General features: G+C 44.3%; 6 protein-coding genes and 1 long non-coding RNA gene across 13 annotated transcripts; 4 read left to right on the forward strand and 3 right to left on the reverse strand.

Moving 5' to 3' along the window:
* Nucleotides 1–28,390: 28,390 nt before the first annotated feature.
* On the forward strand, nucleotides 28,391–171,044 carry ptk2ab (protein tyrosine kinase 2ab). Its single transcript, XM_065027571.1, has 32 exons — nucleotides 28,391–28,615; nucleotides 41,571–41,779; nucleotides 49,566–49,732; nucleotides 65,074–65,161; nucleotides 69,951–70,030; nucleotides 70,165–70,227; nucleotides 72,514–72,568; nucleotides 94,219–94,367; nucleotides 95,011–95,083; nucleotides 95,349–95,456; nucleotides 96,218–96,335; nucleotides 98,836–98,878; nucleotides 104,298–104,359; nucleotides 110,153–110,209; nucleotides 120,985–121,005; nucleotides 130,726–130,823; nucleotides 131,026–131,110; nucleotides 133,280–133,380; nucleotides 136,856–136,971; nucleotides 137,076–137,176; nucleotides 137,580–137,669; nucleotides 137,780–137,984; nucleotides 148,096–148,207; nucleotides 154,390–154,476; nucleotides 156,082–156,219; nucleotides 156,701–156,832; nucleotides 160,512–160,574; nucleotides 162,071–162,110; nucleotides 163,589–163,692; nucleotides 168,864–169,019; nucleotides 169,839–169,919; nucleotides 170,145–171,044. Exons 1-32 carry the CDS (start codon nucleotides 28,540–28,542, stop codon nucleotides 170,361–170,363), a joined length of 3,297 nt encoding a protein of 1,098 aa, XP_064883643.1. The 5' UTR covers nucleotides 28,391–28,539; the 3' UTR covers nucleotides 170,364–171,044.
* LOC115121855 (cytochrome P450 2F3-like) lies at nucleotides 77,113–85,817 on the reverse strand. 5 transcript variants are annotated; one of them, XM_065027567.1, is made up of 3 exons: nucleotides 85,599–85,815; nucleotides 82,590–82,714; nucleotides 77,113–80,691 (listed from the first exon to the last, which is right to left on the reverse strand). In XM_065027567.1, the coding sequence occupies exons 2-3, from the start codon at nucleotides 82,623–82,625 to the stop codon at nucleotides 79,204–79,206; spliced, it is 1,524 nt and encodes a 507-aa protein (XP_064883639.1). In that variant the 5' UTR covers nucleotides 82,626–82,714; nucleotides 85,599–85,815; the 3' UTR covers nucleotides 77,113–79,203. The 5 variants fall into 5 exon arrangements, with proteins under 5 accessions (XP_064883639.1, XP_064883641.1, XP_064883640.1 ...); XM_065027569.1 differs by lacking the exon at nucleotides 82,590–82,714 and having other exon boundaries at nucleotides 85,724–85,817; XM_065027568.1 differs by lacking the exon at nucleotides 82,590–82,714 and having other exon boundaries at nucleotides 85,688–85,814.
* A 9,577-nt stretch (nucleotides 171,045–180,621) lies between the features above and the next one.
* Nucleotides 180,622–182,997, reverse strand: LOC115120648 (uncharacterized). Its single transcript, XR_010465725.1, has 3 exons — nucleotides 182,888–182,997; nucleotides 182,123–182,239; nucleotides 180,622–181,239 (listed from the first exon to the last, which is right to left on the reverse strand). It is a non-coding gene; the product is annotated as an uncharacterized LOC115120648 (long non-coding RNA).
* A 14,353-nt stretch (nucleotides 182,998–197,350) lies between these two features.
* On the reverse strand, nucleotides 197,351–204,454 carry LOC115127945 (lipid scramblase CLPTM1L-like). 2 transcript variants are annotated; one of them, XM_065027573.1, is made up of 17 exons: nucleotides 204,030–204,454; nucleotides 203,738–203,829; nucleotides 203,345–203,525; nucleotides 203,078–203,217; nucleotides 202,819–202,918; nucleotides 202,581–202,698; nucleotides 202,387–202,481; nucleotides 202,207–202,291; nucleotides 201,703–201,806; nucleotides 201,489–201,554; nucleotides 201,251–201,301; nucleotides 201,072–201,154; nucleotides 200,934–200,968; nucleotides 200,312–200,367; nucleotides 200,158–200,202; nucleotides 199,787–199,902; nucleotides 197,351–199,495 (listed from the first exon to the last, which is right to left on the reverse strand). In XM_065027573.1, exons 1-17 carry the CDS (start codon nucleotides 204,231–204,233, stop codon nucleotides 199,417–199,419), a joined length of 1,650 nt encoding a protein of 549 aa, XP_064883645.1. In that variant the 5' UTR covers nucleotides 204,234–204,454; the 3' UTR covers nucleotides 197,351–199,416. The 2 variants fall into 2 exon arrangements, with proteins under 2 accessions (XP_064883645.1, XP_064883644.1); XM_065027572.1 differs by having other exon boundaries at nucleotides 202,819–202,897; nucleotides 204,030–204,374.
* Nucleotides 204,455–204,701: 247 nt separating this feature from the next.
* mrs2 (magnesium transporter MRS2) lies at nucleotides 204,702–211,749 on the forward strand. 2 transcript variants are annotated; one of them, XM_029657562.2, is made up of 11 exons: nucleotides 204,702–205,638; nucleotides 206,783–206,847; nucleotides 207,147–207,183; nucleotides 207,368–207,480; nucleotides 207,705–207,881; nucleotides 208,522–208,652; nucleotides 209,109–209,225; nucleotides 209,582–209,734; nucleotides 210,670–210,787; nucleotides 211,029–211,142; nucleotides 211,331–211,749. In XM_029657562.2, the coding sequence occupies exons 1-11, from the start codon at nucleotides 205,449–205,451 to the stop codon at nucleotides 211,400–211,402; spliced, it is 1,287 nt and encodes a 428-aa protein (XP_029513422.2). In that variant the 5' UTR covers nucleotides 204,702–205,448; the 3' UTR covers nucleotides 211,403–211,749. The 2 variants fall into 2 exon arrangements, with proteins under 2 accessions (XP_029513422.2, XP_029513423.1); XM_029657563.2 differs by lacking the exon at nucleotides 206,783–206,847 and having other exon boundaries at nucleotides 205,587–205,638.
* A 5,141-nt stretch (nucleotides 211,750–216,890) lies between these two features.
* Nucleotides 216,891–232,028, forward strand: LOC135575155 (syndecan-2-like). The gene is made up of 5 exons (XM_065027575.1): nucleotides 216,891–217,378; nucleotides 227,238–227,340; nucleotides 227,920–228,086; nucleotides 228,256–228,415; nucleotides 229,292–232,028. Exons 1-5 carry the CDS (start codon nucleotides 217,319–217,321, stop codon nucleotides 229,453–229,455), a joined length of 654 nt encoding a protein of 217 aa, XP_064883647.1. The 5' UTR covers nucleotides 216,891–217,318; the 3' UTR covers nucleotides 229,456–232,028.
* A 407-nt stretch (nucleotides 232,029–232,435) lies between these two features.
* Nucleotides 232,436–275,266, forward strand: LOC115120271 (carboxypeptidase Q-like). The gene is given in 9 exon segments (XM_065027576.1): nucleotides 232,436–232,544; nucleotides 233,067–233,505; nucleotides 234,291–234,498; nucleotides 234,746–234,953; nucleotides 266,802–266,913; nucleotides 268,933–269,024; nucleotides 271,172–271,220; nucleotides 271,223–271,372; nucleotides 274,698–275,266. Coding segments are annotated over 8 exon segments (1,419 nt in total). The 5' UTR covers nucleotides 232,436–232,544; the 3' UTR covers nucleotides 274,859–275,266.
* The last annotated feature ends 13,092 nt before the right edge of the window (nucleotides 275,267–288,358 follow it).

The following is a 288,358-nucleotide window of genomic DNA, read 5'->3' on the forward strand; positions in this document are numbered from 1 at the left end:
GTTACACCAGCCTAATCTTGGGAGTTGATAGGCTTGAAGTCATAAACAGCGCAATGCTTGACGCACAACGAAGAGCTGCTGGCAAAACGCCTGAAAGTGCTGTTTGAATGAATGCTTCTGCCTACCACCGCTCAGTCAGATACTTAGATACTTGTATGCTCAGTCAGATTTTATGCAACGTAGGACACATCTAGTAATATCATCAACCATGTGTAGTTAACTAGTGATTATAATTGATTGTTTTTTTATAATTTTATTTTACCTTTATTTTACTAGGCAAGTCAGTTAAGAACAAATTCTTATTTTCAATGACGGCCTAGGAACAGTGGGTTAACTGCCTGTTCAGGGGCAGAACGACAGATTTGTACCTTGTCAGCTCGGAGATTCGAACTTGCAACCTTTCGGTTACTAGTCCAACGCTCTAACCACTAGGCTACCCTGCCGCCCCACTTTAAGTTTAATGCTAGCTAGCAACTTACCTTGGTTTACTGCATTCGCGTAACAGGCAGTCTCCTTGTGGAGTGCAACGAGAGAGAGGCAGGTCGTTATTGCGTTGGACTAGTTAACTGTAAGGTTGCAAGTTTGATCCCCCGAGCTGACAAGGTGAAAATCTGTCGTTCTGCCCCTGAACAAGGCAGTTAACCCACCGTTCCTAGGCCGTCATTGAAAATAAGAATGTGTTCTTAACTGACTTGCCTAGTTAAATAAAGGTATAAAATATATATATATATATTTTTTTTTTTTTATCGGCAAATCGGCGCCCAAAATACCGATTTCCGATTGCTATGAAAACTTGAAATCAGCCCTAATTAATCGGCCATTCCGATTAATCGGTCGACCTCTAGTATGTATTTACATTACACAGATCCAGATTGATAATATTTATATGAAGGAACAGCCAAACTTGCAATCTCAGTTTGCCTCGGGGAACCTCAGGTCTTCAAATGCTCAACTTATCTATGTGGATTCATCGATGGAATTTGCATTAACCTGACTTGTCATGTTATTGTGTAAAAACCCACATTGACACTTTTGCCATATTTTCCATCTGTTTGTAGTTAATTCTCTGTCTCTCTCTCACTGTATTGTGATGATAGGCCCTCAGTGGGGAAAAGAGGCCTACTGAGCTTGCTGAACATGAACATGCATACCTTTTTCATTTATTATTGAACCTTTATTTAACAAGTCAGTTAAGAAGAAATTCTTATTCACAATGGCGGCCTACCCCGGCCAAACCCTAACCTGGGACGACACTGGGCCAACTGTGCACCACCCTATGGGACTCCCAATGACAGCCTACCCCGGCCAAACCCTAACCTGGGACAACACTGGGCCAACTGTGCACCACCCTATGGGACTCCCAATGACAGCCTACCCCGGCCAAACCCTAACCTGGACAACACTGGGCCAACTGTGCACCACCCTATGGGACTCCCAATGACGGCCTACCCCGGCCCAACCCTAACCTGGACAACACTGGGCCAACTGTGCACCACCCTATGGGACTCCCAATGACGGCCTACCCCGGCCCAACCCTAACCTGGACAACACTGGGCCAACTGTGCACCACCCTATGGGACTCCCAATGACAGCCTACCCCGGCCAAACCCTAACCTGGACAACACTGGGCCAACTGTGCACCACCCTATGGGACTCCCAATGACGGCCTACCCCGGCCCAACCCTAACCTGGACAACACTGGGCCAACTGTGCACCACCCTATGGGACTCCCAATGACAGCCTACCCCGGCCAAACCCTAACCTGGGACAACACTGGGCCAACTGTGCACCACCCTATGGGACTCCCAATGACCCTACCCCAGCCCAACCCTAACCTGGACAACACTGGGCCAACTGTGCACCACCCTATGGGACTCACAATGACAGCCTACCCGGCCCAACCCTAACCTGGGACAACACTGGGCCAACTGTGCACCACCGTATGGGACTCCCAATGACCCTACCCCGGGACAACACTGGGCCAACTGTGCACCACCCTATGGGACTCCCAATGACTACCCCGGCCCAACCCAAACCTGGACAACACTGGGCCAACTGTGCACCACCCTATGGGACTCCCAATGACGGCCTACCCCGGCCCAACCCTAACCTGGGACAAGACTGGGCCAACTGTGCACCACCCTATGGGACTCCCAATGACGGCCTACCCCGGCCCAACCCTAACCTGGACAACACTGGGCCAACTGTGCACCACCCTATGGGACTCCCAATGACGGCCTACCCCAGCCAAACCCTAACCTGGGACAACACTGGGCCAACTGTGCACCACCCTATGGGACTCCCAATGACGGCCTACCCCGGCCCAACCCTAACCTGGGACAAGACTGGGCCAACTGTGCACCACCCTATGGGACTCCCAATGACGGCCTACCCCGGCCAAACCCTAACTTGGGACAACACTGGGCCAACTGTGCACCACCCTATGGGACTCCCAATCACGGCCGGTTGTGGTACAGCCTGGAATCGAACCAGGGCCTGTAGTGACACCTCTCACTCTGAGATGCAGTGCCTCAGAGCGCTGCACCACTCGGGATACCTACTGTACTCTACCTGACTTTCCACAATTCATTATGGATCCCTTCTTCAATATTAACCTTGGCAGGGTACACTGAGCAAAGCCTATCCAATACCTTGTCAAATCTTGTTGTTTTAACATAGGTTTGGAGATCTGCTGTGTAAATCAGCCAGCAGCGATTCAATGACGAATGGATGGGGAGTTGAATTGTGTCTTCTGGGGGGAAAGAAATGGCTGGAAAGCCCATCAACAGTGATTTAATCGAAACAGTTATGTAAACGTGAATGTGTGTATTGAGACAACAAGGCTGTCAGGTGTAAATCATTATAATACAAGTAAGGCAAGATATGGAAGCAAAAACGTTTTAGACTGTCAGTTAGTCTTTACTAACAATATAGAACCATCAGTCAATAGTGTTCTTCTCAAGAAGAACGGTGGTCTGTAGTTAAAGAACTACAGGGAATGGCCATAGACGTATTAGTCCAATGGAAAGTGCTTGTGGGAATGACTTTCACTAAACTGCAGTCTTAGAAAAACGGGTTCTACCTGGAAACAAAAAGGGTTCTTCAAATGGTTCTCCTACGGCGACAGCCGAAGAACCCTTTAAGGTGTGTATTGCAAATAGAAGTAGTCAAATAGGCTCTAACCCTCAGTGATTTATGGTGCAGCTCTCACAAGTCTACAACACACCTTAGGCTTGAATAGTGAACGTCTCCCCCTCTCTTTCGATGTGATATGGTCTTTTGTTTGAGATGGTCTCTCGAAACAGCTTTTAAAAATGAGATGATACCAATGGGATAACCGAAGTCTGGAGCTTTTACACAATTTGACAAATGAGGAAGCTCTGGCCTCCCAGGAATTCAGCGTTGAGACCACAGCATACTGTCACACCCAGCTCTTATCAAGTCCCTACTGGGATGTGAAGACCAGATGACCCAACTCAATTCCTCTGAGCCCACAGCATACTGTCACACCCAGCTCTTATCAAGTCCCTACTGGGATGTGAAGACCAGATGACCCAACTCAATTCCTCTGAGACCACAGCATACTGTCACACCCAGCTCTTATCAAGTCCCTACTGGGATGTGAAGACCAGATGACCCAACTCAATTCCTCTGAGACCACAGCATACTGTCACACCCAGCTCTTATCAAGTCCCTACTGGGATGTGAAGACCAGATGACCCAACTCAATTCCTCTGAGCCCACAGCTTGTGTTAAAATGCTTTCTTCCTCCTTTTAGTATGTGTTGCATACCGTCACCAAGTTATTTAGGTTCACCAGCAGCACACACTCACTGGGCACAGCTTGTGTTACAATGCTTTCTTCCTCCTTTTAGTATGTGTTGCATACCGCCACCAAGTTATTTAGGTTCACCAGCAGCACACACTCACTGGGCACAGCTTGTGTTACAATGCTTTCTTCCTCCTTTTAGTATGTGTTGCATACCGTCACCAAGTTATTTAGGTTCACACACACTCACTGGGCACAGCTTGTGTTACAATGCTTTCTTCCTCCTTTTAGTATGTGTTGCATACCGCCACCAAGTTATTTAGGTTGGACAGCAGCACACACTCACTGGGCACAGCTTGTGTTACAATGCTTTCTTCCTCCTTTTAGTATGTGTTGCATACCGTCACCAAGTTATTTAGGTTGGACAGCAGCACACACTCACTGGGCACAGCTTGTGTTACAATGCTTTCTTCCTCCTTTTAGTATGTGTTGCATACCGCCACCAAGTTATTTAGGTTCACCAGCAGCACACACTCACTGGGCACAGCTTGTTTAGGTTCACAATGCTTTCTTCCCTCCTTTTAGTATGTGTTGCATACCGCCACCAAGTTATTTAGGTTGGACAGCAGCACACACTCACTGGGCACAGCTTGTGTTACAATGCTTTCTTCCTCCTTTTAGTATGTGTTGCATACCACCACCAAGTTATTTAGGTTGGACAGCAGCACACACTCACTGGGCACAGCTTGTGTTACAATGCTTTCTTCCTCCTTTTAGTATGTGTTGCATACCGTCACCAAGTTATTTAGGTTCACCAGCAGCACACACTCACTGGGCACAGCTTTGGTTGACTTGTTAACTAATGGGTGAATTCAACAGAAAATGTCCTCGTGCCATTAAATTCATTGGTTCAAAGTTGGGTGAAAAAAAAAAAAATTGCCTTATGTTGATGAATTCAAATTCAATCCGTTTTACACATTGATTCAACATCACCTTAAATTATTGGGTTGGAATGACGTGGAAACGACGTTGATTCAACCAGTTTTTGCCCAGTGGTCCATGATCTCTGTGGGAAGTAGAACTAGCTACCATAATCCATGACAGAATTACATTAGAAAATACAGTATTGCAATTGGGCCTGCATTGCAGATGGCTTGTTATAGCAAACTCATCCTAAACCGATATGTTGCCAGAGACATATTTGATTATGTGATTAGCAAGAGAAATTATGTAAATTGCAACACTGACTCAATTGCATTTTTTAAATGTTCTCCTAGAAAAATAACCTGAGGTTGAACTGATCGTCAAGTGATCGTCAAGGAGGCTGCTGTCATCTCTCTCCTTGAATTGATTATTTTTCATTTCCTGTTCATTTATAGAATGCAAACAACTAGTGAGGGTTATTCAGTGAGACTAAAATATTTCTACAACTGGTAGATAGAAATGTATTGAATAAAACTAACATGATAGCCAATTCTACCTGACTGATAATCATGTCTGTTCTAAGCTATACATTTCTATCTGACCATTCTGTTCAGAGAATGCTGAAGTGATGTTCTGCTTGACAGGATCTAGATCTCTTACTGTAGTCATGTCTGACAGTCTGAGGCTGGAGGAGATTGAGTGTATTTTTCACATCACTGTAGTTTATACAGCTTATCTTCAGGGCCCAGTTCAAAAAATAAATATCTATCTGGATTTCACCTTATCGGACAGGATTAAATGCATAGACATTTTATGAATAGAGAGGACGAATCATTGACTTGAATGGAAACTCCCATTCTATTCATTCTATTTCTATTAATTGAGTCCTATCCGATAGCCGACATACAGATAGATCACTTTAAAAAGAAACTGGTCCCAGGCCAACATGATTACTCTGCTAGAGCAGCTGTTAAATGATTACCACTATAGAATGATTTACCTTGTTTTCATTTACATTAGGTTGAGTTGTCAACTAATGTGAAATCAACCAAAAAAGTCACCCTGTCATTGTATTTAACAGTTAGGTAACAGAAATACTAAATTCCCTTACGTAGATGACTTTTTGCAAATCCATTCAGTTTTCCACGTTGATTCAAATCGTCACATTTAAGTTTTTCGTTGAAATGACGTGGAAACAACGCTGATTCAACCAGTTTTTGCCCAGTGGGATGGTTCCAATTGTTCTGTCCTGTTTTTGTGTTGGCTAGGGATGTTTCATATACTGTGAAATGTAGCCTGATTGTGTTGAAACCTACAGAGGGTTACTATTAGTGCTCTCTTGTCAGTAATACCATTTGAATTTGAATAGTACAGGCTAGGGGAATTGGGAATTCAGCAGTACTGTACAGTTTGAGTCAGACTGTGATTGGTGACCATCCCCTCCCCTGTGCCTCTCCTTGGGAGGATCAGTGTTGTCTAGGTGAGTAAATGAATGGTGTGACAGAGCCCTAGCATTGTGCTGAGTCAGATTGTGATTGGTGACCATCCCCTCCCCTGTGCCTCTCCTTGGGAGGATCAGTGTTGTCTAGGTGAGTAAATGAATGGTGTGACAGAGCCCTAGCATTGTGCTGAGTCAGACTGTGATTGGTGACCATCCCCTCCCCTGTGCCTCTCCTTGGGAGGATCAGTGTTGTCTAGGTGTGTAAATGAATGGTGTGACAGAGCCCTAGCATTGTGCTGAGTCAGACTGTGATTGGTGACCATCCCCTCCCCTGTGCCTCTCCTTGGGAGGATCAGTGTTGTCTAGGTGTGTAAATGAATGGTGTGACAGAGCCCTAGCATTGTGCTGAGTCAGACTGTGATTGGTGACCATCCCTCCCCTGTGCCTCTCCTTGGGAGGATCAGTGTTGTCTAGGTGAGTAAATGAATGGTGTGACAGAGCCCTAGCATTGTGCTGAGTCAGACTGTGATTGGTGACCATCCCCTCCCCTGTGCCTCTCCTTGGGAGGATCAGTGTTGTCTAGGTGAGTAAATGAATGGTGTGACAGAGCCCTAGCATTGTGCTGAGTCAGACTGTGATTGGTGACCATCCCCTCCCCTGTGCCTCTCCTTGGGAGGATCAGTGTTGTCTAGGTGAGTAAATGAATGGTGTGACAGAGCCCTAGCATTGTGCTGAGTCAGACTGTGATTGGTGACCATCCCTCCCCTGTGCCTCTCCTTGGGAGGATCAGTGTTGTCTAGGTGAGTAAATGAATGGTGTGACAGAGCCCTAGCATTGTGCTGAGTCAGATTGTGATTGGTGACCATCCCCTCCCCTGTGCCTCTCCTTGGGAGGATCAGTGTTGTCTAGGTGTGTAAATGAATGGTGTGACAGAGCCCTAGCATTGTGCTGAGTCAGACTGTGATTGGTGACCATCCCCTCCCCTGTGCCTCTCCTTGGGAGGATCAGTGTTGTCTAGGTGAGTAAATGAATGGTGTGACAGAGCCCTAGCATTGTGCTGAGTCAGACTGTGATTGGTGACCATCCCCTCCCCTGTGCCTCTCCTTGGGAGGATCAGTGTTGTCTAGGTGTGTAAATGAATGGTGTGACAGAGCCCTAGCATTGTGCTGAGTCAGACTGTGATTGGTGACCATCCCCTCCCCTGTGCCTCTCCTTGGGAGGATCAGTGTTGTCTAGGTGTGTAAATGAATGGTGTGACAGAGCCCTAGCATTGTGCTGAGTCAGATTGTGATTGGTGACCATCCCCTCCCCTGTGCCTCTCCTTGGGAGGATCAGTGTTGTCTAGGTGAGTAAATGAATGGTGTGACAGAGCCCTAGCATTGTGCTGAGTCAGATTGTGATTGGTGACCATCCCCTCCCCTGTGCCTCTCCTTGGGAGGATCAGTGTTGTCTAGGTGTGTAAATGAATGGTGTGACAGAGCCCTAGCATTGTGCTGAGTCAGACTGTGATTGGTGACCATCCCCTCCCCTGTGCCTCTCCTTGGGAGGATCAGTGTTGTCTAGGTGAGTAAATGAATGGTGTGACAGAGCCCTAGCATTGTGCTGAGTCAGACTGTGATTGGTGACCATCCCCTCCCCTGTGCCTCTCCTTGGGAGGATCAGTGTTGTCTAGGTGTGTAAATGAATGGTGTGACAGAGCCCTAGCATTGTGCTGAGTCAGACTGTGATTGGTGACCATCCCCTCCCCTGTGCCTCTCCTTGGGAGGATCAGTGTTGTCTAGGTGTGTAAATGAATGGTGTGACAGAGCCTAGCATTGTGCTGAGTCAGACTGTGATTGGTGACCATCCCCTCCCCTGTGCCTCTCCTTGGGAGGATCAGTGTTGTCTAGGTGTGTAAATGAATGGTGTGACAGAGCCCTAGCATTGTGCTGAGTCAGACTGTGATTGGTGACCTGAGTCAGACCCATCCCCTCCCCTGTGCCTCTCCTTGGGAGGATCAGTGTTGTCTAGGTGTGTAAATGAATGGTGTGACAGAGCCCTAGCATTGTGCTGAGTCAGACTGTGATTGGTGACCATCCCCCCCTGTGCCTCTCCTTGGGAGGATCAGTGTTGTCTAGGTGAGTAAATGAATGGTGTGACAGAGCCCTAGCATTGTGCTGAGTCAGACTGTGATTGGTGACCATCCCCTCCCCTGTGCCTCTCCTTGGGAGGATCAGTGTTGTCTAGGTGAGTAAATGAATGGTGTGACAGAGCCCTAGCATTGTGCTGAGTCAGACTGTGCTGAGTCAGACTGTGATTGGTGACCATCCCCTCCCCTGTGCCTCTCCTTGGGAGGATCAGTGTTGTCTAGGTGTGTAAATGAATGGTGTGACAGAGCCCTAGCATTGTGCTGAGTCAGACTGTGATTGGTGACCATCCCCTCCCCTGTGCCTCTCCTTGGGAGGATCAGTGTTGTCTAGGTGAGTAAATGAATGGTGTGACAGAGCCCTAGCATTGTGCTGAGTCAGACTGTGATTGGTGACCATCCCCTCCCCTGTGCCTCTCCTTGGGAGGATCAGTGTTGTCTAGGTGAGTAAATGAATGGTGTGACAGAGCCCTAGCATTGTGCTGAGTCAGACTGTGATTGGTGACCATCCCCTCCCCTGTGCCTCTCCTTGGGAGGATCAGTGTTGTCTAGGTGAGTAAATGAATGGTGTGACAGAGCCCTAGCATTGTGCTGAGTCAGACTGTGATTGGTGACCATCCCCTCCCCTGTGCCTCTCCTTGGGAGGATCAGTGTTGTCTAGGTGAGTAAATGAATGGTGTGACAGAGCCCTAGCATTGTGCTGAGTCAGACTGTGATTGGTGACCATCCCCTCCCCTGTGCCTCTCCTTGGGAGGATCAGTGTTGTCTAGGTGAGTAAATGAATGGTGTGACAGAGCCCTAGCATTGTGCTGAGTCAGACTGTGATTGGTGACCATCCCTCCCCTGTGCCTCTCCTTGGGAGGATCAGTGTTGTCTAGGTGAGTAAATGAATGGTGTGACAGAGCCCTGCATTGTGCTGAGTCAGACTGTGATTGGTGTGGGACAATGTTGCCAATGGTAACAGAGCCAGCATTGTGCTGAGTCAGATTGTGATTGGTGACCATCCCCTCCCCTGTGCCTCTCCTTGGGAGGATCAGTGTTGTAGTCTCAGGTGTGTAAATGAATGGTGTGACAGAGCCCTAGCATTGTGCTGAGTCAGACTGTGATTGGTGACCATCCCCTCCCCTGTGCCTCTCCTTGGGAGGATCAGTGTTGTCTAGGTGAGTAAATGAATGGTGTGACAGAGCCCTAGCATTGTGCTGAGTCAGACGTAGGCCATGTAATGTCCTATAGGACTATCCACATACACACAGCCACACATACAGTCATCTGTTTTGCAAGCTGCTGTCTCAGTAAGTCCAGTACACATCACCACTGAACAATCACCCAGATCAATCAAACAAGCCAGATCTGTTGCAGTGCATCAATCCAGTCTGCTCTAGGGGAATCAGGAGGAGTGTTGTAGTCAGTCAGCCAGGTCTGCTCTAGGAGAATCAGGAGGAGTGTTGTAGTCAGTCAGCCAGGTCTGCTCTAGGGGAATCAGGAGGAGTGTTGTAGTCAGTCAGCCAGGTCTGCTCTCAGGGGAATCAGGAGGAGTGTTGTAGTCAGTCAGCCAGGTCTGCTCTAGGGGAATCAGGAGGAGTGTTGTAGTCAGTCAGCCAGGTCTGCTCTAGGGGAATCAGGAGGAGTGTTGTAGTCAGTCAGCCAGGTCTGCTCTAGGGGAATCAGGAGGAGTGTTGTAGTCAGTCAGCCAGGTCTGCTCTAGGGGAATCAGGAGGAGTGTTGTAGTCAGTCAGCCAGGTCTGCTGCAGTACATCAATCCAGTCTGCTCTAGGGGAATCAGGAGGAGTGTTGTAGTCAGTCAGCCAGGTCTGCTCTAGGGGAATCAGGAGGAGTGTTGTAGTCAGTCAGCCAGGTCTGCTCTAGGGGAATCAGGAGGAGTGTTGTCTGCTCTAGGGGAATCAGTCAGCCAGGTCTGCTCTGGGGAATCAGGAGGAGTTGTAGTCAGTCAATCCAGTCTGCTCTAGGGGAATCAGGAGGAGTGTTGTAGTCAGTCAGCCAGGTCTGCTCTAGGGGAATCAGGAGTAGTGTTGTAGTCAGTCAGCCAGGTCTGCTCTAGGGGAATCAGGAGGAGTGTTGTAGTCAGTCAGCCAGGTCTGCTCTAGGGGAATCAGGAGGAGTGTTGTAGTCAGTCAGCCAGGTCTGCTGCAGTACATCAATCCAGTCTGCTCTAGGGGAATCAGGAGTAGTTGTAGTCAGTCAGCCAGGTCTGCTGCAGTACATCAATCCAGTCTGCTCTAGGGGAATCAGGAGTAGTGTTGTAGTCAGTCAGCCAGGTCTGCTCTAGGGGAATCAGGAGGAGTGTTGTAGTCAGTCAGCCAGGTCTGCTCTAGGGGAATCATGGAGGAGTGTTGTAGTCAGTCAGCCAGGTCTGCTCTAGGGGGGAATCAGGAGGAGTGTTGTAGTCAGTCAGCCAGGTCTGCTGCAGTAGTCTGCTCTATCAATAGTGTTGTAGTCAGTCAGTCTGCTCTAGGGGAATCAGGAGGAGTGTTGTAGTCAGTCAGCCAGGTCTGCTCTAGGGGAATCAGGAGGAGTGTTGTAGTCAGTCAGCCAGGTCTGCTCTAGGGGAATCAGGAGGAGTGTTGTAGTCAGCCAGATCTGCTGCAGTGCATCAATCCAGTCTGCTCTAGGGGAATCAGGAGGAGTGTTGTAGTCAGTCAGCCAGATCTGCTCTAGGGGAATCAGGAGGAGTGTTGTAGTCAGTCAGCCAGGTCTGCTCTAGGGGAATCAGGAGGAGTGTTGTAGTCAGTCAGCCAGGTCTGCTCTAGGGGAATCAGGAGGAGTGTTGTAGTCAGTCAGCCAGATCTGCTCTAGGGGAATCAGGAGGAGTGTTGTAGTCAGTCAGCCAGATCTGCTCTAGGGGAATCAGGAGGAGTGTTGTAGTCAGTCAGCCAGATCTGCTCTAGGGGAATCAGGAGGAGTGTTGTAGTCGGTCAGTAATGACAGTTGACTCCCTCCATTTAAAAGGCTGTGTTTGTCTTCACACACACACACACACACACTAGGGTGCTGTGTTTGTCTTCCACACACACACACACACACACACACACACACTAGGGTGCTGTGTTTGTCTTCCACACACACACACACACACACACTAGGGTGCTGTGTTTGTCTTCCACACACACACACACACTAGGGTGCTGTGTTTGTCTTCCACACACACACACACACACTAGGGTGCTGTGTTTGTCTTCCACACACACACTAGGGTGCTGTGTTTGTCTTCCACACACACACACACACACACACACACTAGGGTGCTGTGTTTGTCTTCCACACACACACATACACACACACTAGGGTGCTGTGTTTGTCTTCCACACACACACACACACACACACACTAGGGTGCTGTGTTTGTCTTCCACACACACACACACACACACACACTAGGGTGCTGTGTTTGGAGTCTGACCCGTTCGTTCCCTCCTCTCTACACCATTCACTTTAACACCATCCTGCAGGCAGCTTGAGGGGTGATGAGAGAGAAAAGGTCCAGTTCCCAGGACCACAAATACAAATTCCATATAGACACCGTTGCCCTTGAGCAGTGGTTCCCAAACGTTTTATTGTCCCGTACCCCTTCAAACATTCAACCTCCAGCTGTACCCCCTCTAGCACCAGGGTCAGCTGTACCCCCTCTAGCACCAGGGTCAGCACACTCTCAAATTATGTTTTTTTGCCACCATTGTAAGCCTGCCACACACAAACTATACGATACATTTATTAAACATAAGAATGAGTGTGAGTTTTTGTCACAACCCGGCTCGTGGGAAGTGACAAAGAGCTCTTATGGGACCAGGGCACAAATAAGTTTTTGTCTTATCCAGAGCACAACACTTATGACATCAGTGGAACAGCCACTTTACAATAGTGCATCTAGGTCTTTTAAGGGGGGAGGGAGAAAGGATTACTTTATCCTATGAGACCAGGGCACAAATAATTGATAATCATCATCATCAATTATTTTGCTCTTTATTTAACCATCTTACATATAAAACCTTATTTGTTCTTCAAAATTGTGAATAACTCACCACAGGTTAATGAGAAAGGTGTGCTTGAAAGGATGCACTTTAACTCTGCAATGTTGGGTTGTATTGGAGAGAGTCTCAGTCTTCAATCATTTTCCACACACAGTCTGTGCCTGTATTTAGTTTTCATGCTAGTGAGGGCCGAGAATCCACTCTCACATAGGTACGTGGTTGCAAAGGGCATCGGTGTCTTAACAGTGTGATTTGGATATTCAGGATACTCTGAGTGCAGCCCAATCCAGAAATCTGGCAGTGGCTTCTGATTAAATTCATTTTCACAGAACTGCTTGTTGCAATTTCGATGAGGCTCTCTTGTTCAGATATGGTAAGTGGACTGGAGGCAGGGCATGAAAGGGATAACGAATCCAGTGGTTTGTATCATCCGTTTCGGGAAAGTACCTGCGTAATTGCACACCCAACTCAATCTGGTGCTTCCCTATATCACATTTGACATTGTCTGTAGCTTGAGTTAATTTGCACAGAATAAATCATACAATGATGGAAAGACCTGTGTGTTGTCCTTGTTAATGCAGACAGAGAAGAGCTCCAACTTCTTCATCATAGCTTCAGGAGAGTCCCTGTAATCCTAGATTCAGATCATTTAGCCTAGAAAAAACATCCCCCAGATAGGCCAGTGTTTTGAGAAACTCATCATCATGCAAGTGGTCAGACAAGTGAAAACTATGTCAGTAAAGAAAACTTTAAGCTCGTCTCTCAATTTTAAAAAAACTTGTCAATACTTTGCCCCTTGATAACCAGCACACTTCTGTATGTTGTAAAAGCGTTACATGGTCACTAGAGGTTGACCGATAAATCGGAATGGACGATTAATTAAGGCCGTTTTCATAACAATCGGAAATTGGTATTTTTGGACACCGATTTTTTTTTTTACACCTTATTTTCAATGACGGCCGGTGGGTTAACTGCCTGTTCAGGGGCAGAACCACAGATTAGTACCATGTCAGCTCGGGGAATCAATCTTGCAACCTTACAGTTAACTAGTCCAACGCTCTAACCACCCGCCTCTCATTGCACTCCACGAGGAGACTGCCTGTTACACGAATGCTGTAAGCCAAGGTAAGTTGCTAGCTAGCATTGAATTTATCTTATAAAAAACAATCAATCAATCAATCATAATCACTAGTTAACTGCACGTGGTTGATGATATTACTAGTTTATCTAGTGTGTCTTGCGTTGCATATAATCGATGCGGTGAGTATCATTGCTCCAATGTGTACCTAACCATAAACATCAATGCCTTTCTTAAAATCAATACACAGAAGTATATATTTTTAAACCTGCATATTTAGCTAAAAGAAATCCAGGTTAGCAGGCAATATTAACCAGGTGAAATTGTGTCACTTCTCTTGCGTTCATTGCACGCAGAGTCAGTGTATATGCAAAAGTTTGGGCCTCCTAATTTGCCAACATTTTACTTAATTATGACATAACATTGAAGGTTGTGCAATGTAACAGCAACATTTAGACTTAGGGTTGCCACTACAGAACGGTTCCATATTTCACTGAAAGAATAAACGTCTTGTTTTCGAGATGATAGTTTCCGGATTCGACCATATTCATGACCCAAGGCTCGCATTTCTGTGTGTTATTATGTTATAACTACGTCTATGATTTGATAGAGCAGTCTGAATGAGCGATGGTAGGCAGCAGCAGGCTCGTAATCATTCATTCAAACAGCACTTTCTTGTGTTTTGCCAGCAGCTCTGCTGTTTATGACTTCAAGCCTATCAACTCCCGAGATTAGGCTGGTGTAACGATGTGAAATGGCTAGCTAGTTAGCGGGGTGCGCGCTAATAGCGTTTCAAACGTCACTCCCTCTGAGACTTGGAGTAGTTGTTCCCCTTGCTCTGCAAGGGCTGCGGCTTTTGTGGCGCAATGGGTAACGCTGCTTCGAGGGTTCCTGGTTCGAGCCCAGGTAGGAGCAATACTGTTACACTGGCAATACTAAAGTGCCTATAAGAACATCCAATAGTCAAAGGTTAATGAAATACAAATGGTATAGAGAGAAATAGTCCTATAATTCCTATAATAACTACAACCTAAAACTTCTTACCTGGCAATATTGAAGACTCATGTTAAAAGGAACCACCAGCTTTCATATGTTCTCATGTTCTGAGCAAGGAACTTAAACGTTAGCTTTCATACATGGCACATATTGCACTTTTACTTTCTTCTCCAACACTTTGTTTTTGCATTATTTGAACCAAATTGAACATGTTTCATTATTTATTTGAGGCTAAATTTATTTTATTGATGTATTATATATTATATGTATTATTATAAGTTAAAATAAGTGTTCATTCAGGTTTGTTGTAATTGTCATTATTACAAATAAAACCAAAAAAATCAGCTGATTAATTGGTATCTAATTTTTTTGGTCCTCCAATAATCGGTATCGGTATTGGCGTTGAAAAATCATAATCGGTCGACCTCTAATGGTCACTGTCCATATCAATGCATACTGCAGAAAATAAACGAGAGTTCAGGGGCCTTTCTTTAACAAAGTGAACCATTTTCACTGTAGTGTCCAAAACGTCTTTCAAGCTGTCAGGCATTCCCTTGGTAGCAAGAGCCTCTCGTGGATGCTGCAGTGTGCCCAGGTGGCGTTGGGAGCAACTGCTTACACGCATTACCACTCCACTATGTCTCCCTGTCATGGCTTTTGCGCCATCAGTACAGATACCAACATGAGCAGCAGCCATGTTTGGCTACATACGTACCGTTAGTGGAATCCCCATGAGAGAGTAACGGTTCATGTGATTGCATGTTAATTATTTGACAAGGCTACCTGTATTTGACATTGTGTTGTTATTTCGCTGAACACTAGATGGTTTAATTTTATTATTGGCAGTGAAACCAGGTTACTCAGGCGAGAGAAAAACCTCACCCAGATGTATATCCCCGTTGGAAAATATTAATGTACTGTTTGGAAATGTGAAGAAATAAAAATAATAGAATGTGAATCAAAAATAAATAAATGTGAATCACATTTTTATTTGGCATACCCCCGACGGCATTGCGAGGACCCCTGGGGTTTGGGAATACCTGCCCTAGAGCACACACAACTATAGACCCCTCAGCCTGAACGTCAGCTCCACAGGTAACTTCCACAAAGCTGTGAACGATCTATGCCATCAAAAGGAACATAAAATTCGACAGACCAATTAGGATCTGGCAAAAAATATTTGATTCAGTTATAGAACCCATTGCCCTTTTTGGTTGTGAGGTCTGGGGTCCGCTCATCAACCAAGAATTCACAAAATGGGACAAACACCAAATTGAGACTCTGCATATAGAATTCTGCAAAAATATCCTCCGTGTACAACGTAAAACACCAAATAATGCATGCAGAGCAGAATTAGGCCGAATTAGGCCTAATTATCAAAATCCAGAAAAGAGCCATTAAATTCCACAACCACCTAAAAGAACCTCTTGGTTTTTGAGATATTTTCATCATTGCAGCATCAAGAGTTTTGTCCTTGTAGCCTCGCATTTTGAATTTCTGTCATTTTTATTTGAGCTTTGCTGTCAAAATCTGTCTGGTGGCCACAGATTCATTTACCCACACAGCTGGCTATATAGTAGACCATTCTTGAGGGGAAGGGGATGCATACTATCAACGTAGCAGGGTATTGCGGTGTGTGGGCTTTGTGTTTAAGTCTGTGTGTAATGCATCATTCTCTTTGATGATCCATAAGTTTATTATTTTTCTCTCAGCAGTCTGCATGGTGAATTTGAGGTATTCAGAGCTCTCGTTTAGTAAAGTTTGGAATTAATTTAGTTCCTGCTGACTTCCTTCCCAGAGCACAAAAACATCATCTGTGTATCTCTTCCATAGGAGGATTTTAGAAAGTTGGGGGTGGGTCTCTGTTTTGTAAAGGAGTGCTTCCTCAAATTGTCCCACATACAGGTTTGCATAGTTGGGGAAAAAGGGGGAGGCCATGGCTTCCCCTCTGAATTTGAAGGAAAACGTCTGACTCAAAGACAAAGTAGTTATTGAATAATACCAGTTCAGTAAATTGTAAAATGCAATCATTGGATGGAGCAAGGGTAGTCTGTCTGCTGAAGGAAATGCTGCAGCGCCTGCAAGCCTCCAGTGTGTGGGATGTTAGTTTACAAGCTAACCATATGTCTGCTACAGTGGGAAAAGATAGAGCCATGACAAAACAAGGAAATAAAACTGCTGAAAGCCGATAAGGCTTCCTATTTAAAAATAAGATTGAGAACAAGCTATGAAAGGTTGCTGGATCGAATCCCCGAGCTGACAAGGTAAAAATCTGTCGTTCTTCCCCTGAACAAGGCAGTTAACCCACTGTTCCTTGGTAGGCCGTCATTGTAGATAAGAATTTGTTCTTAACTGACTTGCCTAGTTAAATAAAGATTTTTAAAAAGAAGGAAGGAAGGAAGGAAGGAAGGAAAAATACTGGATTATGGTGCAGGTACAGCCATCCAGCGAAAAAATAAATATTACGATATTGTCCAAATGATACGTTATGATATATTGTCAAAAATAATATCCCGATATGTGACTATCGATTTTTTTCTTCTTCTCCCCAGCAAAAAGTAGTGCACTATGTAGGGAATAGGGTGTCATTTGGGACAGAGCCTCTGTTGACTAGCCACCGTCATATTCATATGAACACGTCTAAAGAAAACCTTTATTGACCATTCATTCTCTAATGCAAACAAAACAGTGGCCTTTCATAGTCACATCCATATTACAAGAGGAATTGATAGAACCATTTATTTTGATCAGTGAGGGGGAATATACAATCACTGTACCATATAATTGCTCACTTCTCTCAGTTTCTGGCTTAGTTTCCTAGGTCATGACTACGTCCATGTCATTTGAAGCCCTGGCGCTAAACATGAAAACATTTTCAAAAACAACTGAATTGACTTATTTCCATTTGAAGTCTTACATCATGAATCCCTTATTCATTCACTGCTGTTTTCTCAGATCATCTCTATATCATCTCCTCCTCTGTGCTTTCTGCTGAGACAGGTTTAGTCAGGAATAGTGAGCATTATGATTAACTGATGAGCTTAGCTGCTCCTGGCTCCTCACTGATAGCAGGACCTCTGTCTGCCTGTCTGTCTGTCTGCCAGTCGGTCAGTGGAGGCTGCTGATGGGAGGACAGCTCGTAATAATGGCCAGAACGGAGTAAATGGAATGGCATCAAACACATCCATATGTTTGATGTATTTGATACCATTCCACTCATTCCTCTCCTCTCCAGCCATTACCACGAGCCTGTCCTCCCCAATTAAGGTGCCACCAACCTCCTGTGCTGTCTGTCTGTCTCTATCTGTCTGTCTTTTCATCTGTCTAATAATGTAGCCAGCCCTTCAGTATCCCACCCTAATAAGCCAGTGAAATTCTGATGTGGTATCTAGTAGAGGTCGACCGATCGACCGATTTCAATGCCGATACCGATCATCGGAGGACCAAAAAAGCCCATACCAATTAATCGGCCGATTTAAAAATATATATTTATTTGTAATAATGACAATTACAACAATACTGAATGAACACTTATTTTAACTTAATACATCAATAAAATCAATTTTGCCTCAAATAAATAATGAAACATGTTGAATTTGGTTTAAATAATGCAAAAACAAAGTGTTGGAGAAGAAAGTAAAAGTGCAATATGTGCTATGTAAAAAATATAACGTTTAAGTTCCTTGCTCGGAACATGGGAACATATGAAAGTGGTTGGTTCCTTTTAACATGAGTTCAATATTCCCAGGTAAGAAGTTTTAGGTTGTAGTTATTATAGGAATTATAGGACTATTTCTCTCTATACCATTTGCATTTCATTAACCTTTGACTATTGGATGTTCTTATAGGCACTTTACTATGGCCAGTGTAACAGTATAGCTTCCGTCCCACTCCTCGCTCCTCCCTGGGCTCGAACCAGGAACACATCGACAACAGCCACCCTTGAAGCAGCGTTACCCATGCAAAGCAAGGGAAACAACCACTCCAAGGCTCAGAGCGAGTGACGCTTGAAACGCTATTAGTGCACGCTAACTAGCTAGCCATTTCACTTCGGTTACACCAGCCTCATCTCGGGAGTTGATAGGCTTGAAGTCATAAACAGCGCAATGCTTGACGCACAACGAAGAGCTGCTGGCAAAACGCCCGAAAGTGCTGTTTGAATGAATGTTTACGCGCCTGCTTCTGCCTACCACCGCTCAGTCAGATACTTAGATGCTTGTATGCTTGTATGCTCAGTCAGATTATATGCAACGCAGGACACGCTAGATAATATCTAGTAATATCATCAACCATGTGTAGTTAACTAGTGATTATGATTGATTGATAGTTTTTTATAAGATAAGTTTAACTAGCTAGCAACTTACCTTGCCTTACTGCATTCGTGTAACAGGCAGTCTCCTTGTGGAGTGCAACGAGAGAGAGGCAGGCCGTTATTGCGTTGGACTAGTTAACTGTAAGGTTGCAAGAATGGTTCCCCCGAGCTGACAAGGTGAAAATCTGTTGTTCTGCCCCTGAACGAGGCAGTTAACCCACTGATCCTAGGCCATCATTGAAAATAAAAGAATGTGTTCTTAACTGACTTGCCTAGTTAAATAAAGATTAAATAAAGGTGTAAAAAAAAATACAGTCCAAAAATACAGATTTCCAATTGTTATGAAAACTTGAAATCGGACGTAATTAATCGGCCATTCCGATTAATTGGTCGACCTCTAGTATCTAGGATCTTTAGGATCTTATCAAAGTCCTGCCATCATCTGCTGTCCGTCTGAACGTGCCTCGGACTTTAATGACCGCAGGAGGATGTCATCTGAGTGCCAAAGACCACCATATTCCCCTTTTTAGTGCTCTACATTTGACTTGGGCCCATTGGGCTCTGGTGAGAAGTAGTGCACTATGTAGGGAATATGTTGTCATTTGGGATGTAGGCGTGATCTCCACTGGAGGACAAGGTTAGGTGGTGACTGACTGCAGACAGGCAGACAGGGAGCACTGTGCTGAATCAAAAACTCTGTGTGTGGACAAAATAGCCCAGACTGCTTAATGCTTATTAAATTAGGACTAATCAATTGTAAAGTCATCAGAAACAGAAGCACATCCTCCTCCCTGTGTCAAGATTGGGTGCGTTCCATCCAGGATTAATCCTCTTTCTTTCTTCCTTTCTACCACTTTCACCACCATCTCTCCAAATCAATTCATGAGTCACCAGCCTGCTACCATCATGCTGGCCTTTAAGAAATGTCCAGTACCATCAATGTATAATGTTACCACTTGAGATGACAGTCACCGTTACATCACCTGAAACCACAAAGGTTCTGTGCAAGCAGGCCAAGACCCCAGTGCCTTTGGCAGTGCAGTCTAACAGCCTCTGGGCTGTGCTGAAAAGATGACCTCTAGGGGGCTGTATCTGCACAGGTGCTGCTGGCTACTGGCTTCTGGCTGGCCTCCACAGTCAGCTCATGTAAATACCCTGAGTAATGCCATCCTAACATACTTCTCTCTCTCTCTGTTTCCCTTGCAGATATTTCCAGGATATCATCATACTACGCTGGTATGTACCGGGGGATTTTGCCCTGGCAGTAAAGATTCTGTCATTTAAAGTTATTAGTGCTATGTGTATTTTACCCTGGCAGTAAAGATTCTGTCATTTAAAGTTATTAGTGCTATGTGTATTTTACCCTGGCAGTAAAGATTCTGTCATTTAAAGTTATTAGTGCTATGTGTATTTTACCCTGGCAGTAAAGATTCTGTCATTTAAAGTTATTAGTGATATGTGTATTTTACCCTGGCAGTAAAGATTCTGTCATTTAAAGTTATTAGTGCTATGTGTATTTTACCCTGGCAGTAAAGATTCTGTCATTTAAAGTTATTTTACCCTGCTATGTGTTTAAAGTTTTACCCTGGCAGTAAAGATTCTGTCATTTAAAGTTATTAGTGCTATGTGTATTTTACCCTGGCAGTAAAGATTCTGTCATTTAAAGTTATTAGTGCTATGTGTAAGTTACCCTGGTTGAAGATTCTGTCATTTAAAGTTATTAGTGTAGTTATTTTACCCTGGCAGTAAAGATTCTGGATTAGTGCTAATTTTACTGCAGTAAAGATTCTGTCATTTAAAGTTATTAGTGATATGTGCATTTTACCCTGGCAGTAAAGATTCTGTATTTAAAGTTATTAGTGCTATGTGTTGTTCCCTAGTAAAGATTCTGTCATTTAAAGCTATTCTATGTGTTCCCTATAAGTGCATGGTTTCTGCTATGTGTGAAGTGCATGTTGTTCCCTATACAAACTGCACCTATTGCTACATGTTGTTCCCTATACAGCCAGATATTCTACATGTTGTTCCCTATACAGTACATACAGCTATTCTACATGTTGTTCCCTATACAATACATACAGCTATTCTACATGTTGTTCCCTATACAGTACATACAGCTATTCTACATGTTGTTCCCTATACAATACATACAGCTATTCTACATGTTGTTCCCTATACAGTACATACAGCTATTCTTCCCTATACTATATTCTACATGTTGTTCCCTATACAGTACATACAGCTATTCTACATGTTGTTCCCTATACAGTACATACAGCTATTCTACATGTTGTTCCCTATACAGCTATTCCACATGTTGTTCCCTATACAGCTATTCCACATGTTGTTCCCTATACAGTACATACAGCTATTCTACATGTTGTTCCCTATACAGTACATACAGCTATTCTACATGTTGTTCCCTATACAGTACATACAGCTATTCCACATGTTGTTCCCTATACAGTACATACAGCTATTCTACATGTTGTTCCCTATACAGTACATACAGCTATTCTACATGTTGTTCCCTATACAATACATACAGCTATTCTACATGTTGTTCCCTATACAGTACATACAGCTATTCTACATGTTGTTCCCTATACAGTACATACAGCTATTCTACATGTTGTTCCCTATACAGTACATACAGCTATTCTACATGTTGTTCCCTATACAGTACATACAGCTATGTGACTCTGTTAGCTTCCTGGAGGGGGCCCATGGCTGAAGCTAAAGGCATGATGGGGCTGTCTTCATCTCCTGCAATCTCCTGCAATCAGCATTTCTCTCTGATTCTTCATCAATATTTAATTGTTTGAACAACATGTACTGGAGAAAATGATCTATTGGAAAATATCAGTATTAGTTGCAGTAAACATCTCTGCAAAGGAATGAAGGAATGAAAATCTCTTCCAGTTTGATAGCTATTTAATTTCTCCCCAGACTTACAGTTTTGACTTAAATCGGCTTGAAAATCTATGGCAAGACCTCAACATGGCTGGCTAGCACAGCCTGTTCTCATAGTTTCACTTCGGAATTGCCGTAATTGGATGAACGTAAATTTTTGACCCATTCGTTCTGTGTGTTTACAGAGTAATTCTGTGTGTTTACAGGGTAATTCTGTGTGTTTACAGGGTAATTCTGTGTGTTTACAGGGTAATTCTGTGTGTTTACAGGGTTAATTCTGTGTGTTTACAGGGTTAATTCTGTGTGTTTACAGGGTTAATTATGTGTGTTTACAGGGTAATTCTGTGTGTTTACAGGGTAATTATGTGTGTTTACAGGGTTAATTCTGTGTGTTTACAGGGTTAATTCTGTGTGTTTACAGGGTTAATTATGTGTGTTTACAGGGTAATTCTGTGTGTTTACAGGGTAATTCTGTGTGTTTACAGGGTTAATTCTGTGTTGTTACAGAGTTATTTTCGCGTGTTTACAGGGTTTAAACAGAAACAACTCAAAGGGTAAATGTGCCTTTTTCATTCAGTATCATCAAGTACTCTCCCTGCTTGTGAGTTCGTTGTGAACTGCCGTGGCGCAGGGGTCTAAGCAGTGTGCTCTGGCTCAGAGCCTTGTGAGTTCGTTGTGAACTGCCGTGGCGCAGGGGTCTAAGCAGTGTGCTCTGGCTCAGGGCCTTGTGAGTTCGTTGTGAACTGCCGTGGTGCAGGGGTCTAAGCAGTGTGCTCTGGCTCAGGGCCTTGTGAGTTCGTTGTGAACTGCTGTGGTGCAGGGGTCTAAGCAGTGTGCTCTGGCTCAGGGCCTTGTGAGTTCGTTGTGAACTGCCGTGGCGCAGGGGTCTAAGCAGTGTGCTCTGGCTCAGATCCTTGTGAGTTCATTGTGAACTGCCGTGGCGCAGGGGTCTAAGCAGTGTGCTCTGGCTCAGGGCCTTGTGAGTTCGTTGTGAACTGCCGTGGTGCAGGGGTCTAAGCAGTGTGCTCTGGCTCAGGGCCTTGTGAGTTCGTTGTGAACTGCCGTGGTGCAGGGGTCTAAGCAGTGTGCTCTGGCTCAGAGCCTTGTGAGTTCGTTGTGAACTGCCGTGGCGCAGGGGTCTAAGCAGTGTGCTCTGGCTCAGGGCCTTGTGAGTTCGTTGTGAACTGCCGTGGCGCAGGGGTCTAAGCAGTGTGCTCTGGCTCAGGGCCTTGTGAGTTCGTTGTGAACTGCCGTGGCGCAGGGGTCTAAGCAGTGTGCTCTGGCTCAGATCCTTGTGAGTTCATTGTGAACTGCCGTGGCGCAGGGGTCTAAGCAGTGTGCTCTGGCTCAGGGCCTTGTGAGTTCGTTGTGAACTGCCGTGGTGCAGGGGTCTAAGCAGTGTGCTCTGGCTCAGGGCCTTGTGAGTTCGTTGTGAACTGCCGTGGCGCAGGGGTCTAAGCAGTGTGCTCTGGCTCAGATCCTTGTGAGTTCGTTGTGAACTGCCGTGGCGCAGGGGTCTAAGCAGTGTGCTCTGGCTCAGGGCCTTGTGAGTTCGTTGTGAACTGCCGTGGTGCAGGGGTCTAAGCAGTGTGCTCTGGCTCAGGGCCTTGTGAGTTCGTTGTGAACTGCCGTGGCGCAGGGGTCTAAGCAGTGTGCTCTGGCTCAGAGCCTTGTGAGTTCGTTGTGAACTGCCGTGGCGCAGGGGTCTAAGCAGTGTGCTCTGGCTCATGGCCTTGTGAGTTCGTTGTGAACTGCCGTGGCGCAGGGGTCTAAGCAGTGTGCTCTGGCTCAGGGCCTTGTGAGTTCGTTGTGAACTGCCGTGGCGCAGGGGTCTAAGCAGTGTGCTCTGGCTCAGGGCCTTGTGAGTTCGTTGTGCCATTGTGTTATTTCTAATTGTTATTTATTTATTTATGTAGCTCCAACAAAGGCACATATCCACATCCTCAGGACCTTTTCACATGTCCCAAATCGAAGGCTCTTTCTTGTGACCAGCCTGGTCCAGCGATGATCAACAACCAACTTGACAGAGCTTGAAGAATATTAACAATAATAATGTAATGTGTAAATATTGTACAGTCCAGGTGTGCAAAGCTCTTAGAGGATTACCCAGGAAAACTCACAGCTGTAATCGCTGCCAAAGGTGAATCTGGTCGATATTGACTCAAGGGTGTGAATAGGATTTTCACTTTGTCATTATGGAGTATTGTGTGTAGATGGGTGAGAGGAAATCGATTGAATCCATTTTGAATTCAGGCTGCGACACAACAAAATGTTGAATAAGTGAAGGGGTATGAATACTTTCTGAAGGCACTGTATGTATGTATGGAGCTGGAGCCCATTATTTTAGACATAATGGGGTTTCTAACCTGATACCTAGGGCTCGGAGGCAGCCATGTTCCCTGTGCGAGTGTGTTGCGACAGACTATCAGCTGAAACATCTCTAAATTCTCTCTGTACTCACAGGGTTAGGACAGAGCTGGCTGTGAGGACAGACAGGTTAAGTGGTTAGTTGTGTACAGTTAAATAACATCCAGCTGATTGCTTGTGTTGATCCATAGTCAGTCAGCAGTATTGGAGAGTCGTGGCCTGGCCAAGACTGGATAACTGCACCAAAAGCCGGTATCATCTGACAGACTGACGTCCTCTTGAATGAGGTGCAGTATAAACAGAGTATGAATCATCTGGCATTAGTTATACAGTACATACCAACACTTTTACCAGGGTTTAGATTAGAGGTCCACCGCTTAGGATTTTTCAATGCCGATACCGATTATTGGAGGACCCCAAAAAAAAATCCAATACCGATTAATCGGCCGATTTTTAAAAATGTATTATTTGTTTGTAATAATGACATTTACAACAATACTGAATGAACACTTATTTTAACTTAATATAATACATCAATAAAATCAATTTAGCCTCAAATAAATAATGAAACATGTTCAATTTGGTTTAAATAATGCAAAAAGTGCAATTTGTGCCATGTAAGAAAGCTAACGTTTAAGTTCCTTGCTCAGAACATGAGAACATATGAAAGCTGGTGGTTCCTTTTAACATGAGTCTTCAATATTGCCAGGTAAGAAGTTTTAGGTTGTAGTTATTATAGGAATTATAGGACTATTTCTCTCTATACCATTTGTATTTCATTAACCTTTGACTATTGGATGTTCTTATAGGCACTTTAGTATTGCCAGTGTAACAGTATAGCTTCCGTCCCTCTCCTCGCTCCTACCTGGGCTCGAACCAGGAACACATCGACAACAGCCACCCTTGAAGCAGCGTTACCCATGCAGAGCAAGGGAACAACCACTCCAAGTCTCAGAGTGAGTGACGTTTGAAACGCTATTAGCGTGCACCCCGCTAACTAGCTAGCCATTTCACATTGGTTATACCAGCCTAATCTCGGGAGTTGATAGGCTTGAAGTCATAAACAGTGCAGAAGCACATCGAAGAGCTGCTGGAAAAATGCACGAAAGTGCTGTTTGAATGAATGCTCACGAGCCTGCTGGTGCCTACCACCGCTCAGTCAGACTGCTCTATCAAATCATAGACTTAGTTATAACATAATAACACACAGAAATAAGAAATATCATCTCGAAAACAACTATCATCTCGAAAACAAGACGTTTATTCTTTCTTTATCTAACGGATGGCTTCCATAAGTCTAAATATTCCTGTTACATTGCACAACCGTCAATGTAATGTCATAATTACGTACAATTCTGGCAAATTAGGCAGCCTACTCTGTTGCATATTCACTGACTCTGCGTGCAATGAATGTAAGAGAAGTGACACAATTTCACCTGGTTAATATTGCCTGCTAACCTGGATTTCTTTTAGCTAAATATGCAGGTTTAAAAATATATACTTGTGTGTATTGATTTTAAGAAGATTGATGTTTATGGTTAGGTACACATTGGAGCAATGATACTCACCGCATCGATTATATGCAACGCAGGACACACTAGATAAACTAGTAATATCATCAACCATGTGTAGTTAACTAGTGATTATGATTGATTGATTGTTTTTTATAAGATAAGTTTAATGCTAGCTAGCAACTTACCTTGGCTTAATGCATTCGCGTAACAGGCAGTCTCCTCATGGAGTGCAATGAGAGGCAGGTGGTTAGGGCATTGGACTAGTTAACTGTAAGGTTGCAAGATTGAATCCCCGAGCTGACACGGTACAAATCTGTTGTTCTGCCCCTGAACAAGCAGTTAACCCACTGTTAACCCACCTAGGCCGTCATTGAAATTAAGAATGTGTTGTTAACTGACTTGCCTAGTAAAATAAAGATTAAATAAAGGTGTAAAGGTGTAAAAAAAAAAATCTGCCAAATCGGTATCCAAAAATACAGATTTGCAGTGCTGCAGCACCTTGGCATTGCTTGGCTCAGTGTGATTTAGTGGAAGGTTTTAGTTTGTGGAGAGCTAGGCTAGATCTGGCTGTGATAAATCACTGCTTGGTTACATAATGAACGCTGTTCATGGCAGGTGCAATCTACTCTCTTTGTTTCAGCTACAGGCCCAGAAAAACATGTTGCAAAACACACACACACACACACACACACACACACACACACACACACACACACACACACACACACACACACTCACTTCTGAATGTTTAAAGGGACCATAGAACTGCCTGTGTGTGATGTGTGTAATGAGTAGAGTGAGATTTGTCTCTTGATTGGGTTTGTTGTTTTCATGTCGGGGTGATTCACAGCCACAATTAATATTGTTATTTGTTCTTCTTTAGTTTTACAGACATCTTGAATAATTGTCATGGTAATTGCAGCAATTAAAACATTTTGTTGGTCTCACACTATGTCCCAAATTCCCTATATAGTGCACTACTTTTGACCAGAGCCCTATGGGCACTGATCTAAAGTAGTGTACTATAAAGGGACTAGGGTGCCTTTTTGGATGAAGCCTTAAAGTGTGTTAATGCGCTCGCTGAAAATGAGGAATTGATGTAGCACCCCTTGAGAGGAATTGATCATACATATTCAATTTATACTGGGTGCATGTGGAAAAATACTCCTCTTTGAAAGGATGTATAGACAGAAGGCCTATACTGTGAAAGAACCCAATGACAACCAGATCCCTCTCCTCTCTCTATAGTGAATAATGTAGGTCTGTGCTGGATTATGAGAACTATAGAACAGCACCATCCTGTAGAGCTGTTGAGGTAGTCAGTGGGTACAAGACAGGCTGTCTGTCTGTTCACAGAGCTTCAATTGAGTGGACTGACTAAACACATCAAACTATCGCTTTCTGGGTCAATCATCTGTCAAACTCATTCCCCACGTGTCAGGGGGTTTTCACTCCCCCGTTGTACATGATTGATGAACTAAGGAAGATCACTGATTAGTAAGAAACTCTCCTCACCTGGTTGTCTAGGAGATGCTAGGCCCTCCATGGAATGAATTTGACCCACCCGGCTGATTTAAATAATCAAAGCTTGATGATACCATTGTGTTTTGCAGCAGGTTTAGAAATGCTTGTGTATGTAATAGTCGGGAGGAAGAAGGGATGAAATGAGAGAGGAGGAGAGGAAGAAGGGAGGAAAGGAGAGAGGAGGAGAGGAAGAAGGGAGGAAAGGAGAGAGGGAGGAGAGGAAGAAGGGAGGAAAGGAGAGAGGGAGGAGAGGAAGAAGGGAGGAAAGGAGAGAGGAGGAGAGAAAGAAGGGAGGAAAGGAGAGAGGAGGAGTGGAAGAAGGGAGGAAAGGAGAGAGGGAGGAGAGGAAGAAGGGAGGAAAGGAGAGAGGAGGAGAGGAAGAAGGGAGGGAATGAGAGAGGGAGGGACATGTTTTGATTGATAGCCAGAGGCATAGGGGCAGACCTTGTTGTAACGAGGAGAAAGAGGAGGAGGAAGAAGAGATATGGTTTGCTAATGAACTGAACGCTAGTCATGACCCTGGATGTAAGAGCCGCTGTCCATTTTGTAAACAGGAGAAGAGCTGTGTAGTTCCCTAAATGAGGTTCCCTCTCTCTCCTCCCTTCCTCCCACCCTGCCTCCCGCCTCCCTCACTTTCTCCCTACCTCTACCTCTCTCTCTCTCTCTCTGAGTCACACACAAACCCAGCTCACACTCCCTCCTGACACAGCCGACTCGGCAGCAGGGTTTAACAGCAGCAGCAGCAGCAGCAGCAGCAGCAGCAGCTTGTCCTGGATTACAAGGCTGTCACATCGGAGTAGACAGACGGTTGTAGTGCTGAACTAACTGAAGGATTGTTTTGGTTTTTTGCCTCCTCTGTGTCTTCTACTACACTGTTTTCCAAGTCAGCTGCCTCCCGGGCTTGATTAATTTACAAGGCTGTGCAGAGGCACGCAGAGGGATTTATTTAGAGGCTGGAAGCCAACGCTGAGGGGATCTGAAGAGGAATCGGAAGATAAGGAGCTGACAACACAGACCTGTCCCATATTGATCTTCTGTTTCTCTCTCTCTCTCTCTCTCTCTCTCTCTCTCTCTCTCTCTCTCTCTCTCTCTCTCTCTCTCTCTCTCTCTCTGTCTCTCTCTCTGTCTCTCTCTCTCTCTCTGTCTCTCTCTCTCTCTCTCTCTCTTTCTCTGTCTCTGTCTCTGTCTCTCTCTCTCTCTCTCTATCTCTATTTCTGTGTCTCTCTCACTCCCTCTTGGAGTGACACCAAACACCTCTGACCCGGAAACAGCCTGTCTGTCAGGCAAGGTGGATGTTAGGATTAAAACCTCTTGAGGATTTCACTGAGTTGCTCCCTTGACGTCTTCTCCTCCTCACCCCACAGTTCTCTCCCCTGAGGCAGGGCTGTGTGAACGGGTCCGAGGGGGGCAGCGTTAGGGGCTGTGAGGAGCGGAGAGGGGCTGTGCCGGGGTCCTCAGGGGCAGAGGAAGAAGCAGCAGCCTGTCCTGGCCTCTATGCGGTTGTGGAAGGGGACAGGGTCAGGGAGCCTGGGGCTGGTTCAGGCTGCAGGGTCTTGTGGTGGGATAGAAAGGCAGGCGCTGCTGCAGCCATCATGGAGAGGAGTGGCTGCATCCCCCTATGCTGGGCCCGGGGCGCCTGTGTTTATGCTCAACACCCTCCACTCCCAAGTATGTACTGTGTACACACAGCAGATATGTTATGCACACTAGGTGCTTCTAAGTAGAGCCTTTTACCAGTGTTCATCTCAGTGTTCTTTAGAGGTCTTTCTGTTGATGATGGCTGTGTTTGGATGTGTGATGAATATGAATGTGATTTAAGGCTACACTGACTGAATGCTAATTCCCAGAACTCTGCTATAGTTAGACATGATTGTGATTTGCCATGCCCTGCTTTATGCAGGTATTATTGCTGCCTCTGCTACTATATCATGCCAAGACGTCAGGTGCGCTGAATGGCAATGCCCCAATGTGTACAGTAGCACTGTACCGTAGGTTGCCATAGAGACAAAGGTATTCTTCTGTCATCTGATCACCACAACAAACCAAGCCATGGTGGATATTAAGTTATCCGTGGCTGTGAAAGTAATCAGTACAGCATCTAACACAGGGTTTCCCAACTCCAGTCCTCATTTTTATTGTAGCCCTGGACAAGCACACCTGATTCAACTAATCATCAGGCCCTAAAGGAGTTGAATGAGGTATGTTTGTCCCGGGTTACAACAGAAATGTGTGCTGGTGGGGGTACTGGAGAACCGGAGCTGGGAAACGCTGACTACTGCTGAGCACTGACTTACAGGAGGACTGCTGTCTGTCTGTCCCCTGAACATATTACGGAGAAGAGGGGTGAATTCCCATGAGTCTTGAACTGATTAAGTGTCGGGCAGGGCTGTGATTAGTGTTATTGTGAGGAGAGGGGATAGCTGTTGAATAACTAGGCCAGGTAGAGTGAGAAGTGCCCAGGAACTGCACAGCAGTAGCAGCAGAACTAGTAGTAGTAGAAACAGATTCAGAACTAGTAGCAGTAGAAACAGAACTAGTAGCAGTAGAACAGAACTAGTAGTAGTAGAAACATAACTATCAGCAGTAGAAACAGAACTAGTAGAAACAGAACTAGTAATAGTAGAAACGGAACTAGTAGTAGTAGAAACGCAACTAGTAGTAGTAGAAACGGAACTAGTAGTAGTAGAAACAGAACTAGTAATAGTAGAAACGGAACTAGTAGTAGTAGAACGGAACTAGTAGTAGTAGAACAGAACTAGTAGTAGTAGAACGGAACTAGTAGTAGTAAAACAGAACTAGTAGTAGTAGAAACGGAACTAGTAGTAGTAGAAACGGAACTAGTAGTAGTAGAAACAGAACTAGTAGTAGTAGAAACGGAACTAGTAGTAGTAGAAACAGAACTAGTAATAGTAGAAACGGAACTAGTAGTAGTAGAAACAGAACTAGTAGTAGGAGAAACAGAACTAGTAGTAGGAGAAACGGAACTTGTAGTAGTAGAAATGGAACTAGTAGTAGTAGAAACAGAACTAGTATTAGTAGAAACAGAACTAGTAGTAGTAGAAACAGAACTAGTAGTAGTATAGTAGAAACAGAACTATCAGCAGTAGAAACAGAACTAGTAATACTAGAAACTGAACTAGTAGTGGTAGAAACAGAACTAGTAGTAGTGGTAGAAACATAACTATCAGCAGGAGAAACATAACTAGTAGTAGTAGAAACGGAACCAGTAGTAGTAGAAACGGAACTAGTAGTAGTAGAAACAGAACCAGTAGTAGTAGAAACATAACTATCAGCAGGAGAAACAGAACTAGTAGTAGTAGAAACGGAACCAGTAGTAGTAGAAACAGAACTATCAGCAGTAGAAACAGAACTAGTAATAGTAGAAACGGAACTAGTAGTAGTAGAAACAGAACCAGTAGTAGTAGAAACATAACTATCAGCAGGAGAAACAGAACTAGTAGTAGTAGAAATGGAAGTAGTAGTAGTAGAAACGGAACTAGTAGTGGTAGAAACAGAACTAGTAGTAGTAGAAACATAACTAGTAGTAGTAGAAACAGAACTATCAGCAGTAGAAACAGAACTAGTAGCAGTAGAAACAGATTCAGAACTAGCAGCAGTAGAAACAGAAACAGAACTAGTAGAAACAGAAACAGATCTAGTAGCAGTAGAAACAGAATCAGAACTAGTAGCAGTAGAAACATAACTAGTAGAAACAGAAACAGAACTAGTAGCAGTAGATATAGAACTAGTAGCAGTAGAAACAGAACTAGCAGCAGTAGCAGTAGAAACATAACTAGTAGAAACAGAAACAGAACTAGTAGCAGTAGATATAGAACTAGTAGCAGTAGAAACAGAACTAGCAGCAGTAGACACAGAACTAGTAGCAGTAGATATAGAACTATAGTAGCAGTAGAAACAGAACTAGCAGAAACAGAAACAGATCTAGTAGCAGTAGAAACAGAATCAGAACTAGTAGCAGTAGAAACAGAACTAGTAGAAACAGAAACAGAACTAGTAGCAGTAGAAACAGAACTAGCAGCAGTAGAAAGGGAACCTGCAGCAGAAACAGAAGAAGCATCAGCAGAAACAGAACCAGCAGCAGAAACAGAAACAGCAGCGGTGGCAGCTGCTTTACTCTCTCCCTGGATACCAGTATCTATCATGAGTCCTGGTGCTTTACTCTCTCCCTGGATACCAGTATCTATCATGAGTCCTGGTGCTTTACTCTCTACCTGGATACCAGTATCTATCATGAGTCCTGGTGCTTTACTCTCTCCCTGGATACCAGTATCTATCATGAGTCCTGGTGCTTTACTCTCTCCCTGGATACCAGTATCTATCATGAGTCCTGGTGCTTTACTCTCTCCCTGGATACCAGTATCTATCATGAGTCCTGGTGCTTTACTCTTTCCCTGGATACCAGTATCTATCATGAGTCCTGGTGCTTTACTCTCTCCCTGGATACCAGTATCTATCATGAGTCCTGGTGCTTTAGAAAAGCCAGAACAGAATAACACTGGGGACGTCTTCCCTTCTGTCTTCATCTATTTAGAGGCTCTAGGTATCCTTCTAACTGCATCCTCCAGGGTTAGTGTAAACGCAGCATATATTAAACCCAGGCAAAGCCTTGATGTAGTTTTTTGGGGGGGCTGGATAGTTCTGTGTGAGCTGGTACAGTAGGCAGAGGATGAGAGGAAAGGAAGCTTTAATCCAGGGAGGAAGTAGCTCCAGCAGTAGCAGGTCGTAATGAGAATGTAGGAGTGTAGAGCAGAGCCGTGGGACTGAGGGAGAGAGTCAGTGGGAATCCGCTTCAGTCCCCACAGGCTATAGGATAGATACTGGATGCGTTCTAATTGTAACCCTATTCCCTATAGAGTGCAGTACTTTTGACCAGGGCTCATAGGTGCAGTATGTAGGGAATAGGGTGCTGTTTGGGACGTGACCATACAGGCTGCAGAGGCAGCAGGTGTTGTACCCTGAGCACTAACTCCACAGTAAAGGATGGTGATGGTGAAGGTATGGTGCTCCATGTACTGGACATGATGTGATCAGTTCTACTGTAGAAGGAGGGCTTTTGTTTGAGCCCTTGGTTCATGGTAATGCCGTTGGGGCCAAATGGATCAAATCACATTTTGTACTGTGACTCACTTGTCCACACACACACACACACACACACACACACACACACACACACACACACACACACCCCCCCCCACCTCACCCCACCCCCAATCAGTCACACTGATCTGTGGTATTTTGTTAACATTTCTTGATGAAAGCAAGAGATTTCAAAGCCATTAAAAGATAAGGCTTAGTTTTCAGCTGGAGGAATGTTGTGGTCAATGAAACATGTGAGATGCAACAGCATTAAAGGACACTGTCACATTCTGACCTTAGTTCCTTTTTATGTCTTTGTGTTCGGTTGTTCAGGGTGTGAGTTGGGGTGGATAGTCTATGTTCTTTTTATATTTCTATGTGTTGTAAACTGACCACCATCATTCCTGTTCCCAAGAACTCTTAGGCTTCACGCCACAATGACTACCGCCCTGTAGCACTTACTTCTTTAATAATGAAGTGCATTGAGAGGAAGGTTATGGCCCACATTAACTCCATCTTTCCAGACACCCAGACCCACTCCCAATTTACATACCGCCACAACAGATCCATACACGACGAAGTGCATAAAGTTCCCTCTGCGCTCACAACAAGCAACCTCTGACAAAAGTCCCTCTACTTCTATTCAAGGTGGAAATGATGAATCAGACACCTTATCGATATCAACAGCTCACAGTCCTCCTAGAATCAGAAGTTTTTTTGACTCAATGGAGGAACATGGTCAGAGAAATGCTGATGAATGTCTTGTTCGAGCTGTATGCAACTGGTTCACCTCTGATGCTCACAGACAATGTGTATTGGAAGAGATTTCTGAATGTTCTCTGCCCAGCATACACCCCTCCAACCAGACATGCTTTATCTACTTATTTTCTCGATGCAGAGTTAAAGTGAAGGTCAAGCAAATCATAGAGAAAGCTGACTGTATTGCAATCATCTCTGATGGGTGGTCAAATGTTCATGGGCAAGAAATAATTAACTACATCATCTCCACCCCTCAACCAGTATTCTACAAGAGCACAGACACACCGGCCTCTACATTGCAGATGAGCTGAAGGCAGAAGAGAGCCAAGGAAATGGTTAGGTATGTGAAGGGTCATCAAGTTATAGCAGCAATCTACCTCACCAAGCAAAATGAGAAGAGTAAGTGCACCACATTGAAGCTGCCCAGCAGCACCCGTTGGGGTGGTGTTGTCATCATGTTTGATAGTTTCCTGGAGGGGAAGGAGTCTCTCCAAGAAATGGCCATATCTCAGTCTGCCGATATGGACAGCCCCATCAAGAGGATCCCCCGGGATTTTGGGAGAGAGTGGTAAGCAGCGTGAAACTCCTGAAACCTATAGCAGTAGCCATTGCACGGATTGAGGGAGACAATGCCATCCTGTCTCATGTTCAGACTCTGCTTGCAGATGTAAGAGAAGAAATACGTACTGCCCTGCTCACTTCACTGTTGCTCCAAGCAGAGGAAACTGCAGTTCTGAAATACATAAAGCGTGAAGACTTCTGCCTGAAGCCCATACACACTACAGCGTACACGTTGGACCCCAAGTATGTTGGCAAGAGCATCCTGTCTGGTGCAGAGATCAACAAGACCTATGGTGTCATCACTACTGTGTCTCGCCACCTTGGCCTGGATGAGGGCAAGGTTCTTGGCAGTCTGGCGAAGTACACTTCCAAGCAAGGGCTTTAGGATGGAGATGCAATATGGCAGTCGTGCCAACATATCTCATCACCCACCTGGTGGAAGGGACTATGTGGATCTGAGACTCTTTCCCCTGTTGCCTCCATCATCCTCCAAATCCCACCAACATCAGCCATCTCAGAGCGCATCTGGTTCTTGGTAGGGAACACACACACCAAAGCACACAACATGGGCCCTCCCTGGAGATAGCCTGGCCTAGCTGCTGAATGGGCCCTCCCTGGAGATAGCCTGGCCTAGCTGCTGAATGGGCCCTCCCTGGAGATAGCCTGGCCTAGCTGCTGAACGGGCACTCCCTGGAGATAGCCTGGCCTAGCTGCTGAACGGGCACTCCCTGGAGATAGCCTGGCCTAGCTGCTGAATGGGCCCTCCCTGGAGATAGCCTGGCCTAGCTGCTGAACGGGCACTCCCTGGAGATAGCCTGGCCTAGCTGCTGAATGGGCACTCCCTGGAGATAGCCTGGCCTAGCTGCTGAATGGGCCCTCCCTGGAGGCCTACTCCCTGGAGATAGCCTGGCCTAGCTGCTGAATGGGCACTCCCTGCTGAACGGGCACTCCCTGGAGATAGCCTGGCCTAGCTGCTGAATGGGCCCTCCCTGGAGATAGCCTGGCCTAGCTGCTGAACGGGCACTCCCTGGAGATAGCCTGGCCTAGCTGCTGAATGGGCCCTCTGTGAGTTGGGAAAAAGGCCATGTTTTTCTTCACCGCAGCGAAACAGTGGAACAGAAATGTATGGTTGCTCAGTAGTGCTGATGAAGTGCTGTTTGACTTTCATTGGAATTGACACGTGTTGTTATAGCAGCGTTGCTCTGGCCAATGTGGGCTCAGACTACTGTCAATAACTAACCTAGAGAGAAGACTGCAGTCCCACAGTCAATCCCTCTGAGCCACGAGACACTGTTACACAATCTCTTTAGGATGAGACTACAGTACAACTAGAGTAATGAGGTCAATACTCTCACGGGCTAGACAGACAGTGGGCTACTCTATTGATTATATTATCTAATCTTATATACCAAGCTTTGTCCATACTACAAGGAAATGAAGAATTCATTTGATAACTAAACATCCCACGACAATGAACTGATGTCAACATCGAATAAACAAGTATTTTGATTGATGTTGGATTGAATTGAAATAACGAGGAAACAACGTTGTCATGTTTAACCCTGAGGGATAACAACTCTTATTATCTTATTATCCTATTAGCAGCCTGTTTTTATCAGGCTGATATTATTCATGGGATAACCCAGAGTGAGTTGTATCAAGTTCATGTACACTAATTGAGACATACATGTCAGTCTTACAATCAGATGGGTGTTATTTGGGTCTGTGGGGACAACATTACATCTCTGTCCTCTCCTGTATCACCCCTGTTAATCATCTCTCTCATCTCCTAGTCTACTGGCCCTCCAGCCTCTCAGTCACTGCAAGGGATGTGTGTGTCCGTCTGTGTCCTATAATGATTAGCCTAACCTGGTAACAGGTCTTTCAGAAACTATAGTAGGGGAATTGGCTGAGGCAGTCAGTAGACATACATGCTAGAAAGTTCCTGATAATGTTGCCAAAAGGTTGATTTAGTAGGTCTATTTAAGGGCTGTTAAGCCTTAAAGATGTTTGACATGAAGTCATTTGTCATTCTTCCATACAGTAGGTTCACTCAAGGAGCTTTGTCAGTATGATGAGGCATTTTGTCAAGTCGGCTGATCTCATAAACGTTTCCCGGCAGGTATAACTTTGTCTTCTATGAAAGGATTCTTGGTTTTGTGTGTGTGTGTGTGTGTGTGTGTGTGTGTGTGTGTGTGTGTGTGTGTGTGTGAGAGTGTATCTCAGTTAGAGGTGACTGTGGGTCAATCCATAACTAGCAGAGTCAGCAGATAGGCTAGGCTATACTTCCCCCTCATCACTGTCCTTGTGCCTGCTCTGCTGCCTGGCTGACTACTGACTGACTGACTACTGACTGACTTTCTGCTGACTGACTGGCTGACTACTAACTGACTACTGACTGACTGACTACTGACTGACTGGCTGACTACTGACTGACTGGCTGACTGCTGACTGACTGGCTGACTACTGACTGACTGGCGGACTACTGACTGACTAACTGACTGACTGACTGACTACTGACTGACTGGCTGACTACTGACTGACTACTGGCTGACTGACTACTGGCTGACTACTGACTGACTGACTACTGATGGACGACTGACTGACTACTGACTGACTGACTGGCTGGCTACTACCTGGCTGACTACTGACGGACAACTGACTGACTGACTACTGACTGACTGACTACTGACTGGCTGACTACTGACTGACTGGCTGAGGACTGACTGACTGACTACTGACTGACTGACTGACTACTGACGGACAACTGACTGACTGACTATTGGCTGACTGACTGACTACTGACTGACGACTGACTGGCTGACTACTGACTGGCTGACTACTGAGTGACTGGCTGACTCCTGACTGACTGGCTGACTACTGACTGACTGACTGACTACTGACTGACTGGCTGACTACTGACTGGCTGACTACTGACTGGCTGACTGACTGGCTGACTGGCTGACTGACTGACTGGCTGACTACTGACTGGCTGACTACTGACTGGCTGACTACTGACACACTGACTACTACATTTTGTAATGGTTAGGTTGATACGAATGAATGCACTGATATGTGTGTGGACTCACGTGGCTTTTTGTCATCTTGGGAAAAAATTACTTTACATCGAAGTTGTGCCTGTTGTCATAGAGATGGATAGAGGAGTCATCATGGATATAACCCGTTTTAGCATTGTCGTTGAGGGCTTCCACCATTTTAAAGTAGTCAACTGGGTGGGGATTCCTATGAGTTGGGAGAAATCAGCCAATGAAAAATAAGAAAATGTACTACTTTAAAATGGAGATAGTATGGGCAGCACCATTGAGGCTGTCACAGACATTTGAATGGCACAGATACAAAGATGAGTCCTCTATCGATCTCTATGCCCTATTGTTCACATGTGTATCTTCCATCTAAATGATCCTACCTGATCTGGTCTTTGATCTGTCTTTGAGGACATGTATTTCCATTGTTAGAAAAAAAAAACATCTTTATATATATATATTAATAAATAAAAATTCCATTGTTAGAGCGGTCGCTTGACTATCTTGTCAGTATAATTGACAATCTTTCCTCACATTCACAAAAGGTTTGTGTGTTGTTGCCCTACTGTCCTCCTATCAACCATGTTGTTGTCCTCCCAGGCCGGCCCTCCTATCCTCCTATCAACCATGTTGTTGTCCTCCCAGGCCGGCCCTCCTATCCTCCTATCAACCATGTTGTTGTCTTCCCAGACCGGCCCTCCTATCCTCCTATCAACCATGTTGTTGTCTTCCCAGACCGGCCCTACTATCCTCCTATCAACCATGTTGACTCCTCCCAGGCCGGCCCTCCTGTCATCCAATCCACCATGTTGGCTGGGCTCCCACTAAGCACGCCTTGTTTACTCAACTCTGTCTGTCACCAAGCCAATCACAGCCTGCCTCTCTCTTCCTGTGGAACTGAACTCCATTCTGTCTTGCCTGGGTAACAGCAGCCACGGTGGAGTTAGGCTAGGCTAGCAGCCTGACTGTGTTCACAGCATTCACATTATTCACAGGACTGTGTTGTGTTGTGGAGCGGGAGGACTCTGTTGTGAATATAGACAGGCTTCTGGGCTTGCCTCGCCTTCCCCTCAGCTCAGGAAGTGAGAGGAGCTATGTTGTGTTGCAGAGAGGACTCTGGCCTCGCCTTCCCCTCAGCTCAGGAAGAGAGAGGAGCTATGTTGTGTTGCAGAGAGGACTCTGGCCTCGCCCCCCTCAGTTCAGTCCAGGAAGAGCTCTACCATGAAACAGCAGTGACATGTTGATCACAGCACAGGCTTCTCCTCTTCTCAGCCAGGAAGAGCTCTGTGCCGTGTGAGGAGACAGGAGTGATGACTCACTGTGGCTCCTGAGCGGACAGGACGCATTGTGATAACCAGGATGTGACGTGACTGGACAGGAAAGACGTGAATGTGTTGTTCACTTTGTATGTGTGTGTATGGGAGAGAGAGAGCGAGAGAGAGAGAGAGGAATGTGTGGGTAAGAAGAAGTGTGTTTGTGCCTGGAAGAAACCAAGAAGAAATCCCATGGATCTGTCGATTCTCTACTGTGTAACCTAGTGGACATACTCTACTGTGTAACCTAGTGGACATACTCTACTGTGTAACCTAGTGGACATATTCTACTGGGTAACCTCGTGGACATACTCTACTGTGTAACCTCGTGGACATACTCTACTGTGTAACCTCATGGACATACTCTACTGTGTAACCTCGTGGACATACTCTACTGGATAACCTCGTGGACATACTCTACTGGGTAACCTCGTGGACATACTCTACTGTGTAACCTCATGGACATACTCTACTGGATAACCTCGTGGACATACTCTACTGGGTAACCTCGTGGACATACTCTACTGTGTAACCTCGTGGACATACTCTACTGTGTAACCTCGTGGACATACTCTACTGGATAACCTCGTGGACATACTCTACTGGGTAACCTAGTGGACATATTCTACTAACTGGGTAACCTACTGTGTAACCTCGTGGACATATTCTACTGGGTAACCTAGTGGACATATTCTACTGGGTAACCTCGTGGACATATTCTACTGTGTAACCTCGTGGACATACTCTACTGTGTAACCTCGTGGACATACTCTACTGTGTAACCTCGTGGACATACTCTACTGGGTAACCTAGTGGACATATTCTACTGGGTAACCTAGTGGACATATTCTACTGGGTAACCTCGTGGACATATTCTACTGGGTAACCTAGTGGACATATTCTACTGGGTAACCTCGTGGACATATTCTACTGTGTAACCTCGTGGACATATTCTACTGGATAACCTCGTGGACATACTCTACTGGGTAACCTAGTGGACATATTCTACTGGGTAACCTAGTGGACATATTCTACTGGGTAACCTAGTGGACATATTCTACTGGGTAACCTCGTGGACATATTCTACTGTGTAACCTCGTGGACATTTTCTACTGGGTAACCTCGTGGACATATTCTACTGTGTAACCTCGTGGACATACTCTACTGGGTAACCTTGTGGACATACTTTACTGTGTAACCTCGTGGACATACTCTACTGTGTAACCTCGTGGACATACTCTACTGGGTAACCTAGTGGACATATTCTACTGGGTAACCTAGTGTGCTGTTGCTATAGCACTAATGTTGTCACTACGGAACTCTACAGTGGAGTGTACCTGCTGGCCCTTCATCAGTAAAGGTAGGAGGAGTGACTGATTGGACTGTTGTTGCTGTGCTGGTGTTAGATCAGAATAGTAGTGTTTCAATTGAGTTTGACAGGAGTTTATTAAAGAACAACTCTGAAAGGAAGTTGTCCAGTCGTGGGCTCAAATGGACCAGTTGTGTCTGTACTGATCTCCATTGCTTCAATGTTGTCTGACTGATTGTCAAGAGTTAGGATATTTACCTCTGTCTTCATACCTCTGTCTTCATACATGTGGTTCGATGGTACTTTCTGGGTTACCAGAAAGTACCATCGAAGAGGTCGCCATCTGAGAATGTGTGTGTTTTTGGTGTTAAGGGCAGGTTTTCCTGTGGTGCTCTATTCTAGTGATGTTACCAACAGCAGATACAGTCAGGAAGGCTGAGGAATGTCACTGAGCTGCTCTGGGTCAGTCTTTCCAAAACTAGAAAAGCCATGTTTTAACAAGCACAGCGGTACTGTCTTGGCTGTACCTATTACCATACACAGACACACACACACACACACACACACACACACACACACACACACACACACACACACACACACACACACCCACACCCCAGACACACACAGACACACACACACACACCCCAAAGTTCACCCCTGACCGTTTCTACCACAATCCAAACAGCTTATGTATAATGGCCCCAGTTTGTGGTTCGTGAGGATGGTTGTTGTAATGGCAGTGCTTCTGACAGTGCTGCTCCCTGCTCACTTTCCAAAGCCACCCAGCTGTCTGGCCAGCCTACTGTAGCAAGCACAGCTCAGACCACTTCAACCTGCAGACCTCACTGTTATCTGTCAGGCTGGCCAGCCTACTGTAGCAAGCCCAGCTCAGTCCACTTCAACCTGCAGACCTCACTGTTATCTGTCAGGCTGGCCAGCCTACTGTAGCAAGCACAGCTCAGTCCACTTCAACCTGCAGACCACACTGTTATCTGTCAGGCTGGCCAGCCTACTGTAGCAAGCACAGCTCAGTCCACTTCAACCTGCAGACCTCACTGTTATCTGTCAGGCTGGCCAGCCTACTGTAGCAAGCACAGCTCAGTCCACTTCAACCTGCAGACCTCACTGTTATCTGTCAGGCTGGCCAGCCTACTGTAGCAAGCACAGCTCAGACCACTTCAACCTGCAGACCTCACTGTTATCTGTCAGGCTGGCCAGCCTACTGTAGCAAGCACAGCTCAGACACTGTTATCTGTCAGGCTGGCCAGCCTACTGTAGCAAGCCAGCTCAGACCACTTCAACCTGCAGACCTCACTGTTATCTGTCAGGCTGGCCAGCCTACTGTAGCAAGCCCAGCTCAGTCCATTTCAACCTGCAGACCTCACTGTTATCTGTCAGGCTGGCCAGCCTACTGTAGCAAGCACAGCTCAGACCACTTCAACCTGCAGACCTCACTGTTATCTGTCAGGCTGGCCAGCCTACTGTAGCAAGCCCAGCTCAGTCCACTTCAACCTGCAGACCTCACTGTTATCTGTCAGGCTGGCCAGCCTACTGCAAGCCCAGCTCAGTCCACTTCAACCTGCAGACCTCACTGTTATCTGTCAGGCTGGCCAGCCTACTGTAGCAAGCCCAGCTCAGTCCACTTCAGACCTCAACCAGGCTGCAGACCTCAGTCCACTTCAACCTGCAGACCTCACTGTTATCTGTCAGGCTGGCCAGCCTACTGTAGCAAGCCCAGCTCAGTCCACTTCAACCTGCAGACCTCACTGTTATCTGTCAGGCTGGCCAGCCTACTGTCAGGCTGGCTCAGTCCTTCAACCTGCAGACCTCACTGTTAAGGCTGGCCAGCTCAGTCCACTTCAACCTGCAGACCTCACTGTTATCTGTCAGGCTGGCCAGCCTACTGTAGCAAGCCCAGCTCAGTCCACTTCAACCTGCAGACCTCACTGTTATCTGTCAGGCTGGCCAGCCTACTGTAGCAAGCCCAGCTCAGTCCACTTCAACCTGCAGACCTCACTGTTATCTGTCAGGCTGGCCAGCCTACTGTAGCAAGCCCAGCTCAGTCCACTTCAACCTGCAGACCTCACTGTTATCTGTCAGTCTGTCCAGTCGTCCGTTTGTCTGTTCTATTCTCTCCAGTCCACTTTTGTTACTGATTACAGATGAAGTTATAATGGTGAGAAAGTTACACAGTCGTCTAGTGGGAATTCACCTGAAGCCTCCTCTCTCTCTCCACCTCCTCTATCTCCTCTCTCTCTCTCTCTCTCTCTCTCTCTCTACCTCCTCTATCTCTCTCCCTCTCTCTCTCTCTACCTCCTCTACCTCCTCTCTCTCTCTCTCTCTCTCTCTCTCACTCTCTACGTCCTCTCTCTCTCTCTCTCTCTTTGCATCCCTCCTCTCTCTCTCTTTCTCTCTCTACTTCCCCTATCTCTCGCTCTCTCTCTCTCTACCTCTCCCTCCCCTATCTCTCTCTTTGCATCCCTCCTCTCTCTCTCTCTCTCTCTCTCTTTCTCTCCCCTCTGTCTCTCTACCTTCAGAATATGACAGACAGCTAGCCCCCACCAAAGGAAGCATGGCGTCAGCGTACCTGGACCCCAACCTGAACCACCATGCTGGGTTGGGCGGTGGGGTGTCGAAGCCGGGGACCATGGACCGCGTGCTCAAGATCCACCACTACTTGGAGAGCAACAGTGAACCATCCACCTGGGCCAGCCACATCCGCCACGGAGACGCCACTGACATCAGGGTGAGCTGAGCAGCTGATTGGGTAAACACAGTTTACCACAGTTACAGCAACTATGCTTCTTTAGGTTACTGTCTGTATAGTCTCTCCCTATCATTCGTACAGTAGGGACACATACTGTCCATACAGACAGACAGTTATCTATCAACTCTACCAACTAGACAGACAGACAGACAATTACCTATCAACTCTACCAACTAGACAGACAGACAGACAATTACCTATCAACTCTACCAACTAGACAGACAGACAATTACCTATCAACTCTACCAACTAGACAGACAGACAGACAATTACCTATCAACTCTACCTACTAGACAGATAGACAGACAGTTACTTATCAACTCTACCTACTAGACAGACAGACAGTTACCTATCAAATCTACCAACTAGACAGACAGACAGACAGACAATTACCTATCAACTCTACCAACTAGACAGACAGACAGACAATTACCTATCAACTCTACCTACTAGACAGACAGACCGTTACCTATCAACTCTACCTACTAGACAGACAGACAGTTACCTATCAACTCTATCTACTAGACAGACAGACAGCCAGACAGTTACCTATCAACTCTACCTACTAGACAGACAGACCGTTACCTATCAACTCTACCTACTAGACAGACAGACAGACAGACAGACAGACAGACAGACAGACAGACAGACAGACAGACAGACAGACAGACAGACAGACAGTTACCTATCAACTCTACCTACTAGACAGACAGACAGTTACCTATCTACTTTACCTACTAGACAGACAGACAGTTACCTATCAACTCTACCTACTAGACAGACAGACAGTTACCTATCTACTTTACCTACTAGACAGACAGACAGTTACCTATCAACTCTACCTACTAGACAGACAGACAGACAGTTACCTATCAACTCTACCTACTAGACAGACAGACAGACAGTTACCTATCAACTACCTACTAACTCTACTACTAGACAGACTTACCTATCAGACAGACAGACAGACAGTTACCTATCTACTTTACCTACTAGACAGACAGACAGTTACCTATCTACTTTACCTACTAGACAGACAGACAGTTACCTATCAACTCTACCAACTAGACAGACAGTTACCTATCTACTTTACCTACTAGACAGACAGACAGACAGACAGACAGACAGACAGACAGTTACCTATCAACTCTACCTACTAGACAGACAGACAGACAGTTACCTATCAACTCTACCTACTAGACAGACAGACAGTTACCTATCAACTCTACCTACTACCTACTATCAACTCTACCTACTAGACAGACAGAGTTACCTATCTACTTTACCTACTAGACAGACAGACAGTTACCTATCAACTCTACCAACTAGACAGACAGTTACCTATCTACTTTACCTACTAGACAGACAGACAGACAGACAGACAGACAGTTACCTATCAACTCTACCTACTAGACAGACAGACAGACAGCCAGTTACCTATCAACTCTACCTACTAGACAGACAGACAGACAGTTACCTATCTACTCTACCTACTAGACAGACAGACAGACAGTTACCTATCAACTCTACCTACTAGACAGACAGACAGACAGTTACCTATCTACTTTACCTACTAGACAGACAGACAGTTACCTATCAACTCTACCTACTAGACAGACAGACAGACAGTTACCTATCTACTTTACCTACTAGACAGACAGACAGACAGTTACCTATCTACTTTACCTACTAGACAGACAGACAGTTACCTATCAACTCTACCAACTAGACAGACAGTTACCTATCAACTCTACCAACTAGACAGACAGACAGACAGTTACCTATCTACTTTACCTACTAGACAGACAGACAGACAGTTACCTATCAACTCTACCTACTAGACAGACAGACAGTTACCTATCTACTTTACCTACTAGACAGACAGACAGACAGTTACCTATCAACTCTACCAACTAGACAGACAGTTACCTATCTACTCTACCTACTAGACAGACAGACAGACAGTTACCTATCTACTTTACCTACTAGACAGACAGACAGACAGTTACCTATCTACTTTACCTACTAGACAGACAGACAGACAGTTACCTATCTACTTTACCTACTAGACAGACAGACAGTTACCTATCAACTCTACCAACTAGATAGACAGTTACCTATCTACTTTACCTACTAGACAGACAGACAGACAGTTTACCTATCAACTCTACCTTACTAGACAGACAGACAGACAGTTACCTATCAACTCTACCTACTAGACAGACAGCCAGTTACCTATCTACTCTACCTACTAGACAGACAGACAGACAGACAGACAGACAGACAGACAGACAGACAGACAGACAGACAGACAGACAGACAGACAGACAGACAGACAGACAGACAGACAGTTACCTATCAACTCTACCTACTAGACAGACAGACAGTTACCTATCAACACCCTGAGTGTCCCAAATGGCTCCCTGTTCCCTATACAGCCCTATAGTCGCTGGTCGAAAGAAGTGCACTATTGCTGCTTTTCAACTTTAACATCAGTGTTACACTAGTTCTGCCCCTGAACAGGCAGTTAACCCACTGTTCCTAGGCCGTCATTGAAAATAAGAATTTGTTCTTAACTGACTTGCCTAGTTAAATAAAGGTCAAATAAAAAAATACACCCTAATGGTATACTAGGGAAATTGTGTTTCCATAGCTAGGGCTGACATTGAGGACTTGTGAGAAGGTGCTTTGTGAGAAGGTGTTAAAGTCCACAGTTTGCCAATGTTATGTAAATGCCAGCTGAAAAGTACCAGTGGCCTGGCTTTGGCCCCAGGTGAGAGCAAGTCCACCGGAGCCATGGCCCAGTGGGACACGGGTGCCGGCCTGCTTAAGGCTTCCAAATGGTTCCCAGCAAAAACAGTTAGGAAGAGTTAGTGAATATATTATGATGCCATTTTGTGACGTTTAGTTCGTTTTGGATTTCGATAAGGGTTTACCCGGCTGTTCAGGCACATATCTTTCTTGAGGCAGGCCGAAGTCAGTAGCTGAAGTCTAGGCCCCTTTGTTGGTGATTGGTCAACAGTAGACATTGTTCAATAAAGACTTTGTTGGTGATTGGTCAACAGTAGACATTGCTCAATAAAGACTTTGTTGGTGATTGGTCAACAGTAGACATTGTTCAATAAAGACTTTGTTGGTTATTGTTTATTTCACTTTATATATTCACTTTATATATAATCTACCTCACTTGCTTTGGCAATGTTAACACATGTTTCCCATGCCAATAAAGCCCTTGAATTGAATTGAATTGAAATTGAATTGATTGGTCAACATTAGGCATTGTTCAATAAAGACTTTGTTGTCATTCAATGAGAGACGACCTGCTTTCATGCAATTTTTTCAATTGAAAAATACTGCACCAAACGTCTTAGTTAGATGTAAAATTGCTCAACCAAGATCTCCTCCGCATAAACATCCAAATGAATGACAGATTTCTTGAGTTATCTTACATTAATTCTGACTATTTTGCTGAAGATTACTCTGGCTACGGCTTCTCTAAATGGACAAACAGTACTATTGTGTCTTTTTTCTAGTTTTTCAAGCAAAGTTTTTTTAAGGGAGTATGCGAGGACACTCATTCAGTTCGCCTAGACGACTTCAGGCTAGCCACCAGCTGAACTGAGGCATGCTAGCGCCTTTAGATGGAAACAGAGCATTTTGGGCCTTTTTGCTAAAACACTGTATGGAAATGTGTCATATGTAGACAGTCATTTGGGACTTGAGCGTCTCACTGTAGAATTCCCCCTGTCACCTGGGCGATGTTCCTTCCTTGAGCGTCTCACTGTAGAACTCCCCCGATCACCTGGGCGATGTTTCTTCCTTGAGCGTCTCACTGTAGAACTCCCCCTGTCACCTGGGCGATGTTCCTTCCTTGAGCGTCTCACTGTAGAACTCCCCCGATCACCTGGGCGATGTTCCTTCCTTGAGCGTCTCACTGTAGAACTCCCCCTGTCACCTGGGCGATGTTCCTTCCTTGAGCGTCTCACTGTAGAACTCTCCCGATCACCTGGGCGATGTTCCTTCCTTGAGCGTCTCACTGTAGAACTCCCCCTGTCACCTGGGCGTTGTTCCTTCCTTGAGCGTCTCACTGTAGAACTCCCCCGATCACCTGGGCGATGTTCCTTCCTTGAGCGTCTCACTGTAGAACTCCCCCTGTCACCTGGGCGTTGTTCCTTCCTTGAGCGTCTCACTGTAGAACTCCCCCGATCACCTGGGCGATGTTCCTTCCTTGAGCGTCTCACTGTAGAACTCCCCCTGTCACCTGGGCGTTGTTCCTTCCTTGAGCGTCTCACTGTAGAACTCCCCCGATCACCTGGGCGATGTTCCTTCCTTGAGCGTCTCACTGTAGAACTCCCCCTGTCACCTGGGCGTTGTTCCTTCCTTGAGCGTCTCACTGTAGAACTCCCCCTGTCACCTGGGCGATGTTCCTTCCTTGAGCGTCTCACTGTAGAACTCCCCCTGTCACCTGGGCGATGTTCCTTCCTTGAGCGTCTCACTGTAGAACTCCCCCTGTCACCTGGGCGTTGTTCCTTCCTTGAGCGTCTCACTGTAGAACTCCCCCGATCACCTGGGCGATGTTCCTTCCTTGAGCGTCTCACTGTAGAACTCCCCCTGTCACCTGGGTGATGTTCCTTCCTTGAGCGTCTCACTGTAGAACTCCCCCGATCACCTGGGCGATGTTCCTTCCTTGAGCGTCTCACTGTAGAACTCCCCCTGTCACCTGGGCGATGTTCCTTCCTTGAGCGTCTCACTGTAGAACTCCCCCGATCACCTGGGCGATGTTCCTTCCTTGAGCGTCTCACTGTAGAACTCCCCCTGTCACCTGGGCGATGTTTCTTCCTTGAGCGTCTCACTGTAGAACTCCCCCTGTCACCTGGGCGATGTTCCTTCCTTGAGCGTCTCACTGTAGAACTCCCCCTGTCACCTGGGCGATGTTCCTTCCTTGAGCGTCTCACTGTAGAACTCCCCCTGTCACCTGGGTGATGTTCCTTCCTTGAGCGTCTCACTGTAGAACTCCCCCTGTCACCTGGGCGATGTTCCTTCCTTGAGCGTCTCACTATAGAACTCCACCTGTCACCTGGGCGATGTTCATTTAACATTTACATTTGAGGCATTTAGCAGACGCTCTTATCCAGAGCGACTTCCAGGAGCAATTCGGGTTAAGTGCCTTGCTAAAGGGCACATCGGCAGATGTTTCAACCAGCCGGCCCAGGGATTCGAACCAGCAACCTTTTGGTTACTGGCCCAATGCTCTTAACCGCTAGGCTACCTGCCGTTCAGTAGGTCACACTGTGGCTACAATGTTTTGTAACAGAAAATGAAAACAAGTTTTCTTATTAGACAAATTCACTTAGTACCTCGGACTACATCACAATTTTAAAGTGTTTCAAAACGTTTTCTCCCTACTGGACACAATCCGGGTATTTATGAGGTTGACATTTCTACATTTAGTGTCTTCCATCCCCGTTAGGTTTAATAATGACTTCTATTCAGATGAAACAAGACTAAGAGAGTTTAGGAGGTGAAAAGAATAGCTAGTTAAACAGGTGATTAAACAGGTGTTTCTTGGAAAAGATTCCAAAAGGCTTTGCTACCACATCTCTTCTGTTAGGTGTCTGGCTCTGGAATGGCAAAGCGCTTCATTTCAAAGTAGACTGCTTCTAATTTATGCTTCAATGGCCTCTAACTTCAATACCTGAAGTAGTGATGCCAGATGATGTTGAGGGATGTGATGGAACATGTCATCCCTGAAAGAGATGGGGAGGTCGTCTCGTTAATCATTTTAACCAAGCAGGGGTGTCACTTCTCAGATTGTGTCATAAGCCCCATAGTGGCATTTCAATGATGGATTATTTAACCCGCCCCACTCCCCTTCCCTTGCTTCTGCACACAATGGCAATCTCTTCCTGGAAGAGAGAGAGGATGATCTATCATTCAGTGTAACTCTGCCAAGCTGTTCTTTCTATTCTATCTACTGTTATAGATAGATGGTTCCCCTGGAGTCCTCATGTCACCCCTGGACTACAGGGATGGATGGGTGAATAGATGGTTCTCCTGGACTACAGGGATGGATGGGTGAATAGATGGTTCTCCTGGACTACAGGGATGGATGGGTGAATAGATGGTTCTCCTGGACTACAGGGATGGATGGGTGAATAGATGGTTCTCCTGGACTACAGGGATGGATGGGTGAATAGATGGTTCTCCTGGACTACAGGGATGGATGGGTGAATAGATGTCACCCCTGGACTACAGGGATGGATGGGTGAATTGATGGTTCTCCTGGACTACAGGGATGGATGGGTGAATAGATGGTTCTCCTGGACTACAGGGATGGATGGGTGAATAGATGGTTCTCCTGGACTACAGTGATGGATGGGTGAAAAGATGGTTCCCCTGGAGTCCTCATGTCACCCCTGGACTACAAGGATGGGTGAATAGATGGTTCTCCTGGACTACAGGGATGGATGGGTGAATAGATGGTTCTCCTGGACAACAGGGATGGATGGGTGAATAGATGGTTCTCCTGGACAACAGGGATGGATGGGTGAATAGATGGTTCTCCTGGACTACAGGGATGGATGGGTGAATAGATGGTTCTCCTGGACTACAGGCATGGATGGGTGAATAGATGGTTCTCCTGGACAACAGGGATGGATGGGTGAATAGATGGTTCTCCTGGACAACAGGGATGGATGGGTGAATAGATGGTTCTCCTGGACTACAGGGATGGATGGGTGAATAGATGGTTCTCCTGGATGACAGGGATGGATGGGTGAATAGATGGTTCTCCTGGACTACAGGCATGAATGGGTGAATAGATGGTTCTCCTGGACTACAGGGATGGATGGGTGAATAGATGGTTCTCCTGGACTATAGGCATGGATGGGTGAATAGATGGTTCTCCTGGACTACAGGGATGGATGGGTGAATAGATGGTTCTCCTGGACTACAGGGATGGATGGGTGAATAGATGGTTCTCCTGGACGACAGGGATGGATGGGTGAATAGATGGTTCTCCTGGACGACAGGGATGGATGGGTGAATAGATGGTTATCCTGGACTACAGGGATGGATGGGTGAATAGATGGTTCTCCTGGACTACAGGCATGGATGGGTGAATAGATGGTTCTCCTGGACAACAGGGATGGATGGGTGAATAGATGGTTCTCCTGGACTACAGGGATGGATGGGTGAATAGATGGTTCTCCTGGACTACAGTGATGGATGGGTGAATAGATGGTTCCCCTGGAGTCCTCAAGTCACCCCTGGACTACAAGGATGGGTGAATAGATGGTTCTCCTGGACTACAGGGATGGATGGGTGAATAGATGGTTCTCCTGGACTACAGGGATGGATGGGTGAATAGATGGTTCTCCTGGACTACAGGGATGGATGGGTCAAGGAAGGCCCTCCCCACTGCTGTCTGTCACACTACCAATATGTCACTATGACTACTATTCATTTATCTATATCTCCTGCCCTCTGAATTACAAACTACAATCTGTAGGACAGTTCATTACTGTCAATTACTGTCAATCAAACTCTTCGTCCGCAAAGGGAATAGGGTGCCATTTGGAACACAGCCATACTGATCTTTTAGGGATTATGACTGACGTGTTGTTGATTTGAATCTCATCTCTGAGTGATTCCTCCTCTAACCTCAGTGTGTATACTGTCTACACGTCTGTCCATTGACATTGACTGAAATTAATTTCAGAGTGACTCTTTATAAGTGTGTGTCTACACGTGTGTCCCCTGACAGGGTATCATCCAGAAGATAGCAGACATCCACAAGGTGAAGTGTGTTTCCTGTCTGGGCCTGCGTCTCAGCCACCTGCGCTCAGGGAACATCCACTGGCTGCACCCCGACATGGGGGTGTCCCGCGTCAGAGAGAGGTACGAGCTGCTCCACCCTCAGGACGAGTGGAGGTAAGAACTAGGACAGAGACATACTGTATGAAGCTATATTTACACTGCTGATCCCTGGTCCCAGTTCTGTCCGTGTGTGCTGTTTGACCAACTCCTATTGTCATTGTTGCTTTGGCAAGACAGCACAAACTGATCTGGGAGCAGGCTACATAGACACGTTGAAATACTGTATAAAGCCATATCTACACTGCTCTGTCACCTTAAAAGCCTTGACGCTGCCGCCTTTATGCATATTGGCTCCATGTAATTCTGCTTTAATATAAATATTCAAACACTTCCTATGAATACCATCCTCATAATGCATTATAAGCACATGTACAGCACCTTATGAGCTTTGCATAACTTCATTCATAACTCAATTATGTGAGTAAGACATCCGGGCTACAGCCTTGCCACTTGAAACGCTTGACCGTGATTAAACTGTCTAACTAGTGCTCACTAGCTAAAATGGCAGATTTCCTAGGCCTGTCTTTTGGAAGAGAAAATATTGGAACCAATTTGGTTGTTTTAATGGATTCAGGCCAGTGGCAAAGCCAAGGGGCTAAAGTATGTCACGGATAGAAGTGACCTTGTTACCAGGGAGATGTGTGCAGTCTATGTCATTGCAAGGCGCTTGGTTATTTCATCAATGTAGTAAGGGGATGAAATCAGGACTTTATGTGCCTTGTATTTTCAAATGTAAACCCACTGATGGGGGAATTGGGAAGAGTTGCAACGGAACCGAAAATCAATTGTTGCCATCCTGTTAGTTGGGCCGAGTGGCCTTGAATTTCCTTCCAATCTGCCTGCATAAATCATGGTTCCTCAGAAGCAGGCTGAAAACCCTTCATATGGCGTTCCAGTGTAATTAGGCCTCTATAGGCTGAGATACATGTTTCCTCCTGTCTCATCACTGTTATTGGAAGGGAAATTAGACTACAATGATTCACTGACAGTCAACTGAGAGTGTTGAGGAGGAGAGTAATTAGAGAGGACTGAACTATCTGTTGATGTGATCTCAGTGTTTGATGTTGGAGCCTAATGCTGATAGATTCCCTTCTACTCCTGACTGAGTGAAGATATGGAGAGAGAAATGCCATATCAGAGATAGCAGAGTCTAGACAGCTTTTATTTGGGTGATATTTCAGACTGTACTCCCCCTCACCTCTGCTTCCTTCATGGCCAGACAGGGCAGTGTGTTGACATGTTTGGGAGGTAAAGGACGTGTTTTGGGACTTTATCCAGCCTTCCTCTCTAACAGACACTACTGTTCTCTGGGCAGGTTGCTTCTCACTCACCTTATTATAACTTTGTGTCTGTGTGTGCTTGTGTGTGTGCTTGTGTGTGTGCTTGCGTGCATGTGCGCATGCCTCTCTTCAATTCTGAAATGTGTCCAGCTGGAAGAATACATTTGAATAATGTAGCAGGCCTTGATAGATGTTCCCAAAGAACAAAAACATGACAGCAGGCGTTTCATGACTCAGTTTAAACCCTGGCCACCTGTCCTTCTCAGAATTCTATATGAATCCCAACTGTGCTGCTCACAAATCAAGATGGAACGTAACTGTTCTGTGAATGTTCTAAGAATACTCAATGATACAATACGTTCTACCTCGCGGAACAACCTGTTCTGTTCCTAAGCAGCATTGTATTTGCATAGGACGGTAGGAGCTACCATTGAACACAGTGAGATAATGCTTTATACTGTAGACCACAACCACCACAGCAGAGCTCATTCTGTCTGTCCCCACCTCATCTCAGTCAGGCATCAGTGCAGAAGTAATAGAGCTAAATAATACAGAGGAAATGAATTGACTGTGTGCTGTTGTTAGTGGTTCTCTGCTGAAGTTAGCTCAGGGGATACTCAGTGACTGTGTGTTGTTAGTGGTTCTCTGCTGAAGTTAGCTCAGGGGATACTCAGTGACTGTGCTGTTGTTAGTGGTTCTCTGCTGAAGTTAGCTCAGGGGATACTCAGTGACTGTGTGCTGTTGTTAGTGGTTCTCTGCTGAAGTTAGCTCAGGGGATACTCAGTGACTGTGTGCTGTTGTTAGTGGTTCTCTGCTGAAGTTAGCTCAGGGGATACTCAGTGTCTGTGTGTTGTTAGTGGTTCTCTGCTGAAGTTAGCTCAGGGGATACTCAGTGACTGTGTGCTGTTGTTAGTGGTTCTCTGCTGAAGTTAGCTCAGGGGATACTCAGTGACTGTGTGCTGTTGTTAGTGGTTCTCTGCTGAAGTTAGCTCAGGGGATACTCAGTGACTGTGTGTTGTTAGTGGTTCTCTGCTGAAGTTAGCTCAGGGGATACTCAGTGACTGTGTGCTGTTGTTAGTGGTTCTCTGCTGAAGTTAGCTCAGGGGATACTCAGTGACTGTGTGTTGTTAGTGGTTCTCTGCTGAAGTTAGCTCAGGGGATACTCAGTGACTGTGTGTTGTTAGTGGTTCTCTGCTGAAGTTAGCTCAGGGGATACTCAGTGACTGTGTGCTGTTGTTAGTGGTTCTCTGCTGAAGTTAGCTCAGGGGATACTCAGTGACTGTGTGTTGTTAGTGGTTCTCTGCTGAAGTTAGCTCAGGGGATACTCAGTGACTGTGTGCTGTTGTTAGTGGTTCTCTGCTGAAGTTAGCTCAGGGGATACTCAGTGACTGTGTGCTGTTGTTAGTGGTTCTCTGCTGAAGTTAGCTCAGGGGATACTCAGTGACTGTGTGCTGTTGTTAGTGGTTCTCTGCTGAAGTGACTAGCTCAGGGGGGATACTCAGTGACTGTGTGCTGTTGTTAGTGGTTCTCTGCTGAAGTTAGCTCAGGGGATAGTGGTTCTCAGTGACTGTGTGTGTGTTGTTAGTGGTTCTCTGCTGAAGTTAGCTCAGGGGATACTCAGTGACTGTGTGCTGTTGTTAGTGGTTCTCTGCTGAAGTTAGCTCAGGGGATACTCAGTGACTGTGTGCTGTTGTTAGTGGTTCTCTGCTGAAGTTAGCTCAGGGGATACTCAGTGACTGTGTGTTGTTAGTGGTTCTCTGCTGAAGTTAGCTCAGGGGATACTCAGTGACTGTGTGCTGTTGTTAGTGGTTCTCTGCTGAAGTTAGCTCAGGGGATACTCAGTGACTGTGTGCTGTTGTTAGTGGTTCTCTGCTGGGGATACTCAGTTAGCTCAGGGGATACTCAGTGACTGTGTGCTGTTGTTAGTGGTTCTCTGCTGAAGTTAGCTCAGGGGATACTCAGTGACTGTGTGCTGTTGTTAGTGGTTCTCTGCTGAAGTTAGCTCAGGGGATACTCAGTGACTGTGTGCTGTTGTTAGTGGTTCTCTGCTGAAGTTAGCTCAGGGGATACTCAGTGACTGTGTGCTGTTGTTAGTGGTTCTCTGCTGAAGTTAGCTCAGGGTTCTCTGCTGATACTCAGTGACTGTGTGCTGTTGTTAGTGGTTCTCTGCTGAAGTTAGCTCAGGGGATACTCAGTGACTGTGTGCTGTTGTTAGTGGTTCTCTGCTGAAGTTAGCTCAGGGGATACTCAGTGACTGTGTGTTGTTAGTGGTTCTCTGCTGAAGTTAGCTCAGGGGATACTCAGTGACTGTGTGTTGTTGTTAGTGGTTCTCTGCTGAAGTTAGCTCAGGGGATACTCAGTGACTGTGTGCTGTTGTTAGTGGTTCTCTGCTGAAGTTAGCTCAGGGGATACTCAGTGACTGTGTGCTGTTGTTAGTGGTTCTCTGCTGAAGTTAGCTCAGGGGATACTCAGTGACTGTGCTGTTGTTAGTGGTTCTCTGCTGAAGTTAGCTCAGGGGATACTCAGTGACTGTGTGCTGTTGTTAGTGGTTCTCTGCTGAAGTTAGCTCAGGGGATACTCAGTGACTGTGTGCTGTTGTTAGTGACTGTGTGCTGTTGTTAGTGGTTCTCTGCTGAAGTTAGCTCAGGGGATACTCAGTGACTGTGTGCTGTTGTTAGTGGTTCTCTGCTGAAGTTAGCTCAGGGGATACTCAGTGACTGTGTGTTGTTAGTGGTTCTCTGCTGAAGTTAGCTCAGGTTCTCTGGAAGTTATACTCAGTGACTGTGACTGTGCTGTTGTTAGTGGTTCTCTGCTGAAGTTAGCTCAGGGGATACTCAGTGACTGTGTGTGTTGTTAGTGGTTCTCTGCTGAAGTTAGCTCAGGGGATACTCAGTGACTGTGTGCTGTTGTTAGTGGTTCTCTGCTGAAGTTAGCTCAGGGGATACTCAGTGACTGTGTTAGTTGCTGTTAGTGGTTCTCTGCTGAAGTTAGCTCAGGGGATACTCAGTGACTGTGTGTGTTGTTAGTGGTTCTCTGCTGAAGTTAGCTCAGGGGATACTCAGTGACTGTGTGCTGTTGTTAGTGGTTCTCTGCTGAAGTTAGCTCAGGGGATACTCAGTGACTGTGTGCTGTTGTTAGTGGTTCTCTTCTCTGCTGAAGTTAGCTCAGGGGATACTCAGTGACTGTGTGCTGTTGTTAGTGGTTCTCTGCTGAAGTTAGCTCAGGGGATACTCAGTGACTGTGTGTTGTTAGTGGTTCTCTGCTGAAGTTAGCTCAGGGGATACTCAGTGACTGTGTGCTGTTGTTAGTGGTTCTCTGCTGAAGTTAGCTCAGGGGATACTCAGTGACTGTGTGCTGTTGTTAGTGGTTCTCTGCTGAAGTTAGCTCAGGGGATACTCAGTGACTGTGTGCTGTTGTTAGTGGTTCTCTGCTGAAGTTAGCTCAGGGGATACTCAGTGACTGTGTGTTGTTAGTGGTTCTCTGCTGAAGTTAGCTCAGGGGATACTCAGTGACTGTGTGCTGTTGTTAGTGGTTCTCTGCTGAAGTTAGCTCAGGGGATACTCAGTGACTGTGTGCTGTTGTTAGTGGTTCTCTGCTGAAGTTAGCTCAGGGGATACTCAGTGACTGTGTGCTGTTGTTAGTGGTTCTCTGCTGAAGTTAGCTCAGGGGATACTCAGTGACTGTGTGTTGTTAGTGGTTCTCTGCTGAAGTTAGCTCAGGGGATACTCAGTGACTGTGTGCTGTTGTTAGTGGTTCTCTGCTGAAGTTAGCTCAGGGGATACTCAGTGACTGTGTGCTGTTGTTAGTGGTTCTCTGCTGAAGTTAGCTCAGGGGATACTCAGTGACTGTGTGCTGTTGTTAGTGGTTCTCTGCTGAAGTTAGCTCAGGGGATACTCAGTGACTGTGTGCTGTTGTTAGTGGTTCTCTGCTGAAGTTAGCTCAGGGGATACTCAGTGACTGTGTGCTGTTGTTAGTGGTTCTCTGCTGAAGTTAGCTCAGGGGATACTCAGTGACTGTGTGTGTTGTTAGTGGTTCTCTGCTGAAGTTAGCTCAGGGGGGATACTCAGTGACTGTGTGCTGTTGTTAGTGGTTCTCTGCTGAAGTTAGCTCAGGGGATACTACCAGTGACTGTGTGCTGTTAGTTAGTGGTTCTCTGCTGTGTGTTGTTAGCTCAGGGGATACTCAGTGACTGTGTGCTGTTGTTAGTGGTTCTCTGCTGAAGTTAGCTCAGGGGATACTCAGTGACTGTGTGCTGTTGTTAGTGGTTCTCTGCTGAAGTTAGCTCAGGGGATACTCAGTGACTGTGTGCTGTTGTTAGTGGTTCTCTGCTGAAGTTAGCTCAGGGGATACTCAGTGACTGTGTGCTGTTGTTAGTGGTTCTCTGCTGAAGTTAGCTCAGGGGATACTCAGTGACTGTGTGCTGTTGTTAGTGGTTCTCTGCTGAAGTTAGCTCAGGGGATACTCAGTGACTGTGACTGTGTGCTGTTGTTAGTGGTTCTCTGCTGAAGTTAGCTCAGGGGTTGTTATACTCAGTGACTGTGTGCTGTTGTTAGTGGTTCTCTGCTGAAGTTAGCTCAGGGGATACTCAGTGACTGTGTGTGTGTTGTTGTTAGTGGTTCTCTGCTGAAGTTAGCTCAGGGGATACTCAGTGACTGTGTGCTGTTGTTAGTGGTTCTCTGCTGAAGTTAGCTCAGGGGATACTCAGTGACTGTGTGCTGTTGTTAGTGGTTCTCTGCTGAAGTTAGCTCAGGGGATACTCAGTGACTGTGTGCTGTTGTTAGTGGTTCTCTGCTGAAGTTAGCTCAGGGGATACTCAGTGACTGTGTGCTGTTGTTAGTGGTTCTCTGCTGAAGTTAGCTCAGGGGATACTCAGTGACTGTGTGCTGTTGTTAGTGGTTCTCTGCTGAAGTTAGCTCAGGGGATACTCAGTGACTGTGTGCTGTTGTTAGTGGTTCTCTGCTGAAGTTAGCTCAGGGGATACTCAGTGACTGTGTGCTGTTGTTAGTGGTTCTCTGCTGAAGTTAGCTCAGGGGATACTCAGTGACTGTGTGCTGTTGTTAGTGGTTCTCTGCTGAAGTTAGCTCAGGGGATACTCAGTGACTGTGTGCTGTTGTTAGTGGTTCTCTGCTGAAGTTAGCTCAGGGGATACTCAGTGACTGTGTGCTGTTGTTAGTGGTTCTCTGCTGAAGTTAGCTCAGGGGATACTCAGTGACTGTGTGCTGTTGTTAGTGGTTCTCTGCTGAAGTTAGCTCAGGGGATACTCAGTGACTGTGTGTGTTGTTAGTGGTTCTCTGCTGAAGTTAGCTCAGGGGATACTCAGTGACTGTGTGTTGTGGTTCTCTGCTGAAGTTAGTGGTTCTCTGTGTGCTGAAGTTAGCTCAGGGGATACTCAGTGACTGTGTGCTGTTGTTAGTGGTTCTCTGCTGAAGTTAGCTCAGGGGATACTCAGTGACTGTGTGCTGTTGTTAGTGGTTCTCTGCTGAAGTTAGCTCAGGGGATACTCAGTGACTGTGTGCTGTTGTTAGTGGTTCTCTGCTGAAGTTAGCTCAGGGGATACTCAGTGACTGTGTGCTGTTGTTAGTGGTTCTCTGCTGAAGTTAGCTCAGGGGATACTCAGTGACTGTGTGCTGTTGTTAGTGGTTCTCTGTTGTTAGTGGTGACTGTGTGCTGTTGTTAGTGGTTCTCTGCTGAAGTTAGCTCAGGGGATACTCAGTGACTGTGTGCTGTTGTTAGTGGTTCTCTGCTGAAGTTAGCTCAGGGGATACTCAGTGACTGTGTGCTGTTGTTAGTGGTTCTCTGCTGAAGTTAGCTCAGGGGATACTCAGTGACTGTGTGCTGTTGTTAGTGGTTCTCTGCTGAAGTTAGCTCAGGGGATACTCAGTGACTGTGTGCTGTACTGTTAGTGGTTCTCTGCTGAAGTTAGCTCAGGGGATACTCAGTGACTGTGTGCTGTTGTTAGTGGTTCTCTGCTGAAGTTAGCTCAGGGGATACTCAGTGACTGTGTGTTGTTAGTGGTTCTCTGCTGAAGTTAGCTCAGGGGATACTCAGTGACTGTGTGCTGTTGTTAGTGGTTCTCTGCTGAAGTTAGCTCAGGGGATACTCAGTGACTGTGTGCTGTTGTTAGTGGTTCTCTGCTGAAGTTAGCTCAGGGGATACTCAGTGACTGTGTGCTGTTGTTAGTGGTTCTCTGCTGAAGTTTCTCTGCTGAAGTTAGCTCAGGGGATACTCAGTGACTGTGTGCTGTTGTTAGTGGTTCTCTGCTGAAGTTAGCTCAGGGGATACTCAGTGACTGTGTGCTGTTGTTAGTGGTTCTCTGCTGAAGTTAGCTCAGGGGATACTCAGTGACTGTGTGCTGTTGTTAGTGGTTCTCTGCTGAAGTTAGCTCAGGGGATACTCAGTGACTGTGTGCTGTTGTTAGTGGTTCTCTGCTGAAGTTAGCTCAGGGGATACTCAGTGACTGTGTTAGCTCAGGGGATACTGTTGTTAGTGGTTCTCTGCTGAAGTTAGCTCAGGGGATACTCAGTGACTGTGTGTGTGTTAGTGGTTCTCTGCTGAAGTTAGCTCAGGGGGATACTCAGTGACTGTGTGCTGTTGTTAGTGGTTCTCTGCTGAAGTTAGCTCAGGGGATACTCAGTGACTGTGTGTGTGTTAGTGGTTCTCTGCTGAAGTTAGCTCAGGGGATACTCAGTGACTGTGTGCTGTTGTTAGTGGTTCTCTGCTGAAGTTAGCTCAGGGGATACTCAGTGACTGTGTGCTGTTGTTAGTGGTTCTCTGCTGAAGTTAGCTCAGGGGATACTCAGTGACTGTGTGCTGTTGTTAGTGGTTCTCTGCTGAAGTTAGCTCAGGGGGGATACTCAGTGACTGTGTGCTGTTGTTAGTGGTTCTCTGCTGAAGTTAGCTCAGGGGATACTCAGTGACTGTGTGACTGTTGTTAGTGGTTCTCTGCTGAAGTTAGCTCAGGGGATACTCAGTGACTGTGTGCTGTTGTTAGTGGTTCTCTGCTGAAGTTAGCTCAGGGGATACTCAGTGACTGTGTGCTGTTGTTAGTGGTTCTCTGCTGAAGTTAGCTCAGGGGATACTCAGTGACTGTGTGCTGTTGTTAGTGGTTCTCTGCTGAAGTTAGCTCAGGGGATACTCAGTGACTGTGTGCTGTTGTTAGTGGTTCTCTGCTGAAGTTAGCTCAGGGGATACTCAGTGACTGTGTGTGACTGTGTGACTGTTGTTAGTGGTTCTCTGCTGAAGTTAGCTCAGGGATACTCAGTGACTGTGACTGTGTGCTGTTGTTAGTGGTTCTCTGCTGAAGTTAGCTCAGGGGATACTCAGTGACTGTGTGCTGTTGTTAGTGGTTCTCTGCTGAAGTTAGCTCAGGGGATACTCAGTGACTGTGTGCTGTTGTTAGTGGTTCTCTGCTGAAGTTAGCTCAGGGGATACTCAGTGACTGTGTGCTGTTGTTAGTGGTTCTCTGCTGAAGTTAGCTCAGGGGATACTCAGTGACTGTGTGCTGTTGTTAGTGGTTCTCTGCTGAAGTTAGCTCAGGGGATACTCAGTGACTGTGTGCTGTTGTTAGTGGTTCTCTGCTGAAGTTAGCTCAGGGGATACTCAGTGACTGTGTGACTGTTGTTAGTGGTTCTCTGCTGAAGTTAGCTCAGGGGATACTCAGTGACTGTGTGCTGTTGTTAGTGGTTCTCTGCTGAAGTTAGCTCAGGGGATACTCAGTGACTGTGTGCTGTTGTTAGTGGTTCTCTGCTGAAGTTAGCTCAGGGGATACTCAGTGGTTCTCTGCTGAAGTTAGCTCAGGGGATACTCAGTGACTGTGTGCTGTTGTTAGTGGTTCTCTGCTGAAGTTAGCTCAGGGGATACTCAGTGACTGTGTGCTGTTGTTAGTGGTTCTCTGCTGAAGTTAGCTCAGGGGATACTCAGTGACTGTGTGCTGTTGTTAGTGGTTCTCTGCTGAAGTTAGCTCAGGGGATACTCAGTGACTGTGTGCTGTTGTTAGTGGTTCTCTGCTGAAGTTAGCTCAGGGGATACTCAGTGACTGTGTGTTGTTAGTGGTTCTCTGCTGAAGTTAGCTCAGGGGATACTCAGTGACTGTGTGCTGTTGTTAGTGGTTCTCTGCTGAAGTTAGCTCAGGGGATACTCAGTGACTGTGTGCTGTTGTTAGTGGTTCTCTGCTGAAGTTAGCTCAGGGGATACTCAGTGACTGTGTGCTGTTGTTAGTGGTTCTCTGCTGAAGTTAGCTCAGGGGATACTCAGTGACTGTGTGCTGTTGTTAGTGGTTCTCTGCTGAAGTTAGCTCAGGGGATACTCAGTGACTGTGTGCTGTTGTTAGTGGTTCTCTGCTGAAGTTAGCTCAGGGGATACTCAGTGACTGTGTGCTGTTGTTAGTGGTTCTCTGCTGAAGTTAGCTCAGGGGATACTCAGTGACTGTGTGCTGTTGTTAGTGGTTCTCTGCTGAAGTTAGCTCAGGGGATACTCAGTGACTGTGTGCTGTTGTTAGTGGTTCTCTGCTGAAGTTAGCTCAGGGGATACTCAGTGACTGTGTGCTGTTGTTAGTGGTTCTCTGCTGAAGTTAGCTCAGGGGATACTCAGTGACTGTGTGCTGTTGTTAGTGGTTCTCTGCTGAAGTTAGCTCAGGGGATACTCAGTGACTGTGTGCTGTTGTTAGTGGTTCTCTGCTGAAGTTAGCTCAGGGGATACTCAGTGACTGTGTGCTGTTGTTAGTGGTTCTCTGCTGAAGTTAGCTCAGGGGATACTCAGTGACTGTGTGCTGTTGTTAGTGGTTCTCTGCTGAAGTTAGCTCAGGGGATACTCAGTGACTGTGTGCTGTTGTTAGTGGTTCTCTGCTGAAGTTAGCTCAGGGGATACTCAGTGACTGTGTGTTGTTAGTGGTTCTCTGCTGAAGTTAGCTCAGGGGATACTCAGTGACTGTGTGCTGTTGTTAGTGGTTCTCTGCTGAAGTTAGCTCAGGGGATACTCAGTGACTGTGTGCTGTTGTGGTTCTCTGCTGAGTGGTTCTCTGACTGTGTGCTGTTGTTAGTGGTTCTCTGCTGAAGCTCAGGGGATACTCAGTGACTGTGTGCTGTTGTTAGTGGTTCTCTGCTGAAGTTAGCTCAGGGGATACTCAGTGACTGTGTGCTGTTGTTAGTGGTTCTCTGCTGAAGTTAGCTCAGGGGATACTCAGTGACTGTGTGTGTTGTTAGTGGTTCTCTGCTGAAGTTAGCTCAGGGGATACTCAGTGACTGTGTGCTGTTGTTAGTGGTTCTCTGCTGAAGTTAGCTCAGGGGATACTCAGTGACTGTGTGTTGTTGTTAGTGGTTCTCTGCTGAAGTTAGCTCAGGGGATACTCAGTGACTGTGTGCTGTTGTTACTGTGGTTCTCTGCTGAAGTTAGCTCAGGGATACTCAGTGACTGTGTGCTGTTGTTAGTGGTTCTCTGCTGAAGTTAGCTCAGGGGATACTCAGTGACTGTGTGCTGTTGTTAGTGGTTCTCTGCTGAAGTTAGCTCAGGGGATACTCAGTGACTGTGTGCTGTTGTTAGTGGTTCTCTGCTGAAGTTAGCTCAGGGGATACTCAGTGACTGTGTGCTGTTGTTAGTGGTTCTCTGCTGAAGTTAGCTCAGGGGATACTCAGTGACTGTGTGCTGTTGTTAGTGGTTCTCTGCTGAAGTTAGCTCAGGGGATACTCAGTGACTGTGTGTTGTTGTTAGTGGTTCTGTTGTTAGTGGTTCTCTGCTGAAGTTAGCTCAGGGGATACTCAGTGACTGTGTGTGTTGTTAGTGGTTCTCTGCTGAAGTTAGCTCAGGGGATACTCAGTGACTGTGTGCTGTTGTTAGTGGTTCTCTGCTGAAGTTAGCTCAGGGGATACTCAGTGACTGTGTGCTGTTGTTAGTGGTTCTCTGCTGAAGTTAGCTCAGGGGATACTCAGTGACTGTGTGCTGTTGTTAGTGGTTCTCTGCTGAAGTTAGCTCAGGGGATACTCAGTGACTGTGTGCTGTTGTTAGTGGTTCTCTGCTGAAGTTAGCTCAGGGGATACTCAGTGACTGTGTGCTGTTGTTAGTGGTTCTCTGCTGAAGTTAGCTCAGGGGATACTCAGTGACTGTGTGTTGTTAGTGGTTCTCTGCTGAAGTTAGCTCAGGGGATACTCAGTGACTGTGTGCTTGTTAGTGGTTCTCTGCTGAAGTTAGCTCAGGGGATACTCAGTGACTGTGTGCTGTTGTTAGTGGTTCTCTGCTGAAGTTAGCTCAGGGGATACTCAGTGACTGTGTGCTGTTGTTAGTGGTTCTCTGCTGAAGTTAGCTCAGGGGATACTCAGTGACTGTGTGCTGTTGTTAGTGGTTATCTGCTGAAGTTAGCTCAGGGGATACTCAGTGACTGTGTGCTGTTGTTAGTTGTTCTCTGCTGAAGTTAGCTCAGGGGATACTCAATGACTGTGTGTTGTTGTTAGTGGTGCTCTGCTGAAGTTAGCTCAGGGGATACTCAGTGACTGTGCTGTTGTTAGTGGTTCTCTGCTGAAGTTAGCTCAGGGGATACTCAGTGACTGTGTGTTGTTAGTGGTTCTCTGCTGAAGTTAGCTCAGGGGATACTCAGTGACTGTGTGCTGTTGTTAGTGGTTCTCTGCTGAAGTTAGCTCAGGGGATACTCAGTGACTGTGTGCTGTTGTTAGTGGTTCTCTGCTGAAGTTAGCTCAGGGGATACTCAGTGACTGTGTGCTGTTGTTAGTGGTTCTCTGCTGAAGTTAGCTCAGGGTTCTCTGATACTCAGTGACTGTGTGCTGTTGTTAGTGGTTCTCTGCTGAAGTTAGCTGATAGTGGTTCTCTCAGTGACTGTGTGCTGTTGTTAGTGGTGACTCTGGTTCTCTGCTGAAGTTAGCTCAGGGGATACTCAGTGACTGTGTGTTGTTAGTGGTTCTCTGCTGAAGTTAGCTCAGGGGATACTCAGTGACTGTGTGCTGTTGTTAGTGGTTCTCTGCTGAAGTTAGCTCAGGGGATACTCAGTGACTGTGTGCTGTTGTTAGTGGTTCTCTGCTGAAGTTAGCTCAGGGGATACTCAGTGACTGTGTGCTGTTGTTAGTGGTTCTCAGGGGATCTGCTGAGTTAGCTCAGGGGATACTCAGTGACTGTGTGCTGTTGTTAGTGGTTCTCTGCTGAAGTTAGCTCAGGGGATACTCAGTGACTGTGTGCTGTTGTTAGTGGTTCTCTGCTGAAGTTAGCTCAGGGGATACTCAGTGACTGTGTGCTGTTGTTAGTGGTTCTCTGCTGAAGTTAGCTCAGGGGATACTCAGTGACTGTGACTGTGTGCTTGTTAGTGGTTCTCTGCTGAAGTTAGCTCAGGGGATACTCAGTGACTGTGTGCTGTTAGTGGTTCTCTGCTGAAGTTAGCTCAGGGGATACTCAGTGACTGTGCTGTTGTTAGTGGTTCTCTGCTGAAGTTAGCTCAGGGGATACTCAGTGACTGTGTGCTGTTGTTAGTGGTTCTCTGCTGAAGTTAGCTCAGGGGATACTCAGTGACTGTGTGTTGTTAGTGGTTCTCTGCTGAAGTTAGCTCAGGGGATACTCAGTGACTGTGTGCTGTTGTTAGTGGTTCTCTGCTGAAGTTAGCTCAGGGGATACTCAGTGACTGTGTGCTGTTGTTAGTGGTTCTCTGCTGAAGTTAGCTCAGGGGATACTCAGTGACTGTGTGCTGTTGTTAGTGGTTCTCTGCTGATCTGGGATACTGTGACTGTGTGCTGTTGTTAGTGGTTCTCTGCTGAGTTAGCTCAGGGGATACTCAGTGACTGTGTGCTGTTGTTAGTTGTTCTCTGCTGAAGTTAGCTCAGGGGATACTCAATGACTGTGTGTTGTTGTTAGTGGTGCTCTGCTGAAGTTAGCTCAGGGGATACTCAGTGACTGTGCTGTTGTTAGTGGTTCTCTGCTGAAGTTAGCTCAGGGGATACTCAGTGACTGTGTGCTGTTGTTAGTGGTTCTCTGCTGAAGTTAGCTCAGGGGATACTCAGTGACTGTGTGCTGTTGTTAGTGGTTATCTGCTGAAGTTAGCTCAGGGGATACTCAGTGACTGTGTGCTGTTGTTAGTTGTTCTCTGCTGAAGTTAGCTCAGGGGATACTCAATGACTGTGTGTTGTTGTTAGTGGTGCTCTGCTGAAGTTAGCTCAGGGGATACTCAGTGACTGTGCTGTTGTTAGTGGTTCTCTGCTGAAGTTAGCTCAGGGGATACTCAGTGACTGTGTGCTGTTGTTAGTGGTTCTCTGCTGAAGTTAGCTCAGGGGATACTCAGTGACTGTGTGTTGTTAGTGGTGCTCTGCTGAAGTTAGCTCAGGGGATACTCAGTGACTGTGTGTTGTTAGTGGTTCTCTGCTGAAGTTAGCTCAGGGGATACTCAGTGACTGTGTGTTGTTAGTGGTTCTCTGCTGAAGTTAGCTCAGGGGATACTCAGTGACTGTGTGTTGTTAGTGGTTCTCTGCTGAAGTTAGCTCAGGGGATACTCAGTGACTGTGTGCTGTTGTTAGTGGTTCTCTGCTGAAGTTAGCTCAGGGGATACTCAGTGACTGTGTGTTGTTAGTGGTTCTCTGCTGAAGTTAGCTCAGGGGATACTCAGTGACTGTGTGCTGTTGTTAGTGGTTCTCTGCTGAAGTTAGCTCAGGGGATACTCAGTGACTGCTGCTCATTCATTATGAAATAGTCTCTTTATTCAGCCTTAAATTCCTTCTGGCGATAGAATAAGCCCTGTATCGTCAGTAATAGCAAAAATAAAACACCATTCAGATGCTGTAGTTTAAGACAGGAAGTAGACCTATTGCAGTGTCCATTTGTTAAATTGCTGTTGTTTAGAGCCTTTCAATGCCTGCGAGCCTTTCAATGCCTGCATCCCAAATGGTTCCATGTTCCCTTTAAAGTGCACTACTTTTGACCAGGGCCTGTAGGGTCTATATAGGAAATAGGGTGACCATTTGGGACGCATCCAGTGTCAGAGCACATGCTATGTGTCTCATTAGCCTTGCATTCCTCACCAGGCTGTACAAGGCCGTTGAAAGGAAGAATGGATAATGGATGGATATCTGTGTGTGTGTGTGGGGGGGGTTTGACCTCGTCTCAATGCTTTCATGCCATGGAGCCTGTTACTGCTTGTCTTTCTGTGTCTCCGTTGTTGAGCTGGTGAATGGTACGTAGGTTGCACAATGAAAGCAAGCGATTGATACATTAGGAGAAAATGGTCCTAATTTACCTTATTGTCAAAGGGAAATTTATCTTGAACATTGGTTCTCGCAGTCGTATCAATAGCATGTTCATCGAAGAAACATTCTAGAACACTGGTTCAATGGAAGTGTTGACAGACCAGCAGACACTCTAAAATACTCATTCAATACCCATGACACTGTCCTCAAGCCATTCGTACAGACATCAAATGAATGACTTGCCTTTTACACACAGAATCACAATGTACTGAGTCATGTACCTTTCACTGGCTGCTGTTCTATTATCTCCCTCTGGTGTAGATCACAGCTGAGTAGAAAACACCAGAACTACAAAGACCATCTGATATGACAGGGCCAGGAAAGGTTTTCTCTAGTCAGAGACTTTGTAATTAGAAGGAACAGGCTTAGAACAGAGTTTGAACAAGCAGCTATTTCAAGCAGTTCAGTAGTTTATTTCACCTTGTAGGTTGATCAGAAGGCTGTGGCTGGATGTTATATTTATTCCAGGAATGATCATTGAGGTTTCTCCCTGCCAAAGGTAATGATGATGACGTCTCGATGATGTCTATGCCTATATAGGGCACTACTTTTGACCAGGGCCCATAAGGTTCTGGTCAAACGTAGTGCACTATGTAGGTAATAGGGTGCCATTTGGGACACAGACTCAGTCTCACTGATCTCTTTGATAAGTTCCATATGAAAGGATCCTCTGGGAAAGTACAGAATAATGACAACGTGCTGACTTGTACCATACAGCTTCCACATTCACAGCGCTGTATAATAACACACAGAGGTTGTTAGATATCAAAACAGCATTCTGTCTGTCCTAACTCTTCTGTATCAATGTGTTCCTTTGGAACCTTGTTTCTGAGTTGTCCTTCGTCCTCGTTAGCATCGAGCTAACCATATGGCATTTCTTTCTCCACAGGTATGAGCTACGGATACGCTACTTGCCAAAAGGATTCTTGAACCATTTTTCAGAAGATAAACCTACACTGAACTACTTCTACCATCAGGTGAGGAAAGAAACCATATTCAGATTGAGTTGGGACTGTCAGGTGAGGACAGAAACCATATTCAGATTGAGTTATGACTGTCAGGTGAGGACGGAAACCATATTCAGATTGAGTTGGGACTGTCAGGTGAGGACAGAAACTATATTCAGATTGAGTTGGGACTGTCAGGTGAGGAAAGAAACCATATTCAGATTGAGTTATGACTGTCAGGTGAGGAAAGAAACCATATTCAGATTGAGTTATGACTGTCAGGTGAGGAAAGAAACCATATTCAGATTGAGTTGGGACTGTCAGGTGTGGACAGAAACTATATTCAGATTGAGTTGGGACTGTCAGGTGAGGACAGAAACCATATTCAGATTGAGTTGGGACTGTCAGGTGTGGACAGAAACTATATTCAGATTGAGTTATGACTGTCAGGTGAGGACAGAAACCATATTCAGATTGAGTTATGACTGTCAGGTGAGGACAGAAACCATATTTAGATTGAGTTATGACTGTCAGGTGAGGACAGAAACCATATTCAGATTGAGTTATGACTGTCAGGTGTGGACAGAAACCATTCAGTGTTCTTCCCTCTCTGTTTATCAGAGAAATACACTGTTGTGTATAGAATTTTGTGATTTTTTTCACAACAGGTAATGTGTGACAACGTCAGCTGGCTATACTTCAAATGGCTGCAGGCTATATAAACTCTGTTAAATAGCTTCTGGTGACATTGAAACGGCCCTGCTGGGGTGGTACAGTGTGACTGAGAGTGTGTTATATAGCTGTCTGGGCTGCTCGCCAGAGATTCTTACAGAATAAACCCACCAGAAAGTCCAACAGCTGAAAGCTGTCTGTGGCTACAGTCTGGTAGCATCTCCTGCTGGGTGATACGAACGGCAGCCATCTCCTGCTGGGTGATACGAACGGCAGCCATCACCTGCTGAGTGATACGAACGGCAGCCATCCCCTACTGGGTGATACGAACGGCAGCCATCCCCTGCTGAGTGATACGAACGGCAGCCATCACCTGCTGGGTGATACGAACGGCAGCCATCCCCTGCTGAGTGATACGAACGGCAGCCATCACCTACTGGGTGATACGAACGGCAGCCATCCCCTGCTGGGTGATACGAACGGCAGCCATCACCTACTGGGTGATACGAACGGCAGCCATCCCCTGCTGGGTGATACGAACGGCAGCCATCCCCTGCTGAGTGATACGAACGGCAGCCATCACCTGCTGGGTGATACGAACGGCAGCCATCCCCTGCTGAGTGATACGAACGGCAGCCATCACCTACTGGGTGATACGAACGGCAGCCATCCCCTGCTGGGTGATACGAACGGCAGCCATCACCTGCTGAGTGATACGAACGGCAGCCATCCCCTACTGAGTGATACGAATGGCAGCCATCACCTGCTGGGTGATACGAACGGCAGCCATCACCTACTGAGTGATACGAACGGCAGCCATCACCTGCTGGGTGATACGAACGGCAGCCATCCCCTACTGAGTGATACGAACGGCAGCCATCACCTGCTGAGTGATACGAACGGCAGCCATCACCTGCTGAGTGATACGAACGGCAGCCATCACCTGCTGGGTGATACGAACGGCAGCCATCCCCTACTGAGTGATACGAACGGCAGCCATCACCTGCTGGGTGATACGAACGGCAGCCATCCCCTACTGAGTGATACGAACGGCAGCCATCACCTGCTGGGTGATACGAACGGCAGCCATCCCCTGCTGGGTGATACGAACGGCAGCCATCCCCTGCTGAGTGATACGAACGGCAGCCATCACCTGCTGAGTGATACGAACGGCAGCCATCACCTGCTGAGTGATACGAACGGCAGCCATCCCCTGCTGGGTGATACGAACGGCAGCCATCACCTGCTGGGTGATACGAACGGCAGCCATCCCCTGCTGGGTGATACGAACGGCAGCCATCCCCTGCTGAGTGATACGAACGGCAGCCATCACCTGCTGAGTGATACGAACGGCAGCCATCACCTGCTGAGTGATACGAACGGCAGCCATCCCCTGCTGGGTGATACGAACGGCAGCCATCACCTACTGGGTGATACGAACGGCAGCCATCACCTGCTGGGTGATACGAACGGCAGCCATCACCTACTGAGTGATACGAACGGCAGCCATCACCTACTGAGTGATACGAACGGCAGCCATCACCTACTGAGTGATACGAACGGCAGCCATCACCTGCTGGGTGATACGAACGGCAGCCATCACCTGCTGGGTGATACGAACGGCAGCCATCACCTGCTGAGTGATACGAACGGCAGCCATCACCTGCTGAGTGATACGAACGGCAGCCATCACCTGCTGAGTGATACGAACGGCAGCCATCACCTACTGAGTGATACGAACGGCAGCCATCACCTGCTGAGTGATACGAACGGCAGCCATCACCTGCTGAGTGATACGAACGGCAGCCATCACCTGCTGAGTGATACGAACGGCAGCCATCACCTACTGAGTGATACGAACGGCAGCCATCACCTGCTGGGTGATACGAACGGCAGCCATCACCTACTGAGTGATACGAACGGCAGCCATCACCTGCTGAGTGATACGAACGGCAGCCATCACCTACTGAGTGATACGAACGGCAGCCATCACCTACTGAGTGATACGAACGGCAGCCATCACCTGCTGGGTGATACGAACGGCAGCCATCCCCTGCTGGGTGATACGAACGGCAGCCATCACCTGCTGGGTGATACGAACGGCAGCCATCACCTGCTGGGTGAAACGAACGGCAGCCATCACCTACTGAGTGATACGAACGGCAGCCATCACCTGCTGGGTGATACGAACGGCAGCCATCACCTGCTGAGTGATACGAACGGCAGCCATCACCTGCTGGGTGATACGAACGGCAGCCATCACCTGCTGGGTGATACGAACGGCAGCCATCACCTGCTGGGTGATACGAACGGCAGCCATCCCCTACTGGGTGATACGAACGGCAGCCATCCCCTGCTGGGTGATACGAACGGCAGCCATCACCTGCTGGGTGATACGAATGGCAGCCATCACCTGCTGGGTGATACGAACGGCAGCCATCACCTGCTGGGTGATACGAACGGCAGCCATCACCTGCTGGGTGATACGAACGGCAGCCATCCCCTACTGGGTGATACGAACGGCAGCCATCCCCTGCTGGGTGATACGAACGGCAGCCATCCCCTGCTGGGTGATACGAACGGCAGCCATCACCTGCTGGGTGATACGAACGGCAGCCATCACCTGCTGGGTGAAACGAACGGCAGCCATCACCTACTGAGTGATACGAACGGCAGCCATCACCTGCTGGGTGATACGAACGGCAGCCATCACCTGCTGAGTGATACGAACGGCAGCCATCATCTACTGGGTGATACGAACGGCAGCCATCACCTGCTGGGTGATACGAACGGCAGCCATCCCCTGCTGGGTGATACAAACGGCAGTGATTCAACATATAGAACCACCTAGAAATGAATAGACATTGATGGCTGATGTTCTGGTCAGAGGTGACAGGACGGCCACCTGCTGCTGTTAAATACAAGCTTTGGTGTTTTCTCTCTTAGAGATCTGAGGTAGCCTCAAGTCTCGTGGCTCATTAACGTCCATGTGAGCTGGACCCATCAGCTGCAGCTCAGTCAGACTAACTCATTAATAATATAATCATATAATATATGCCATTTAGGAGACGATTTTATCCAAGCGACTTACGCATGGCTGGTCCAGGGAATCGAACCCGCTATCCTGGCATTGCTTTACCAGCTGAGCATCTGATGACAACCACAAGTAACTGAGGACCTCTTTCCATCTACCTGTTCCTGTCTTAAAATAAATTCACAATGCTCTCTACACTACCTGTCACTACTTTAGTAGTTCTCTTTGTCATAGAGAATGACTGTGATGATGTTTCTCAGGTCAAGAGTGACTACATGTTGTCATGGAGAATGACTGTGATGATGTTTCTCAGGTCAAGAGTGACTACATGGAGAATGACTGTGATGATGTTTCTCAGGTCAAGAGTGACTACATGTTGTCATGGAGAATGACTGTGATGATGTTTCTCAGTTCAATAGTGACTACATGTTGTCATGGAGAATGACTGTGATGATGTTTCTCAGGTCAAGCGTGACTACATGGAGAATGACTGTGAGGATGTTTCTCAGGTCAAGAGTGACTACATGTTGTCATGGAGAATGACTGTGATAATGTTTCTCAGGTCAAGAGTGACTACATGGAGAATGACTGTGATGATGTTTCTCAGGTCAAGAGTGACTACATGAAGAATGACTGTGATGATGTTTCTCAGGTCAAGAGTGACTACATGTTGTCATGGAGAATGACTGTGATGATGTTTCTCAGGTCAAGAGTGACTACATGTTGTCATGGAGAATGACTGTGATGATGTTTCTCAGTTCAAGAGTGACTACATGTTGTCATGGAGAATGACTGTGATGATGTTTCTCAGGTCAAGAGTGACTACATGTTGTCATGGAGAATGACTGTGATGATGTTTCTCAGGTCAAGAGTGACTACATGTTGTCATGGAGAATGACTGTGATGATGTTTCTCAGTTCAAGAGTGACTACATGTTGTCATGGAGAATGACTGTGATAATGTTTCTCAGGTCAAGAGTGACTACATGGAGAATGACTGTGATGATGTTTCTCAGGTCAAGAGTGACTACATGAAGAATGACTGTGATGATGTTTCTCAGGTCAAGAGTGACTACATGTTGTCATGGAGAATGACTGTGATAATGTTTCTCAGGTCAAGAGTGACTACATGTTGGAGGTAGCTGATCGAGTCGACCAAGACATTGCACTTAAATTGGGCTGCCTTGAAATCAGGTGAGTTCTATTTCAAATACTTGATATTTGATATCTTATAAACTGTGAATTCATGTACTCGTCCAATATTCCATAATTAGATATACATTTTGACAACTCACAAATAGTTTATTATCTTTTGTTTTCTGTTACAGGAGATTTTTTAGGGAAATGCGAGGAAATGCCCTGGATAAGAAATCAAATTATGAATTACTAGAGTAAGTGATTATTTTACTTAAGTGCAGTCAAAAACCAGATTTTACTTGTGTTTTATATATATATTTCCACACTATGAGGTAGGAATAATACTGTTGAGTTGTGAAAATGATGATAATTCCCTTTTAGTGTAAGAGCTGTTTGAAAAGACTGCCTGCAATATCAGCCTGTTTTGGTGGGATGGAGTTTTGGCCTGCCTGGTGACATCACCAGGTGGTAAATTAGTTAATAGACCAATAAGAAAGAGAGTTCCAAACCTCTCTGCCCATAACTGCTTGTTTTCAGATTCCCCCTCCACACCCAGACCACTCCAAGACAGTCCTAGCAAAATTCTTGCTTGAGAAATTGCTTTTTGCTAAGAAGATATTTTTGTTTATTTTTTACAATTTTAGTTGAAAACAATTCCAGTACTTAATTGTTACATAGAAATGATTTATATTGAGATTTAAAAAAATGTCTGCATTGGACTTTTAGAAATGATGTATTTCTGTATTAACAACATACACGTAATTATCTTAACACTATCTATGAACAGAGATCCTACAATTCACCTCTATGAGCCTGTGCTGTGCTGAGCCTTTGATCGTGTGTGTCCTCTCTCCTGGCTAGACGTATGTAGGCCAGTGTAAATTGACTGCCTTCCTCGTGAACCTCTCACTCTGGACACTTCGCAAATGGCACCCTATTCCCTAATAGGGTACTACTTTTCACCAGGACCCTATAAAGGGAATAGGGTGTGATTTTAGACACATCCTTGGTTAAACTGACAGACATTACCGGGCAGCCACCTTCCCTGAGTGTGAAAGGCTTTGGCAATGTAAACATATGTTTCACATGCCAATAAAGCCCATTGAATTGAAAGGGCTATAAAATAGTGGGGGTCCTGTTCACACTATCACAGTGCCATCACTGGGGTGTGGGGACATTATAATGACGCTGTAGAAGGTGATGAGAATGAAGATAAATGATTCTAACACTATAAATAGATCAGACACATTTCAACAGAGACTACCGTGCCATTGGGGACGCAGCCTATATCAGGAGCTAGTTTTATTTCCTCATTGGAGCACGGTGGTGGTGGAGGCGAAAGGCCGTTGGTGACTTTATGTTCCTCATTGGAGCACGGTGGTGGAGGAGGCGAAAGGCCGTTGGTGACTTTATGTTCCTCATTGGAGCACGGTGGTGGTGGTGGCGAAAGGCCGTTGGTGACTTTATGTTCCTCATTGGAGCACGGTGGTGGAGGAGGCGAAAGGCCGTTGGTGACTTTATGTTCCTCATTGGAGCACGGTGGTGGTGGAGGCGAAAGGCCGTTGGTGACTTTATGTTCCTCATTGGAGCACGGTGGTGGAGGAGGCGAAAGGCCGTTGGTGACTTTATGTTCCTCATTGGAGCACGGTGGTGGTGGTGGCGAAAGGCCGTTGGTGACTTTATGTTCCTCATTGGAGCACGGTGGTGGAGGAGGAGGCGAAAGGCCGTTGGTGACTTTATGTTCCTCATTGGAGCACGGTGGTGGAGGAGGTGAAAGGCCGTTGGTGACTTTATGTTCCTCATTGGAGCACGGTGGTGGAGGAGGTGAAAGGCCGTTGGTGACTTTATGTTCCTCATTGGAGCACGGTGGTGGAGGAGGTGAAAGGCCGCTGGTGACTTTATGTTCCCAGAGCAAATGATTTGTTTGTTCTGGACATATTTGCGTTAGTATGTATTTTCTGACCGACTGTGTGTTGCAGAGCCAGAACAACAACACTCCACCACACAGGGATATTAGAAAGCCAAACTGCCTGGGTGAATGGTGATGTTATATATATAGGCCAGACTGTGTACTTGGCCTATACAGAGAGAGACCGCTGGCTGGATCTTAACCAAATGATAGGGCTATGGAGGGGTGGGGAGTGTGTGGCGTTGACTACACAGTAGCTAGCTATGGAAATGGCCTCAGTCCTGTTGCCATCTACCAGCTGACAGGTGCTCTATCTGGAGCCAACTGAAAACAGAGTCGTTCTTTAAGAGGGAATTATGCTGTTTTAAAGACAATCTCTTTTTAAATAACTCTCCATTTAAAAATAATAATTTTAGAAGTAGTGTTTTCACATGCCAGGCTTGATACAGAGTCAGTGACAATGAAAATGTTAAAAATATGTTTTTGATTTGATTAAAATTCTTTAAAAACACTACTCTGGTTATAGATTAATTCAATTTCACCTGCTGCTGACCTCGTTTTGGTGACATGAGCACACATTCTTGTTGATCAATGCTGTAATGCAGTACTCTTTCTGCTCTGTCCTCTGCAGAAAAGATGTGGGTTTACGAAGATTCTTCCCCAAGAGTTTGCTGGGCTCTGTGAAGGTAAGAAGACCTTCTTTGCTCTCTTTCCCCATCCTGGGGGTTCTAACATAGGCCTCTGACAGGGAGATGCCATTGTTCAGATTGAAACAGTGTCATCACCTGGCTGGCTGGCTGCTCCTCATAGTCTTACCCCAGAGAATAGGTGTCCCAGTTCTGCACAAACCTCACAGGCCTGTTGGAAACCGTTCCGGTGGAATGGTCAGGCTCTCTCTTCATCCTTCATCCTCTCTCTTTCTGTGTCTGCCCTTACAGGGCTCCAGACTGTGACCATTTACTCACATTTTGCGACCCTTTGACTTAGCTGTATGAGTTAAATGTATTTCTAGTCACACTGGTGCAATCTGCACATTCTACCCGGTCACCTCAATCAAAACGTATTTAGATTTTATGCAAATAAAACCATGAATTTGTCAAACAGTAAAGTGCATTATCCTCATGACTCCTATAATAAAAGTGTTGTCCCTGCCACTGTGCCCGGCTGCTGGCATGAGCAAGCCTCTCACACTCTCTCTCCCCCCTTGTACACTGCCAAAAATGCCTGCCTCTCCCTCCCACGGATGCTTGCTTCCAGCACACCAAACCCCAACCCCTGTCACTCAAGCAGGCAGCACAGTTCTTCCAAAGAGAGTGGAAATAAAAAGGCCTAGAAACTGCTTCTCCATTAGAATCCCAGATCATCCTTGTAGGTGATGTCGTGGCGACATTATCTAGCTTAGCTCATGTGCAGAAACATGTCATCGGGTCTAATTGTCGTGTCGATCTTCGCATGTGCAGGTCATCAAATCAAAGGCAATTCTTAGATATACAGTTGTTTTTTATGAAAATGAAAACATATCAGTTTGTCAAATTAGGTTTTGCCTTTAGAGTTCGAGAAAACCCCAAACTGTGATGTTGGGCCTCTGGGTTTAGAAACTCTGTGTTTCCTCGCTGTTTACATTCTCTCAGCATGCAATCAATGCATGCACTCAACAGATGCTTCCAAAACAAGAAGGATACCGCTTTCCACGTTGCTTCTTGATATGAATCCATGTGTTTTCTGTTCTGTTCTTGCTCTCTGCAAAGCACTAGTCAGTTAGTCTTAGGAAGCTGGCATATGCCTAAATTAATGCTAATTGCTAACTAAACGCCATTTAGCTCATGTACTGAGCTAGGGCAGAGCAAATAGGATCTCTAATACAGATTGCTACTAGCCAGCAGTGGTGGTGCTGTAAGTCAGGGTGTTGTTTGTCCAACGGTATGAATTAGAGAGCCTATATTCTTTATATCTTTGTCTAAATATAACATCATATATCAAATGTATGTCTGTTACAGTATGTTGGATGACTGTCATTCATATTCCATTCAACCAGCTCAATGTAACATTGCTAGGTTTAGGCAACTTACTACATGGGTAGTATCAACCTATCCTATGAATGAAGGTGGTCATTTCCTTTTATGCCCTCACGACATGTGTCGGTATTACCCTAATGACCATCAGGTCCTAGTGGTCTGGTCCTCAGGGCTCTACTGTCCCTCCATCAGGTCCTAATGGTCTGGTACTCAGGGCTCTACTGTCCCTCCATCAGGTCCTAATGGCCTGGTACTCAGGGCTCTATTATCCCTCCATCAGGTCCTAATGGCCTGGTACTCAGGGCTCTATTATCCCTCCAACAGGTCCTAATGACCTGATACTCAGGGATCTATTATCCCTCCATCAGGTCCTAATGGCCTGGTACTCAGGGCTCTATTATCCCTCCATCAGGTCCTAATGACCTGGTACTCAGGGATCTATTATCCCTCCATCAGGTCCTAATGGCCTGGTACTCAGGGCTCTATTATCCCTCCATCAGGTCCTAATGACCTGGTACTCAGGGATCTATTATCCCTCCATCAGGTCCTAATGGCCTGGTATTCAGGGATCTATTATCCCTCCATCAGGTCCTAATGACCTGGTACTCAGGGCTCTATTATCCCTCCATCAGGTCCTAATGGCCTGGTACTCAGGGATCTATTGTCCCTCCATCAGGTACTAATGGCCTGGTACTCAGGGCTCTATTATCCCTCCATCAGGTCCTAATGACATGTCAATGACATGTCACCTGCAAAAGCAGGTTGAAACTGAGTGTAAATCATCGTCGTCGTGGATGTTATTTCATATCCTATTGCAACAAAATGTACATTTGGGATTTGTGATGATTAATTCAGAACACCCATATGCTTATTAGAGTTTATGCATATGCATAGATATTATTAATATGTACAATCTGAATCTGAGGTTTATAGCCCAAACCTGGAAAAAAACCTGAATTAAAATGATGATTGTGCTGTTATACAATATATAGCCTACCACATATTACAAATGGCAGAAAAACATAAAACAAACTGATTTAAGATCTTTGGTATTAATGGGCTCTTCTATACTCCAAAATGAAAAACATTAGAGTAATGGCCTTTGAGTGTGGACTGTATCATTATGCATACTGTATGTACTGGTTACATTATGCATACTGTATGTACTGGTTACATTATGCATACTGTATGTACTGGTTACATTATGCATACTGTATGTACTGGTTACATTATGCATACTGTATGTACTGGTTACATTATGCATACTGTATGTACTGGTTACATTATGCATACTGTATGTACTGGTTACATTATGCATACTGTATGTACTGGTTACATTATGCATACTGTATGTACTGGTTACATTATGCATACTGTATGTACTGGTTACCTTATGCTACACTCCAACATTTCTATCCATGAGTCTGGTAGAGAACACATAAGCCTTAAGTGATGCTGTTGGTTCATTGATTGTGCAGGGCGGCTTACAACTAGTTTACGATTATAGTGCATTTTTGTATGATTTGGAATAGCCTAATAATAGTGATTTTATTTGTGTTTTTTCCTAATTAATTGGGTGACATTACCTTTAGCTATACAGAATATCTCACCACCGTGCGTTTCCATCTCCTTCTCTCTCTCCTTCATTCCTTTCTCAAGCGTGCAGAGGGGCTGTCAACAATTTAGTGAAATATGTTTAGTTGCGAAAACATGTTACTATCAATGTTCCTGAAGAGTTTTCACTAGATTTCCAAATGTAAGCACTGGGTAGCTGCAGGAACAGGGTTAGAGAGGCCATGGCATACAGAGTTTGGGCAGAATATCACATGAAGCACAGCTCTGCTATAAAACCCAAGTAGGTTTTCCGGCATCATTGAAAGACTGAACGTTGCGAGTGCACAGCCTCCATTCACTATTGGAGTGCATATGGATTACATGTATTATTCCCCTGTTCCTGTTCCTGCCCATTTGATAATGGGACATTCTAAATCTAAACTAATTTGACATCTCAGTAAAGACAAGTTTCAATTGAGAATCGTCTGCTGGGTGGAAATATGATGACTTGATGAGAGAACAGCCTGAGGTAAGGAATGGAGCACAAGCTTAATTTTTTTGACTTTCTCAGATCATCAATAGCCTATATTCGATACATGTAGCCAATATATGTTTTGATTTCTAAGACATTCTAAGGTTTGTACCATTCACAGCTAAAGTTGCCAAGTAACTCTAAATCTAATGAATAGGACCTGTTTCAAATGATCACTTTTACACTCAACATAGCCACTTCATATGCACACTCACTCCAGAATGGGAAAAATATCCTTTCTATTTTATTCAGCTAAGTTAAATTCTATTCTTCTAACTATTAAATCATATATACAATAATGGCATGGGACTTCTAAGCATATCTAGTCAGTTAAATGAACAAGCCTACAGCCTATGGCAGGGAGCATAGCCACATAACATACAGAAGAGCAACTCAGATTCTGTTCTTCTGGGATACTTTTTACTCAGATCATAATGTTTTTTTGACCTGACTAAAATAAATAATGGATTTATTGTGATGGTGTATAATAAATTGATTTATTAGACTTTTTAAATTCGGATGTTCCGAAGGCACACATCAACTTGTTTATGTTAATGATCTGTCAACTACCGTGAGACCGGCAGTCTTTTGCATGACAATAACCGTCTGACAACATTTCATGACCGCCACAGCACTAGGCACAGCACTAGGCACAGCACTAGGCACAGCACTAGGCACAGCACTAGGCACAGCACTAGGCACAGCACTAGGCACAGCACTAGGCACAGCACTAGGCACAGCACTAGGCACAGCACTAGGCACAGCACTAGGCAAGACAACATATTGAAGTGCCTTTGAACGGGGTATGATGACAGGTGTCCGGCGTATTGGTTCGTGTAAAGAACTGCAAAGCTGCTGGGTTTTTCACGCTCAGCAGTTCCCCGTGTGTATCAAGAATGGTCCACCACTCAAAGGACATCCAGAAGTTTTGATACGTATACTGCATCTCTACCTGAATATACATGATCTAAGTGATTGATCATTGGTGTTTAGCAGTCATAAAAGATTGCCTTATTTACTTTAAAGAACTACTAAAATAGTGATTTTGTCAGACAGCATAGGCAGCAGCTCTATACAGATGAAATGATGAATTGTAATGAATGAATAAAGTCATCAAATGAAACAAATGTAATATACACAACAACTGAAGTATTTTATTAAAGTAAAGTACTGTGAATCCATGATGGTTAATAAGTGATCAGCAGTAATGAGCAGTCACTACCATCATGGGACTTTTATTCATTGTTTTATAATGTGTTACAGCATTCAACCCGCATACTACATTTAATGTTAAAACATTGTTTTACCGTGATTTTAAAAAAAATTATGAAACCGAACTGACCTCAAAAAGCACTAATCGCTCAGCACTATTTTGTTTCACCTTTATTTAACCAGGTAAACATACAGTCAATAATACAGTAGAAACATAAGTCTATATACGATGTGAGCAAATGAGGTGAGATGAGGGAGGTAAAGGCAAAAAAAAGGCCATGATGGCGAAGTAAATACAATATAGCAAGTAAAACACTGGAATGGTTGATTTGCAGTGGAAGAATGTTCCGAAGTAGAAATAATCAAATCAAATCAAATTGTATCAAATGTTATTTTTATAGCCCTTCTTACATCAGCTGATATCTCAAAGTGCTGTACAGAAACCCAGCCTAAAACCCCAAACAGCAAGCAATGCAGGTGTAGAAGCACGGGCTGCATAGGAGCAAAATAAATAAATACAGTAGGGGAAGAGGTAGTTGTTTGGGCAACATTATAGATGGGCTATGTACAGGTGCTGTAATCTGTGAGCTGCTCTGACAGCTGGTGCTTAAAGCTAGTGAGGGAGATAAGTGTTTCCAGTTTCTGAGATTTTTGTAGTTCGTTCCAGTCATTGGCAGCAGAGAACTGGAAGGAGAAGCGGCCAAAGGAAGAATTGGTTTTGGGGGTGACCAGAGAGATATACCTGCTGGAGCCCGTGCTACAGGTGGGTGCTGCTAAGGTGACCAGCGAGCTTAGATAAGGGGGGACTTTACCTAGCAGGGTCTTGTAGATGACCTGGAGCCAGTGGGTTAGGCGACGAGTATAAAGCGAGGGCCAGCCAACGAGCATACAGGTCGCAGTGGTGGGTAGTATATGGGGCTTTGGTGAGAAAACGGATGGCCCTGTGATAGACTGCATCCAATTTATTGAGTAGGGTATTGGAGGCTATTTTGTAAATGACATCGCCAAAGTCGAGGATCGGTAGGATGGTCAGTTTTGCGAGGGTATGTTTGGCAGCATGAGTGAAGGATGCTTTGTTACGAAATAGGAAGCCAATTCTAGATTTAACTTTGGATTGGAGATGTTTGATGTCGCTAGTCCAGTCGTGAAGGCCCGGTGGGCTCCGCGTCGGCAGTAAAACCGGTCCGGATAGGAGTGGCTGATGGAGCCCAGGAGTGGCTGATGGAACTCTTTAGCTGGCTAGCTCCGGAATAATTTATGTTTGCTCTGGGACTGACATAGGCAATAGTCACTCGGATAGCAGCTAGCTAGCTGCAAGATCCAGGTGTAAATGTCCAGAGCTTGTGGTAGAAATCTGGGGATATGGAGAGAAAATAGGTCCGGTATGCTCTGGTCTGAGTTGCGTTGTACAAAACTGGCGATAACTTTTCAGGCTAAAGGATAGCTGATGACCACCAACCGTGGTTAGCTGAATATTAACGTTAGCCAGTAAACTGACGCTTCTTTGTGGATTTCAGATTTGAGGTGAATAATACTTTTTTTTTTTTACTTGGTGGGTTGCAGGAGAGTGTTTTGAAGTTGAGATTTTTACAGAAAAAAATATATATAAAGATATGCGAAGAAAAGATGAAAATATAAATGTATAAATGTAAATATATATATACACGGGACACGACAAGACGAGGACAAAGAGGACTTCACTCTCAGGACCCTGAGTTTCTCCTGATCCACCTATACTGACCAGAAAAATCTCCAATCATTCGTTGTTAAAGAGCACACATCACAAAGTATCACATTGTCATGAAAAACAAAACAAAAAACAGACACCCGTCCCTCAGTGGAGGCTGCTGAGGGGAGAACGGCTCATAATAATAATGGCTGGAACAAGCGTATGAAATGGCATCAGACATATGGGAACCAACCTCCTGTGCTGTCCCTACCTCCCTCATCTCTACTCCTCCTCCTCCTGAGTACTCCTCCTGTAGTTCGGCTGTAATTCCCCTCCTGGTCAGCGGGGTGTAGCGATGAGCTGGTAGTGACGCGGCACATTAGTGAAACTGCTGAACTCTGGGCTGAGGTCAATGCTGTCAGGTCCTCCAGGGCAGGAGAAGGAGAAACGCTGCAGCAGAGACACCAGGAACAGAAAGATCTCCATACGAGCCAGAGACTCTCCCACACAGGCACGCTTACCTGCAGAGAAAACCAAGAAGGCTGGGTTCTTCTGGAAGTTTCCGTTCTGATCAAGGAAGTGATTGGGATTGAAGGTTGTGGGCGTGGCCCAGTGGTCCTGGTCTCTCAGAACAGAGTGCAGCATTGGAAGGATCACGGTGCCCTGAGGGATAGTGTACCCTCTGAATGAGATATTCTTGGTGGCATAGTGCGGGAGGTTCAATGGGGCGATGTCCAGGAAGCGCTGCACCTCGTGGATGACGGCTTCTGTGAAGGGGAGGGACTTCCTGTCCTCCATCCGAGGGACGCGCTGTCGGCCAATCACTGTGTCGATCTCCTGCTGAACGTGCTCCTGAATGTCGGGGTATTTGAGGAGCAGCATGAAGGCGTATCTGAGAGTGGTGCTGGTGGTCTCTGTTCCTGCAAGGAAGAGGTCCAACACTGTGGACACCAGGTTATCGTAATGGAACTCAGAGGAGGACACATCCTTCTCCTGGTTGAGTCTGGTGAGGAAGCAGTCTGTGAAGTCTCTTGGGTTGCTCGGGTCAATGGTCTCCTGGTGCTCGTGGATCTTTTTCATCACAAAGCCTCTCAACTCATCCATCTGGCCGAACACGACTTGCTGCCGACCAGGCAGGTGTTCCATCAGCCAGGGGAAGATGTTGTACAGCTGTCCACAGGGGCTGCTTCCAAAGCGCAGTACAGCTGAGAGGATGTTGAGCAAGTGCAGGAAGTTGTCATCGTCATAGCCGAAGCGCTGGCCGAACACCAGGGAGCAGATGACGTTGGACACGGTGCTACTCAGGAATGGATGAGGATCGAAGGGTACGGCTTTAGTGGCGTCCAGACTGTCTATGAGGTGTTGGCTCTCCTCCTGTACCCACTCCTCCATCCTCTTACGGCCCATCCCAAAGTCTCTTAGCGTGGTGAGGGTGAAACGACGCAGCTGGCGCCAACGCTCCCCATTACTGATGGCCAGGCCGTATCCCCTGGTAACAAGGACCAGGAAGGGGACAGGAGCTCGTCCTGTGAAATCCTCAGCCTGGTCCACCAGAGCCTCCTTGACTGCCCTGTACCCCACCAGCACCACAGCTCGCTGGGGCCCAAGATACACTGTCATCACTGGCCCATACACACCACTCCACTTGGTGAGGGTCTTGAAGGGGGCCTGTTTGTCAATCTGATGCAGGTTGCCTAGCAGCGGCAGGGCGCAGGGTCCTGGGGGTAGATGGACATGTCTCTGTCTCCTCAGCCTGAACAACCACAGTAGAAGCAACAACACCAGGCCTCCCAACACCACGCTACTACACATCTCCATTGTTCCAGCCTGCAAAACAAACAACAACGTCTCTTGTTAATGTTCTTCTTCTTATGTAGTACTATATTGCATCACTCCAATATTGTATCCTTCCGCGCGGCAGGATGCATTCAGAGTGAGAATTTTCTGATTAGTCCTCTGTACCTGGTTATGTTGCGGCTGCCCCCCCCCCTTAAATAGCTGCAGCAGCACTACTTCCACCTCTTCTCTTTCTCTGCACATTCCTGAGACGATTTGCTAGGTAAGAGCTGTATCTTAGTGTATAGGCCAGACGTATACCCACAGTTATTCAATAGCTTGGAACAGCTAGCTAGCCTCTCCATCTGGGTGCTCTTTTGTCCCCCTCCAACCCCCATCCTCTTTTCCCTTAGAAACTCACATACAGCTCTATTACACTGCCGGTGTTACACAGAGAGAAACTACCATGTCCAGTATGGTGTTTCGCTGTGAGAAAGGCAAGGTGTCTCTGTCCACAGGCAGCGGCCTGCATCTCAGAAGGCGGAGCCCAGCAGTCAATCTGAAACACACACTGCCAATGCTGCCGTCCCATGCAGAGACATTAAACACTGACACCTCCTTTTATACTGTTTTCACACTGTGTATTTATTCACTGGACTTTTGACATGTTATCATTCTAATATAATTACTACTGTACATTGCATTTTATGTTAGTGTTTATACACACCGCATATTTATATACTGGACTCTTGACATAGCTAATATAAAGTATTTACTAGGGGTGTAACGGTTCGCTAAACACACGGTCCAGTACGTATTGTGATTTTGGCATCACGGTTCAGTTTTGGGTATTATACAGAGGAAGAATGAAATTCCAACCGGTACTGTAGTTATTTTTAGCAGTTAATAAAAGTTTTAAAAGCATCCTATTTTTGGCCCAAGTCCAGTTTCTGTGACATCATTCACAATGTTCCTGGCATTGTCTTTCGTTACAGGGATTGTTATGTTGGGCCTCAAGTAGAGGTCTACAAGGTTGGACCCATTCTGAAATGACCTTGGGCTTTCCCACCCGGCCAAATATGCATAAATACATTTTTCAATGTAGACAAGAGACCAGTTCCGAAAGGACCCGAGGACGACCAGTTCCGTATAGACGTGGTCGGATCAGAGTGAGGGAAGCAGCAGAAAAGTCCATTTGTAAGCTACTTTATTCACCAGAGCTGATACAGCGTGAGGGAGAGCAGGCGGAGGAGGGGCCTGGTGGTGAGTGTACTGTGAGCACTTGAAACAGGAGCAAGAAGGAGGGAGGGAGAGGCAGTAACCAGCCGAACTGACCAACTTCTAGCTTGTCATAGCTAGGTTGTTTATCATCCAATATGATTACGTAGTACCTGTCTTGACTGCATCAAACCTTGAGAAGCTAGTTGGCTAAGATAGCTAGCTAAGTTAGCTAGCCAGATAGCTAGGCTAATTGAGTCTTCATGTGCTTTCTCCCTGTCCTACAGCATTTTTCTGCTCATCCTCATCCTCATCAGTTCTGGTGCCTATGTCTCAGGGTCTTCTGGTGTTGAAGCCCTGGTTGACTGAATATTTCTGAATGGGTTCAGATGAAAGGAGTGTCCCTCCCTCCTAACCCCTCATTCTGGACAAGGGTTCCGTCTGAGTGACGTGTGAACCGGCCATTACAGTTGTCCACATACACTTCTCACACTGTCACTGGTTAACTAGGGGCTTCCCCCAGCGTGCTGTGCTCGGCTGGGGCAATGGACACTTCATTTCACAGATGCAACCAATGCAAAATGTTTTATCGGCTTTCGTTTCCTAGAGTGAGAGAGTTCTGGGCCAGGGCCTACCTGAACAGACTCTCATGTTGTTACTGCAGCATTTCGGCTGGCCGGCAGGCCTTTGCCTTTTGCTGTGGTGGTGCGTTCTTTTGGAGGAGTTACTACCTCATGGGCCCTGCTCAGAGTTCCCCTCTTGGACATTTGCGCCTCGGCCAGTTGGGTGCTGTCTAGCACATGTTGACCCCATCTATGTGGTCAGGAGGGCTGTTCATGGTGTTGTATCTGCTTCCCTGGAAAGGGGTGGAGGGACACAGCAACCGTGACTGATCTGAGCTCAGTCCGGACTGGACTTTGCTCTTTGTCTGGCCAAAGACTAGTTCACTGATAAACCTGGTACTGTGATACCATATTGGAGTGATCCAATATAGTGCTGCATAACAAAGGCTACGTACAGTATGTAACCATGGTCATGGGAGGCATTGGAGTGATCCAATATAGTGCTACATAACAAAGGCTACGTACAGTATGTAACCATGGTCATGGGAGGTATTGGAGTGATCCAATATAGTGCTGCATAACAAAGGCTACGTACAGTATGTAACCATGGTCATGGGAGGTATTGGAGTGATCCAATATAGTGCTGCATAACAAAGGCTACGTACAGTATGTAACCATGGTCATGGGAGGTATTGGAGTGATCCAATATAGTGCTACATAACAAAGGCTACGTACAGTATGTAACCATGGTCATGGGAGGTATTGGAGTGATCCAATATAGTGCCGCATAACAAAGGCTACGTACAGTATGTAACCATGGTCATGGGAGGTATTGGAGTGATCCAATATAGTGCCGCATAACAAAGGCTACGTACAGTATGTAACCATGGTCATGGGAGGTATTGGAGTGATCCAATATAGTGCTGCATAACAAAGGCTACGTACAGTATGTAACCATGGTCATGGGAGGTATTGGAGTGATCCAATATAGTGCTGCATAACAAAGGCTACGTACAGTATGTAACCATGGTCATGGGAGGTATTGGAGTGATCCAATATAGTGCTGCATAACAAAGGCTACGTACAGTATGTAACCATGGTCATGGGAGGTATTGGAGTGATCAATATAGTGCTACATAACAAAGGCTACGTACAGTATGTAACCATGGTCATGGGAGGTATTGGAGTGATCCAATATAGTGCTGCATAACAAAGGCTACGTACAGTATGTAACCATGGTCATGGGAGGTATTGGAGTGATCCAATATAGTGCTGCATAACAAAGGCTACGTACAGTATGTAACCATGGTCATGGGAGGTATTGGAGTGATCCAATATAGTGCTGCATAACAAAGGCTACGTACAGTATGTAACCATGGTCATGGGAGGTATTGGAGTGATCCAATATAGTGCTACATAACAAAGGCTACGTACAGTATGTAACCATGGTCATGGGAGGTATTGGAGTGATCCAATATAGTGCTACATAACAAAGGCTACGTACAGTATGTAACCATGGTCATGGGAGGTATTGGAGTGATCCAATATAGTGCTGCATAACAAAGGCTACGTACAGTATGTAACCATGGTCATGGGAGGTATTGGAGTGATCCAATATAGTGCTGCATAACAAAGGCTACGTACAGTATGTAACCATGGTCATGGGAGGTATTGGAGTGATCCAATATAGTGCTACATAACAAAGGCTACGTACAGTATGTAACCATGGTCATGGGAGGTATTGGATGACTCCAATATAGTGCTGCATAACAAAGGCTACGTACAGTATGTAACCATGGTCATGGGAGGTATTGGAGTGATCCAATATAGTGCTGCATAACAAAGGCTACGTACAGTATGTAACCATGGTCATGGGAGGTATTGGAGTGATCCAATATAGTGCTGCATAACAAAGGCTACGTACAGTATGTAACCATGGTCATGGGAGGTATTGGAGTGATCCAATATAGTGCTGCATAACAAAGGCTACATACAGTATGTAACCATGGTCATGGGAGGTATTGGAGTGATCCAATATAGTGCTGCATAACAAAGGCTACGTACAGTATGTAACCATGGTCATGGGAGGTATTGGATGACTCCAATATAGTGCTGCATAACAAAGGCTACGTACAGTATGTAACCATGGTCATGGGAGGTATTGGAGTGATCCAATATAGTGCTGCATAACAAAGGCTACGTACAGTATGTAACCATGGTCATGGGAGGTATTGGAGTGATCCAATATAGTGCTGCATAACAAAGGCTACGTACAGTATGTAACCATGGTCATGGGAGGTATTGGAGTGATCCAATCCTTTTTGTCGGTGATCTACTGCGTCTCGAATAAGGACACGAGGTGGAAGTGGTGCGACTGCAGCTATTTAAGGGGGGCAGCCGCAGTACCATGGTTGTGGTCAATCCTACAAATTCAATTCTAATTCAATTCTCTCTCCCTGTAAATTACATTTAATTCAATTCAATTCAATATTCAGGTCAGTTTTTTAATTTGGAGATAATTAAATTCCTCAAAATTCCAGTGTTTGGTCAATTCCAAGAATTGAATTCCCAATTCAATATTATCCACAACAATTCCACAAATTCAAATTTAATTCCCTCATGCTTTCAAGCTCATCATGTCACTGTTCATACAGCCTACAGTAGCTATACTGGAAATATAGGAATACATTCTTAGAAAAAAGGTGCTATCTAGAACCTAAAAGGGGTCTCCGGTTGTCCCCATAGGAGAACCCTGTGAAGAACCATTTTTGGTTCCAGGTAGAACCCTGTTGGGTTCCATGTAGAACCCTTTTCCCAGGGTTCTACATGGAACCCAAAATAGTTATACCTGTAACCAAAAAGGGTTATCCTACAGGGACAGCCAAAGAACCCCTTTGGAACCATTTTTTCTAAGAGCGTAGATTATTAAATACAAATCCCACAGAACATTTTGATACTATGTGCATTAATTTCATTAACTGGGAAATGTAAAATATTAAATTCCAAAGATCAAATGTTTTTTAAATTATAATTCACTTCCAATTTTAAAAAAAATCCAAACGGTCTAATTTCAATTCAAGTCAAATTCCATAACTGAAAAAAAGTTCTCCACTTCAGGAGTGAATTCAAGAATTGAAATGGAATTTCTAATTAATCGGAATTGATTCCTGGACTAACCTGAAACTCCTTACTCGGAATGTGTCCTGCGGCACGGAAGGATACCATATTGGAGTGAGCCAATAGCTCACAGAACCGTGTTTACATACTTAATCTTCGTGGTTGTTGTTTCTTCTTTAACCCACCTATCTATCTTTAGTGTTTTCCTTCTCTCTGTGTTGCTCTCTGTCTCTGTTGCCTGCCTGACTGTGTGTGTGTGTGTGATGCAGATGTTTGCAGAGATAAGGGTGTGTGTTGGAACTTACTGTACTGGAACAGAAGTGAACAACAGATGATGTGATTGGCTGCTGAGTCGTGCTGACATACTTTACACAGATTGCACCTTCACCCCAATCCCTTCCTGCTTTTTAGAATCTGAGGCCAACATTAACAAAGCAGATGACAGTGCAGAAATCACCAGGAGTGGAAAGGACTAATATCTAATACTTTGTCTGTCTCGGTTTTAAAACTTTTATTTGTATTTTTTATTAAACACATTTCCCCCAGGAAATGTTTACTGTTTTAAACATAATTTCCTGCAATTCTGCGTATTTTGACATGACAATAGGCCTATGACCAGGGTGGAGAACAGGTCAGATGTATTCAGGACGACTTCCTTACTGGACAGTGAGGTCCAGAAGTATTTGGACATGACTATAGGCCTATGACCAGGGTGGAGAACAGGTCAGATGTATTCAGGACGACTTCCTTACTGGACAGTGAGGTCCAGAAGTATTTTGACATGACTATAGGCCTATGACCAGGGTGGAGAACAGGTCAGATGTATTCAGGACGACTTCCTTACTGGACAGTGAGGTCCAGAAGTATTTGGACATGACTATAGGCCTATGACCAGGGTGGAGAACAGGTCAGATGTATTCAGGACGACTTCCTTACTGGACAGTGAGGTCCAGAAGTATTTGGACATGACTATAGGCCTATGACCAGGGTGGAGAACAGGTCAGATGTATTCAGGACGACTTCCTTACTGGACAGTGAGGTCCAGAAGTATTTTGACATGACTATAGGCCTATGACCAGGGTGGAGAACAGGTCAGATGTATTCAGGACGACTTACAGATTAAAAATATTTTTCAAGTATTTGTCCACAACGCACTGAGTAAAGTATTTGGACATGACTATAGGCCTATGACCAGGGTGGAGAACAGGTCAGATGTATTCAGGATGACTTCCTTACTGGACAGTGAGGTCCAGAAGTATTTGGACATGACTATAGGCCTATGACCAGGGTGGAGAACAGGTCAGATGTATTCAGGACGACTTCCTTACTGAACAGTGAGGTCCAGAAGTATTTGGACATGACTATAGGCCTATGACCAGGGTGGAGAACAGGTCAGATGTATTCAGGACGACTTCCTTACTGGACAGTGAGGTCCAGAAGTATTTGGACATGACTATAGGCCTATGACCAGGGTGGAGAACAGGTCAGATGTATTCAGGACGACTTCCTTACTGGACAGTGAGGTCCAGAAGTATTTGGACATGACTATAGGCCTATGACCAGGGTGGAGAACAGGTCAGATGTATTCAGGACGACTTCCTTACTGGACAGTGAGGTCCAGAAGTATTTGGACATGACTATAGGCCTATGACCAGGGTGGAGAACAGGTCAGATGTATTCAGGACGACTTCCTTACTGGACAGTGAGGTCCAGAAGTATTTGGACATGACTATAGGCCTATGACCAGGGTGGAGAACAGGTCAGATGTATTCAGGACGACTTCCTTACTGGACAGTGAGGTCCAGAAGTATTTGGACATGACTATAGGCCTATGACCAGGGTGGAGAACAGGTCAGATGTATTCAGGACGACTTCCTTACTGGACAGTGAGGTCCAGAAGTATTTTGACATGACTATAGGCCTATGACCAGGGTGGAGAACAGGTCAGATGTATTCAGGACGACTTCCTTACTGGACAGTGAGGTCCAGAAGTATTTGGACATGACTATAGGCCTATGACCAGGGTGGAGAACAGGTCAGATGTATTCAGGACGACTTCCTTACTGGACAGTGAGGTCCAGAAGTATTTGGACATGACTATAGGCCTATGACCAGGGTGGAGAACAGGTCAGATGTATTCAGGACGACTTCCTTACTGGACAGTGAGGTCCAGAAGTATTTTGACATGACTATAGGCCTATGACCAGGGTGGAGAACAGGTCAGATGTATTCAGGACGACTTCCTTACTGGACAGTGAGGTCCAGAAGTATTTTGACATGACTATAGGCCTATGACCAGGGTGGAGAACAGGTCAGATGTATTCAGGACGACTTACAGATTAAAAATATTTTTCAAGTGGTCCACAGTGAGTAAAGTATTTGGACATGACTATAGGCCTATGACCAGGGTGGAGAACAGGTCAGATGTATTCAGGATGACTTCCTTACTGGACAGTGAGGTCCAGAAGTATTTGGACATGACTATAGGCCTATGACCAGGGTGGAGAACAGGTCAGATGTATTCAGGACGACTTCCTTACTGAACAGTGAGGTCCAGAAGTATTTGGACATGACTATAGGCCTATGACCAGGGTGGAGAACAGGTCAGATGTATTCAGGACGACTTCCTTACTGGACAGTGAGGTCCAGAAGTATTTGGACATGACTATAGGCCTATGACCAGGGTGGAGAACAGGTCAGATGTATTCAGGACGACTTCCTTACTGGACAGTGAGGTCCAGAAGTATTTGGACATGACTATAGGCCTATGACCAGGGTGGAGAACAGGTCAGATGTATTCAGGACGACTTCCTTACTGGACAGTGAGGTCCAGAAGTATTTGGACATGACTATAGGCCTATGACCAGGGTGGAGAACAGGTCAGATGTATTCAGGACGACTTCCTTACTGGACAGTGAGGTCCAGAAGTATTTGGACATGACTATAGGCCTATGACCAGGGTGGAGAACAGGTCAGATGTATTCAGGACGACTTCCTTACTGGAAGGAAAGATTGGTTTAGATTGGTTAGTTAGTCATGAGCAACCTAAACTTGACCAATCATGGAGAAATACAGGTCATGATTGAATGAGTTGGGGTGAGCTGTCCTCCCCCAGTGCTATAATTTGGTTAGTTAGTTGTTATAAGGGTTAGTTTAATGAACATGGGGTGAGCTGTGGCCTCCCCCAGTGCTGGAGAACAGGTTATGTTTTGAGTTGGGGTGAGCTGTATGCTTCCTGCTACTGGTTACAGTTGTTAGGGGTTAGTTTAATGAGTTTGAGCTGTACATGAGTGCTATAATTTGGTTATTAGTTGTTATAGTGGAGTTAGGTCAGATGTATTCAGGGCTATACTTGGTCCCCAGTGAGGTCCAGTGCTATAATTTTTGGTTATGTTGTTATAGACCAGGTTAGTTTAATGAGTTCAGATGAGCTGTGTGCCTCCCCCAGTGCTATACTGGTTAGTTGTTAGGTTAGAAGTTATTTAATGAGTTATAGGGGGACATGACTATAGGCCTTATGACCAGGTTGGAGAACAGGTCAGATGTATTCAGGTTAGTTAGTTGTTTACTGGTTAGTGAGTTGGGAAGCTGTTTCCCCCAGTGCATGACTTGGTTAGTTAGTTGTTATAGCAGGGTTAGTTTAATGAGTTGTCAGATGTATTCCCCAGTGCTATAATTTGTTTAGTTAGTTGTTATAGTGGGTTAGTTTAATGAGTTGGGGTGAGCTGTAGCCTATGACCAGGGTGGAGAATTTGGTCAGATGTATTCAGGTTAGTTTAATGAGTGGGGTGAGTGAGGTCCCCAGTGCTATAATTTGGAGTTATTGTTACTAGTTTAATGGCCTATGAGCCAGGGTGGTGAAATTTGGTCAGATGTTATTCAGGACGGGTTCCTTTAATGAGTTGGTGAGCTGTCCTCCCCAGTGCTATAATTTGGTTAGTTATTGTTATAGGCCTTAGTTTAATGAGTTGGGGTGAGCTGGTCCCCAGTGCTATAATTTGGTTAGTTAGTTGTTATTACTGGTTAGTTTAGTGAGCTGTCCAGAAGTGCTATAATTGGACATTGTTATAGGCCTTTAATGAGTTGGGTGGAGAACAGGTCAGTGAGTGTATTCAGGACGTTGGGGTGACTTCCCCAGTGCTATAATTTGGAGTTGTTATAGCAGGTTAGTTTAATGAGTTGGGGTGAGCCAGAATAATTTGTTTTAGGTTACATGAGTTGGGGTGAGGCCTCCCCAGTGCTATAATTTGGTTAGTTAGTTGTTATAGCGGGTTAGTTTAATGAGTTGGGGTGAGCTGTGTGCCTCCCCAGTGCTATAATTTGGTTAGTTAGTTGTTATAGGGGTTAGTTTAATGAGTTGGGGTGAGCTGTATGCCTCCCCCAGTGCTATAATTTGGTTAGTTAGTTGTTATAGGTTTAATGAGTTGAGGTCCAGTGCTATAATTTGGTTAGTTAGTTGGGGGTTAGTGAGTTGGGGGCCTATCCCCAGTGCTATAATTTGGTTAGTTAGTTGTTATTCAGGGTTAGTTTAATGAGTTGGGGTGAGCTGTGTGCCTCCCCCAGTGCTATAATTTGGTTATGTTAGTTGTTATGACCGGGTTAGTTTAAGGTGAGTTTCAGTGAGCTGTGTGCCTCCCCAGTGCTATAATTTGAGTTAGGTTAGTTAGTTTAATGAGTTGGGGTGAGCTGTAGGCCTCCCCCAGTGCTATAATTTGGTTAGTTAGTTGTTATAGGGGTTAGTTTAATGAGTTGGGGTGACTGTTGAGGTCCAGAGTTGGGGTGAGCTATAATTTGGTTTTAGTATTTGGGGTGAGCTGTAGGCCTCCCCCAGTGCTATAATTTGGGTTAGTTGTTATAGGGGTTAGTTTAATGAGTTGGGGTGAGCTGTGAGCCTCCCCCAGTGCTATAATTTGGTTAGTTAGTTGTTATAGCGGGTTAGTTTAATGAGTTGGGAACAGGTCAGTGCTATAATTTGGTTAGTTAGTTGTTATAGCGGGTTAGTTTAATGAGTTGGGGTGACTGTAGGCCTCCCCCAGTGCTATAATTTGGTTAGTTAGTTGTTATAGCGGGTTTAGAGTTGTAGCTGTCAGTGCTATAATTTGGTTAGTTAGTTGTTATAGCGGGTTAGTTTAATGAGTGGGGTGAGCTGTGAGGTCCCCAGTGCTATAATTTGGTTAGTTAGTTGTTATGACCGGGTTAGTTTAATGAGTTGGGGTGAGCTGTGTGCCTCCCCCAGTGCTATAATTTGGTTAGTTAGTTGTTATAGCGGGTTAGTTTTGGTGCATGACTATTAGGCCTTAGTTTAATGAGTTGGGGGTGGAGAACAGGTCAGATGTATTCAGGTTAGTTAATGTTGTTACTGGACAGTGAGGTCCAGTTGTTAAGAGTTGAGGGGGTGAGCTGTGTGCCTCCCCCAGTGCTATAATTTGACCAGTTGGTGGAGAACAGGTTAGTTTATGTATTCAGGAGCTGTACTTCCCCAGTGCTATAATGGGTTAGTTAGTTGTTATAGTCGGGTTAGTTTAATGAGTTGGGGTGAGCTGTAGGCCTCCCCCAGTGCTATAATTTGGTTAGTTAGTTGTTATAGCGGGTTAGTTTAATGAGTTGGGGTGAGCTGTGTGCCTCCCCAGTGCTATAATTTGTTAGTTAGTTGTTATAGAAGGTTAGTTTGGAGTTGGGGTGAGCTGTAGGCCTCCCCCAGTGCTATAATTTGGTTAGTTAGTTGTTAGAACAGGTTAGTTTAATGAGTTGGGGTGAGCTGTGTGCCTCCCCCAGTGCTATAATGGTTAGTTAGTTGTTATAGTCCAGGTTAAATGAGTTGGGGTTTGGTGACTATTTGTTAGTTAGTTGTTATAGCGGGTTAGTTTAATGAGTTGGGGTGAGCTGGTCAGTGCTATAATTTGGTTAGTTAGTTGTTATAGCGGGTTAGTTTAATGAGTTGGGGTGAGCTGTGGCCTCCCCCAGTGCTATAATTTGGTTAGTTAGTTGTTATAGCGGGTTATAATGAGTTGGGGTGACCAGGGTCCCCAGTGAGAATTTGGTCAGTTAGTTATTCAGTTTAATGAGTTGGCTATAGTGAGTTGTTATAGCCAGTTTAATGAGTTTGGGGTGACATGACTATAGGCCTATGACCAGGGTGGAGAACAGGTCAGATGTATTCAGGATTCCTTACTGGATTAGTGAGGTTAGTTTAATGAGTTGGGGTGAGCTGTAGGCCTCCCCAGTGCTGGGTTAGTTAGTTGTTATAGCGGGTTAGTTTAATGAGTGAGGTCCAGAAGTAGTTTGGGGGTGACTGACCCCCAGTGCTATAATTTGACCAGTTAGTTGTTATAACGGGTTAGTTTAATGAGTTGGGGTGAGCTGTCCTCCCCCAGTGCTATAATTTGGTTAGTTAGTTGTTATAGATTAGTTTAATGAGTTAGGGTGAGCTGTGTGCCTCCCCAGTGCTATAATTTGGTTAGTTAGTTGTTATAGCAATCATGGTGAGCTTAGTTGTTAATGATTGGGTTAGTTTAATGAGTTGGGGTGAGCTGTGTGCCTCCCCCAGTGCTATAATTTGGTTAGTTAGTTGTTATAGCGGGTTAGTTTAATGAGTTGGGGTGAGCTGTGTGCCTCCCCAGTGCTATAATTTGGTTAGTTAGTTGTTATAGCGGGTTAGTTTAATGAGTTGGGGTGAGCTGTGTGCCTCCCCAGTGCTATAATTTGGTTAGTTAGTTGTTATAGCGGGTTAGTTTAATGAGTTGGGGTGAGCTGTGTGCCTCCCCCAGTGCTATAATTTGGTTAGTTAGTTGTTATAGCGGGTTAGTTTAATGAGTTGGGGTGAGCTGTGTGCCTCCCCCAGTGCTATAATTTGGTTAGTTAGTTGTTATAGCGGGTTAGTTTAATGAGTTGGGGTGAGCTGTATGCCTCCCCCAGTGCTATAATTTGGTTAGTTAGTTGTTATAGCGGGTTAGTTTAATGAGTTGGGGTGAGCTGTATGCCTCCCCAGGGCTATAATTTGGTTAGTTAGTTGTTATAGCGGGTTAGTTTAATGAGTTGGGGTGAGCTGTATGCCTCCCCCAGTGCTATAATTTGGTTAGTTAGTTGTTATAGCGGGTTAGTTTAATGAGTTGGGGTGAGCTGTGTGCCTCCCCCAGTGCTATAATTTGGTTAGTTAGTTGTTATAGCGGGTTAGTTTAATGAGTTGGGGTGAGCTGTATGCCTCCCCCAGTGCTATAATTTGGTTAGTTAGTTGTTATAGCGGGTTAGTTTAATGAGTTGGGGTGAGCTGTATGCCTCCCCAGTGCTATAATTTGGTTAGTTAGTTGTTATAGCGGGTTAGTTTAATGAGTTGGGGTGAGCTGTATGCCTCCCCAGTGCTATAATTTGGTTAGTTAGTTGTTATAGCGGGTTAGTTTAATGAGTTGGGGTGAGCTGTATGCCTCCCCAGTGCTATAATTTGGTTAGTTAGTTGTTATAGCGGGTTAGTTTAATGAGTTGGGGTGAGCTGTATGCCTCCCCCAGTGCTATAATTTGGTTAGTTAGTTTAATGAGTTGGGGTGAGCTGTATGCCTCCCCCAGTGCTATAATTTGGTTAGTTAGTTGTTATAGCGGGTTAGTTTAATGAGTTGGGGTGAGCTGTATGCCTCCCCCAGTGCTATAATTTGGTTAGTTAGTTGTTATAGCGGGTTAGTTTAATGAGTTGGGGTGAGCTGTATGCCTCCCCCAGTGCTATAATTTGGTTAGTTAGTTGTTATAGCGGGTTAGTTTAATGAGTTGGGGTGAGCTGTATGCCCCAGTGCTATAATTTGGTTGGTAGAATACATTTCTATTCTGATTTCAGATTTAAATAGCAGAGAAGTAGACTAAATTTTTTGTACGTTTTTGGGAAAGAGTTCAATTCTGAAAACTGATGTTTATATTAACAGTTTTGCACTTTTCATGTAGCCTCATTTGGGCCAGCTAATAGCCTTTCCACCGATCACTCAACATTATGGACTAAACGTTCAAATCCTGTTGCTGCAGGATTATTTAGCTTCCGCAATACTGGTCAAATTCCGATCCTACATCTGTATGTGTAAGACACAGCAACTGAGAATAACTGGTATCAGGCTTTGATTTATGAAACATCATGAATGACACCGAGACGCAACTGAAAATGGATGGTTCACTCAGTAGGCTTTGTACACTAATGAGCAGACTGACAGAGATGGATTTGTTGTGTAGAGATGTGCACAGGAGAGCACTCATACAGGATCCCAGAAACCATCATGTGACTAATTACCTTGATTTTTGTTTTCCATTTAGGCGGTTCATAATTGATGCTCCTCCAAGTTAATATTTGCATAATTAGAACATCTTGTTTTTGCAGAGACAGATAGAGTTTCTGCTTTCACAGAATGCAGATGATCTTATTGTCATGACTCATTATTGGGCTGTGGTGTCAGAGGCTCCTGGTGTGGATGTGTCTATGAGTCATCTGATGGGATGCTGAGGAAGGACTCTTCAAAGGAATAATAATGCTCAGAGTTGACTTTGTGTTGAGAGTTTTGATAATCACTATTTGTAGGTGTAGCCTTATAATTGATAAGGATGTTCAATTTTTCCTACCCTCAGTCTTTATTTGTTGTTAGTAACTTTCTTTTTACCAAGACATGTAGGAGTCCTTACCCTTTGTATCTCTCTCTCTCCACTCTCCAAGGCTAAACCACTAAGGAAACTCATCCAGCAGACCTTCAAACAATTTGCCAACCTAAACGATGAACAGAGCATTCACAAGTTCTTTGAGATCCTGTCTCCCATTTACAGATTTGACAAGGAATGTTTTAAATGTGCCCTTGGGGTAAGTAGGCTAGTGATAGACGCTTCACTATCCCACTGTGATAACGGTTGGCTGTCCCCAGGGAAACCCTGGCTGGCAGGGTTCCAGACAGGAAGAGCTCAGCTCAGTAGCCTTCATGACGTGTTTCACAGTGACACCTGCTGGGCATATCAAACACTGTTGCTTCTTTCATCTGTCTGTCTGTCTGTCTGTCTGTCTGTCTGTCTGTCTGTCTGTCTGTCTGTCTGTCTGTCTGTCTGTCTGTCCTGTCTGTCTGTCTGTCCTGCCTGTCTGTCTGTCTGTCTGTCTGTCCTGCCTCTGTCTGCCTGTCTGTCTGTCTGTCTGTCTGTCTGCCTGTCTGTCTGTCTGTCTGTCTGTCCTGCTGTCTGTCTGTCTGTCCTGCCTCTGTCTGTCTGTGTCTGTCTGTCTGTCTGTCTGTCTGTCTGTGCCTCTGTCTGTCCTGTCTGTCTGTCCTGTCCTGCCTGTCTGTCTGTCTGTCTGTCTGTCCTGCCTCTGTCTGTCTGTCTGTCTGTCTGTCTGTCTGTCTGTCTGTCCTGCCTCTGTCTGTCTGTCTGTCTGTCTGTCTGTCTGTCTGTCTGTCTGTCTGTCTGTCTGTCTGTCTGTCTGTCTGTCTGTCTGTCTGTCTGTATTCTATCTCTGTATTCTAGTCAGTTGGATTATCTCTGTGGAGCTTGCCATTGGACCTGAGGAGGGCATCAGCTACCTGACAGACAAAGGCTCAACTGTGAGTTACTGCTGAGTTATCAAGCCTTTCCTTTATTCACATTCTTCTGTACATTTACATTTACATTTAAGTCATTTATTTATCAGAGCACTTCAAATTCTTCACCTTAAGACATCCAGTGGAACATTTTGTGCACTGTAATTTTGACAATTTTTCCTACCCAATTCAGGTCTTATTCAGTCGTTCAGTGACGTTCAGGCTAGCCAGGAAGATGATAACCACCATGGATGTTTCATTCTGTGCTTTCTGTTCTGTCTGTGTTCAGCCGACACATCTGGCCAACTTCACCCAGGTACAGACCATCCAGTACTCCAGCACGGAGGACAAGGTGCGCCAGGGGATGCTGCTGCTCAATGTGGCTGGAGCCCCTGAGGTACCGTGTGTGTGTGTGTGTGTGTGTGTGTGTGTGTGTGTGTGTGTGTGTGTGTGTGTGTGTGTGTGTGTGTGTGTGTGTGTGTGTGTGTGTGTGTGAACATGTATGAATTCAGTAACATGCCCTGCAGTGGCCTCAGTGAAGTTATTTCCCGCACTGTGGCTGGTTGACAGATGAGGAACTCTGAGCAGTAAACACTTGATTGACCACTAAGGGATTCTCCACCCCTGATACTAGCAAAACATACGCCTCCCTGCATGGGTTCTTCGATGGACTGTGTGTGTGTGTTCGTCCTCTCACTTCTCTCCTTTGATGTGCTGTGCTTTGTCCTAAATGGAGGTCTCAGCTGGAGGAGGAAGCCCTGCTGATGAAGCCTCTTTGTTGTCTGACTGTCTAACTGTGTTAGTCTGACTGTCTGTCTTTCTGACTGTCTGTGTCTGTCTGTCTGTATTTCTGACTGACTGACTGACTGACTGACTGTCTGTCTGACTGTCTGTCTGTCTGTCTGTCTGTCTGTCTGTCTGTCTGTCTGTCTGTCTGACTGTATTTCTGACTGTCTGTCTGACTGTCTCTCTGTCTGACTGTCTCTCTGTCTGACTGTCTGTGACTGTCTGTCTGTGACTGTCTGACTGTCTCTCTGACCGTCTCTCTGTCTGACTGTGTCTGTTTGACTGTCTGTCTGTCTGTGACTGTCTCTCTGTCTGTCTGACTGTCTGTCTGACTGTGTCTGTTTGACTGTCTGTGTATCTGTGTGTCTGCAGCCTCTGACGGTGACCACAGCGTCTCTGAACACGGCAGAGAACATGGCGGACCTGATAGATGGATACTGTCGCCTGGTCAACGGAGTCTCCCAGTCCTTCATCGTCCGCGTTCAAAAGGGTACGCTAACACTGCTGCTGACACCTTTACACTGAGTGGAGGGGTTTTACACACACCCACAATAACAACAGGATCTGGATAATAACAAGGTCGACACAGAGAAAGAGGGAACGTCTGAAAAACAGTGAGCAGACATTCCCCTTTTCCTCTATGTAGTGGAAGTTCAGACTGACATGCTGCTGTGTTGTGTACTGTGGACAATAGACATGACTGTGTTAGAGCAGTGGTGGAAAGAGCTCCAGACTCCACTGCACTGAGGCTGGATTGTAGGGTCACAGATTGATACATGTAATAGGATTTATTTGACCTTTACTTATACAGGTGTGTCCATGAAGAACACATTGTTATTTACATTGACCTGTCAAACACATCAATACACATCAATTACAAGATACACATCTATATTCACATCAATGACCAAATACACATCTATATACACACCAATTACACCATACACATCTATATACACATCAATTACAAGATACACGTCTATATTCACATCAATTACCAAATACACATCTATATACACACCAATTACACAATACACATCTATATACACATCAATTACCAAATACACATCTATATACACACCAATTACACAATACACATCTATATACACATCAATTACACAATACACATCTATATACACACCAATTACACAATACACATCTATATACACATCAATTACCAAATACACATCTATATACACACCAATTACACAATACACATCTATATACACACCAATTACACCATACACATCTATATACACATCAATTACACGATACACGTCTATATTCACATCAATTACCAAATACACATCTATATACACACCAATTACACAATACACATCTATATACACATCAATTACCAAATACACATCTATATACACACCAATTACACAATACACATCTATATACACATCAATTACCAAATACACATCTATATACATATCAATTACACAATGCACATCTATATATACACATCAATTACACAATACACATCTATATACACACCAATTACACAATACACATCTATATACACATCAATTACCAAATACACATCTATATACACATCAATTACACAATGCACATCTATATATACACATCAATTACACAATACACATCTATATTCACATCAATTACCAAATACACATCTATATTCACATCAATTACACATCTATATATACACACAATTACCAAATTATACATCAATTACACAATGCACATCTATATACACACAATGACAAATACACACATACACATCTATATACACATCAATTACAAGATACATCTATATTCACATCAATGACCAAATACACATCTATATACACACCAATTACACCATACACATCTATATATTCACATCAATTACCAAATACACATCTATATACACATCAATTACACAATGCATATACACATCAATCTACACATCTATATACACATCAATTACACAATACACATCTATATACACACACAATCAATTACACATACACATCTATATACACATCAATTACACAATACACATCTATATACTATATACACATCAATTACCAAATACACATCTATATTACACAATACACATCTATATACACATCAATTACCAAATACACATCTATATACACATCAATTACACAATGCACATCTATATTCACATCAATATTCACATCAACCAAATACACATCTATATTCACATCAATTACACAATGCACATCTGTATTCACATCAATTACACAATGCACATCTATATACACATCAATTACACAATGCACATCTATATACACATCAATTACACAATGCACATCTATATATACACATCAATTACACAATACACATCTATATTCACATCAATTACCAAATACACATCTATATTCACATCAATTACACAATGCACATCTATATTCACATCAATTACACAATGCACATCTATATTCACATCAATTACACAATGCACATCTATATTCACATCAATTACACAATGCACATCTATATTCACATCAATTACCAAATACACATCTATATTCACATCAATTACACAATGCACATCTATATTCACATCAATTACACAATGCACATCTATATTCACATCAATTACACCATGCACATCTATATACACATCCATTACACCATGCACGTCTATATTCACATCAATTACATGATACACGAAAAGCAAACCCAAAAGGTAAAATATAATCATATGAAACATATCCATTCGTCAGTAAGTGAGCCCACATTCATCCACGACTTCACATGTTTTGTAACTGATTTTCATTTCAGATTATAGGTGTGGTAATAATGTTGTAATTGACATCATGTTTTTCCAGTAAGACTCTTCTCTGCTTTAGGCTCATAAATGAAAGAATGTTACATATTTGATGTCTCATATTATGAAATTATATTAATAATGATGAATGTGTGACTGTGGGCATTAGAATGGATCCTGTTGATGGACTGTAACTGTACTGCTAACCCGACATCTAACTCCCTTTAACAATCACCAACAGAGGGAGAGAGAGCGCTACCTTCCATCCCAAAGTCCACCCCGAAGTAAGTACATGTCTCTCTCTATCCTCTATCTCTCCCTCCTCTATATCTCTCTCTCTATCCTCTATCTCTCTCTCCGCTATATCTCTCTCTCCTCTATATCTCTCTCTCCTATCTCTTCTCTCATTCTCCTATCTCTTCTCTCTTTCTCCTCTATCTTCTATCTCTTCTCTCTCTATCCTCTATCTCTCTCTCCTCTATCTCTCTCTCCTATCTCTTCTATCTCTTCTCTCTCTATCCTCTATATCTCTCTCTCCTATCTCTTCTCTCTTTCTCTCTATCTCTTCTATCTCTTCTCTTCTCTCTCCTATCTCTTCTCTCTCTATCCTCTATATATATCTCTCCTATCTCTTCTCTCTTTCTCCTCTCTCTTCTATTTCTTCTCTCTCTATCCTCTATCTCTCTCTCCTCTATATCCCTCTCTCCTATCTCTTATCTCTCTATCCTCTCTCTCTCCTATATCTCTCTCTCCTATCTCTTCTCTCTTTCTCATATCTCTTCTCTCTTTCTCCTATCTCTTCTATCTCTTCTCTCTCTCTATCTCTTCTATCTCTTCTCTCTCTCCTATCTCTTCTCTCTCTATCCTCTATCTCTCTCTCCTCTATATCTCTCTCTCCTATCTCTTCTTTCTCTTCTCTCTCTATCCTCTATCTATCTCTCTCATATCTCTTCTATCTTTTATCTCTCTATCCTCTATATATATCTCTCCTATCTCTTCTCTCTTTCTCCTATCTCTTCTATTTCTTCTCTCTCTATCCTCAATCTCTCTCTCCTCTATATCTCTCTCTTTCTCCTATCTCTTCTATCTCTTCTCTCTCTCTCCTCTCTCTCCTCTCTCTATATATCTCGGCTCTCAATTCAATTCAATTCAAGGGGCTGTATTGGCATGGGAAACGTGTTAACATTGTCAAAGCAAGTGAGGTAGATAATATACAAAAGTGAAATAAACAATAAAAATGAACAGTAAACATTACACATACAGAAGTTTCAAAATAATAAAGACATTACAAATTTCATATTATATATATATACAGTGTTGTAACAATGTACAAATGGTTAAAGTACACAGGGGAAAATAAATAAGCATAAATATGGGTTATATTTACAATGGTGTTTGTTCTTCACTGGTTGACCTTTTCTTGTGGCAACAGGTCACAAATCTTGCTGCTGTGATGGCACACTGTGGGATTTCACCCAGTAGATATGAGAGTTTATCAAAATTGGATTTGTTTTTGAATTCTTTGTGGATCTGTGTAATCTGAGGGAAATATGTGTCTCTAATATGGTCATACATTGGGCAGGAGGTTAGGAAGTGCAGCTCAAGTTTGGGTCAGTCACAGTGGTCAGGTATTCTGCCACTGTGTACTCTCTCTGTAGGGCCAAATAGCATTCTAGTTTGCTCTGTTTTTTTGTTAATTCTTTCCAATGTGTCAAGTAATTATCTTTTTGTTTTCTCATGATTTGGTTGGGTCTAATTGTGCTGCTGTCCTGGGGGTCTGTGGGGTGTGTTTGTGTTTGTGAACAGAGCCCCAGGACCAGCTTGCTTAGGGGACTCTTCTCCAGGTTCATCTCTCTGTAGGTGATGGCTTTGTTATGGAAGGTTTGGGAATCGCTTCCTTTTAGGTGGTTGTAGAATTTAAAGGCTCTCCTCTGGATTTTGATCATTAGTGGGTATCGGCCTAATTCTGCTCTGCATGCATTATTTGGTGTTCTACGTTGTACACAGAGGATATTTTTGCAGAATTCTGCATGCAGAGTCTAAATTTGGTGTTTGTCCCATTTTGTGAAGTCTTGGTTGGTGAGCGGACCCCAGACCTCACAACCATAAAGGGCAATGGGCTCTATGACTGATTCAAGTGTTTTTAGCCAGATTCTAATTGGTATGTTGAATTTTATGTTTTTTATGTCCCTCTATCTCTCCTCTCTATCTCTCCTCTCTATATCTCCTCTCTCTATCTACAGTGCCTTGCGAAAGTATTCGGCCCCCTTGAACTTTGCGACCTTTTGCCACATTTCAGGCTTCAAACATAAAGATATAAAACTGCATTTTTTTGTGAAGAATCAACAACAAGTGGGACACAATCATGAAGTGGAACGACATTTATTTGATATTTCAAACATTTTTAACAAATCAAAAACTGAAAAATTGGGCGTGCAAAATTATTCAGCCCCCTTAAGTTAATACTTTGTAGCGCCACCTTTTGCTGCGATTACAGCTGTAAGTCGCTTGGGGTATGTCTCTATCAGTTTTGCACATCGAGAGACTGACATTTTTTCCCATTCCTCCTTGCAAAACAGCTCGAGCTCAGTGAGGTTGGATGGAGAGCATTTGTGAACAGCAGTTTTCAGTTCTTTCCACAGATTCTCGATTGGATTCAGGTCTGGACTTTGACTTGGCCATTCTAACACCTGGATGTGTTTATTTTTGAACCATTCCATTGTAGATTTTGCTTTATGTTTTGGACCATTGTCTTGTTGGAAGACAAATCTCCGTCCCAGTCTCAGGTCTTTTGCAGACTCCATCAGGTTTTCTTCCAGAATGGTCCTGTATTTGGCTCCATCCATCTTCCCATCAATTTTAACCATCTTCCCTGTCCCTGCTGAAGAAAAGCAGGCCCAAACCATGATGCTGCCACCACCATGTTTGACAGTGGGGATGGTGTGTTCAGGGTGATGAGCTGTGTTGCTTTTACGCCAAACATAACGTTTTGCATTGTTGCCAAAAAGTTCAATTTTGGTTTCATCTGACCAGAGCACCTTCTTCCTCATGTTTGGTGTGTCTCCCAGGTGGCTTGTGGCAAACTTTAAACGACACTTTTTATGGATATCTTTAAGAAATGGCTTTCTTCTTGCCACTCTTCCATAAAGGCCAGATTTGTGCAATATACGACTGATTGTTGTCCTATGGACAGAGTCTCCCACCTCAGCTGTAGATCTCTGCAGTTCATTCAGAGTGATCATGGGCCTCTTGGCTGCATCTCTGATCAGTCTTCTCCTTGTATGAGCTGAAAGTTTAGAGGGACAGCCAGGTCTTGGTAGATTTGCAGTGGTCTGATACTCCTTCCATTTCAATATTATCGCTTGCACAGTGCTCTTTGGGATGTTTAAAGCTTGGGAAATCTTTTTGTATCCAAATCCGGCTTTAAACTTCTTCACAACAGTATCTCGGACCTGCCTGGTGTGTTCCTTGTTCTTCATGATGCTCTCTGCGCTTTTAACGGACCTCTGAGACTATCACAGTGCAGGTGCATTTATACGGAGACTTGATTACACACAGGTGGATTGTATTTATCATCATTAGTCATTTAGGTCAACATTGGATCATTCAGAGATCCTCACTGAATTTCTGGAGAGAGTTTGATGCACTGAAAGTAAAGGGGCTGAATAATTTTGCACGCCCAATTTTTCAGTTTTTGATTTGTTAAAAATGTTTGAAATATCCAATAAATGTCGTTCCACTTCATGATTGTGTCCCACTTGTTGTTGATTCTTCACAAAAAAATACAGTTTTATATCTTTATGTTTGAAGCCTGAAATGTGGCAAAAGGTCGCAATGTTCAAGGGGGCCGAATACTTTCGCAAGGCACTCTATCTCTGCTCTCTCTATCTCTCTTCTCTCTATATCTCCTCTCTATATCTCCTCTCTCTATCTCTCCTCTCTCTATCTCTCCTCTCTATCTCTCATCTCTATATCTCCTCTCTCTATCTCTCCTCTCTATCTCTCCTCTCTATATCTCTCCTCTCTATATCTCCTCTCTATATCTCCTCTCTCTATCTCTCCTCGCTATCTCTCCTCGCTATATCTCTCTCTATCTCTCCTCTCTATCTCTCCTCTCTCTATCTCTCCTCTCTATCTCTCCTCTCTATATCTCCTCTCTCTATATCTCCTCTCTCTATCTCTCCTCTCTATCTCTCATCTCTATATCTCCTCTCTCTATCTCTCCTCTATATGTCCTCTCTATATCTCCTCTCTCTATCTCTCCTCGCTATATCTCCTCTCTCTATCTCTCCTCTCTATCTCTCCTCTCTATCTCTCCTCTCTCTATCTCTCCTCTCTATTTCCTCTCTCTATCTCTCATCTCTCTATCTCTCCTCTCTATCTCTCCTCTCTATATCTCCTCTCTCTATCTCTCCTTTCTATCTCTCCTTTCTATCTCTCCTCTCTATATCTCTCCTCTCTATCTCTCCTCTCTATCTCTCCTCTCTCTATATCTCCTCTCTATCTCTCCTCTCTATTTCTCTCCTCTCTATATCTCCTCTCTCTATCTCTCCTCTCTTTCTCTCCTCTCTATATCTCTCCTCTCTATCTCCTCTCTCTATCTCTCCTCTCTATCTCTCCTCTCTATCTCTCCTCTCTCTATCTCTCCTCTCTATCTCTCCTCTCTATCTCCTCTCTCTATCTCTCCTCTCTCTATCTCTCCTCTCTATCTCTCCTCTCTATATCTCCTCGCTCTATCTCTCCTTTCTATCTCTCCTTTCTATCTCTCCTTTCTATATCTCTCCTCTCTATCTCTCCTCTCTCTATTTCTCCTCTCTATATCTCCCCTCTCTATATCTCTCCTCTCTCTATCTCTCCTCTCTCTATCTCTCCTTTCTATCTTTCCTCTCTATATCTCCGCTCTCTATCTCTCCTCTCTCTATCTCTCCTCTCTATATCTCCTCTCTCTATCTCCTCTCTCTATATCTATCCTCTCTATATCTCTCTCTCTATCTCCTCTCTCTATATCTATCCTCTCTATCTCTCCTCTCTATATCTCCTCTCTCTATATCTCTCCTCTCTCTATCTCTCCTCTCTCTATCTCTCCTCTCTATCTCTCCTCTCTCTCTTTCTCTCCTCTATATCTCTCCTCTCTATCTCTCCTCTCTCTATCTCTCCTCTATATCTCTCCTCTCTATCTCTCCTCTCTCTCTTTCTCTCTCCTCTCTCTATCTCTCCTCTATATCTCTCCTCTCTATCTCTCCTCTCTCTATCTCTCCTCTCTATCTCTCCTCTCATCTCTCCTCTCTCTCTTTCTCTCTCTCATCTGGAAAGTTTCTTCCAGGCAGCATATCATGTTTCAGTCAGGTGCTCTGAAAACCAACACAAGCCTTGCTCCCCTCCTACCGCTTCTTTTTGGCAGAATCATGAGGAATTTCTCTGACCCTGTTTTGAGCCCCGCCCCTCTGACCCCCCAACCCTTTAACCATATCCTATTGGAAGTACTGATGGGCCTACTTATCGGGATCCCCCAGCAGCACCCCTGCCAAACATGCCCTGCCAGTGAATGGAATGGTCTTGGAACTGTCTGTAACAGAGCCCAGTCATAGTGCCACAGTGTGGACAGGCCAGTCTGTCTTTCTGTTCTGTTGTCTGGTGACTGGAGAAACCATCCTTTCACAGGGAAATGTACAGCACTCATCTGTTCAAACCTGTATTCCACAGAGTCTCCAACCATGAGAAGCGTCTGGATGGGGGGGTCCGGACAAGGGTTGCATGTGTCTCAGGTAGGACCTTCTCACACTCTCTTTTCACGTCTCCTGGGTTTGGGGTCGGAAGAGGTTTGGGGTCGGAAGAGGTTTGGGGTCGGAAGAGGTTTGGGGTCGGAAGAGGTTTGGGGTCGGAAGAGGTTTGGGGTCAGATGAGGTTTGGGGTCAGAGGAGGTTTGGTATTGTACTGGGACTGTGAAGCTGTTGATACGTTGTCTTGTTGGGCTTTGCCATGGTAACAAAACAGTTTTCCACACAGAAGCCTTTACTGAAATGAGTATCTTCCATGTTAACTATCCCATAATTGACTGGTTTATTAGTGCATGCAGTGGTGACAGACAGGATGCAGAGATGTCAGTAGAATACTTGTGATGATTGACAGTCCATCAGTCAGCTAGATGTCTGACATGTACTTTGATATGAGCACTCTGATGCTCCGGTGGAGCTGAACACATAGTATCAGTAGAATAGTGAAAGTACATATGGCTCCCTCTTCCTACACAATGTTCACCACATCCTAGAGGGCTGTTGAAGCACCATACAAGCTACATTACAGGTTATAGTCTTCTGGTCCCATCTGGCAATGCCTAGGTTGAGTCCCAAATGGGACCCTATCCCCTTTATAGGGCACTATTTTTTTTACCAGGTTCCATAGGGATCCGGTGATGTGGTTTGTTTGTGATCTAGCTGATATATTGGTGCAGTCTGGCCTAGATTTAGGTTCACATTCTTGGGGGGTTTAATTTATTGGCACCTGTAAAACATCACTATGAATCAACCATCAGTCTGTTATCAGACGGCTCTGTAAAACATCACTATGAATCAACCATCAGTCTGTTATCAGACGGCTCTGTAAAACATCACTATGAATCAACCATCAGTCTGTTATCAGACGGCTCTGTAAAACATCACTATGAATCAACCATCAGTCTGTTATCAGACGGCTCTGTAAAACATCACTATGAATCAACCATCAGTCTGTTATCAGACGGCTCTGTAAACATCACTATGAATCAACCATCAGTCTGTTAGTCAGACGGCTCAGACGGCTCTGTAGAACATCACTATGAATCAACCATCAGTCTGTTATCAGACGGCTCTGTAAAACATCACTATGAATCAACCATCAGTCTGTTATCAGACGGCTCTGTAAAACATCACTATGAATCAACCATCAGTCTGTTATCAGACGGCTCTGTAAAACATCACTATGAATCAACCATCAGTCTGTTATCAGACGGCTCTGTAAAACATCACTATGAATCAACCATCAGTCTGTTATCAGACGGCTCTGTAGAACATCACTATGAATCAACCATCAGTCTGTTATCAGACGGCTCTGTAAAACATCACTATGAATCAACCATCAGTCTGTTATCAGACGGCTCTGTAAAACATCACTATGAATCAACCATCAGTCTGTTATCAGACGGCTCTGTAAAACATCACTATGAATCAACCATCAGTCTGTTATCAGACGGCTCTGTAAAACATCACTATGAATCAACCATCAGTCTGTTATCAGACGGCTCTGTAAAACATCACTATGAATCAACCATCAGTCTGTTATCAGACGGCTCTGTAGAACATCACTATGAATCAACCATCAGTCTGTTATCAGACGGCTCTGTAAAACATCACTATGAATCAACCATCAGTCTGTTATCAGACGGCTCTGTAAAACATCACTATGAATCAACCATCAGTCTGTTATCAGACGGCTCTGTAGAACATCACTATGAATCAACCATCAGTCTGTTATCAGACGGCTCTGTAAAACATCACTATGAATCAACCATCAGTCTGTTATCAGACGGCTCTGTAGAACATCACTATGAATCAACCATCAGTCTGTTATCAGACGGCTCTGTAAAACATCACTATGAATCAACCATCAGTCTGTTATCAGACGGCTCTGTAAAACATCACTATGAATCAACCATCAGTCTGTTATCAGACGGCTCTGTAAAACATCACTATGAATCAACCATCAGTCTGTTATCAGACGGCTCTGTAGAACATCACTATGAATCAACCATCAGTCTGTTATCAGACGGCTCTGTCTGTTATCAGACGGCTCTGTAAAACATCACTATGAATCAACCATCAGTCTGTTATCAGACGGCTCTGTAAAACATCACTATGAATCAACCATCAGTCTGTTATCAGACGGCTCTGTAAAACATCACTATGAATCAACCATCAGTCTGTTATCAGACGGCTCTGTAAAACATCACTATGAATCAACCATCAGTCTGTTATCAGACGGCTCTGTAAAACATCACTATGAATCAACCATCAGTCTGTTATCAGACGGCTCTGTAAAACATCACTATGAATCAACCATCAGTCTGTTATCAGACGGCTCTGTAAAACATCACTATGAATCAACCATCAGTCTGTTATCAGACATCACTATGAATCAACCATCAGGACCAGACCAGGCCAATGGCACAAATTACACCCAAGGTTACATTTCACCAGACACACACACAGGCCTGTCTGGCTCTGGTAATACATCCTCACCCCACAGCACCTCATCTATCAACTTAACACTGTGTCAGTGGGCACAGGCCTGTGTGTGTGTGTGGACGTGTTTAACTATTTAGCTAATAGTAAACAAACAAACATTTGAACAACTGGGGGCATATTGTCAGTCTCCACAAGGTCAAATGCTATTTCTAGGAAGTTTAGGGTTAAGATTAAACTTAGTGTTAGAATTAGTTTAATGGTTAGGAGCTAGGGTTAAGGTTAGGGTAGGGTACGGATTATTATAATATATATCTTTTTTAAACCTTTATTTAACTAGGCAAGACAGTTAAGAACAAATTCTTATTTACAATGACGCCCTATCGGGGGAACAGTGGCCTTGTTCAGGGGCAGAACGACAGATTTTTACCTTGTCAGTCAGGGGATTCGATCCAGCAACCTTTTGGGTTCTAGTCCAATGCTCTAACCACTAGGCTTCCTGCCACCCCAGGGGTTAGGGTTAGCGGTTAGGGAAAATAGCATTTTGAATGGTACTGAATTGTGTGTCCCCACAAGGTTACTGTAGCTGTGCAAGACTGTGTGTGTGTGTGTGTGTCTGTGTGTGTGTGTCCTCTCCTTCCTATCTCTCCAGTTTAAATGTCACAGAGCTCTTCCCCAGTCTCTGGCCCACATCACAGTAGAATGTTAATGACTACTGGGTGAGTGTCAGATAAAGAGCTGATTGAGAGGGTGGATGGAGCAGGGTGGAGCAGGCGACAGACAGGCTTGTGTGCATATGGTCCCATTGACACAGCACACTCAGAACGAATAGAGGGATGCTTGTGTGCATATGGTCCCATTGACACAGCACACTCAGAACGAATAGAGGGATGCTTGTGTGCATATGGTCCCATTGACACAGCACACTCAGAACGAATAGAGGGATGCTTGTGTGCATATGGTCCCATTGACACAGCACACTCAGAACGAATAGAGGGATGCTTGTGTGCATATGGTCCCATTGACACAGCACACTCAGAACGAATAGAGGGATGCTTGTGTGCATATGGTCCCATTGACACAGCACACTCAGAACGAATAGAGGGATGCTTGTGTGAAACTCCAGTCCCCCCATATGATCATGATGGTACTGGGGAGAAGTCTTGTTGTGGCACCCTATTCCCTATATAATGGCACCCTATTCCCTATGTAGTGCACTACTTTGGACCCTGGTTGAAAGTAGTGCACTACATAGGGAATAAGGTTCTGAAGACCCTTGCTAGATATGCTCAGGCATCACTGTAGTTGAATGTATTGTCATGTTGTATAACTCTCTTATTCTCTGTCATTACCTTGTCATTATAACACGATCAGGTTGTGCAAGGTTCCGTTGATATAGTTCTGATGCAGAATGTTTAGATGAATGTTGGCACCGTGTCTTAGAAGTGTTTGTTTTCCTCTCTTCTCTGAGTGGTCATGGACTTTGTATGATCCTGATAGAATGAAATCTCTCTGCAGACTTTGTATGATTCTGATAGAATGAAATCTCTCTACAGACTTTGTATGATCCTGATAGAATGAAATCTCTCTGCAGACTTTGTATGATCCTGATAGAATGAAATCTCTCTACAGACTTTGTATGATCCTGATAGAATGAAATCTCTCTGCAGACTTTGTATTGTCATGTCCTGATAGAATGAAATCTCTCTGCAGACTTTGTATGATATAGAATGAAATCTCTCTCAGGTTTGTGCAAGGTCTCCTGATATAGTTCTGATGCAGACTTTTAGATGATGAATGAAATCTCTGATAGAAGTGAAATCTCTTCTCTGAGTGGTCATGGACTTTGTATGATCCTGATAGAATGAAATCTCTCTGCAGACTTTGTATGATCCTGATAGAATGAAATCTCTCTACAGACTTTGTATGATCCTGATAGAATGAAATCTCTCTGCAGACTTTGTATGATCCTGATAGAATGAAATCTCTCTGCAGAGGATGAAACAAAATATTTCAGCTCAGCACAAATACTGCACCAGGACTTCCATTCCAATGTTGTTCAACTAACTGAGATGCTCTCTGAAGTTACATTTAGAAGTTACACTTCCCCTAACCCTTTTGTTTGTGTGTGTGTGTGTGTGTGTGTGTGTGTGTGTGTGTGTGTGTGTGTGTGTGTGTGTGTGTGTGTGTGTGTGTGTGTGTGTGACCTACTTACAGTGAGGTGTCTCTTTGACCTGTGTATGTTACTCACTTGGCAGCCTCTTACTATCAACACCATTATCAACGTCTGGGGGAATCCCCTGAGAGGTAGTAAGAAGTGGCTGCAACTTGGTGTTGACCTTTAAACTCGTTATTTTGCTGTCAACTTTCTCTAAGAGGACCAGTAAACATGCCCTAATCTGTGTTTTTTGTCTCTCTCTGTCTCTCTCTCTCTCTCTCTCTCTCTCTCTCTCTCTCTCTCTCTCTCTCTCTCTCTCTCTCTCTCTCTCTCGTGCATGCTACCTACGTGGATTTGCACATTTCCTCAGTTCCTTATGTGTTATTAAACACAGGGCTTCTACAATGATCTGTGGTGTCCTCGTTATGGATAGAAGGGGTCATATTATTCTGTCTGTCCATTTGGGTTCTACACTTTTCAGAGTGCTCTGATTTTCCTACGTTCTCTAGTCATTTTCGAGTAACCCTTATCTCAACTATTTTTTTCCTTCATTAATAATGACACACTATCATAGAATTTCACAGCTTTTTAACACTAGTCCTGAATCAAATCAAATCATTTGACTTATCAGCAGCTTGTTTTCTTTATCTCAGGCTGCACAAAGCAGTACTGTCTCAACATTCCTCTGTGTGTTATATTTTCCTGGAAACTTCTGCTTCTTCCTTAAAATCACAGCAGTCAGGATAGACAGGCTCACCCAATGACTCTGGAGTTACCCGTGACTCAATCTGGTTTTCCTGAAGAAGCTTCTCTGGGGGGGAAAACTCCTCCTCATCCCTCCTCCCCTCACTCAAATACCACTGCTGCTATTGGAGCACAGCTCAGACATGAGGAACATGGTGGGAGAACGCACAGGGAGGCACATCACAGAGCTGGGCTGTTTGTCATATGTGTGGAGGGGGGGGGTTGTTAACAACTTTGAAATGGTGGGTTTTTGGTAAAGGTACTTTATTGTACTAGAGGTAAGTTAAGTACAAGTCTAGACGTAGTTAGATTAACGCCTAGCCTAACTCCTGTCTGTCATGTTGGGCTATCCTGCTTAGAGTCAGAATGCTGCTGTTCATTATCCTCACCTCTCTCTATCTCTCCCTCTCTCACTGTGTGTCGCTCTCTTTTTCCCCCAGAGACAGACGACTATGCGGAGATCATAGATGATGAGGATACCTACACCATGCCCTCCAGTGAGTACCGTAGCATCTGTCACACAGGGAGTAAGTAAGGGATCATGTGCTGAGGAGGATGAGGGAGGCAGCGACAGACAGCGGTACTGGGTTTTAGAGTGTCTCAGTGGTGAGCTGCAGACCAGATGTTCTCTCCAGACCCCGTGGGCCTTTGATCCTGGCCTCTAGTGTACAGCTTTAACCCAGTTTGGAGAAGTGTGCCCCACTTTCTGATTGGCTGTTACCACATTCTGCCTTCCTGGGGTCATTGAGACTGGAGTTCTCTGAAAGCACCAAAGCTACACAAAGCTACAGAGGTCAAGTTGGTGTTAGGCGTCTTTCAGTTCTTCATTTTTTATTTTCAGAGTTCAGATTTTTGCTACTACATTTGTAGCCGTTTTATTTAGATTGTTCTTCACTTAACTAGTATTCAAGAGGCAATAATGTTTCTCAATGATTTTATGTACATCTTTAATGTAACTATTACTGTTGATAGAGAGTAGTTTACAAAAAGCTAGAATCATATTTACAGGGGGAATAACCAACACAGAGTGCATGAGGTGGATCTGTCGATCACTATTAGTAGAATGAGTTGGCTGTGACTGTGTCTTCTGCTGCTCAAACCGTTTCCTCTCAACATTTCATTTTTCATGACGTATCTGTCCTTTGTCTTACACTCTTAGAGAAAAAAAGGTGTTACAGTTGAAGTGGGAAGTTTACATACACTTAGGTTGGAGTCATTAAAACTAGTTTACATACACTTAGGTTGGAGTCATTAAAACTAGTTTACATACACTTAGGCTGGAGTCATTAAAACTAGTTTACATACACTTAGGTTGGAGTCATTAAAACTAGTTTACATACACTTAGGTTGGAGTCATTAAAACTAGTTTACATACACTTATGTTGGAGTCATTAAAACTAGTTTACATACACTTAGGTTGGAGTCATTAAAACTAGTTTACATACACTTATGTTGGAGTCATTAAAACTAGTTTACATACACTTATGTTGGAGTCATTAAAACTAGTTTACATACACTTAGGTTGAGTCATTAAAACTAGTTTACATACACTTAGGTTGGAGTCATTAAAACTAGTTTACATACACTTAGGTTGGAGTCATTAAAACTAGTTTACATACACTTAGGTTGGAGTCATTAAAACTAGTTTACATACACTTAGGTTGGAGTCATTAAAACTAGTTTACATACACTTAGGTTGGAGTCATTAAAACTAGTTTACATACACTTAGGTTGGAGTCATTAAAACTAGTTTACATACACTTAGGTTGGAGTCATTAAAACTAGTTTACATACACTTAGGTTGGAGTCATTAAAACTAGTTTACATACACTTAGGTTGGAGTCATTAAAACTAGTTTACATACACTTAGGTTGGAGTCATTAAAACTAGTTTACATACACTTATGTTGGAGTCATTAAAACTAGTTTACATACACTTAGGTTGGAGTCATTAAAACTAGTTTACATACACTTATGTTGGAGTCATTAAAACTAGTTTACATACACTTATGTTGGAGTCATTAAAACTAGTTTACATACACTTAGGTTGGAGTCATTAAAACTAGTTTACATACACTTAGGTTGGAGTCATTAAAACTAGTTTACATACACTTAGGTTGGTCATTAAAACTAGTTTACATACACTTAGGTTAGAGTCATTAAAACTAGTTTACATACACTTGTGTTGGAGTCATTAAAACTAGTTTACATACACTTAGGTTGGAGTCATTAAAACTAGTTTACATACACTTAGGTTGAGTCATTAAAACTAGTTTACATACACTTAGGTTGGAGTCATTAAAACTAGTTTACATACACTTAGGTTAGAGTCATTAAAACTAGTTTACATACACTTAGGTTAGAGTCATTAAAACTAGTTTACATACACTTATGTTGGAGTCATTAAAACTAGTTTACATACACTTAGGTTGGAGTCATTAAAACTAGTTTACATACACTTATGTTGGAGTCATTAAAACTAGTTTACATACACTTATGTTGAGTCATTAAAACTAGTTTACATACACTTAGGTTGAGTCATTAAAACTAGTTTACATACACTTATGTTGGAGTCATTAAAACTAGTTTACATACACTTAGGTTGGAGTCATTAAAACTAGTTTACATACACTTAGGTTGGAGTCATTAAAACTAGTTTACATACACTTAGGTTGGAGTCATTAAAACTAGTTTACATACACTTAGGTTGGAGTCATTAAAACTAGTTTACATACACTTAGGTTGGAGTCATTAAAACTAGTTTACATACACTTAGGTTGGAGTCATTAAAACTAGTTTACATACACTTAGGTTGGAGTCATTAAAACTAGTTTACATACACTTAGGTTGGAGTCATTAAAACTAGTTTACATACACTTAGGTTGGAGTCATTAAAACTAGTTTACATACACTTATGTTGGAGTCATTAAAACTAGTTTACATACACTTAGGTTGGAGTCATTAAAACTAGTTTACATACACTTATGTTGGAGTCATTAAAACTAGTTTACATACACTTATGTTGGAGTCATTAAAACTAGTTTACATACACTTAGGTTGGAGTCATTAAAACTAGTTTACATACACTTAGGTTGGAGTCATTAAAACTAGTTTACATACACTTAGGTTGGAGTCATTAAAACTAGTTTACATACACTTAGGTTAGAGTCATTAAAACTAGTTTACATACACTTATGTTGGAGTCATTAAAACTAGTTTACATACACTTATGTTGGAGTCATTAAAACTAGTTTACATACACTTAGGTTGGAGTCATTAAAACTAGTTTACATACACTTAGGTTGGAGTCATTAAAACTAGTTTACATACACTTAGGTTAGAGTCATTAAAACTAGTTTACATACACTTAGGTTAGAGTCATTAAAACTAGTTTACATACACTTATGTTGGAGTCATTAAAACTAGTTTACATACACTTAGGTTGGAGTCATTAAAACTAGTTTACATACACTTAGGTTGGAGTCTTTAAAACTAGTTTACATACACTTAGGTTGGAGTCATTAAAACTAGTTTACATACACTTAGGTTGGAGTCTTTAAAACTAGTTTACATACACTTAGGTTGGAGTCATTAAAACTAGTTTACATACACTTAGGTTGGAGTCATTAAAACTAGTTTACATACACTTAGGTTAGAGTCATTAAAACTAGTTTACATACACTTAGGTTGAAGTCATTAAAACTAGTTTACATACACTTAGGTTGGAGTCTTTAAAACTAGTTTACATACACTTAGGTTGGAGTCTTTAAAACTAGTTTACATACACTTAGGTTGGAGTCATTAAAACTAGTTTACATACACTTAGGTTGGAGTCATTAAAACTAGTTTACATACACTTAGGTTGGAGTCATTAAAACTAGTTTACATACACTTAGGTTGGAGTCATTAAAACTTGTTTACATACACTTAGGTTGGAGTCATTAAAACTAGTTTACATACACTTAGGTTGGAGTCATTAAAACTAGTTTACATACACTTAGGTTGGAGTCATTAAAACTAGTTTACATACACTTAGGTTAGAGTCATTAAAACTAGTTTACATACACTTATGTTGGAGTCATTAAAACTAGTTTACATACACTTAGGTTGGAGTCATTAAAACTAGTTTACATACACTTAGGTTGGAGTCATTAAAACTAGTTTACATACACTTAGGTTGGAGTCATTAAAACTAGTTTACATACACTTAGGTTGGAGTCTTTAAAATTAGTTTACATACACTTAGGTTTGAGTCATTAAAACTAGTTTACATACACTTAGGTTGGAGTCATTAAAACTAGTTTACATACACTTAGGTTGGAGTCATTAAAACTAGTTTACATACACTTAGGTTGGAGTCAAAAACTAGTTTACATACACTATGTTGGGTCATTAAAACTAGTTTACATACACTTAGGTTGGAGTCATTAAAACTAGTTTACATACACTTTTGGAGTCATTAAAACTAGTTTACATACACTTAGGTTGGAGTCATTAAAACTAGTTTACATACACTTCAGTTGTCATTAAAACTAGTTTACATCACTTAGGTTGGAGTCATTAAAACTAGTTTACATACACTTAGGTTGAGTCATTAAAACTAGTTTACATACACTTAGGTTGGAGTCATTAAAACTGTTTACATACACTTTTGGAGTCATTAAAAGTTTACATACACTTAGGTTGGAGTCATTAAAACTAGTTTACATACACTTAGGTTGGAGTCATTAAAACTAGTTTACATACACTTATGTTGAGTCATTAAAACTAGTTTACATACACTTAGGTTGGAGTCATTAAAACTAGTTTACATACACTTATGTTGGAGTCATTAAAACTAGTTTACATACACTTATGTTGGTCATTAAAACTAGTTTACATACACTTAGGTTGAGTCATTAAAACTAGTTTACAACACTTAGGTTGGAGTCATTAAAACTAGTTTACATACACTTAGGTTGGAGTCATTAAAACTTTTACAAACTGGTTGAGTCATTAAAACTAGTTTACATACACTTATGTTGGAGTCATTAAAACTAGTTTACATACACTTATGTTGGAGTCATTAAAACTAGTTTACATACACTTAGGTTGGAGTCATTAAAACTAGTTTACATACACTTAGGTTGGAGTCATTAAAACTAGTTTACATACACTTAGGTTAGAGTCATTAAAACTGTTTACATACACTTAGGTTAGAGTCATTAAAACTAGTTTACATACACTTATGTTGGAGTCATTAAAACTAGTTTACATACACTTAGGTTGGAGTCATTAAAACTAGTTTACATACACTATGTTGGAGTCATTAAAACTAGTTTACATACACTTATGTTGGAGTCATTAAAACTAGTTTACATACACTTAGGTTGGAGTCATTAAAACTAGTTTACATACAATGTTGGAGTCATTAAAACTAGTTTACATACAGGTTGGAGTCATTAAAACTAGTTTACATACACTTAGGTTGGAGTCATTAAAACTAGTTTACATACACTTAGGTTGAGTCATTAAAACTAGTTTACATACACTTAGGTTGGAGTCATTAAAACTAGTTTACATACACTTAGGTTGGAGTCATTAAAACTAGTTTACATACACTTAGGTTGGAGTCAAAAACTAGTTTACATACACTGGTTGAGTCATTAAAACTAGTTTACATACACTTAGGTTGGAGTCATTAAAACTAGTTACATACACTTAGGTTGGAGTCATTAAAACTAGTTTACATACACTTATGTTGGAGTCATTAAAACTAGTTTACATACACTTAGGTTGGAGTCATTAAAACTAGTTTACATACACTTATGTTGGAGTCATTAAAACTAGTTTACATACACTTATGTTGGAGTCATTAAAACTAGTTTACATACACTTAGGTTGGAGTCATTAAAACTAGTTTACATACACTTAGGTTGGAGTCATTAAAACTAGTTTACATACACTTAGGTTGGAGTCATTAAAACTAGTTTACATACACTTAGGTTAAGTCATTAAAACTAGTTTACATACACTTATGTTGGAGTCATTAAAACTAGTTTACATACACTTATGTTGGAGTCATTAAAACTAGTTTACATACACTTAGGTTGGAGTCATTAAAACTAGTTTACATACACTTAGGTTGAGTCATTAAAACTAGTTTACATACACTTAGGTTAGAGTCATTAAAACTAGTTTACATACACTTAGGTTAAGTCATTAAAACTAGTTTACATACACTTATGTTGGAGTCATTAAAACTAGTTTACATACACTTAGGTTGGAGTCATTAAAACTAGTTTACATACACTTAGGTTGGAGTCTTTAAAACTAGTTTACATACACTTAGGTTGGAGTCATTAAAACTAGTTTACATACACTTAGGTTGGAGTCTTTAAAACTAGTTTACATACACTTAGGTTGGAGTCATTAAAACTAGTTTACATACACTTAGGTTGGAGTCATTAAAACTAGTTTACATACACTTAGGTTAGAGTCATTAAAACTAGTTTACATACACTTAGGTTGAAGTCATTAAAACTAGTTTACATACACTTAGGTTGGAGTCTTTAAAACTAGTTTACATACACTTAGGTTGGAGTCTTTAAAACTAGTTTACATACACTTAGGTTGGAGTCATTAAAACTAGTTTACATACACTTAGGTTGAGTCATTAAAACTAGTTTACATACACTTAGGTTGGAGTCATTAAAACTAGTTTACATACACTTAGGTTGGAGTCATTAAAACTTGTTTACATACACTTAGGTTGGAGTCATTAAAACTAGTTTACATACACTTAGGTTGAGTCATTAAAACTAGTTTACATACACTTAGGTTGGAGTCATTAAAACTAGTTTACATACACTTAGGTTAGAGTCATTAAAACTAGTTTACATACACTTATGTTGGAGTCATTAAAACTAGTTTACATACACTTAGGTTGGAGTCATTAAAACTAGTTTACATACACTTAGGTTGGAGTCATTAAAACTAGTTTACATACACTTAGGTTGGAGTCATTAAAACTAGTTTACATACACTTAGGTTGAGTCATTAAAATTAGTTTACATACACTTAGGTTTGAGTCATTAAAACTAGTTTACATACACTTAGGTTGGAGTCATTAAAACTAGTTTACATACACTTAGGTTGGAGTCATTAAAACTAGTTTACATAGGTTGGACTTAAAACTAGTTTACATACACTTATGTTGAGTCATTAAAACTAGTTTACATACACTTAGGTTGGAGTCATTAAAACTAGTTTACATACACTTAGGTTGGAGTCATTAAAACTAGTTTACATACACTTAGGTTGGAGTCATTAAAACTAGTTTACATACACTTAGGTTGGAGTCATTAAAACTAGTTTACATACACTTAGGTTGGAGTCATTAAAACTAGTTTACATACACTTAGGTTGGAGTCATTAAAACTAGTTTACATACACTTAGGTTGAGTCATTAAAACTAGTTTACATACACTTAGGTTGGAGTCATTAAAACTAGTTTACATACATTAGGTTGGAGTCATTAAAACTAGTTTACATACACTTAGGTTGGAGTCATTAAAACTAGTTTACATACACTTATGTTGGAGTCATTAAAACTAGTTTACATACACTTAGGTTGGAGTCATTAAAACTAGTTTACATACACTTATGTTGGAGTCATTAAAACTAGTTTACATACACTTAGGTTGGAGTCATTAAAACTAGTTTACATACACTTAGGTTGAGTCATTAAAAACTAGTCATTAAAACTAGTTTACATACACTTAGGTTGGAGTCATTAAAACTAGTTTACATACACTTAGGTTGAGTCATTAAAACTAGTTTACATACACTTATGTTGGAGTCATTAAAACTAGTTTACATACACTTAGGTTGGAGTCATTAAAACTAGTTTACATACACTTAGGTTGGAGTCATTAAAACTAGTTTACATACACTTAGGTTGGAGTCATTAAAACTAGTTTACATACACTTAGGTTAGAGTCATTAAAACTAGTTTACATACACTTAGGTTAGAGTCATTAAAACTAGTTTACATACACTTATGTTGGAGTCATTAAAACTAGTTTACATACACTTAGGTTGGAGTCATTAAAACTAGTTTACATACACTTAGGTTGGAGTCATTAAAACTAGTTTACATACACTTAGGTTGGAGTCATTAAAACTAGTTTACATACACTTAGGTTGGAGTCTTTAAAACTAGTTTACATACACTTAAAACTAGGTTGGAGTCATTAAAACTAGTTTACATACACTTAGGTTGGAGTCATTAAAACTAGTTTACATACACTTAGGTTAGAGTCATTAAAACTAGTTTACATACACTTAGGTTGAAGTCATTAAAACTAGTTTACATACACTTAGGTTGGAGTCTTTAAAACTAGTTTACATACACTTAGGTTGGAGTCTTTAAAACTAGTTTACATACACTTAGGTTGGAGTCATTAAAACTAGTTTACATACACTTAGGTTGGAGTCATTAAAACTAGTTTACATACACTTAGGTTGGAGTCATTAAAACTAGTTTACATACACTTAGGTTGGAGTCATTAAAACTTGTTTACATACACTTAGGTTGGAGTCATTAAAACTAGTTTACATACACTTAGGTTGGAGTCATTAAAACTAGTTTACATACACTTAGGTTGAGTCATTAAAACTAGTTTACATACACTTAGGTTAGAGTCATTAAAACTAGTTTACATTTACATATGTTGAGTCATTAAAACTAGTTTACATTTAGGTTGGAGTCATTAAAACTAGTTTACATACACTTAGGTTGGAGTCATTAAAACTAGTTTACATACACTTAGGTTGGAGTCATTAAAACTAGTTTACATACACTTAGGTTGGAGTCATTAAAACTAGTTTACATACACTTAGGTTTGAGTCATTAAAACTAGTTTACATACACTTAGGTTGGAGTCATTAAAACTAGTTTACATACACTTAGGTTGGAGTCATTAAAACTAGTTTACATACACTTAGGTTGGAGTCATTAAAACTCGTTTTTCAACCACTTGTTTACAAACTATAGTTTTGTCAAGTCGGTTAGGACATCTACTTTGTGCATGTCATTTTTCCAACAATTGTTTACAGACAGATTATTTCACTTATAATTCACTGTATCACAATTCCAGTGGGTCAGAAGTTTACATACACGAAGTTGACTGCCCTTAAACAGCTTGAAAAATTCCAGACAATGAAGTTCTGGCTTTAGAAGCTTCTGATAGGCTAATTGACATCATTTGAGTCAATTGGAGGTGTACCTGTGTATGTATTTCAAGGTCTACCTTCAAACTCAGTGCCTCTTTGCTTGACATCATGGGAAAATCAAAAGAAATCAGCCAAGACCTCAGAAAAACAATTGTAGACCTCCACAAGTCTGGTTCATCCTTGGGAGTAATTTCCAAATGCCTGAAGGTACCACGTTCATCTGTACAAACAATAGTACACAGGTATAAACACCATGGGACCACATACAGCTCAGGAAGGAGACACGTTCTGTCTCTTAGAGATGAATGTACTTCGGTGTGAAAAGTGCTAATCAATCCCAGAACAACAGTAAAGGACCGTGTGAAGATGCTGGAGGAAACTATCTACAGTGGGGCAAAAAAAGTATTTAGTCAGCCACCAATTGTGCAAGTTCTCCCGCTTAAAAAGGTAACGAGTGGAGGACAGAGGAGCCTCTTAAAGAAGAAGTTACAGGTCTGTGAGAGCCAGATATCTTGCTTGTTTGTAGGTGACCAAATACTTATTTTCCACCATAATTTGCAAATAAATTCATAAAAAATCCTACAATGTGATTTTCTGGATTTTTTTTCTCATTTTGTCTGTCATAGTTGAAGTGTACCTATTATGAAAATTACAGGCCTCTCTCATCTTTTTAAGTGGGATAAAGATCGTACTTTTTGGAGTAATGTCCTCTGTTCTGATGAAACAAAAATACAACTGTTTGGCCATAATGACCATCGTTATGTTTGGAGGAAAAAGGGGGAGGCTTGCAAGCTGAAGAACACCATCCCAACCGTGAAGCACGGGGGTGGCAGCATCATGTTGTAGGGATGTCTTTGCTGCAGGAGGGACTGGTGCACTTCACAAAATAGATGGCAACATGAGGAAGGAACATAATGTGGATATATTGAAGCAACATCTCAAGACATCAGTTAAATTAAAGCTTGGTCGCAAATGGGTCTTCCAAATGGACAATGACCCGAAGCATACTTCCAAAGTTGTGGCAAAATGGCGTAAGGACAACAAAGTCAAGGTATTGGAGTGGCCATCACAAAGCCCTGACCTCAATCCTATAGAACATTTGTGGGCATAACTGAAAAAGCGTGTGCGAGCAAGTATGCCTACCAACCTGACTCAGTTACACCAGCTCTGTCAGGAGGAATGGGCCAAAATTCACCCAATTTATTGTGGGAAGCTTGTGGAAGGCTACCCAAAACGTTTGACCCAAGTTAAACAATTTAAAGGTAATGCTACCAAATACTAATTGAGTGTATGTAAACTTCTGAACCACTGTGAATGTGATGAAAGAAATATAAACTGAAATGAATCATTCTCTCTACTATTATTCTGACATTTCACATCCTTAAATGTGATGATCCTAACTGACCTAAGGCGGAATTTTAACTCGGATTAAATGTCATGAATTTTTACAAACTGAGTTTAAATGTGTTTGGCTAAGGTGTATGTAAACTTCCGACTTCAACTGTATGTAGAACCTAAAATGGTTCTTCGGCTTTCCCCGTAGGAAAACCATAGGAAAACCCTTTGAATAACCCTAGGTTCTACCTGGAACCCCAAAAGGTGTTCTGCCTGGAACCTAAAAGGGTTCTCCTATGGGGATAGCTGAAGAACCCTTTTGGAAATCTTTTTTTCTAAGATTGTCCTCCACACGACTCCATAGTTACTTTATATCATAACAGTGGAGAAGTATTTAACATAGCCTGAAACGCTAGCTGTTTATATTATGTGTACACATGCACACACACACACACACAGCCAGCCAGCCACAGAGGCTGCTGACAAATGGCAATGTAGTCCAAGGGTATTAATCTCCCTGCAGTTCGTTTGCACTGACTGTCTTCTACATGCAACAAATGTCACTCCCCTTTGCCAGAAAAGCACTCTTACTTAGTTATGTGTTTCTCCAAACCAGGGAAGAGGGAGGGACCTTTCGTACAGTTTAAACCATTTTAAAAGTATGTTCCTCCAATGTTGATGTACCCTCTAAAAGATTTCTCCTCACATGAACTGCCCAGCAGAATACTATGGACTAGAGGAAGGTAATGGTTTGCGTCTCAGCCCTGTACTTGAGGATTGCCTTTTGGTTGTATTGTGGTTGTCAGACCAGGGTCAACCATATATGTTAAATACTTTCAAATACTTGAGCTACACTTGATTTAGTGTGCAATTGAACCAATGGAGTGGTCGCACAAGGCCAATCAATATCCATGCTACATCAGGTATCTGGAGGTATTTACCATTTGACCCAGGTCTACCTCTGGTTTGACTTGTGTGATTGTGTTTCTGTCATTTTCTTTCATTTTGCCAAACTAGCAGTAGATGTAGTGTTTTGATTGATGTATTGATTGTTGGTGAATAGACACTGTCCAGCCCAGAGAAAGATGAATAGTGCAGCCAGGCTGTCCTATTGACCCGTTATGGATGGAAGGGACCACAGCCACTAGTCAGACACAGTACTACTGCAGCAGGGCCACTCACTGGCCCTCCAGAATATGTGCAAAGTTAAGAAGAAAACAAAGATCATTTGACACCATCATACTGTTTAACAATGTTTTACATTTCAAGGGTAAAATGTGATTATGGCTTGGCATGTCTGGTGAAACTTTTTGCATGGTGATTTCATATTGACAATATGATTGTATTCATTCAACAAATCAGCCATTGCATGCAAATCCATGGACAGCCTTGGCAGTCCTGATTTGAATGGAATTGCATGATTCCATGCTGTACTGTGATCTTCAGTGATCAGCTAAAACCAGATTGATTTCACAATCAATCAGACGTTCACAATCAGTCAGTGTGTCTAACGCTCTGTAGTACCCAGCCAGGGACTATGAGATTATACAGTCAGTGTGTCTAATGCTCTGTAGTACCCAGCCAGGGACTATGAGATTATACAGTCAGTGTGTCTAATGCTGTGTGTTGTATCCAGCCAGGGACTATGAGATTATACAGTCAGTGTGTCTAATGCTGTGTGTTGTATCCAGCCAGGGACTATGAGATTATACAGTCAGTGTGTCTAATGCTGTGTGTTGTATCCAGCCAGGGACTATGAGATTATACAGTCAGTGTGTCTAATGCTCTGTAGTACCCAGCCAGGGACTATGAGATTATACAGTCAGTGTGTCTAATGCTGTGTGTTGTACCCAGCCAGGGACTATGAGATTATACAGTCAGTGTGTCTAATGCTGTGTGTTGTACCCAGCCAGGGACTATGAGATTATACAGTCAGTGTGTCTAATGCTCTGTAGTACCCAGCCAGGGACTATGAGATTATACAGTCAGTGTGTCTAATGCTGTGTGTTGTACCCAGCCAGGGACTATGAGATTATACAGTCAGTGTGTCTAATGCTCTGTAGTACCCAGCCAGGGACTATGAGATTATACAGTCAGTGTGTCTAATGCTGTGTGTTGTACCCAGCCAGGGACTATGAGATTATACAGTCAGTGTGTCTAATGCTGTGTGTTGAACCCAGCCAGGGACTATGAAATTATACAGTCAGTGTGTCTAATGCTGTGTGTTGAACCCAGCCAGGGACTATGAAATTATACAGTCAGTGTGTCTAATGCTGTGTGTTGTACCCAGCCAGGGACTATGAGATTATACAGTCAGTGTGTCTAATGCTCTGTAGTACCCAGCCAGGGACTATGAGATTATACAGTCAGTGTGTCTAACGCTCTGTAGTACCCAGCCAGGGACTATGAGATTATACAGTCAGTGTGTCTAATGCTGTGTGTTGAACCCAGCCAGGGACTATGAGATTATACAGTCAGTGTGTCTAATGCTGTGTGTTGTACCCAGCCAGGGACTATGAGATTATACAGTCAGTGTGTCTAATGCTCTGTGTTGTACCCAGCCAGGGACTATGAGATTATACAGTCAGTGTGTCTAATGCTGTGTGTTGTACCCAGCCATGGGACTATGAGATTATACAGTCAGTGTGTCTAATGCTCTGTAGTACCCAGCCAGGGACTATGAGATTATACAGTCAGTGTGTCTAATGCTGTGTGTTGTACCCAGCCAGGGACTATGAGATTATACAGTCAGTGTGTCTAATGCTCTGTAGTACCCAGCCAGGGACTATGAGATTATACAGTCAGTGTGTCTAATGCTGTGTGTTGTACCCAGCCAGGGACTATGAGATTATACAGTCAGTGTGTCTAATGCTGTGTGTTGTACCCAGCCAGGGACTATGAGATTATACAGTCAGTGTGTCTAATGCTGTGTGTTGTACCCAGCCAGGAACTATGAGATTATACAGTCAGTGTGTCTAATGCTGTGTGTTGTACCCAGCCAGGGACTATGAGATTATACAGTCAGTGTGTCTAATGCTGTGTTGTACCCAGCCAGGGACTATGAGATTATACAGTCAGTGTGTCTAATGCTGTGTTGTACCCAGCCAGGGACTATGAGATTATACAGTCAGTGTGTCTAATGCTCTGTAGTACCCAGCCAGGGACTATGAGATTATACAGTCAGTGTGTCTAACGCTGTGTTGTACCCAGCCAGGGACTATGAGATTATACAGTCAGTGTGTCTAACGCTCTTTAGTACCCAGCCAGGGACTATGAGATTATACAGTCAGTGTGTCTAATGCTGTGTGTAGTACCCAGCCAGGGACTATGAGATTATACAGTCAGTGTGTCTAATGCTGTGTGTTGTACCCAGCCAGGGACTATGAGATTATACAGTCAGTGTGTCTAATGCTGTGTGTTGTACCCAGCCAGGGACTATGAGATTATACAGTCAGTGTGTCTAATGCTGTGTGTTGTACCCAGCCAGGGACTATGAGATTATACAGTCAGTGTGTCTAATGCTCTGTAGTACCCAGCCAGGGACTATGAGATTATACAGTCAGTGTGTCTAATGCTGTGTGTTGTACCCAGCCAGGGACTATGAGATTATACAGTCAGTGTGTCTAATGCTGTGTGTTGTACCCAGCCAGGGACTATGAGATTATACAGTCAGTGTGTCTAATGCTGTGTTGTACCCAGCCAGGGACTATGAGATTATACAGTCAGTGTGTCTAATGCTGTGTTGTACCCAGCTAGGGACTATGAGATTATACAGTCAGTGTGTCTAATGCTGTGTGTTGTACCCAGCCAGGGACTATGAGATTATACAGTCAGTGTGTCTAATGCTGTGTGTTGTACCCAGCCAGGGACTATGAGATTATACAGTCAGTGTGTCTAATGCTGTGTGTTGTATCCAGCCAGGGACTATGAGATTATACAGTCAGTGTGTCTAATGCTGTGTTGTACCCAGCCAGGGACTATGAGATTATAAAGTCAGTGTGTCTAATGCTGTGTTGTACCCAGCCAGGGACTATGAGATTATACAGTCAGTGTGTCTAATGCTGTGTTGTACCCAGCCAGGGACTATGAGATTATACAGTCAGTGTGTCTAATGCTGTGTTGTACCCAGCCAGGGACTATGAGATTATACAGTCAGTGTGTCTAATGCTGTGTGTTGTACCCAGCCAGGGACTATGAGATTATACAGTCAGTGTGTCTAATGCTGTGTGTTGTACCCAGCCAGGGACTATGAGATTATACAGTCAGTGTGTCTAATGCTGTGTTGTACCCAGCCAGGGACTATGAGATTATACAGTCAGTGTGTCTAATGCTGTGTGTAGTACCCAGCCAGGGACTATGAGATTATACAGTCAGTGTGTCTAATGCTGTGTGTTGTACCCAGCCAGGGACTATGAGATTATACAGTCAGTGTGTCTAATGCTGTGTGTTGTACCCAGCCAGGGACTATGAGATTATACAGTCAGTGTGTCTAATGCTGTGTGCTGTACCCAGCCAGGGACTATGAGATTATACAGTCAGTGTGTCTAATGCTGTGTGTAGTACCCAGCCAGGGACTATGAGATTATACAGTCAGTGTGTCTAATGCTGTGTGTTGTACCCAGCCAGGAACTATGAGATTATACAGTCAGTGTGTCTAATGCTCTGTAGTACCCAGCCAGGGACTATGAGATTATACAGTCAGTGTGTCTAATGCTGTGTTGTACCCAGCCAGGGACTATGAGATTATACAGTCAGTGTGTCTAATGCTGTGTGTTGTACCCAGCCAGGGACTATGAGATTATACAGTCAGTGTGTCTAATGCTGTGTGTGTACCCAGCCAGGGACTATGAGATTATACAGTCAGTGTGTCTAATGCTGTGTTGTACCCAGCCAGGGACTATGAGATTATACAGTCAGTGTGTCTAATGCTGTGTGTTGTACCCAGCCAGGGACTATGAGATTATACAGTCAGTGTGTCTAATGCTGTGTGTTGTACCCAGCCAGGAACTATGAGATTATACAGTCAGTGTGTCTAATGCTGTGTGTTGTACCCAGCCAGGGACTATGAGATTATACAGTCAGTGTGTCTAATGCTGTGTTGTACCCAGCCAGGGACTATGAGATTATACAGTCAGTGTGTCTAATGCTGTGTGTAGTACCCAGCCAGGGACTATGAGATTATACAGTCAGTGTGTCTAATGCTGTGTGTTGTACCCAGCCAGGGACTATGAGATTATACAGTCAGTGTGTCTAATGCTGTGTGTTGTACCCAGCCAGGGACTATGAGATTATACAGTCAGTGTGTCTAATGCTGTGTTGTACCCAGCCAGGGACTATGAGATTATACAGTCAGTGTGTCTAATGCTGTGTTGTACCCAGCCAGGGACTATGAGATTATACAGTCAGTGTGTCTAATGCTGTGTTGTACCCAGCCAGTGACTATGAGATTATACAGTCAGTGTGTCTAATGCTCTGTAGTACCCAGCCAGGGACTATGAGATTATACAGTCAGTGTGTCTAACGCTGTGTTGTACCCAGCCAGGGACTATGAGATTATACAGTCAGTGTGTCTAATGCTGTTTGTGTACCCAGCCAGGGACTATGAGATTATACAGTCAGTGTGTCTAATGCTGTGTGTTGTACCCAGCCAGGGACTATGAGATTATACAGTCAGTGTGTCTAACGCTCTGTAGTACCCAGCCAGGGACTATGAGATTATACAGTCAGTGTGTCTAATGCTGTGTGTTGTACCCAGCCAGGGACTATGAGATTATACAGTCAGTGTGTCTAACGCTCTGTAGTACCCAGCCAGGGACTATGAGATTATACAGTCAGTGTGTCTAACGCTCTGTAGTACCCAGCCAGGGACTATGAGATTATACAGTCAGTGTGTCTAATGCTGTGTGTTGTACCCAGCCAGGGACTATGAGATTATACAGTCAGTGTGTCTAATGCTGTGTGTTGTACCCAGCCAGGGACTATGAGATTATACAGTCAGTGTGTCTAATGCTGTGTGTTGTACCCAGCCAGGGACTATGAGATTATACAGTCAGTGTGTCTAATGCTGTGTGTTGTACCCAGCCAGGGACTATGAGATTATACAGTCAGTGTGTCTAATGCTGTGTGTTGTACCCAGCCAGGGACTATGAGATTATACAGTCAGTGTGTCTAATGCTGTGTGTTGTACCCAGCCAGGGACTATGAGATTATACAGTCAGTGTGTCTAATGCTGTGTGTTGTACCCAGCCAGGGACTATGAGATTATACAGTCAGTGTGTCTAATGCTGTGTTGTACCCAGCCAGGGACTATGAGATTATACAGTCAGTGTGTCTAATGCTGTGTTGTACCCAGCCAGGGACTATGAGATTATACAGTCAGTGTGTCTAATGCTGTGTGTTGTACCCAGCCAGGGACTATGAGATTATACAGTCAGTGTGTCTAATGCTGTGTGTTGTACCCAGCCAGGGACTATGAGATTATACAGTCAGTGTGTCTAATGCTGTGTGTTGTATCCAGCCAGGGACTATGAGATTATACAGTCAGTGTGTCTAATGCTGTGTTGTACCCAGCCAGGGACTATGAGATTATAAAGTCAGTGTGTCTAATGCTGTGTTTATACCCAGCCAGGGACTATGAGATTATACAGTCAGTGTGTCTAATGCTGTGTTGTACCCAGCCAGGGACTATGAGATTATACAGTCAGTGTGTCTAATGCTGTGTTGTACCCAGCCAGGGACTATGAGATTATACAGTCAGTGTGTCTAATGCTGTGTGTTGTACCCAGCCAGGGACTATGAGATTATACAGTCAGTGTGTCTAATGCTGTGTGTTGTACCCAGCCAGGGACTATGAGATTATACAGTCAGTGTGTCTAATGCTGTGTTGTACCCAGCCAGGGACTATGAGATTATACAGTCAGTGTGTCTAATGCTGTGTGTAGTACCCAGCCAGGGACTATGAGATTATACAGTCAGTGTGTCTAATGCTGTGTGTTGTACCCAGCCAGGGACTATGAGATTATACAGTCAGTGTGTCTAATGCTGTGTGTTGTACCCAGCCAGGGACTATGAGATTATACAGTCAGTGTGTCTAATGCTCTGTAGTACCCAGCCAGGGACTATGAGATTATACAGTCAGTGTGTCTAATGCTGTGTTGTACCCAGCCAGGGACTATGAGATTATACAGTCAGTGTGTCTAATGCTGTGTGTTGTACCCAGCCAGGGACTATGAGATTATACAGTCAGTGTGTCTAATGCTGTGTGTTGTACCCAGCCAGGGACTATGAGATTATACAGTCAGTGTGTCTAATGCTGTGTGTTGTACCCAGCCAGGGACTATGAGATTATACAGTCAGTGTGTCTAATGCTGTGTTGTACCCAGCCAGGGACTATGAGATTATACAGTCAGTGTGCCTAATGCTGTGTGTTGTATCCAGCCAGGGACTATGAGATTATACAGTCAGTGCGTCTAATGCTCTGTAGTACCCAGCCAGGGACTATGAGATTATACAGTCAGTGTGTCTAATGCTGTGTTGTACCCAGCCAGGGACTATGAGATTATAAAGTCAGTGTGTCTAACGCTCTGTAGTACCCAGCCAGGGACTATGAGATTATACAGTCAGTGTGTCTAATGCTGTGTGTTGTACCCAGCCAGGGACTATGAGATTATACAGTCAGTGTGTCTAATGCTGTGTGTTGTACCCAGCCAGGGACTATGAGATTATACAGTCAGTGTGTCTAATGCTCTGTAGTACCCAGCCAGGGACTATGAGATTATACAGTCAGTGTGTCTAATGCTCTGTAGTACCCAGCCAGGGACTATGAGATTATACAGTCAGTGTGTCTAATGCTGTGTGTTGTACTCAGCCAGGGACTATGAGATTATACAGTCAGTGTGTCTAATGCTGTTTGTTGTACCCAGCCAGGGACTATGAGATTATACAGTCAGTGTGTCTAATGCTGTGTGTTGTACCCAGCCAGGGACTATGAGATTATACAGTCAGTGTGTCTAATGCTGTGTGTTGTATCCAGCCAGGGACTATGAGATTATACAGTCAGTGTGTCTAACGCTCTGTAGTACCCAGCCAGGGACTATGAGATTATACAGTCAGTGTGTCTAACGCTCTGTAGTACCCAGCCAGGGACTATGAGATTATACAGTCAGTGTGTCTAATGCTGTGTGTTGTACCCAGCCAGGGACTATGAGATTATACAGTCAGTGTGTCTAATGCTCTGTAGTACCCAGCCAGGGACTATGAGATTATACAGTCAGTGTGTCTAATGCTGTGTGTTGTACCCAGCCAGGGACTATGAGATTATACAGTCAGTGTGTCTAATGCTCTGTAGTACCCAGCCAGGGACTATGAGATTATACAGTCAGTGTGTCTAATGCTCTGTAGTACCCAGCCAGGGACTATGAGATTATACAGACAGTGTGTCTAATGCTGTGTTGTACCCAGCCAGGGACTATGAGATTATACAGTCAGTGTGTCTAACGCTGTGTTGTACCCAGCCAGGGACTATGAGATTATACAGTCAGTGTGTCTAACGCTCTGTAGTACCCAGCCAGGGACTATGAGATTATACAGTCAGTGTGTCTAATGCTCTGTAGTACCCAGCCAGGGACTATGAGATTATACAGTCAGTGTGTCTAATGCTGTGTGTTGTACCCAGCCAGGGACTATGAGATTATACAGTCAGTGTGTCTAATGCTGTGTTGTACCCAGCCAGGGACTATGAGATTATAAAGTCAGTGTGTCTAATGCTGTGTTGTACCCAGCCAGGGACTATGAGATTATACAGTCAGTGTGTCTAATGCTGTGTTGTACCCAGCCAGGGACTATGAGATTATACAGTCAGTGTGTCTAATGCTGTGTTGTACCCAGCCAGGGACTATGAGATTATACAGTCAGTGTGTCTAATGCTGTGTGTTGTACCCAGCCAGGGACTATGAGATTATACAGTCAGTGTGTCTAACGCTCTGTAGTACCCAGCCAGGGACTATGAGATTATACAGTCAGTGTGTCTAATGCTGTGTGTTGTACCCAGCCAGGGACTATGAGATTATACAGTCAGTGTGTCTAACGCTCTGTAGTACCCAGCCAGGGACTATGAGATTATACAGTCAGTGTGTCTAACGCTCTGTAGTACCCAGCCAGGGACTCTGAGATTATACAGTCAGTGTGTCTAATGCTCTGTAGTACCCAGCCAGGGACTATGAGATTATACAGTCAGTGTGTCTAATGCTGTGTTGTACCCAGCCAGGGACTATGAGATTATACAGTCAGTGTGTCTAATGCTGTGTGTTGTACCCAGCCAGGGACTATGAGATTATACAGTCAGTGTGTCTAATGCTGTGTGTTGTACCCAGCCAGGGACTATGAGATTATACAGTCAGTGTGTCTAATGCTGTGTGTTGTATCCAGCCAGGGACTATGAGATTATACAGTCAGTGTGTCTAATGCTGTGTGTTGTACCCAGCCAGGGACTATGAGATTATACAGTCAGTGTGTCTAATGCTGTGTGTTGTACCCAGCCAGGGACTATGAGATTATACAGTCAGTGTGTCTAATGCTGTGTGTTGTACCCAGCCAGGGACTATGAGATTATACAGTCAGTGTGTCTAATGCTGTGTGTTGTACCCAGCCAGGGACTCTGAGATTATACAGTCAGTGTGTCTAATGCTCTGTAGTACCCAGCCAGGGACTATGAGATTATACAGTCAGTGTGTCTAATGCTGTGTGTTGTACCCAGCCAGGGACTATGAGATTATACAGTCAGTGTGTCTAATGCTGTGTGTTGTACCCAGCCAGGGACTATGAGATTATACAGTCAGTGTGTCTAATGCTGTGTGTTGTACCCAGCCAGGGACTATGAGATTATACAGTCAGTGTGTCTAATGCTGTGTGTTGTATCCAGCCAGGGACTATGAGATTATACAGTCAGTGTGTCTAATGCTGTGTGTTGTACCCAGCCAGGGACTATGAGATTATACAGTCAGTGTGTCTAATGCTGTGTGTTGTACCCAGCCAGGGACTATGAGATTATACAGTCAGTGTGTCTAATGCTGTGTGTTGTACCCAGCCAGGGACTCTGAGATTATACAGTCAGTGTGTCTAATGCTCTGTAGTACCCAGCCAGGGACTATGAGATTATACAGTCAGTGTGTCTAATGCTGTGTGTTGTACCCAGCCAGGGACTATGAGATTATACAGTCAGTGTGTCTAATGCTGTGTGTTGTACCCAGCCAGGGACTCTGAGATTATACAGTCAGTGTGTCTAATGCTCTGTAGTACCCAGCCAGGGACTATGAGATTATACAGTCAGTGTGTCTAATGCTCTGTAGTACCCAGCCAGGGACTATGAGATTATACAGTCAGTGTGTCTAATGCTGTGTGTTGTACCCAGCCAGGGACTATGAGATTTTACAGTCAGTGTGTCTAATGCTGTGTGTTGTATCCAGCCAGGGACTATGAGATTCAGAGACAGAGGATTGAGCTGGGTCGCTGTATCGGAGAGGGACAGTTCGGGGACGTCCACCAGGGAGTCTACATGAGCCCGGTAGGCCTAGTCTGTGTCCCAAATGGCTCCCTATTCCCTATTTAGCCGACTGCTTTTGACCAGAGCCCTATGGGCCCTGTTCTAAATAAATGCTCTACATAGGGAATAGGGAGCCTACACATTTGTGGAAAAACAAGACACAATCCTCTTAGACTTGACTTATTTAAATAACCATTTTCTGATGTTTTATTTCTCTCTGTAGGAAAACCCTGCTCTGTCTGTGGCCATCAAGACGTGTAAGAACTGCACCTCTGATAGTGTCAGGGAGAAGTTCTTACAAGAAGCTCGTAAGTAACACACCTCCTCCTGTCGTCCTTCTTGATCACAGCACATACGACCTCTTGCTCTTCATACATCAGTTGTGTGTATACTACTGAGGGTTGAACACATGACCTTTTAGTTTGCGTCTAGGGTGCATTCTCAGCATAGCAATCTCAGACAGATATTTCTACCTTTTTAGGGCTACCACATGCAGAGATTTAGTATGCAGCCCAAATGGCACCCTATTTCCTATACAGTGCACTTTATAGGGATTAGGGTGCCATTTGTGACGCAACCTTAGTGTAGCAGTGGGTTTTTGAACAGCAGAAGACTGGTCTTCATCTCCAGTGGGTTTTTGAACAGCAGAAGACTGGTCTTCATCTCCAGTGGGTTTTTGAACAGCAGAAGACTGGTCTTCAGCTCCAGTGGGTTTTTGAACAGCAGAAGACTGGTCTTCAGCTCCAGTGGGTTTTTAAACAGCAGAAGACTGGTCTTCAGCTCCAGTGGGTTTTTGAATAGCAGAAGACTGGTCTTCAGCTCCAGTGGGTTTTTGAACAGCAGAAGACTGGTCTTCATCTCCAGTGGGTTTTTGAACAGCAGAAGACTGGTCTTCAGCTCCAGTGGGTTTTTGAACAGCAGAAGACTGGTCTTCAGCTCCAGTGGGTTTTTGAACAGCAGACTGGTCTTCATCTCCAGTGGGTTTTTGAACAGCAGAAGACTGGTCTTCAGCTCCAGTGGGTTTTTGAACAGCAGAAGTCTGGTCTTCATCTCCAGTGGGTTTTTGAACAGCAGAAGACTGGTCTTCAGCTCCAGTGGGTTTTTGAACAGCAGAAGACTGGTCTTCAGCTCCAGTGGGTTTTTGAACAGCAGAAGACTGGTCTTCAGCTCCAGTGGGTTTTTGAACAGCAGAAGACTGGTCTTCATCTCCAGTGGTTCTGACAGAGAGAGGCTCCTTTATCCAGATGAAATGCCCAGACAAGGTGGGACTGAGCTAAACCCCATGTATGAAAACACAGCAGGAATGTGTGGAGGCTGCAGGGGGACTGGGGAGGACAGAACACCGCTTTAGAGAGGGATGGGTTTTAAGAAAGTGGGTTTACACTAGTACAGTCCTGCTGATTTCCCACGTGCAATACACACCCCTTCCCCTTGCTGAAGTCTGAGACACACACCCCTTCCCTTGCTGAAGTCTGAGACACACACCCCTTCCCTTCCCCTTGCTGAAGTCTGAGACACACACCCCTTCCCTTCCCCTTGCTGAAGTCTGAGACACACACCCCTTCCCTTCCCCTTGCTGAAGTCTGAGACACACACCCCTTCCCCTTGCTGAAGTCTGAGACACACACCCCTTCCCTTCCCCTTGCTGAAGTCTGAGACACACACACACATGCGTGCATGCCCACACACACTCTCTCTCTCTAACACTACACACATGGACGCACACACACAGAGAGACAAAATCCAAACACACACACACACACACACACACACTGCTCTAAAACACATCAAATAGCACATCACCATTGTAAACTATCTCCCCTCCTCCTCCTCTCCTGTCCTCTCCTCCCCTCCCCTCCTGTCCCCTCCTCTCCTCCCCTGCTGTCCCCTCCTCTCCTCTAACCCCAGTCTCTCCTCCCCTCCTCTCTCCCTTCCTCTCTCCCCTCCTCCCTTCTCCTCTCTTCCTCTCCTGTCCCCTCCTCTCCTGTCCCCTCCTCCCCTCCTCTCCTCCCCTCCTGTCCCCTCCTCTCCTCTAACCCCAGCCTCTCCTCCCCTCCTCTCTCCCTTCCTCTCTCCCCTCCTCCCTTCTCCTGTCCCCTCCTCTCCTCCCCTCCTCTCCACACGGGGTGCTCAGCAGGAGCAGGGTTGATGACATGTTATCTGAGTAAAAACAAAGATGGCGGTTTGAGTCTAAGTCATCCTAAAATAGCCCACTGTAAACATGGGCCTGCTTCCTTCATAACAGCCTTGATATTTATTATCAACATGAATAATAATCCACTATATAATCAGTCTTACTTTTCCACTCTACCTTTTCGCCCTACATACAGTAACCTGATTCTATAAACCGTAGCCTAGCTAATCCCTGGTCTATTCAATTACAGTGAATAGTGTGTGTGTGTGTGTGTGTGTGTGTGTGTGTGTGTGTGTGTGTGTGTGTGTGTGTGTGTGTGTGTGTGTGTGTTGTCCCCATGCAGTGACCATGCGTCAGTTTGACCACCCCCACATAGTGAAGCTGATTGGAGTGATCACAGAAAACCCCGTGTGGATCATCATGGAGCTGTGTACACTGGGAGAGGTACAGAACACACACACAATACAGTGCTTTAATACAGGAATCAGTTTAACAGTGATGACCTCAGGCTCTGTAACAGTAACCTATGGATCATGCTGAAGAGGACTGTAATCTGAGTTTTTAGATTGTTTTCACCCATTTAGTCTTGGATGGTACTTCTACCTTTCACATGGTTTCAGCTGTTAGGGATGGCCATCTAGTGGTGGATAGAGGCATCACTTTCAAGGTTCAATCTCAAGGTTTAAACAGTACACTGTAGAAGGCAGTCGATGTTATATGTGATCAGGGTCAGATGAAGAAATCATAGGCCCCAGGCTTTGTTTTTTCTATAGCCCTTCCTTCCCGGTACACCATCATTTTCTGTAAACAAATCCATGAACAAAGATGCAATTGGAAGCGTGTTACATTTACTGTTGAAGAAAGAGGCCCTAAAGCCAGAATAACATTTGGCATGTGACATAGCCTACAGTTGAGCAGAGAAGTTTTTAGAATTTCCACACATGAGGATAAAAAAAAACACATTTCATGCATTCTATGTAATTTGCATGACAGAAGATATTAGCACAATATTTTTTAATACCACACAAATGACTGAAATCAGTGTCTACTCTGACTGACAAACTGAGATCAATCTGGTCTGGAATTGACAACAAACAATAGCCCAGGCCAATGAAGCGACACACATTATCAGGGGGTAATATATATACAGTATATATATCACAGTAGGCTACTAAATGTAATGTCCAGTGGCACACTGACTCCCCTAATGATGAAGATGAAGCCATAGGCTATTGTCGTGTCTTTACTATCATTAAATTGAAGACTTAGTTTTATCAAAGATTCTCTGTAATTAGTATTACACGATTAAACTGATTAATCGTGTAACTGTAATTAACTAGGAAGTCGGGGCACCAAGGAAATGATTCAGATTACAAAGTTATAATTTCCTAATATAACTTTTCAGATATTTTATATCTGATCAATTAGTCTTCAAATTAATTAATGATTTACTTTACCTCACGTTCGTCTCATTCCAAATGTCGTAAATTGTTGGTTATCTGCACAAACCCAGTCTTCACTATGAGTCATCCATACATCAATTGTCTTAAATCATTTATTTACTAACTAAGTCATTCACAGAAATGAATAAACAAACAAACAAGAAATGATAGGGGAATGTTCCCTAGTGGGCTAAACCGGCATGGCGGCTTGGTGTACAAAAGGGAAGTGGGGGTTGACTGAGAAGACAACGTACAGTTGATAATTATAACAATTGAAATGCTAATACTTTGCACATGAACACTCACTCATTCGGGAACAACTTCAATCAATACATATATTTATGCCCAGTGTGTCGTCTGGATCTCTGCTGAAAAGTTAGTTTCTGTTGGAGAATTTCCACCTCTCTTTCTCTCTCTGTCGTGGGTAGTTCAGAGTGACATTCATTCATTTTGTTATAGAATGGATGTTTCGGCGGTTGTCGTTCTTTGCGTTCAATGATACCGAATTCCTAGCTGCAGACTAGTAATTAATATCAAAGACTTGTTCTTATTCTGTCGGTATCGACATTCTAAGAGTTTAACCACGTGGTATGGTTAAAAGATTCAGAAATCGTCTCAACCTTTGTCCTCTCGTAATGGAGAAAAACATGGTCTGTTGAGGAATTCTCAAGGTTGGGGTTTATTTCGAAATTGCAGAAAAGGGCCTGTTCCAGGATGCCCGACCCTAACTGGGCTCATGGGCGGTCCTCTGATTTAGTTAAACTCAAAAGGGAATTGGAGTTTCCTTCATTAAACAGTCCAAAATCACATTACACAATTTTACAAACATTATCATCCTCACTCATTCATTTTATACAGCAATTAGATGTAAACCTCATATCTGAGGCTATTATATAAACAGCGTTATGGTAATGTGGGCACACCACCTCCCATGAGCTTCCCCAAGTTGTAACAAACGGACCAGTTCGTAGCTGGATTCTTCACCGATCTTTTATACCTTCTCCGGAACATGTCATTTGTTTGGACCTCAAGTTCTGAGGTGGAAGAAATTCCTTTGTTCTCTGTGAAAATTCACTCTGTCTCTATACTGTGTGGCCATAAGGCAGGATCTTCCTGGAATTTACGACCTCTCTGACCACATCAGCCTAGTTGTAGGAGGCAGGGAGAGGGGGATGGGGGTTGTTGTACCCAAAGAGGGCAACGTCATGACACTACCCAAGGTGATGGCCAATGTGCTCGTCGTGGCAATAGCCTGTCTCAAGAAAAACAGTGCTGCTGTCATTTGTTGAGAAATGTGTTTCCATTGGTTCTATAGACAGATTAGTCTTATTTTTTCAGCAGTAGGCATTTGCTTTCCAAAATGATTGTATTTTGAAAACTGTAAAAGGCAAACTGACATCCGCAACCAACCATAGAAATATAATCCATAGATGTCAGTTCCCTGGCACCCATTGCTAGTGTACCCATTAGGGCTCCCGAGTGGTGCAGCGGTATAAGGCCCTGCATCTCAGTGCTTGAGGCGTCACTACAGACACCCTGATTCGATTCCAGGCTGTATCACAACCGGCTGTGATTGGGAGTCGGGCCTCCGGAAAGTGGAGAACAACACTTATGCAGTTCTACTATGCAATGTCTTTAAAAATAGCCCTGTTAGAATGGATTACCTACACATACTGACCGCTTCATGTTATAGACAGAAGCGTGCTACATGGCAGACCAGTCTGAACTCATCTCTCGGCATGTCCAGCCCACTCATTATCTCAGCCAATCATGGCTAGTAAGAAGGTTGCTGCCTTTTTCTGTGGCTAAACTAACTAGGCTTGTAATTTAACCTTTTTTTCGTATTTACAGATGGTATACAAGTTTGTTATTAAGGCACATGAAAGTTCACATGTTCCAGGAGGCATTTCTGCCAAAAAACACATTTTTATAAAAAAAAAAATGTTTTTACTCTCCTGTGTAGTAGCGATGCGCGACATGCGCCTAGTTTCCTGAAATTGTGCTCTCTGGTGTATTTTGAACATTGAGAGCGGGCTCCTGTGGTTGGATAAAAAAATATTATAATAATACAAAAAAATGTTTTGTCCCAGCCCCTGACTTACACAATTGACCAGTCACATTGATTTATTATGCAGTTTGTATTTTTATTGTGTTAAATTCATTAGTTACCCAATCAAGGCAGGGCCCCCAGTTACCCACATGGCACCCCCTACCTCCTCTCCTCCCCCCATCTGATGATTAGCAGAACGGCATCAGGCTGTCTACACTCAAAATATATACTACATATTTATAAATACTGTATATATCTCCTGTATTATTATTATACATTTTTAAATGTCTTTTTTCCTCTCTTGGGCCCCCAACGGGCCTGTGCCCAGGGGCTTCAGCCCCAGGAAGCTCCTGCATTAAACCATCCCTGTATGTAATGTACAGGCTAAAGTGAGTATTATCTTTTGTTTTCTCTTCCATCTTTACAGCTACGCTCCTTCCTGCAAGTGAGAAAATACAACCTCGACTTGGCATCATTGATTCTCTATGCTTTCCAGCTAAGCACAGCACTTTCCTACCTGGAGAGCAAGCGGTTTGTACATAGGTAAGCCCTCACCCCAACCTAGCCTTATTAATATGGCTTTGGTGTGTTTCCTGTAAACACACTACTCTTCTCTTCTCCATTGTAACCATGTCTGCGTCTTGAAGGGATATAGCTGCCAGGAACGTGCTGGTATCCTCAGTGGACTGTGTTAAACTGGGAGACTTTGGCTTGTCTCGATACATGGAGGACAGCTCCTATTACAAAGGTAGGAGTTTCACCTGTTCTGGAGACTAACTGTCCACAGTCAGCATGCCAGAGGAGATCACTTTCTGCTGTTTATGTCATTAGTAAGTCATTCATTAGGCTCCTCACTCTTTAAGCAGACAGCTGTGGCTGTTATCATTCATGGACATTATAAACATGGAAATATCTGTTGCACGTATCCATGGGGCGAGTGAAAGAAACTCAACAGCTCTTTTCATCAGCGTATGACTCTGTGAGACTGCTATTGTGAACCACTCATCTAACTATGGCTTAGGGAAGTCCTGTGGGAGGGGAAGTGTTTGTCTTGTTACTTGTTGCATTGTTCATGTGTAACTGTCTAATCAATCACAATAAAAACACTTGATCAGAAACAATGAAAGTCCTGTTTTCACCTCTCCTCCCAGCCTCCAAAGGGAAACTGCCTATCAAATGGATGGCACCTGAGTCTATTAACTTCAGACGCTTTACCTCAGCCAGTGACGTCTGGATGTTTGGTGAGTATGGGAATTTCATACAGTGCTCTAAAACTTGTAAGTTCAAGGCTGTATGTTATTAGCTGATAAATTAGGGTTTAAATATAAATATATGTTTCTCTGTACTCCAGGTGTGTGTATGTGGGAGATCCTCATCTACGGAGTCAAACCCTTCCAGGGGGTGAAGAACAACGATGTCATCGGGCGGATAGAGAACGGAGAGCGTCTGGCCATGCCCCACAACTGCCCCCCTACCCTGTACAGCCTGATGACCAAGTGCTGGGCCTACGACCCTAGCAAGAGACCCTGCTTCACAGAGCTCAAAGCCCAGCTCAGGTATGGCCGTCTATCTGCATGTACATTGCTGTAGTACATGGTGCGTTATCATACCTTGAAGACTATCTCCTACAACTACAATGCCATAAGATCTGAACTGAGGTACATTGACTGTGGAGGAACAATAATGCATATCTATCAGGGTTGGAGTTCATTCCATTGTATTAATTGAGTCAGTTCAGGAAGTGAACTGAAATTCCAATTCCAAAAGTTTCTCATAGAGAGTGTGGGGGGGTCGGGGGATTGTCTAATAATTCTAATAATTTGTACACTGCAAATTGACCACAACTAAGCCCAACAAGAGGTTGTATTTAAAAATAACAATAATTCCATACCTTTATTGTGTTGAAACACGATCACGTCTATTTTTTATTTGTGAGACTACTTGGAAACAGATTTCCTGAATTAAATAGATAGCGAAAATATATTTTTAAACAGGCCACCTGTTGCCGACCCCATCTAGATAGATTTTCATTCTTGGTCACTAGATGGCACCAAAGCATCCACACATTTCAATCGTTGAAGGTGGAATTGACTGGCTTGTTTGAAGTAGATATACTGTATTACATGCCCAGTTCTCTGGCTGACACTTGGCTCCATGGTGTTTTGGGTGCTGTGATTCAGTTGAGATCAGTCACACCTCTGGCTGACACTTAGCTTCATGGTGTTTTGGGTGCTGTTATTCAGTTGAGGTCAGTCACACCTCTGGCTGACACTTGGCTTCATGGTGTTTTGGGTGCTGTGATTCAGTTGAGATCAGTCACACCTCTGGCTGACACTTGGCTTCATGGTGTTTTGGGTGCTGTGATTCAGTTGAGGTCAGTCACACCTCTGGCTGACACTTGGCTTCATGGTGTTTTGGGTGCTGTGTTTCAGTTGAGATCAGTCACACCTCTGGCTGACACTTGGCTTCATGGTGTTTTGGGTGCTGTGATTCAGTTGAGGTCAGTCACACCTCTGGCTGACACTTGGCTTCATGGTGTTTTGGGTGCTGTGTTTCAGTTGAGATCAGTCACACCTCTGGCTGACACTTGGCTTCATGGTGTTTTGGGTGCTGTGATTCAGTTGAGATCAGTCACACCTCTGGCTGACACTTGGCTTCATGGTGTTTTGGGTGCTGTGATTCAGTTGAGATCAGTCACACCTCTGGCTGACACTTGGCTTCGTGGTGTTTTGGGTGCTGTGATTCAGTTGAGATCAGTCACACCTCTGGCTGACACTTGGCTCCATGGTGTTTTGGGTGCTGTGATTCAGTTGAGATCAGTCACACCTCTGCTGACACTTGGCTTCATGGCGTTTTGGGTGCTGTGATTCAGTTGAGATCAGTCACACCTCTGGGTGGCATGAGACATAGGGAAATCCCTCTCAGTTGGTTTCCACTAGATAGCACAGCCACAAAGTCAAAATTGGCTATACAATTCATGGGAAAAAAGTGCTTTTTGTTCTTAATTTACGGTTAGGGTTAGGCATCAGGTTGTGTGGTAAGGTTAGGGTTAAGGTTTAAAATCACATTATAAGAAGAGAAATTGTTGAAATAGGTGGGGTTAATGGCTTTGTGGCTGTGGTGACCAGTGATGACCCTCTCAGTAGCTCTGACTTGTCAGACCATGCCCGTCTGTCCCACTTCCTGTCTGGGATGACCTCATTGTTGGTATGGTAACTGAGAGGGACAGTGCCAGGGCCCTACCCTCACCTTCTATCCTTAGGTTTACATTGGTGAGGGAGTCAGACCTGTGCGTTTGATTTAGCTTGGAGTTTTGGGGACTATTCTATTGGTTTCATTTTATGGGGCAAACTATATTGAGTGTTTGATATGTGTCTGACCCAGGTTTATTAAGGACGTAGTGAAAGGGACAATTACAAATGGCCACCGGCCACTGTTTTGGTAAACAGCTGAGGAACGAGGTTAGAGAATTGTAATCTCACTCACGTTCATAGACAGAGCTATGGATACAAGGACAAGGACATCCATGATATCAGAATGATAGTTTGAACCATGTTTTTGAATCTATACAGTGTTAACAATTACATTGTTTAAATACAATGAAGTGAAACAAGCTTATATGTTAGGTATTGACGGGTGAACTAAAGCTCTTGACGTGTTCAGAAGTTATATTCTTCAACAATCAATGGGGATATATAATTTATTTAAATGTCCAAACATTTATTTTAATTTTTTTTTATTTCACCTTTATTTAACCAGGTAGGCAAGTTGAGAACAAGTTCTCATTTACAATTGCGACCTGGCCAAGATAAAGCAAAGCAGTTCGACACATACAACGACACAGAGTTACACATGGAGTAAAACAAACATACAGTCAATAATACAGTATAAACAAGTCTATATACAATGTGAGCAAATGAGGTGAGAAGGGAGGTAAAGGCAAAAAAGGCCATGGTGGCAAAGTAAATACAATATAGCAAGTAAAACACTGGAATGGTAGTTTTGCAATGGAAGAATGTGCAAAGTAGAAATAAAAATAATGGGGTGCAAAGGAGCAAAATAAATAAATAAATTAAATACAGTTGGGAAAGAGGTAGTTGTTTGGGCTAAATTATAGGTGGGCTATGTACAGGTGCAGTAATCTATAAGATGCTCTGACAGTTGGTGCTTAAAGCTAGTGAGGGAGATAAGTGTTTCCAATTTTAGAGATTTTTGTAGTTCGTTCCAGTCATTGGCAGCAGAGAACTGGAAGGAGAGGCGGCCAAAGAAAGAATTGGTTTTGGGGGTGACTAGAGAGATATACCTACTGGAGCGTGTGCTACAGGTGGGAGATGCTATGGTGACCAGCGAGCTGAGATAAGGGGGGACTTTACCTAGCAGGGTCTTGTAGATGACATGGAGCCAGTGGGTTTGGCGACGAGTATGAAGCGAGGGCCAGCCAACGAGAGCGTACAGGTCGCAATGGTGGGTAGTATATGGGGCTTTGGTGACAAAACGGATTGCACTGTGATAGACTGCATCCAATTTGTTGAGTAGGGTATTGGAGGCTATTTTGTAAATGACATCGCCAAAGTCGAGGATTGGTAGGATGGTCAGTTTTACAAGGGTATGTTTGGCAGCATGAGTGAAGGATGCTTTGTTGCGAAATAGGAAGCCAATACTAGATTTAACTTTGGATTGGAGATGTTTGAGAGTTTACAGTCTAACCAGACACTTAAGTATTTGTAGTTGTCCACGTATTCTAAGTCAGAGCCGTCCAGAGTAGTGATGTTGGACAGGCGGGTAGGTGCAGGTAGCGATCAGTTGAAGAGCATGCATTTAGTTTTACTTGTATTTAAGAGCAATTGGAGGCCACGGAAGGAGAGTTGTATGGCATTGAAGCTTGCCTGGAGGGTTGTTAACACAGTGTCCAAAGAAGGGCCGGAAGTATACAGAATGGTGTCGTCTGCGTAGAGGTGGATCAGAGACTCACCAGCAGCAAGAGCGACCTCATTGATGTATACAGAGAAGAGAGTCGGTCCAAGAATTGAACCCTGTGGCACCCCCATAGAGACTGCCAGAGGTCCGGACAGCAGACCCTCCGATTTGACACACTGAACTATATCAGAGAAGTAGTTGGTGAACCAGGCGAGGCAATCATTTGAGAAACCAAGGCTGTCGAGTCTGCCGATGAGGATGTGGTGATTGACAGAGTCGAAAGCCTTGGCCAGATCAATGAATACGGCTGCACAGTAATGTTTCTTATCGATGGCAGTTAAGATATCGTTTAGGACCTTGAGCGTGGCTGAGGTGCACCCATGACCAGCTCTGAAACCAGATTGCATAGCAGAGAAGGTATGGTGAGATTCGAAATGGTCGGTAATCTGTTTGTTGACTTGGCTTTCGAAGACCTTAGAAAGGCATGGTAGGATAGATATAGGTCTGTAGCAGTTTGGGCCAAGAGTATCCCCCCCTTTGAAGAGGGGGATGACCGCAGCTGCTTTCCAATCTTTGACTGACACAAAAACCCAACCCAAACATGAATGTAGTAGTTGCAGAAAGGTCCGTATGTAATAGTGGTGAGGAAAGCACCTTCAGGTAATCCTTCACAAGAAAGGTCAGTATGTAATAGTGGTGAGGAAAGCACCTTCAGGTAATCCTTCACAAGAAAGGTCAGTGTGTAATAGTGGTGAGGAAAGTACCTTCAGGTAATCCTTCACAAGAAAGGTCAGTATGTAATAGTGGTGAGGAAAGTACCTTCAGGTAATCCTTCACAAGAAAGGTCAGTATGTAATAGTGGTGAGGAAAGTACCTTCAGGTAATCCTTCTCAAGAAAGGTCAGTATGTAATAGTGGTGAGGAAAGCACCTTCAGGTAATCCTTCACAAGAAAGGTCAGTATGTAATGGTGGTGAGGAAAGCACCTTCAGGTAATCCTTCACAAGAAAGGTCAGTATGTAATGGTGGTGAGGAAAGCACCTTCAGGTAATCCTTCACAAGAAAGGTCAGTATGTAATAGTGGTGAGGAAAGCACCTTCAGGTAATCCTTCACAAGAAAGGTCAGTATGTAATACTGGTGAGGAAAGCACCTTCAGGTAATCCTTCACAAGAAAGGTCTAGACAGACACCCTGGTAACTGTCTTTGAATTCCCCTCTGATGCAATGCTGGACATTTTTCCGTCATTGACAGGGTAGGGTTTTTGTGTCAGTCATTTCCATGCAGGCTCAGGCTCGTGTTGCTAGGCATCTGGATGTCCAGGTAAGATACCCTGGGGCCACGATGAAGTAGTTTAACTTCATTCCATGACGTAGGGATCCGTCTCCTTTCCATCAGTGACTGCTATAGAACAGACCTGTAGCTGCTGTATCTGTGTGAGCTGTGCTGCTGCCTGCCATGCTGTCTCCCATCACAGTGGCCTTGGTTTACACAGACAAGACATGTCGGAAAATAAGAGTGCTGTGCTTTTATTATCCTGTTTAAAACTCAGCATGTGTCACACCTCCACTTTCTACTTGTCTTCCTAAGTCCCACCACATCGGTCATGTTCTGGTGCTCCAGCAGCATGGAAGAGAGGCCTGTGTCCTGGAAACCATGTCAATATTTACACTCTTAATACTCTTTATATGAAAAGCCAGGCCCTTGAAAGGCATTTGATGTGGGGTTCGTTGGTTGAGACTTGTTTTATGTCATCATATAAATTAGGGAGCACAGCTGCCAGAAGGGTGTGTGTGTGTGTCTGTGCGTGCGTGTGTGTGTGTGTGTGTGTGCGTGTGTGCGCGTGTGTGTGCACACACACACAATACTAAGGCAGGCTCTTTCTCCAACATGCCAGCTGTATGAAAACAATGGACCTCAGATACAGAACCAGTCATAACAAACATGAATCTCCCTTATTGCTGCTTAAGTGTGTATTTGTATTTAATAATGTATGGTACTACTGTCATATACCCTTACATGGTACCACTGTCATATACCCTTACATGGTACCACTGTCATATACCCTTAACATGGTACCACTGTCATATACCCTTACATGGTACCACTGTTATATACCCTTACATGGTACCACTGTCATGTACCCTTAACATGGTACCACTGTCATATACCCTTACATGGTACCACTGTTATATACCCTTACATGGTACCACTGTCATATACCCTTACATGGTACCACTACCACTGTCATATACATGGTACCACTGTCATATACCCTTATACCCTTACATGGTACCACTGTCATATACCCTTACATGGTACCACTGTCATATACCCTTACATGGTACCACTGTCATATACCCTTACATGGTACCACTGTCATATACCCTTACATGGTACCACTGTCATATACCCTTACATGGTACCACTGTCATATACCCTTACATGGTACCACTGTCATATACCCTTAACATGGTACCACTGTCATATACCCTTATACCCTTACATGGTACCACTGTCATATACCCTTAACATGGTACCACTGTCATATACCCTTACATGGTACCACTGTCATATACCCTTAACATGGTACCACTGTCATATACCCTTAACATGGTACCACTGTCATATACCCTTACATGGTACCACTGTCATATACCCTTACATGGTACCACTGTCATATACCCTTACATGGTACCACTGTTATATACCCTTAACATGGTACCACTGTCATGTACCCTTATACCCTTACATGGTACCCCTGTAGTGTATTTAGCTGCTGCTTGGAAGTCAGTTGTAAAGACAGCTCTGTGGTATTGTCCTGCAGATATGACTCCAGCTAGTCTCACTGTGAGAGGAGAACTCTGAGGGGACGGTATTATTAAGTCCCATGGAAAAGAGGGCTGTCCAAACCAAACCCTCTGCCTCTGATCCTGAGCTGTTCTCTCTGCTCTGCACTGAGCTGACCTGAGAGACTGTGTCTGTCTGGCTGCTTGACCACGTCTGGCCAGATCGGCAGGCTTGGCACTAGCGCTGCTTTAACCTCACCGTCACCGAGACATCTTCTCCAGCCTCGATCTCGGCTCCACAGCGGAGGGCTTCAGTTCACCGTCACCGAGACATCTTCTCCAGCCTCGATCTCGGCTCCACAGCGGAGTGCTTCAGTTCACCGTCACCGAGACATCTTCTCCAGCCTCGATCTCGGCTCCACAGCGGAGTGCTTCAGTTCACCGTCACCGAGACATCTTCTCCAGCCTCGATCTCGGCTCCACAGCGGAGGGCTTCAATTCACCGTCACCGAGACATCTTTCCAGCCTCGATCTCGGCTCCACAGCGGAGGGCTTCAATTCAGCCCTCCAATATACTTTACATGGTACCAATATACCCTTAGGTACCACTGCTTACATGGTACCACTGTACCACTTACATGGTACCACTGTTATATACCCTTACATGGTACCACTGTCATATACCCTTACATGGTACCACTGTCATAACTGCCCACCCACCCGCCTGCCTGCGCATTTATTGGACAGATGCCAAGTGCAACCCACTGCCTGAGTAGCCCAGTAGAGTAAGAGGGAAGGCATGAGGGGGAGGCAGCTGATCTGGACTGAACAGACTGAGTCCCCCATTCTGTTCTCTTGTGAAGACTATTTTATTGACTGAGTGCTGTTCCAGTTCTAATAGACCCTTGTTTCTGGGACTCTCTGCCTGGTTGTCTGTCTGGTCTCTGGGACTCTCTGCCTGATTGTCTGTCTGGTCTCTGGGATTCTCTGCCTTGTTGTCTGTCTGGTCTCTGGGACTCTCTGCCTGGTTGTCTGTCTGGTCTCTGGGACTCTCTGCCTGGTTGTTTGTCTGGTCTCTGGGACTCTCTGCCTGGTTGTCTGTCTGGTCTCTGGGACTCTCTGCCTGATTGTCTGTCTGGTCTCTGGGACTCTCTGCCTGGTCTCTGGGACTCTCTGCCTGGTTGTCTGTCTGGTCTCTGGGACTCTCTGCCTGGTTGTCTGTCTGGTCTCTGGGACTCTCTGCCTGGTTGTCTGTCTGGTTTCTGGGACTCTCTGCCTGGTTGTCTGTCTGGTCTCTGGGACTCTCTGCCTGGTTGTCTGTCTGGTCTCTGGGACTCTCTGCCTGGTTGTCTGTCTGGTCTCTGGGACTCTCTGCCTGGTTGTCTATCTGGTCTCTGGGACTCTGCCTGGTTGTCTGTCTGGTCTCTGAGACTCTCTGCCTGGGTGTCTGTCTGGTCTCTGGGACACTTGGTTCATGCGTACTGGACGTCTCTCCCCTAATGGATTATCTAAGTGGATATGGTCTCCTGTTCCTCTAGCAGCACAAGAGGCAGCTCAACTCCCACTGTTGTAAGGTAACAGTCAGGGCTTTTCCTTCCTTATCTCCTTCTCTCCGTGACTCAGTTGACTGAATATGTCCTATTGAGGTCTGCCTTGAGCAAATGTGGAGTGATGTAGTTGGCTGTGAAGGAATGGATTTGATTCAGGTCCCTCACAATACAGTTTTACAGACTTATTCTGATCATTGATGATATGGAACTCTAGCAAAGTGACGCTGGTGAGTAGTGAATATGTTTGGAGCGCCATTTAGCATGGCATTCAGTGTGCCCCCATTGTAATGCTGTTGAGTTACTGTCAGACTGTTTGATGTTGTTTTTAAAGGTAGTAGCTATTAGCTAGTCAACAGAAAGTAATACTTTATACAACGTTTTGTCAGCAACACTGTGAACACTTTTGTTATTAGAGGCAACAGGGCTTTGTTAATTTGTCTGTAACTTGTTAACAGGCTGGTCAGGTTTGTGTTGTGTGTTCTGGAGAATGACCAGGACAGGTGGTCCCCATCTTATTGTTCTTGTCTGATTTACTGCTGCTATCACACATGATTTATTTATTTATTTAACCAGGTTAAACACATTGAGGTTAAAACCCTATTTTGCGAGGGAGACCTGGCAAGAAGGCAAAACAGGGAAATAGCAGCGTGTCCATAAAACATCACAGAAAAATACAGAGTACACACAAAAGACAAAGTGTCACAAGTTAAAGATACAATTGAAGATAAGAAACAACTGCAGTTTTCACCAACAGTGTTGTCAATCAGAGTCTTAACAGGCAAAGACACTAACTCCTCTAAATTTACAATCTTCTGAAGCATGTTCCAGGATGAAGGGGCATTATGGGAAATGATTGTTCTCCATCTCAGTTCTAGCCTTAGGAACAGACAAGGACAGCAGCGACTGTGAATGAAGACTATATCGAGTGACTGATCTGGTCAGTAAAGAACAGAGGTACAAAGGCAGCATGGCAGCTAGGACTAATGCTGTTTCCACAAATAGCCCTCCCTCCCTGAGAGAAAGACAGAGAGAGACAGAAAGGGAGAAAGGGAGTGTGAGGGACAGAGAGAGACTGTGGGGTTATGGGACACAGTTTATTGCCTGTATTTAGGCTGGAGGACCCTCACTTCATATGACACTCCAGAGTGTTCAGCATCCAGAAGAATGTTTGGCTCAGTGAATTGCCTGCATTCTGTTCAGACTGGACATTGGACGACAGAACGGAGGATAGAACACAGAACATTGGGGTCTGAGTTAATGCTGGCTGAAAGGTAGAACAGTACAGAACCGTACAGAACAGTACACAGTCGACCCACATCTCCTCTCATTGTGTGCTTCTATAAATGGCTTATTCCTCTAATGCCTATTGCAGGTCTGAGGGGAGGGGACGCTGGTTCATGTGTTTGAGCAGTTTCCCCTCTTTTAGTGCCTGTCCAATGGGTTTCCATGTGCTGTGGACCAGAGGCATAACATCACTGTAGCAGATCCAGGCTGGGTGGAGGGGAGGGACGCTGGTTCATGTGTTTGGGTAGTTTCCTCTCTTTTAGTGCCTGTCCAATGGGTTTCCATGTGCTGTGGACCAGAGACATAACATCACTGTAGCAGATCCAGGCTGGGTGGAGGGGAGGGACGCTGGTTCATGTGTTTGAGCAGTTTCCCCTCTTTTAGTGCCTGTCCAATGGGTTTCCATGTACTGTGGACCAGAGGCATAACATCACTGTAGCAGATCCAGGCTGGGTGGAGGGGGACCGCTGTCTGCTTTCCCTACTCTGTATTCCTTAAGGTCCTGTGTGTGTACCATATTGTCTGACTCTCAAATGGCTCCCTATTCCCTTTATAGTGCACTACTTTAAACAAGACCCATAGAGCTCTGATCAAAAGTAGTGCACTATATAGGAAATAGGGAGCCATTTGGTATGCATCCTATGTACTGTAGCTCAGGGCAAGAGGATGTAGCTGGTTACAGGGGAAGGTTGTTGTAGTACTCAGCTGTGTGAAACCCACCCTGTCAGCTAACAGGACAGCTCTGTAAACTAAACCATCAGAACGTAGCAGGACTTAACCGTGAAGGACATGGACCTTGTGGCTGTAGCTACGCTGCAACAATATCCATCCCTGAATTCTAGTGGGGAAGCCTGTCACCTTGTACAGTAACAGTACAGTACAATAACCTCTACAGTGTTTATCCAGCGTATCTCTCATCCTCCCCTCTCAAAGCCACAGCACCACAGGTTTAGGTCTTAGGAGATGCTAAACTGAACTAAACTATAGTTATGTCCCTGACTCCTGAAGTCTGATAGTATCACAGACACACACACACACACACACACACACACACACACACACACACACACACACACACACACACACACACACACACACACAGTGACAGTGGTTTGTTCTGTCTCTCTGCAGTCAGATATTGGAGGAGGAGAAGCTCCAGCAGAAGGAGAGGACACGTATGGAGATGAGACGTCAGGTCTCTGTGTCCTGGGACTCAGGGGGGTCCGACGAGGCGCCGCCTAAAGTAAGAGCTTGCACACACACACACACACACACACACAGATAGAGAGAGAGTCACATGCACACTTTTATACATACACAGAAGCACATTAATAGACACACACACACAGAAGCACATTAATAGACACACACACACATCAACTTTATGCCTTGGCCACGGGGAGGTCACAGATGTCATCATCAACACCTATCTTGGCAGTCAGTCTGTCAGTTGGCTGGTCCCATTACAAGAGGAGGTTTCATGGTATGACATCTGTAAACACTGTACATAAATACAACAGTACAGTCAAGCTCGAGGCTTTAGTCAGTGACTCCCTCAGGAATTACACATAGAGTCAGGTGGAGTCTACATGCTTGGAGCCACAATTTCAGTTCTGTTGGTCAGACTGTCTGTCCGTTAGACATTATTCTGAGGGAAACATTCTTCGTAGCTTCACCTCTTCCATCCTCTAATGTTATTTAGAGAGCTTTCATTTTCTATCTGATATACTAATGTCATTTATGTTCCCAGTTTTCTCTCTGTTGCAGCTGTTCGCCTTATCTAAAGCCTTATCTATTGTTAACTCATGGTCCTATTCTCAGGAACTAGTCTCCACCATGGACAAACACTGCTGGCTGCTGTGACTGAACAGCTCTGTGTATAGCCACCATATCAACTCAGCAAAAAAAGAAACGCCTTCTCACTGTCAACTGCGTTTATTTTCAGCAAACTTAACGTCTGTAAATATTTGTATGAACAAAGCAAGATTCAATAACTGAGACATAAACTGAACAAGTTCCACAGACATGTGACTAACAGAAATGTGTCCCTGAACAAAGAGGGGGTCAAAAGTAACAGTCAGTATCTGGTGTGGCCACCAGCTGCATTAAGTACTGCACTGCATCTTCTCCTCATGGACTGCACTAGATTTGGCAGTTCTTGCTGTGAGATGTTACCCCACTCTTCCACCAAGGCACCTGCAAGTTCCCGGACAATTCTGGGGGGAATGGCCCTAGCCCTCACCCTCCGATCCAACAGGTCCCAGACGTGCTCAATGGGATTGAGATCCGGGCTCTTCGCTGGCCATGGCAGAACACTGACAGTCCTGTCTTGCAGGAAATCACGCACAGAATGAGCAGTATGGCTGGTGGCATTGTCATGCTGAAGGGTCATGTCAGGATGAGCCTGCAGAATGGGTACCACATGAGGGAGGAGGATGTCTTCCTTGTAGCGCATAGCGTTGAGATTGGCTGCAATGACAACAAGCTCAGTCCGATGATGCTGTGACACACCGCCCTAGACCACGACGGACCCTCCACCTCCAAATCGATCCCGCTCCAGAGTACAGGCCTCGGTGTAACGCTCATTCCTTCGACGATAAAACCAGAATCCGACCATCGCCTCTGGTGAGACAAAAACGCGACTCGTCAGTGAAGAGCACTTTTTGCCAGTCCTGTCTGGTCCAGTGACTGTGGGTTTGTGCCCATAGGCGACGTTGTTGCCGGTGATGTCTGGTGAGGACCTGCCTTACAACAGGCCTACAAGCCCTCAGTCCAGCCTCTCTCAGCCTATCGTGGACAGTCTGAGTACTGATGGAGGGATTCTGCGTTCCTGGTATAAATTGAGCAGTTGTTGTTTCCATCCTGTACCTGTCCCGCAGGTGTGATGTTCGGATGTACCGATCCTGTGCAGGTGTTGTTACACGTGGTCTGCCACTGCGAAGACGATCAGCTGTCCATCCTGTAGCGCTGCCTTAGGCGTCTCAGTATGGACACTGCAATTTATTGCCCTGGCCACATCTGCAGTCCTCATGCCTCCTTGCAGCATGCTTAAGGCACGTTCACGCAGATGAGCAGGGAACCTAGGCATCTTTCTTTTGGTGTTTTTCAGAGTCAGTAGAAAGGCCTCTTTAGTGTCCTAAATTTTCATAACTGTGACCTTAATTGCCTACCATCTGTTAGTGTATTAATGACCGTTCCACAGGTGCATGTTCATTAATTGTTTATGGTTCATTGAACAAGCATGGGAAACAGGGTTTAAACCCTTTACAATGAAGATCTGTGAAGTTATTTGGATTTTTACAAATTATCTTTGAAAAAGGGACGTTTCTTTTTTTCTGAGTTTAAAACCACCATTTCTCTTCTAATACTGTGTGATGACTATTGATGGGAACTATTTTATCAAGAGACTATTTTATCAAGGGAATCTTTTATCAAGAGACTATTTTATCAAGGGACTATTTTTCAGGGGACTATTTTATCAAGAGACTATTTTATGTGACTACACTGTCCCCCCCTTATTGACTACCTTGCTGTTCTCCTCCACTGACTACCCTGCTCTCTTCCCACACTGACCACCCTGCTCTCTTCCCACACTGACGACCCTGCTCTCCGCCCCACTGACGACCCTGCTCTCCGCCCCACTGACGACCCTGGTCCCCCCCCCCCATTAGTTCCTCTACCAGCTCCCTGCTTACAGCTTATCATCTAGCTGGCTTTGTCTTCAGCAATGTTCCACCATGTCTCAATGTGCTTGTTGTGCTCTGTCTGTGTGTCTGACCACATCTCCCTGTGTCTCAGTGTCTCTGTTCCCTTGTCTCCCTCCGTCTTGTCTGTCTGTCTGGTCCCTCCCGTCTGTCTGTCTGCCTGTCTGTCTGTCCGTCTTTCTGTGTCATCATCATCATGCTATACCTCCCTGTGCTTTGGCTCTCAGCCCTCCCTGTGCTTTGGCTCTCAGCCCTCCCTGTGCTTTGGCTCTCAGCCCTCCCTGTGCTTTGGCTCTCAGCCCTCCCTGTGCTTTGGCTCTCAGCCCTCCCTGTGCTTTGGCTCTCAGCCCTCCCTGTGCTTTGGCTCTCAGCCCTCCCTGTGCCTCTCAGCCCTCCCTGTGCTTTGGCTCTCAGCCCTCCCTGTGCTTTGGCTCTCAGCCCTCCCTGTGCTTTGGCTCTCAGCCCTCCCTGTGCTTTGGCTCTCAGCCCTCCCTGTGCTTTGGCTCTCAGCCCTCCCTGTGCTTTGGCTCTCAGCCCTCCCTGTGCTTTGGCTCTCAGCCCTCCCTGTGCTTTGGCTCTCAGCCCTCCCTGTGCTTTGGCTTTCAGCCCTCCCTGTGCTTTGGCTCTCAGCCCTCCCTGTGCTTTGGCTCTCAGCCCTCCCTGTGCTTTGGCGAGCACCCCCTTCCCCACCACAGGTAGTACTCCACCCTCCATGCCCCCTGCGGTTGTCAGGTCCTCTACCCCCACCTCCACACTGACAGGCTGCAGCGACCCCAAAAGCAGCAGCTGACCCATGCAGTCTACAGATCCATACATGCTGGTGGGACAGGACAGAGGGCCACAGCATTAAATAGATCAGAGCTGTAAAGGTTTTGACATACGCCAGTCTAGTGGTGTCTCTCTGAAAGACACACAGCAGGGCTGGACACTGTCCAGCTCCAATCCAGGGATTTCAGTGTCAAGTTATGTAAACAAATCACTGGTTGTTTCTCATAGGGCTCCTGTTAGGATGTAACAGTGATCCATTATAGTGCTATTTCACTTTGACAAGAGACACAAAATGGCTTCAAATCTAGTTAGATGATTATTGTGGATTTGTTCAAAGCTGTGGGGTAAATACTTACACTGAATATGATGACAAACACACTAGAGTAACATGAACTTACATTTAGAAATAAATCATGTTTTGGTCCATCGTAGATTTAGTGATTTTCTTTGTTGAATATTGTGACACTAAGCTGTTTGTAAAGCGGCATGTTGTCTTAACACATGCTAACACAATGTGCCTTGGCCTTGAGGGGGAAATGCTATGGAAATGTCCTCAGGTTGTCACTAACTTTCAGAGCCTGTGTAGGATGCTTGTGTAATCGTTGTCCCAAATGGCAACCTTTTCCCCTATGTAGTGCACTACTTTTGACCTGGGCCCATAGGCCTCTGGTGGAAAGAAGGGCACTATGTTAGGGAACAGGGTTCCATTTGGGATGCAGTATGCAGTACTGTACAGCAGGGTGACGTCTCCTCCCACCAGATCTTTGGATGATGCAATCTACTGTTATTCTACCATGAAAACATGCTGCTCTCATTGGTCCTTTTTTAAACACGGTTGGTTGATGCTTCCGTTGTCGTCATCTTAGCCATCCCAACGTTGTGTACAACCATGTAGAATGTGTCTATTGTACGTATTCTAAATGAGTATCTGAACTCTGTAACTTGCACATCACTTCCTGTTTCATTTCCACCGTGTCGTCACATGTTGTAACTTACAGCCTGTTCTGTTTCATTTCCACCGTGTCGTCACATGTTGTAACTTACAGCCTGTTCTGTTTCATTTCCACCGTGTCGTCACATGTTGTAACTTGTTCTGTTTCATTTCAGCCTGTTCTGTTCTCATTTCCACCGTGTCGTCACATGTTGTAACTTACAGCCTGTTCTGTTTCATTTCCACCGTTCTGTTTCATTTCCACCGTCGTCACATGTTGTAACTTGTTGTAACTTACAGCCTGTTCTGTTTCATTTCCACCGTGTCGTCACATGTTGTAACTTACAGCCTGTTCTGTTTCATTTCCACCGTGTCGTCACATGTTGTAACTTACAGCCTGTTCTGTTTCATTTCCACCGTGTCGTCACATGTTGTAACTTACAGCCTGTTCTGTTTCATTTCCACCGTGTCGTTGTAACACATGTTCTGTTTCAACTTACAGCCTGTTCTGTTTCATTTCCACCGTGTCGTCACATGTTGTAACTTACAGCCTGTTCTGTTTCATTTCCACCGTGTCGTCACATGTTGTAACTTACAGCCTGTTCTGTTTCATTTCCACCGTGTCGTCACATGTTGTAACTTACAGCCTGTTCTGTTTCATTTCCACCGTGTCGTCACATGTTGTAACTTACAGCCTGTTCTGTTTCATTTCCACCGTGTCGTCACATGTTGTAACCTGTTCTGTTTCATTTCAGCCTGTTCTGTTTCATTTCCACCGTGTCGTCACATGTTGTAACTTACAGCCTGTTCTGTTTCATTTCCACCGTGTCGTCACATGTTGTAACTTACAGCCTGTTCTGTTTCATTTCCACCGTGTCGTCACATGTTGTTTCATTTCTTACAGCCTGTTCTGTTTCATTTCCACCGTGTCGTCACATGTTGTAACTTACAGCCTGTTCTGTTTCATTTCCACCGTGTCGTCACATGTTGTAACTTACAGCCTGTTCTGTTTCATTTCCACCGTGTCGTCACATGTTGTAACTTGTACAGCCTGTTCTGTTTCATTTCCACCGTGTCAGCCTGTTCTGTTTCATTTCCACCGTGTCGTCACATGTTGTAACTTACAGCCTGTTCTGTTTCATTTCCACCGTGTCGTCACATGTTGTAACTGTTCTGTTTCACAGCCTGTTCTGTTTCATTTCCACCGTGTCGTCACATGTTGTAACTTACAGCCTGTTCTGTTTCATTTCCACCGTGTCGTCACATGTTGTAACTTACAGCCTGTTCTGTTTCATTTCCACCGTGTCGTCACATGTTGTAACTTACAGCCTGTTCTGTTTCATTTCCACCGTGTCGTCACATGTTGTAACTTACAGCCTGTTCTGTTTCATTTCCACCGTGTCGTCACATGTTGTAACTTACAGCCTGTTCTGTTTCATTTCCACCGTGTCGTCACATGTTGTAACTTACAGCCTGTTCTGTTTCATTTCCACCGTGTCGTCACATGTTGTAACTTACAGCCTGTTCTGTTTCATTTCCACCGTGTCGTCACATGTTGTAACTTACAGCCTGTTCTGTTTCATTTCCACCGTGTCGTCACATGTTGTAACTTACAGCCTGTTCTGTTTCGTTCACTGTCTTTTGCTAATCGGGAGGTTTGGCCTCGAGAAGCTTACTGTGAAAAGGTCTGTAAGGTAGATGTCTCGCTATGATTAAATATAAGGAAAGTCTGAGTGCAATGCTCAGTGGAGGAGGAGATTGTTGCCTGCCTGCCTATCAACATGTCACCCTGAATTGGAGATGATTATTCTACCCCCCATCCCGCACCAAAAATAACCATCAACTCTACTAAGTCCAACACCAGAACTCTCATATAACTCTTTTGTGAATGTTGAACTAAACCGCCTGCTTGTTTCATAGCCTTTCTTTGTTTCCCTTTTACATTGCATCTGTAGTGTGTGTGTGTGTGTGTGTGTGTGTGTGCACCTAGTAACAGGGCTCTCTGTCTCTCTCTCTCTATAGCCCAGCAGACCAGGGTACCCCAGCCCACGCTCCAGTGAGGGGTTCTACCCCAGCCCACAGCACCTGGGGCAGCCCACTCACTACCAGGTAGAGCAAGGAGAGCTGGTACACAGGGGGGCAGGTAGCCTAGCGGTTAAGAGCGTTGGACCAGTAACCGAAATGTTACTGGTTTGAATCCCTGAGCCGACTAGGTGAAAAATCTGTCGATGTGCCGTTGAGCAAGGCACTTAACACTAATTGCTCCTGTAAGTCACTCTGGATAAGAGTGTCTGCTAAATGACTCAAATGTAAATGTTAAATGTGTTATAACATCATAACCACTAGCAGGTAGAGCAAGGAGAGCTGGTACATTGTGTTATAAAGTAGTAATAACAGCATAACCACTAGTAGGTAGAGCAAGGAGAGCTGGTACATTGTGTTATAAGGTAGTTATAACAGCATAACCACTAGCAGGTAGAGCAAGGAGAGCTGGTACATTGTTATAAAGTAGTTATAACAGCATAACCACTAGCAGGTAGAGCAAGGAGAGCTGGTACATTGTGTTATAAAGTAGTTATAACAGCATAACCACTAGTAGGTAGAGCAAGGAGAGCTGGTACATTGTGTTATAAAGTAGTTATAACAGCATAACCACTAGCAGGTAGAGCAGGAGAGCTGGTAGTGTTATAAAGCAAGGAGAGCTGGTACATTGTTATAAAGTAGTTATAACAGCATAACCACTAGCAGGTAGAGCAAGGAGAGCTGGTACATTGTGTTATAAGGTAGTTATAACAACATAACCACTAGCAGGTAGAGCAAGGAGAGCTGGTACATTGTGTTATAAAGTAGTTATAACAGCATAACCACTAGCAGGTAGAGCAAGGAGAGCTGGTACATTGTTATAAAGTAGTTATAACAGCATAACCACTAGCAGGTAGAGCAAGGAGAGCTGGTACATTGTTATAAAGTAGTTATAACAGCATAACCACTAGTAGGTAGAGCAAGGAGAGCTGGTACATTGTGTTATAAAGTAGTTATAACAGCATAACCACTAGCAGGTAGAGCAAGGAGAGCTGGTACATTGTTATAAAGTAGTTATAACAGCATAACCACTAGCAGGTAGAGCAGGTAGAGCTGGTACATTGTGTTATAAAGTAGTTATAACAGCATAACCACTAGTAGGTAGAGCAAGGAGAGCTGGTACATTGTGTTATAAAGTAGTTATAACAGCATAACCACTAGTAGGTAGAGGAGAGCTGGTACATTGTGTTATAAAGTAGTTATAACAGCATAACCACTAGGGTAGAGCATTGGTACATTGTTATAAAGTAGTTATAACAGCATAACCACTAGCAGGTAGAGCAAGGAGAGCTGGTACATTGTTATAAAGTAGTTATAACAGCATAACCACTAGTAGGTAGAGCAAGGAGAGCTGGTACATTGTTATAAAGTAGTTATAACAGCATAACCACTAACAGGTTATAAAGTAGTTATAACAGCATAACCACTAGCACAGCAAGGAGAGCTGGTACATTGTGTTATAAAGTAGTTATACAACACACTGACAGAGAGACATGAGACAGTACCCTGTGTTTATACAGTAGTTATAACAGGCCCCTAGATGTCATGGGATTTTGTTTTTGTAGTTGGGATTTTGGTTGTTCCTGATCTAAGTAGATACATGACTAATTCAAAGGCCCCTGTCCTTCCCAGATGGCAGGATACCCAGGCCCCCACGGCATGCCTTCCATCACCAGTGGGATGTACCCTCCCCAGGCTTCCCACGATCCCCACGACACCTGGAACCACCACCGGCAGCAGGACCTCCCCATGTGGTCCCCCAACATGGAGGTAAGGATCCGGGGATGGACCAGTGTTGTACACCTGGTGCTCCCAATAACAAGATGGTACTGTAGTAGCGATTTAGGTTGGTGAGGGACAATACACTGATTCTCTATCTCTTTCTCTCTCTCTCAATCTCTCTTTTTCTCTTTCTTTCTCTCTCAATTTTTCTCTCTTTCTCTCTTTCTATCTCGCTCTCTGTCTCTCTCTCCTCTCTCTCTCTCTCTCTCTCTCTCTCTCTCTGTGTGTCTGTCTCTGTCTTTCTCTCTGTCTCTGTCTTTCTCTCTCTGTCTCTCTCTCTGTCTGTCTCTCTCTCTCCCTGTCTTTCTCCCTGTCTGTCTGTCTGTCTGTCTGTCTGTCTGTCTGTCTGTCTGTCTGTCTGTCTGTCTGTCTGTCTGTCTGTCTCTGTCTCTCTGTCTCTCTCTCTCTCTCTCTCTCTCTCTCTCTCTGTGTCTGTCTGTCTTTCTCTCTCTGTGTCTGTCTGTCTCAGGACAGGGGGTCTCTGGACATGCAGGTGATGGGTCAGGTTCTGCCCCCCCTCCTGATGGAGGAACAGCTGATGATGCAACAGCAGCAGATGGAGGAGGACCAGCGGTGGCTGGAGCATGAGGAACGCTTCCTGGTAATAACACACACACTATACAGTGGGGCAAAAAAGTATTTAGTCAGCCACCAATTGTGCAAGTTCTCCCACTTAAAATGATGAGAGAGGCCTGTAATTTTCATCATAGGTACACTTCAACTATGACAGACAAAATGAGAGAAAAAAAATCCAGAAAATCACATTGTAGGATTTTTTATGAATTTATTTGCAAATTATGGTGGAAAATAAGTATTTGGTCAATAACAAAAGTTTATCTCAATACTTTGTTATATACCCTTTGTTGGCAATGACAGAGGTCAAACTTTTCTGTAAGTCTTCACAAGGTTTTCACACACTGTTGCTGGTATTTTGGCCCATTCCTCCATGCAGATCTCCTCTAGAGCAGTGATGTTTTGGGGCTGTTGCTGGGCAACACGGACTTTCAACTCCCTCCAAAGATTTTCTATGGGGTTGAGATCTGGAGACTGGCTAGGCCACTCCAGGACCTTGAAATGCTTCTTACGAAGCCACTCCTTCGTTGCCCGGGCGGTGTGTTTGGGATCATTGTCATGCTGAAAGACCCAGCCACGTTTCATCTTCAATGCCCTTGCTGATGGAAGGTGTTCTTTGGATGCAACTCAGCATTCTTTGTCCTCCAAACACGACGTGTTGAGTTTTTACCAAAAAGTTATATTTTGGTTTCATCTGACCATATGACATTCTCCCAATCTTCTTCTGGATCATCCAAATGCTCTCTAGCAAACTTCAGACGGGCCTGGACATGTACTGGCTTAAGCAGGGGAACACGTCTGGCACTGCAGGATTTGAATCCCTGGCGGCATAGTGTGTTACTGATGGTAGGCTTTGTTACTTTGGTCCCAGTTCTCTGCAGGTCATTCACTAGGTCCCCCAGTGTGGTTCTGGGATTTTTGCTCACCGTTCTTGTTTTGACCCCACGGGGTGAGAACTTGCGTGGAGCCCCAGATCGAGGGAGATTATCAGTGGTCTTGTATGTCTTCCATTTCCTAATAATTGCTCCCACAGTTGATTTCTTCAAACCAAGCTGCGTACCTATTGCAGATTCAATCTTCCCAGCCTGGTGCAGGTCTACAATTTTGTTTCTGGTGTCCTTTGACAGCTCTTTGGTCTTGGCCATAGTGGAGTTTGGAGTGTGACTGTTTGAGGTTGTAAGGTGAACGCACCAATTTGTAAGTCGCTCTGGATAAGAGCGTCTGCTAAATGACTTAAATGTAAATGTAAATGTTGTGGACAGGTGTCTGTTATACTGATAACAAGTTCAAACAGGTGCCATTAATACAGGTAACGAGTGGAGGACAGAGGAGCCTCTTAAATAAGAAGTTACAGTATTGAGAGAAAGTATTGAGAGAAACTTTTTTTATTGACCAAATACTTATTTTCCACCATAATTTGCAAATAAATTCATAAAAAATCCTACAATGTGATTTTCTGGATTTTTTTTCTCATTTTGTCTGTCATAGTTGAAGTGTACCTATGATGAAAATTACAGGCCTCTCTCATCTTTTTAAGTGGGAGAACTTGCACAATTGGTGGCTGACTAAATACTTTTTTGCCCCACTGTATATACATACACACAAACCACACACACACACACACACTATATATACATACACACAAACCACACACATACACACTATATATATACATACACACATACCACACATATACAAGCACACACACACACACACACACTATATATATATACATACACACAAACCCCACACACAGACACACTATATATACATACACACATACCACACACACACACACACACACACACACACACACACACACACACTATATACATACACACATACCATACACACACATACCTCACACATATACAAGCACACACACACACTATATATACATACACACATACCACACACACACAAACCACACCTTTACCTCACACACACACAGACTTGCCCCTTCATGTTCTGTTTGCAGGGTGTTTACTTACAACTGTAATGTCTGACACAAATGTACTTCATCATTCCTTGGAAAGCCCTGTGTTAATTGTGCCTAGATGTGGTACATGATGTTTTGCACTGGCTTCATCCCCCTCAGTTATTCTAGTAGTACCGTATCATTATCTCTGAGATGTGTCCCAGAGCGCCTCAGTTCACTTCTTGGATCATTTTTTACATTCAACGGACAAAGACGTTTTCAGAGAAGAAAGGGGGAAACAAAAACCATCATCTTGTGTTTTTCAGACCTTTGGCAAAGCTGTCAACTTTTGTGTGTTCTCAAAGTTGTATATTGTGTGTGTGTGCGTGCGCATGCCCAGGTGTGGCTAAAGCAAATTCCTAGCTAATTATAGGTTTGTCCCTCCATGCGCCGTCAAGTATGGTAAACTTATTTTGACCCACAGTTGGTGAAGGCAAATGTTCTTTGCTGGAAAGCTGAGTAGGTTGTATGTAGTTTAGACCCGTAGACTCTTATTTCATACAAGGGGAGGGACTACTAGAAGAAAGGAAGGAGAGGACCAGGGGAGAGAGATAGGGAGGGAGAAAGAGACAGAGGTGGAGAGATAGAGACAGCGAGGGATAGAGAGAGAGAGACAAAGAAGGAGGAAGAGAGAGGCAGGCGAACAGAGAAAGACCGCTATCTGGCTGCATGTTCACTTTGTGTGAGTCAGTCAGCGAGCCAGTCAGTCAGTCAGTGAGCCAAGCCGTGTAAACAGGAGTAAAAGTGGGGAACCTCTCTCATCCTGTTGATGGAATTCCTAGCAGCTCCATGCTCTCCTCCCAGGCACTGAAACACCCAGCAGAGAACAGCAGTCCAAAGGATGCAGGTTTTCAAGTCCTGCCTGGGAAAACTGGTACAGCATTAGAGAAGGAGGCAGGGAAGGAGAGAGGAATGCGAATAGTTTGGCAGGCAGCTGGCGTGAGACTGAAGTTTTAATAAGTTACCGGGCAGAGCAGCAGCAGGAGTACATTTGCTGCACTGCGGGATTCCAAGCTGTGTACAACTGTTCCTTCTGTGTTGAAGTGCTAGAAAGATAAATCATTGAATGTGCCGACTACTGTAGATGTTAAAATATATTAGCATACTAGAAAAAATATTATCATACTAGAATTGATGCTCATCAAGAAATAACAGCGACAAGTGCACAGGGAAACCATTTAAAACAACTGTAGGTGCGTTACAGCACATTAGATAAAGTCGCTCAGAAGATGTGGTTTTAGCTGCAATCTAATGTCGACTTTGCTTGTGGAAAACGGTATGAGCGATGTAAGGGTTTTAAACATGCGCAGTTGTTGGGTCTCGATCCTTCTGCAAGTTGGATGAGCAGCACATTTACCTCAGCAACAGAAAGTCACGTCAAAGACTAGCTAGCTTACATTAGCTGAAACCCTATATTACAACACACACACACAAATAATAATGACCTCTCCAAGGATCAAGTGGAGAATGTCTCTTGTTACCATTTTGTCCTGTGTTTACGTAGCAGTGATTTGTATTTGTCATGATATTGTATATTCATTTTGATTTGATCTGACTGATTTGAATATCAGTGCATCAGATGTCATACCACTGTTATAGCAAGATAATGTCCATTATCACTGTGATATAGAGAAATAATGATTGTTTTCCACGTGGAAATCAGTCTGAGCATTTGTTTGTTCGTTCGATCATTCATTTAACCTGCTGTGTCTCTCTCGGTCTCAACCAGAAGCCGGATTCAAGGATTTCCAGAGGCAGCATTGACCGGGACGACGGCATCCTCCACGGACCAGTAAGTCTCCTCTTGTTACCTGGTTTCCCTGGATGGAATAACAGTCAACGCTATCTCCTGTTCTCTTTACCTCTCTCACAAATATGCAAAATACCTTGGGCTTTCACTCAAAAGAAGTTAAAGACATTTTGTCTGGAGGGGGGTTCCTGTCAATGTCTCTCTGTTGTCTGTTCTTGTTGTACCACTCCTAGCCTGGGGTTGTGTATGAGTTATACAGTGAGTCAGTGAGTATTACAGTATGTCAGTCGTATAGTGGGAGAGAACACTCCCAGACAGCCTGTGTAGTAACTCTAGAGGCTCAAGTCAATCAAACCAGTATTTCTGTATTTACGCTGTAGTGCAGTATATTAGCAGGCATAAATGTTTTCCTTACTGAATGGTTTTGTGGTAAAATAGCAACAGGCCCCCTGACAGATAGATGCTATCAGTTTTTAAAACACCACTTTGGCTCAGAGAGCTTCAACATATAAATGCATAATAGATACAGTGCATTCGGAAAGTGTTCAGACCCCTTCTGTTTTTCCACATTTAGTTACGTTACAACCTTATTCCAACATGTATTAAATTGTCATGTTCGTCGTAACGAGGAGACCAAGGCGCAGCGTGATGAGAATACAGTCCTCTTTATTAAAGGAAGAGCACTTCAACAAACTAACAAAACAACAAAAGAAACGTGAAGCTATAAACACTGGTGCCGACACAGGCAACTAGACATAGACAATAACCCACCAAATACCCAAGGAATATGGCTACCTAAATATGGTCCCCAATCAGAGACAACGATAAACAGCTGCTTCTGATTGAGAACCAATCTAGGCAACCATAGACATAAAAACACCTAGACTAGAAACAAGCCCATAAACATACAAAAACCCTAGACAGGACAAAAACACATATATCACCCTCGTCACACCCTGACCTAACCAAAATAATAAAGAAAACTAAGAAAACTAAGGTCAGGGCGTGACATACATCAATACAAATTCCCATCAATCTACACACAATACCCCATAATGACAAAGCGTAAACAGGTTTTTTGAAGTTTTTTCAAATGTATTAAAAATAGAAAACTGAAATACCTTATTTACATAAGTATTCAGACCCTTAGCTAAGAAACTCAAAATTGCACTCAGGTGCGTCCTGTTTCCATTGATCATCCTTGGAGATGTTTCTACAACATGATTGTTGTCCAGAGAATCAGCAATCAGCAAGTGTTTGATTGACTTAAATGTAAACAGGGAATACTGCATATGGTCTGTTCTACAGTTTGTTTTCAGGCTATCACTGTAAAGCAGAGATGTGTTTTTACTGTGGAACGCCGTGGTGGTTGGCTGTGGTCCGGTTAGGTCTGTGTATCCAAGCAGCAGGAGAGACCACAACAACACAGATGACACCAGAGAGACTGCTCACTGGGATGTTGTGGGAAAACACTGTTGGAAATGTGGAATGAATCCTGCTGGTTTATTTCAACTGCTTGTTTGTGTTTGTTTGTGCAGACAGGAAACCAGCACATATACCAACCCATAGGCAAACCAGGTAATGTCTCAGCCAATGTAATTACAAGTTTACCTTACACTTATTGTTTTCACTGTTTCCCTGGTTCTCTGACTCTAACTCTGACGGGCTCTGACTGGCTCTGACACCGACTCTAACTAACTGACTGGCTCTGACACCGGCTCTGACTCCGACCGACTCTGACACCGACTCTGACTAACTCTGACTGGCTCTGACTCTGACACCGACTCTGACTCTAACTGTGACGGGCTCTGACACCGACACCGTCTCTAACTCCGACCGACTCTGACACCGACTCTGACTAACTCTGACTGGCTCTGACACCGACACCGGCTCTGACTCTAACTCTGACGGGCTCTGACTAGCTCTAACTCTGACTGGCTCTGACACCGACTCTAACTAACTCTGACTGGCTCTGACACCGACACCGGCTCTAACTCCGACCGACTCTGACACCGACTCTGACTAACTGACTGGCTCTGACACCGGCTCTGACTCCGACCGACTCTGACACCGACTCTGACTAACTCTGACTGGCTCTGACTAGCTCTAACTCTGACTGGCTCTGACTCTGACACCGACTCTGACTCTAACTGTGACGGGCTCTGACACCGACACCGTCTCTAACTCCGACCGACTCTGACACCGACTCTGACTAACTCTGACACCGACACCGGCTCTGACTCTAACTCTGACGGGCTCTGACTAGCTCTAACTCTGACTGGCTCTGACACCGACACCGGCTCTGACTCTAACTCTGACGGGCTCTAACTCTGACTGGCTCTGACTCTGACACCGACTCTAACTCTGACTGGCTCTGCCTCTGACGGACTCTGACTCCGACCGACTCTGACACCAACTCTGACACTGGCTCTGCCTCTGACTGGCTCTGCCTCTGACTGGCTCTGCCTCTGACTGGCTCTAACTCTGACTGGCTCTAACTCTGACTGGCTCTAACTCTGACTGGCTCTGCCTCTGACTGGCTCTACCTCTGACTGGCTCTAACTCTGACTGGCTCTGCCTCTGACTGGCTCTAACTCTAACTCTGACTGGCTCTAACTCTGACTGGCTCTAACTCTAACTCTGACTGGCTCTAACTCTGACTCTGACTGGCTCTGACTCTGACTGGCTCTAACTCTGACTGACTCAGACTCTAACTCTGACTCCCTCAACTGTTCTAGCACATTCCTCAACCATTTTAACTGCTAAACTGTGTTGACAGGCTGACAATTTGGCTATTTCTGCTAGGCCTGTGTTAGTTTCTGCTGCCATAATAGTAGATATTTGATAGGAATATCGTTGAATCTGTGAGAGTTTGATAAGAAATGCTACAATTCCTGTGCATCTTCCATATAGTCATGCGTTGGTTTTATTCCTTATGTAACTGATGATGGTCCTTCGCCTCCACATAACATGCATATATCGTACTATATGTTGTAGTTTAGGTATCTGTTGATTCTTTTGTACTCCAGTATCTGATGGGTCCTTTGCCTCCACAGAACATGCAGCTCCACCAAAGAAACCCCCCCGTCCTGGAGCCCCCAGTCACCTGGGTAGTCTGGCCAGCCTGAACCCCGTGGACAGCTACAATGAGGGAGTGAAGGTAAGCTGATGCTCACATGTTTATTCTACCAATCAAACTTTACACTCATTCCACAACAATCCAGTGATTTGGCTTTTTATCGCTCAATTTAAGCCCACAGATTTACATGTCTCAAAGTTGTTTCAATATATTTGTAGTTTTTGTGTTGGTATTCTACTTTTGCATGTGCACTCCAAAACTAAGTGTTCATCTGTCATTTTAAAGCTAGAATCCTTCATTGAAATGATAACGAAGTGGTTCACCCCACCTCTGTTTTGGTAAAAGCTGAGGGATGGACCTGGAGAAATGTAACCACGTTCAAATTCATAGACAGAGCTGTGGATGCAAGGACTGGCCATCCATGATATCAACATGATAGTTGTAACCATGTTTAAATTCATAGACAGAGCTGTGGATGCAAGGACTGGCCATCCATGATATCAACATGATAGTTATAACCATGTTTAAATTCATAGACAGAGCTGTGGATGCAAGGACTGGCCATCCATGATATCAACATGATAGTTATAACCATGTTTAAATTCATAGACAGAGCTGTGGATGCAAGGACTGGCCATCCATGATATCAACATGATAGTTATAACCAGTTGTGGATGCAACCATGTTTAAATGATAGTTATAACCACGACAGAGCTGTGGATGCAAGGACTGGCCCATCCATGATATCAACATGATAGTTATAACCATGTTTAAATTCATAGACAGAGCTGTGGATGCAAGGACTGGCCATCCATGATATCAACATGATAGTTATAACCATGTTTAAATTCATAGACAGAGCTGTGGATGCAAGGACTGACCATCCATGATATCAACATGATAGTTATAACCATGTTCAAATTCATAGACAGAGCTGTGGATGCAAGGACTGGCCATCCATGATATCAACATGATAGTTATAACCACGTTCAAATTCATAGACAGAGCTGTGGATGCAAGGACTGGCAATCCATGATATCAACATGATAGTTATAACCATGTTTAAATTCATAGACAGAGCTGTGGATGCAAGGACTGGCCATCCATGATATCAACATGATAGTTATAACCACGTTTAAATTCATAGACAGAGCTGTGGATGCAAGGACTGGCCATCCATGATATCAACATGATAGTTATAACCATGTTTAAATTCATAGACAGAGCTGTGGATGCAAGGACTGACCGTCCATGATATCAACATGATAGTTATAACCATGTTCAAATTCATAGACAGAGCTGTGGATGCAAGGACTGGCCATCCATGATATCAACATGATAGTTATAACCACGTTTAAATTCATAGACAGAGCTGTGGATGCAAGGACTGACCGTCCATGATATCAACATGATAGTTATAACCATGTTCAAATTCATAGACAGAGCTGTGGATGCAAGGACTGGCCATCCATGATATCAACATGATAGTTATAACCATGTTCAAATTCATAGACAGAGCTGTGGATGCAAGGACTGGCCATCCATGATATCAACATGATAGTTATAACCATGTTCAAATTCATAGACAGAGCTGTGGATGCAAGGACTGGCCATCCATGATATCAACATGATAGTTATAACCATGTTTAAATTCATAGACAGAGCTGTGGATGCAAGGACTGGCCATCCATGATATCAACATGATAGTTGTAACCATGTTTAAATTCATAGACAGAGCTGTGGATGCAAGGACTGGCCATCCATGATATCAACATGATAGTTATAACCACGTTTAAATTCATAGACAGAGCTGTGGATGCAAGGACTGGCAATCCATGATATCAACATGATAGTTGTAACCATGTTTTGAAGCTAGACAGTGTTTGTTTACATTGACTTTGTTTACAAACATCAGAGTAAAACAAGTTCATATGTTGGGTTCTGCTAAGGTACGACAGTTGAACTAAGCTCCTGAGGCATTTACAAGTTATATTCTTCAAATATCAATGGGTATATACACTGAGTGGACAAAACATTAAGGACACCTTCCTAATATTGAGCTGCACCCCCTCCCTTTTGCCCTCAGAACAGCCTCAATTTGTAGGGTCATGGACTCTACAAGGTGTCGAAAGCGTTCCACAGGGATGCTGGCCCATGTTGACTCCAATGCTTCCCACAGTTGTCAAGTTGGCTGGATGTCCTTTGGGTGGTGGACCATTCTTGATACACAGGGGAAACTGTTGAGTGTGTAAAACCCAGCAGTGTTGCAGTTCTTGACACAAACCGGTGCACCTGGCACCTACTACCATACCCATGTCTCAATTGTCTCAAGTCTTAAAAATCCTTCTTTAACCCATCTCCTCCCCTTCATCTACACTGATGAAGTGGATTTAACAAGTGACATCAATAAGGGATCATCGTTTTTCACCTGGTCAGTCTGTCATGGAAAGAGCAGGTGTCCTTAATGTTTTGTACATTCAGTGTTTAATTCATTTATACGTGCAAGAATGGATGTTGCATTTAAGGATTCTATCTGAGAAGTTCATGACTATGCTTCTAAAACATGACTAACTGTCCCTATTTCTGTTAGAACATTCCTACATGACTTTACCATGTTGGCCAGATCACAACGACTACCACTGTATTTCAACTACACAGACTTCCCCTTTTTTATGACACCCAAAACACCGGAGATGTCACTATTTTCCTCCAGTGATGGTTACTATGGCAACAGTCCGCTTGAGTTTCTCTGTGTCAGCATAGAACATCCAGGAGCGTTACCTTCCCTAAGTTATCCAAACTGTTAGCTCTGTTCTGCTACCACTGCCTTGGTGTCATTAGGATGCGTCACAAATGGCACACTATTCCCTATATAGTGCACTACAGTACTTTTGACCAGAGTCCTATGGGCCCTGGTCAAAAGCAGTGCACTAAATAGGGGGCCTTTTGGGGTGCACCCTAAGCCTCAGCTAAAGCAGTCCCAGCTGTAGTTCACCCCCTCTCTCCTCCTTCCCCAAACACGCTCATAAATACCACACGATCGACCAGGCAGTCAGGCCTGCAATGCACCCTGGGAAGGAACACACTCTTTCCATTACACTGCCTTCTTACCATCAGCGTGGAAAATTATTTAACAAGAGGAATAGTCTAGCTAATGTGGTTCCTTGTTCCTGAGAAAGAAGCCAACTTGTAAACACTGACATGGACATTATCAGCCATCATGACTGGAACTGAGATGGTCAGACTGGGCTATGATATGACGCATCACAAATGGCTTCCTATTCCCTATTTAGTACACTGCTTTTGACCAGAGCCCCATAGGCCCTAGTGGTAAAACGTTTTGCACTATATAGGAAATCGGATGTCATTTGTGAAACTATACTACTATGTACTCAGTACTGTACTACCATGGTAACCTGTTCCCTGTTCTGATGAGGGAATTAGTGAGATTCATGCAAAAGATAAACACGTGTCAAATAAAACACAAAGACTACATTTACACAGGCAGCACAATTCTGATATTTTGCCAGTAATTGGTCTTGTGACCAATCAGATCAGATCCTTTGCCAATAATTAGGTACATTCTCAGAATTGGGCTGCCTGTATAAACACAGACAGTTTCATGACCACAACATTTGAGTCACCACCTCTGTAGATATTTCGGTATTTACTCAACCAACCTCTCCAAAACCTTATTTATTTGGATGAAACGTTGCTCTCTGGTGTTATTGCGTGTATTGTTAATGCTTGTTGCATTAATATCTTCTCCCTCTTCTGTCCCTCTTGCCTCTGCCTTACTGTTGTTGAACTTAGCCCTGGCGGGTAAGAGAACACTGTGAATGTGTGTGTGTGTGTGTGTGTGTGTGTGTGTGTGTGTGTGTGTGTGTGTGTGTGTGTGTGTGTGTGTCTTTAGACCTAACTTCTCACAGAGTTGTCAATCAGTTGTAATTTGATGCTGAAAAGCAGGCTATGGTTTGGGTTGTGTAGTGGGGTGGGACAATGGAGTCCATCTGTATCTCTGGTAACAGTCCATTTCTAATGCATCATCTGATCTGGGGCGCTTTACAAATGGCACCCCATTCCCTATATAGTGTACTACTTTAGACCAGAGGGCCCTGGTCAGAAGTATAGTATATAAGAAATAGGGTGCCATTTGGGACTCAGCCAGGGTTCATTCACCTGTTGTCTGTTCACTGAACCACTTTAGCCTTCTCATCCTAATGCATTTCTTCCATTCACCGTACTGATACAACACCTCTTTACCATCGATTAAGTGGGTCTTATAGTGGGCCATGTAGAGGTCTTATAGTGGGCCATGTAGTGATCTTATAGTGGGCCATGTAGAGGTCTTATAGTGGGCCATGTAGTGGTCTTATAGTGGGCCATGTAGTGGTCTTATAGTGGGCCATGTAGTGGTCTTATAGCGGGCCATGTAGAGGTCTTATAGTGGGCCATGTATCGGTCTTATAGTGGGCCATGTAGCGGTATTTTAGCGGGCCATGTAGAGGTCTTATAGTGGGCTATGTAGTGGTCTTATAGTGGGCCATGTAGTGGTCTTATAGTGGGCCATGTAGCGGTCTTATAGTGGGCTATGTAGTGGTCTTATAGTGGGCCATGTAGTGGTCTTATAGTGGGCCATGTAGTGGTCTTATAGTGGGCCATGTAGCGGTCTTATAGTGGGCCATGTAGCGGTCTTATAGTGGGCCATGTAGCGGTCTTATAGTGGGCCATGTAACGATCTTATAGTGGGCCATGTAGTGCTTGTGTATGTTCAGATCTGTGTTTGTGTGGCCATAATAATGTGTTTGTCTACGTCATTGTTTCAAACAACTCTCTGAATCCTAAATATAACACATTGACTTCTTCCTAAATGGGATCTGTGCACTTTTGACACTTTTGACATGATTTAGGAATAATGCTGAATTCCAAATAACTCCATTATAGAAAGTATTGTTTATTCCAGATGCTGACATCTTCCTAACATAACCTCTAACCCTCTCTAGACCCAATGTACAATTTCAAGGACTTGATTTAGCCCCTGGTGACAGTCTCTACAAACATTTCAAATTCCTTGGGTGTTTTGTCATTGTGATTTACTACCATGAATGAATGTGGTGTTGACTGACTGGTGATATATACTGCCATCTATTGGTGAGAGTTAAGAAATGCAAGGTTGAACATTATATGAATCATCTGACCCGCTCTGTTATTTCTCCATCTCTGCTCACAGTGTATTTTTCTCCTTCATTCAGCTCCAGCCTCAGGAGATCAGCCCACCCCCCACTGCCAACCTGGACCGCTCTAATGACAAGGTCTATGAGAATGTCACAGGACTGGTGAAGGCTGTCATAGAGATGTCCAGTAAAATTCAGCCAGCGCCTCCCGAGGAATACGTGCCAATGGTCAAGGTAGGAATGTTTTATCCACTTGACCTTTAGCAGACTCTCTTATCCAGAGAGACTTACAGTAGTGAGTCATTTAGCAGACTCTCTTATCCAGAGAGACTTACAGTAGTGAGTCATTTAGCAGACTCTCTTATCCAGAGAGACTTACAGTAGTGAGTCATTTAGCAGACTCTCTTATCCAGAGAGACTTACAGTAGTGAGTCATTTAGCAGACTCTCTTATCCAGAGAGACTTACAGTAGTGAGTCATTTAGCAGACTCTCTTATCCAGAGAGACTTACAGTAGTGAGTCATTTAGCAGACTCTCTTATCCAGAGAGACTTACAGTAGTGAGTCATTTAGCAGACTCTCTTATCCAGAGAGACGTACAGTAGTGAGTCATTTAGCAGACTCTTATCCAGAGAGACTTACCGTAGTGAGTCATTTAGCAGACTCTCTTATCCAGAGAGACTTACAGTAGTGAGTCATTTAGCAGACTCTCTTATCCAGAGAGACTTACAGTAGTGAGTCATTTAGCAGACTCTCTTATCCAGTGAGACTTACAGTAGTGAGTCATTTAGCAGACTCTCTTATCCAGAGAGACTTACAGTAGTGAGTCATTTATCAGACTCTCTTATCCAGAGAGACTTACAGTAGTGAGTCATTTATCAGACTCTCTTATCCAGAGAGACGTACAGTAGTGAGTGCAAACATTTTCATACTGGTCCCCAATGGGAATAGAACCCACAACATTGGCGTTGCAAGTGCCATGCTCTACCAGCTAAGCTACATGGGAAAGAACAGATTTCTAGGATTGGTTCATATGAGTATATTTGTGTTTCAGGATGTGGGTCTGGCACTGAGAACACTCCTGGCCACAGTGGATGAAACAATCACGTTACTTCCAGCTAGCACACACAGAGAGGTATGTTAACCAGGCATGGGCCTCTTCTGATCCAGCACTATGTTAGTCCCCTCTGCCCTCTCTTATACAGGACATTTTGTTTTAATTAGTTATATAATACTGGAATATGTGCACCCTGTTCATTCGCTGAACCTATTTTTATTTTATCTCTCAATATATTATAATAATAATAATAATAATATATGGAACATTTCTGTTTTAATAAAGTACTATCTTATCTTAAAGGTGGAGATGGCCCAGAAGCTGTTGAACTCTGACCTGGCGGAGCTGATCAACAAGATGAAGCTGGCCCAGCAGTACGTCATGACCAGCCTGCAGCAGGACTACAAGAAACAGATGCTGACGGCCGCCCACGCCCTGGCCGTAGACGCCAAGAACCTTCTAGACGTCATCGACCAGAGCCGGCTCAGGATGTTGGGCCAGGCCCGGCCGCCACCTCACTAGCGCTGTGGGAGGAGGGTGTGGAGTGTGGGATGAACTGAGTCAACACAAAGCTTCTGTCTGAATGACTGTCTGGACAGATGGAAGCCATGTGAAGGCAGCCTTGGGTTTGTTCACCTGTTCTGTCATGTCTAATCAGTGATTACTTCAAGGAAGGGAGGAATGAGGAAGATTTCACTGTGAAGGAATTTGAATGGGATACTGCTTCTACAGGACCATCATATGGACTGGACTCCATGTGCATCACCAGGCAGACTAGCGACCACCTCTGACCCTCACTCCCCAACACACCACTCCTTTTTATAGACTTGGAATCTTTGAAGAGTTATTTTATTTTATGCTGCACCGATTGTGTCGGCTGACTAACTGTGAATTCCTACAGTCCCAGATTTCATCTGAAGAAGAATCAGGAGGCACACTTCAGAAACTGCTCCCCCCAGAGGACATATGGAGGATGATGTGGACAACACAACTGAACTGGAACCTCTCTGCTTTAGTAGACAGAACACTGAGCTCCTCACACTACGTCTAACATGTCTGCTTCATTGTTAACACTTGTCACAAGCTCAATAGTGATTCATGGAGGATCACAAACACTGGGATATATTTTGTCTTGGCTCAGTCGGCCATCTTGTCAAATAGGAGAAAATAAAGGATGAAATAAAATGATGACAAAAAGACAAAGCTGTGACAGTGCTTTCCTGTGGTTACGAATGACAGCCAAAGCTGTGACAGTGCTTTCCTGTGGTTATGAATGACAGCCAAAGCTGTGACAGTGCTTTCCTGTGGTTACGAATGACAGCCAAAGCTGTGACAGTGCTTTCCTGTGGTTATGAATGACAGACAAAGCTGTGACAGTGCTTTCCTGTGGTTATGAATGACAGCCAAAGCTGTGACAGTGCTTTCCTGTGGTTACGAATGACAGACAAAGCTGTGACAGTGCAGCCAAAGCTGTTGCTTTCTGTGGTTATGAATGACAGACAGCAAAGCTGTGACAGTGCTTTCCTGTGCTTTCCTGTGGTTACGAATGACAGACAAAGCTGTGACAGTGCTTTCCTGTGGTTACGAATGACAGCCAAAGCTGTGACAGTGCTTTCCTGTGGTTATGAATGACAGACAAAGCTGTGACAGTGCTTTCCTGTGGTTACGAATGACAGCCAAAGCTGTGACAGTGCTTTCCTGTGGTTATGAATGACAGACAAAGCTGTGACAGTGCTTTCCTGTGGTTATGAATGACAGACAGCCAAAGCTGTGACAGTGCTTTCCTGTGGTTAAATGACAGCTGTGACAGTGCTTTCCTGTGGTTATGAATGACAGCCAAAGCTGTGACAGTGCTTTCCTGTGGTTATGAATGACAGCCAAAGCTGTGACAGTGCTTTCCTGTGGTTACGAATTGACAGCCAAAGCTGTGACAGTGCTTTCCTGTGGTTATGAATGACAGCCAAAGCTGCTGTGACAGTGTGCTTCCTGTGGTTACGAATGACAGCCAAAGCTGTGACAGTGCTTTCCTGTGGTTACGAATGACAGACAAAGCTGTGACAGTGCTTTCCTGTGGTTACGAATGACAGCCAAAGCTGTGACAGTGCAGCCAAAGCTTTCAGTGTGGTTACGAATGACAGACAAAGCTGTGACAGTGCTTTCCTGTGGTTATGAATGACAGTGCAAAGCTGTGACAGTGCTTTCCTGTGGTTATGAATGACAGCCAAAGCTGTGACAGTGCTTCAAAGAATGACAGCCAAAGCTGTGACAGTGCTTTCCTGTGGTTACAGAATGACAGAATGACAAAGCTGTGACAGTGCTTTCCTGTGGTTATGAATGACAGACAAAGCTGTGACAGTGCTTTCCTGTGGTTATGAAGCCAAAGCTGTGACAGTGCTTTCCTGTGGTTACAACAGCCAAAGCTGTGACAGTGCTTTCCTGTGGTTATGAATGACAGCCAAAGCTGTGACAGTGCTTTCCTGTGGTTACGAATGACAGCCAAAGCTGTGACAGTGCTTTCCTTCAGCCAAAGCTGTGGTTTTCCTGTGGTTACGAATGACAGCCAAAGCTGTGACAGTGCTTTCCTGTGGTTATGAATGACAGCCAAAGCTGTGACAGTGCTTTCCTGTGGACAGCCAAAGCTTGACAGTGCTTTCCTGAATGACAGCCAAAGCTGTGACAGTGCTTTCCTGTGGTTATGACAGAATGACAGTGCTTTCCAAATGACAGCCAAAGCTGTGACAGTGCTTTCCTGACAGGTTACAGTGAAATGACAGCCAAAGCTGTGACAGTGCTTTCCTGTGGTTATGAATGACAGCCAAAGCTGTGACAGTGCTTTCCTGTGGTTATGAATGACAGCCAAAGCTGTGACAGTGCTTTCCTGTGGTTACGAATGACAGCCAAAGCTGTGACAGTGCTTTCCTGTGGTTATGAATGACAGCCAAAGCTGTGACAGTGCTTTCCTGTGGTTATGAATGACAGCCAAAGCTGTGACAGTGCTGTCCTGTGGTTATGAATGACAGCCAAAGCTGTGACAGTGCTTTCCTGTGGTTACGAATGACAGCCAAAGGATGGTGTTAGCATGTCATTTATTGTCCTTAATGATGTTTAGCTGAATCTTTCATTTTTCCAATCGTTTAATAGATTTACATTGATATTTTAAACTTTCCTGTGGTTATCAGAAAGCTGTGATTTCATCACACACATGTTCCCATTTAACACCAACAGATTATGAAATGACAGCCAAAGCTGTGACAGTGCTTTCCTGAATGACAGCTGAAAGTGCTCCTGTGGTTACGAATGACAGCCAAAGCTGTGACAGTGCTTTCCTGTGGTTATGAATGACAGCCAAAGCTGTGAGCTTTCCTGACAGCGGAATCAAAAGCACAGTGCTTTCCTGTGGTTATGACAGCCAAAGCTGTGACAGTGCTTTCCTGTGGTTAAATGACCCCAAAGCTGTGACAGTGCTTTCCTGTGAATAATGACAGCCAAAGCTGTGACAGGCTTTCCTGTGGTTATAAAGCTGTGATGCTTCTGACAGCCAAAGCTGTGACAGTGCTTTCCTGTGGTTATGAATGACAGCCAAAGCTGTGACAGTGCTTTCCTGTAAAAGATTGTTTCCTGTGCACTATTGTAAAGTGGCTGAATTCCACTGGATGTCTTAAGGTGAATGCACATTTGTAAAACTTGTCGCATTTCTGGATAAGAGCGTTCCCAAATGACCAAAATGTAAATGAAAGACATCTCAGCAGTACTTCTCAGACTCATCAGCTATTACACAGGTCTTATTCAGCTATTACACAGGTCTTATTCGTAGCTTACTGACAGGTTACCATTTAACACCAACAGGAATGAATACCTTAAAGGGTCATCTCAGCAGTACTTCTCAGACTCATCAGCTATTACACAGGTCTTATTCGTAGCTTACTGACAGGTTACCATTTAACACCAACAGGAATGAATACCTTAAAGGGTCATCTCAGCAGTACTTCTCAGACTCATCAGCTATTACACAGGTCTTATTTAACACCAACAGGAATGTACCTTAAAGGGTCAGCTTACTGATTCATGTTACCATTTAACACCAACAGGAATGAATACCTTAAAGGGTCATCTCAGCAGTACTTCTCAGACTCATCAGCTATTACACAGGTCTTATTCGTAGCTTACTGACAGGTTACCATTTAACACCAACAGGAATGAATACCTTAAAGGGTCATCTCAGCAGTACTTCTCAGACTCATCAGCTATTACACAGGTCTTATTCGTAGCTTACTGACAGGTTACCATGCTTATCATTTAGGTCTATCTGGGAGATCTTCTGAGAAGAGAGAGGACACCCATTGACTGACTTTAACATGTACTCCAATCAGTTGAACATGTAATGATATTGATCTGGATATTGAGCTTGGCTACAGCCAGTTCCTAAGCTATTCAACAAGGTGTATTATTCCTCCTGGTTTCCTCACCAGCTTTATCCTCAGTGGTCAATGCAAGTGTCATGAGGCTCCAGGCATTGTTTTATGTTCTGATTACAGTCAGCGTTGGAGGTGAGTGAACTGCATCTCAGTGCATCGACTGAAGTGACATATAAAATGAAATGACAAATGAATGAATGAATAATGCATCTCTGGGAAGGGATAGACTGAGTAGCAGAATAAAGGGAGTCTTCATTTTCTTTCATGAGTTGGATGATCAACTGTAAAAAAATATATATATATATACACTGCTCAAAAAAATAAAGGGAACACTAAAATAACACATCCTAGATCTGAATGAATGAAATATTCTTATTAAATACTTTTTCTTTACATAGTTGAATGTGCTGACAACAAAATCACACAAAAATCATCAATAGAAACCAAATTTATCAACCCATGGAGGTCTGGATTTGGAGTCACACTCAAAATTAAAGTGGACAACCACACTACAGGCTGATCCAACTTTGATGTAATGTCCTTAAAACAAGTCAAAATGAGGATCAGTAGTGTGTGTGGCCTCCACGTGCCTGTATGACCTCCCTACAACGCCTGGGCATGCTCCTGATGAGGTGGCGGATGGTCTCCTGAGGGATCTCCTCCCAGACCTGCACTAAAGCATCAGCCAACTCCTGGACAGTCTGTGGTGCAACGTGGCGTTGGTGGATTGAGCGAGACATGATGTCCCAGATGTGCTCAATTGGATTCAGGTCTGGGGAACGGGCGGCCCATAGCATCAATGCCTTCCTCTTGCAGGAACTGCTGACACACTCCAGCCACATGAGGTCTAGCATTGTCTTGCATTAGGAGGAACCCAGGGCCAACCGCACCAGCATATGGTCTCACAAGGAGTCTGAGGATCTCATCTCGGTACCTAATGGCAGTCAGGCTACCTCTGGCGAGCACATCGAGGGCTGTGCGGCCCCCCCAAAGAAATGCCACCCCACACCATGACTGACCCACCGCCAAACCGGTCATGCTGGAGGATGTTGCAGGCAGCAGAACATTCTCCATGGCGTCTCCAGACTCTGCCACGTCTGTCACATGTGCTCAGTGTGAACCTGCTTTCATCTGTGAAGAGCACAGGGCGCCAGTGGCGAATTTGCCAATCTTAGTGTTCTCTGGCAAATGCCAAACGTCCTGATGTTTTGGTCACTTTTGAATGCTGGCGGTGCTTTCGCTCTAGTGGTAGCATGAGACAGCACCTGAGCCACTTGTGTGGGTTGTAGACTCCGTCTCATGCTACCACTAGAGTGAAAGCACCGCCAGCATTCAAAAGTGACCAAAACATCAGCCAGGAAGCATAGGAACTGAGAAGTGGTCTGTGGTCACCACCTGCAGAACCACTCCTTTATTGGGGGTGACTTGCTAATTGCCTATAATTTCCACCTGTTGTCTATTCCATTTGCACAACAGCATGTGAAATGTATTGTCAATCAGTGTTGCTTCCTAAGTGGACAGTTTGATTTCACAGAAGTGTGATTGACTTGGAGTTACATTGTGTTGTTTAAGTGTTCCCTTTATTTTTTTGAGCAGTGTATATAGTAAGGTGGGAAACTCCCCTCTTCAACCATAAACGTGTAGCACTGTTGGGTGATGCACGACAACCATTTTGTGCCAGAACGCACACCACACGCCCAACACACAGAAAAATACATTTGTACATTCATCTCTCCTAGCTGTTGATATATTTAGCCAGCGTTCGAGCTAAACAGTTTTACCAGGATGTGAGAGAAGTAGGGGGAAAAGACTGGACCATCACCCCCCATTCAGACACTAGCGGACAACTACGCTTCTGCAAGGGAGAGAGCATAGAATGTCCCACAAAGTGGAATAGAAACATCAACTCCATGATGGTCAATGCAGATTCCTCTTTGATAAACACGACGGGAACGTTTTCTGCAAACGTCTGAATGCAGGGGTAGCTGGACTGGATCTAAGACAGTGGTATTCAAAGTGGTGGGCGCAGAAACAAACATTTAAACAACAGATTATTGTAGGGGACAATATACAAACATTTAAACAACAGATTATTGTAGGGGACAATATACAAACATTTTGGAGAAAGATAATTAGGGAAATAAAAGTAGAGCGGTAGAGATACTCTGAAGGATCGGATATGAAAAGACAACTGACATTTACTCCTGAGGTGCTGTCCTGTTTCACCCTCTACAACCACTGGGATTATTATTACTCCTGAGGTGCTGTCCTGTTTCACCCTCTACAACCACTGGGATTATTATTACTCCTGAGGTGATGTCCTGTTTCACCCTCTACAACCACTGGGATTATTATTACTCCTGAGGTGCTGTCCTGTTTCACCCTCTACAACCACTGGGATTATTATTACTCCTGAGGTGCTGTCCTGTTTCACCCTCTACAACCACTGGGATTATTATTACTCCTGAGGTGCTGTCCTGTTTCACCCTCTACAACCACTGGGATTATTATTATTTGACCCTGCTGGTCATATTTGAACATCTTGGCCATGTTCTGTTATAATCTCCACCCGGCACAGCCAGAAGAGGACTGGCCACCCCTCATAGCCTGGTTCCTCTCTAAGTTTCTTCCTAGGTTCTGGCCTTTCTAGAGAGTTTTTCCTAGCCACCGTGCTTCTACACCTGCATTGCTTGCTGTTTGGGGTTTTAGGCTGGGTTTCTGTACAGCACTATGTGACATCAGCTGCTGTAAGAAGGGCTTTATAAATACATTTGATTGATTGATTGATTGATGTGTGGAGAATGAGATGAAACTTGGGTAAAAGATACAGACTAACTGAATTGGTCGTCTCGTTCTACAGCAACAGCAGGTTATTCTAGTCTTCTAGTTAGGTGTGTAAACAACAGAATACAGTTTCTCTGATGTAAGCACCTTCTGCTGTCTGCCCAGATGGTGTGTTGTTGCACACCCACATACACATACACAAGCAGGAACTTTCTGGAATGCAAGAAGCTATACTGCCTTAAAGAGATCTTGCATTATATAAGCATTAAAGAGGTTTAATTGACATGTCCCTTTCCCACAACACAGGGTAGAGCTGTGTTAACTCATCAAACATATCCTTTTGACACTCAGATTCTGATGAAATGTGGGATGATTATGGTTTCAGTGGGGGTTCACTTGTCATTTTTTTGGTAAAAAATAAATAAATAAAGTATCTGTTGAAAGAAACCAAGGAGAACATTTGACAGTTGAGGAGATTTCAAATTGGTTAGAACAGGAGGGAACAGCTTCCATTCCCACTGAAAGTTGACTTCAGAGCTGTGTGTCTCAACACTAGCCTGGGTACCACTTCAGAGCTGTGTCTCAACACTAGCCTGGGTATCACTTCAGAGCTGTGTGTCTCAACACTAGCCTGGGTACCACTTCAGAGCTGTGTCTCATCACTAGCCTGGGTACCACTTCAGAGCTGTGTGTCTCAACACTAGCCTGGGTACCACTTCAGAGCTGTGTCTCAACACTAGCCTGGGTATCACTTCAGAGCTGTGTGTCAACACTAGCCTGGGTACCACTTCAGAGCTGTGTGTCTCAACACTAGCCTGGGTACCACTTCAGAGCTGTGTCTCAACACTAGCCTGGGTACCACTTCAGAGCTGTGTGTCTCAACACTAGCCTGGGTACCACTTCAGAGCTGTGTGTCTCAACACTAGCCTGGGTACCACTTCAGAGCTGTGTGTCTCAACACTAGCCTGGGTACCACTTCAGAGCTGTGTGTCTCAACACTAGCCTGGGTACCACTTCAGAGCTGTGTGTCTCAACGCTAGCCTGGGTACCACTTCAGAGCTGTGTGTCTCAACACTAGCCTGGGTACCACTTCAGAGCTGTGTGTCTCAACACTAGCCTGGGTACCACTTCACTGTGTGTCTCAGAGCTGTGTGTGTGTCTCAACGCTAGCCTGGGTACCACTTCAGAGCTGTGTGTCTCAACACTAGCCTGGGTACCACTTCAGAGCTGTGTGTCTCAACGCTAGCCTGGGTACCACTTCAGAGCTGTGTGTCTCAACACTAGCCTGGGTACCACTTCAGAGCTGTGTGTCTCAACGCTAGCCTGGGTACCACTTCAGAGCTGTGTGTCTCAACACTAGCCTGGGTACCACTTCAGAGCTGTGTGTCTCAACGCTAGCCTGGGTACCACTTCAGAGCTGTGTGTCTCAACACTAGCCTGGGTACCACTTCAGAGCTGTGTGTGGGTACCACTTCAGAGCTGTGTGTCTCAACGCCCTGGGTACCACTTCAGAGCTGTGTGTCTCAACGCTAGCCTGGGTACCACTTCAGAGCTGTGTGTCTCAACGCTAGCCTGGGTACCACTTCAGAGCTGTGTCTCTCAACACTAGCCTGGGTACCACTTCAGAGCTGTGTGTCTCAACGCTAGCCTGGGTACCACTTCAGAGCTGTGTGTCTCAACGCTAGCCTGGGTACCACTTCAGAGCTGTGTGTCTCAACGCTAGCCTGGGTACCACTTCAGAGCTGTGTGTCTCAACGCTAGCCTGGGTACCACTTCAGAGCTGTGTGTCTCAACGCTAGCCTGGGTACCACTTCAGAGCTGTGTATCTCAACACTAGCCTGGGTACCAGTCTGTTTACAGTAGCTAGCGTTCCACTCCTAGTAGGGCCTACTCTGTGTCACCACCAAACAGTGGAGCTAATACTTATTTAATGACAAGTGGAAATTCATCATGCTCACAAATTGCAAATCAAAAACTGTGTATGACAAAGAAGACATTATTATTATCATTGACAGGTATTCTGTAACATAACATCATAAAACATGAAAATCTTGTTGCAAAATAGATTTTTATTAGCTACATGATCTAAAATGCTGAACATGTGCACCATGTTTGCAGTGCCAGTACGTACACTCAGTCACATTGATTCCTATGGCACCAGTTTGTGGTTCCTCCAGAACAAAGTCAACTCATCAATCTCATCTCATTAACTCATCAATCAAAAAGTAACCTTCACGTCAGGCCGGCCAGTGGTTTTTAAATGAATAACTCCAGTAGGTTCATTAGGAGTTTATAGCATGTGTTGTCTCTCATGGACAGGGACAGGTAAGGGTCAGCAGCAGTTTGGCTGTTTGTTAGTAGCAGAACACAATCAAAGCAAGTAAAGACTACACTCATAGAATTAGTGGTGACTCGAGGAACCCTGGAGATCCTCAAATAATCATTGTTGCAAGTCAACCATGTCTGTATTCCACTGTAGAGACTCTACTCTTTTCTTTTAAAAAACAACAACCATGGGCTGCTTCTAACTCAACTACAAGAGGACTATTTCATGGCACTACAAGATGACTCGACTAGATAACTTTCTCTTGTGAAATCAGTTGTGCAGAATAGCACACCAGCAGTGATGTTGTCACTGAGATTGAGAAAGATGTCATTGGTCATATTGTAACCAGAAAAGGAGAAGCCACAGGTTCCTTTTTAGTGTTGGCTGGTCCACCGATTGGGCTTCAATTTAAAAACCTCATAGTGTGATGAAGAAATCTCACATTAGTATCTTTCTATCGAGAGACCGGGGTTTGAGTGCAGCCATCAGTCAGTTGTTTGTTATATACCCTGAACGGACATATCAGACTCTGGGAACTGTTATTTCATAGTTGGTCTGTTATAGATGTGCTATTGTTCTGTCAGCCATAAACACCATCACAAATGAGAAACACTCTAATGTTTGCCAAATTGTGCCAAGAGAACATCATTTGGCTATTCTGAATGTTAAACTCTTAACCTTTGGCATCTTATTTCAAGTGCCGTTTCACAGGCCTGACAATGATGTGGAACATGTTTGTCTCATCAGGGGACAAATTTATTGGGAACAGGGGATGGTATGTATCATTGTGTTTGATTCAAATACACATTGAATGAGAGGCCACCCATATCAGGCAACAATCCACTCCAACTGAAGTACAATTGAACCCATGATATCATTGGTTAGTAAGTTTGTCTCTGTAAGGGGGACATTTGACTAGTAATTGAACTTGTTGCTAGAATAAAAGGAAACTATAATCACCTTTGGGTTTTAAAAAAGAGCTATAGAAGACCTATCTTATTATAATTATTATAATAATTATTATTAATAAATATTGTAAGGTTTAATTTAGTTGTAAACAGATAGAAGTCCATCGTGGTATCTTAAGTTACTTCAGATTCCAGCCAGGGGTCATGCTGATTAGCAAGCTGGCATTTAATATTTATTCATGACAATGCAACAGAGATGCAGATAAATCATTTAATATTTAGTCATGACAATGCAACAGAGATGCAGATAAATCATTTAATATTTAGTCATGACAATGCAACAGAGATGCAGATAAATCATTTAATATTTAGTCATGACAATGCAACAGAGATGCAGATAAATCATTTAATATTTAGTCATGACAATGCAACAGAGATAAAGGTAAATCATTGAATGTTAATAATTTAATCCAAGAGGAAAGTCATTCCATAAACCCTAGTAGAAGGATGTGATTCAAAAACATCAGGCTACGCTTCCTACTTAATTTTTAAAGACCTTAGTCTCTTCATTATTTCATCTTTATTTAAAGTACAGTTGATTTCTAATAAGTACAAGTGAAAAAACTCCATTAATACGTTGTAGCGCAATTATAGTCCCATTTCAAATACATCCTGGTTACATTCTGCATACATACAGTATGTGCATGTTCCGGTTAGCTCTCACTTAATATTACATTAGAACATTTAGGTCTATCTGTAATATTTGCTGAGGAGAGAAAGGACACCTATTGGCAGAAGCAGGAGAGCTGTGTGGATGTGGATGGTAGTAGCCCCACTGTTACACAGATCAGACCTACAGCAGGTCACCTGGTTGCCTTTTCCGGGGGGATCCGAACCAGCATTGCGCTTAACTCTCTCACAGTCAGCCAAACTGGTACACTGTTTCATCAGGCTTTTCTTATCTCCTGCCAACAGAGAACAACATACAGTGTGCTGCCATAACTTTCTCACTCATCATTATTCATGATTCATTCAGGACTATTTGTAATCATGGTAGTATCCACATTAATGTAGAAGTATTTGGAAACATATTCCATTCTTATTTAAATTAAAAATGACTCCAAAAATACACAATACGTGATTTACCTTTCATTTCTATTGGGCACAAAATATTCCAAAAGACAACCAAAACAAACAACAAATGCATTCAACAAATTAGCTTGATGTAGTCATTGTGTGCTCGGAATATGGGACCAAATACTTCACTTTATACTACTTTAATACACATAGAAGTGAATTTGTCCCAATACTTTTGGTCTCCTGAAATGGGGAACTATGTACACAAAGTCCTGTAATTTCTAAACGGTTCACCTGATATGGATAAAAATAGTCTCAAATTAAAGCTGACAGTCTTCACTTTAACCTCATTTAAAATCCACAGTCCTGGAGTAGAGAGTAAAAACAACAACAAATGGGTCACTGTCCCAATACTTTTGGAGCTCACTGTGTGTCTATCTTTTCCTCATGTAAGTCACGTGATCAAGTCCTGTCCAATAGATAGACTATTACTTTAGCTTGTACCAACTAACATTAAATAGATTTTAGATTAGAGATATTCAAGGCTTAGTAAATCTAGGTTTATAATGAATCAATGATTATATCACAGTTTTTCTTTTAAAGTGGAAAGTCACTGGTGCCCTGTGTTTTCTATGATTGCAGTGTATTAACACATTAGGATTAAAACACCAGTTTCACAATTTCCACAGTCAGTTGAAAATGTTTTCTGAAATTCTGATATTGATTAGAATCAGCTTTGGCCTATTGCATTATTCCTCGCGGTTTCCTTACCAGCACTTTCCTCAGTGGTCATACACGTATCCTGAGCAGCCAGGCATGTTTCGTTTGTCTGATTACACTCTGCATTGGAGGCGGTTGAACGGCACGAATAGCATATCAGTGCATCGACTGAAATGACATACAAACTGCAAATAGCAAACAGCAACAAGGAGAGCATTCCTTAAATGACAAAGAAATAAAATGACAAACTGAAATGATAACATGCATAGCATTTCAGTGCATTGGCTGAAATGATAACATGCATAGCATTTCAGTGCATTGGCTGAAATGACAAACTGAAATGATAACATGCATAGCATTTCAGTGCATCGGCTGAAATGACAAACTGAAATGATAACATGCATAGCATTTCAGTGCATCGGCTGAAATGACAAACTGAAATGATAACATGCATAGCATTTCAGTGCATCGGCTGAAATGACAAACTGAAATGATAACATGCATAGCATTTCAGTGCATTGGCTGAAATGACAAACGTATCATGTGAAAGAATTACAGTGTGAGGAGGCATCAACATCATTATTCAAAAGACACATCCATCCATACAATGACAGTTCTGATACCTGACTTTCTGACCTGACAATAAGATCATGAATGTGGTAAAGTAAAGCAAAATAATATATAGAATTACCAAATATGCAAATAAGTCATGCAGTTTAAACATGCATTTATGACAAATAATCTTATCACTTAAATAATCAAAAGTCAAATTCATACAGAAACATAACTTTATTATATCATTACTATTGTAATTACCTGAGGAAAGGGATAGACTGAGCACCAGAATAAAGGAGAGAGTCCTCATGTTTCTGCCCTGTTTCAGTGTGTCTTGTGTGGGCTCTGTGGGCGTGTGTGTTTGAAGTAACGTTCTCTCATAAGGTCCACCCATAAGACATGTGTACTGTCCACCCATAAGACATGCGTACTGTCCACCCATAAGACATGCGTACTGTCCACCCATAAGACATGTGTACTGTCCACCCATAAGACATGTTTACTGTCCACCCATAAGACATGTTTACTGTCCACCCATAAGACATGCGTACTGTCCACCCATAAGACATGTTTACTGTCCACCCATAAGACATGTGTACTGTCCACCCATAAGACATGCGTACTGTCCACCCATAAGACATGTTTACTGTCCACCCATAAGACATGTTTACTGTCCACCCATAAGACATGTTTACTGTCCACCCATAAGACATGTTTACTGTCCACCCATAAGACATGTTTACTGTCCACCCATAAGACATGTGTACTGTCCACCCATAAGACATGTTTACTGTCCACCCATAAGACATGTTTACTGTCCACCCATAAGACATGTTTACTGTCCACCCATAAGACATGTTTACTGTCCACCCATAAGACATGTTTACTGTCCACCCATAAGACATGTTTACTGTCCACCCATAAGACATGTTTACTGTCCACCCATAAGACATGTTTACTGTCCACCCATAAGACATGTTTACTGTCCACCCATAAGACATGTTTACTGTCCACCCATAAGACATGTTTACTGTCCACCCATAAGACATGTTTACTGTCCACCCATAAGACATGTTTACTGTCCACCCATAAGACATGTTTACTGTCCACCCATAAGACATGTTTACTGTCCACCCATAAGACATGTTTACTGTCCACCCATAAGACATGTTTACTGTCCACCCATAAGACATGTTTACTGTCCACCCATAAGACATGTTTACTGTCCACCCATAAGACATGTTTACTGTCCACCCATAAGACATGTTTACTGTCCACCCATAAGACATGTGTACTGTCCACCCATAAGACATGTTTACTGTCCACCCATAAGACATGCGTACTGTCCACCCATAAGACATGTTTACTGTCCACCCATAAGACATGTTTACTGTCCACCCATAAGACATGTTTACTGTCCACCCATAAGACATGTTTACTGTCCACCCATAAGACATGTGTACTGTCCACCCATAAGACATGTTTACTGTCCACCCATAAGACATGTTTACTGTCCACCCATAAGACATGTTTACTGTCCACCCATAAGACATGTTTACTGTCCACCCATAAGACATGTTTACTGTCCACCCATAAGACATGTTTACTGTCCACCCATAAGACATGTTTACTGTCCACCCATAAGACATGTTTACTGTCCACCCATAAGACATGTTTACTGTCCACCCATAAGACATGTTTACTGTCCACCCATAAGACATGTGTACTGTCCACCCATAAGACATGTGTACTGTCCACCCATAAGACATGTTTACTGTCCACCCATAAGACATGTTTACTGTCCACCCATAAGACATGTTTACTGTCCACCCATAAGACATGTGTACTGTCCACCCATAAGACATGTTTACTGTCCACCCATAAGACATGTTTACTGTCCACCCATAAGACATGTTTACTGTCCACCCATAAGACATGTTTACTGTCCACCCATAAGACATGTTTACTGTCCACCCATAAGACATGTTTACTGTCCACCCATAAGACATGTTTACTGTCCACCCATAAGACATGTTTACTGTCCACCCATAAGACATGTTTACTGTCCACCCATAAGACATGTTTACTGTCCACCCATAAGACATGTTTACTGTCCACCCATAAGACATGTTTACTGTCCACCCATAAGACATGTGTACTGTCCACCCATAAGACATGTTTACTGTCCACCCATAAGACATGTTTACTGTCCACCCATAAGACATGTTTACTGTCCACCCATAAGACATGTTTACTGTCCACCCATAAGACATGTGTACTGTCCACCCATAAGACATGTGTACTGTCCACCCATAAGACATGTTTACTGTCCACCCATAAGACATGTTTACTGTCCACCCATAAGACATGTTTACTGTCCACCCATAAGACATGTTTACTGTCCACCCATAAGACATGTTTACTGTCCACCCATAAGACATGTTTACTGTCCACCCATAAGACATGTTTACTGTCCACCCATAAGACATGTTTACTGTCCACCCATAAGACATGTTTACTGTCCACCCATAAGACATGTTTACTGTCCACCCATAAGACATGTTTACTGTCCACCCATAAGACATGTGTACTGTCCACCCATAAGACATGTTTCCTTACTGTCCACCCATAAGACATGTTTACTGTCCACCCATAAGACATGTTTACTGTCCACCCATAAGACATGTTTACTGTCCACCCATAAGACATGTGTACTGTCCACCCATAAGACATGTGTACTGTCCAGATAAGACATGTGTACTGTCCACCCATAAGACATGTAGCTACTGTCCACCCATAAGACATGTTTACTGTCCACCCATAAGACATGTGTACTGTCCACCCATAAGACATGTGTACTGTCCACCCATAAGACATGTTTACTGTCCACCCATAAGACATGTTGTCCACCCATGGGGAGAACCAAGACATGCTTCCATAAGACATGCGCACATACCACCCATAAGACATGTTTACTGTCCACCCATAAGACATGTTTACTGTCCACCCATAAGACATGCGTACTGTCCACCCATAAGACATGTTTACTGTCCACCCATAAGACATGTTTACTGTCCACCCATAAGACATGTTTACTGTCCACCCATAAGACATGTTTACTGTCCACCCATAAGACATGCGTACTGTCCACCCATAAGTACTGTCCACTGTCCATGCCCAAGCCTCCACAGCTTCTCCTTCACCTAAATCCAGATAGCAGATGTTCTGAAAGAGCCATTGTTGAAACCCCTATTAAAATCAAAATCAAATCAAATCAAATGTATTCGTCACATACACATGGTTAGCAGATGTTAGTGCGAGTGTAGCGAAATGCTTGTGCTTCTAGTTCCGACAATGCAGTAATAACCAACAAGTAATCTAGCTAACAATTCCAAAACTACTACCTTACAGACACAAGTGTAAGGGGATAAAGAATATGTACATAAAGATATATGAATGAGTGATGGTACAGAGCGGCATAGGCAAGATACAGTAGATACAATTTCGTGGGGAGAACCAAACTGCTTCTTAACACAGCGCACATCCTACCCGGAAGCCAGCCGCACCAATGTGTCAGAGGAAACACCGTGCACCTGGTGACCTGGTTAGCGCACACTGCACCCAGCCCGCCACAGGAGTCGCTGGTGCGCGATTAGACAAGGATTTCCCTACCGGCCAAACCCTCCCGAACCCAGATGACGCTAGGCCAATTGTGCGTGGCCCCATGGACCTCACGGTCGCGGCCGGCTGCGACAGAGCCTGGGCGCGACCCCAGAGTCTCACAGCTAGCACTGCGATGTGGTGCCCTAGACCACTGCGCCACCCGGGAGGCCCCATGGACCTCACGGTCGCGGCCGGCTGCGACAGAGCCTGGGCGCGACCCCAGAGTCTCACAGCTAGCACTGCGATGTGGTGCCCTAGACCACTGCGCCACCCGGGAGGCCCCATGGACCTCACGGTCACGGCCGGCTGCGACAGAGCCTGGGCGCGACCCCAGAGTCTCACAGCTAGCACTGCGATGTGGTGCCCTAGACCACTGCGCCACCCGGGAGGCCCCATGGACCTCACGGTCGCGGCCGGCTGCGACAGAGCCTGGGCGCGACCCCAGAGTCTCACAGCTAGCACTGCGATGTGGTGCCCTAGACCACTGCGCCACCCGGGAGGCCCCATGGACCTCACGGTCGCGGCCGGCTGCGACAGAGCCTGGGCGCGACCCCAGAGTCTCACAGCTAGCACTGCGATGTGGTGCCCTAGACCACTGCCCCACCCGGGAGGCCCCATGGACCTCACGGTCGCGGCCGGCTGCGACAGAGCCTGGGCGCGACCCCAGAGTCTCACAGCTAGCACTGCGATGTGGTGCCCTAGACCACTGCGCCACCTGGGAGGCCCCATGGACCTCACGGTCGCGGCCGGCTGCGACAGAGCCTGGGCGCGACCCCAGAGTCTCACAGCTAGCACTGCGATGTGGTGCCCTAGACCACTGCGCCACCCGGGAGGCCCCATGGACCTCACGGTCGCGGCCGGCTGCGACAGAGCCTGGGCGCGACCCCAGAGTCTCACAGCTAGCACTGCGATGTGGTGCCCTAGACCACTGCGCCACCCGGGAGGCCCCATGGACCTCACGGTCGCGGCCGGCTGCGACAGAGCCTGGGCGCGACCCCAGAGTCTCACAGCTAGCACTGCGATGTGGTGCCCTAGACCACTGCGCCACCCGGGAGGCCCCATGGACCTCACGGTCGCGGCCGGCTGCGACAGAGCCTGGGCGCGACCCCAGAGTCTCACAGCTAGCACTGCGATGTGGTGCCCTAGACCACTGCGCCACCCGGGAGGCCCCATGGACCTCACGGTCGCGGCCGGCTGCGACAGAGCCTGGGCGCGACCCCAGAGTCTCACAGCTAGCACTGCGATGTGGTGCCCTAGACCACTGCGCCACCCGGGAGGCCCCATGGACCTCACGGTCACGGCCGGCTGCGACAGAGCCTGGGCGCGACCCCAGAGTCTCACAGCTAGCACTGCGATGTGGTGCCCTAGACCACTGCGCCACCCGGGAGGCCCCATGGACCTCACGGTCGCGGCCGGCTGCGACAGAGCCTGGGCGCGACCCCAGAGTCTCACAGCTAGCACTGTGATGTGGTGCCCTAGACCACTGCGCCACCCGGGAGGCCCCACCTCATTATTTTTATATATTTGAACAACTCTTTGTGAAATGTAATTTATGGAAACTGACATTATTTGTTGCTTATTTCCTACTTCTTAGACACATATAATGTCCAGAGTATTACCTAGCCTGGTGGAACCAGCCTGATCACTGTTCACCATTCTATTTCACTTCACATTTGATCATATCTGAAGGGAAATAGGAAGGTGAATTCAGCGATCAGGTTGGTTCACCAGGCTAATCACAACCACCATTGATCATGTAATATGTGTGTGTGTGTGTGTGTGTGTGTGAGTGAGTGACTAGTATCTTTTATGAAGGGCCAGAAGCTGATCTACACCGCTATGGGGCTCTGGCACAGAACCTCACCTCCAGTCTCACCACTTGCCTGCACGTCGATGGGGAGAAAACAATTAGGTAGGTTTAGTCTGACCTGTTCAAACTTCAACATAGTACAGTCTATAGTATGTGTGTCAGATACCCCCAGATATCCCCTATCCCTAACAGCCATTGGTAATAGACCAGTGACTGTGTGTATGTGTTCACAGATGCATTAGATCACATCCACAATGAGGTGACTACTGATAATACCGTACAGCAGAAATGTCCAGTAAAAGCAATACCCTTTTCATTCCATGTGTCACTGATGAACTGTTTGTGTGTCAGATATTACCTATCCTAACTGCCATTGGTAATAGACAAGTGACTATGTGTGTATGTGTTCACAGAAATATGTATGAAGCCAGCACATGGAGACATGCAAGATGATGTGATGAAGTCCAGACTGGCAGACGGGCTTGATACTGATGTCTCTGAATGAAGATAGACTTGCATAAAAAATGTATTGGACACAACTTTTACTTGTATTGTCTTTTTATTATTGAATTGAATGGTATCAGTCAATATGGGGAAGGAGAATCCCTGTGTATTCTGCAACAGGATCAGGGAACTCCTGTTGTATACGGGACACCGCACAGGAAGGTATGAATACTCTCCTGCAACCCGCCTCACCCAATGTGGTATGGATTTGTTTTTTTTTCTAAAGTATTTCTATTTACCTCCGAACTGGAATACCTCAATTGAAGCTAGCTAGCTACCAGCTATCAGCTATCAGTCAGCTAACCACTGCTAGTGGTCATCAGCTAACCTTTAGCTCGGAAAGCTCTCGCCAGTTTGTACAACGCGTTTCAAACAAGAGCATACCGGACCTATTTTTCTCTCCATATCCCTGGATTCCTATGTCACGCCCTGGCCATAGAGAGGCTTTCTATTCTCTATTTTGGCTAGGCCAGGGTGTGACTAGGGTGGGCGTTCTATGTTTTTGTTCTACGTTTTGTATTTCTGGTTTTGGCCTGGTATGGTTCCCAACCAGAGGCAGCTGTCAATCGTTGTCTCTGATTGAGATGGGCAGCCTGTTTTCCCACTATGGGTTGTGGGTAGATATTTTCTGTTTAGTGTGTTTTGCACCTGACGGAGCTGTTTCGGTTGTTTCTTTTGGTCCTTGTTGTATTTAGTGTTCAGTTTATTAAAAATAATGATGAACACTTACCACGCTGCATCTTGGTCCTCACCTTCTTCCACCAATGGTGGAATAAAGACATAATCTGCACAAGGATCCCAACAGGCCCCTCAGGCGTGACGTCCCCTGAAGGCCCATTCTGCTAACTGCGGCCTGCTGATCCATTGGCCAGTTTCTTGGACCACTATAACCATTTTGCCAATTGGACTTCGACCCCTCTGCTGCTTGGAACCCTACTAATTCCACGACTGGTCTATCGACGTCACCGCACGAGGAGGCAAAAACAGACTTTTCCCCCATCGCGACGTCCATCTAAGGCCCTTATGCTAGCTTGGTAGCCCCAGCCTGCTAACTGTCTGAATCGCCGTGTCCCCAGCCAGCCCAACCACTCACTGGACCCATACGATCACTTGGCTACGCATGCCTCTCCCTAATATCAATATGCCTTGTCCATTACTGTCCTGGTTAGTGATTACTGTCTTATTTTACTGTAGAGCCTCTAAGCCTGCTCAATATGCCTTAACCAACCATGGTTGTTCCACCTCCCACATATGTGATGACATCACCTGGTTTAAACGTCTCTAGAGACTATATCTCTCTCATCATTACTCAATGCCTAGGTTTACCTCCAATGTACTCTCTTCCTACCATACCTTTGTCTGTATATTATGCCATGAATCTATGCTATCGTGCCCAGAAACCTGCTCCCTTTACTCTCAGTTCCGAACGTGTAGGCGGCCAGTTCTTATAGCCTTTAGCCGTACCCTCTCTAATTTTGCTTTATTCACTGCTTTAACACATTCTGCCAACCCGGATGTCTTAGCCGTGTCTGAATCCTGGCTTAGGCAAACCACCAAAAACCCTGAAATCTCCACCCCTAACTATAACAATTTCTGCCAAGATAGAACTGCCAAATGGGGTGGTTTTGCAATCTACTGCAGAGATAGAACTCTGCAGCCTATCTTACTATCCAGGTCTGTACCAAAACAATTTGAGCTTCTACTTCTAAAAATTCACCTTTCCAGAAACAAGTCTCTCACTGTTGCCGCTTGATATAGACCACCCTCTGCCCCCAGCTGTGCCCTGGAAACTATATGGGAATTGATTGCCCCCCATCTATCATCTGAGCTCATGCTGCTAGGTGACCTAAACGGGGACATGCTTTTAACACCTCGGCCATCCTACAACCCCAAATCCTACAACCCCAAATCCGTAAACACTGGCACCCTCATAGATATCATCCTAACTAACTTGCCCTCCAAATACACCACTGCTGTTTTCAACCAAGATCTCAGCGATCACTGCCTCATTGCCTGCATCCGTAATAGGTCTGCAGTCAAACGACCACCCTTCATCACTGTCAAACGCTCCCTAAAACACTTCAGCGAACAGGCCTTTCTAATCGACCGCGGTATCCTGGAATTACATTGACCTCATCCCGTCAGTAGAGGATCCCTGGTTATTCTTTAAAAGTGTCTTTCTCACCATCTTAAATAAGCATGCTCCATTCAAAAAAATCTAGAACCTGGAATAGATATAGCCCTTGGTTCACTCCAGACCTATCTGCCCTTGACCATCACAAAAACATCCTGTGGCGTTCTGCATTAGCATCGAATAGCCCCCATGATATGCAACTTTTCAAGGAAGTTAGGAACCAATATACACAGGCAGTTAGGAAAGCTAAGGCTAGCTTTTTCAAACAAAAATGTGCATCCTGTAATACAAACTCAAAAAAGCTCGGGGACACTGTAAAGTCCATGGAGAATAAGAGCACCTCCTCCCAGCTGCCCACTGCACTGAGGCTAGGGAACACTCACCACCGATAAATCCACAATAATTGAGAATTTCAATAAGCATTTTTCTACGGCTGGCCATGCTTTCCACCTGGCTACCCTTACCCTGGTCAACAGCCCTGTGCTCTCCAAAGCAACTCGCCCAAACCTCCCCATTTCTCCCATTTCTCCTTCACCCAAATCCAGAGAGCTGATGTTCTGAAAGAGCTGCAAAATCTGGCCCCCTACAAATCAACCGGGCTAGACAATCTGGACTCTCTCTTCCTAAAATGATCTGCCGAAATTGTTGCAACCCCTATTACTAGCCTGTTCAACCTCTCTTTCGTATCGTCTGAGATTCCCAAAGATTGGAAAGCTGCTGCGGTCATCCCCCTCTTCAAAGGGGGAGACACTCTAGACCCAAACTGCTACAGACCTATATCTATTCTACCCACCCTTTCTAAGGTCTTTGAAAGCCAAGTTAACAAACAGATTACTGACCATATCGAATCCCACCATACCTTCTCCGCTATGCAATCTGGTTTCAGAGCTGGTCATGGGTACATCTCAGACATGCTCAAGGTCCTAAACGATTTCATAACCGCCATCGATAAGAGACATTACTGTGCAACTGTATTCATCGACCTGGCTAAGGCTTTCGACTCTGTCAATCACAACATTCTTATTGGCAGACTCAACAGCCTTGGTTTCTCAAATGATTGACTCGCTTGGTTCACCAACTACTTCTCCGATAGAGTTCAGTATGTCAAATCGGATGGCCTGTTGTCCGGACCTCTGGCAGTCTCCATGGGAGTGCCACAGGGTTCAATTCTCGGGCCGACTCTCTTCTCTGTATACATCAATGATGTCGTTCTCGCTGCTGGTGATTCTTTGATCCACCTTTACGCAGACGACACCCTTTTGTATACCTCTGGCCCTTTGTTGGACACTGTGTTAACAAACCTCCAGATGAGCTTCAATGCCATACAACTCTCCTTCCGTGGCCTCCAACTGCTCTTAAATGCAAGTAAAACTAAATGCATGCTCTTCAACCGATCGCTGCCCGCACCTGCCCGCCCGTCCAGCATCACTACTCTGGACAGTTCTGACTTAGATTATGTGGACAACTACAAATACCTAGGTGTCTGGTTAGACTGTAAACTCTCCTTCCAGACTCACATTAAACATCTCCAATCCTAAATTAAATCTAGAATCGGCTTCCCATTTCGCAACAAAGCATCCTTCACTCATGCTGCCAAACATGCCCTCGTAAAACTGACCATCCTACCGATCCTCGACTTCGGCGATGTCATTTACAAAATAGCCTCCAATACCTTACTCAACAAATTGGATGCAGTCTATCACAGTGCCATCCATTTTGTCACCAAAGCACCATATACTGTACTACCCACCACTTTGACCTGTATGCTCTCATTTGCTGGCCCTCGCTTCATACTCTTCGCCAAACCCACTGGCTCCAGGTCATTCTACAAGTCTCTGAAAGGTAAAGCACCGCTTTATCTCAGCTCAGAGTAACAGAGTACAGGAGGGGGCTAATCACACACCCCTGAGGGGCCCTGTGTTGAGGGTCAGCATGGCGGAGGTGTTGTTGTCTACTCTCACCACCTGGGTTTGGCCCATTAGGAGGTCCAGGATCCATTTGCAGAGGGAGGTGTTCAGTCCCAGGGTCCCAAGCTTGGTGATGAGCTTGGAAGGGTCTATGGTGAGCTGTAGTCAATGAATAGCATTCTCACATAGGTGTTCCTTTTGTCCAGGTGGGAATGGGAAGTGTTTCCGGGATGATGGTGTTGATGTGAGTCATGACCAGCCTTTCAAAGCACTTCATGGCTTATGTATTATTATTATTATTAAATAATGTCGTAAGGAGAAAAATGTATTTAATCCATTTTAGAATAAAACTGTAAAGTAACAAAAGGCACTGCCTTCGGAAAGTATTCAGATCCTTTGACTTTTTCCACATTTTGTTACATTCAGCCTTATTCTAAAATGGATTGAATAAAAACATGTCCTCAGCAATCTACACACAACATCCCATGACGACACGAATTTTTTGCAAATGTATTAAACATTAAAAGCAGTAATACCTTATTTATATAAGTATTCAGACCCTTTGCTATGAGACTTGAAATTGAGCTCAGGTGCATCCTGTTTCCATTGATTGGAGTCCACCTGTGGTAAATTCAATTGATTGGACATGTTTGGAAAGGCACACACCTGTCTATATACGGTCCCACATTTGACAGTGCATGTCAGAGCAAAAACCAAGCCATGAGGTTGAAGGAATTGTCCATAGATCTCCGAGACAGGATTGTATCAAGGCACAGATCTGGGGATGGGTACCAAAACATTCCTGCAGCATTGAAGGTCCCCAAGAACACAGTGGCTAACATAATTCTTAAATAGAAGAAGTTTGGAACCCCCAAGACTCTTCCTAGAGCTGGCCACCCAGCCAAACTGAGCAATCAGGGGAAAAGGGCCTTGGTCAGGCAGGTGACCAAGAACCCAATGGTCACTCTGACAGAGCTCGAGAGTTCCTCTGTGGAGATGGGATAACCTTGCAGAAGGACAAGCATCTCTGCAGCACTCCACCAATCAGGCCTTTATGGTAGAGAGGCCAGATGGAAGCCACTCAGGAAAAGGCACACGACAGCCCGCTTGGAGTTTGCCAAATGGTACCTAAAGGACTTTCAGACCATGAGAAACAAGTTTCTCTGGTCTGATGAATACAAGATTGAACTCTTTGGCCTGATGCCAAGCGTCACGTCTGGAGGAAACCTGGCACCATCCCTTTGGTGAAGCATGGTGGTGGCAGCATCATGTCTGGAGGAAACCTGGCACCATCCCTTTGGTGAAGCATGGTGGTGGCAGCATCATGTCTGGAGGAAACCTGGCACCATCCCTTTGGTGAAGCATGGTGGTGGCAGCATCATGTCTGGAGGAAACCTGGCACCATCCCTTTGGTGAAGCATGGTGGTGGCAGCATCATGCTGTGAGGATATTTTTCAGCAGCAGGGACTGGGAGACTAGTCAGGATCGAGGCAAAGATTAACAGAGCAAATTACAGCGAGATCCTTGATGGAATCCTACTCCAGAGCACTCAGGACCTCAGACTCTAAGCACACAGCCAAGACAACGCAGGGGTGGCTTCGGGACAAGTCTCTGAATGTCCTTGTGGCCCAGCCAGAGCCCGGACAACCTGACAGAGCTTGAGGATATGCAGAGAAGAATGGGAGAAACTCCCCAAATACAGGTGTGCCAAGCTTGTAGCATCATACCCAAGAAGACTTGAGGCTGTAATCGCTGCCAAAGGGGCTTCAACAAAGTACTGAGTAAACGATCTGAATGCTTGTGTAAATGTAATATATATATTTTTTTTTTTCAGCAAACATGTATAAAAACCTATTTTTGCTTTGTCACTATGTGGTATTGTGTGTAGATTGATGAGCAAAAATAACAATTTCATCAATTTTAGAACGAAGCTGTAACCTAACAGCATTTTGAAGAAGCCAAGGGGCACGGTAAACACAAAGCCCACAGACCGCAATACCCTGCTACATGCAGATAGTATGCATCCCCTTGCCCCCCAGAATGGTCTACCATATAGCCAGTTATGCAGAGTTAAACCAATCTGTGGCCACCAGTCCGATTTTGACAGCAATTTTAAGAATATTACAGATAAAATCCAAATGAGAGGCTATAAAGACAAAACTCTTGATGCTGCAATAATGAAAATATCTGAAAAACCAAGAGAGGCATCGCAAAAAACTGAACCAAAGAAGAGTCTTTTGCACTAAATACACCAAGGGTGTGGAGAAAATGAAAGCATTCCTGAAAATGCACTGGCATATTCTGTAATCAGACCAAAAATTTGCACACCTCTTCAAGGAGCCCCCACTGGTGGTCTAAGCGTGGTCACAATATTAGAGATAGCTTGGTGAGATCTGACCTGCCCCCTGAGCCCACTCAGACATTCTTGACACCCATTCCAAATGAGAACCACAAATGTGGCTCATGCGCACAGTGCAATAGCACAACAAAAACATCCTTTTTCAGACACCCATATACAGGTCGAAAAAGACCCCTGTTAGGGGCATCATCTCATGCAAGACCAAGTGAGTAATCTCATCAGCTGTTAATGTGTGAAAACGTACGTAGGGCAAACGAAAAGACAAAACAAAGCATAGCTGAACAACGCAGCTCAATCAGGTGCAAGAACACTGACTATCCAGTAGGAGCTCACTTTATTGAACCTAACCATCCTATCTCCTCAAATACACAGGCATTGAGCATGTTGCTCTAACAAGGAGAAGAGGTAACATGTAGATCCTACTACTACAGAGGGAGGCCTACTGGATATCCTATCTAAAAACATTGACCCCTAGTGGTCTGAATATTGATTCTGATCTCAGTCCGTTCTTCTGAACAATTCTTCTCTTCTTTTTCTCTCTTCTCTCTTCTTTATGAACTCTTATAAATGACTATTCTATCTCCAGCTTATCAGCGTACACCCAATATGATCCCCCCGTTGATGATGCTTATTATGCTTGAACAAAAAGATTACATGTAACAATGGTATAGAATCAGCTTGATCCCCTCTGTCGAAGACGCTTGGACCTTCTTTTTTTATATCTTCAGTGGTCTTGTTAACAAACACGCCCACATAAAGAAAATGAGAATTAAAAACAGGTTCAACCCCTGGTTCGACCGTGGTCTTGCAAAGTTACTCCACCTCAAGAACTGCATTTGGCGAAAGGCTCAGCACACCTATACTCAGGCTGACTGGCTATCGTTCAGTCAAATTAGAAATAAGTGCACTCAGGCTACCAGAAGGCCAAAATTAGTTACTTTAAGGAGCAGTTCTCTCTCTGTGGGAGCAGTTCTCTCTCTCTAACCCCAAGAAGTTCTGGAAAACGGTTAAATACCTGGAGAATAAACCCTCCTCCTCACAGCTGCCCATGTCCCTTAAAGAAGCACATGGCTAAGCTCTTTAATCACCACTTTATTAAATCAGGATTCCTATATGACTCAGCCATGCCTCCTTGCCTGTCCAACATTTCCTCATCCTCCACCCTCATCCCATCCTTCTCCCTCTTTTTTCCCTGGCCCGAAACAAATTTTATCCCTGCAGGCAGTCACTGAGTCGAAGGGGCTAAAGGAGCTCCTTAAACTGGACCCCAAAAAAACATCTTGGGTCAGATGGTTTAGACCCTTTCTTCTTTAAGGTTGCTGCCCCTACCATCGCCAAGCCTATCTCCAACCTTTTAACCTGTCTTTCCTTTGTAGGTTCCCATTGCTTGGAAGGCAGCTACGGTTCATCCTTTATTTAAAGGGGGAGATCAAGCTGATCCTAACTGTTTTGGCCTATTTCTATTTTGTCCTGTTTATCAAACGTTTTGGAAAAACTCAATTGACTGGTTTTCTTGATGTCTATAGTATTCTCTCGGGTATGCAATCTGGTTTCCGCTCAGGTTATGGATGTGTCACTGCAACCGTAAAGGTCCTGAATGATGTCACCATTGCCCTTGATTCTAAGCAATATTGAGCTGTTATTTTTATTGACTTGGCCAAAGCTTTTGATACAGTAGACCATTCCATTCTTGTGGGCCGGCTAAGGAGTATTGGTGTCTCTCAGGGGTCTTTGGGCTGCTTTGCTAACTACCTCTCAAAGAGTACAGTGTATAAAGTCAGAAAATCTGCTTTCTCAGCCACTGCCTGTCACCAAGGGAGTACCCTAAGGCTCGATCCTAGGCCCCACACTCTTCTCAATTTACATCAACAACATAGCTCAGGCAGTAGGAATCTCTCTCGTCTATTTATATGCAGATGACACAGTCTTACACTCAGCTGGCCCCTCCCCGGAGTTGATGTGTGTTGATGCTAATATTATGTACAATATATAATTATGTTTCCATATGATAACAATAGCCTAATATATTCCATATGCTGTAAAATATTGTCTTTTAACAGTTTCACATTCTAATCAACCTAATAATTATGACACACCCCTCACTACTGTCATTGGTTGCACTAATTGCACTGTTTGTCTACAAAACCTGGTTCAAGCATTCATGGCATTAATGTTTTACCGAGTAGATTACTGGGACTGTATTAGTCTGGACTGTGCAACTGTTTGTTTTTATAGCTTACAGTTCATTCGCTGTTGGTCAGCACCTCTACACTAAATAATTGTCTTTGTATGTACACCAGCTAATGCTTTTCATTAGTCATGACAATGCAACAGAGATACAGGTAAATCATTTAATTGTAATAATTTAATCAAAGAGGAAAGTCATTCCATAAACCCTGGATGTGATTCAAAAACATCAGGCTACGCTTCCTACTTAATTTTTAAAGACCTTACAGTATCTTCATTATTTAAAAGTACAGTTGATTCCTGATAAGTGCGCATTGTATGCAAAGTGCAAAAAACCTCATTAGTGCATTGTAGCTCAATCGTCCCATTTCAAATACAGCCTGGATAGATACAGGTTATGTGCATGTTCCGGTTAGCTCTCACATATGACTGTCCAAAGACATTGGATTTATCAGGAGTTCACTGTACTTCACATTACTCCATCTTTTGTACATGTTTCTCATTCCTCGCCTTTAGCACCCATCTATACATGTACTATTCTCAAACAGGAAGTAGAGGACTGAAAGAACAAGCAGAAAACAGTACAGAAAGGGGCTGACAACACTGCCTCCTTGAGGACTATATGGAGCAGTACAGGCAGGGCAAGGAGATGCTCTATGCTTCAGTAGGCTACATACTGGTTATATCTGGTAACATGGAGCAGTGCAGGCAGGGCGAGGGGAAGCTTTATGCTTCAGTAGGCTACATACTGGTTATATCTGGTAACATGGAGCAGTGCAGGCAGGGCGAGGGGCAGCTCTATGCTTCAGTAGGCTACATACCGGTTATATCTGGTAACATGGAGCAGTGCAGGCAGGGCGAGGGGCAGCTCTATGCTTCAGTAGGCTACATACCGGTTATATCTGGTAACATGGAGCAGTGCAGGCAGGGCGAGGGGCAGCTTTATGCTTCAGTAGGCTACATACTGGTTATATCTGGTAACATGGAGCAGTACAGGCAGGGCGAGGGCAGCTTTATGCTTCAGTAGGCTACATACTGGTTATATCTGGTAACATGGAGCAGTACAGGCAGGGCGAGGGGCAGCTCTATGCTTCAGTAGGCTACATACTGGTTATATCTGGTAACATGGAGCAGTGCAGGCAGGGCGAGGGGCAGCTTTATGCTTCAGTAGGCTACATACTGGTTATATCTGGTAACATAGAGCAGTGCAGGCAGGGCGAGGGGCAGCTTTATGCTTCAGTAGGCTACATACTGGTTATATCTGGTAACATGGAGCAGTGCAGGCAGGGCGAGGGGCAGCTTTATGCTTCAGTAGGCTACATACTGGTTATATCTGGTAACATGGAGCAGTACAGGCAGGGCGAGGGCAGCTTTATGCTTCAGTAGCCTACATACTGGTTATATCTGGTAACATGGAGCAGTGCAGGCAGGGCGAGGGGCAGCTTTATGCTTCAGTAGGCTACATACCGGTTATATCTGGTAACATGGAGCAGTGCAGGCAGGGCGAGGGGCAGCTCTATGCTTCAGTAGGCTACATACCGGTTATATCTGGTAACATGGAGCAGTGCAGGCAGGGCGAGGGGCAGCTTTATGCTTCAGTAGGCTACATACTGGTTATATCTGGTAACATGGAGCAGTACAGGCAGGGCGAGGGGCAGCTTTATGCTTCAGTAGGCTACATACTGGTTATATCTGGTAACATGGAGCAGTGCAGGCAGGGCGAGGGGCAGCTCTATGCTTCAGTAGGCTACATACTGGTTATATCTGGTAACATGGAGCAGTGCAGGCAGGGCGAGGGGCAGCTTTATGCTTCAGTAGGCTACATACTGGTTATATCTGGTAACATGGAGCAGTGCAGGCAGGGCGAGGGGCAGCCTCCTTTTTCAAGTGTTAATGTCATGTCCACAAGTACAGTGAAATGCCTTTATTGCTCGCCTCAAACCTAACAATGCAGTAATCAATATGTATCACTAAAAAAAGGTTCATGCTTCTGTTGGCTACATACGGGTTGGTCAAACTTCTAACACATGGAAATATCAGTGGTTAACACAAGGTTGACTGAAAATAAGCTGTATTCTCTACTTACAAAACTAGTTCTGAACTTTACTAAAGGCTTGTAATAAACCCTGATGCACCCTCAGAGAGCCTCCCATGCTGTTTACAACCCCACCATGTGCAGGTATGTTTCCTTCATTCAACCATGTTTTCTGGTGATGACCTCAGTCATCATTGGGCTTTGAGTTTCCTGTGGTTGTGGTGGCATGATCCATACTCACGACATCTGGTCTTGTTTGTAGAGTAAAGCCTACAGGGGGTGGGGGGCAGATAGAGAAGTAAATGAATGAGATCACATGTTTTGTTAACTGTCAGAAACCAAACCCCTGCTCATCCAGGTCAATAGATCACAGAAGTGCTCAGAATGATGAAAAGTTAAATAATCTAATAACGAGTGACTATAGGGCTAAATCCCAAATGGTGCCCTATTCTCTAAAGTGCACTACTTTGGACCAGAGCCATGTGGAAATAGGGTGCCATTTGGGACGTAGTCTAGAGTATTTCAGGGTCACTGACGATAGCTGAACTGTGTCCCACCCACCTCCTCTGGTAAAGGTAGAGGAGAAACAGAATCTCATCCCTGAAGCAGCCCAGCTGGTGGGATGGGTGTGTGCTGAAGACACAGGCAAAGGCATCGTTGACGAATGTATTGACTGCCTAAAGAGAAGGCACAAGAATGCTTAATTCTCACTCTGAATGCACCCCCAATGAAACCATATTCTCTACATAGTGCACTACTTTTGACCAGGGCCCATAGGATGCACTATGGAATAGAGGGCCATTTGGGATGCATACACAGTGTCAATGTGAAGAAGAACAGACAACTTGATGACACTTTAGATGGACTTTAGGTAAGCAGCTGCTTATCGCTCCAACAACAATGAATTATACTATAAAACAGTGACTACTCACTTTATACATCAATACGTTCCATTGCAAATGGCCCACGGACTTCAACTGAAGAAGAACAAGAAGAAGAAAAGAAAGTGAAGTGAAGATTTGTGTCAAAACAGAACATTTTACTCAGGGCTCATTATGCTCTAAATTAGGACAAAGTAAGACAAACCTTGAAGTTAATGAACAGCTGAGGAGCCATAGAGAGGAATCCAAAAGCATAAATCCCTGCAGAGGGAAGCCCAGTTTCAGTTGGAATTATTCATATTACGCACTAATACAAGATATAGGATCTTAATTTGACCTTTATTGTCAAAGCAAAATAATGCTGCAGCAACATGATTTGAATGTTTAGTCCATGTTGCTTGATTGGTGGTTAAGCTATTAGCTGGCCAAAAGTAGGCTATATGTAATGTGCAATAACGTTGCACATATAACCGTGTGTTAGTGTGGGTATTCAGAGAATTATTGTCAATCACAAAGCTTATCTGCATTTAGGCAGTGCAGGAAAATTCTATGCAACAAGTGATCAAATTCAGATCCTACATCTGTAGTCGCTAATAATAAAAAAAACGTATTGGCCATGAAAAAGTAGCCTTGTGAAGCAGCCTGATCTCTCGGTAGGTCACATTCTGTTTCACTTCACAGTACAACAAATAGTGAGTGCATCGTTCAGTCTGCTTGACCAGGCTAGTGTTAAAGATCTATATAAAATATTGTATGTGTGTGATCAATTGATATTAAATTCAAAATATAACCCCCAAGGAGGGTTGATAGAGTATGTGTAAACTTACCACTGACAAGGCTGTTGATTAACCATGAATAGTAGCTGTCAAAATAAAATGTGAATATTAGATACGTTGATGATCAATGTCCTCATCAAACCAATTTAGTTATATTTTAAATGTAATTAAACTCCAGACTTGTCTTACTTTTTATACCTCAGGTATACCAGAGAGAAGATGGCTCCACTAATAGACAGAGGGTACACTAAATAAGACAGGCATTTCATTGCCTAGAAAATGGAGAACTGCATTAGAAAATACTTGTCTGCTTGATTTATGGTATTAGTGTTAAGAGGAACCAAACACACCACTAATTCAGCACTTACCTGTGTGTCATGTTGTATAGTCTTTCTCTCTGACTCATCAAATTTACCAACCTGAAGACAACCAGTTTCAAGGAATAATCCTGAATGTATACTACTGTTTGTTTTTAAACACTAAAAGATACATTTATTTCAATCCGTTTTTTCAATAACAGATTCTTAATTAAATCAACATATACTCATTGGCCCTCCATGCACACAACGTGAATAAACTATTTCTACATTTGTTTGTAATACTTACATGAACTATAGACCTAGAGGTTCTCCACTGTAGCTGTATTTTGGACACCTGTTTGACCTTCCATACCTATAGGTAGAGGGAGAAGAAGGAATTCATGAGACCTGGTATGGTAACACGGAACCTTCTGCCATCCCCAGCTATGGTTGGCAAAAAGCACTGATTATTTCTATTGATGTTCTAAATCCTTTCCAAACTGCTGATTCATGGCAGATACCTCAATTGTGGTTCCTATTCCAACAGGAATGAGACCTAGCAAGCTGCTTCGTTCCTCCAGCATTTTCAGGAGAATCACTATGGTGCTAAAGCATCTCCACAGCACTGGAACAGAACAGCATAGAGAAACAGATAGAGCTGGGTTAGTTCTGAGGTAGATGGGAGTAGATCAGTAGATTAGTGTGCTGCTGGGGGTAGTGTTTGTGGGCGGATGGTGGGTTTATCCAGAGGCCTGCCTTGGATAACTATCTGTAGTACTGATACCCAAATCTACACAAACACCATATATATGTCCCAAATGGTACCCTATTCCCTACGTAGTGCACTACCATGGTCAAAAGTAGTGCACTATAGAGGGAATAGGGTGCAATTTGGAACGTATTTTAAGCCTGACACCTCATCTTCCCTAACTCAGTTAGGAAATTGGCATGAAAACTTGGATGCAGAAATAAGAACATGAAATGCATTATAATAAAGATGTATTTTACTCCTCCCTCACTCTCACCTGTTTTGCGAGACATGCCCACCATGTTTTTCTTCTTCCTCCAAAAGCTTATGTCATTTTTAAAGGCCAGGAATTCAAATATGAACTGAAAAATGAGACAAAGAAAACTGTAGATGGCTGACATGATTTGAAATGATCTTTGTGATAGAATTCATGAACTCTCATAGAAAAATCACTTACATGGAATGCAGTCACCAAGGTAGTCAATGCTAACAGGTACAAGTTGTTGTCCACAAGAACACCTTTGATTTCATCTATATTCACCTCAGTGAACCCTGTAATAAATGAAGCAAAACAAGTCATTTTACAAGAAGTTGACAAACGTATGTTGTTATCTCAGTAGTTTAAAAGGAGGGCTAAAGTAATAAACTAACCAAAACGTTTCAGTGAAAACATTACATCCTGCATGTGGATCCAGAGACGGAATTGCCTCAGCGATAGGCCTTCGTAGGATATTGTAAGAGGTAGTTTGGTTGTGGAGCCGTTAATCTCCTACAAACACATGTTGTAAAAACAAGTATCCTCCAAGCCCTGTTTGTGAGGCATGTTTTAATGTTCTTGAAAGTAGTATTTATAACTGTAATATAATTTACAAGAAGAGTAACATCTCACCATCATGTCCTTTACCCTGACGCTGAGTTCATCAATATGTAAAAGTGGGAGATATACCATCCTGTTCTCATCCTGAAATCTAAAACACGAGACAAAATATCTGAAATACAAAACATCAATATTTCTCACCATCTCTGTAGCTGGCTCTGCATAATGTGAGTGATGCTGTGCTATATAAGTGTACTGTAGGCCTTATAGTGCACACCCACTCCCCAAATAAACACACTCACACAATACAAACATTTTATATGAGACTTACACTCTCATGTAGCGCCGGACATCACTTGGCAAGGTCCCTCTGTTGAAGGTGAAGTCCTCTGACATCATGTTTAGGGTTAGACGGGACCTCCAGTGAGAGATGGGTCTGTCTACTACTCGAGGAGCAGTGGCAGCATGTTTCTGAGAAAATGCAAGACCAGGAGAAGCCATGAAGGAGATGATCAAATGGGTCAACCAAACAGAGCAGTTACAGCTGATCTTTTGCCAGTCCAGACTGAAACATAGAGGAATCGTTTTGTTGTCTTACTTTGAGGACCTCTTTAGCAGAGCTGAGATTTTTTCGGGACATCATGTAGGTGCTGAGCTGGGCAACATGATGGACCTGACGGTTATCCTGCAAGGGAGACACTCCAAACTTGTGTACATAAACCAATGTGTGCAGAGTCCCGTTGTTACGTGTTGCCAACGGCAGGGATACATTCACCACCCTTTAAATCAAGAAAAGCAATGGTGACAGGTGAGAGATATAGGCTTCTGTCCCAAATGACACCATCGTGTCTATATAGTGCACTAATTTAGACCAGGGACCATAGGGAATACAGTGTCATTTGGGATGCAACCCATAACCTTATACTCGACTAAAAGTGACATGCTATTTTTACGCCACATGACTGCAGATTTAAATGGGACTTCGGCCTACCTTTCAAATTTAGAATGTATGTCAAAGTCATCTATCTTGATGATGAGGTTGAGTTCACTGTGGTCAGGCCTCAAACTGGAGAAAATGCTGAGCTGTTAAAATAAATGAGACTTCGCATTGATTTAATTCAATGTATCTTTATGGGCTTCTTGTGCACCATGGTCACTAATTAAATTGTGATGCATGAAATCTCTGACCAAATACAACAGCTAAAAAGGATTAATTGCACTAAAAACCTACCCTAAATCTAGGGTTTCACTGCAGTATGTGTAAGATCAAGGCCACTATTTACCTGGAGACGGGGTCTTTCTGCAAGGTAGGAAGAAATGCAGTCTCCTTTACCTCTCTCACACGGCTTGGTGTACACAAAGCCATAAATCACACAGCAGGTGTGTGACATATACACGACGAACACTCCTAGTAATATCTTTGTCAGATAAGTCCTTTTGAATAGGTCCTTTGAACTCGTCGGCTTTGAATAGCACGAAGGGAACATACTGGTATGAAATGTAAAAATAAAAAACGACCAAAACGAATGGTGGACATTGACAGCTAAAGCTAGAAGTAGAGGACCACAAAAGTGCGTCAATGATATCAGAAAATATACAATTTGTCAAATCAGGCGCATCATGCAGTTCGGCATCTTCTAACCCAGAACTGTATCCAGGCAGCACGCGGAGACGCCTATTCGGTGGTGGTGACGCTTCGCCTCCTCGGTCTACGTCACGTCAAATACCGGGTGACGAATGGGTGCCCACAGTGGTACCCACAATGTGAAAACACAGCCCTCAATGTGATGTATCTTTTCAGCATAGGGAAATTATATTTCGTGGAAAAATTGGAAAATGTGTAGGGTGTTTTGTTTCTTCCCGAACATTTACTGAAATCTCAAGTAAGGTTTTCTTTCGTTGAACAACTTCATTGGTTGAAATGGATTCATCCTCTCGAGTTCAGGGTTATGCACGAGCACGTGTTACTGTAACACCAAAACACCCGGATGCCTGCCGGTTGTAGTTGCTCAGAGCCAGCTGTCCCTGTGTTAAGGAGGAATAACGTATCTTGGATTTAGCTATACCAGCTGCAAGCCTATTGTTATTTGTTATTTTACTCACATATGGCACTTTTTTTGCGACTGTGCGACAGGTTGAGAAGTTCGTTCGGGAAGCACGAGCTAGTCTCCTGCTAGCAGCATATAAGTTTGTTCGCTAACGTTAGCAGTTAGCTAACTTACTAGCTAGCGCCTTGTTTTCGTGCTAACTAGCTAAATAAAGGGGATACCTAGTTAGTTTTACAACTGCATGCATTCAACTGAAATGTGTCTTCTGAATTTAACCCAACCTCTCTGAATCAAAGAGGTGTGGAGGGCTGCCTTAATCGACATCTACGTCTTCGGCGCCCGGGTAACAGTGGGTTAACTGCCTTGCTCAGGGGCAGAACGACAGCTTTTTACCTTGTCAGCTCGGGGATTTGATCCAGCATTTTACCCGACTTTGGACTGAAACGGTTGTATGATTTTGCAGAACAAACTACTGTCGTTGTCCAGTGCTACGTAGCCAGCTGATAAGTTTACTAGCTACCTAGCCTACGTTAGTGATTCTGTTCCGGATGCAAGTGAAATAACCAGTAATGCAACTGATCAGCTGGCTAGACCAACAAAGTAGCTAAATAACTAAGAACACTTTGCTAAAATGCAGTGGTGGTGAACAAAGCAATGGAAGCTTGTTTCAAGTCGTTCACCATTGGTAGTCTTCGGAGATCTCTGGACATTAAATTCAGGGTCCTCACCGGCTGTTTGACCTGCAGAACAGTGAGTTGTTCCAGATCACCTGTAAAATGCCAACTCTCCAAGCATCAGCCGGTGACGAGGGGGAAAGCAACACTGTTGCGATCATGTCCGTCTGGTAGGTGATGTAACATTTTTACTGTTATGGCTAGACCTAGCTGCACAAGGCTACTCCCGCCTCCAGTAGTTGATTTGGAGGTGTTGGGGAGACTACATACATGTATTTGTTTAAGAGACATCTGGATACTGTGTATCAGGATTGTGTGGCCATTTACACAGGTGGTTCAAAAGATCCAAGGACAGGATGTACTGGGTCAGCATTTGTAGTGCAGGGATGTGGGGTGGAAGTCAGGAAACGTATTACAGATCATCTGGCTGTGGAGCTGATGGCCATACTGTTGGCCTTCCAGTGGCTGGAGGAAGTCAAGCCAGACAGAGTAGTTATTTGCTCTGATTCATGTGCAGTGTGAATGAGTCTCCAGTCCTTTAGCTCACGTAGCAGACAATACCTGCTTTACAAAGTGCTACAAACCCATGGCAGGAATAGACAGATTAGTATACAGATAAGATTGACTTGGGTCCCAGCCCATGTAGGGGTGGAGGGGAACGAGGCAGTTGATGTACTGGTGAAACCAGCACTTAGTAGTGTTGATGTTGTCTTTTCAATGAGCCATGCAGTGGCAAAAAGCCTGATGTGGACAGTGAAGGTGCAGAGATGGCAGGAGCAGTGGAATAGAGATACTATGGGCAGGCATTTATTTCAAGTGCAGAGGTAAGTTGGGGAGGACGCCAGGAAAGAACAGAAGAGAGGGGGCTATTTTTACAAGATTAAGGGTGGGACACAACCAGTTGAATATGTCCTTAAATGTGACGGGAAAGCATCCAACAGGAAAGTGTGGTTATTTCCAGGAAACAGAGACTGTGGAGCATGTATTGCTACACTGTGGGCAGTATCAGAGGGAAAGAGAGAGGCTGAGATCTAATATGAGGGAGAAGGGGAAACAGGAAGTTAGTTTAGAGTATATTGAGTAGAACGTCATTAGATATAGTCTCAAATATTTAATATTTTTGAAGAGCAACGGGGCTGGCAGGTAGGATTTAGTTTCTCCCGTCTCTGGCCCACACTCCAGTACAGTAGGTCATGCACCATAACATTGGATGCCAACTGCTGATAAACCCCCCCCCCCCCCGAAAAGGAAGACCTAGCTGCAACACAAATGTTGTTGTTGGCTAATGGATTATTAATGTTGTTTAATTGGCAGCATATTTAATTCGCCATAGAGGAACTGAGGCATCCCTCTCCAGTGTGGCTCCTGCTTTTGTTGTGGTAAGTGGCAAGTTTTAGTTGTGTCAACTATATCCAATTTGAAATTGTTATTCTAGTCTCTCCTAAATGTTATGTCTGTCAGCAGTATATCGACATGATCAAATGTTTATCAACATTGACAATGCCAACATTCTATAAAAAAAAAAAGGTTGCTTCTGCAAAATGCAAGAAGAGAGAGAACCAATGTGTCAGTTCTTTGTGACTACCTATATTGTTCACCTGAGGGAGTGTGTGGAATGTATCTAGAAGTTCTACAGCAATATACTGGCAGTAGCTACAACTGTGCTCTTCTGTCATAGATGAAATTTGACAAAGATGGAAATGTAACCACATTTGGTAAGTATTGGAACATCTATTGTCCCCATTAGCTTGCCCATTATTTGCTTTTGTTTCGTTTTCTGTTCTCACAAGGACTGCATCGAAATGAAATTGTTTATTGTACTTTGTTACTGACAAGGTATTTGCCCTCCCTATAAGTTTTGAGTGTGACTTCTGACCCCTGGTCTGATTCCTATCTCAGAGAAGAAGAAGATGGAGCTGTATCATGAGCTGAGTCTGCAGGCCAGAGACCTCAGGTTCCAACACCTCACCAGCATCACCGCTAGGAACAACAACATCATCATTCGCATGGAGGTAGCTACATATTGTTTTTGTTTCGTGTTACAGCGTTATGCTGAAGGTACTGTTAGCTAAACTGCTGCGTTTGTCACCTGTCGTGACAGCTAGCCTCAAATTATCCTCTAACTTTTAGAGAATCCTATGATTAAAAAAACAAAGAAAATCGCACACTAGAAAAGACAGGTGACCGAACTTGACTCGTTTTTGCACCTGAACCGAGTCTGTTCTTGTGTCTTCAGGCCTTGAAGGCAGTCGTGACCCCCAATAGCCTGTTGGTGTTGGATTTCCGAGGTCTGGGATTGGAGAGATGGCTGGTCATGGAGTTGGCTCCACAGTTGAATGGGGATCATGGAGCTCTGGCCACTCATTCACTGCCATTTGAGTTCAGAGCCCTTGAAGCTATTCTGCAGCACAGGGTAAGACACACGCTACGCAATCACTCATTTAGTATTCATTTATCACAACAATTGTTCACATTTTATTTGGATAGTCCCATAGTATGACCATGAGTAGATCATCAATATCTGTTGATAAGCACCTGTTGCTACGGTAAGGGTTGAGTTCAGGGTTCGGATCAATCAATTACATTTATTAATTAAGCTCTTTTTACATCAGCAGATGTCACAAAGTGCTATATAGAAACCCAGCCTAAAACCACAAACAGCAAGCAATGCAGATGTAGAAGCACAATGGCTTGGAAAAACTCCCTAGAAAGGCAGGAACCTAGGAAGAAACCTAGAGAGGAACCAGCCTCTGAGGGGTGGCCAGTCCTCTTCTGGCTGTGCCGGGTGGAGATTAAAAGAGTACGTGGCCATTAAGGGCAGATTGTTCTTCAAGGTGTTCAAATGTTCATAGATGACCAGCAGGGTCAAATAATGATCAGTGGTTGAAGAGGGTGCAACAGGTCAGTACCTCAGGATAAGGGTTAGTGGATAGTTAGTTGATATGTTGTTGACAGTTATTGAACATCTACAAACCATCTACTTGGGACTATCCAAATAAAGTGTCACCTGGTATTTGTTTATGCATGTATGTGTCTGTTTGTCTTGTGTATAGGTAAATACCCTTCAGGCTCGACTGAATGAGGTTCACCCTGTCATCCTGGACATTCTAGAGTCTCTTGTGGATCCTAAACTACTCTCTGCAGATCGCAGCAAACTGCATATACTTCTTCAGAACAGCAAGAAGTGAGTGGAAAAGCAATGCCAGTCATATCATGATAAGGAGCGTTGCTGCTTTTGCATGTAACGTTTGGTTCATCTTATCAAGGCAGATCCTCTATTATGGGCATTGGGCCAGTAAATGAAAGGTTTCTGGTTCGACTCCGAGCCGACTATGTGAAATATCTGTCAATGTGCCCTTGAGCGAGGCACTTAACCCTAATTGCTCCTGTAAGTCACTCTGGATATGAGCATCAGCTAAATGACTTAAATGTATTGCAAGTGTAGAACAGATTAACACCTATGGTTATAGTTGGGCCAGGGCTATTGTATGGATCTAGAAATCCTGCACTAGAAGGCGTGGCTGGTTTAGCTCTGTGAGGTCAATCTCATTCCCTTTCTCCATCCTGGTTCGGGAGACTTCCAACCGGGATTTTGGGGAAAGTTACCAGAATCTTTCAATCCTAACTGTTTTCTGCCCAGCCTGTCAGAGCTGGAGACAGACATCAAGGTCTTCAAGGACAGTCTGCTGAAGATCCTAGATGAAGAGGAGATGATCGAGGAGCTTTGTGTCACCAAGTGGACGGATCCACGTGTGTTGTAAGTGACATTTCAATATGCAGATTTTGTAGACACATGGTACTTCATGAGATTATTTGTGTTCATTGTACACATTTTTCATTATGGTGGGAGTGAGCTGACAACGGGAGGGTTGCTGGCGTCAATACGTCAGGGGTCACCCTTGATATAAACCTCCTGAACTGCTCATTGGGCACGGCACTGTGGCTGCTCTGTGGTCCAGCCTTTTAAGCCTAGTCTGTGAGTGTGTCTGAGGGGTTGGTACAGCAGGAGACACATTTCTCTCGTATGGATGAATGTCTTTTTTTTCTTCTTAAGAGTTGTTGGATGAAGGCTTTATTGGTCTCTCTTGTTGTTGTGTGTGTCTCTGGAGGCAGTGAGGAGAGCAGTCTGGGCATTGATCATGCTGAGGAGATGGAGCTCCTCCTGGAGAACTACTTTATGCAGGCTGAGGAGCTGGGCAACACGACCAGGGAGCTCAAGGGCCTGATAGACGACTCCGAGAGTGTTATCTTCATCAACCTGGACAGGTACTGACGACGACAACCCTGTCTGCGTCCTTGTTTCCTAATATAGTGCAGTACGTTTGACCAGGGCCCATAGGTCTCAAAAGTAGTCCACTATGTAGGGAATAGGGCAGGGGTTCTCCAACCTTTTGGGCCCGGGGACCCCTTTTGTGATTGAAAATTCTCACAACTCGAGTGAGATAAAAACAAATAGCATACAAAAAGTTTTTCTATGACTTCAGCAGTGCATGGCCAGACGAACCAAGTCTGGGGCCCTGGGAAGGAACATTTTTAAAGGCCCGTCTCTTGACATCAGAGAGAACATTTTGCAGTTTTCAAGCTAATACGCTGTAATTCTGCACATTTTGTCACGTGGCAGAGATTATTTTGTTGTTGCAGCTTTAAGAGAACGTTGTAGTTTTAAAGCTTCAATGAGTTCCAAATGTATAGTTGGTGGAGTACTGTGTATATCAATATCCCTGTGAGCCTCCCAGGCCCATGTTGCCCAGGGTTAAAAACATACATTGTAGATGAATAATATTATATTTGATTGTATTACACACTAAACTTATTTCACAGATCCCTTGGCCAAAATGTGTTTAACCTGTTGTTAGTAATATTTAAGGGGGGCCGCCAGTTCTGCATCTCTGGTATAGTGTAATAGTCATGCTGCGTCCATACAAAATATCCTGGCAGAATGATCTAGCTAGACAAAAATAAATCAGTTTAAGTGTATTGCTGATTTAACTGGCTTTTGGTAGACTTCATTTGTCCTGATGTTGTTTTCTGTTCTAAGCTGCATTTAATGCTATCAGGGGAACTAGCCTGTTTTTCCAACTGCTGAACATGGCATTTTCCTTTTCTCCTGTTGTTAATTGGCTTAACCAGCTCTCTGTTAGTCAGGCCTAGTTTGTCACCATCCCATTTCCGTCTGTCCCCATGGGCCATGGCCCACCCAGTCACCGGAACGTGATGATGCGTCTGAACCTGCAGCTCACCATGGGGACCTTCTCACTCTCCCTATTTGGCCTGATGGGCGTCGCCTTCGGGATGAACTTGGAATCCACGTTTGAGGAGGTCAATGATATGTGTTGATGATAAAGCTTTAATCTTGTAAATTACACGTGAGACACTTTAACAATGAGTTTGTTAACCTGGCAACACATGCTCATTGTAAACTAGCCAGCTGCAGCAATGTAATATTGCTAAATGGCAGATGAACCTGAGGTGAAGGATGACTGGCTCAGTGTGTGGTCCATAGAGATATAACGCTAGATCGAACAGAGTTTTATCTATGGTGTCGTGTTTGTTCCCCCAGGACCCCAAGGTGTTCTGGCTGGTGACAGGCTTCATGTTCCTGGGTAGTGGACTAATCTGGAGGAGACTGCTCTCGTTCCTGGGTCGACACCTTGAGCCTACCGTCCCCCCACAGGTAATTTAATAGTTAATTATTATTTATTTGGATAGAAATGTGTATCATCTAATATGTAACGTGTATAACTCACTAATGGTCAATACCAGCCCCTGTCTGACATCTTGACCATGCTTAAGCTCAGTGTTTCGTCTTGAGATCATTTCCATGACTTGTGTTGTTATAAAAACCCTCTTTGTCCTCCCTAGATCCCAACAGTTTGGAAGAGAAATCAAGTCAACTCAAAAGGAGGAGAGGTGAAGAGTGGACTAAGAGGATAGTTCCTTGTTGCACCACCTCTCTGCTGAGGAATCTGAACTGTTTGACTGTTTTCATAATACAGTGAGATTTTCCACTCGTTTATTGCAGAGGAATGTTTTTTTTCTCTTCATAATCTCAATATCTGTTTTTTTGCAATTGGTTTAAGACTGTTGTAAGCAGTGTTAATGTATTTATTAACATCCTGGATATATTGTTATAATGAAGAACACTGTATACCTCCATCTGTATTCAAGGATACTGCACCAATTTTTACTGTCCAAAAACATGGTCCCACTGTTCACCAAAACCACTGTTCAAATAGTTTTGACTGACTATACAGCTAATAAATAAAGACATTGAGTACTGAGCAGTCTCAAACTTTGAAAGAACTAAAACCCAAGGACCTTTCCTGTTTCAGCATGACAATGCAGCTATTCACAAAGCGAGGTCCATATATAAATGGTTTGTCGAGATCGGTGTGGAAGAACTTGACTGGCCTGCACAGAGCCCTGACCTCAACTCCCATCGAACATCTTTGGAATGAATTGGAACGCTGACTGCAAGCCAGGACTAATTGCCCAACATCAGTGCCCGGCCTCACTAATGGAAGCACGTCCCCGAAGCACGTCCCCGCAGCAATGTTCTAACATCTAAACTCAGCAGTTTCTTTTCAGCAAACTTAACGTGTAAATATTTGTATAAACATCAAATTCCAAGTTCCACAGACGTGTGACTAACAAATGGAATGTGTCCCTGAATAAAGTGGGGGGTCAAAATCAAAAGTAAGTCCATATCTGGTGTGGCCACCAGCTGCATTAAGTACTGCAGGGCATCCCCTCATGGACTGCACCAGATTTGCCCGTTCTTGCTGTGAGATGTTACCCCTCTCTTTCACCAAGGCACCTACACGTTCCTGGGCATTTCTGGGGGGAATGGCCCTAGCCCTCACCCTCCGATCCAACAGGTCCCAGATGTGCTCAATGGGATTGAGATCCGGGCTCTAGAACACTGACAGTCCTGTCTTGCAGGAAATCACGCACAGAATGAGCAGTATGGCTGGTGGCATTGTCATGCTAGAGGGTCATGTCAGGATGAGCCAGCAGGAAGGGTACCACATGAGGGAGGAGGATGTCTTCCCTGTAACGCACAGCGTTGAGATTGCCTGCAATGGCAACAAGCTCAGTCCGATGATGCTGTGACACACCGCCCCAGACCACGACGGACCCTCCACCTCCAAATCGGTCCAGCTCCAGAGTACAGGCCTCTGTGTAACGCTCATTCCTTTGATGATAAACGCAAATCTGACCATCATCCCTGGTGAGACAAAACAGCGACTCGTTAGTGAAGAGCACTTTTTCACAGTCCTGTCTGGTCCAGCGACGGTGGGTTTGTGCCCATAGGCGACGTTGCCGGTGATGTCTGGTGAGGACCTCCCTTACAACAGGCCTACAAGCCATCAGTTCAGCCTATTGCGGACAGACTGAGCACTGATGGAGGAATTTTGCGTTCCTGGTGTAACTCGGGCAGTTGTTGTTGCCATCCTGTACCTGCCCCGCAGGTGTGATGTTCGGATGTACCGATAATGTGCAGGTGTTGTTACACGTGGTCTGCCACTGCAAGGACGATCAGCTGCCCGTCCTGTCTCCCTGTAGCTCTGTCTTAGGCGTCTCAGGACAGACATTGCAATTTATTGCCCTGGCCACATCTGCAGTCCTCATGCCTCCTTGCAGCATGAGCAGGGACCCTGAGCATCTTTCTTTTGGTGTTTTTCAGAGTCAGTAGAAAGGCTTCTTTAGTGTCCTAAGTTTTCTTAACTGTGACCTTAATTGCCTAACGTCTGTAAACTGTTAGTGTCTTAACGACCATTCCACAGGTGCATGTTCCTTAATTGTTCATTGATCAAGCATGGGAAACAGTGTTTAAACCCTTTACAATGAAGATCTGTGAAGTTATTTGGATTTTTACTAATTATCTTTGAAAGACAGGGTCCTGACCGGGATGGTTTTTTTCTTCAGTTTAGTAGAAAGCCTTCTCAGAAGAGTGGAGGTTGTTATATAAGCAAAGGAGGGACCAACTCCATATTAATATCCATGATTTTGGAATGAGATGTTTGAAGAGCTTTACTTTTGGTCATGTAGTGTAACTCAAGTTTTCATCCTCAGGTCCAACATAACTTTGTGCCATTCACATACAGTAATGTAGTATGTATTTATTAGTTGTATCCTTCACAAAATGGTCCCTGCCATGCTGTTTGTCATTACAAATTAAATACAAATATAGGACAAAACAATTCACTACAAGAGAGACCTAAGACAACAACATAGCATTGCACCAACACATATAAATAAGGAACATCTCTCTAATGTGATATCATACTCCATCATTAACAGTCGAATGGAGGGTAAAATAGCCAATATGTCCATATGTGAAATGTTTAATAATTCATAAAATAAAGTATTACATGTGGGGTATTGGTAGGCCTTTTGTGTCTACACTAGTGGTGCGCGGGTCAGCTGTTTGTTCACCCGCAAGCAATTGCAAATAACCCATCTGCAATCGCCGGATGATATGTTATAAAGTGAGAATCTGGGGTCCACACCCAACCCGCATATATAGAGAATGCGCTAGGCTACAGTCGGAGACTGCAGAGCGATATTTTGACAGGGGGTGCAGGATTTGTTTTTTGTCTGATTTCGGTATTTATGCTTATAATTTCCGACATTTTGGTTTGCTTCTGTCATTATATGTTGCTTTAGAAGACTAAATAAACCCTTGCTCAACAGAATGTAATAGATCGATAGAATGAATGCTTCAATCTAGTTGACATCGGTAAAGTTCTCTCATCTTTCGTGGAGCAAAGAAGTTTAGGGACTGGGGAGAAAATACAATAAAGCAACAACAAAAAAAACGGGAAAGTTTTTCTGTGCAAAATGTCCAAATTATATTAGTTTGACCGGTTGTAAGCCAAAAGTAAACTGAAAACGACCCAACATGTTTCTGATAAGATTTGAGTTCGGCTTCGAAGCACATTTTATGTGGTTTAAATTGAAATACTATCAGTTTTTATTATGAAGACAGCACCCAGATGTTATCTACAGTAACTGAGCATGGCATTCTCTCAAAATGCAGAACGAAATAAATATTTCTCCACTCCTGTACCCAAATCCACATTTTACCTACATTTGGTATATAATTTTACAGCAAGAAATGCTTACTTCTGCATGAGTTAGGCTATTATTAAGGATATAGCTGTATTCGCACGGGACTAGTATTACTAGAGAACGTTGGTTAAGAATTGATTATCCCAGAATGTCCGTTATTCCACAAAACAATTAGGACATGATAGTTTTTTTTCTCCAAACTGCCCCCTGTAATTCTCTCTTTTTATCTATAAAATGACAGTTATGACGGAATCGTGGAGGTTTTTTTCTAGGCGTGAAGAAATAAAATAAAATACCATAACCTCAATGTAGCCTATAAAAATGTCACAATAGTTAAACATTTCTGGATTTTTTTTAAACGGTATTGTTTCTCTTTATTTAATCCGCCCGCCACCCACGTGTCCTTCAGCCACACGATATGTAATGACCCTAAACCCGTCCGCCCCGCAGATATAACCGCGGGACTGCCGGTTATGAGTCAACCCGCTAGTGGTTTTATGAATGTTGATAATGTGTTATGTAGATGTGTATAAATCGTGAAATGTTTGCCTTATCATAACATGAACCGGTGGGGATGACTACTTTGACTCAACAACATCAGCCCCCAGAAGAATCAAGAAAATATCTCCTGTCAGATTACCTACTGAAAGTATTAGCTTGGATGTATCTTAAATTGTCATTATGCAATTCCACACATCCTCTCTCCTAGCCTCGCTTCCTTCTCAACCATATTGAAGGAGAAAGTCCAAGTTCCCCCTCCCAGACCTTCTCCTTCAACCATATTGAAAGATAATGTCCAAGTCCCCCCCCAGACCTTCTCCTTCAACCATATTGAAAGATAATGTCCAAGTTCCCCCTCCCAGACCTTGTCCTTCAACCATATTGACAGATAATGTCCAAGTTCCCCCTCCCAGACCTTCTCCTTCAACCATATTGAAAGATAATGTCCGAGTTCCCCCTCCCAGACCTTGTCCTTCAACCATATTGACAGATAATGTCCAAGTTCCCCCTCCCAGACCTTCTCCTTCAACCATATTGAAAGATAATGTCCAAGTTCCCCCTCCCAGACCTTCTCCTTCAACCATATTGAAAGATAATGTCCAAGTTCCCCCTCCCAGACCTTCTTCTTCAACCATATTGAAAGATAATGTCCAAGTTCCCCCTCCCAGACCTCTCCTTCAACCATATTGAAAGATAATGTCCAAGATCCCCCCAGACCCTCTCCAATGCATTTTGAGATTAATCCAGAAAGAGCCCTAATCATGCAGATTCCTTCATTCTATGATTTACATTATACCTTTGCATACATTATACAATTTACCTTCCATAGTACACAATTGGACCTTCATTTGCCAGTCTAATCAGCTATGTAGTGCTAGGGCAAAAACCAAATGTGTACCCAATGGGGACCCCAGGACCCAGTTTGGGAAACCTTGGTCTAAACAGATAATGTTAGGAGAACAGTCATTGTTATTCTGTGTCTTCAAACAACATGAACCTTTTTGATGCATCATAAAACATGCCTTTGAGCTGTTTTGTATTATTTAATAAAATCTCAATTGCAAGGACTTTGATAATAACATTGTCATTCAGGCACATAACTTGAGTGTATGTACGAATTAACTTTCCCCAACAGGGGGAAGCAAAACTGAACTAATCAGACCAAATATTAGATACAATTTGCCACACTGTGAGCAAGGTATAATCAAAGTATTATTTACATGATAAGATTTATTTTGTTCTATGATCCCGTCACATTATTACATTTGTATTCATATATTGATGTTTTATTTAAGTAAAGTCAATATCCAAGTCTATAGACAACAGCACATCTAAACCACTTGTCTAACTCATTCCATGGAGGGCCGAGTATCTGCGGGTTTTCGCTCCTTTAATTTTTTATTTATTTTTATTTCACCTTTATTTAACCAGGTAAGCAAGTTGAGAACAAGTTCTCATTTACAATTGCCACCTGGCCAAGATAAAGCAAAGCAGTTCGACACATACAACGACACAGAGTTACACATGGAGTAAAACAAACATACAGTCAATAATACAGTAAAAAAAAAAAGTACTTAATGTACTTGATTGATTGATGAATTAAGTAATGAATTATTTTACCAACCAGCTCGTTATTAGAATCAGTTGAGTTAGATTAGGGTTGGAGCGAAAACCTACAGGATGATAGCTCTCCAGGAACAGTGTTGGAGAGTCCTGGCTTAGACCTATCAATGTATTTTGAGGTGTTATGCTACCCCGGAATCCTGCCTTGGTGTCAGAAGTGAGATGGGGCTATCATATCCGGATGGTTCATAACCTGTGTCGGCATACTCTACTAGCCTATCATAACTCATTCACTTGTGGCTATGTCAAATTGTCAATTTAAATGTATCACTGCACACTCAAGTGAATGACGCTTCTTTATGTTCCAAGTATCTATCAACCAATTATAGAAGACTCTTTCCTAACTACCTTGTTTCCGCAATGAATCTTGCGTTCCAAACTGGCGCATCCGTACATGTAATAGCGCGTGCTTCCGCTTTTCCCTTTCAGTAGAAAAGTACTAGGAAAACGGGAAATAAACTATTTTATTCGGAGAGAAACATCGAGTGGGGAGGATCTAGTTTTGCTCGTTTTGGAATAATTCGACTGGGAGAGTATAATCTGGGAGAGAGAGAGTGGTGTCTACAACTGTGAAGATAATTATATATGTTTTGTATGAGCGCTAGCCAATAGATATATTTTTCGCCACGGTTTGTTCTTTCCAAAGGAATAATGACGAACACTTGGATACTATTGATTCTCGCGGTGGCGACCTGTTTTATGAGTGAAACGGTGAGTAAAGTTGTGAGGACAAAGAAAGTCATAAAATGTGTTTTGTTATACCTCGCGCGGTAAGGAGCTGCTGAAATGTTTTTTTTAACGGGCTTTGGTTTCGATGTACGCTATTTTGCATGCTTGTCTCACTCGAGGTCTTCATAACCTCAGCGAGTAATTTATCTTGCTACTTTTACAAGTAAAGAAGTCTAACTATTCCCTTATTTATGTCCTTCTTCCCCTTGTGCACTTCCCATATGACTGAAGTCCTATCACATTGTGGCCCAAATTATCAAGATACCTTTTTACAGTTGCCAGAAAGGCACGTGTCTGATTTTAATATTTGTGTAAAACCAAATCGTTTATTTACCGTTTGATTCCACAGTGGTCAAATATGATTTTCAAGAGGCGGTGTGGAACTACAGTCGTCTCTGTTCCTTGGTGAAAACAGATTCAATGTTTCCATTTAACCAGGCTGAGAACACAGGGCATCTCAGTGGCGCCTTTTAACGTGTCTAATAACCTCCTATTGAAAGACACGTTAAACAACTACTGAATTGTCCATCAGTGGAGTTAATGACACATTTTATAGGTTTGTATACTTTTCCTCTCCGTCTTCCACAACAGTAGACATGGCTCTATCATTGGCACGGTGATGCCGTTCCCTAACTGACATGGCCATTGCTATTAAACAGCAGTTTTGCAATTGGCTGCAAGGAGCATATGTGTTAATTGGCCCCATCCTTCCAACCTGGATTATTTTGGAAATAAAAAATAAAGGCAAGGGCCCTCATCTCTGATTTAAAGTGAATGGGGGTGCAGGGTTCTAATAGTTGTGATGGTATCAACCTATGGGCATTCTACTAAAGTGAAGGTGGGTGAATGAATGAAGTTATTTTAGGCTGATGTGTGTTTAACTGTGGTGAAGGCTGCATGCCTCACGCTCCCCTCTAACATTAGGTAACATTAGGTCAGATTCCTCATTTGGAGCATTTGACTGTATTTGGTCCATTCAGGATTTCAGACACCACCATCGCGCCTTCCATTTTTCAGCAGAAAACATAAACACCAGCTCTGAGAGGCAGCCATTTTCTCTAATTCATCACATATTGGACAGGACTCTTCCCTCCATCACTATCCATCTTTTTGTTAATGCGGAAACAGAGAAACTATTGCTCTAGTTTTATCTCGATATTAAACAGATGTAACACGTCATCACTGATTTGTCACTGAAAGTACTTCATGTACCATACCACTGTCACATGACATCTGACTTGATTGGTATTAAAGTCAACAGTGAAGAAACCTCTGCTGTTTAGATGGAACTGAAATGACTTATCATATCATCACCAACGTTGTGTAATTGAAAGTGCTTCATACAGATGTCCCACATCAAATACTAAGGCACGGTTGGAAATAACTTCAACAGTATAGAAACCTCTAGAGTTGGATGTACTTAAGTCTGAGATCAAGGCTCTAGAAATATGCATGGAAATCCTGAATGAGAAAAGTAATGAAATACTAGCCTGACAAATAGGATTTCTTGAGAGGATGGAAAATGGTCACATACCGCAGCTTCAGTACTGACTGCTACTCTCATTCCTCCCCTGCCTCAATTAGCTTAGCAAATGTAAAGTTCTCAGTGAAAACCTGGGGGTGTCTAGGCAGCAAGGCACTAGACGGCTGGGTTGTGAGATGGGAAAACCTTGTGATGTACACACCGTCTGCTCTGTATCTATGAAGCCCTGAACTTGTTAACTGGATAATGAAACTGTGTAGGTTGTTTGGCTCAGATCTGAAGGTCAATAATAAGAGATGTTCGTTTTGAACCTTTCTTGACAAATGTAGCCTATGCCTGAAGATTTAGTAAATGTTTGGACTTCTCTTTTGTGTGGATTTGATTGTACATGGGATTGTTATCATTGCTACTCTGATCATACATCCTAGAGTGAAAGTTAACCTGAATGTAACATTTTTCTAGAATAGTGTGGACTGTGGTCAAATGCAAGATGTTCCATGACGGTGTATGCTGACAGCTTGCTGTGGTGTTATGCCAGCCTACTTTGTTTACCCGGTTGAAAAGCATCCCGAGAGAATACCCCTGTCTGCTCTTTGCTAATAGATGTGACTGGTACTAAATGTTCTTTGCCTTGCGTTACGTCCATATATGGTCATGCCGGTTTCCTGAAAACAAAAACACCCACTCCAGATGTTTTTGTACTGTATGTAACTGGCAGACGTGCTCTCAATAGGCATTAGTGTTGTTTTTAGAGACCACTGAAGCTGTATGTGAGTCAGAAGTGACTGTCTGGATGTGAAAGACGGTGTGATCTGGACTCTGAATCCACATGTGCTTTGTCCTCCTGACCCTCTTGGGTTAATTGATGCACAGAAGGACAGACTGGCAAGCTGTGATAACGATATCAATGCAAAACAGGAACTAATCCGTTTGATTTCCTTTGGAACTACAATCTCGCACAAGATCCTAAGTGGTGGTATTTTCTGCCTGACCTTAATTTGAGAATATTTTAAATACTTATTTTAAAATGTTTCCTGTCATCAGGAGAGAGGCCCTCCCCAGTGTTAGTCATGCATGCAGTACACATGGTAGAGTATGTACTGTGGAACCTATCAGCGCTGACTGGATAGAGCTGGTCTGGGAGTCATGCAGCTTCACATGTAAGTGGAGCTGCGCTCCATTGGTATTTCTACTCCTTTTCCCCAGCTCCCTTTCTGTCTCCTTCTCTCTCAACAGCTCTGGCTTGCCTTTTATCTGTCCAACAAAGCTTGTCTGGAATTTTAAACATTTTCTGGGTTGAGCTTGTTGCTGGGTCAAATACACAAGCATTTCAGTACACCTGCGATACACATTTTTAACAGATGCTATTTATGTGATAAATCAGAACTGATTTGAATACTTGTGGGGTTGAGCTTGTTGCTGGGTCAAACTTGTAGGGTTGTGGTTTGACAGCTTTGTTGTCTTATTTGAAAGGTCTGAGATTCTCCACTTAAGTCACTACCTCCCATCTGAACAATCTGAGTTCTGTCACTTGGGTTAAATCAATGATTTATATTTAGTGATGATTTAAGGGAGGGAAGTTTCTCTGTGTTTCTCTGAGTCTGTGTTGATCTTTCAACACTGGGGGTTTTCTTTCTCTGCTGAGGATTTTCTGTGTTTTTGTAGAACACTGCAAAGCATGTCACAGATTTTCAAAGAATTTCAACAGTACATTTGGGATCCTTTTCTAGATCCAGAGGGAGCCTGACTTGGCCCACAGCTATCAGAACTGAATAGAAAACACAAGTCGAGATTGATATTTTAGTCATTTAGCAGACGCTTTTATCCAGAGTTACTTACAGGAACAATTAGAGTTAAGGGCCTTGCTCAAGGGCACACCAACACATTTTTCACTTAGTCTGCTCAGGGATTTAAACCAACAACCTTTCTGTTAATTGCCCAATGCTCTTAAATGCTAGGCTAGCTATCGTCCTGAACTGCTGAGTGTATCCCCCCCAGAACAGTTTCAAATTGTCAGGGCATGGACTCAACAAGGTGTCGAACGAGTTCCACAGGGATGCTGGTCCATGTTTACACCAATGCTTCCCACACTTGTCAAGTTGGCTGGATGTGGTGGACCATTCTTGATACACACGGGAAACTGTTCAGAGTGGAAAAACCCAGCAGTGTTGCAGTTCTTGACATGATTAAACCAGTACGCCTGGCAACTACTACCATACCTCGTTCAAAGGCACTTCAATATTTTGTCTAGCCCATTCAACCTCTGAATGGCACACATACACAATCCATTTCTCAAGGCTTAAAAATAATGTTTGAACCTGTATCCTCCCCTTCATCTACACTGATTGAAGTGGATTTAACACGTGGCATCAATAAGGGGTCATAGATTTCACCTGGTCAGTCTGTGTCATGGAAAGAGCAGATGTTCTTACTGTTTTGTCCACTCAGTGTGTCTGCTGTTTTATAGTAATCTGTGACGTCTGCATTTGGTACTGATGCCAGTTGTTCATGGTCTAGTTGCTGATTGTTCTGACCCAGGTGTGGCGTATGGGCCAGCGGTCTGTCTCATGCTTCAGGACTAATTCTTCTGGCTCTTGAGTGACTAGTTGTAGATCTTCTTGGCATCATCAAGGCCTGAACAACCTTTGCATAAAGAAGCATGTCATTAGTGTTGAACAGGATCATGAAGGCTATCAGATGTGTCCTGTAACAACTGTAGTTTATACTTGGGACATAGGCCCAAATCCTCCTACTGGGATGCCAGAGCACTTTTATGTGAGGCACGTCATTACTTCTATTCACATTGGTATGATTTTCACATGGTAATATTACAAGTCATATAGATTTACAGAATTTTACCTGGATAAGGTCGCATCATGTTGCCCTTCAGCGGGAATATGGGCTCAGTGTTTGGGTCATCGGCAAGGACTCTGGCCTTGGTGTCGGCAGGGGCCCGCATCTCCCTCCCGACCAAATACGCCCACATCGACCATGGTGACGTGGTACTTTGCATTGCGGCCTGTCATCCGGACTATTGTGAAACATCCCTTGTAGTTGTAGTACTCGTTACCAGAGTTTGCTGAAGCTCGGATCTGAATATGTTTCCCATCGACTGCTCCTACACAACTGATAATTCCAACGATCCCAAAACTCTCAGGCGATTTCGGCCCATTTTGCTACTGGGGGATAAGCAACTAAATCTGCCTTCGAGACATGCCAGGCTTCGCTGGCGATGGGAAAAACGGTTGTTTCCTAGCTTCTAACTAGCATCAATGCTTTTGCTGTGTGCCTGTAATTGCCCAAAACATCCAGAAGTACTGAACATGCCTTCCCTTGTCAATGCTTTGCATAGGTCAGACTAGAGATATTCTCAATTGTCTCCTCTTGTAGTGATCAGTGGACCAACATGCCATTTTCTCCCTCGTGAGAAATAAAAACAAACGACTAGTAAGAGCAGTTCAATCTCTTCTAATTTGGAGGCAGACATGTTCGCTTTTGTAGCTAGTTAAATCCTGAAAGTAAATTTGTATCTGGAGTGTTAAGATATATATTTTAAACAAATTATATTTTTAATCCTCAAAGTAGAGTTCCAATCATAACACCAGACATGTAGCTAGCTAGTATTTGTAAACGGGCAAATACATGGGATCCAGAGGTTTTTAAATGTCGTCACTAGCTAGAGTGAGTGTCTGGGACCCTCATGACTCCAACTATGAACATGCACGTGATCTACGCACGTAAACCGTGTAGAGGCCTTAAAGCTGTGTGTGTGGTGGCATCACGTCAACGAATACCACAAACTGAGACAGATCCATAGCTTCTGTCTGACCAAGCCTGGGGTATAGTTTAAGAACTTGTGAAAAGCTATAATTATAATTGAGCCTGAATGTAGACACTAATTGCTTAGTAATCCTGTCTTTTGAAGTGATTTCATGTGCAGACTCATTTGCTGTCAGCTGTTTTACTCTGGCATTAACAGAAAGATATTGAGAAATTCATTGCATATCTGCTTTACATTAGCTATATTTTGCCCACCTGAACTTTGCTTTTCCTTGGCTACTCCTGAAACTCCCACTCATGTCCCCTGTTCATGTCTTGGCTCTGGTAATCCCTGGAATATGACAGTCTCACACCGTGATTACCTGGATGGAAAACGGAGTTAGAAAATAATGGCTTTTTGTTATAAATGATTGTTAGATTTTCTGTTCCCAACTCTTTCATGAACTCTTACCTCCGAAAGCTTCCTAGAATTATAAGATATATTTTTAATATGTGCTGGACATAAAGTGTTCATTCCAGAGAGCTACTACTGAAATTCTGCAATGCAGCTTTGATTGAATGTAGTCCTTAACATTAAGGTAAGAGTTGGAGTGTGGATCAGCCAGCCCTCACACAGGGTCCCACATCACAGTAAACTACTTCATACTCACACTACTGTAGTGTTCAGTTATGTCCAAGGACCAAAGTTAATGTTTTTATTTAATCTTCATTTATATAGGTAAGTATAACTTAACACATTTCCTAGTAGTAGTTAGTTAATGCTCTTCCTGTGTACTCCTGAGGGGCTGCGAATGTCAGCAGCTGGTTGGACAGCTACTACATCGGCAAGGTCTCTATCCCAAATGGCACCCTGTTCCCTATTTAGTGCACTACTTTTGACTAGGGCCCATCATAAGTAGTGCACTAAACGGGGAATAGAGAGCCATTTGGGACGTAGCCTAGAGCTGCTGTGCCCTGTATGACGCTGCGCCCTCGGCAGATGTGGGTTAATATTGTAACCCACACCTGTAACATTTGCTGCTTCCCAGCACTGTGGAAGGAAGCTGGTTACTAGAGAGCTCCTGTACTGTTGGTCCACATGCTGGTTAATGTCTTGGTAGACCTGTTTGGTTGCATTCATGGTGTTGCTGTCATTGGGTGATGCTGACGGACGGTATATATTTATGGGCAGTGTTGCCGGTAGCGTTGGATGTTATTTAATGTGTGAAGGTAAGCAGCTCAGAACGTCCTGTTTTCCTCTGGCTGTCCGACAGGGGTATGCTGAGAAACAACACAGCCAGGCCTTTAGGGCATGGAGGAGGACTTTCAAAGGAAATCCAATGTTTTTCATGTTGAAATTACATTCATATCAGGTAGTCATCCTAGATCTGCCAGGAATGCATTTCAAAAAGCCCCATATGTCCAGTGTTAGTCATATCTTGGCAGGTTCTCTCTTCCCATCATTACAGCTGACAACTATACCTGTGGAGGAGGAGGGTGACATGATTAGCTGACATGTCCCCAGCATTTGTTGCTGTGCTAGCCGCTAACAACAATACCTTAATGATTCAACCATTTAGTAGGGTCTGGCTGACTGGGCTGTTTGGAAGGAGCTAGCTAGTGAGAAGAGGGAGTATTTCCTTTTCAGTTGTAGACTTGGCACAGCCTGAAAGCCCAGTCCTGAGCTCTTCAGCTCCCTGCACAATACCTCACTTGTGCTGCTACTTTGGCCCAGGAATGTGAGGCTCACCTTCATATGTCTGACAGCAGTTTGTTTTTGAATGAGAGATATTATTCACCACCACATCGTACTGCTGCAAACATGGTTCTCTCATCGCCTCTTCGCTCTACCTCTCTCTGAAGAGTTGAGGCAGCCCCATATGATGCTGTTGAAACCCCCATAAACCACTGCTTTAGATGTGAAAGTAATTTATCCTCACATCTTGAACAGTGTATTTTGTCAAGGCATGTATGCTACGTGTGGGCTAGGTACAAAAATGTTGTTCAGAGTCTAATTAGATAGCATACTTTTGTGTGTTCACATCGGCCTCTGGAAAACAGAGCCTGACACAATCTTAGCCTGTTAGATAAAGCCTAACCTAGCACTACTATCTAATAAGAAAATGGAATGCCGGCAGCATGAAAATAGGGCCTTTCAGTAGCCAGTTGTACTCTGTACTGTACCGGGGCCTGATCTGAGTCCTTGACTAATCCTGATCAACAAAGGACATTGGAGGAAATGATTCGGGCTGTTTAACGTCAGAGTCTGTATTGATGTTGTACTTCATGATTCAGTGGCTGGGCATTCACACTGACTAGACTACTACTGTATGGTCACCACCTGACCCTGAGAGTCTCCATCGTTCTCACAGTGTTCTCTATTGGATGTTTGGGGTCAACTTGACATTTGTCATAACACTTGACTGCTTCAGAGGCTAAATCAGCTGAGTAGACCTGGGTCAAATACTTTTAAATACTGGGAAGTGTTTTCAGGGCTGGCAAACGGAAGTAGTGTACAGTAGGTATCAGTCATTCATGACTCCAGTCCTACTCTTCATAGTGTACATGTGGTCTTCTAGGCTAAGATTGTGTCAGGCTCTGTTTTCCAGAGGCCGATGTGAACACACAAGTATGCTATATGATTAGACTCTGAACAACATTTTTGTACCTAGCCCACACATGCCTTGCGCGTTGACACATCACAATAGAACGTACAGTGTCAGAGGGGTCCGTTATCTTTTCTCAAATACTATTGGTCCATTACCATGTCAATCAACGCTTGAATAGAAACGTAGCTTACACTCTGGATTTTGATGCCAATGCAGTCGCTACAGTCCCATTCGTTTTCATTGCAGCCTCGTTTTGAATACCACGGTTATGTATAATGTGTACTAACCGTTAAGTAGCACGGTGGTCTTCTAGCATTAGTTGACATGGGAGCACTTTATACATTGTTTTCCTGGATTACTTTGATCATCACTTCCTCATGTTCTGCCTGCTGTGTTCTCTATAGTATGTTGCATAGCAAACAAAAGATGATTCACTGTGTGTGACAGTTTGAAAGACAACTGGAGCACAACACAATGGCATACCAAAGATGTGTTTTTGTACAGATGACAATTATTTCAAAAAGAAAATGTCATCCGAGGCCAAAAGGGAAGGTCTATCTAGCTGGGTATTCCCTCTTTTCAGCCAGAGCCATTGTTGTGCTCTTTGAAGCATCTCTCCTTCAGTGAGTCTGAAATGACTTGTCCTCTTATTGTGTGCTAGGCTCTGCTTCCTTTGAAGGAAGAGTCCTTCCTTTTTCTTACATCATCCTTGTATGTCACTTTTTCCCCTCTCCTTCACGAACAAAGACCTGAAAATTGAACCAGGCACTTTAGTGTCAACATTTATCAGAGGAGCAAAAAGGCAGACCTCGACGTGTGTGTGTGCGTTCACACACACAGAGGGTGCATCCTTAGTACCGTTGTCAGACGTATTGCTTTTGTGGGGATTTTGGGAAGCACAATTGTGTGGAAACATCACAAGTCTTGGTGAGCATCAGTGGCTGTGAATGGTGACTTCCATGAGCCCTGACAGGCTAGTTGAAGAGGTGCCACCAGGCTACTGTTGTGGGCCAGAGATTTAAAGGAATGCAGGGGGTTGGGAGGGATGACCTAGAAGGATCCAGGGTTCAGAGAGTCAGACTACATGGTTCCATCTGCTCTGAGAGCAGCCTCCTGCCCTAAAAAAATAGTTTGTCTGTTTATTCATATATAACACTTTGCCTTGGGATTGGATGAACCAGTCAGACAAGTGACAACACCTTCCTGTTTTAACCTGCTCTCCACATGCAGAGGAATTACAGGAAGACTGATACATTGTCTTTGGTTTCTGCTTCAGAAAATGGGAAGATTTGATCCAGGCATTCATAGCTTCTAAGTGGTATTTCAGGTAATGGGGAGGCTCATGAGACTTCTGCTTCTGTTCATTTGTTTGTTTCCCAGGGAACTGAGATTTAAAAAAATAAATACAAATTCTCCCAAAATATTTGTCTTGATTTTCTTAGCATGGTTCTTTCAAATTTGGTTTGCTCTTGTGCTTCTAATGCCTGTATAAAATAAACAGCATGGATGTCCTCCACAGTGAAGTGTTTGTATAATCTTAAGGGCATGAAATCTACACTGGGAGTAGTTTGTCATGTGATCAGGTATTGAGTATTATTATGGGTCCTGGATGCTGATCAAGGGAAGGGGGAGACCTAGTCAGATGTACAACTGAAATGTGTCTTCCGCATTTAACCCAACCCCTCTGAATCAGAGGTAAGCTGTGGTATATCAGATAATATACCATGGGTATGATGCAAATCCTCTTGTTCTATTTATGTGGAAGTATTTTATAATAGCAATAAGGCATCTTGGGGGTTTGGTATATGGCCAACATGCTAAGGGCTGTATCCAGGCTGTACTCTGCATTGCAGCGTTCATGGCCGTGGTATGTTGGACATATACCACACCCCTCAGGCCTTATTGCCTACATAGCATGTGGGTACCTGTAGAATTCAATTTATATGGCGGAGACACTTTTTTTCCTTCATCTCTTGTTCTCCATTCACAGATCTTGATCTCGGCCCAGTCTGATTACCTGTACCTGGATGACCAATCAGGAGACTCCGTAGACGAAGACGGTTACAACTCTGGCTCCGGGTCCGGTGATATGAGTAAGCAATGGTTACCTTCTAAAATATTTCACCCTTGTATCCTAATGTCATTTACATAGCAACCTGAATGTCATGTTAAGAGTTCTAGCTGTATGTAAATCTATAATTGTACTGGCTCTACGAAGGTCCTAGACGGTGCACAGAAACCTTTTGACTTTGGTTAACCTGCTAGGGCACACTGGTACTGCAGGATCACAATGGACCTACGGAGGCGGTGAATGCACAGATGTTTCACATGCAGTCAACCAAGACTATGTTAATTACCCAGCATATGTCATGTAGAGAGACGTTCAATAATGAATGAGTCATTATTTCATATACCCTAACCTGAAGTGATACTGAACCATAGACTGTATAATGTACTGTACAAGAACACCCAAACAGATCTGGCTTGCAGTCTATTTCTGAGTCAGTATGGCAGGAGTTGTGATGTTATTGGTCGACTCATTATGAAAAGTGCCTCCATCATTAGTAGTGAATCATTAGCATTGTTGTGCGTTGTTGTTTATCATGTTAGCCCTGCCTGCAAACCACATTTCTCTTTGGGGTCAATACATTTTAGATTATTTTCCTCCTCAGTTATCGGTGAGGTCACTGAGCCAGTCAAGGTGAAAAGGGTGTTCGCCGCTCCTGAAGCAGAGCCAACCCAGGACTCTCTACCAGCCCATTCAACCACAATGGAGATGTTGACATTCACTGACCTGGGCACAGAAATAGCTGAGACAGAAACGGAGACCGAAACAGAGGTATGCCTCTCTTTTTAACTGACTTTAGTGTGGGCTTTTGAGCCAGTAGTGTGGTTGTTTCATTTCGCCTCGCACTGCTGGCATGGCAAGGACTTAATAGTATCCCTGTGGTTTTATAGTTGCTGTGAAAATCTAAATGTATCTTTCTCCCTCTGTCTGTGTGTGTCAGACCCAGGTCCCTGAGCAGTCTCTGGACGTGACAGAGGAGACTGTTATCAGTAGTGAAGCTCCTCCCAGCACCACCGGTGCTTCCGGGTTGCAGTACGAGGCAGACGTACCCTACGATGTACACTCTGAAAACCTATTCCAGAGGACGGAGGTGCTAGCAGGTATGTTCTGGTTTTTGTTTATTTATTCAGGAGATCGTATTGCCATTAACGTCTCTCTTTTTCCAATGAGACCTGAGCATAATGAAAGCAGTAAAATATCATGAGACAACCTATGTTAAACATCACACAAAGCGATATACGATAATGATTCATCAAAACAGTCATCTGAAATCTATCAGTTCCAATTGAAGAAATCATTTTTCAATACAGCCCACTATCAGAGATTGGATCTGAAACATGGCCTCTTAAATTGGGTAACTCTAGACTTTGCTTTCAGAATCAATAAAAACACACTCTTTGTCTTGTCGTTTGATAGCAGAGGGAAGGAGACTGAGTCAAGCAACCAACAACACTTCAGGATTGTTTTACAATGAAAGCATGTAATGAATGAAGAGTATAATTGTGACTCCTCCTGAGTCGGCTCCGTCTCGTATTTGATTAGTCCATTGATCTTAACTTTGATGCACTAGACTGCAGCTATCAGGGTGCTTTTCCCCATTCATTTCTCAATGTGAGTTGTTGCCAAACATTTGATACAAAACAATCATAGTTCCCTCTTAATTGTTCATCCACGTTAAGAGAAGGTAATGGGGTTACATTTACTTTGCATTTTAGTCATTTAGCAGACGATCTTATCCAGCGACAATTAGTGCATTCGTCTTAATATAGCTAGGTGAGACAACACATGGTATAATTAATGGGGTTGGGGTAATTACCTTGCCCCACACACAATCTGGTAGAGGTCTGTCATATCTGATTGGACTGTTATTAACACTATCTTCTAGCAAGGTTCCACTGTTGTGTTGTCAACACCAATCACTTGTATTGAATTATTGATCAATAAGCATCTTCTGACGTTGTTCTTCCCCCCCCCAGCGGTGATAGCTGGCGGGGTTATAGGTTTGCTGTTCGCCATCTTCCTCATCCTCCTCCTGGTCTACAGGATGAGGAAGAAGGACGAGGGGAGCTACGTCCTCGGAGAACGCAAGGCCCCTAGCTCAGCCTATCAGAAAGCCCCCACCAAGGAGTTCTATGCCTGAAACACAACCACCGTCACTATGAGGAGAAACCTCTGGAGCAACATAAAGACGAAGTCTGTGTCCCAAATGGCACCCTATGCCCTCTATAGTGTACTTACTACCTTTAACCAGTATCTGTGCACCATATAGGGTGTCATTTGGGATGCATACAAAACATCTCATACAGCAGGGTCCTCCTCGCATGCTGTTGGTTGAAATGGTATTGAATGAGGAAGTGTTTCAAGGAGCTTTTTCATATAGCAAATATATACTTTTCCTTAATGAGGCCAAACAGGGCTATTGTAAATGTTTCATATTTTGGATCATTAGAACGCTTGGAGAATTTCCTTGTCATGTGAGAACGTGAAACATATTCATAGATGGTCATGGACTACTTTCTAACTGTAGAGGTACATATTTGTAAGGAAGGAAAAACTTTTTTTTTAAAAGGTCACTGAAATAAAAATGACAGAATATAATTGTCCTATAGCTATTCTATTTTTGATTTTTTTCATAGCATGTCCAAAGTTGTTTTTTTTCATTAACTTATGTTTTTCATGTTGAGGTGATATGTTTCTAGTCTCAAAGCAATCTGGTCTCAAATTTAACTTGGATGAAAACATTTTTTTTTGCTTTGTTATTATGGTATTTTTCTTGTCATTGTGTGAAATGAATTACAGGATTCCATAAGTACCCAGTGTCATCTCACCAAAGCAAAGGACATTCCCTGCTAGTAAAACATTACTGATAGAAAGCAGTGTTTACCAACTCCAGTCCCCAACAGTACACACTTTTGTTGTAGTCCCTGACAAACTTGCCTGATTCAATTTGAGGGCCTGATTTAGTTGACAAGTTGAATCTGGGGCTACAACGACGTGTACTGTTGGAGGTACTCGAGGCCTGAAGTTAAGAAACACTGATTTAAATGGTACTCTTAATGGCAGGGGTGTAAAACTCATTCCACGGCGGGCCTAGTGTCTGGGTTTTTGTTTTTTCTTCTAGACAACCTGGTGAGGTGTTTACTAATTAGGGACCTTAATCAAGTAAGTCGCTCTGGATAAGAGCGTCTGCTAAATGACTTAAATATAAATGTAAGTACAAGGAAGGAGTGAACCCGCAGACACTCAGCCCTCCGTGGAATGAGTTTGACATGTGCATTTATATCACAGGAGGTTGGATGCACCTTAATTAAGGAGACCGGCTCATGGTAATGTATCAAACACATGATTTCCAGGTGGTTGATGCCATTCCATTTACTCCGTTCTGGCCATTCTTATGAGCCGTTCTCCCTCAGCAGCCTCCACTGCTATATGTACTCTGTGTTTCTGTTACCCACCTTTTCAGTAGGTTTCACTATTAGGTCCATTAATTTTCTCCTCTGATCACAATGGTATTTTAAGACTTGGGTGTTTTTATAAACAAACCTGCAAAACTTTTCTGACCAATTTATGATATAAAAGCTGATTTTTCATTTATCTGCAGCTTTTAAATGATGACTTGCTAGATATGGGGAACTAATGCTAATGAACAGTCCTATGTGCTCAACTCTTTTCAGTTGACTTTATAATGACTTTAGTACAGTGATTTACTCTAGCCACAGATGGGACACCGGGCGTCTCTGTAATATCCGTTTCAACTTTGACTGAAAATCTGTCATTCGAAAGTCCAGGGCGCTTTCCCAAATGGCACCCTAGAGCCATATGAACACTGGTCAAAAGCAGTGCACTAAATAGGGACTAGGGTGCTATTTGTGATGTAGTCCCAGTGAACAGGACATGGTGTACCTTATTGCTTATCTGTTCCCCCTCTAGCATCTGTAAAGAATTATGAATGTCTACTATAGAACAGATGGTTCCTCTTCCCTAAAAAAAAATCACTTCTATGATCACTGGGCTGATGTGTTTTTCTCATGGTACGTAATTATTGAATAAAGGTACTTACAGTAAGACTTTCCTTGGACTTGGAACAGTGTTTTTGCCATTTATCACATGTAACACAATGTCCCCATTTATTTAGTTACCTTTAGTCCTGACTATTCTAAAGGTAGACTCAGCGAAATGATGTCGATGCATAAAGTAAAACTGCATAGTGGGTCAATTTCCACAACTAAGAGCGTTAGAGCGCGAGGCTAAACTTCTCTGCTGTTTTGGTCCAGTGGCTGCCATATTGTAAGAGCGGGCTGTGACGGGAACCTGTGTGCAAATACTGTATGTGTGACAGAGTGAAATCTTGCTCATTGAAATATCTGCAGTGCTGCTTGTGCAACACAATTTCGCTGACTACCTTTAAGTCAGTGGTGCATCTGTATAATGTCTGTACTATAATTTATATATTAATTTATATTACATATTTGAAATATGTTAGTTCAAGTATATTCACAAATGTTTTAAGCCTTTGAAGTGCCTACCATTCTGAAAGTCTTTCATTTTTTTTTTTTTTTTTACTGTTTGGGACAAAAGATGTCTTCTCAGTGGCATGAAGTAGTAGTCACGAATATAAGCACAGGATACTGATGGCAACTTGGTGTTACAAAAGCAGTGTTGTATGTTATGATGGGAGACACTACTGAATAAACAATGTGGCTTAATATTAAATAGTCATCAAATGTGGTTTCTTCTCTCTTGAGTTGGTTGTATTTCTGATAATGACATATGTCTGTGTTCTTTGGAATTTTGACACAAAGTAAATGTAAGAATATAACTTGCAGCACAAATACCATATGTGGTATCTCAGATTTCATGTGCAAGCTGAAATAAAATGTAAAAAATATAAATAGCTTTTGTTAGTTTGTGATCTCTGATCAAAACACTAAACATACAGGCTGCTGTGAGCTAAATGTTTGCTCATGCCAAGTCATGCAGAAAGAAAAGCAAAATGTCCGTAGTAAACATCAAGGGTAGTAATTAGAGCAGACATTATTTTTATTACAATTTGGTAAAGAAACAAAAACAAAGCTAAATGGAATTGTCAACGAACGTGAAAACGCATGGCTGTCCCTACTGATTTGCCGTAGTCTTTCATATCACGGAAGTTATTTTGAAATTGATAAAAAATAGCTAGTTGGCTAGAAGGAATAACATTTATTGTGAATTATTCCACCTGTCAAGACGGTAAGCAATTTGCCAACTAACTGTAGAAGAAGGTTTGTTATTTTTTTTATTGTGTCCTAATTTAAAAGTCCTTTCATGTTTCGCTAGTTAGGAATCACAACGACTGACGTTAGCTATACGGATCCTTGTGGCTTGCTTCCTTGTTTTGCTATGCATTTCACTGCGTCAATTAGCCGACTAAAATCTATGACTGGTCTGGACCGAAGTCACATTTTTTTATTTTTTTTATTTAAAGTGGTTTGAGCACCCAAAGAATAGCCTGCAATTACACGGAACAATGTCTCTGAAATCTGTAGTTATTAAAAAATGAGTTACGTCGGAGCTCCAGTCCGCCCATACTAGTTGCCGCTGTACCTCAATACGTTTCTGTTCCCAGTAATGAAGTAAACACTGGCACGTGTAGCGTGCTGTCATATTTTAAGCAAATTAGGGAAATGTGTGTTCGGTGCATTAGCGTAAATAGACTGTTGTCACGAGGAAAGTATTTGTAAATAACCTTCATATGTTCTTGTCTGCCTCCAGATGCAGGGCCGGCAGATAAAACAATGTGGCTTTTCCTCACTGACTCTTTTGGCCACATTTCTCCATTGTAACTGTTTGCCACACAGTACTGGTGGAAAGCCATTTCCAGAGACCGCTAAAGAAATTGCCAGCTATGCAAAGGTAGCCAAGAGCATCATAGACTTGGCTGTGTATGGCAAAGCCCAGAACCGCTCCTATGAGAGACTGGCAGACTTCACAGATACAATAGGGAACCGTGTCAGTGGCTCTAAGAACCTGGACCTGGCTATCAAGTACATGTTCAGTGCCCTGAGGAAGGATGGGCTGGAGAACGTACATCTAGAACCAGTGAAGATCCCACACTGGGTCAGGGGAGAGGAGAGCGCCGTGATGCTACAGCCCCGGAACCACACCATGGCCATCCTTGGACTGGGCAGCAGTGTGGCTACACCCCAAGGAGGTAGGTCTATGGGCAGTTCCACGGAAATGAAATTACACTCAATATTTTTCACTTAATGTATACCAAACAAAAACCATTGATTTCAATGTTTAACAAACCATAGAACTCTATACACAAGGACTACAATTTCCACTGAACATTTTACAAAAATAAATTTATAGGAAGAACTGTGCAGGTGCAAAGTTTGGAAACAGAATAAAACTGAGGGAGATTTTTACTGTAATTCAGTTACCAAACTTTGCATCTGTTCTCCAATAAGTTTTTTTTTTTTTTTTTTTTTTTTTTTTTTACTGTGTGAATTATTCATTGTAGTCAATGTGCATAGAGTTGTATGGTTTGTTAAATGTTTAAATCAGTGGTTTTGGAGTCTCAGCGTAATTCTGTTATCGTGGAACTGCCCCTGTGTTCTATAGCGATGAGTTCTATCACTCAAGCCTAGACAATGCTGATGGTGTTGCCACTATTTGCTAGGCCCCAACTCAAGCCAAGGTGTAGATATTTAGATGAATCTTCGACTGGGGCACTGATGTATTTTTATATAACCATTATTTAACCAGGCAAGTCAGTTAAGAACAAATTGTTATTTACAATGACGGCCAAACCCGAATGACGCTGGCCCAATTATGTGCTGCCCTATGGGACTCCCAATCATGGCCGGTTGTGATACAGCCTGGATTCGAACCAGGGTGTCTGTAGTGACGCCTCAAGCAGTGAAATGCAGTACCGTAGACCGTTGCTCCAAGCATGTCACTTTTTTTGTGGCTTTTGGTCTCCTCTCGGTTCAGGCATTGAAGCAGAGGTGCTGGTGGTGGAGTCTTTTGAGGAGCTGAAGAAAAGGCAGAAGGAAGCAATTGGGAAGATCGTGGTGTATAACCAGCCCTTTGTCAGCTATGGGGAGACTGTGCAGTACAGGGAGTTTGGGGCATCCAAGGCAGCTGTAGTAGGAGCTGTGGCTACTCTCATCCGGTCCATCACACCCTTCTCCATCAACAGGTACTGGATGGGTCACAATGATCCAATGTATCCCTTCCCTTATAATGCCAATTAGTTGAATGCTTGTCTAAGGCTGGGACTGCATGTAGCCATCTCTCTTCCTGTCCCACATTTCTAGCTATTTGTGTATTCCATATACTTGTATTCCTCTAGTACACCTTATCATAAGTCATTTATGGGAATCCAAAAGTAGTACAGTGCCCTATTTCAGGTGATAATTTCTAACATGGGTCTCTCTGTGTTGCAGTCCTCACACAGGCTGGCAGGACTACCAGGAGGGAGTGCAGAAGATCCCTACCGCCTGTATCACAGTGGAAGACGCCATGATGATGGCCAGGATGGCTAAGCGAGGCCAGAAGATTGTGGTCCGACTCACCATGAACGCCCAGACCTTCCCTGATGCTGACTCCTTCAACACTGTGGCTGAGATCATTGGCAGCGAGCACCCAGAACAGGTAAGCTACGAGAAATGTCCCATTGGGTCTAAACCATTTGTATAAATTGCTACTCCCTTCCTAGGCTACCTGGGGCAGCAGGTAGCCTAGTGGTTAGAGTGTTGGACTAGTAACCGAAAGGTAGGTAAAGAAATCTGTCGTTCTGCCCCTGAACAAGGCAGTTAACCCACTGTTCCTAGGCCGTCCCGTAACTGATTTGCCTAGTCAAATAAAATAAATAAAAATTATACAAATGTTTATTTGAAACGTTAAAGGGGATCCCATATAGATTATTTGTTGAACAGGGATACTATTCCAAAAATAAATGATAATAATATGCACTTCCTACTAGCACTGAATTTGCTGATGACTACTTTGTAGAGGGAATGTGATGTGTTGTCTCACCAAGCTTTCTTAAGATGAATCAGAGCTGGGCGATGAGGACTGGAAGCCATAATGCGTTCAATTGCCTGAATTGATGCAATAAGGATAAATATAATGATATAAGTTGATAACATTAATGTGCACCACAGTTTTATTCTTTTTTTCTTTTTGACTTCTACTACTAGTTTGATGGTTGTACCCATCAATTGTCCCATTACTACTGTAGTATGATGGTTGTACCCATCAATTGTCCCATTTCTACTGTAGTATGATGGTTGTACCCATCAATTGTCCCATTACTACTAGTTTGATGGTTGTACCCATCAATTGTCCCATTTCTACTAGTTTGATGGTTGTACCCATCAATTGTCCCATTACTACTGTAGTATGATGGTTGTACCCATCAATTGTCCCATTTCTACTGTAGTATGATGGTTGTACCCATCAATTGTCCCATTACTACTGTAGTATGATGGTTGTACCCATCAATTGTCCCATTACTACTGTAGTATGATGGTTGTACCCATCAATTGTCCCATTTCTACTGTAGTATGATGGTTGTACCCATCAATTGTCCCATTACTACTAGTTTGATGGTTGTACCCATCAATTGTCCCATTTCTACTAGTTTGATGGTTGTACCCATCAATTGTCCCATTTCTACTAGTTTGATGGTTGTACCCATCAATTGTCCCATTACTACTAGTTTGATGGTTGTACCCATCAATTGTCCCATTACTACTAGTTTGATGGTTGTACCCATCAATTGTCCCATTACTACTGTAGTATGATGGTTGTACCCATCAATTGTCCCATTACTACTAGTTTGATGGTTGTACCCATCAATTGTCCCATTACTACTAGTTTGATGGTTGTACCCATCAATTGTCCCATTACTACTGTAGTATGATGGTTGTACCCATCAATTGTCCCATTACTACTGTAGTATGATGGTTGTACCCATCAATTGTCCCATTACTACTGTAGTATGATGGTTGTACCCATCAATTGTCCCATTACTACTGTAGTATGATGGTTGTACCCATCAATTGTCCCATTACTACTAGTTTGATGGTTGTACCCCTCACTTGTCCCATTACTACTGTAGTATGATGGTTGTACCCATCAATTGTCCCATTACTACTAGTTTGATGGTTGTACCCCTCACTTGTCCCATTACTACTGTAGTATGATGGTTGTACCCATCAATTGTCCCATTACTACTAGTTTGATGGTTGTACCCATCAATTGTCCCATTACTACTAGTTTGATGGTTGTACCCCTCAATTGTCCCATTACTACTGTAGTATGATGGTTGTACCCATCAATTGTCCCATTACTACTGTAGTATGATGGTTGTACCCATCAATTGTCCCATTACTACTGTAGTATGATGGTTGTACCCATCAATTGTCCCATTACTACTGTAGTATGATGGTTGTACCCATCAATTGTCCCATTACTACTAGTTTGATGGTTGTACCCATCAATTGTCCCATTTCTACTAGTTTGATGGTTGTACCCATCAATTGTCCCATTTCTACTAGTTTGATGGTTGTACCCATCAATTGTCCCATTACTACTAGTTTGATGGTTGTACCCATCAATTGTCCCATTACTACTAGTTTGATGGTTGTACCCCCACTTGTCCCATTACTACTGTAGTATGATGGTTGTACCCATCAATTGTCCCATTACTACTAGTATGATGGTTGTACCCCTCACTTGTCCCATTACTACTGTAGTATGATGGTTGTACCCATCAATTGTCCCATTTCTACTGTAGTATGATGGTTGTACCCATCAATTGTCCCATTACTACTAGTTTGATGGTTGTACCCATCAATTGTCCCATTAAGAATCACCCATATTAGCAATCTTATTTAATTTAGAATATTTTAAAATGTACTAAAAGGGCCTCCTGAATGGTGAGTGGTCTAAGGCGCTGCAGTGCTTGAGGCGTCACTACAGACCCGGGTTCAATCCCAGGCTGTGTCACAACCGTCCGTGACCGGGAGGCCCATAGCACGGCGCACAATTGGTCCAATGTCATCTGGGTTAGGGGGAGGATTTGGCCCGGAGGGGGCTTGACTTGGCCCATCACGCTCTAGCAACTCTTTGTGGTGGGCTGGGCTCCTGCAGGCTGACCTCGGTTGTCAGTTGAACGGTGTTTCCTCCAACACATTGGTGCAGCTGGCTCCTGGGTTAAGAGGCATGGTCTGGCGGGTCATGTTTCAGAGAACACATGACTCGACCTTCATCTCTCCTGAGCCCGTTGGGGATTTGAAGCGATGAGACAAGATCGAAAAAAGGAGTATTATATTATTGTTATTAAAACATGTACTAACAGCATGGGGCTGCTTTTTGCACTATGTGAAGCATTCCAATCCTCTCCCATTTTGCCATTTGTCACATCTGTTTCCCTTGTACATCCAGTCCAACAAATCCATAGACTAGGCATCACTTTCCCCCAACAGATGCACTGAGGTATGACCAGGACTAGGGTTTTCTGTCAGAGGTAGGGAGGGAGTGGGTGACTAATTTCACATAGGTTTGACACATGCTCTGTGTGTGCTGTAAGGGCAGCGTGAACGCCTGAATCTCCTCTCCCCTGGGAGCCAATTAGAAGGCAGGGACAGCAATGGGATGTCAGTCAGAGGAGGATCATTCTGTAAGGTTCTGTCCAGTTCCACAGCATTTGTCCGAGCACACTGTGAGCCGTGTCCATGGAGTTTCTCATTAGTCTTGACCGGACACTGCTTGTGTCGCTAATGTCACCTTATTCCCTATATAGTACACTACTGTTGACCAGGGTCCCTAGGGCTCTGATCAAAAGAGGTGCACTATGTAGGGAATGGGTTGCCATTTGGGATGAGACTACTGCCTGGATGAGGGCTCTTTGCGGAGATTTGCCATTTCATCCTGTCTCTGCTATAGCTAACGCTCTTCTGTCTATCTAAGCTTCTGATCTGTTTGCAAGAGGGCTATGAATTTGTTCCGGTAAGATGTTTCTTTGTTTGATTTGACAGGGAGATTTGTCACATTCTGACAGTTTTGTCAGCATTAATCTATTCTGAAATGAGTACTAAACCTAAGGGGATCCCTCATTGTATCTCATGTTTCCATTATTCAATCCCCTCAGATCTACAGGAGTGACTAGGGAGTAGGGGATGTACTAGATATTGATTTAGGAGTTTAGCACTTGCATCCCTCAACACTTTTATAGCAGAGCCAGTCCTCTGAGACTATTCTGTAGTCACTAGCATCCCTCCACTTCTATAGCAGATCCAGTCCTCTGAGACTATTCTGTAGTCACTAGCATCCCTCCACTTATATAGTAGATCCAGTCCTCTGAGATTATTCTGTAGTCACTAGCATCCCTCCACTTCTATAGCAGATCCAGTCCTCTGAGACTATTCTGTAGTCACTAGCATCCCTCCACTTCTATAGCAGATCCAGTCCTCTGAGACTATTCTGTAGTCACTAGCATCCCTCAACACTTCTATAGCAGATCCAGTCCTCTGAGACTATTCTGTAGTCACTAGCATCCCTCAACACTTCTATAGCAGATCCAGTCCTCTGAGACTATTCTGTTCTGAGACCTTCGGTAGTGCCATGCCCTGTCAGTAATTCTTCTCTTCGGTGCTCTCTCTGATTTAGAGGGGTTGGGTTTAATGCGGAAGACACATTTCAGTTGAAGGCATTCTGTTGTACAACTGACTAGGTTTCCCCCTTTCCTCTGTTTGAACTGTGTCCCAGATTGCGTAAGGAGGAAGGAACGTGGCTGTAGCTCTCTCTGCTGATGTAAGAGACTCCTACTTGTCTTTAGTCTGCCTTTTCTGGGTTGTCATCTCTACAGAGGAAAAACACAACTGGGATCCCTAGGAAACACTGACACTATGGAAAGTCATTCTGTGTCATAAACCTCACTTCCTATTATTCTGAACTTTGACTAGGCCAATAGAACACTTGGCTACATGGGGGAAACGGTATTGTCTCTGTTCTCCTCTCTACTACAGGGCTTGTGCTGATGCGTCATTCAGTTCTGAAGAAGATATCACCTCGGTATGGAAGGTGACTCATTTAGTGACCACAAAAACAGCTTTTATTTTTCTCTGGAAAGTCCCTATGCCAAGCATTCCCATACCACGTTAATTGATTGAAACATTGTGACATTAATCTTAGTATGAGTCACAGTGGCAGTACACTGAGTGTGAGTGTTTTTTTTACTGTCTTTAGCTGCTGTGTGTCAGATGTCAATGATGCGTTAGCACAGCAGTGTGAGTGACTGGCTGTGTCCTGTCCTGACTCCGAGTCATCCAGTCATGAGGCAGGGAGGAGCACTCCAATCATGTGCTACTTGGTAATTGATGTCATAAAAAAAAGATTCTAAAGAAGAGACCATTCTGTTCTCTTAAAACAATTCAGAGTTCTGACCTACATTGCCTAATAAGTAAGTAGCCTTGCATGAGTCTTGGCTTTTGAGAGTCATAACGGCTCATAGGAGCAGGAGCCTATCTCCTGTTTCTGTAGTGAGGCAGCTTGATGTACCAGTACACTTCCTGGACAGGACACTAGTCTATCTCCTGTTTCTGTAGTGAGGCAGCTTGATGTACCAGGACACCTCCTGGACAGGACACTAGTCTATCTCCTGTTTCTGTAGTGAGACAGCTTGATGTACCAGTACACCTCCTGGACAGGACACTAGTCTAGTGCAGGGCCGGACCACCAATCTATCTCCTTAATGCTGAGTGCCAAGCAGAGATGCATTGGGTCCCAGTCTTTGATATGACTCGGTGGGGGATGGAACTCCCAACCTTCTAATCTCAGGGTGGACACTCTAACCACTGACTGGGTAAAAAGAGGTCTTAACATTGACTTCTCAAGTCATCTTATGTAGTTTACATGGAAGCTTAGATGAGCGTTGTCGAGGTGGAACCCTCAAAAGGTCTTATGTAGTTTACATGGAAGCTTAGATGAGTGTTGTCGAGGTGGAGCCCTCAAAAGGTCTTATGTAGTTTACATGGAAGCTTAGATGAGTGTTGTCGAGGTGGAGCCCTCAACAGGTCTTATGTAGTTTACATGGAAGCTTAGATGAGTGTTGTCGAGGTGGAGCCCTCAAAAGGTCTTATGTAGTTTACATGGAAGCTTAGATGAGTGTTGTCGAGGTGGAGCCCTCAAAAGGTCTTATGTAGTTTACATGGAAGCTTAGATGAGCGTTGTCGAGGTGGAGCCCTCAAAAGGTCTTATGTAGTTTACATGGAAGGAGCCCTCAAAAGGTCTTATGTAGTTTACATGGAAGCTTAGATGAGTGTTGTCGAGGTGGAGCCCTCAAAAGGTCTTATGTAGTTTACATGGAAGCTTAGATGAGCGTTGTCGAGGTGGAGCCCTCAAAAGGTCTTATGTAGTTTACATGGAAGCTTAGATGAGCGTTGTCGAGGTGGAGCCCTCAAAAGGTCTTATGTAGTTTACATGGAAGCTTAGATGAGCGTTGTCGAGGTGGAGCCCTCAAAAGGTCTTATGTAGTTTACATGGAAGCTTAGATGAGCGTTGTCGAGGTGGAGCCCTCAAAAGGTCTTATGTAGTTTACATGGAAGCTTAGATGAGCGTTGTCGAGGTGGAGCCCTCAACAGGTCTTATGTAGTTTACATGGAAGCTTAGATGAGTGTTGTCGAGGTGGAGCCCTCAAAAGGTCTTATGTAGTTTACATGGAAGCTTAGATGAGTGTTGTCGAGGTGGAGCCCTCAAAAGGTCTTATGTAGTTTACATGGAAGCTTAGATGAGCGTTGTCGAGGTGGAGCCCTCAAAAGGTCTTATGTAGTTTACATGGAAGCTTAGATGAGCATTGTCGAGGTGGAGCCCTCAAAAGGTCTTATGTAGTTTACATGGAAGCTTAGATGAGCGTTGTCGAGGTGGAGCCCTCAAAAGGTCTTATGTAGTTTACATGGAAGCTTAGATGAGCGTTGTCGAGGTGGAGCCCTCAAAAGGTCTTATGTAGTTTACATGGAAGCTTAGATGAGCGTTGTCGAGGTGGAGCCCTCAAAAGGTCTTATGTAGTTTACATGGAAGCTTAGATGAGTGTTGTCGAGGTGGAGCCCTCAAAAGGTCTTATGTAGTTTACATGGAAGCTTAGATGAGTGTTGTCGAGGTGGAGCCCTCAAAAGGTCTTATGTAGTTTACATGGAAGCTTAGATGAGTGTTGTCGAGGTGGAGCCCTCAAAAGGTCTTATGTAGTTTACATGGAAGCTTAGATGAGTGTTGTCGAGGTGGAGCCCTCAAAAGGTCTTATGTAGTTTACATGGAAGCTTAGATGAGCGTTGTCGAGGTGGAGCCCTCAAAAGGTCTTATGTAGTTTACATGGAAGCTTAGATGAGCGTTGTCGAGGTGGAGCCCTCAAAAGGTCTTATGTAGTTTACATGGAAGCTTAGATGAGTGTTGTCGAGGTGGAGCCCTCAAAAGGTCTTATGTAGTTTACATGGAAGCTTAGATGAGCGTTGTCGAGGTGGAGCCCTCAAAAGGTCTTATGTAGTTTACATGGAAGCTTAGATGAGTGTTGTCGAGGTGGAGCCCTCAACAGGTCTTATGTAGTTTACATGGAAGCTTAGATGAGTGTTGTCGAGGTGGAGCCCTCAAAAGGTCTTATGTAGTTTACATGGAAGCTTAGATGAGTGTTGTCGAGGTGGAGCCCTCAAAAGGTCTTATGTAGTTTACATGGAAGCTTAGATGAGTGTTGTCGAGGTGGAGCCCTCAAAGGTCTTATGTAGTTTACATGGAAGCTTAGATGAGTGTTGTCGAGGTGGAGCCCTCAAAAGGTCTTATGTAGTTTACATGGAAGCTTAGATGAGTGTTGTCGAGGTGGAGCCCTCAAAAGGTCTTATGTAGTTTACATGGAAGCTTAGATGAGTGTTGTCGAGGTGGAGCCCTCAAAAGGTCTTATGTAGTTTACATGGAAGCTTAGATGAGTGTTGTCGAGGTGGAGCCCTCAAAAGGTCTCCTCTCCCGATGAAGAGGAATAGAAACTGTCTATGGTAGGGAGGGAGAGACACTGTCCTCCAAAATATATTTGCTTTGGTTTGGGAGAATGTTCCCATTCTGTCCTGTAGTGTAAGTTGCATAACCTGTGTGAACTTTGCTGTTGACTGTGATTTGGTCTGTTCCATCATCAACAGTCTGTTTGATAGTTCCCTATATGGATATAACCTAGAATATGCAGGAAGGGCTAGTACAGATCTTGGGCTCCAATGGTATTGCAGTGGAGGGCTTTATAATGGAGACATATGTAAGGGAATTGTAGGCTTTGACTTTATTCCAGGAAAATCTGAGGCCTGTATAACATAACTTTTACCCATGCCTAATGCATGTGCAGACCCTCACGCACTTCAACCACACTTGTCTGGTCCACTTGACTTATTTGAGCCCACATGGCAGTCAAATGTGTTACTGAGGTAGCTAGTCTACATGGGTCTTTACAAGGTTAAAGAAGAATTCAGTCTGACTTTTCACTGTGTCACACAGCCAGGCCTGGTGCTGATAGTGATGGTGAGGACTGAGGATGTTCCTTCCCTCATTGTTCCACTACTCACGTCCCATAGACGTGTGATGTGACAGACGGACGCCTTCCTTGGTCTGCTGTAATTACAGAGGGCAGAAGGACGTTCTCCTCCTCCGCAGTCTCTACCGACTCCACTGCCATGTTTAATCTGGCAGAGTTATCAGCTCTAGCTAGCTAAACCCAGAGCAGAGCCAGAAGCCCTGTGGATATACCTTCCTTGGCTCGAGGGGAGAGCTAGGCAGTCAGCTGCAGGCACGACTCGTCTACAAGTGTCAGGCTATCACAGATAAGTCTCAGGTATACCCTGAGGAGATTGCTACTGAATCCTCACACTCGCCATTCATCTCCTTCTGCCAGAAGCACTTTGCAGAAGGACAAGTAAAGGCCAATGACAGTTTAAAGCAATCAAATTGTAACTCATAGAATACGTTCACCTTACTGGGTCTTATCAGTAATAGAAGTACGTAACTTATCTTTTGTTCCTTCAGTTTGACTTTTCTCAGACAGGCTGTTGTTTTTGTTTTTTGAGCTAGTTATCTGTTGTCCATTTTCTCTGGAGTCTTTGAAGCAAGGGTTTCTGGGTCAGAGGAGTGGCTGTGCTGTAATGATGCGTGATGCCCATTACAATGCCACACACAGACTACACTAAAGCCTCTCCCTCCTTTTTCCTGCTTCCAGGCTCTCCTTTCCAGACCCCCCTCCCGGTTCCTCAAATCTGTTCAGGTAGTAACTCCCTATTCCATACAAATGTCTCCCCGCTGAACACTGCTCTGATCGCATCCCTGCTCTCTCTCTCAACCCTACACACCAAGAACCCTGTATTCTCTTTAGTGGTTGATGCTAAATGGGACTGAGCTTAACTCCCCTCTTATAGACACTCAAGGGCAGTCAGATTCTGCATTATATCCAATGCTTTAGAGATGCTTTTAAATGTCTAACAAATAAAGCAAATGCGGCCGTGTCAGTGGGATTTCACAGAGAGAAAGTTTCAAAGCAGAGAGAAAAGCCAGAGCTAAAACAATAACTAAATGGAGAGATTCTGTCAGACTGCAAAGCTCCATTCTGTTTAAAAATAAAAACAATGTACGTGTTTTTTTAAGGCTGTCTTATAAAAATCCTTTTCCCCCGTTTTGGTTATTGTGGTCAATTTTGTTGAGTTTACGTCTAAGCATAATAGGTCACAGAATGAGCTTGGTCCTTTGTTCTGAAGACCTGCCACGTCTGTGCTTAGGTTCAGTGACCACACCTGCACTTGGTCTGCTCATAGTTGGCTCCTCGCCCCACAGACACACGCCATCCATAACGTGAATAGCTCCCCTTTGTTAAAATGTTTTATGCAGTGTTGCTAACTGTAGGCTATAAACATGCCTCATTCATGTGTCCTGATGTGGAGGCTACAGTGCTGTATGGCTGGGACTAGAAGTTGTTGTCCTCTATTCCCACTTCATGTAACCTTTTTGGATTCAGGAAGTACACTTGAATAACAATTAAATATGTGAAAAACTGCATTTATTTTCAATGACTTCTCAATAAACTGAGTATAAGCTATTTCCATTTTTGAATTTTAAATTAAAATCACTTTCTGAATTGACTGCCTTCATTTTCCATTGATCCCAGCCCTGCTATTCACTTGCTTAGTCATTTGTCATTTGTCATCTGACAAAATGGCCTTCAGAATGGTCTGTGTTGTGATGTCATCTGTCACTCAGGCGTTTCACGGACTCTTTTGTCCCGGTAGAACAAATCGATCCTCGACTGCTCTCTCCTCAGAGGCAGCAGTAGTTTGACTGGCACCACATTCAGACTACAGTACAATTACCAGGATATGTCAAGGCAATTATCTTCTCACTGACAGCTAAATTAAAGCTTTACATTTAGACATTTAGCTGTTCTCTTTGCTGAGAATATATCATTATTCCATATACACGTTGGCCTAATGTAATTATGTAACAAGACATATCATGCATAGGCTATATTTTATGAAATCTAGATCCACTTTCCCTATATGGCCCAAAGTGCTACATTAACAGAATACCAGGTATTATTTGTCACGTAATGATTTTTTTTCTCTAAAAGAAGTAGTTTGCTGTGGCACACAGTATGGGACCTGTAGTAGAGATAATAGTAGGGAGGGTACTGCCGTTTGTTGGCTAGGCTACATAGAAATGGAATCACTAGAAAGGGAAGAGGTTCTATGTCCATTTTAATGATTCCATTTCTTTGGTAGGCTACTGTCCTCTGGGACTCGCCCTGTCATAACCTGTCATTAACTCCACTGTGTTGAACAGCCTCTGCCCTGTCATAACCTGTCATTAACTCCACTGTGTTGAACAGCCTCTGTCCTATCATAACCCCTCATTAACTCCACTGTGTTGAACAGCCTCTGTCCTGTCATAACCTGTCATTAACTCCACTGTGTTGAACAGCCTCTGCCCTGTCATAACCTGTCATTAACTCCACTGTGTTGAACAGCCTCTGCCCTGTCATAACCTGTCATTAACTCCACTGTGTTGAACAGCCTCTGTCCTATCATAACCCCTCATTAACTCCACTGTGTTGAACAGCCTCTGTCCTGTCATAACCTGTCATTAACTCCACTGTGTTGAACAGCCTCTGCCCTGTCATAACCCCTCGTTAACTCCACTGTGTTGAACAGCTGCCATAACCCCTTGTTAACTCCACTGTGTTGGACAGCCTCTGCCCTGTCATTACCCCTCATTAACTCCACTGTGTTGAACAGCCTCTGTCCTGTCATAACCCCTCATTAACTCCACTGTGTTGGACAGCCTCTGTCCTGTCATAACCCATCATTAACTCCACTGTGTTGAACAGCCTCTGCCCTGTCATAAACCCTTGTTAACTCCACTGTGTTGAATAGCCTCTGCCCTGTCATAACCCCTCATTAACGCCACTGTGTTGAACAGCTGCCATAACCCCTCGTTAACTCCACTGTGTTGAACAGCCTCTGCCCTGTCATAACCCCTCATTAACTCCACTGTGTTGAACAGCCTCTGCCCTGTCATAACCCCTCATTAACTCCACTGTGTTGGACAGCCTCTGCCCTGTCATAACCCCTCGTTAACTCCACTGTGTTGGACAGCCTCTGTCCTGTCATAACCCCTCATTAACTCCACTGTGTTGGACAGCCTCTGCCCTGTCATAACCCCTCGTTAACTCCACTGTGTTGAACAGCCTCTGTCCTGTCATAACCCCTCATTAACTCCACTGTGTTGGACAGCCTCTGCCCTGTCATAACCCCTCGTTAACTCCACTGTGTTGAACAGCCTCTGTCCTGTCATAACCCCTCATTAACTCCACTGTGTTGAACAGCCTCTGCCCTATCATAACCCCTCGTTAACTCCACTGTGTTGAACAGCCTCTGTCCTGTCATAACCCCTTGTTAACTCCACTGTGTTGAACAGCCTCTGCCCTATCATAACCCCTCATTAACTCCACTGTGTTGAACAGCCTCTGTCCTGTCATAACCCCTCGTTAACTCCACTGTGTTGAACAGCCTCTGCCCTGTCATAACCTGTCATTAACTCCACTGTGTTGAACGGCCTCTGCCCTATCATAACCCCTCATTAACTCCACTGTGTTGAACAGCCTCTGCCCTGTCATAACCTGTCATTAACTCCACTGTGTTGAACAGCCTCTGCCCTGTCATAACCTGTCATTAACTCCACTGTGTTGAACAGCCTCTGCCCTATCATAACCTGTCATTAACTCCACTGTGTTGAACAGCCTCTGTCCTATCATAACCCCTCATTAACTCCACTGTGTTGAACAGCCTCTGTCCTGTCATAACCTGTCATTAACTCCACTGTGTTGAACAGCCTCTGCCCTGTCATAACCCCTCGTTAACTCCACTGTGTTGAACAGCTGCCATAACCCCTTGTTAACTCCACTGTGTTGGACAGCCTCTGCCCTGTCATTACCCCTCATTAACTCCACTGTGTTGAACAGCCTCTGTCCTGTCATAACCCCTCATTAACTCCACTGTGTTGGACAGCCTCTGTCCTGTCATAACCCCTCATTAACTCCACTGTGTTGAACAGCCTCTGCCCTGTCATAAACCCTTGTTAACTCCACTTTGTTGAATAGCCTCTGCCCTGTCATAACCCCTCATTAACGCCACTGTGTTGAACAGCTGCCATAACCCCTCGTTAACTCCACTGTGTTGAACAGCCTCTGCCCTGTCATAACCCCTCATTAACTCCACTGTGTTGAACAGCCTCTGCCCTGTCATAAACCCTCATTAACTCCACTGTGTTGAACAGCCTCTGCCCTGTCATAACCCCTCATTAACTCCACTGTGTTGGACAGCCTCTGCCCTGTCATAACCCCTCGTTAACTCCACTGTGTTGGACAGCCTCTGTCCTGTCATAACCCCTCATTAACTCCACTGTGTTGGACAGCCTCTGCCCTGTCATAACCCCTCGTTAACTCCACTGTGTTGAACAGCCTCTGTCCTGTCATAACCCCTCATTAACTCCACTGTGTTGGACAGCCTCTGCCCTGTCATAACCCCTCGTTAACTCCACTGTGTTGAACAGCCTCTGTCCTGTCATAACCCCTCATTAACTCCACTGTGTTGAACAGCCTCTGCCCTATCATAACCCCTCGTTAACTCCACTGTGTTGAACAGCCTCTGTCCTGTCATAACCCCTTGTTAACTCCACTGTGTTGAACAGCCTCTGTCCTGTCACTAACAGCCTCTGTCCTGTTAACTCCAACTCCACTGTTGAACAGCCTCTGCCCTATCATAACCCCTCGTTAACTCCACTGTGTTGAACAGCCTCTGTCCTGTCATAACCCCTCGTTAACTCCACTGTGTTGAACAGCCTCTGCCCTGTCATAACCTGTCATTAACTCCACTGTGTTGAACAGCCTCTGCCCTATCATAACCCCTCGTTAACTCCACTGTGTTGAACAGCCTCTGCCCTGTCATAACCCCTCGTTAACTCCACTGTGTTGAACAGCCTCTGCCCTGTCATAACCCCTCATTAACGCCACTGTGTTGAACAGCCTCTGCCCTGTCATAACCCCTCATTAACTCCACTGTGTTGAACAGCCTCTGCCCTGTCATAACCCCTCGTTAACTCCACTGTGTTGAACAGCCTCTGCCTATTAATAATAGCCTTGATACTTTACTAGAAACTGCACAATATTAGCACAACTAGTGAGAATCGAGAGGCCACTTGTTTTTCAGAAAGGACAGACCATGCCTCCTTGGAGGGTGTTTATGGATTCTAGGGACTTGTCCCAAAAGGTCAAACCCTGCCCATCTGACAGACTATTCATTGCATGCTCCATCAAATCCTCAAAGTATTTGAAAAAGCACATTTTTCTATTTTGACCCTGGGTGTGCTTTCTACCTGCCTGTAGTATCCCTCCTCTCCTAGACATCCTCGTAACTGTAGATCTGTCCCTCGCTGCTGCCATCCGGGGTTTGTTCTGTTCTTGAGGGTGAGTCTCCCTCCTTAATGGCCTCATAATCCCTATGTAGTGTATTACCTATGTGCCCTGGTCTAAAGTAGTGCAATACATAGAGAAATGGGGTGTAATTTGGGCCGGAGCCTGCGTGTCCCAGCCACACAGAGCAGAGGTACGCCACTCTTGATCAATGAGCCGCAGAGAGGGTTGGTTTCAGTGAGCCGCAGAGAGGGGTGGTTTCCCACTGTGCATACTGCCATTTTATTTCTCCATCTTCATGGCTGCTGAGCCCAGACGCAGCACAGCCCTTCAGCATCACCACCCTCTCTTGTCCTTCAAGCCTATTTAGGTGCATCATGTGTTGGACGACTGGGTCTTGAACCGAGGACCGGTTCTCTGGTTTTAAACATTGATGTCTTTCTTACAGAAGAAAGTGGTTGTAAACCCCATGGGTGGGTTTAGCTGAGGTTGTAAACCCCATGGGTGGGTTTAGCTGAGGTTGTAAACCCCATGGGTGGGTTTAGCTGAGGTTGTAAACCCCATGGGTGGGTTTAGCTGAGGTTGTAAACCCCATGGGTGGGTTTAGCTGAGGTTGTAAACCCCATGGGTGGGTTTAGCTGAGGTTGTAAACCCCATGGGTGGGTTTAGCTGAGGTTGTAAACCCCATGGGTGGGTTTAAAAACCCCATGGGTGGGTTTAGCTGAGGTTGTAAACCCCATGGGTGGGTTTAGCTGAGGTTGTAAACCCCATGGGTGGGTTTAGCTGAGGTTGTAAACCCCATGGGTGGGTTTAGCTGAGGTTGTAAACCCCATGGGTGGGTTTAGCTGAGGTTGTAAACCCCATGGGTGGGTTTAGCTGAGGTTGTAAACCCCATGGGTGGGTTTAGCTGAGGTTGTAAACCCCATGGGTGGGTTTAGCTGAGGTTGTTGCTGGCTGCTGATTTATGAGTCAGAGCCAGCTGGGGGAAACCATAGTTTATACTCTTCTCTCTCTGCATATTCATCAGTCACGTGATGGTTAAATTCCTGCATGAACCTATACAACTAGCAGTTCAGAGGAGGAATGGACTTAGATGGATGTGTATAAGTGTCTATAGGGTATGCCAAAACATTCATGAGTTGCTCAAAGTTGACCTATATTGCAGACTCCACCATACCATGAGACCTCTGTGTCTTTTTTAATTTTTTAATTTTTTATTTCACCTTTTTTAACCAGGTTTGCAAGTTGAGAACAAGTTCTCATTTACAATTGCGACCTGGCCAAGATAAAGCAAAGCAGTTCGACACATACAACGACACAGAGTTACACATGGAGTAAAACAAACATACAGTCAATAATACAGTAAAAAAACAAGTCTATATACAATGTGAGCAAATTAGGTGAGAAGGGAGGTAAAGGCAAAAAAGGCCATGGTGGCAAAGTAAATACAATATAGCAAGTAAAACACTGGAATGGTAGTTTTGCAATGGAAGAATGTGCAAAGTAGAAATAAAAAATAATGGGGTGCAAAGGAGCAAAATAAATAAATAAATTAAATACAGTTGGGAAAGAGGTAGTTGTTTGGGCTAAATTATAGGTGGGCTATGTACAGGTGCAGTAATCTGTAAGATGCTCTGACAGTTGGTGTTTAAAGCTAGTGACGGAGATAAGTGTTTCCAATTTAAGAGATTTTTGTAGTTCGTTCCAGTCATTGGCAGCAGAGAACTGGAAGGAGAGGCGGCCAAAGAAAGAATTGGTTTTGGGGGTGACTAGAGAGATATACCTGCTGGAGCGTGTGCTACAGGTGGGAGATGCTATGGTGACCAGCGAGCTGAGATAAGGGGGGACTTTACCTAGCAGGGTCTTGTAGATGACATGGAGCCAGTGGGTTTGGCGACGAGTATGAAGCGAGGGCCAGCCAACGAGAGCGTACAGGTCGCAATGGTGGGTAGTATATGGGGCTTTGGTGACAAAACGGATTGCACTGTGATAGACTGCATCCAATTTGTTGAGTAGGGTATTGGAGGCTATTTTGTAAATGACATCGCCAAAGTCGAGGATTGGTAGGATGGTCAATTTTACAAGGGTATGTTTGGCAGCATGAGTGAAGGATGCTTTGTTGCGAAATAGGAAGCCAATTCTAGATTTAACTTTGGATTGGAGATGTTTGATATGGGTCTGGAAGGAGAGTTTACAGTCTAACCAGACACCTAAGTATTTGTAGTTGTCCACGTATTCTAAGTCAGAGCCGTCCAGAGTAGTGATGTTGGACAGGCGGGTAGGTGTAGGTAGCGATCGGTTGAAGAGCATGCATTTAGTTTTACTTGTATTTAAGAGCAATTGGAGGCCACGGAAGGAGAGTTGTATGGCATTGAAGCTTGCCTGGAGGGTTGTTAACACAGTGTCCAAAGAAGGGCCGGAAGTATACAGAATGGTGTCTTCATCATTGGTAAAGATAAACGGTTGAGATTTAAAAGCTTTACAAACAAGGTTGTCAAACTATTTTGTCCACGTTGGTTTGAGTGAGAAAGACACTGAGGAGAACCAATCAGTAGAAAAGCACATCCCCTTCATTTGTCAACGCATCGTGCCGACAACATCAACATAGCCTTTCCAGACTCTGACGACAGGAGGACTTGGAGTTTGGTGTCAGCCGCACTAAGAATGACCCTCTGGATTTGCCTGGAAACGTTGGTGTTGGCCAAGTTATATACCAGCTAGCTATGTGCTTTAGCTGACATGGGTCTCTCTCCTGAGATGAGCAAATATTCACTGTGTCGGCTCTGAGTCGGCCTAGTCAGGTCCATGGAATGTGTTTCGCGTAACTCCAGGGAACATATTTTTTATGAGCAAACGTAACCTTGGGGCTGGGTCTGTGTCACAAATGGCACCCTTTTCTAGTGCACTACTTTTGTCCAGGACCAATGGGGATCTGGTCAAAAGTAGTGCACTATTTGGTGTATAGAGTGCTATTTGGGATTCAGCCTGGCAATTTCCTGAATGGGGTCAAGAAGAGCCTCTTCAATGATCAGTCAGCCTATTGGCTACCATTCTCTGTAGACAATGACACAGTGGTCACATCTATCAACTGTTGCTGTAAAAAAGTCATAAAAGCAAGTGCTGCTTGTTTCCTTGTGGTATGATGAATTGGTGTATAAATTCCTTGTCAAGGCATTTGGAGGTTCATAATAAATAGTAATATGTGCTCGACTCTTGGACTGAGCTGTGATTTAGATTCCTCTAGTATCGGACCCGAATGCCTTTTTCAGAGCCAGTCCGTTTTCACTTAGTAATGGCACTGAATCATCCAGAAAACCATACAAGGGTGATGTACAGCACGTACATAACTTTAGAAACACGGTTCTGGGCAAAATGAGATATGCGTCTTCTATGCAAATGAGTATCTTTAGATTTTTATTTATATTTTTTATGTCTTGCCTAATGTTTCCTCAGCTCCAACACTGAAGACCGGTGTGTTGAATTCACACCCCAAAACATCAACCTACAAAGAGTAGCAGCTGTGATGTGTTGAGTAGCCCACTACAGAAAGCCGAGCTCAGCATCCTCGACTCTGCTTTAAAATGTCACATTTTATTATGACATCTCAATATTGTGAATTAAAGCAGTGCAATCAAAGGACCAGAGCCATACACATTACTGTGAAAACAACTGCTGCACTTATCTGTGGAGAAGTCACTCAACATATTCACAGGAAATGAAACTGGTGGGATTGTTGACCTCATTTCCTGAATCATTTTGTCTCGAGGTCCAGGATCTGGTTTCAGACACAGATGACTAACATCAAAATGTCTCTTTATGGTTCCCTTCAGCTCAATTTCTTCTTGTGCCAATAATGCAGTCAGAGCTTGAATAAATAGGCCTCTGACCACTTAGTTGAGGAGCCACGAGTCATGACACATCAAGGCTGTAATAGAATTTATACATGATCATGGATTGCATGTAGAGCTCCTCTTTAGTCCCAGTGCTTTACATTGGATGGAAATTGCACACTACAACACTGCTGTAAAGTTGGGTACCACGTGGTATGAATGTGGGGAAATGGAAAAGCATTTGTTGTAGACTAAAAATGGAGCCCATGATGTGTGTCTCCATGATGTCTCTCCATGATGTCTCTCCATGATGTCTCTCCATGATGTCTCTCCATGATGTCTCTCCATTGTCTCCATGATGTCTCTCCATTGTCTCCATGATGTCTCTCCATGATGTCTCTCCATTGTCTCCATGATGTGTCTCTCCATGATGTCTCTCCATTGTCTCCATGATGTGTCTCTCCATTGTCTCCATGATGTGTCTCCATTGTCTCCATGATGTGCCCTGCCTGTGTGTTGGGTTGTCACCCATCAGCAGGCTGCAGATGTCCAACGTCAAACCGACACACTGTGCAGCTGCATCACTACTGTGGGGGGGAATCAGATTCACTGGCTGTCAGTTCCTGGGGGCCACAACAAATAAAATGCTTACCAAACATAATGTAAATCACATTGCTACAAATAGATAAGGATGGAGATGGAAACCTAGATCTAACCTCAGTATTTTATTTCAGAGCCTAAAGCTAATACTGGAAAGAGAATGCATCTGTAATGAATTGTAGTAATCTGTTCAAGGTCTGTCAACTTTTAGTCTCCGTGTTTTCTTATTATTATTTTCTTATTTATTATTTATTATCAGAGGGCAAGAGAAGGAGACTGTGAAATCTCCTGATTTACTGTGTAGATACTATCTATTTTTAACCTATTTATTTAACCTGAAACATTCTTATCTAGCTCTGTTTGTAGTTGTTTATTTAACCTTAAACGTTATTCTCTGTTTGTAGTTGTCACACACTCTCCACATGCGCTACTGTTTCTTATCTATCCTGATTGCCTAGCCACTTTTACCCCTGCCTACATGTACATATTACCTGTACTACGTGGTACCCCTGCACATTGACGGGGTACTGGTACTACTTGTATACAGCCTCCTTATAGTTATTTATTGCATTACTGTTTTCTGTTTTTATTCACACATCTTCTTACTTTTGACCTCTGCATTTTGGGGAAAAAGCTTGTAAGTAAGCATTTGATGGCGGATCTACACCTGTTGTATCCGGAGCATGTCGCAAATACACATGTATTTGATTTGGCCAAAAGGCCAGGGTGTGATGTGATTTATTGATTTTTGGAAGCGTGGAATGTTGTACAGTGCTGTAGTTCCATGTGGTGTACAATACATACTGCTAGTTTATAATTGGCAAAACTCCTGCTCTGTTCCAGGAAATGACAGGGCTTATCATAAGTGAGCCTGTGTCTCTGTCTGGGGGAGTATTTATGTACCCTTCCAGTCACATGACATGCCAACGTCTTGTCAATAGACCAGTATAGTTGCAAACAATATTAGAAAGCAATCGTTCTCTAGAGTTACCAACATTAGAGGCCTCTATGGAACTTTTTCCTTTTATCTTATTGGACAAAGGGGCACTCCTGTCAACATCGTGACTAAAAGCATAGCGTTTGCAACTGGCAACTACATTTCCATAGTGCCTCTTTAACCAAGCTGTGTTCAACTTTAAAATAGACTGAAGTTTTGGTTGCAGCAGCAGTCCTCAAGCACTGTAATGACTTGGCTTGCACATCTGTTTTACACTAAACAACTAATAGAACCTCATTTATGGCTCAACTGAGATGATCAGGCCATGTTGTTGTGCTGAACAAGAGGTGTGCTGTCTGTCCAAATCATTTGAATCTATTAGGAATAGTTAGGCTAATAGCCCTCACTGCTCGTACTACCTGAACCATGCACCATCTGGAGTACTGGATGTTGAACCATGGCAGAGATGTTCTAGTAGTGATTAAAACCCCTGCCTTCTTCTCATTAGTGCTATTGAAGTATTAACCTGGAAGTGAAGTACTAGTGTGACCCCATAATGTACTTCACAGGCTCAACTCTCACTCACTTATTCCTTGTGAACCTCTGATTTGTTCTCATCAAAGCATTGAGAAATGTGTTACAGAAAGTCTGACTTTATATTCAGGGTGGCTGTTTATGACCCGAGAATATCTTTGGCTATATATGCAAAAATGGTTGTACCAATCACAGATTGTCCCTGTTATTTAATCCCATGATTCTGTACCGCTCTACTGTGCCCGTGATGCATTTATATACAGTGACTTCGGAAAGTATTCAGACCCCTTGACTTGTTCCACATTTTGTTAAGTTACAGCCTTATTCTAAAATGGATTAAATAGTTTTTTCCCCCCTCAGGTCTCTCCAGAGATGTTCAATCAGGTTCATGTCCGGGCACTGGCTGGGCCACTCAAGGACATTGAAGCCATTCCTGCGTTGTCTTGGCTGTTTGCTTAGGGTCGTTGTCCTGTTGGAAGGTGAACCTTTGGCTCAGTCTGAGGTCCTGAGCACTCTGGAACAGGTTTTCATCAAGGATCTCTCTGTACTTTGCTCCATTAATCTTTCCCTCGATCCTGACTAGTCTCCCAGTCCCTGTAGTTCTGTCCTTGAGCTGTTCTTGTCTATTGATGATCTGTATTATGTTTTGTGTGGACCCCAGGAAGAGTAGCTGCTGCTTTTGCAACAGCAAATGGTGATCCTAATAAATAAAACTAAAAAAACTAAAACTGCCACTGAAAAACATCCCCACAGCATGATGCTGCCACCACCATGCTTCACCGTAGGGACGGTGCCAGGTTTCTTCCAGACATGATGCTTGGCATTCAGTCCAAAGCTCTCAATCTTGGTTTCATCAGACCAGATAATCTTGTTTCTCATGGTCTGAGAGTCCTTTAGGTGCCTTTTGGCAAACTCCAAGCGGGCTGTCGTACCTTTTACTGGAGTGGCTTCCGTCTGACCACGCTACCATAAAGGCCTGATTGGTGAAGTGCTGTAGAGATTGTTCCAGAAGGACAACCATCTCCACAGAGGAACTCTAGAGCTCTGTCAGAGGGACCATTGGGTTCTTGGTCACCTCCCTGACCACGGCCATTCTCCCCCTTATTGCTCAGTTTTGGCCGGGTGGCCAGCCCTAGCAAGAGTCTTGGTGGTTCCAAACTTCTTCCATTTAATAATGATGGAGGCCACTGTGTTCTTGGGGACCATCAATGCTGCAGAAATGTTTTGGTACCCTTCCCCAGATCTGTGCCTCGACACAATTCTGTCTCGAAGCTCCAGGGACAATTCCTTCGACCTCATAGCTTAGTTTTTGCTCTGACATGCACTGTCAACTGTATAACCTTATATAGACAAGTTTGTGTGATTTATTTTTATTTTTTATTTTTCCAAATAATGTCCAATCAATTGAATTTACCACAGGTGGACTCCAAGTTGTGGAAACATCTCAAGGATGATCAATGGAAACAGGATTTTTTTGCGTTATCATTATGGGGTGTTGTGTGTAAATTAATGAAGACATTTTTTTATTTAATCCATTTTAGAATAAGGCTGTAATGTAACGTGGAAAAAGTCAAGGGGTCTGAATACTTTCCGAATGCACTGTATCTATGAAGTGTAACATACCTAAAGTAGATTGTGTGAGAAAGGTCTTGTGAAGGGCCAGAACAATTTAACAAGGTGTATGTGAATCCCATTATTTACACTGCTAACCCCATCAGACACCTCTACTCTGACTGCAACTGTTGGCGGGCTCTGCCTGCCAAAAATACCCAGAGAAGCTGCAATTAAAATGTGATTTATATGCTACACCTTTGTGCATGAAAGTTTGTTTAGCTAAAGTTGAATCTCTCCCCCACTTTTAAAGTGCTTGCAGCCAGGGAAGTCCACCAGTCAAGCAAATTAGTCTCTGTTTCAGTCTGGCAAGATGGGAGTCTGATAGGGACTAGGGAGGTACACTGGGAATCAAGTTGAGGACTTTAGTTTCTCTGACAAACACTTAAGATTTTCACTTTTAGTTTGGCTACACAATATAGGCCTAAAGGACCACACACACAACGCACCGAATGATGATCTGTCATTCATCTGCTGTTAGGTGCGGTGTGTTTTAGGGACCACCCCTGCTGGATGTCTGCTGTTCGGTGCGGTGTGTTTTAGGGTCCACCCCTGCTGGATGTCTGCTGTTCGGTGCGGTGGGTTTTAGGGACCACCCCTGCTGGATGTCTGCTGTTCGGTGCGGTGTGTTTTAGGGACCACCCCTGCTGGATGTCTGCTGTTCGGTGCGGTGTGTTTTAGGGACCACCTGCTGCTGGATGTCTGCTGTTCGGGGCGGTGTGTTTTAGGGACCACCCCTGCTGGATGTCTGCTGTTCGGCACGGTGTGTTTTAGGGACCACCTGCTGCTGGATGTCTGCTGTTCGGCTCGGTGTGTTTTAGGGACCACCCCTGCTGGATGTCTGCTGTTAGGTGCGGTGTGTTTTAGGGACCACCCCTGCTGGATGTCTGCTGTTCGGGGCGGTGTGTTTTAGGGACCACCCCTGCTGGATGTCTGCTGTTCGGTGCGGTGTGTTTTAGGGACCACCCCTGCTGGATGTCTGCTGTTAGGCGCTGTGTGTTTTAGGGACCACCCCTGCTGGATGTCTGCTGTTCCGGGCGGTGTGTTTTAGGGACCACCCCTGCTGGATGTCTGCTGTTCGGCTCGGTGTGTTTTAGGGACCACCCCTGCTGGATGTCTGCTGTTAGGTGCGGTGTGTTTTAGGGACCACCCCTGCTGGATGTCTGCTGTTAGGTGCGGTGTGTTTTAGGGACCACCCCTGCTGGATGTCTGCTGTTAGGTGCGGTGTGTTTTAGGGACCACCCCTGCTGGATGTCTGCTGTTCGGCTCGGTGTGTTTTAGGGACCACCCCTGCTGGATGTCTGTCTGCTGTTTGGCGCAGTGTAGTAGCAGTATAGTAGTGATAGTAGTGGTAGTAGCAGCAGTATAGTAGTGGTGGTTTTAGGGACCACCCCTGCTGGATGTCTGCTGTTATAGTAGTGGTGGTTTTAGCCACCCCTGCTGGATGTCTGTGTTAGTGGTGTGTTTTAGGGACCACCCCTGCTGGATGTCTGGTGTAGCAGCAGTGTGTTTAGGGACCACCCTGCTGGATGTCTGCTGTTAGTCGGTGGTTTTAGGGACCACCCCTGCTGGATGTCTGCTGTTCGGCGGTAGTAGGGACCACCCCTGCTGGATGTCTGCTGGCAGTAGCAGCAGCTGGATAGTCTGCTGTTAGGTGCGGTGTGTTTTAGCCACCTGCTGCTGGATGTCTGCTGTTAGGTGCGGTGTGTTTTAGGGACCACCCCTGCTGGATGTCTGCTGTTAGGTGCGCGGTATGTTTTAGGGACCACCCCTGCTGGATGTCTGCTGTTCGTAGTGGTGTGTAGCCACCCTGCTGGATGTCTGCTGTTAGTAGTGGTTTTAGCACCCTGCTGGATGTCTGCTGTTAGGTGTGGTAGGGACCACCCCTGCTGGATGTCTGCTGTTAGTGGTAGTTTTAGGGACCACCCCTGCTGGATGTCTGCTGTAGTGGTAGTTTTAGCCAGCTGGATGTCTGCTGTTCTGGTGTGTTTTAGGGACCACCCCTGCTGGATGTCTGCTGTAGTGGTAGTTTTAGGGACCACCCCTGCTGGATGTCTGCTGTTTGGCTCGTGGCAGTGTCAGTAGTGGACCAGTGCTGCGCTGTAGTAGCAGCCAGTGTGGAGTGTTTTAGGGACCACCCCTGCTGGAGTGCTGTGGTAGTAGTCTGCTGTTCCGGGGGTGTGTTTTAGGGACCACCCCTGCTGGATGTCTGGTGTTAGCAGCGGTATAGTGTTTAGTGGTACCCTGCTGGATGTATGCTGTAGTGGTGGTGTGTTTAGGGACCACCCCTGCTGGATGTCTGCTGTTAGTAGCGGTGTGGTTTAGGGACCACCCCTGCTGGATGTCTGTGTTCGGTGGTAGTTTTAGGGACCACCCCTGCTGGATGTCTGCTGTTCGGGCGGTGTATTTAGTGGTACCACCCCTGCTGGATGTCTGTGGTAGGTGCGGTGTGTTTTAGGGACCACCCTGCGGTGTCTGTATAGTAGGGTACCCTGCTGGATGTCTGCTGTATAGTAGGTGGTTTTAGGGACCACCCCTGCTGGATGTCTGCTGTTAGTGGTAGTGTTTTAGGGACCACCCTGCTGGATGTCTGCTGTTCGGCGGTGTATTAGTGGACCACCCCTGCTGGATGTCTGCTGTTAGGCGCGGTGGTTTTAGTACCACCCCTGCTGGATGTCTGTGTTCCGGGTAGTGCTGGATGTCTGCTGTAGTAGGGACCACCCCTGCTGGATGTCTGCTGTTCCGGTGGTGTGTTTTAGGGACCACCCCTGCTGGATGTCTGCTGTTCGCGGTGGTTTTAGACCACCCCTGCTGGATGTCTGCTGTTCAGTGCAGTGTGTTTTAGGGACCACCCCTGCTGGATGTCTGCTGTTCGGTGCGGTGTGTTTAGGGACCACCCTGCTGGATGTCTGCTGTTAGGTGCGGTATGTTTTAGCCACCCCTGCTGGATGTCTGCTGTTCGCATCGGTGTGTTTTGGTAGTACCACCCCTGCTGGATGTCTGCTGTTCGGTGTGTTTTAGGGACCACCCCTGCTGGATGTATGCTGTGGTAGTAGCGGAGTAGGGACCACCCCTGCTGGATGTCTGCTGTTAGTGGTAGTAGTTTTAGGGACCACCCCTGTATGTCTGTGGTAGTAGCAGCAGTATAGTAGTGGTACCCTGCTGGATGTCTGCTGTTAGCAGCAGTATAGTTTAGTGGCCAGTAGCAGTATGTGGTGTAGCGGTGTTTTAGGGACCACCCCTGTGGATAGTAGCAGCAGTATAGTAGTGGTAGTAGGGTCAGCAGTATAGTAGTGGTAGTAGCAGCAGTATAGTAGTGGTAGTAGCGGTAGTAGCAGCAGTATAGTAGTGGTAGTAGCGGTAGTGGTAGCAGTAGCAGCAGTATAGTAGTGGCAGTAGCAGCAGTATAGTAGTGGCAGTAGCGGCAGTATAGTAGTGGTAGTAGCAGCAGTATAGTAGTGGTAGTGTAGTAGCAGCAGTATAGTAGTGGTAGTAGCAGCAGTATAGTAGCGATAGTAGTGGCAGTAGCAGCAGTATAGTAGCGGTAGTAGCAGCAGTATAGTAGTGGCAGTAGCAGCAGTATAGTAGTGGCAGTAGCGGTAGTAGCAGCAGTATAGTAGTGGCAGTAGTATAGTAGTGGTAGTAGCAGCAGTATAGTAGTGGTAGTAGCGGTAGTATAGTAGTGGTAGTAGCAGCAGTATAGTAGTGGTAGTAGCAGCAGTATAGTAGTGGTAGTAGTAGCAGCAGTATAGTAGTGGCAGTAGCAGCAGTAGTAGTAGTGGCAGTAGCGGTAGTAGTAGCAGCAGTAGTAGTAGCAGCAGTATAGTAGTGGTAGTAGCGGTAGTAGTAGCAGCAGTATAGTAGCGGTAGTAGCAGCAGTATAGTAGTGGTAGTAGCAGCAGTATAGTAGCAGTAGTAGCGGTAGTAGCAGCAGTATAGTAGTGGTAGTAGCGGTAGTAGTAGCAGCAGTATAGTAGCGGTAGTAGCAGCAGTATAGTAGCGGTAGTAGCAGCAGTATAGTAGTGGCAGTAGCAGCAGTATAGTAGTGGTAGTAGTGGTAGTAGCAGCAGTATAGTAGTGGTAGTAGCAGCAGTATAGTAGTGGTAGTAGCGGTAGTAGCAGCAGTATAGTAGTGGTAGTAGCAGCAGTATAGTAGTGGCAGTAGCAGCAGTATAGTAGTGGTAGTAGCAGCAGTATAGTAGTGGTAGTAGTGGTAGTAGCAGCAGTATAGTAGTGGTAGTAGCAGCAGTATAGTAGCGGCAGTAGCAGCAGTATAGTAGCGGCAGTAGCAGCAGTATAGTAGTGGCAGTAGCAGCAGTATAGTAGCGGCAGTATAGTAGTGGTAGTAGCAGCAGTATAGTAGTGGTAGTAGCAGCAGTATAGTAGTGGTAGTAGCGGTAGTAGCAGCAGTATAGTAGTGGCAGTAGCAGCAGTATAGTAGCGGCAGCAGTATAGTAGTGGTAGTAGCAGCAGTATAGTAGTGGTAGTAGCAGCAGTATAGTAGTGGTAGTAGCGGTAGTAGCAGCAGTATAGTAGTGGCAGTAGCAGCAGTATAGTAGTGGCAGTAGCAGCAGTATAGTAGCGGTAGTAGCAGCAGTATAGTAGCGGTAGTAGCGGTAGTAGCAGCAGTATAGTAGCAGCAGTATAGTAGCGGTAGTAGCAGCAGTATAGTGGCGGTAGTAGCAGCAGTATAGTAGCGGTAGTAGCAGCAGTATAGTGTTTTAGTAGTGGTGTGTTTTAGGGACCACCCTGCTGGATGTCTGTCTGCTGTTTGGCGCAGTGTAGTAGTGGTAGTAGCAGTATAGTAGTGATAGTAGTGGTAGTAGCAGCAGTATAGTAGTGGTGGTAGTAGCAGCAGTATAGTAGTGGTGGTAGTAGCAGCAGTATAGTAGTGGTAGTAGCGGTAGTAGCAGCAGTATAGTAGTGGCAGTAGCAGCAGTATAGTAGCAGCAGTGTAGTAGTGGTAGTAGCAGCAGTATAGTAGTGGTAGTAGCAGCAGTATAGTAGTGGTAGTAGCAGCAGTATAGTAGTGGTAGTAGCAGCAGTATAGTAGTGGTAGTAGCGGTAGTAGCAGCAGTATAGTAGCGGCAGTAGCAGCAGTATAGTAGTAGCAGTAGTGGTAGTAGCGGTAGTAGCAGCAGTGTAGTGGTAGTAGCAGCAGTATGGTAGCAGCAGTATAGTAGTGGTAGTAGCAGCAGTATAGTAGTGGTAGTAGCAGCAGTATAGTAGTGGTAGTAGCAGCATTATAGTAGTGGTAGTAGCGGAAGTAGCAGCAGTATAGTAGTGGTAGTAGTAGCAGCAGTATAGTAGTGGTAGTAGCAGCAGTATAGTAGTGGTAGTAGCGGCAGTAGCAGCAGTATAGTAGTGGCAGTAGCAGTAGTGGTAGTAGCGGTAGTAGCAGCAGTATAGTAGCAGCAGTATAGTAGTGGTAGTAGCAGCAGTATAGTAGTGGTAGTAGCAGCAGTATAGTAGTGGTAGTAGCGGTAGTAGCAGCAGTATAGTAGTGGTAGTAGCGGCAGTAGCAGCAGTATAGTAGTGGCAGTAGCAGCAGTATAGTAGTGGCAGTAGCAGCAGTATAGTAGTGGTAGTAGCAGCAGTATAGTAGTGGTAGTGTAGTAGCAGCAGTATAGTAGTGGTAGTAGCAGCAGTATAGTAGCGATAGTAGTGGCAGTAGCAGCAGTATAGTAGCGGTAGTAGCAGCAGTATAGTAGTGGCAGTAGCAGCAGTATAGTAGTGGCAGTAGCGGTAGTAGCAGCAGTATAGTAGTGGCAGTAGTATAGTAGTGGTAGTAGCAGCAGTATAGTAGTGGTAGTAGCGGTAGTAGTAGCAGCAGTATAGTAGCGGTAGTAGCAGCAGTATAGTAGTGGTAGTAGCAGCAGTATAGTAGTGGTAGTAGTAGCAGCAGTATAGTAGTGGCAGTAGCAGCAGTATAGTAGTGGCAGTAGCGGTAGTAGTAGCAGCAGTATAGTAGCAGCAGTATAGTAGTGGTAGTAGCGGTAGTAGTAGCAGCAGTATAGTAGTGGTAGTAGCAGCAGTATAGTAGTGGTAGTAGCAGCAGTATAGTAGTGGTAGTAGCAGCAGTATAGTAGCGGTAGTAGCGGTAGTAGTAGCAGCAGTATAGTAGCAGCAGTATAGTAGTGGTAGTAGCGGTAGTAGTAGCAGCAGTATAGTAGCGGTAGTAGCAGCAGTATAGTAGTGGTAGTAGCAGCAGTATAGTAGCGGTAGTAGCAGCAGTATAGTAGTGGTAGTAGCGGTAGTAGTAGCAGCAGTATAGTAGCGGTAGTAGCAGCAGTATAGTAGCGGCAGTAGCAGCAGTATAGTAGTGGCAGTAGCAGCAGTATAGTAGTGGTAGTAGTGGTAATAGCAGCAGTATAGTAGTGGTAGTAGCAGCAGTATAGTAGTGGTAGTAGTGGTAGTAGCAGCAGTATAGTAGTGGTAGTAGCAGCAGTATAGTAGCGGCAGTAGCAGCAGTATAGTAGTGGTAGTAGCAGCAGTATAGTAGTGGTAGTAGTGGTAGTAGCAGCAGTATAGTAGTGGTAGTAGCAGCAGTATAGTAGCGGCAGTAGCCAGCAGTATAGTAGCGGCAGTAGCAGCAGTATAGTAGTGGCAGTAGCAGCAGTATAGTAGCGGCAGTATAGTAGTGGTAGTAGCAGCAGTATAGTAGTGGTAGTAGCAGCAGTATAGTAGTGGCAGTAGCGGTAGTAGCAGCAGTATAGTAGTGGCAGTAGCAGCAGTATAGTAGCGGCAGTATAGTAGTGGTAGTAGCAGCAGTATAGTAGTGGTAGTAGCAGCAGTATAGTAGTGGTAGTAGCGGTAGTAGCAGCAGTATAGTAGTGGCAGTAGCAGCAGTATAGTAGTGGCAGTAGCAGCAGTATAGTAGCGGTAGTAGCAGCAGTATAGTAGCGGTAGTAGCGGTAGTAGCAGCAGTATAGTAGCAGCAGTATAGTAGCGGTAGTAGCAGCAGTATAGTAGCGGTAGTAGCAGCAGTATAGTAGCGGTAGTAGCAGCAGTATAGTGTTTTAGTATCGGTGTGTTTTAGGGACCACCCCTGCTGGATGTCTGTCTGCTGTTTGGCGCAGTGTAGTAGTGGTAGTAGCAGTATAGTAGTGATAGTAGTGGTAGTAGCAGCAGTATAGTAGTGGTGGTAGTAGCAGCAGTATAGTAGTGGTGGTAGTAGCAGCAGTATAGTAGCGGTAGTAGCAGCAGTATAATAGTGGTAGTAGCAGCAGTATAGTAGCGGTAGTAGCAGCAGTATAATAGTGGTAGTAGCAGCAGTATAGTAGTGGTAGTAGCAGCAGTATAGTAGTGGCAGTAGCAGCAGTATAGTAGTGGCAGTAGCAGCAGTATAGTAGTGGCAGTAGCAGCAGTATAGTAGTGGCAGTAGCAGCAGTATAGTAGTGGCAGTAGCAGCAGTATAGTAGTGGCAGTAGCAGCAGTATAGTAGTGGCAGTAGTAGTAGCAGCAGTATAGTAGTAGCAGCAGTATAGTAGCGGTAGTAGCAGCAGTATAATAGTGGTAGTAGCAGCAGTATAGTAGCGGTAGTAGCAGCAGTATAATAGTGGTAGTAGCAGCAGTATAATAGTGGTAGTAGCAGCAGTATAGTAGTGGTAGTAGTGGCAGTAGCAGCAGTATAGTAGTGGCAGTAGCAGCAGTATAGTAGCGGCAGTAGCAGCAGTATAGTAGCGGCAGTAGTAGTAGCAGCAGTATAGTAGCGGTAGTAGCAGCAGTATAATAGTGGTAGTAGCAGCAGTATAATAGTGGTAGTAGCAGTATAGTAGTGGTAGTAGTGGCAGTAGCAGCAGTATAGTAGTGGCAGTAGCAGCAGTATAGTAGCGGCAGTAGCAGCAGTATAGTAGCGGCAGTAGTAGTAGCAGCAGTGTTGTAAGAGTAGTGGCGGTAGCAGTAGTAGTAGTAGTAGTAGTAGCAGCAGTGTTGTGGTGGTAGTAGCAGCAGTGTAGTAGTGGCAGTAGAAGTATCAGCATTGTTGTAGTCGCAGTAGTAGTAGCAGCCGTATAGTAGTGGCAGCAGTAGTAGTGGTAGTAGCAGCAGAAATAGTAGCAAGAGTAGTAGCAGCAGTATAGTAGTGATAGTAGTGGCAGTAGTAGTAGCAGCAGTAAGAGTAGCAGCAGGATGTGAGGACAATAGTGTGTAGTTCATCATATCTCACAAATGGAGAAGACGATGGGGTAGATATGATTTATCTGACTTATCGTAGATATATTTTAGGCAGTTCACTGGGGAAATTCATCAGCTTAGATTTCAAGGCTCTTCTCTTTTTCAATTTGAGTATGAAAACTATTTTCAAAGGAGAAAGTGTGTTCCATTTTGATTTAGCCTACACTTTAAACCTTGGTGTGTGAAGGTCCTGATACATCAGCTTCCATGATTAGTCTGAAGGGTTTTCTGACGGCATGCGTCCGTTGGCATGGTAACCAAGCCAACTTTGAGGTATTGATAAAAACGAATAAATGTACTTCAAATGTATTTACTCATCATAATTGAGGGGTTTGGGACTCACTCTGCCAGTTATAGTTTAATCATCATAATTGAGGGGTTTGGGACTCACTCTGCCAGTTCTAGTTTAATCATCATAATTGAGGAGTTTGGGACTCACTCTGCCAGTTCTAGTTTAATCATCATCATTGAGGGGTTTGGGACTCACTCTGCCAGTTCTAGTTTAATCATCATCATTGAGGGGTTTGGGACTCACTCTGCCAGTTCTAGTTTAATCATCATAATTGAGGGGTTCGGGACTCACTCTGCCAGTTCTAGTTTAATCATCATAATTGAGGGGTTTGGGACTCACTCTGCCAGTCCTAGTTTAATCATCATAATTGAGGGGTTTGGGACTCACTCTGCCAGTCCTAGTTTAATCATCATCATCGAGGGGTTTGGGACTCACTCTGCCAGTCCTAGTTTAATCATCATCATCGAGGGGTTTGGGACTCACTCTGCCAGTCATAGTTTAATCATCATCATCGAGGGGTTTGGGACTCACTCTGCCAGTCCTAGTTTAATCATCATAATTGACGGGTTCGGGACTCACTCTGCCAGTCCTAGTTTAATCATCATCATCGAGGGGTTTGGGACTCACTCTGCCAGTTCTAGTTTAATCATCATAATTGAGGGGTTCGGGACTCACTCTGCCAGTCCTAGTTTAATCATCATCATCGAGGGGTTTGGGACTCACTCTGCCAGTTCTAGTTTACTCATCATCATCGAGGGGTTTGGGACTCACTCTGCCAGTTCTAGTTTAATCATCATAATTGAGGGGTTTGGGACTCACTCTGCCAGTTCTAGTTTACTCATCATAATTGAGGGGTTTGGGACTCACTCTGCCAGTCCTAGTTTAATCATCATCATCGAGGGGTTTGGGACTCACTCTGCCAGTCCTAGTTTAATCATCATCATCGAGGGGTTTGGGACTCACTCTGCCAGTCCTAGTTTAATCATCATCATCGAGGGGTTTGGGACTCACTCTGTCAGGCCAAGTTTCTTTTGATTGGTATTTAACTCATTCAACTATTTAGTGGCGTAACGATGGGAGCTGTTGAATCATGTCCTATTGGAGGTCAGTCTGGTTATTTTTAGCCATGAACGCTGAGTCTACAGTATATTCCCGCTAAAATCCATGCCAATGACTTTGCATACTCCTGTATTGTCTCTTGGACAAGAGACTGGTTGAAGACTTGAAGTCCTCTTCATGGAAGAAGGAGATATTTTTAACACATGGCACACACTGAGTGATGGGGGGTAGTTTGGTTTATTTTCAGCGTCTACACAAAGGCTCCTCACCCCCTTCGGCCCCCTCCTCCCTCTCTGTATAGCACACTCCCATGTCTACCGACGACAGCCAACATCTGGAAAAGTTTGTTCTCAAACTTATTTTTCCTTCTGACCATTGTGAAGTGAATACATTTTTTTCATCAGACTTTTTTGTTTCTTTCTATTTATGTTGTGAACACCTTTGATGTTCTCCTTAGACATTTGACTACATTTCGCTACACCCGCAATAACATCTGCTAAATGTGTATGTGACCAATAACATTTGATTTGATATCCCATAAAGCTGTGGGGAAATGGAGTGCACTAGATACTGTAGGGAATAGGGTATCATTTGGGATGCACACTGAGTAGGATGCTGACTGTTGACCCCTATGCAGCTACACTACATTGTAGTCCCAGACAGCCACAGGTGACATATTTCATTCTTTAGCTTGGAATGTCCGGTTCACCAGTCTTCCTTTGAAACCAAACCTGTGGCCTATAATGCCTGTACTGCTCTCCAGTATGTAAGGTATTACAGAGCCCAGGTCTGCTAGCCCTCATTCAGGTGGTGCTACGGTGTGTTTTGTTTTAACCTTTAGCATCCTCCTGACATTTTATCATTAGTAGGATCCTGCTGGTTGTTGACCCCTCAGTAGCTATTGGCTACAGACATTGTTGTCCAAGAGAACCAAGGGTGAAACCTGGACTTTCCGGTTCACCATTCTTGCTTTGAAACCAAACCTCTGTCTGACCTACACTTTAATGAATGGTTGTATTGATCATCCATGTAACTTAGTAGTGATCTCAGGTAGGGCTGGGAATTGCCAGGGACCTCACGATACGATATTATCGCCATACTTAGGTGCCAATACGATATATGTTGCGGTTCTATATGTATTGCGATTCGATACTGTGATTTGATTGTGATTCGATGTTCCAGACATATTGCTCACCATACTGTATGTCTGCTGCAGAGAGACCAGAGAGAGCCATGAGAAAACAAGTTTTGATCAGTCATGAAAATAAAATATCTGAAAACAAATTGGTTCCCTAGTTTAGAAAGATGGAGAACAAGCTATGAAGGAAAAATGAGCTTTTGGTGCAGGTTCCGCCAACTAGAGCAAAAATAATATTGTCGATACGATATAGCATAAAAAATAATATGCCGATATGTAACTATCGATTTTGTATCCCCCCCATCACTAATCCTAGGTATGCTGTCTGTCCCCCCCCTTCAGGTGGTGCTGCTCAGTGGTCATCTGGACAGCTGGGATGTGGGCCAGGGGGCCATGGATGATGGTGGTGGAGCGCTCATCTCCTGGGAGGCCTTGTCTCTGCTTAAAGACCTGGGTAAGAACCTGGGAGGCTCTTTCTCTGCTTAAAGACCTGGGTCAGAACCTGGGAGGCCCTTTCTCTGCTTAAAGACCTGGGTAAGAACCTGGGAGGCCCTTTCTCTGCTTAAAGACCTGGGTCAGAACAAGAACTTGGGAGACCCTGTCTCTGCTTAAAGACCTAGGTAAGAACCTGGGAGTCCCTGTCTCTGCTTAAAGACCTGGGTAAGAACCTGGGAGTCCCTGTCTCTGCTTAAAGACCTGGGTAAGAACCTGGGAGGCCCTTTCTCTGCTTAAAGACCTGGGTCAGAACAAGAACTTGGGAGACCCTGTCTCTGCTTAAAGACCTGGGTAAGAACCTGGGTGTCCCTGTCTCTGCTTAAAGACCTTGGTAAGAACCTGGGAGGCCCTGTATCTGCTTAAAGACCTGGGTAAGAACCTGGGAGGCCCTTTCTCTGCTTAAAGACCTGGGTCAGAACCTGGGAGTCCCTGTATCTGTTTAAAGACCTGGGTCAGAACCAGAACTTGGGAGGCCCTGTCTCTGCTTAAAGACCTGGGTCAGAACCAGAACTTGGGAGACCCTGTCTCTGCTTAAAGACCTGGGTCAGACCCAGAACCTGGGAGGCCCTGTCTCTTCTTAAATACCTGGGTCAGAATTTGGGAGGCCCTGTCTCTGCTTAGGACTAGGTCAGAACCAGAACCTGGGAGGTCCTACTGTTCCCTACTTATACTAAACTACGTTTGACCAGGGCCCCTAGTCAAAACCAGTCCACTCTTTTTATTTATTTCACCTTTATTTAATCAGGTAGGCAAGTTGAGAACAAGTTTTCATTTACAATTGCGACCTGGCATTTGTATAGGAAACAGGGTGCCATTTAGGATCTAGACTATGTATCTGGAACATAATCCACTATCTCTGAAGCTCTTATTGACATGAGCCTCAAAAATGATTTGTGTTCTGTATCGAGTCTATTGGCATCTTTTGAAGTTGTTTTGTGATCAGGGGCCTTATATCAGGGGCCAAGCGTCTCAGAGTAGGAGTGCTGATTTACGATCAATCAGTTTAGCCTTTTGTAAACATCACTATGAATAAGATGACATGGACAGGAGAGACCTGGTCCTAGATCAGCACTCTTGGTGACGTACACTTGAAAATGCATTTAAACTGCTGTTTGCTGACTCATATAGCAATTAGCATGGCTTACTTCATTCTTTTTCTGGTCATTGTTCACTTAATAAAGTATGACTTTTTCCACATGAAGTGTAATTAAACACGTAAAGTAGCCCACCGAGCTGTCTGTGCTCTCTGACTGAAAGCCTTAACGTTGACTTGAGAGAATCTGTCCTTTTTCCACTAATGTTGCAATGGAAAGTATGTTATTCCCATTGAATATGTGAAGATTTTAATGTCTGGACAATAATAACCAGTGGCTGCTTTATTGTTCATTCTTGCAGCTGGATAGATGCATAGTAAAGTACTTGGCTGGAATAAGCTCAGCTTTGCCCACTATTAAAGAAGAGGACCTGTCATCAATGAAACTTTTAGTCAAGATGAAGCCACGGAGCAATAATTGGTCCCTTGGGCTTTGTTCATCTACGTCCCAAATGGCACCCTATTTCCTATATAGTGCAGTACTGTTCACCAGGGCCCAACAGTAGTGCACTACATAGAGAATAGGTTGCCATTTGGGATGCAACCCTAGACATGGCACTGATGTCAGATGAGGGTGTAGGCTACAGAGTTATTTTAGAGAACCTCTATGGGAAGGGAGTGGCCTGCTGTCCTTTGTAGCCCACATAAAGTAGTAGCCTGGGGGGGGGGGGGAGTCCTCTCTGTGAATGGGGCTCATCATTGCAGTAAATGTAGGAAATATTGACTAGGGTCTGGTGAATAGGAATGTTCTGCTGAATATGTGGAATATTAAACAGCCCAAGGGTTGGTGAGGAAAAGGGAATCCATTTGTTGTAAAGCTCTTTCTGTATTGCTGCTTTGTTGAAATGGTTGTGGCCCATGAATGAATTGTGATTGCGTGTCCAGGTCTGCGACCCAGAAGAACCCTCCGGACAGTGCTGTGGTCTGCAGAGGAGCAGGGAGGGGTTGGAGCGCAACAGTACTTCCAGCTTCACAAGGTATCTTTCTACCATGGTGCATCTTGTTGGCTTTTTACTGTCCATTTAACTTGTACACCCTCACCATTATCCTCCTGTCATACAGTACATCCTATAGCCCTCAAACTCAACTCTGGACCTGGAAGTCCGTTCCACTGCTTTGTTTCATTGTTCCCCTCTAATCAGGGACTGATTTAGACCAAATGAGCAGGCTGCGGACCTCGTAGGGTCAGAGTTGACTAGAAATGTCCTATAAGCTCCTTTTTTGGCTAGATTTAAGACTTCTGTTCTCTCAGCTTTAGATTCTTACACACACACACACACACACACACATAGGGGTCCATTGGGTAGAGGGGTAGAGGATGTCATACAAACCATTGAAACAGCACAACTATTATGTGGTCGTTCTTACATTTTGAATCGTTGACCCCAGTCTCCTTCAGATTGTGTGCGTACCGGTATTAGTGTTTTATTATCAATAGCTGATGGCTTTTCATCTACATCAGCTTGTTCTTTGCCAGTCAACATGTGGTAGGAACTGGCTTCATTCAGAGCGGTACACAGAAATGTAAACTTGTCAGATCTACTGTAGGAGAGCCACTGGGATGTAGGGCACTGCACAGATTGTTTAAGTCAGAATGGAGCCGAGACCACACTGTAACTGAATACCAGCATTCTGGGGGGGTGGTGGTTTTTGTGCATTCTAATGTGAACGAAATCAGAATGGCCAGAGGTTAGAGGGGAACAGAGGGTTCACATCCTGACTCTGTCCAGAGACCCACCTTCTCCCTGGCCTGCACTGGTTCCAACTACATACTATGGATTTCCTCAGATTCCCCCGAAAAGCTTCAGTATACAACACTAAATGTCCACTACACTACATCAGTGGTATTCAATCTTATTCAGCAGGGACCCCATTTTTTTCCACCAGAATTTCTGGGGACCCCTTTTTTTCGCTCTAATTTCTCGTGACTCCACCCCAAAAATTATGACCAAACTTAAAAAATTGGTACATGAGCCATTTGTGTGGGTTGTAGACTCCGTCTCATGCTACCACTAGAGCGAAAGCACCGCCAGCATTCAAAAGTGACCAAAACATCAGGACGTTTGGCATTTGCCAGAGAACACTAAGATTGGCAAATTCGCCACTGGCGCCCTGTGCTCTTCACAGATGAAAGCAGGTTCACACTGAGCACATGTGACAGACGTGGCAGAGTCTGGAGACGCCATGGAGAATGTTCTGCTGCCTGCAACATCCTCCAGCATGACCGGTTTGGCGGTGGGTCAGTCATGGTGTGGGGTGGCATTTCTTTGGGATGTTGCAGTCCTCCATGTGTTCGCCAGAGGTAGCCTGACTGCCATTAGGTACCGAGATGAGATCCTCAGACCCCTTGTGAGACCATATGCTGGTGCGGTTGGCCCTGGGTTCCTCCTAATGCTAGACAATGATAGACCTCATGTGGCTGGAGTATATCAGCAGTTCCTGCAAGAAGAAAGCATTGATGCTATGGACTGGCCCGCCCGTTCCCCAGACCTGAATCCAATTGAGCACATCTTGGACATCATGTCTCGCTCCATCCACCACACAGTTGCACCACAGACTGTCCAGGAGTTGGCGGATGCTTTAGTCCAGGTCTGGGAGGAGATCCCTCAGGAGACCATCCACCACCTCATCAGGAGCATGCCCAGGCGTTGTAGGGAGGTCATACAGGCACATGGAGGCCACACACACTACTGAGCCTCATTTTGACTTGTTTTAAGGACATTACATCAAAGTTGGATCAGCCTGTAGTGTGGTTTTCCACTTTAATTTTGAGTGCAACTCCAAATCCAGACCTCAATGGGTTGATAATTTTGATTTCCATTGATAATTTATGTGTGATTTTGTTGTCAGCACATTCAACTATGTAAAGAAAAAAGTATTTAATAAGAATATTTCATTCAGATCTAGGATGTGTTATTTTAGTGTTCCCTTTATTTTTTTGAGCAGTGTATTTGTATTTATTATGGATCCCCATTAGTTCCTACCAAGGCAACATCTATTCTTCCTGGGGTCCAGCAAAATTATAAAAGTTATACAATATAAAGCGCTTTCAGCACTGGAAAAGCACAATATAAATCCAATGAATGATTATTTACGATTCTATACCTATTCTGCTGTCCCCCAGGTGAACATCTCTAACTTTAACCTAGTGATGGAGTCTGACCAGGGTACCTTCACCCCCTGGGGCTGCAGTTCACAGGCTCAGTCCAGGCCCAGGCTGTCATGGCTGAGGTGATGAAGCTACTGAAGCCCATCAACACCACCACCCTGGAGGAACACGGAGAGGGACTTGATATAGAGATGTGGATGGATGCCGGCGTGCCAGGTGTGTAGACTACCTTCTATTGTCTGTCTGTCTCAGTCAGTAGGTGCCAGGTGTGTAGACTACCTTCTGTTGTCTGTCTGTCTCAGTCAGTAGGAGCCAGGTGTGTAGACTACCTTCTATTGTCTGTCTGTCTGAGTCAGTAGGTGCCAGGTGTGTAGACTACCTTCTGTTGTCTGTCTGTCTCAGTCAGTAGGTGCCAGGTGTGTAGACAACCTTCTGTTGTCTGTCTGTCTCAGTCAGTAGGAGCCAGGTGTGTAGACTACCTTCTATTGTCTGTCTGTCTGAGTCAGTAGGAGCCAGGTGTGTAGACTACCTTCTATTGTCTGTCTGTCTGAGTCAGTAGGAGCCAGGTGTGTAGACTACTTTCTATTGTTTTTCTGCCTGAGTCGGTAGGAGGCAGGTGTGTAGACTACCTCATATTGTCTGTCTGTCTGAGTCAGTAGGAGCCAGGTGTGTAGATTACCTTTTATTGTCTGTCTGTCTGAGTCACTAGGAGCCAGGTGTGTAGACTCTCTTCTGTTGTCTGTCTGAGTCAGTAGGAGCCAGGTGTGTAGACTACCTCCTATTGTCTGTCTGTCTGAGTCAGTAGGAGCCAGGTGTGTAGATTACCTTCTATTGTCTGTCTGTCTGAGTCAGTAGGAGCCAGGTGTGTAGACTCTCTTCTGTTGTCTGTCTGAGTCAGTAGGAGCCAGGTGTGTAGATTACCTTCTATTGTCTGTCTGGGAGATATGCTGAGGAGGCTTCCTCGTAGTCTATTTGACTCTTGTTCCACCTGTGTCTCTTTGACCTTTGTCAAATTAACAAGCCATGTTCCCCTTCTGCAGAAGTGCTTTTGACTTTTTTAAAGAGGAAGTAGCACGTTATTTCTAGACCAATTGAACATTCAGTTCCACATTGTCTCTGTGGTCATTTTTGTGGAATTGATCAGTTTCTCAAATAACATGTATGTAGAAGTGAAATATGCCCTGTACTCCGATTTAAAAAGAACTAGCGTTGCTACAGTATGTAGGCAACCAAATCATTTGGTCTGACAGGGAAGAGGAAGTGTATTATGAAACACATCCCCAGTAATGTATTTGTTGTGCTGATATTTGCTGACAGCAGAAACTTGTCTGTAGACTAAATGAAGGGTGTGTGAGAGAGAGAGAGATGGCCTCAGCCTACCAGCATGTGTTAACTCTAACCTACTTCATTAACATGGGTGCCATCCAACACAGTTGTTTTGGGATCCCTTAAAGCTGAGGTGGAGATAAACAATGAAGCTCATTACGAACTGGGAGAGGATGTTTTAGAATTCATAAAGTGTCTCAGAGTAGGCTAGATGGGCTGATCTAGGATCAGGTCCCTCCCCGTCCCATCCATATAATCGTATTCATTATGATCGAAAAGACAAAACTGATTCTAGATCAGCACTCCTACCGTACGCTGAGACGCTTTATGACCACAGGCCCAGACCTCTACAGTAGTCTATTGTTGATGAGCCCACGTCTCCCTCCATCAGTCCAGCTAATAGATGAGTCTTTGACTGTCCTCAGCCTTACCCAGACACAGTGTAACCACACCTGTAAAAAGACTTGTTATAACAGATCAGCCTTCTACTGTAAAGGAACTGTTTCAGGAATGACATCACCTTATCTCAGTGGAAAAGTAACTATTCTGGGTGGATGAATGGTGTAACCAAGAGAGGGGCTGTTCACTGTGAGGGTTCAAAAAGCCACAATGTTAAACAAATGAATCACCGGACCAGCTGTCCAAACACCTCCCTCTCATTTCACAAAATGGCAAAAAGTCTGTGTTTGTCCCAAATGGCACCCTATTCCCCATATAGTGCACTACTTTTGAACAGGATACATAGGTCTCTGGTCAAAAGTACTACACTATGTAGGGAATAGGGTGCCATTTGGGATTCAGACTAAATGTAATGCAGCCTAAATGTAATGCAGCTCCATCCAATGACCTTTCACCACACACATTCCTTCCTTTTTCCAGAGTGAAAATGTTGTTGCTTTTTTCTCTCTATTACAGTGGATTTGGGAACATGGTTGAGACTACAGTTGCTTCCCACATCAGTACCACCAGTCTCTCTCCTAGCATTGTCTCCCTATTTCACTTCTGAATTGTCCTTACAAGTCAACATAAAGGGGAAAGGACATAACAGTCTCTCTGTCAGGTAGAATACAAGACAGAAAGCTAGATGTTTAACAGTCTCTCTCTGTCAGGTAGAATACAAGACCGAAAGCTAGATGTTTAACAGTCTCTCTCTGTCAGGTAGAATACAAGACAGAAAGCTAGATGTTTAACAGGACATTAGTCTCTCTCTCTCAGGTAGAATACAAGACAGAAAGCTAGATGTGTAACAGTCTCTCTCTGTCAGGTAGAATACAAGACAGAAAGCTAGATGTTTAACAGTCTCTCTCTGTCAGGTAGAATACAAGACAGAAAGCTAGATGTTTAACAGTCTCTCTCTGTCAGGTAGAATACAAGACAGAAAGCTAGATGTTTAACAGGACATAAGTCTCTCTCTGTCAGGTAGAATACAAGACAGAAAGCTAGATGTTTAACAGTCTCTCTCTGTCAGGTAGAATACAAGACAGAAAGCTAGATGTTTAACAGGACATTAGTCTCTCTCTCTCAGGTAGAATACAAGACAGAAAGCTAGATGTTTAACAGTCTCTCTGTCAGGTAGAATACAAGACAGAAGGCTAGATGTTTAACAGGACATAAGTCTCTCTCTGTCAGGTAGAATACAAGACAGAAAGCTAGATGTTTAACAGGACATAACAGTCTCTCTCTGTCAGGTAGAATACAAGACAGAAAGCTAGATGTTTAACAGGACACAAGTCTCTCTCTGTCAGGTAGAATACAAGACAGAAGGCTAGATGTTTAACAGAACATTAGATTTCTTCCTAGCAGCACCTTGGGAATGTTAGTGTCAGGAAGGGCCACTGCATCGTGCTGTTTCCAAATGGAAACTGTACAGGAACCTGATTGCCAAGCTAAACACTAACTGCTACCAGATGCACTTATACTGCTCTGGTTCCCCCTGCTCCTACTTACATTCACTTGCAAAAGAAATGGGAAAGCATAACATAATGGGTTTGTAATTAACTCTGGGTTTAGCTTTGTCAACAGTGATCATTTTGAGAATGTTATTTGATTAGAATCTCATTGTTTCTTTAGAAGTTAGAATACAGTATGCACTGCACATTTAATCAGTCATAATGGTACGTTCAAGGACTCAGAGACACACAAACCAACCAACCAACCATAGTTAATACATTGATGTAAGTGACTCCTTACCGGTTTTGTTGTGTCTGTCCTCCAGGAGCCAGCCTGCACGTTGCAGACAGTAGATACTTCTGGTTCCACCACACCAACGGGGACACCATGTCTGTTCAGAGCCCCATAGAAATGAACCTGTGTTCGGCCCTGTGGGCGGTGGTGGCCTACGTAGTGGCTGACCTGGAGGAGATGCTGCCCAGGTAGTCCACTAGGACTGTCCTGCATCCCAAACGTAGTGGCTGACCTGGAGGAGATGCTGCCCAGGTAGTCCACTAGGACTGTCCTGCATCCCAAACGGCACCCTATCCCCTGTGTAGTTTTGGGAGAAGAATGCACTATAGGGAATATGGTGCCATAAAAATGCTTTACTGTTGTTTGTCCTCCAGAAGGGCTTCCTGCAGTAACCTCTCTGTGAAATTATACCCCACTCTGGTTAAGTGGCTAAAGAAGAATTAATAGTGTGTATAAACCACACCATGTACAAAATGGAATGAAGTATTTCTGGCATATTATTTCCAGTCAATTTCTTTTAGAATGAACACATATGTACTACATGTTTCATGTTGACTGTCATTATGTCTAATCTGCCAATAAAGCTGTGCATTAATTAGACCAAGGTGCACGTGTATTTTCACTCTCATTCATAGATGGAAGAGACTAAGGGGGACTTTTCTGACAAACAGCCCAATTAGACCAAATCTAAAACTTGACCTTTAACCTAACCTTAACCTAATTTTGACCAATTCTGAAATTCAACATTTGTGTGCTGGTCAGGCACTTTTTTTCGAGCTTGGGAAGTTTAGACACAGGAAGTGATGGGGGTCTGGTGCCAGACTGGCCTGGTGACCGACAGGATAAACCTGGTTTACAAGGTGATCGCTTTCTGACTTCCCTCTTCTCACCAGACCAGGCTATTCTATACTGAACAAAAATATAAACATGTAAAGTCTTGGTCCCATGTTTCATGAGCTGAAATGAAACATCGCTGAATTGTACTATACACACAAAAAGCTTATCTCATATTTATGCACAAATTTGTTTACAACCCTTTTCGTAAACATTTCTCCTTTGCCAAGAAAATCCATCCACCTGACAGGTATGGCATATCAAGAAGCTGATTAAACTGCATGATAATTACACAGGTGCACCTTGTGCTGGGGACAATAAAAGTCCACGCTAAAATGTGCTGTTTTGTGTCACAACACAATGTCACAGATGTCTCAAGTTTTGAGGGATCGTGCAATTGGCATGCTGACTGCAGGAATGTCCACCAGAGCTGTTGCCAGAGAATGTCATCTTCATTTCTCATAAGCTGCCTCTGTCGTCTTAGAGAATTTGGCAGAATGTCCAACCGGCCTCACAACCGCAGACCACATGTAACCACGTCAACCCAGGACCCTCCACACCCGGCTTCCTCACCTGAGGGATCGTCTGAGACCAGCCACCCGGACAGCTGATGAAACTGTGGGTTTGTACAAACTAAGAATATCTGCAGAAACTGTCAGAAACCGTCTCAGGGAAGCTCATCTGCATGCTCGTTCCCCCCCACGGTCTTGACCTGACTGCAGTTCGGAGTCGTTTTTATTTTATTTATTTTTATTTCACATTTATTTAACCAGGTAGGCTAGTTGAGAACGAGTACTCATTTACAACTGTGACCTGGCCAAGATAAAGCAAAGCAGTTCAACACATACAACGACACAGAGTTACACATGGAATAAACAAACATACAGTCAATAATACAGTAGAAAAACCTATATACAGTGTGTGCAAATGAGGTAGGATAAGAGAGGTAAGAAAATAAATAGTAACTGACTTCAGTGGGCAAATGCTCACCTTTGATGGCCACTGGCACGCTGGAGAAGTGTGCTCTTCACAGATGAATCCCGGTTTCAACTGTACGGGGAAGATGGTGTATATGTCGGTTTGTGAACAGAGTGCCTCATGGTGGAGGTGGGGATATGGTATGGGCAGGCATAAGCTATGGACAACAAACTTAAATGCATTTTATCGATGGCAATTTGAATCCACAGAGATCCTGAGACGAGATCCTGAGGCCCATTGTCGTGCCATTCATCCTCCGCCATCACATGTTCCAGCATGACGATGCACGGCCCCATGTCGCAAGGATCTGTACACAGTTCCTGGAAGCAGAAAAGTCCCAGTTCTTCCATGGCCTGCATACTCACCAGACATGTCACCCATTGGACATATTTGGGATTCTCTGGATCGACGTGTACGAGAGACAGCGTGTTCCAGTATTCACCAACTCCACACAGACATTGAAGAGGAGTGGGACAACATTCCACAGGCCACAATCAACAGCCTGATCAACTCTATGTGAAGGAGATGTTGAGCTGCATGAGGTTAATGGTGGTCACACCAAATACTGACTGGTTTACTGATCCACTTGAATTTTTCTTTATCTGACAAATGCATATCTGTATTCCCAGTCATGTGAAATCCATAGATTAGGGCCTAATTCATTTAGTTAAATTGACTGATTTACTTATAAGTGTGATTTGTGGGACAACCAGACTATTATAGATGTATCTCCTCTCACCAGACCAGACTATTATAGATGTCTCTCCTCTCACCAGACCAGACTATTATAGATGTCTCTCCTCTCACCAGACCAGACTATTATAGATGTCTCTCCTCTCACCAGACCAGACTATTATAGATGTCTCTCCTCTCACCAGACCAGACTATTATAGATGTCAGTCTCTCCTCTCACCAGACCAGACTATTATAGATGTCTCTCCTCTCACCAGACCAGACTATTATAGATGTCTCTCCTCTCACCAGACCAGACTATTATAGATGTCTCTCCTCTCACCAGACCAGACTATTATAGATGTCAGTCTCTCCTCTCACCAGACCAGACTATTATAGATGTCAGTCTCTCCTCTCACCAGACCAGACTATTATAGATGTCTCTCCTCTCACCAGACCAGACTATTATAGATGTCTCTCCTCTCACCAGACCAGACTATTATAGATGTCAGTCTCTCCTCTCACCAGACCAGACTATTATAGATGTCTCTCCTCTCACCAGACCAGACTATTATAGATGTCTCTCCTCTCACCAGACCAGACTATTATAGATGTCTCTCCTCTCACCAGACCAGACTATTATAGATGTCTCTCCTCTCACCAGACCAGACTATTATAGATGTCTCTCCTCTCACCAGACCAGACTATTATAGATGTCAGGGGGCAATTAATTCATTTTAGTCCATCAATCCATGTAGGAGATGGAGACATGTATTTATTTAGTTCAGTCTGTATACGGTATGTGTTAACATCTTTACTTTGTTCAGTGTCCCCAGCCGGACCAACCCTGGTTAGCATTGGTACCAGACTTCTCTTTCTCTGTCCTCTTTTTCTCTTCAAGTCACATAACCGCCAGACATCAAATAGGACTTTTTAATGAGTCTGGGGAATGTTTGAGGCGTCGTGCTGGGAGAGCCCTACAGTGTGCTCCTAACGTTGAGCCCACTGATGGATCTGTTCTAGATAGGAGAGGATAGCCAGCTGCGATGGGACTCCCATTCCTCTATGCTACACCACTACCTGCATACAGACACAGCAAACACCTTTACAAGATCCCCATCTGATAGTGAAGACTCTGACCCAGGGGAAATGATATTGAACACTGTGGCTTCAGTTTGACGTCTTAATACTAGGGAGGTCACTCAACATGTCTCTGGCACTATTTTATTGGTCCACACAGGGTAGCAGAAAGGTCAGTATTACTCTCATTGCATTTGATGTCACTGTGTGTAGGTGAGCTAAGTGAAACAACAAATTGTGCTTTTTAATTTCTATCAAAATAGGTCTTATTTCTATGACAACTTCAAAACACGCATCAGTGGAATTTTCTCTAGCCATTACACATGCAATATATCAAGACGTCGTTGTTGTCTGGTGGCGTCTTGCTGTCTCTCTCCACTATAATGTTCTTCTCATGTGGAGAACATCCTGTGGTATCAGCCTCGTAGACCAGTGTTTGTTCCCTTCAGAGAGTAACATAACCTCCCATACAGCTCTTCCTCTCCTCTCTTCCTCTCCTCTCCTCCTCTCTTCCTCTCTTCCTCTCTTCCTCTCCTCCTCTCCTCCTCTCTTCCTCTCTTCCTCTCCTCCTCTCTTCCTCTACTCTTCTCTTTCTCTCTTCCTCTCCTCCTCTCTTCCTCTACTCTTCTCTTTCTCTTCCTCTACTCTTCTCTTTCTCTTCCTCTCCTCCTCTCTTCCTCTCCTTCTAATCCTCTCTTCCTCTCCTCTTCTAATCCTCTCTTCCTCTCCTCCTCTCTTCCTCTACTCTTCTCTTTCTCTTCCTCTACTCTTCTCTTTCTCTTCCTCTCCTCTCTTCCTCTCCTCCTCTCCTCTTCTAATCCTCTCCTCCTCTCTTCCTCTCTTCCTCTCCTCCTCTCTTCCTCTACACTTCTCTTTCTCTTCCTCTCCTCCTCTCTTCCTCTCCTCCTCTCTTCCTCTCCTCTTCTAATCCTCTCCTCCTCTCCTCCTCTCTTCCTCTCTTCCTCTCCTCCTCTCTTCCTCTACTCTTCTCTTTCTCTTTCTCTCCTCCTCTCCTCCTCTCTTCCTCTCCTCCTCTAATCCTCTCTTCCTCTCCTCTTCTAATCCTCTCTTCCTCTCCTCTTCTAATCCTCTCTTCCTCTCCTCTTCTAATCCTCTCTTCCTCTCCTCTTCCAATCCTCTCTTCCTCTACTCCTCTCCTCCTCTCTTCCTCTAATCCTCTCTTCCTCTCCTCTTCTCTTCCTCTACTCTTCTCTTTCTCTTCCTCTCCTCCTCTCCTCCTCTTCCTCTCCTCTTCTAATGCTCTCTTCCTCTCCTCTTCTAATCCTCTCTTCCTCTCCTCCTCTCTTCCTCTCCTCCTCTCTTCCTCTCCTCTTCTAATCCTCTCTTCCTCTCCTCCTCTAATCCTCTCTTCCTCTCCTCTTCTAATCCTCTCTTCCTCTCCTCTTCTAATCCTCTCTTCCTCTCCTCTTCTAATCCTCTCTTCCTCTCCTCTTCCAATCCTCTCTTCCTCTACTCCTCTCCTCCTCTCTTCCTCTCCTCCTCTAATCCTCTCCTCTTCTAATCCTCTCTTCCTCTCCTCCTCTAATCCTCTCTTCCTCTCCTCTTCTCTTCCTCTACTCTTCTCTTTCTCTTCCTCTCCTCCTCTCCTCCTCTTCCTCTCCTCTTCTAATCCTCTCTTCCTCTCCTCCTCTAATCCTCTCTTCCTCTCCTCCTCTCTTCCTCTCCTCCTCTAATCCCCTCTTCCTCTCCTCTTCTAATCCTCTCTTCCTCTCCTCCTCTAATCCTCTCTTCCTCTCCTCCTATAATCCTCTCCTCTTCTAATCCTCTCTTCCTCCTCCTCCTCTAATCTTCTCCTCCTCTAATCCTCTCTTCCTCTCCTCTTCTAATCCTCTCTTCCTCTCCTCCTCTAATCCTCTCTTCCTCTCCTCCTCTCTTCCTCTCCTCCTCTAATCCCCTCTTCCTCTCCTCTTCTAATCCTCTCTTCCTCTCCTCCTCTAATCCTCTCTTCCTCTCCTCCTATAATCCTCTCCTCTTCTAATCCTCTCTTCCTCCTCCTCCTCTAATCTTCTCCTCCTCTAATCCTCTCCTCCTCTCCTCTTCTAATCCTCTACTCCTCTCCTCCTCTAATCCTCTCATCCTCTCCTCCTCTCCCTCCTCTAATCCTCTTCCTCTCCTCTTCTAATCCTCTCCTCCTCTCCTCTTCTAATCCTCTCCTCCTCTCCTCCTCTAATCCTCTCCTCCTCTCCTCATCTAATCCTCTCTTCCTCCCTCTTCTAATCCTCTCCTCCTCTAATCGTCTAATCCTGTTTTCCTCTCCTCCTCTCCTCCTCTTCCTCTCCTCCTCTAATCCTCTCTTCCTCTCCTCCTCTAATCCTCTCCTCCTCTCCTCCTCTAATCCTCTCCTCCTCTCCTCATCTAATCCTCTCTTCCTCCCTCTTCTAATCCTCTCCTCCTCTAATCGTCTAATCCTGTTTTCCTCTCCTCCTCTCCTCCTCTTCCTCTCCTCTAATCCTCTCCTCCTCTAATCCTCTCCTCCTCTAATCGTCTAATCCTCTAATCCTGTTTTCCTCTCCTCCTCTCCTCCTCTAATCCTCCTCTTCCTCTCCTCCTCTAATCCTCTCTTCCTCTCCTCTTCTAATCCTCTCTTCCTCTAATCCTCTCTTCCTCTCCTCTTCTCTTCCTCTACTCTTCTCTTTCTCTTCCTCTCCTCCTCTCTTCTCCTCTCTCTCTCCTCTTCTAATCTCTCTTCCTCCTCTCTTCTCTAATCCTCTCTAATCCTCTCTTCCTCTCCTCCTCTCTTCCTCTCTTCCTCTCCTCCTCTCCTCTTCTAATCCTCTCTTCCTCTCCTCCTCTAATCCTCTCTTCCTCTCCTCCTCTAATCCTCTCTTCCTCTCCTCTTCTAATCCTCTCTTCCTCTCTCTTCTAATCCTCTCTTCCTCTCCTCTTCTAATCCTCTTCTCTCCTCTCTAATCCTCTCTTCCAATCCTCTCTTCCTCTTCTAATCCTCTCCTCCTCTCTTCCTCTCCTCCTCTAATCCTCTCCTCTTCTAATCCTCTCTTCCTCTCCTCCTCTAATCCTCTCTCCTCTCCTCTTCTCTTCCTCTACTCTTCTCTTTCTCTCTTCCTCTCTCCTCTCCTCCTCTTCCTCTCCTCTTCTAATCCTCTCTTCCTCTCCTCCTCTAATCCTCTCTTCCTCTCCTCCTCTCTTCCTCTCCTCCTCTAATCCCCTCTTCCTCTCCTCTTCTAATCCTCTCTTCCTCTCCTCCTCTAATCCTCTCTTCCTCTCCTCCTATAATCCTCTCCTCTTCTAATCCTCTCTTCCTCCTCCTCCTCTAATCTTCTCCTCCTCTAATCCTCTCTTCCTCTCCTCTTCTAATCCTCTCTTCCTCTCCTCCTCTAATCCTCTCTTCCTCTCCTCCTCTCTTCCTCTCCTCCTCTAATCCCCTCTTCCTCTCCTCTTCTAATCCTCTCTTCCTCTCCTCCTCTAATCCTCTCTTCCTCTCCTCCTATAATCCTCTCCTCTTCTAATCCTCTCTTCCTCCTCCTCCTCTAATCTTCTCCTCCTCTAATCCTCTCCTCCTCTCCTCTTCTAATCCTCTACTCCTCTCCTCCTCTAATCCTCTCATCCTCTCCTCCTCTCCTCCTCTAATCCTCTTCCTCTCCTCTTCTAATCCTCTCCTCCTCTCCTCTTCTAATCCTCTCCTCCTCTCCTCCTCTAATCCTCTCCTCCTCTCCTCATCTAATCCTCTCTTCCTCCCTCTTCTAATCCTCTCCTCCTCTAATCGTCTAATCCTGTTTTCCTCTCCTCCTCTCCTCCTCTTCCTCTCCTCCTCTAATCCTCTCTTCCTCTCCTCCTCTAATCCTCTCCTCCTCTCCTCCTCTAATCCTCTCCTCCTCTCCTCATCTAATCCTCTCTTCCTCCCTCTTCTAATCCTCTCCTCCTCTAATCGTCTAATCCTGTTTTCCTCTCCTCCTCTCCTCCTCTTCCTCTCCTCTAATCCTCTCCTCCTCTAATCCTCTCCTCCTCTAATCGTCTAATCCTCTAATCCTGTTTTCCTCTCCTCCTCTCCTCCTCTAATCCTCCTCTTCCTCTCCTCCTCTAATCCTCTCTTCCTCTCCTCTTCTAATCCTCTCTTCCTCTAATCCTCTCTTCCTCTCCTCTTCTCTTCCTCTACTCTTCTCTTTCTCTTCCTCTCCTCCTCTCCTCCTCTTCCTCTCCTCTTCTAATGCTCTCTTCCTCTCCTCTTCTAATCCTCTCTTCCTCTCCTCCTCTCTTCCTCTCCTCCTCTCTTCCTCTCCTCTTCTAATCCTCTCTTCCTCTCCTCCTCTAATCCTCTCTTCCTCTCCTCCTCTAATCCTCTCTTCCTCTCCTCTTCTAATCCTCTCTTCCTCTCCTCTTCTAATCCTCTCTTCCTCTCCTCTTCTAATCCTCTCTTCCTCTCCTCTTCCAATCCTCTCTTCCTCTACTCCTCTCCTCCTCTCTTCCTCTCCTCCTCTAATCCTCTCCTCTTCTAATCCTCTCTTCCTCTCCTCCTCTAATCCTCTCTTCCTCTCTCTTCTCTTCCTCTACTCTTCTCTTTCTCTTCCTCTCCTCCTCTCCTCCTCTTCCTCTCCTCTTCTAATCCTCTCTTCCTCTCCTCCTCTAATCCTCTCTTCCTCTCCTCCTCTCTTCCTCTCCTCTCTAATCCTCTTTCCTCTCCTCTTCTAATCCTCTCTTCCTCTCCTCCTCTAATCCTCTCTTCCTCTCCTCCTATAATCCTCTCCTCTTCTAATCCTCTCTTCCTCCTCCTCCTCTAATCTTCTCCTCCTCTAATCCTCTCTTCCTCTCCTCTTCTAATCCTCTCTTCCTCTCCTCCTCTAATCCTCTCTTCCTCTCCTCCTCTCTTCCTCTCCTCCTCTAATCCCCTCTTCCTCTCCTCTTCTAATCCTCTCTTCCTCTCCTCCTCTAATCCTCTCTTCCTCTCCTCCTATAATCCTCTCCTCTTCTAATCCTCTCTTCCTCCTCCTCCTCTAATCTTCTCCTCCTCTAATCCTCTCCTCCTCTCCTCTTCTAATCCTCTACTCCTCTCCTCCTCTAATCCTCTCCTCCTCTCCTCCTCTAATCCTCTTCCTCTCCTCTTCTAATCCTCTCCTCCTCTCTCCTCTTCTCTCTCCTCCTCTCCTCCTCTAATCCTCTCCTCCTCTCCTCATCTAATCCTCTCTTCCTCCCTCTTCTAATCCTCTCCTCCTCTAATCGTCTAATCCTGTTTTCCTCTCCTCCTCTCCTCCTCTTCCTCTCCTCCTCTAATCCTCTCTTCCTCTCCTCCTCTAATCCTCTCCTCCTCTCCTCCTCTAATCCTCTCCTCCTCTCCTCATCTAATCCTCTCTTCCTCCCTCTTCTAAATCCTCTCCTCCTCTAATCGTCTAATCCTGTTTTCCTCTCCTCCTCTCCTCCTCTTCCTCTCCTCTAATCCTCTCCTCCTCTAATCCTCTCCTCCTCTAATCGTCTAATCCTCTAATCCTGTTTTCCTCTCCTCCTCTCCTCCTCTAATCCTCCTCTTCCTCTCCTCCTCTAATCCTCTCTTCCTCTCCTCTTCTAATCCTCTCTTCCTCCTCCTCCTCTAATCTTCTCCTCCTCTAATCATCTCCTCCTCTCCTCTTCTACTCCTCTCCTCCTCTCCAATACTCTCCTCCTCTCCTCTTCTAATCCTCTCCTCCTCTAATCGTGTCTTCCGCTCCTCCTCTAATCCTCTAATCCTGTTTTCCTCTCCTTCTCTAATCCTCTCTTCCTCTCCTCCTCTCCTCCTCTAATCCTCTCTTCCTCTCCTCCTCTCCTCATCTAATCCTCTAATCCTCCTCTCCTCTTCTAATCCTCTCCTCCTCTAATCCTCTCCTCCTCTAATCCTCTCTTCCTCTCTTCCTCTCCTCCTCTCTTCCTCTCCTCCTCTAATCCTCTCTTCCTCTCTTCCTCTCCTCCTCTCATCCTCTCTTCCTCTCTTCCTCTCCTCCTCTAATCCTCTCTTCCTCTCTTCCTCTCTTCCTCTCCTCCTCTAATCCTCCCTTCCTCTCTTCCTCTCCTCCTCTCCTCCTCTCCTCCTCTAATCCTCTCTTCCTCTCTTCCTCTCCTCCTCTCCTCATCTAATCCTCTAATCCTCCTCTCCTCTTCTAATCTTCTCCTCCTCTCATCCTCTAATCCTCTCCTCCTCTCCTCCTCTCCTCATCTAATCCTCTAATCCTCCTCTCCTCTTCTAATCCTCTCCTCCTCTAATCCTCTAATCCTCTCCTCCTCTAATCCTCTCTTCCTCCCTTCCTCTCCTCCTCTCCTCCTCTCTTCCTCTCTTCCTCTCTTCCTCCCTCCTCTCCTCCTCTAATCCTCTCTTCCTCTCCTCCTCTCCTCCTCTCCTCCTCTAATCCTCTCCTCCTCTCCTCCTCTCTTCCTCTCCTCCTCTCCTCCTCTCCTCCTCTCTTCCTCTCTTCCTCTCCTCCTCTAATCCTCTAATCCTCTCTTCCTCTAATCCTCCTCTCCTCTTCTAATCTTCTCCTCTTCTAATCTTCTCCTCCTCTAATCCTCTCCTCCTCTAATCCTCTCCTCCTCTCATCCTCTCTTCCTCTCTTCTTCTCTTCCTCTAATCCTCTCTTCCTCCCTTCCTCTCCTCCTCTAATCCTCTCTTCCTCTCTTCCGCTCCTCCTCTCCTCCTCTAATCCTCTCTTCCTCTTCCTCTCTTCCTCTCCTCCTCTCTTCCTCTCTTCCTCTCTTCCTCTCCTCCTCTCCTCCTCTCCTCCTCTAATCCTCTCTTCCTCTCTTCCTCTCCTCCTCTCCTCCTCTAATCCTCTCTTCCTCTTCCTCTCTTCCTCTCTTCCTCTCCTCCTCTCTTCCTCTCTTCCTCTCTTCCTCTCTCCCTCTCCTCCTCTCCTCCTCTAATCCTCTCCTCCTCTCCTCCTCGCCTCCTCTCTTCCTCTCTTCCTCTCCTCCTCTAATCCTCTCCTCCTCTCTTCCTCTCTTCCTCTCCTCCTCTAATCCTCTCTTCCTCTCTTCCTCTCCTCCTCTCCTCCTCTAATCCTCTCTTCCTCCCTTCCTCTCTTCCTCTGCTCCTCTAATCCTCTAATCCTCTCTTCCTCTCCTCCTCTCCTCATCTAATCCTCTAATCCTCCTCTCCTCTTCTAATCTTCTCCTCCTCTAATCCTCTAATCCTCTCCTCCTCTCCTCCTCTCCTCATCTAATCCTCTAATCCTCCTCTCCTCTTCTAATCCTCTCCTCCTCTAATCCTCTCCTCCTCTAATCCTCTCTTCCTCCCTTCCTCTCCTCCTCTCTTCCTCTCTTCCTCTCTTCCTCCCTTCCTCTCCTCCTCTAATCCTCTCTTCCTCTCTTCCTCTCCTCCTCTCCTCCTCTAATCCTCTCTTCCTCTCTTCCTCTAATCCTCTCTTCCTCTCCTCCTCTCCTCCTCTCCTCCTCTCTTCCTCTCCTCCTCTCCTCCTCTAATCCTCTCTTCCTCTCCTCCTCTAATCCTCCCTTCCTCTCTTCCTCTCCTCCTCTCCTCCTCTCCTCCTCTAATCCTCTCTTCCTCTCCTCCTCTCCTCATCTAATCCTCTAATCCTCCTCTCCTCTTCTAATCTTCTCCTCCTCTAATCCTCTAATCCTCTCCTCCTCTAATCCTCTCCTCATCTCATCCTCTTATCCTCCTCTCCTCTTCTAATCCTCTCCTCCTCTAATCCTCTCCTCCTCTAATCCTCTCTTCCTCCCTTCCTCTCCTCCTCTCTTCCTCTCTTCCTCCCTTCCTCTCCTCCTCTAATCCTCTCTTCCTCTCTTCCTCTCATCCTCTCTTCCTCTCTTCCTCTCCTCCTCTCTTCCTCTCTTCCTCTCTTCCTCTCTTCCTCTAATCCTCTCTTCCTCTCCTCCTCTAATCCTCTCTTCCTCTCTTCCTCTCTTCCTCCCTTCCTCTCCTCCTCTAATCCTCTCTTCCTCTCTTCCTCCCTTCCTCTCTTCCTCTCCTCCTCTAATCCTCTCTTCCTCTCTTCCTCTCCTCCTCTCTTCCTCTCCTCCTCTAATCCTCTCTTCCTCTCTTCCTCTCCTCCTCTCTTCCTCTCTTCCTCTCTTCCTCTAATCCTCTAATCCTCTCTTCCTCTCCTCCTCTAATCCTCTCTTCCTCTCTTCCTCCCTTCCTCTCCTCCTCTAATCCTCTCTTCCTCTCTTCCTCCCTTCCTCTCCTCCTCTAATCCTCTCTTCCTCCCTTCCTCTCCTCCTCTAATCCTCTCTTCCTCTCTTCCTCTCCTCCTCTAATCCTCTCTTCCTCTCTTCCTCTCCTCCTCTCTTCCTCTCTTCCTCTCCTCCTCTAATCCTCTCTTCCTCTCTTCCTCCCTTCCTCTCCTCCTCTCCTCCTCTCTTCCTCTCTTCCTCTCCTCCTCTCTTCCTCTCCTCCTCTCCTCCTCTCTTCCTCTCTTCCTCTCCTCCTCTCCTCCTCTAATCCTCTAATCCTCTCTTCCTCCCTTCCTCTCCTCCTCTCTTCCTCTCCTCCTCTCTTCCTCTCCTCCTCTCCTCCTCTAATCCTCTCTTCCTCCCTTCCTCTCTTCCTCCCTTCCTCTCTTCCTCTAATCCTCTCTTCCTCTAATCCTCTCTTCCTCCCTTCCTCTCCTCTAATCCTCTCTTCCTCTCCTCCTCTAATCCTCTCTTTCTCTCCTCCTCTCCTCCTCTCTTCCTCCCTTCCTCTCCTCCTCTAATCCTCTCCTCCTCTCCTCCTTTCCTCCTCTCCTCTTCTAATCCTCTCTTCCTCTCCTCCTCTCCTCCTCTAACCCTCTCCTCCTCTCTTCCTCTCCTCCTCTAATCCTCTCTTCCTCTCCTCCTCTAATCCTCTCTTCCTCTCCTCCTCTAATCCTCTCCTCCTCTCCTCTCTCCTCTCCTCTCCTCTCTTCCTCTCCCTCCTCTCCTCCTCTAATCCTCTCCTCCTCTAATCCTCTCCTCCTCGCCTCCTCTCCTCCTCTCCTCCTCTAATCCTCTCCTCCTCTCCTCCTCTCCTCCTCTCTTCCTCTCCTCCTCTCCTCCTCTCTTCCTCTCCTCCTCTCTTTCCTCCCTTCCTCTCCTCCTCTAATCCTCTCTTCCTCTCTTCCCCTCCTCCTCTCCTCCTCTCCTCTTCTAATCCTCTCCTCCTCTCCTCCTCTCCTCTAATCCTCTCCTCCTCTCTTCCTCTCCTCCTCTCCTCCTCTCTTCCTCTCCTCCTCTCTTCCTCTCCTCCTCTCTTCCTCTCCTCCTCTCCTCCTCATCCTCTCTTCCTCCCTTCCTCTCATCCTCTCCTCCTCTAATCCTCTCTTCCTCTCCTCCTCTCCTCCTCTAATCCTCTCCTCCTCTCCTCCTCTAATTTACATTTACATTTAAGTCATTTAGCAGACGCTCTTATCCAGAGCGACTTACAAATTGGTGCGTTAATCCTCTCCTCCTCTAATCCTCTCTTCCTCTCCTCCTCTCCTCCTCTCCTCCTCTAATCCTCTCCTCCTCTCCTCCTCTCCTCTTCTAATCCTCTCCTCCTCTCCTCCTCTCTTCCTCTCTTCCTCTAATCCTCTCTTCCTCTCTACCTCTCTTCCTCCCTTCCTCTAATCCTCTCCTCCTCTCTCCTCTCTTCCTCTCTTCCTCTCTTCCTCTCTTCCTCTACTTTTCTCTTCCTCTCCTCCTCTCCTCTTCTCCTCCTCTCCTCCTCTCTTCCTCTCTTCCTCTACTTTTCTCTTCCTCTCCTCTTCTAATCCTCTCCTCCTCTCCTCCTCTCTTCCTCTCTTCCTCTCTTCCTCTACTCTTCTCTTTCGGTTATTACTACATCTTGGCAGCTCCAGACCAGACCAGGACCCCATGAAAGCAGTCATGAAAGCACAAGCATTTATCTGGCTTATTCTACAAAGGAAACCAAAGACTTGGAAGAACTAATCTCCATGTTGACTGAACATCAGCCAGACATTTCAGAACCGTTCTTGTGTATATGATGTCGATCTATAGAGACGACTGTTTATGGTCAGTGTGAGTAATACACCTACCGCTAATTCAGTTAAACATTTTTACCAAACAGAAGGTCTGTCCAAAATAGCACCCTATTCCCTATGTAGTGCGCTATATAGGGAATAGGGTGCCATTTGGGACGTAGTTAAGATTGCGACAAAATCGTAAACCAGGGGTGTCAAACATGCATTGGGTAAAAATAAAAACAAACTG

This window comes from Oncorhynchus nerka, linkage group LG14, assembly GCF_034236695.1.
Source record: "Oncorhynchus nerka isolate Pitt River linkage group LG14, Oner_Uvic_2.0, whole genome shotgun sequence".
In the NCBI taxonomy this organism is placed as follows: Eukaryota; Metazoa; Chordata; class Actinopteri; order Salmoniformes; family Salmonidae; genus Oncorhynchus; species Oncorhynchus nerka.

Excerpts from the sequence above, each read along its gene's own strand:
- LOC115127945 (XM_065027573.1), bottom strand. The coding sequence starts at position 204,233 with ATGTTCCCTTCGTGCTATTCAAAGCCGACGAGTTCAAAGGACCTATTC. Across the intron at positions 203,218-203,344 it reads CTGCTAAAGAGGTCCTCAAA|AAACATGCTGCCACTGCTCC; the intron begins GTAAGACAACAA and ends GCATTTTCTCAG. Across the intron at positions 202,482-202,580 it reads GTTTTCACTGAAACGTTTTG|GGTTCACTGAGGTGAATATA; the intron begins GTTAGTTTATTA and ends CATTTATTACAG.
- mrs2 (XM_029657562.2), top strand. The coding sequence starts at position 205,449 with ATGGAAGCTTGTTTCAAGTCGTTCACCATTGGTAGTCTTCGGAGATCT. Across the intron at positions 209,735-210,669 it reads ATCTTCATCAACCTGGACAG|TCACCGGAACGTGATGATGC; the intron begins GTACTGACGACG and ends TGGCCCACCCAG. Across the intron at positions 210,788-211,028 it reads TGGAATCCACGTTTGAGGAG|GACCCCAAGGTGTTCTGGCT; the intron begins GTCAATGATATG and ends TTGTTCCCCCAG.
- LOC135575155 (XM_065027575.1), top strand. The coding sequence starts at position 217,319 with ATGACGAACACTTGGATACTATTGATTCTCGCGGTGGCGACCTGTTTT. Across the intron at positions 227,341-227,919 it reads CTCCGGGTCCGGTGATATGA|TTATCGGTGAGGTCACTGAG; the intron begins GTAAGCAATGGT and ends TTTCCTCCTCAG. Across the intron at positions 228,416-229,291 it reads GAGGACGGAGGTGCTAGCAG|CGGTGATAGCTGGCGGGGTT; the intron begins GTATGTTCTGGT and ends TCCCCCCCCCAG.
- LOC115121855 (XM_065027566.1), bottom strand. The coding sequence starts at position 85,646 with ATGGTATCCTTCCGTGCCGCAGGACACATTCCGAGTAAGGAGTTTCAG. Across the intron at positions 80,692-85,598 it reads TTCCGAGTAAGGAGTTTCAG|GCTGGAACAATGGAGATGTG; the intron begins GTTAGTCCAGGA and ends TTTGTTTTGCAG.
- ptk2ab (XM_065027571.1), top strand. The coding sequence starts at position 28,540 with ATGGAGAGGAGTGGCTGCATCCCCCTATGCTGGGCCCGGGGCGCCTGT. Across the intron at positions 70,031-70,164 it reads TTGGGCTGCCTTGAAATCAG|GAGATTTTTTAGGGAAATGC; the intron begins GTGAGTTCTATT and ends TTTCTGTTACAG. Across the intron at positions 160,575-162,070 it reads ACGGCATCCTCCACGGACCA|ACAGGAAACCAGCACATATA; the intron begins GTAAGTCTCCTC and ends TTGTTTGTGCAG.